General features: G+C 39.7%; 2 protein-coding genes and 2 long non-coding RNA genes across 5 annotated transcripts; 3 read left to right on the top strand and 1 right to left on the bottom strand.

Annotated features, from left to right (window-relative positions):
- The first annotated feature begins 39,759 nt into the window (after positions 1-39,759).
- Positions 39,760-65,371, top strand: LOC128898477 (uncharacterized). The gene is made up of 3 exons (XR_008462845.1): positions 39,760-39,865; positions 63,594-63,719; positions 65,310-65,371. It is a non-coding gene; the product is annotated as an uncharacterized LOC128898477 (long non-coding RNA).
- Positions 65,372-65,831: 460 nt separating this feature from the next.
- On the top strand, positions 65,832-70,077 carry RPL7L1 (ribosomal protein L7 like 1). Its single transcript, XM_054172758.1, has 7 exons — positions 65,832-65,905; positions 66,048-66,156; positions 67,840-68,003; positions 68,160-68,297; positions 68,564-68,673; positions 68,857-69,069; positions 69,307-70,077. The coding sequence occupies exons 1-6, from the start codon at positions 65,892-65,894 to the stop codon at positions 69,063-69,065; spliced, it is 744 nt and encodes a 247-aa protein (XP_054028733.1). The 5' UTR covers positions 65,832-65,891; the 3' UTR covers positions 69,066-69,069; positions 69,307-70,077.
- Positions 70,078-70,737: 660 nt separating this feature from the next.
- Positions 70,738-73,291, bottom strand: MAD2L1 (mitotic arrest deficient 2 like 1). The gene is made up of 5 exons (XM_009911767.2): positions 73,187-73,291; positions 72,866-73,012; positions 72,588-72,708; positions 71,903-72,006; positions 70,738-71,285 (listed from the first exon to the last, which is right to left on the bottom strand). Exons 1-5 carry the CDS (start codon positions 73,260-73,262, stop codon positions 71,113-71,115), a joined length of 621 nt encoding a protein of 206 aa, XP_009910069.2. The 5' UTR covers positions 73,263-73,291; the 3' UTR covers positions 70,738-71,112.
- A 913-nt stretch (positions 73,292-74,204) lies between these two features.
- On the top strand, positions 74,205-188,710 carry LOC128898483 (uncharacterized). Of its 2 annotated transcripts, none has more exons than XR_008462855.1 (4): positions 74,205-74,293; positions 117,589-117,693; positions 170,421-170,525; positions 188,643-188,710. It is a non-coding gene; the product is annotated as an uncharacterized LOC128898483 (long non-coding RNA). The 2 variants fall into 2 exon arrangements; XR_008462854.1 differs by having other exon boundaries at positions 74,220-74,297.
- Positions 188,711-248,305: the final 59,595 nt, after the last annotated feature.

The following is a 248,305-nucleotide window of genomic DNA, read 5'->3' on the forward strand; positions in this document are numbered from 1 at the left end:
TACATTTTGCTTTTTCTTTGAAGCAATGCCCAGTGTCACTTGAGCTTCATTTGTTCAAGTAAGTAGGAGTATAGTGATACAAAACCAGATGGTGTTTGCTGTTATTGGATGACAGATGTTCACTTATCCTTGAGATTATGCCATTAAGTGTAATGCATTTATAGCTGGTTTATGCAAAATACTGTGCATCCTCAACTCCCATTGACTGCCAGGCTAGCTGGAGGGTCTTCATGCCTCCCAGGAGGTACACAGCACTTAGGAGTCAGGGACCTTATTATCTTAACTCTTCAACTAAACACGTGGTTTTGAGATGTCCATTGAAATCAGTGTTCAGCATCTTTGGCTTCACTCTCTAGTGACCCTTGTTAGGCCTGAAATCAAAGACCTTCCCCTCTTTACAGGAAACGTGTCAAATGCCAAGGAACTGTGTCCTAAAATGGTCACTTCATTGATGCAATTATGTAAATGTGGTAATCCCACTAAGTGATAACATTACTGAAACACATATATACATTGTGAGGAGGTAAGAAGGAGACAGATAATCTTAGTGCTTGGTAGAAAACACTTGGTTCTGGATACTGGACAATCTCCCCTTGGACTTAATACTGCTGCAGTGTGAAAACTTTGGGTGAGCCCCCTAGCCACCCTGCATCCTGAGTACATCCTGAACGCAGCCATCCTAGAATTATCAACGAGATACTGGTTTTGTCCTTCAAAGGAAGTTTCTTCTGAAAGGGCAACCAGCATTTTTTAATTTATTACTATAGACTCTAAGATGAGGCTGGGAAACATATAAAAGTCAAAGTTAGCTTTAAAGAGGCATTGTATGAGTTTATAAAAGGGAAATGTAAACCTTGAGTGTGCTTATCAACATATTCTTTATACATGCATTGTGGGGCTCTGGCATCTGCATTTATTAAACACAGACACCAAAAATCAGGATGACATCATAAGAAGTGTCTGTGAAGTTATTGTTCCCAGATTTTAATATCTCTGTTTGAGGTGAATGGTCTCTTTTTTTCAGGAATGGAGGTGATCTGCACCTTCTTTTGACAGCATTGCAAGTTTCGATGGCTTTGGGTGCTGATCGTTCTAATCTGAGCTGGGCACTCTGAAGGGACACACACAATTTTAGTGAGTGCTTCTGAAGGTGTTTGTTCTTTTGTGTCATATTAAAGCACAACAGCACATTCTAGAGTTAGAGACTCATTCAGGTGTTTGCTTGTGGGTTTTGTTTTTTTACATTAGCAGGAAAGATAATCTGAGGATCTAAATATTGGTTTGGGCCAATGTGTATAAAATGTTTTGGAGGTAAACTAGGAGCAAGTGAGTCCTAAATTTATTTGTGATTAATTGAATGAAGCAGTAGTTGCAAACAAAGTAGCAAACCACTGAAATTATCATGTGCTTGGCTCTAGTAACCTATTCTGGTTAGTCAGGACTAAAGCGACTGCTAAGGAATGTCAGAGAATGATAAGAAAACTCAGTATGTGGATAATGCAACTCAAAGTTATATTAATTTGTTGATTAATGCAAGTACTGTATGTTAAAAAGTGACTTTTAGAATCAGGAATATGTCTAGCCTGGCTCCTGAGTACTTTGATGGCATATATAGCAGAGTAGCTTAACATAATTTAAGAAAACATGGCCCAAGGGTTCATTCATTCTTGCCATAAAAGTTCCTGTATTCAGCTGAACCTCAGCTTTGACCTTCTGTGAACAGAAACAGGAGACAGTCACTTCAAGTTTAGATTAGCACATATTAAAACAATTTTTCAACAGTTAATTCTGCTATTATTTCATTTTATATTTAAGTGCTACAAATATGAGGATTTCTTTGTATAAAATTATGAATTTGATTTCACTTGGCAGTTCTCTGCATTTTGCACAGCAGATTTGTTTTTCTTTGTAGCCTGTGAAATACCATAGTTTGAAAAAAAAAATCTCCAAGGAATTGCTTTTGAAAAAGAGGGGATCCTATCCTAGCTGCCTCTGAATTTGTCTTTTTTTTTCTTTAAACAATGCTGCATTTCTGTGTAAGCAATACACTTGCCAGAGACTTGCATGAAAAATATGATGTGTATAGTCCACTTCATTTATTTCTTGACATAACCACATAAGTTGAAAAAACACAGCTGTTTGTAGGAATTAAGTTATGACATGAAACAGACTGTTTATGTCAAGAGAAGGAGACAATTTGCAATTAAAAACAGAGAGAAGAGGACTGGCTACAGAGTTCATGCAAATCTTGTGTGAATTGTATAAATGCATGAAAGCAACTCGCTCTGCCCATGTGACAATGTGCAGGACACTGACAGTATGGAGTAGTGTTTCACTACAGAGGAACCTAAATACTAGATTTAATAACTCTACAAAGCTCATTGCTTGTGGAAGTCCTGGCTGTGCAAGTGCCCGATCACCTCCTGTGACCTGGTATGGGTCTAGTGGCAGTACTCACTGGTAGCACCCTATCTGCAAGGGCAGGAAGTCAGCTACTTAGGGACTTCAGCAGGCACTGGTAGGAGTTATTGCATCATGTTGAACAAAACATATTGTCTGCCTGAAATGACAATGTAATTTCAGGAGGAGCAGACCGGCATGGAATAAATATTTGAGGTTCAGTCCACTTTTGGCAATTTGCCCAAAATAATAACAATGGTTAAAAATTGCAGTTGGTTTCTCCAACTACCCATCCAAATGCATTCCACTTGGCAGCTTGACAGAATAGTCAGTTTTATGCTATTAAAATCACAGACTGCATGCAGTGTAACTATCCAAACATGAGACTAATTATTAGTACCCCATACCTGCAAAGGTCTTTGTTCCCTGTCAAGTCACCTTGACATTTTAGCAAAACTATTGTAATTCTTGTCCCCTACCATCCCTCTCTTCCTCCACCCCAAGCCACACACAAAGTGCCATTTAAATAACTCTTCACACTATGTCATAAATATTAATGACATGAAACTCATGGCTTGGCATTTTTCATTAATGGCACTCTTCATCACTGGTTCACACCTGGACTGCAGCCAGCCCCTGTGTAACTGGCTGACAGTTTTTAAAAACAATGTTCATATTGATGTGAAACAAAATACTGAGATAATTTTTCAGCAGTTACAGTTGTTGGCAAACCCTCTTTCCACATTGTGTGCTTGGGATTTCACTTGGCATGACTTCTTGAACAATGCCCGTGTTGGCTTGGCAGGGTTTGGCTTGTAATTACAGTTTGCACCTTTCAGTTGCTCCCTACAATACCTCCAGATGAGCTGTAGATGGACATTTGATATCACACTTGGACTGGTTTTAGAAAAATGAATGTGTTTCACCTCACACTCCTATTTTTCTAGTCATCTCCAGGGAAGGGTTAATGCCATTGTTGGTAATACAAGAAAATTTCTTTCATAGTTCTGTGGTCACTTGAATAATTTCTGTCCTTTTGGTTTGAGCTGTGCTAAGTATTTGAAGTAGTAAATCAGACCACAAATGATGGTTCAGAGATATTTATGACAGTGTTAAAGATTTAATTTTCTGTTTTCTGTCTGCCTGAATGAAATACTTGCAGCTCAGGCTCTTCTAGATAGTCACTCAGAAACTGGCATTTCAGTGAAACAATTGGTGCAAATGAGAACAACAATAATTTATCTTTTGCCTTCAGTAGAAAGGGAAAGTAGAGAAGCAGAAACATGTACTGGCCTCTTGGAAATAGCATGGGTTTTGCAGAGTGGTCTATGTCATGGCCTTCAGTGCTTTGAATTAAGCAGGATAAAAAGCAAACAGAAACTATGGGATCATAGGGCTAGAAGGAACATGAAGACACTTAATCCAAGGCAAAAACAGCAGCCTTGGCATCCTTATTGGTAGGCACTTTTCAGCCTGCCTTGAAATCTTTGGAAGGAATACACAAAAAAACAGTCAAACTCTTCTGCTGTTCATGGCCCTTTCATTAAAAAGTATTTCTGGAGATAAAATCTGAATCTTCTTGATGGAATTTTATCCTGTTACTTCTGTGGACACCTGAAGTAGCCCTCTACATAACTGAAAGACAGTTATCAAGCCTTTTCTTGATCTTCCAGGCAAAAAAATCCTACTTTTCCAATATTTTATCATCATTCATATTTATAGGCTGTTTATAATCTTTATTGTCATCTTTGGGACTTCTGTGACCAGTTCATAAATTTCTTGAGAAGTGGTCCCTGACCTAGGCACAACAATCCAGTGAGAGCCTTATCAGTGCTGAGGAGTGTTCAGTAGTTTGAAAACAGAACCGGTTCTGTACTCTTTTTTTTTTTTGTAGGCAGAGGGAGTAGGGAAGTGTTTAGCTGAAAGTGAAAATGCAAGGAAAAACCTATGGTATATGGTTTTAGGATATGCTGGAGTAACAGTGAAACAAAATTTGACTTGTAGTGAAATTGCCACTTTTGGATGACAGAAGTCACTGTTCCCTGGAAATGGTAAGCAGATGTGAGTGTAGAAAACAAAACGTTGGTAAGGATGCATGACACCATGCCAACCTCACTTTCACAAGAAGCTAAAGATGAGATCTTCTTGTGTGGCTACATAAAAAAACCCCATATCTTCTTATACAGTTGAGGATGTGTGCAGAGTCTTAGTCTCAAACTTCACCAAGCAACTATTTCTAAATAAATGGATATGTGTTGGTCAACTGTTTATTATATTTTACAGGGGACTTTGCTCCTTCATAGGAGAAAAGCAGCAAAAACCTTACGAGAAAGCATTCACCCCTTTTCCAGCAAATGCTTGCAGTCATTTTTATTTGCTTACTGTGACATGTGAATGTTAGACTGTAAATGGATATTCATTTAATGATGGGATAGAGCTTGTTTCAAATGAATTTAGCCTGAATCCTAGCCAGCTAGGAAGAAGAAACAGTATCAAGCAAGTTGAGCAAACAGCTCAGACACTGAGTTGCGAGTACTGAGCACTCATAAATTTTTCATATGGGTTGACATTGGTTATCTTGGCAAAATGAATAGTGAGTCACTTCTTGAATGAAGAAGGCTGAGTACTTTGTTGACCAACAATTCCTCAGCTGACTCCACTTGGCTCTCTATTCTCTCCTTCTCACTCATGTTTACTAGTGCTATACTTCACAGAACATTCCATTAAAACTAATTCTTTTTATAAAACAGAATAAAGAACATGGTTTGGAGACCACTTTCATTCTTCATTCTCTAGAGCTTCTAGCTCTAACGAGCTGTAGAAGCATCCCATTTTCTCATTTTAATGTAAATTAAACTCAAGTAAGTAAAGTTCATGTTGTGTATTCCCTTGGCCTACCTTGGAAAAATCATTAGGGCCTGACTTTTCCACAAAAAGGAACGCAGAATGGTGTCTGCTTGTAAGTTTGTGATTCATGCCTCCTGTCAGGGCTACCAAACCAGTAAAAACACTGGAATGTAAAAAAAATAATCATGATTATGTATTTCAGGAAAACAAGTTTCTCAAGAATGTTTCTGGAACAAATCTTAAATGTTTAGCTATTTCTAGTTGATATTTCAGTGAAGGAATGCCTACTGGCATCAATTTGCATTATGGAATTGTCCCACAGGACAATGCTTTGCTTTAGTGTGTTTAAGGTGTCTTTTTTCGGATTCTTTGTAGCAGCAAATCCTTTAACAGCTCATTACTTAATGGAAACTAAACAAAGCTTCTTCCAGGAAAAAAAAATGTTGATCTCCATCACCCCACAGTGAACTTCTTAAATACATAACACATGCTTTCGCAAAATATCTTCAGTTTAATCTGGACACTGTAAACTCCAAAAACAAAACTATGTCCTTGTTCATCCATCTTGCATAGGTCAAAACTCAAAACTTTCTGGGAAAAAAGAAAAGGAAATGCAGAAGATACCTTTTGTGTATAGAAGTCTACTTGTGTGATATGACCAGACTTTTGTCTGTCATTCCTGTTAAAAATAGCGGCCTACATAACAAGAACTCAAGGATAGGCTCCTCTCCATAGGTCTCCTAAAGGCACTGACAGACCTGCTTTGCTCTCCACTAACAGATATTTCTTCAGGTCTTTTTCCATTTCTTACGAAACTCATTTTACTTTTTTACTGTCCATAGAGCTTAGTGCTAGCTGATCCCTCCATACATGGTGGCCTTATTGCTCTGCCTGCTGTGGCTGTCAGAGGAGTATTTTTCACAGCTTTTCCTTTCCACTAGAACTGCTGCTGAAACACTGGTATGCAAAAGGTAGTACAGTGGTAATTCAGACACAAAAGCCCTGACTTAAGCAGCTGATAACTTAATGATAGGGTTGTAAAAATACATAAACCCATTCTTTGTTACAGAATAGTGTACATTTCATGTACAGTCTTCATTCATTTGGAGCAAGTCTGAATCAGGAGGAAAGATCTGTATAAGATTATACTGCTGCTGTCATTTACAAAGTTGCAGAGCACAGTTTCAGTGGTTCCATGCTGGAGGAGTACTTCCACATTGACTTTTGCTTATGCTTTTGCCATTCTTTCTGCAGGAAAATGTTTCTGCATAGAGTTGAGCAACCATAAAGCATAATGGCCTGAGTTTTGTGGAAGCAATGAATAAAAGAAAATGACAAGTTATTCTGAAAATGGATTTTGAAAGCATACTTTCAAAATATTTGTCCTTTCAGAGCATTAACTTATAAGGTTTTATATCTAGTCATTACTGTTCTGACTTTACACTGGAAGAAGACATCTTGCTACATTTGTCCTCACTGTATTAGAGAGCTATTCCCACTGGAGTAGTCTCAGAACATGGAAAAGAAACTATTCCTGAAATTAGTGAGCTCTAATTTAAACTGCCAAAGTGAGGTGCTCCTATTTCTCTTTCCACTTAACCCATAATTCCTGAAAGTACACAGTTCCCAGATATAAATGCAGAAAAACAAAAATTAAGAACAGATCACTTGCCTTTTCTTTTGAAGATTGTGAAATTGCATACTTGGTGTTTATAGAATAGCTACCATCTAAATACAGAATATATAGCAAAATACTGCCTAGTCCTTATGCCAGGTTTGTATTTCTCACTTTTTTACTTTAATCACTTGTGCTTTACAGCAATATTCTAGTAAAAAGTAGGACACAATGTTTTCTACTCTAAAGAATCTATGCTTGAAATAATGAATAAATCAAGCAGTTAGATAATGCACAAGATCTGCTGTATTCAGTTCTGAAGTTTTGTACTGGTTCTTGGATTACACTGAGATAACTGGAGGACCATTTTCCCAGTACTTCTAGCAACTGCTTGTTTTTTTAGAGGCTGCTGTTTTCATTTTTTAAACATAACCACCATATAAGCCTAGGTTTCTCTAGAAGTTATGTAAATAATTGGTGCTATTTTTGATTACACTTCCTTCATTGGTTTAACACGGAAAGGCTTTGAGTTCAGTAAATTTAAATATAATGTTTAAATTCATGCTAGGATTATTTGTAACTTGTGAGATATATAGAAAGTAAATTAGAGCTTATTTTGAATATGCAGAACTAGAGGCTTTAGGAAACATAGGTAGGTCGTAGTGACATGAATAGGATGACAAGCACTCAGTATGCATGCACAAAGACAGAGAATGTACCCCCAAACTCAGAGGATCTGATCTCCTTTCCATAATTTGTCTGTAACATCATTCATGAAGGTCTTATTACTGCTTAAGCCACGTTATCACTGGAAAAATATTATGGTTAAAGGGAATTAAATACAGATCTCTGTATTACCTTCATACTAGTTCTCATATTTTCTTTAAAAATTAATATCAGTAATCAAACTCCATGACAATAACACATCTTACTAAAATAAATGATTTTTACTCTCACAAATAGCTTTCTGCAATTGTGAAGGTTGGCTGCTGAATGCTCCCTGATAGCTGGGGATGAAGGGTGAACTGACAGGAATGTGTGCTTAGAAGATCCCTTATCAAATCTCAGTCTAATTAGTTAATGGCCTAAAATATAAAGAAAAATTATTAAACCAAAAAATTGAAACAGCTGATATTCCAAAAAAGAGTAAGAAATTAGTATTGCTGCAGAATGAAGACCTTGTCTGTGCTGTAACAGCTTTGATTCAAACCCATTCTTGAGGAAAGGGCATTAGACTGCTCACATTTCAGTGCTTTGTCATCCTGATAAAAATTCCAGATGCTTTTGTTTCTTCAGATGCATAAACAATTTGTTGTATAGAATCTGTGCTGTTCTGTGGCACTCACAATGCTGTTAGTCACCTTTAAAGTGCATGATGAACTCATTGCTACACCTTGGGAAATCTGTTGCCGGTTCTACAAGAGTTCCCTATTGGGCTGGCAATAACATAGGGCATAAAGAGACTAAGATAGATTATTTAATAAATGCCAGAGGAATTATTCCTTTTCTGTTGAGGATGAATGTCTTTTGTTTTTCCCAATGCCATCCTTCCACAATGTATGTTTTTATCAGAACACACTGAAGGTGGATATGGAAACAATGCCATTCAGACACCATGAGAGAGAAAAGCAAAAGCGGTGATGGTGCTTTGAGCTGTTATTTAAATGCTCCAATTACCTGACAGGCATCACAGTGAAAAAAATAACAGAGTAGTCCAAGGAAAATAATGTGAGGACAGTAAGATGAATGTTGTGCGCTGTGGAGGTGAAGATGCCCTTGTTACATTCCCTCATTCTCTGAAGGACTCTGCAGTGCGCCCTTGCCTCAGTGCAGTAACACATTGCTGTGCCTCAGGTCAGGCAAGGACTGCACAAACTCAGGGGATCCCTCTCAGTTCCATCATACTTCCAGGCAATGGCCAAATTGGAGAAGTGTAATCTCTGAAATGTCAGGTGAAATTTAACAAAACCCACATAGCAGCTGGTCTGCTTATCTTTTTCAGATCTTTACAAGATCTAAAATTAGTGATCACCCAGACCTGTCAATAGGAAAGTCAGAGGAACTACACTAAAGGTGGGAGAATGAGGTTTGCTAGCAAAGCCAGGGCAGGATGTAGCAAAACCATACTGCCCTCCTACATGTTCTTCAGTCACTAAGGGAGCACTGGTCCCCTGGCCTGTTTTGAAAACAGCAAGTAATGTAGAATACAAGTCTTATAATTTAAGCACTAGCTTATCCATTTTCCCTTCCTATATCCTGGGAAGCAGAATGGAGAAGAAAAAGCAGAAGCAGAACTGGGGGAGGTAGAGGGGAAAACAGACTGATATATAAGCTATTTGTCTTTGAGAACTTGCTTAGCTCAAGCCTTGGTCACAAAATTATCTTTGACAGCCCTCAATTCTTAAAAAGCCCAGTGTGGTTAGTGGCAAAGTTTTCTATTCTCACATTCCCTGATTTTCAGGGTTTATGAATTCTTAAGTGTATTGCAATGCATCAAAGTTAATCTCTACATAAATAGTTCATGTGTCTGGCTGTGGCTCTCTCTAGCCTTTGTGGAAAAGCAGAGAAGAAATCTAAAGTGCTGGGTCATTTCTCTCACCATGCTTAGATGTGTCACTTATCCACTTCCATAATAAATACATTTAGTATATGTGTCATGAAACTGACACTAAATTAGCAGCAAAAATACAGATTCAAATCACTCACATTGCTCTGTTTGCTGTAAAAACAAGCCTTTTTTAGCAGACAGTCATAGTAGTAACTAATCCCTTACCCAGATTTGATTTTGTAGCAGAATTCTGTAGGTTCATACTAGTTTAAATATTAAATTTCCATCTCAACAGATTCTTTACACAGGCTGGGCCAGATGTGCATCTGGTATAAATTAACATTGCTCTGCTGATGCTGTGAGAGAAAGGAAGATTTCCATCAAGCAGTGGTCAGTTCCTGTGTGATTAAACCTACATTATGTCATACATTTGGGTGTAAATTGCTTGTGAAGCAGGATGGCTTTGCAACCGCCCTACAGTAATGACAATAGAAGGGGTAAAGCACTGGCCAGTCAGGCCTGGGTGACCTTAGTGATATACACTCAACTGGAGTGAGAGCAAAAAGAAAATAAAATAAAGAGGGTGGCTGCAGCACAGGGTACTCTGAAGGTATCTCAGTGGGGGGAGGTCATCAGAAAGGCAAATAGGTGGCTAGGAAATTGGGAGACCAGTTATTTACTGTTTATGATGAGAAATAGCAAGTATCATCAAACAGCTGGTTAAAAATCTGTTAAAAGGAGATGGGTTTCAGACAGCTGTGGTAGTCATTGCCACTGCATCATGCTGAAGTGAAAAATAGAAAGGTGCTCATAAAGCAAATGTCGGGAGGGTGAGACTGTCAGTGGGTACAAAGCATTATGGGCTGGATGCAAAGTGTGCCATGGGAGGTCACTAACTCATTAACTGCTCCTCATAAAGCTGGAACCCTCCAAGAGACAGCTCACGTGATACATTTACAGTTTCTTGTGCTTCTCTCTGGAGTTCCCATGACTGACCACAGCTGGGGATGTGCCTTTGGGCCAGCTGTCCCTACAACTCTTCTCAGGCTTTGTTTTTAATGATATCCATGATGTGGGCTGTACTGGTAGAGGTATATATGGAAGAAAATACATCAGGATATGATCCAGTGGAACAGATCATGGCTGCTGTTAATGTAATTGCTTTGGTTTCAACAGAGCTGTGCTAGCACATAGCAGCTGGGGAACTGGCTCAAGACAAGCTTGTCTGTTCCAGGACTTAGCCACCAATGTGCTATTAGTTACATTCTGGGGTGGTAGTGTTGAAGTTAATGCAATTATAGAAATGTAATAGTGGAACAATATAGTCATGAATTGCAATCTGTATGGATTATACTTTGTTCTTTAGAGTTAGCTCAGATAAAATATGCCATACTTAGTTTTGAGTATTCTCTTACTAACACTTTCAAAGAGCTAAAAGTAAAGTGAAACTGAAAGTTTGTTTTGTTTTTTTAAAAAGAGGGAATATTGAGAGTCAAAATAATTCCTATCTGGAACAAGTCATGAATAATGAGAAATAAGGTTGTTTCCCCCCCTTTTCTGTAACACTTTAAAAACATACATTTATTGCAAATGTCTAGCACATGTCAAACAGCAGAATGAAAAGTCTGATGCATCAGACTACATAACTGAAAGCAGAGCTAAACATTAAAGTCACAGCCTTAAGTATGATAAATGATTGTAAGTTAATTCATGTGTATTAATTCAAGCATGCCTCTCTGAAAAGAGGTGATCCAGCATAAAGTTTGTCCCTGTGGAACTCTGGGTTTGACATTGTACTCTTCCTAACTGTCCGATGAGAGAAAAAGGTCAAATAATTTATATTTAAGACAAGTAGTCTTTCCAGTGTGAATATTTCCCATTTTTATTAGTTTTTATTTCCAGTTTAGGCCTTTTAATATGTTACTGTCAGCATAATTATATGGTCCTGCTCTGGCAGGGGGGGTTGGACTCAAAGATCTCCAGAGGTCCCTTCCAACCCCTAACATCCTGTGATCCTGCAATCTGTAATATTCCAAACAGTCCTAAGAAGAAGCTGAGGTTGTAAATGCAACAATTATCTACTCAGTCCGAGGTCTGTGCATGGAAATGTTACTCTGGAATTAGGACTGAGAAATTAATTTGATTTTTTGTATTTTATGGGTTCTATGGACAATCCAACTACAGAAGTTGTTTGTCTTAATGAATATGTAATCATTTTGCCAATTTTTTTAGTGCTTTGCTGTAGGGTACCTTGACAACTAAGCTCATGTGGAGTACACAGTGTAGAGAAAGACATCCAAAGGAAGGTCTACAGTCCACCCCTTTCTGCTGATTTCACATCAGACTTGTGAGGTCCTTTCAGAGCATCATTAGTCTTTTTCATTAAGCAGTCCCTGGCAATAGTTAGGGTCTAAATTTATTTCGCTGAAATAACTAAATATACTTTTCATGAATAGATATTGTAAAAAACTATGACACCATTCTACTAAAATACTCTTTTAAATGCTCTCTCTCTTTTTTTTTTTTTTTTTAATGCTTAATGGTCTTCTAAACCTTGATTTTATCTCTCCATGTTTTTCATTAAACAATACCTACTTTTGCTCTGTTTCATGTTTTTCAAACTGCAACTGGTGCCACGGCACATTAAGGGTTCCCCTAGCAACACAAAAACACACTTTTCCTTGGAGCTGCAACTCTCTAGTCTAAAGCACTTAAATCATGACCTTTTAGCTACAGTTTGTTCTGAGATTAATTAAGAGCATTTAAAAATAATAATGATAATGTTTAGCACATTCTTTGGTCTGCTGAAAAATGACCTAAATGCTCCCATTTACACTCACGGGAGGGAGCCAGACCTTCAGCATTCTACATCCAGATTAGCAATGAAATACTTTCATCCTGGGGTTGGTATCATATACATTAAAAAGGAATTAGATCCTTGTTTTGGACTTTACATTCGGCTTTTGTCAAATCCTGTCTTTACTGAGGCTGGCATTACATGGATGCATGAAAGCTTTATCTACCAGTTGCAATGAAATCTGTTTATACAGTTTTGTCTCTATTCCCTGACACAATACGTCAGCTCCTCCAGAGTTCTTAGACTCTCCATAAACAGGAGGATGTTTGTATGCACACACTTCAGTTCGCTGAGGTTTAACCAAGCCTGACAGCAATGAAACATAACATGTTTGAAAGAGTCCAGTGCAGAGCCGCAAAAATGATTAAGGGAGTGGAACATCTCCCTTATGAGGAGAGACTGAAGGAGCTGAGGTTCTTCAGCTTGGAGGAGACTAAGGGGTGACCTCATTAATGTTTATAAGTATATAAAGGGTGAGTGCCGAGAGCGTGGAGCCAGGCTCTTCTGGGTGATGCCCAGCGACAGGACAAGAGGCAATGGTGAAAGCTGAGGCATGGGAAGTTCCATGAAATCATGAGGAAATTTTTTTTCACTTTGAGGGTGACAGAACACTGTAACAGGTTGCCCAGGGAGGTGGTGGAGGCCCCATCCCTGGAGGTTTTTAAGGCCAGGCTGGATGTGGCTCTGGGCAACCTGATCTAGTATGAGGTGTCCCTGTCCATGGCATGGGGTTTGGAACTAGATGATTCTTGAGGTCCCTTCCAATCCTAACAATTCTATGATTCTATGATCTAACCTGGATCATTTTACTTAAGATATTAAAAGCACAATGAGAGACAGCAAATAATTCAGTTTTTCTTCATTATGATAAATTCCTGGAAAGTACCTTCTCCAAACCTTTCCAGCACAAAATAAAAGCTGACAACTTTGCTTCTTGCAGCTTTGCTCAAATTTGTAACAGAACTTCACTGTGCTTGGGGATGGGACTCTCTCATCCCAGCAGAATGCTTGTCTTTCATTACTTCCCTTTACCATTCCTCCAGACATATCATACTATTTATTTACAATAATCTATGCATATCCTACCCTTTCATTAGTTTTGCACCCTGAAAGTACCAGACTCGGCCAGCTTCTTCAAACCAAATTTCAAACCACTGCTTCCAGTATGTGGTCCCAAATGCATAAAGTAATAGGCAACACCTGTTTGTAAAACTTCCCAGCACAGGGAAATGGCACCAGCTATCAGATAGCTCTGAACTATAGCTCTGAACTGTTCTCTCCTATTTTCTCTCCTTAGTCTTGTCCTCTGTTACTAGGCAGTAAATATTCAAAGCCCTGGATATAAACAGTCTCTGATTTACTCCCATAGAAAGGCAGATAGATTTGTGGTGATCTCATTGTTTGAGATGGATAAATGGAACTGAAAGATAAGTTTTCATACACAAAAAAATTGTAAAACCTCCCAATCTGGTAAACTTCTATCTTTGGTCTCTTTCTGTAGGTAAGCCCAGTTCACTCAAAGCCCCCTGACACAACAAGGCTCCTAATCTTACCGAGTTGGGAGCTCTCTCAATTTGGGAGGATTCTGTGTGTCTGAGTGCCTATGCACACAGGTCTGGTTGTAGAAAAGCACTTTTATGTGTGAGCTTTTGGTAACCAAGTTTTTATTTACAGACTTCTGTGCTAAAAGAACTGTCAATACCAGTTTGAACAGATGAGCAGGGAAGATACCTTCAGGAGCAAACTTTCATCTGGTCTTGAAATGCTGTTTTATTTACACAATAGATTAATTGAACAGACACAGAGCTGCTGCTGAAGGGTTTGTGACCACATACTGGCCACTGAAAGCTGCAGGTGATAATTAGATTTTACCTTTCTGGTAGCATTTAGCTTGAAAACAGCCCTTGTGTTGCTGCTGTATATGATTTCATTTTGGTGCAATCAATTCCAATCACAGAGAACATTGTCTTTAAAAAATAGACAACATTTGGTTTTGTTTCACCTTTCTGTAACAATATTTTTCTACATAAGGTTTTCAAGCATAACTGATTGAATTCTGAGAAAATTAATTCATTTTGGAATAAATCTGTGTGAAATTTATTCTAGAACATAGTTCTAGAACATAGAGCCTAGAACACAGATTTAGGGTTAGGAGAGTCGGTAGACAAAACCCTGAATATATCGACTCATCTATGAAAAATATATCACAACTATTACTGTTAAATCCTGCATCTACTTCTGCTCACCATTCTTCAGACTCCCCAGGGAATGTTTGTGTGATGTTCTGTTCTAATTTTGTTTAAAAAGGATGGATGACTGCATTCTGAGTAACTTGAGAGAAGAGTAAACTAAACTTTTTATTGTACTTAAAAACAAGTAGAAAACAGGTTACTATGGTATGGAGACAGGAAAAATAAAGTGAATGTTTCTAATAATAATTTACCAAGTCTGTTAAACAGACAAAGAACATTTCCAGTTCAATTCAATTTGTTGTGGATATTTCCCTAGAGATTCTTTCATTATGATGCAGGGTCCTTCAAATATTAGGATAGCAATGGCAAATGGCAAAAAGCATGAGGGATCACATCTGCTCATGGTGGGAGTGGTTCTATACATTTGTGAGGTGGAGTGAATGAATCCTGACATTTGTAGCTGGTGCTAATATATCAGAATCTGTAGGCTTGACCCAAAGGTCCCTAAGCCAGGGAATGCACTCTACTGACTTGTGATGCAGTCCCTGCCATGCATTTTCACATTGGATAGACTCAGCTGGTTGATGCACAGTGCCATTTTTGTGTTGTCAGATGCGTTTCTTGCATTTCCTTTAGATATTGTTCCTATTCTCTGTGGGAAAGCATAGTTCTGCCTCTGTCTGAAAGCTAAGTAGCTCATTCCTTTCCAAAACACTGCCAGTGGTGCAGGTGTGCACAACAGCTTATGCTTAGGATCACTTGGCCATTCACAGTGTGGATTTAACTCAATGTCTTCTCACTGTGACTTCCCACCCTCATTAGTACTGGTTTTGTGTATGAGAACTAATCATCTGTCTGGTTCTTTGCAGCTTGTCAGCTCCAAAAGTTAGTTCTACTTTTGCTCTTCTGCACTTTAAGACTTTTATGACACCTGAATCTGAGGATGCATTAAAATATCACAAAAGTACCGAAACAGGCATTTCATTTCTGAAAGAATAAACTGAGGCAGAACACATCTCAAGAAAGTTTCCAGGAGAGGAAGTAAAAAACTAGCTGTTTATTCGTAGCCAGATGTACTTGTCTCTTTCTCTGCCTGTTTGCATTAGTCCTGGCTCAGCTTTCTCCTTGTTTCTAGTTTGCAAGTATGAATGAATATTATGACACGCTGTCTCCCAGTGGTTCCATGTAAATAATTATGTGGAAGGGAGAGGCAGATGGAGTTACACATCCATTTTGCATTTTAGCAGATATTCTGAGATTTTATACTCTGATAAAACATGACATACTGCTTAATCTGTGTCACTGCCTTCATTCATCCAGCTAATTTTCGGGTGTGTGCAATAGAGGATTGTGGCAAGCTGTTCCCAGCTGGAAAGGAGAGATTATATCCTGACTGCCAGTAAGGATAAATGAAGTGTGTGGGGGGGGTTGTGGTGTGGGGGGGATTTTTTTGTATGTTTGTTTGGGGGTTTTGTTTGTTTGTTTTTTAAAAAACAAAGAGCAAGAAGATGCTGTTCCTGTTGTTCCTTGTGAAAAGAAAGAATGAAAGGCTACGGTTAAGGGGGAAAAAAACCAAACACAAGTTATGCAGAAATTCATAATTAGACAATAAATATTGTAATGAGTTAGTAGAGATTGTCAAGCTTTCAGTTAGGAGCTCTGAAAGGTAATTGAGAGATAAATGACCAAGCAGCACTGAACTTGAAAAATCAACAGGCTCTTAATCTTCCTATTATATTCTGGAGTCAAAGCAGCTCTAATCAGAAGTAAAATGCCAACATGCAATTGTGGCCACAGGGACTTTCAGTCGGGGCAAAAATGACAATAACCCCTGCACACAGTTGGGGAATTGGCACAGGCAGCTCCCCCCCAACACTACCCCTTCAAAATCTATGACTACCTGGGAAGTATTTGGCTTCATGCTGCTCACACCTCAGTTGTGTCAAGAAACACCATTCTGCAGATGAGTACAGCAGGTTCACAGCCCAGTCTTCAGAGTTAGTGGAAGAGTCCAGCCTAGTCTGGAGAATAAGGCCTGTGAATCTCCAGAACTTTGCAAACTGAGATCCTGGGAGTGAGGAGCAGTCCTCACTGGCTGGCCTGGGGACCGGATGTCACTCTGGTAATGTGCAGTGTTTTAACCACAAAGCACTTCCACTTAAACAAAGCAAGACCCAGGGGGTGATCAGGACAAAAGACTGGCCTCTTCAATCAGCAGATTGCAAAACTGATTATGTTTGTTTGTCTGAATTATTTGTCCACCTCTGGAAACCTGGGGAAGACTGAAGAACTCAGTAGACAGTGTGACTGAATGAGTTCAGTGATATTTTTTTTTCATTGAACTCGGGAACATTCGGGTCACATTCTTGCAGTTCGGTTTCCTCCAAAATTGCTTCTTGGACCAAATGTCCCTGCAACTGAAATCACAGAGTGACAGGAAGGTAAGCTAAATTCTTTTAGCAGATCTCAGAATTTCACTCAACAATATTGGCAGGGACCAGGCCAGCTGCAAATGAGGGACGAATTGAAGCCAGGTGAAAAAATGCCTTTTGCCCTTGCAGAGGCCAGTTTCAGTGTTAAACTGCAAAGGCCAATAGTGCCACTGTGCTGATGTCTGCGGTACCCTGAAGAGGTGAGAACTTTGGTCAAATGATACTGAGATTTGGCTGTAGTGCTGATTTTAACCAACTGTGTATCAAGTGCCTATAAATGCAAAGATCATCTGACTTTGATTGGGGATGCTCAACAATTTTGAATATTGGAGCAAAACTGACAGCAAGCTGAACATCAGACAGGGATGCCCAGAGCTTTGAGAGAGTACAAGTAGAGACTTGTGGTCACCTGTTTGTTAAGAGCTCTCCCACTGTAATGAGGTGGAAGAACTCTCTAGTTTCTTAGCTTAGTGGGACACAAGATCAACTTTTCTTGCTGTCTCTTTTCTTCAAGTGAGTGGCCTTGTTTCCATCATATATTACCTTTTGGCTGATTTCACAAGATAAGAATATAGTCCCCAGCTGCTTAAAGATTTCTTTTGTTTGACACAAGAACAGTGCTCTTTACACCTTAACATTTCGCAGTTAATGAACTGTAAAGTGGTTTTTCTCAAGAAAACCAGAGCTCAATTTTTACACATTTGGAATGCTAATAATTAAAAATCTCACCCAATGATTGCACTGCAGCAGCATGAAAAACACGTTCTGTTACAGGGAGCAGCTGTGCAGATTAGTATGAGAATTTCTGACTTACAGTAAAGAGTAGCTGCATAATGTGAGTGATAATAGAGTGTGTTTTGATGCTGGTTTTACCTTGTAACTGATTCATCAGGTTAAATAAATAAATAAATAAAATTTAAAGCTGGCTTGCAGGAACTCAAGTATAGTTCAAAAACTCTGAGGAAAAAACATCTCCATACACAAAAGGAACAAAAATATCCCTAGAGCATGCCCAGACTTCATTTACTATGTCTCCAAACAAACCTTTTCCTCTGTGCACAGCTATGTAGCTGCACATATTCATGTTAATGGTGTCATTAATCTTTCCTACATTAATCTCTACCTCACAGCTTTTACACATTCAGCACCTGGGTCAAATTTGACCTGACAAGTTTGTCCTTGAATACTATCATTTACAAAGTCCATGTTAAAAAAAATACCTATGCATTATCAGAACTGCTGCATTTTATCAAATAACTGCCAACAGCTCTTGCCTGAAATAGTTCATTTGTAAAGCTGTTACCACCAAACTGTGGAAACCAACCATCAGTCAGAGGCTTGATTTGCTCTTTTTTATAGCAATAGCAAATGAACTGCAGATGGAGCACTGTTTATACTTTCCCATCATCTCTGGAGTGCCTGGAACTGTTGTTGTGATGTCATTACATTTGGGCAGGATATAGAGAAAGCAACACTGGAAATATTTATTGACTGAGTTAAGGCCAGTTTGACTTGTACTATAGGAAGAACATCAAGGTGTTTGAAATGGAAGCCTATGTGACCTCATGCCACCTATATTGGAAACACTGCTATGGAAACACATGAAAGCCAAAAGTTTGATATGTCTGTTGATCAAATAAGAATTAGGAAGAATTTGTTCTTAGATTTTACATAGCTTCATGTCAGAAGGAACTTCTGTTTGTTTGGGGTGTATGTCTGAAATCTGTCATTGAACTATTGGCCTCTGACTATGACAGATTAGTTCTGTCAGGTTAAGGCATATGGTTTATTGTCTGCCTCTTGTTTCTGCAGAATTAACATTGCAGGAGTTGCAGAAGTGAATGGCTGCAATTAAATTTTCCAACCTGCAAACTGCAGAAGCTGCAGAACTGGTGTTCACCATGGGGCAATCACCTCTGGCAGAGGGGAGTGGACAACTGAGAGTAGTAACACCTTAGATTATAGCTAAATCTATCAGTGCCCATCTGTCCCTGATGGAGATGGAGATAGCAGATGGAGATTCAGATGTGATCTTCTATGATTATTACAATGTTTTACTGCAGTATAAAAGCCCAATAACCATGCTGACTGGCCTGTACAGGGGAATGGGCAGTGAGGATAAAGCAGAGCTAAAAAGGCTGGTGCAGCAAACCATGCTGGCCAGCCAGCCAGAATTGTGTAACAGCAGTTCTCATCAGCACAGCCTCTATGTTGGCCTCAAAGCCGGAAGCAGTGCAATGGCTTTGCTCTGGGACAATTGTTTCTTAGCATTATGTTGATAAAATGTAATTTGCTTTATAGAATCTTGGAATGGTTTGCATTGGAAGAGACCTTTAAATGTCATCTAATTCAGCCCCCTTGCAGTGAGCAGGGACATCTTTAACTAGATTAGGATGCTCAGAACTCCCTCCAACATGTCCTGAAATGTTCACAGATGCGGGGCTTTTACCATCTCTCTGGACAACCTGTGGCAGTATTCACCACCCTCATTGTAAAAAATTTCTTCCTTATGTTTAGTCTAAATCTCCCTGTTTCAAGTTCAGAACTATCACCCTTGTCTTAATACATCTTAACATAAAGTTTAATCCTAAGTGCCACATATACAGCAAACCAGTTCTGTCTTCCACATGGTGCCACAGCACCTCCACTACTGTGTTCTTTCTCTAGCACAGGGCATCACCAACTGACACTTGTTTGAACGATATACTTGCACATACCAAATGGCGATCTTTGCTTGATAGAGAATATTGCAATAGGCTCCCATGGCTTATTTGCAACTTTTACAATTAGCAGTACAAAGCACTCAGTAGACAATGAGGAAGTAATATTGTAAAGAAACTGTTTTCTGGCCCAGCAGACAAAGTTCCTTTTGTGATACCATAACCTTGATTTGTTTTCTTTATCATTGCTTGCGCACTTTCCAGCTGTGTTATCAGGCTTTCACAATGGCTGCCTCAGTCGCTGATGTGACTTACAGAGTTCCTGCTGCCAGTACAGATTAATGGATAAAGCCTGGTAGAGAAGGCAAGCTAGTCTATGATTAATTTCCTGAATTAATGCTGTGTTGCTTTATGCACAACAAATACCAGCTGACTGAAATGACTGTGTCTGAATTCTCCGAGGGAAGAGTCCCCTCACAATATACATCCAGGATGGCCAGTTCCATAGCAGACCATTTGCAGTTCTGGCTGACAGTACTCAGGCTCAGCCCTGGGTGGGGTGCTAATGGGTGGATTAGTGCTGCCTGTAAGGACACCTACCAGGTGTACCTGAGATTAACTATAAAGCTGATCTCTCACAACTCCCAAGGTTAGCATGTCTGTGTAGATACAACCAGGCTAGCTGACCTGATTGGGGGTGCTGGTTATTTTACTTCTGAGTTACTACAGCCAATCCTCTGTGGCAGAGAGGTAACCTCTGACAGTAGCAGACTGCTGAAAGGCCTAATCACAGGTAGGAAATTAAGACTAGTCTGGAATGAACTGGTAAAATAGTGAAAGTTTGCACAGAATCATAGTGTTAGGGGCTGAAAGGGACCTCAAAATATCATCTAGTCCAACCCCCCCTGCCAGGATTACCTAGGGTAGGTCACAAAAGAGAGTGGCCTAACAATGACTTCCACCAGCTTGCTCAGCACCTGTGGGTGCATCCCATCAGGACCCATGGATTTATGGATTTCCAGATCACTTAATTGATCCATAACCTAGTCCTCGTCAACCAAGAAAAACTTCTTCTTTATCCAGACTTGCTCTGGGGCTTCTAAGTAGATTAGTTTTAGGTTTAGGTAGATTTATGTTGAGGTAGATTTCACTCCCTTATCTCTAGTAAATTTCAAGCTGCTTCATATCTAATCCTTCTTCTCTAAGCACCGAGTTCCTCTCAGCTCAATCAAGCCAGTCTATAGTAGAAATGTGGGAATGAGTTCTTCATATGGCATCCTGTGTATATGGATGAATATCCTTTGATTTTATCTTAATAATGAATTTTCCAGGCATCTGTGCTAAATTATTTTGCTCTGACTGTAGTGTTTAGTACTCAATTGCATTGCTGTCAGTAGGAAGGTGCATTATTATCTGTTTAATAGTCACTTAGGACTCAATGGCTTTATTACAGCATGCTTTTTAACAGTGCACAGCACATCTCTGGAGAGGTTGTTCCTCTATTTGCTTTTAACTGATGTTAAAACAAGCAAGAAAAAAGAAGTGAAGTTCTAAAGATGTTGGTAGTATCTCCGAATATTTATGTTGGAAGGGATTTCAGGAAGTGGTTTAGTCCCATTCCTCTGCACCAAGCAGAGCTAACGTCGACATCAGAGCAGAATGCTCATGGCCTTTTGCAGTCATATTCTTGGTGTCTGAGACTTGAAGCTTTGCAGCCTGTTTGGTGCCTCTCAGTAGGAGCTTCGGTGAAGTGTACTCAGTGCAGCCACTTAGTTTGGTTCTCAGGCAGCCTCCAAAAAAGCTTGCTAAAGATCCTCCTGTTGTGACCAATGGTTGCAAGTCTGTCAGTCTGCTGCTGAAAACCTTTTTGTGCTTGCTTAGCTTTAAGGCAGAGGAAAGTAAATGTTCAGTAAGGCTCCATAGGGGGAAAGAACAGCATGGAATATAGTTTACTAAAGGTCAGGAGAGAGAGATATGGAAGATATTTTGGCAGCCAAACTAACCTTGAACATGCTTTCTGTTCACTTCATCTAGTTTCTTCTCCTCCTACTTCATTACCACCCTTTTTGTCCCTGATACCGTGTCTCCTTCCCTGAATAGTTTGACTTACATTAGTCCCTTTGGCCTAGGGTGGGGTGAATCCTGGTTTTAGAGTACACCAGAGTATATACAACTTGTATTTTCTTCTCTCATAGTTATTTTTTTTACTTCCACACTCAGAGACAATGTAGTTTATCCTGCCCAGTGGGTTTCTCTGGTTCTGCCCAGCTGTAGATATATGCAATTGAAAGTGAAGAAAAATGAGTTAATATGAGAATGCTTGAGGAAAAATACCCTTCACTGAGCAGTCCTATCATTAACTGTGACCCTCAGAATCTCTCCTCCTGTGGTTAGAAGGAAACAACAAAATACCCCAGGTCACAGGAATAGGTACTGTGCGAACAGCTCCAAAGCTGCATGCGGGAGGGCTAGTCTGGGTGACTTTAAAGCCTGTTTAGCCTTAGGCTAGATTCTAATTTTAGTTATGCTGGAGTAAGTTATGTATAATGTTGCCAACATCAAAGGCTCTGGTCAAGATGATCAAGCTTTATGCTCTTGAAACGGAGGCCTAACCCACTACCTTTTCTAGGCAAGTTCTGCCCAAAATGAATGGGTGGAGGAAGGTTAAGCCTATGATTTTTTTCTTTCCAGAGGGCACTTGCATAACTCAGTATTTACAGCTGGCTTTGTCTTTTAAAGGACTTATTTGTGGCATGTGGACTGGCAGTTGCCTGGCCACAACTATTCAACTGCCTTATTCTGATGTGATGGGTTAGGCGTAAGTAACCTTGCAAAATTAAGATACAAAAGGCTATGAGATGATATTTATGTAACTTTAGGAAAGACATCACGCTCTAGGAGTCAAGATTCAAGCTATTATAAAAGTTCAGCCTGCACCAATTTTCTTCTAGCACTTTAGTTAGTGAGCTGTACATAGAGCATAGATGAAAGGCTCAAAGTAAATGACTGTGAACTTGTTTTGAATAATCTCTAGCATTTTTCTTTATTCTAAAACACAGGCATCAGGCCACTGCTGAGATACAGATTCAGCTTCAGGTTGCTGTGCTTAGCTATATGCCATTAAGTCAGAAGCTTACACATACACCAGGGATGCCTTTTCTCACATTAACATTCACTGCTTTGACTTCCAGTCTTTCTGTTCATAATTGTATCACATCTTGTAGCCAGAACTGAGTGTCTTGCCCCCAAGCATAAGCACTATCAGTGCAAGCAGCAACTTTCTGTCAACACGCTTTGTAATCATTCTGTACCACTTGTCTTTCTCGGGTCTCTCAGTGTCTGCCTGACTGCTGGGAGGAACTGTGCTAAAACTTCCATGGGAGTCATGCCCTCTGACATGTCTTATTTATGTGTGGTTCCATATTGCTTTAGAATCAGGCACTTTCTCTAGCAACATGCGCCATAAAACATTTCTAATAAATAGAAATCTAGCTGATGGCTTTGCTGGTTTTGTGCCTTGCAGCTTTTTTTTTTTACTATGGGAAAAAGAATAATTATTTTCAGTCTTGTTCACAAACCAACAAAAGTTCACGTTGCTGGTGTGGGTGTTTAATGCATTCACATGCAATGTTAGGGTAAAGGACTGTCCTGGATATAGTGAGTGAGTTAAAAAATATTATCCTCCAGGAACTATTTACGCCCCAGGACTGCAGGCCGGATGTATTAACTACCGTTAGCCACTAGGTGGCAACAAGATGTGGCATCGTAACTGGAAACACGAGGGCCAACCACAGTAGTGTTGGGAATGGGATGTGAGAAGCCATATTCCTATGAAGTGCCCAGCACCATGCCCTGGGGCTTCTGACAGACCTCAGCTTACTACCAGTTACTCTAAGCTCATTTAAGACCCAGCTGATGTGAGTCAATTTCATTCCCTTTTGTCATTTGCCACTTAGCAATGTCATCTGTAGTATGCTTAACGTTCTCCAGGTCCTTTGGCAAGCAACCAACTTCTGTTACTTCAGCTGTGAGCCTGATAATCTACGGAAGTGATAACTGGCATTTCCTCAAAGCCATCATCTTGTGCAGTTATGCTGAGCTTGAAATCTTAGGTTGGTGTATGATGTTTCCAGCAATGAGAAATCAGAGCATGTGGGGTTCTCAGTTTACCTAGCAAAGAGCTGCCAAGAATGAAAGAATGAGTTCTGAAAGAAGTATTTGCTCCTGGCCTATCCTGTGGCTGCTACTTTTACAAAGAAAGGGGTAAAACATTCTACCAGGGTTTTTTTCCTGTTGAGTCAAGAAGATAACCCACAATAACACCAGCAGCCCTCAGCAGCAATTGCCCCAGGTTGCATTAAGGTAGGCATGAGGAAATTCATTTTAATGGATGGTCTGGGAACTTTTATCTGTTTGTAGTAAGGCATTGCTCTGTAGGTATTGCATTTAAGCTGCAACAAAATATTAGCAGAAGAATACTATTTCAGCAGCAATAAGGGCTTCAGAGGCATTTCCTTCACATGTAAGAAGAAACTGTTTCTGAAACAGCCCCAGGTTGTATTCTTCATTTCATTCAACACTTTTAGTTTGTGGTGGGGGAATCAGTCAACAAAACTGACAACCATGTTCTGCATGAGGTACAGTGACTGGTAGCATGTGCTGCAAATGGCTGTTACAAAAGTTATACTGGAAAGGAAGTTGCTGTAGCAAAGTCAAAGGCTATAAAGTAGCAGTGTTGGGGCTGTCCCTGAAAATTTAATTTCTTGCACGTTGGTTCTGGTATCAGTATTTAGACATATGATCAGTCCCATAGGTTTCTGCTTATTTCTTTGTGCAAGTGTATTCAGCTAAAGCTCTCTCAGAAACACCTTGAGATAACAACGCTTTTATGAGCAGAATTGTGCTCAAAGGTCCAGTTCCAATCATTTTGTATGTTCATACAATAAAAGTACACTTTCTTTGGTAAAGTCATTTGATCTTAACAGATAAAGATGAGAAATCCCCATACAAAGTTCAAAAAGGGCAGGGAGTTAGAAGCCAGAAAAAGGACAGGGAAACAGTGGAAAGATTGAATTTCATATAATAAGAAGCAGTCTCAGCATGCACATTGCCTAGCCAAGGTAAACCACACAATATGTCACTCTATAAACAGAGACCCATTAAGTATACGATCCTTTAATCTTGAGGTGTCATCAGGGCAGTTCTCTAATTACCTTTAGTATGGATAGGAGACCCTAATGTGGTCCCAGTTCCTGAAGAGGTAAGGTAACTTTTAACTGTTGGAAAATGAAGACAATTCTGGTTTCAAATGCGCGCTTAAAGTTCAGCTGTCAGATGTATTTCTGTTTAGCTCTCTTTTGGAAGGTGTTTAGGGAGAACAGGAGTATAATAGAGCATCTGGATCTCATTTAAGGCCTGTTTTTTTGTTTTTGTGTTTCTTAATTTATTGCTACGCTTTCCAGCTGGGCTGATGGAGACACAGAGAAGACAAGACACTGCTCAGTCACAAAGCACTTTGCAAGTGTGAGTTTCTGTTCAGCGTTTTGCTTTAAACTTTGGATATAAGAGCTTCCAATACTACTTGCTAGTACTTTTAATTGTCACTTAAGTGCTACTTTTAAAATGTAATAACATTTATCACTTTGGATACTGTTTTTTCAAGATGTTACAGGTTGGGAGTTTTAGGGTTTCTTTTTCAGCTTTGTTTTGATCTACTGATGCTATTTTGTGGAAATAGTTACCTGATTTTCTTATTCAAGAGCACATGAGGGTGCACATGTCTGGTTAGATAAGACTCCTGGTTGTATGCAGCACTGCTTATGTGTCTAGTGTAGCACATGCTGGTATCCCACTTCATCACAGATGTCCTTGTGCTGGAAACAAAACCTGGAGCTACAGTGTCAAATGTGCTGTATGTTAAAGATAATCAATACTTACTTTGTAATACAGAGAGAAAAATAGTGGAACACGCCAGCTATTGACTGTACCGTGTTGTTTATCCTAGTTAGCAGCCTTCCTGCTGGCTGTTCATCCTCTCAGGCTCCATTTTCCAATTATTTCTGACTGAAACTTTTGCTTTCAAAACAAAGAGCTGCAGTCATATCCATGTTCTGATTGTTGCCTGCTGTATTCCTCCCTCACAGGACCATTTACATTTTTAAGGAGTCTGTTGTCCTCCCACTCCGTTAAACTCTGCCAAAATGCAGAATGTAATTGAGAAATAATGTATTCATCCTCTTGTAGGGGAAGAAGGAAATCCAAAAGGAAATTCCACTTGTAAGCCTCTTTGGTTCTGTTAAGGCAAACTATAATTTTTGGTTGTCTACTTGAAGAGGAAACCTGAACCCTGGCCATTTAGTTGAAGCTGTGTGTATTCTTGGCCGTGCTGGCTGTTTACCACTTAGGTGAGTTAATGCCATTTCTGACATCTGTAGTTCTGATCCTTTGCACTGCTGTGTAACCCAGCCAAATAATTCCAACGGGCGTGAAGTGGAAAGGCAAGAAATTTATCCAAGGGTTTAATCAGAATGCAATTCATAGTTTTAAAGGAGAAATGAAGAGGGCTCTTGAGACAGTAAACAGAAATACATCAAGAAGCAGCCCTTTGGGTCCCAGATCTTCAGATTTATATTCATGCTCGCAGATCTAATTACCACTAGTGAACTGGAAAGATCCATATTGGCTCAGCTCTTCCTTAACACGTTGCTGATCACAGCTATGTAAGCCAGTAAGTGACAAAACAGAAAGAGCTTGGCAAACTTCAAACACTGTTTGGTTCACCTTTTTTTTGGCTAATGATCCACACAGAAAAAGGCATGGGTGATTCCAATTTACTTCTAATCACGTAAATGAGATCAGACAATCTCCTGGTCTTTGGTGGAACAACATAGTTCCTAATGCAATTTACAGCAGCCACGTGGATGTTTTATCAGAGGAGCCATTCTTCTAGCTGGGATCACTGGAGTACTTTCTGCTCCCTTTGCTCCTGCCTTACCTTTGAACTGCTCTTGTGCTCAAGTGGTGTGGAGGGAGAACCACAAATCTGCAGAAGCACAAAGGAGCCTTATGAGGGCTGTGGATTTTATCTACTGATTTAGTGACAAATTCTGACAGATAGTTAGTACTTTATCATAATACACAACTTGTGGTTATCCTACATGCCGCTCGAAGTGTGATGGCTCCTCAAATTCCTGCCCTTACTGCAGCTCTGACAGCATCACAGTATCAGCCTTTTGGCCTCTGTGTCTTTGCTCTGTTGACTAAAATTCTTTTGCCCTAACCAAAGACTCACTCACCTGGCAACACTTAAAGAATTGTCAGGATTTGAAACCCTTCAAGTCACTGGACACCCATCAGTAAATGCACAATTTCTTGCTTTGGAGAACTCCTTAAACATTTGGGATGGGTATCAGTAATTCTACTCATATCAGTCAAAAAGGCAGTAGACAGACAGGCTTGGCAAATGAGAGCATGCAGAGCATAGTGCTTTATAGAGTGGTGGAATTAGTTGCTTTCTTCTGATTTTCTGTGTTTTGAAGGATTTTTTTATGAGGCTGTAATGGCACTAGAGACAGCAGTGATGGGGAGCTAGAGAGAAACAGAGTTTGCATGCAAGTCCTTAATCTCAAAGTTTTGAAATCTGAATTGTTTTCTTCTGGGAAAACTTTTAGTGCCAATTATGTTCCAGCAGAATTTCTGAGGCAGCCTGCCTGTACAATTTGTCTCTTTCAAAGCATATAAAATAGGAAACTGAAAGTGTGCATTCATCCTTTTGACCCTGCAGAGCATGATAAGGCAATTGGAAAGTCATTGGGCTGCCCCTGGAAACTGGGTTATGGATTCTAGCCAAAAGCATGGAAACTGTAATTGGTGTGGAAGATTTTTCTTCTCTTAATCAGACATTCATATTTGATGTCCTTCCAGTCTTTCCCAAAAAAAACCAAGTCATTAGCCACTCCTCTGGAAGAAGAAAGGCTTGAAGCAGCGCAGCTTGAAATTTGCTTGACATTTCAGGTCTGGTTTCCTTTGAAACCAGGATGGCTTCTGCTGTATGCAATTTGGATTATATAGGGATTCCAAGCATCTAAGAGTGAGGCAAATGACAGTTTTAAGGTCAGATTTTCAAAGGAGCCTGGCTCCAGTGACAGAGACAAGGAATGAGACTTTTAAGGAACCCTTGTATATTGGCTGGCATGTTTTTTGGAGTTTGATAAGTGTTATCAGAATAGTTGCTGAGGTTACTTGCATGAAAATCTGAGCAGCTTGAACAGGAGGTGAAACTTCTAGCTGCTGGGGACAGGTCTTAACCTTGTGTTGCATGTTGAAGGCCTGCTTACATCAGGAAAACATTTGAGTAAAACTTGAGTATGTAAAAGAGTTTGATGATCAAAACACCTTAAGAAATGAGCTATAGTTATCTACTTTGACTGTTGAACAGAAAGATCACATTGCTTTCTTCAGGCTGCAAAAGGTTTTGCAAGTCTGACCTTTGAGAGAAGCTGACCCACTGTATCTAGAAACAAGATTGCTGAAGGAGTTGCCCTTGCCAGAAAAGGAGCTGCTCCTTTTAAATGAAATAACACCATACCAGAGAAATCCAATAAAACAAGAACCCTACTAACTATACCATAGGATGGTTAACACTTAAATGTTCAGACCATTTGTAACCTATAATTAATATAGCTACTAAAATCTGTGACTTAAGTTACTATATATTATTATGGAAAATACACCCAAAGCTGCAGTATAACAGCAGCTTTTTCAAAACATCCTGGAGCCCAGGTGCACATTAGGAACAAAATGCTGCCACTGAAGGTCAACAACACTAATTTGATAAGCACAGAATGTCATCCGATGTATGGCAACAAAAGTCAACAGCTGATTTAATAAAAAAAAGATAGTGAATTTAGTTATTATCTTGTAGTGATTAGTTATTTTCCTGATGACAGAGTTTGTTTGATAAAATCCAAACGTAAATACCCCTTGTACAATGTAACCCCGGTCAGAGGGCATTTGGCTTTGATCTTGAGTAACTGAGACAGAAATACCAAAGTACAGTAAATCCAGCATAATACTTTCTTGCCCCAAAATACACATTCCAAATCACTAGAAGTACACAGCATTTTTTTCTGAATTATTTACTCAAAACAGATGAAAAATAATAGCTTTTCATGTGGCAAGAAAAGTACAGGTCAGGAAGGGAGCTCATGGGTGATCAAATAAATGTACTCTGCGTGCATCTTAATATGGAATGTATATAGTTCCATCTTGCTTCTGTATTTGTGCATGGAGTCAGAGGAGAAGAGATCTCTACAGGCAAAGCAAGAGTTACTGTAGGAGCCTAGAAACCAAGAGGAAGATTGCTTGAAAAGCAACTTTATTTGGATTTTCTTTCTACTTCACATACAAGGTTATAGTATGTTGGAATCACATGTGCATACATGCAGTATTTCTTTTTAAAGTAACTATTAATATTCTGAGGAAGAGGATTAAGATGCACTTGAAGTCTTAAATAGCTGCTTGGGACTTCAGGATACAGCTCCCCAGTGTAGACTGTCCTGTAGCCAGGACAACATTTTTCTTACATGTAGGTAAGGAGACTGAGGCTTGAGCAGATGTAGCAGCCCTTGGTGTACAGCAGACAAGTGACACGGCTGTTTGTCCCTCTCATAGCTGCCAGACTGTGCTGATACCATTTTCTCTGAATATGCTGCATTTCTTTACTTGCTAATCAATCTCAAAGGATCACTAGCAATGTCAGGCATCTGCATAACTGTTAGAGTGCGTAACTTTTATTGAATTCTCTATTTTCAGCTTCTGTTATCAAGTTATTTTTCCTTCAGAGGCTTGTATAAGAGAACATGTCTGCTCCCAGAGAATTTAAATTGGTTGTCTAAAGCATATGACTAGTGCAAATTTTAAGTGCAGAGAATAGCCTTTTTGTTTGGGTTTTCCTTTGATGTGTATCTAGGGGAAGCATGCAAACCACATTTCTGGTTTATCTGACCTCTGTGGTTAAGTTCCAAACAGATTTAGTTTTCAATTAACTATAAAAAGTGCAGGATTTTAAACGCTGTAATTCTGAATTATTCCCAGCACAAACCCCAAACAGCTGCATATTGTGCTAGGAAATGCCTTGGAGGCTGAAGGAGGGATGCTTCTCTCCAGGCCATCTAGATGTTTTACAGCTGTGAATATGGCCCTGAGGTTAAAGTAAGTTCCTTGGAGAATCCGTCTACAGATGGACTGGCCAAGCAATTTTGCAGTTACGAAGCGTGACCTTGGTCTGTTCTTCTGAATGCCTGCTGTGGTGGAAGAATGTGATGATTGGAGATCTGCACATCTTCACCTTCTGAAGCTCTCTTTTCAGCACTCTGTCATCTCTTTTTGCATACACTTACTGCATTTTGGAGCCCTACTAACACATATGGAGAAGTTTGGCTAACCCAAACGTGAGCATGCCTGTGTCTGGGAAACAGCATGTGCCTGCCTGGGTGTGAGGTGCTGAGTGGTCTGTTAACTGTGTGGGGAAGAAGAGGAGTGCTGGGCCGGAAACTGCTGATGCAAGTGTCTTGTTTCTGGTAATTCAAGTAGTGAATGTTTAATGTACCCTAAACTTTCTGAAAGCCTCAGCTCCTATGTCTGCTTTACAATTATCTGACAACTAATTTAATAAAAACTCTACAATTAACTAGGTGAATTCATGCAGCTCATGTTCTTCAGAGCTTCATCTGAAGACTTTGCAGTTACTGATGGGCAGAACTTTGCAGATGCTGCACTGATCCACTGAGCTCTGCTCTAATGTTGTTTAAAAAAATTAATTGCCTCTACCATGTTGTTTCTGCTTTGCTATTTCTAAACCATGCAAATTCAGGAAGCTGCCTCTTGCACATGATTATAAATTGCTGGTTGGGGTAAGGTATCTAACAGGCTACTAAAATGTAATAAAATATTAAATGCATTTTTGTATTATATGCATTCTGATTACATATTATTCACCAGAGACTCTGAATTTGGTTCAGAATAATAAACATGAAGGGAGCAAGCTCTTTTCCCAGTAACAGCAGCAGATACAGCAGAAACTATTTGCCCTATAGTTGTTTCCTTGAGGAAATTTGCTTGAAAATTATGAAGAAAATATCAATAAAATATCCAGATTTGACCTATTGATTTTGTGAGAAATGCACAGAAAAGAGTCAAGGCAGGAATTTAATAATAAGAAGGAAAGTAGAGTGCAAAGTATATCCTTAAAAATCAGAATTTTCTAATCTGTAAGTAAGAATAACAGCAGGTTTTATTAGTGGCTTATAAACAACACTGAAGCCTGTAAGTGACAATTAACAGCAGCCCATGGCTTGTTAAGTCATGATAGAAGGTTATAATTCATATGCCATCTGGATGCAGAAATCTTGTTGAAAGCAGCTCTTAAAATGAGCTCCTCACTTGATGCTGAATGCTCTTCTGCAGGAGTGGGTCTCAAACAGCAACAGACATGAGGGGCAGCAGTCTTCAGAGTCAGAAATGATAAATTCTGTAGGGGGAGGAGTGCAACTTTATTTTAATCTTAGACTAATTGATATTAATCTGAATCCAAGAGTTTCAGTTAGATCCAGAAGTCTGGATGCTGTATGGCTGCAATGGAGCCATATTTGGTGAAGAAGGTGGTGACTGGGGAGTGGAAAAACTACTAGAGGTTTTACTGGCAGAAACCAAAACCAACCATGCTTTTAGGATTAGAGGTGAATGAAGTTTGGAGACATAACTGAAAAAAAAAAACCATCCTCATCTTTATCTGTTTGTGGACTTGTGTAGGTTTTCAGTGATCCAAAGAGAATGAGGAACCCTCTGCTCCTCAAAAAAGGCAAACAAAAATTGTTTGGGAGGAGTGTACTCTGCTTCAGCCTGTGCATCATCAGAAGCAGTAATTAAATTCACAGTAATTACCACCTTATACCTGCCTAAATCAAAGGGCCTGTGTAGAAGTCTACCTTCAAAGTCCCCATGCTCTAGAACCAAGCACAGTTTCTAGGGAGTGAACCAAAGATCCTAAAACAGTGTTCCAGAAACTTAGGCTCAGGAACTGCCTGAAGCAAACATGTTTTATTTAGCACTTAATGCAAAAAAAAATGCACATAAAAGTGGCAGCAGTAATTAAACTTCTGAGACTGATCACAAGCACAGCTGGAATCATGTGATAAGCTCAGTTTGTTGAACACTACACACTTACAGAAATGTTAAGATGCATGTCGTGGACCTGAAGCAATCTGATGTTAATTATTTTTAGCAGTTAAGTTTTATAATTAAAATCAGACTTTTCTGTTCGCTGTAGCTACGCTCCTTTAAAGTGTTTGATCTTGAGTAATATTTGTTGGGCTAAATTACCACAGCTACAGTTGGCACCTGGCACATTTTGAAGTGGTGGAAAGGGAAGCTCGTAAAGTGTACACACACCCAAGAGCCTGATCCATGGGCAGTGATCACTGTAAGCACAGATAATCAATTTTATTTCCAGGTGCACTGAAGCCACTCTACCTGCATTCACATTCAGAGATGCTCTTGACAGAGTAAGCCATCAGTTTTGCTACTCCATCTCATCTTTATAGTGGCACTTCGCAAAGATGTGCTGTCAGCTGAAATTCACACCATCAGTCATGTTGATTCAGCCAGTCATACCAAGTCTGGGCTGTGTCTCCTATCAGCTTCTTCCCTATGTATTCTCTTCTTTCAGTTATTGCTGAGCTAGCACCATGTACATCAAGTGTATTTTGTAGTGATGTACAGATTTGCTTATTTTGCTAAGAGCCCTCAGGAATAAGCTTTCATCACTAAAAATGCTATACTTGTTAAAATTGCACCTCCTGCTGAAAACACTGGGAGTTTCCTAAGAGACCATTCAGCTGTGAGATTAAGGTCTATGGGATTGTATCCTCAGCATGAGAAAGATGTCAGAGAAACCTTAGTTGTTTCAGTTGAAGCCTCATTCCAAATGAGACTCACTGCTACACCATATCCATACTTTTGTTGCTTATAGAACTTATAGAACCAACACCTATTAAAATCAGAGTTATGAGAACCTCAAAGTCAATTAATTTTTGACATTTTAATAATTGCATTTATTTGGGAAGAATGACATCATTAATCTGTGAGGATTTACTGTGAGAATAGCAGCTTCGGTCACACTAAAACCAAACCTTACAGAAAAATTCTTTGCGGCTTTAGAGCCATGAAGCAATTGGATTTCTTGGGAGTTGGGAAGCCAAAGTCTGTTTGGAATTCCAATTTATTTATTTATTTATTTTTATTAATCTCAGAAGTTTTCCTCTTGAATTTGACAACAAAATGACAAAGTATTTTAAAAATACTATTCTGTTTAGTATTCTGCTTTAATTGGTATTGTATTGTTTTATATGGTATGTGATACAGCACAATCTGCTCACACAAATTCAGTTGCAGAAATCATGTTTGTAAGTGCTAAGCTGGGAACTTCTGATAAATTGAAAATAGCTCACTTGGTAAAAAGATAACTGGTATTAAAAAGATAACTGGTATCTTCTGAATGAAAAAGACATGTTGATTTGACATGAGTTCTTGGTATCTGCTGCTCTGAGCATTTAGGAATGCTTCAGAATATGCCAGAACTGAACAAAAAGAACTTGGATGAGTACATTCTCTTGTGGCTCTTTAGGAAGTTATAATCTGCAAAAGAACTTCAGTTGCAAGGAATCTCTTCTACTTAGAAGGCAAAAAGAGAAAATGAAAAGCTCCTATTGCACACAGCTTCCTATCTGGTACTTTTTTTCCCTCCTGCATGTAGCCAGATTTCTCCAAGGAAAAAGCTTAAATGGTAATTGTGGCTTTTTCCATAGCAGTGCAGGAATTTGGTGAGCAGATGCTGACTGATTCTGTTCTATGCATTTGGATTGGTGGCTCCAAGTATTTTTTCAGGCTGCCAAGTTATGAAATGTTCAATGTTCAAGCCGAGTGTGAATAAAGATTTTATTACTTTGAACAAGACATCTCGGCTCAAAATTCCCTTGCTTACATTTGCATGGATATTAATGACCTGTTAGTTAAATGTGGATATAAAAATGTCAGATGGACTAAACCCGATCAAATAATATTTATTCTTGGGTTTGCCCTTTAGATGTTTTATGGTTACTGTCACTGGGCTTCTCTTCTCTTCTCTTGATGTGTGTTTACTGGTTGTTACATGGTCACGTTCTTAAATAGAAAATAAACCCACAAATCACCCAGCAGCTGTTACTGTGATTTATATGAACAGAGCTGTTGTCTCTGCTTTCATAGGTGAAGGCATAGTTTCTAAATGGGGTGTGTGCAGAACTCCTTTTTACATTTTTATATTTGAAATGATAATTCTAAAAAATAGCAAGATTTCCAGTGTCTGTTAGCTTCAGATATACTAGGCAAAACTTATATTAATCCTCTTCAGGTTTGTCTTGAGTCTTAAAATACTACTGGTGGCACATTTTAAAACTTGTAGATTATACCTGTACTCTTGCCTGTCTTCAATTTTGTAAAGAAAGATTTATCATTTAATCTCACTAAAACTGGGTGATATGATATGATTGGCTATTTATGTTTCCTTTTTCTCTTAATGTGGATTTTTTTTAAGTGAAGGCAACTGGGGAAGGCAAGTATGAAGAACTGCACTTCAGAAAAGAAATTGATCTAAGTATAGTGAAAGAAAATGAAGTGTCAATGTTTTATATTAAATTACTTTCATTCTCCACAAGATCTAGTTACTAACATTTAATCATGATATTACTTAGCTGATTACACAGCATTTCATAAATAGCTAGTGCTAGAAATTCCCTAGTAAGATTACTTTCTCTCACAGGGACACTTCAATCATGCTGTTTGCTTCTGCAGTACAAGGCTGATGTGGGCAAACATCCTTACACCTGCAAAATCCTTGCAGAATTCTTGCAGACTTGCAGAATTCTTCTGGAGGAAAAGTAGCACTAGATGACAGTAAAACTATAAGTGATGCCCAGATGTACATGAATTCATGGGGCTAATATCTCCTCTAGCTGCCACACCATAGCCAAATGGTATTTAAAGAACAACTCCAGTAACCTCTAGGCATAGAAGTAGTTTTGCTGTTGCCCAAAGCCTTTGCACCCTTTTATTCTCCTCCTTTGTGAGGAAATTAATAATGTGAGAACCAATTTGATTGTTTGGGGATCTGAATGGCTTCAAAGATGTAGTACTGAAACCTTGCTGGCTCCTAGGCACTGATGTTGAACAAATAAAGCCTTACAAGCAGCATGGTGTTTTGCTCTGTGTGTCAGCTAAGGTTTCCAAATGCTGTAAAATTCTCTGTGTTTCTGATCCTTCTCCTAATGTTGTTGTATCATACTATAATAGTACAAGAGTTGTGTCAGCACCCTGTGAGCCAACAGCTGGAAACTATTAAAATGTTTCATAGAGCATGAGATGGTACTGGAGCAAGCAATGCATCTGGAAAGATCAAAAACTTTTTGTTGTGCCCTGGCAGGGTAAGTGATCAAGATCCTTCAGACAAACCTCTGGTGCATATAAACAGGGCTATGACCAGATACCTAAATGCTCCATGTGAGAAGGATATGGAACATTGCTGTCCTGGTTTGATTTTGTTACAATCAATTAGTGGCAATCCAGGCTGTCAAAAAGTGACAGCTACTTGTGTGTGGATACATTTCTGAAACCAAGTATTTTGAATCTGATTGCTTGTCTTGTGTTTCATTTGTACTTGTGCATGATGGCTGTAGCATACGGCGTGAGTCATAGGTAGGACATCTTGTCACATGTGACAAGAGATGTACAGTAGTATTTTTTCCATGCTGATGTAATTCATCTGTTCAAACTTAGGGAGTTCATATAGCACAGCAAACTAATTTTTCATCTTTATTTTCTTCTTTTGTACTGGTAGCTTAAACTCATTATTCAGTTCCAGTCCAAACCCAAATATTTCAAATGCACATCTTTTGAGATGATTTATGCAAAGCCATTTGTGTCTGGTTGTTAGGTATTTTCCTATAGAGATTAGGAAAGCTCATTTTAAAATTCAAGATGGACTGTAGCTTTATATTACTGCTTTTTCTGCACTGTTACTTTGTTTTATTAATATCATAGCTAGCAAACCTCATCAAGGCTGAAAGTACGTATGTTAAGAAGAAAAAGAATTTAGAGGGGCAATTCAAGCACTTACTGCTTGGCAGCATCCAGGGCTGCTGTTCCCAGGTATCTACCACTGGTACCAGAGCTGATTCTGGTGAGCAGTTAGTAAGGTGTGTAAGCAGGCATTGCTTCCCGCAGTATTCTGACTCTTTGCATTTATGCAATGAACACCAGGCAGAGCAGTGGGAGTGTTTTTGAGATGCAGCATGATGACATCTAGGCAGTGTGCAGCACTAGTCTGTAGCTATGTGCTCTGTCCTGTCTGCAACTTGTACCTGTGCATGAAGAGAAGGCAAAGGCTTAGTTCTGGTTTTGCTGTGCCTGCACCCTATGGTTCACACAAGCACTCTGTTTGGAATGACTTAACACTGAATTTATTCCTCTGAAATGTAATAAAAAATGGAGATTTGTCTTACCTGACAGAGCTGCCTATGTAAATATGTATCATCACAGTTCCTGTGTTTATCACTAAACACTCTATTTGTCCCTTTAGCCCTGCAAAGCAAGGAAACAAAGACATAAATTGTATTTTCCCTAGATTCCAGGGAAGTTGGACCAGGTGACCTCCTGCGGTTTATTCCACTCTCAGCCATTCTGTGAAGTTATACTGAAATGAAGCTTCTGCATATGCTTAGATTTTTAAGAAACAAGTGCTCTTAATGTTTTTCTACTATGAAATACTATTAAAAATGTATCTCATTGTCAAAATTGCTTGCAGGCTAAATAAGAGCTTATTGGCACTGATTATTAGAGAGGAGGCTTCGAGCTCTAACCAGCTAGTCTTTTTTGGCTTTACTGTAAGGAAGATAAAGTCCTGTTCTTCAAAGTCTGTTCATGGATTGCTGGCATGAATAAAAGGAATCTGACTTTGCACAACTGCTCTTCTTTAATATGCACCATTACAACTGCTTTGTGCTCTGTTTAAAACAAAGTGCAGAAGACACTGGCTTGCCTCTTCTCTTCTCTTCTCTTCTCTTCTCTTCTCTTCTCTTCTCTTCTCTTCTCTTCTCTTCTCTTCTCTTCTCTTCTCTTCTCTTCTCTTCTCTTCTCTTCTCTGTTTTATTTTATTTTATTTTTTCTTTTCTTTCAGAGTGCTGTAGCTATAATTTTCCACTTGGGAAAGATTTTGACGTGAAAGAATGAAGAGTAAGCAGACGCTCAGAGAACATCAGAGATAAGGATCTAGGAAGATTTTAAGCCCTGTAGTTCATGACAAACTAAAATCCTTTACAAACAGATTTACTATTAGCTGCTTAGCTATGTTCTGATGAGATTTCTGAGGACTCAAGGAATTCTTGGTGGTTCAGAAAGAGAACTTAACCTTCCTCTAATAAGCCTCATGTTCTGACAGTTATGCAGAGGCAATGGAAAACATTTGTCAAAACAGATGGCAGCATTAGCCCCCTGCCACTGAATACAAATCGCAAGTTCAAGGTCCAGGTAATGGTGGGTGAGCCAAGAAACATTTGGAGATTTAGTTTAACATTGAATATACCCCAAAGAATACACTGCTACAATTCCAGGACTTCTTGGCTGTGGCCAAACTCTGAATACTGCAAGAACAGGCATTTCATAGTTTACACTTCCAGCCAGAACAAAGAAGTGCTAAGGTGCACAAAAACTAGGTTGTAGCAGTTAACATGGGCTTCAAGATTTTGAGAGGAGCTGTTTGACAGCTGCTTCAGTCCAGCAGAATGTTTCTTGCCCAGTACTTTCTGATAGTCTGCTATGCCATTCCGTTGTTTTACATACAGTAAAATAAAAACAATTAGGTACAGAATATACTAAGAGGCTAACTATGAAAATATCTGGGTTTTCTCTTAAAATGCTGGCACATTACACTGAAGGAAATGTCACAGGACACTTAGGTAAAATGTGGAAACTACACAAAAATTATTTGTGTAGTGTTTGTAATTGCTGGTGGCATGACTATTAAAAGTAGAATGAATGTGCAGAGATGTTATCTTACATGCATCTAGTGAAACAGATACTGGGGTAATTTGTGCTGAGTAAGTTAATAGTGCAAGAAGCTCTTGCTATTATTTAAATTCACTGTTACATAAGCAGATGTTACCTGAATTTAAAATATGAACCTAGAAAAACCTCCTCCAAAGTGTTTGCAGCAGTGACAACAGTGCATTGTATTGATCCTAATCAAGATCCTAGTTGTTTAATTATGTGTCATGCTGTAAAGGCAGGGAATGGATACAGTGCTGCTCACTGCAATGCAGTGAGTGCAATCTTACACTGCACCTTGCCTGTCTCTACCTGTGTATCCTTTGCTTACATTTTAGGAGTTAGGCTCCAAGACCAGAAGTGTAGCACTGTTGAAAGCATAAAAAACTACTTGCTGTCCTCAGTTTAACATTAATGACTTCATATGGATTAGTTAAGCTCCCAGCCCTACCTTTTTTTTTTCTCTTCTAGAATTTCTTGAATTTATGAGTGAGACTGTTAAACTGATGAGTGAAAGCCAAGTTACTGTTAACTGTATCTTAAGGTAAGCTGTTAAGCAGCCAGCATTATTACTTTTTATTTGGAGTTGTAGAGGAGAAATCACATGGACCCTTCTGTGACTTGCAAGTATGAAATGATGGCAGATACTTCACTTCTATACCTGTGGTTTCAGACTGGACCAAGAGCTCATACTTAAAATTCAGGTAATCTTATAAAGATGTGAAATTCTTCCTCAAACCCCTTGTATGTTATGTAACAAATTTGGCCACTATGTCACATTACTTTCCTGCAAAGCACAAGTGGGACATATGTGAAAAAAGCTGTTAAGTTTTCTCTTAGGAATTAGGAACTGATGATCAGTGCAAGAGCAGTGTGCAGATTTTAATATGCCTCAGCTGGCAGCAATATTCAACTTTTAAAACATTGTGTGTTCCAGATAACTGTGGCAGATGTACAATGAAGTGCATAGAGATGTGGGAGCTAATCATTAATACTAAAGATCTTGAGGATCTTCCTGACAGATGAACAGCTTGCTGCTGCGGCTGTCCCGGGAGGATCTGTTACTTGGAAGCAGCACATTTCTGTGCCTCTTTTCTTGACAGTACCTGGAATTAATTAAGTCTGCTGTTACCCAGGTCTCTACAGGCTAGAGCCTATCTTGAAGGAAACAAGTGCAGAGATCCAAATCAAATGGCAAAGAATTATAGTTGAATAGTTTATATAGATTGATTTTTTTTTTCTTTAGCTGAGACTTTCACTGGGTAGATTCCTAGAGCAAAGCATTTGGAAACAGTGTAAGGAAATGAAGATGGATGTACAAAATTAGAAAACATTTCTTTTAAATATATCCATCGTTTAAAACAGGAAAAAAATATCAAAGTGAATTGTGTGTTTTAGAAGTCTGGCTAATAAACAAGGTGTTTGGTGGTTTTTCATGAATGTTCAGTACAAACAAAAATTATTTTCTCTTAACAGCTCTATAAATGTGTATTAGTCCACTTTAATCTTAGTGGCAATAGTACAATGTTTTATTTCATAATTTTGCTGTGTCTATTAATCCTATGAGTTTAGATCACTGAAATTTAGCAGCCTGCCTCCCTAGTCAAACTTGTCTTCATTTAACAGGGCTTTACTTACTAAATTCTGTGAGAAAAATCAAAGGAGACTTCCTGTTTCTTATCACACAGAATGAACTGATCAGATAGTTCAGGATCCAATAAAATCTCATGGTGGATCCAGATGTGTGCAGTAAGCATTACTGTTATTAGGCCACGTTAAAAGTACAATTCCCAGTTCTTTCCTCAAGAGTATCAACATGCTGTGCTTAGCAAGTACCTCTTTCTCCTGTAAAATATTTTTGGGGTTGTTTTGAATTTTAAAATGTACCATGTCATTTTAAGTTCCTAAATGGTGTGATTTACTAACTGTTCCTGATAGATTGTGTTGGCATCTTGTGAGGACAACATTCTAGCTTTAAATACTCTCCCCTTAAAATACAGTCAGTTCTAAGAAAGCAGCATTGTTCCTGTGAAAACAGCATTTATGTATTTTTCTCTTGCATGTTTATCCTCGGCATCATCTTACTGGGAACATGTTTAATCTGCCAAAAGATCATCTGAACTCTGACTGCAAACCATTCTACTGTTCAGATTTCTCATGCAAATCTGTATGACTTCAGGTAGGTAGAGAACTTCAGGTTCGCTGAGCACATTATCTACAACCAACATTACAGTTTTCTGCCACATATTCAAAGCACTGATCATTTGTTGTATTTGTCATCTAGTTATACATCTAGACTGTATAACTTCTAGGCAGTTTGCTTTCAATCTTACCTCAGTATTCACAACCTCATCTTGCTGAGAAGTCTTACCCAGGCTCCTTATCCTGAAATCTTGGGGCTTTTTATTTGTTTGATTAACTTCCATGTCTTGCAAGCAATCCAGCTTTTGTTCAGTCAGTGTTCAGTGGGCTGGTGCATGCCTCTGTGCTGCCTGGACTTTCTTTAGTCAACATATGGACTATAATATATTGTTTGTTTTACATCTGATGTCATGGGAAAAAGTGTTGCTTGAGTCAGTATGGAAACTTGCCCAGATACATTCAAGTTGTTTCTTCCTTGACTGTAGTATCTGTGTGAAACTTTTCACTTGCCTTCTAATGGTTATTCCTGCTCATCCACAAGTTGTTTCCAGTCCAAATATAGTGCTACTTGATTGAAAAACTCCAAGAAGTGGTTCTCTTCTTGGCATGTGTTTAACAGTCCCAACCAATTCCCTTCTGAAATGTCACGGTCCAGTTTGTCACAGAAGGTCACAGGCTTGCTGAGCCTGTCCCTCTGGACATTTCACTGGCTTCTGCATCCACACAGCTAGAAAAACTCTGCTGAAATCTGGAATGTTTTTCAAACCCTTTTTTCCCCTCCCTCTGAAGCTGCTGTGAGGAAGCAGTGACCTAGAATACCCTTGTGAAACTCCTATTGACCTGCAATTTGGAATGTGCAGCCAGCTTAGGGACGTGCCCTACATCATAGGGTGCTGTGTTTTGGGTTGGTTTTTTGCACTGAAGAAGCTGTTCAGGTGATACTTGGGTATCACTTTAAAAGCACAACCAGAGAAATTTTATTTGCTTGGCTGCTTAGATAAAGAATATTAGTCAGGGCAAACTAATGTAACTCCACTGATATTAATAGAGCTATGTTACAACAACCGAAGAACAAGCCCTTAAATTCTAGGGCAATTATCAGGCAGGCTGAGCTTAAAATGTTCTACTGCTCTCTTACAGAGTATAAATAGTGTTAAGAGTGTTTAATGGCCAACTAGTTCCTAATTAGCTTTTTTCCCTGTTAACTTTTCTGTTGTACTTGTCTCTTCTGATATCATAGTTTTGCTATCAGAAAATAAGAACTCTGTTCAAGAAAAAGCTGTCCTGAGCTGTACCTTCACACGAGTAGTACCTGCTCAGGACAAGAGGCCCAGCAGGCTTCAGGACTTGAATATTCCTCTTAAAATGTTTAAATAACAACTGGGATTTGTCTGTAACTTTTAACCCAGCTGATTGAGAATGGATTTTCCTGGTGACAAAAAATATAGCATTCTAACTTCAGGGTTGTCTTGCTGCCAGATTTCATGCTGCTGTTATAAATCATTATGGCTCTTCAGAAAAAAGATAAAAACTATGAATGTTGGCAAAACCATCCTTCACTAAATGTTCCCCAAATGGCTGAACTATTCTCTATCATACTTAAAGAATTCCAGAGTTTGAGAAGAAGACATTTCAACCTGGCTGACTGAAGACTGAACATACTCGACAAATGACATATGCAATGAAATAATCCGACTGAACTGTCAGTATCACCATGTGCTCACCTTTCAAAAGACACATGCACCTTTGCATTCAATGGGTATTTCTCAGAGAAAAGAGCATCTGGCCCTTAGGAACACCACTTGGCAATGACAAATGTGCACATATTCTGACATTCAAACTGAGACTTTTTCTTAGTTACTAGTCTGTGTGACCAGTGTTTTCAAAACAGTGGAGGCAATATCCAGGATATTTTTGCTATTTATAATTCCCATTGTTGCAACTCTCTGGGGATGATTAGATTGGATGACTTCAGTGGTGTGATAGCTATTGATATAAATAACTTTCCAGAAGATTTCCTTATGACTTCAGAACAAATTAACCAGAATAAACATTTCTGAAGATGTTTACTTCCTAAGCTCTTTCCTGAAAATCACATTAGAAGAGCATGTCAGTGTTCATTTTGAGTTCTACTCGTTCCACCAGCTAAATGTGTAGGAGCTGTGGTGTTCCCATCATTCTTCCAGCCTTCATTTGTCTGCAAATTTCAAAAGACTTGAGATGGCAGAGTGTGTGAAGTGTCCCTAGTAAACACAGAGCTATGGCTACTTCAGAATTTAGTTTGTGTGATGAGCTCAAAAGCTCTCCATTTCCACCCTCTTTAACACAGGTTAATATGGGTACCCTTACCAAAGAAGGCACCTCTCATGTGAATAGATAATAAACAAGGACCTTTCTTGCTTTTCACTTTATCACTGAATGCTCCTTTATGAATTACTCTACCCACTTGTCTGCTTCTTCAAAACTTCTCTTTCCTTGTTGAAGTCACTGATTAATGACAATTATTATGCATTGGGGTTTTTAAATTAGTTTCTACTGTGGTTGACACAAGCTGCCCAATCTCTTAACTGGATCTTGTGCCAGAACTTTGCTAAACAATCTCTTTTGCCTATCAAACTGGATACTGGACAAGGGAATTATTCACCTGAGATTATCAGGTACTGCTGTGAACTAAAGCTGTCCATCAGAGATCTGTAAAAGGATGAAAGAAGACATTTGGCCAGGGGATTATATTCCCAGTCAGGTGTCATAGTAGGATATATTTGACTGGGATTTCACCACTGGAAATAAAGGAGCTATTCTTCAAAGGAGATGTTATCTAAAGATATCAAGAAGGAGTTTTGTTACTTTCCCTGGCATCTTTTGAGTATCAGTGAGCTAGTGGGATGAGACACTTGCAAGATCATTTGCTGAAGAGAACTGGCCCTGAGAAAGCTGCCACCTGGCAGTGTTACTGCCTCCTTTTCTTGTGCTGCTGCTGCTCCCTGGTGTGAGGGAGAGGTCATGGTAGACATCCATAATTCATTAGCCACCTTAGGTACTCTTATGTTTGTTCTACATTGGCTGTGATAACGGCAGAGAAAATAAAAAGTTTTGCTTGCCCTCTTGTATGTCCTCTTAACTGTGAGATTTTGGGACCTCTATATGAAGTTTCATACAGGCTCATTTTTAAAGATTTGTTCAGTGAAACCATCTAGGTTCCTCAGAAAATAAAATCCTACTTTTCAAGTATCAAATCTAAAGTTCAACATTTTTTGCTGCCCTGCTTGATCTGGACTTGCAGCTACCAAAAATAAAGACTTCTATTTGTATGATTGTACATGAGCTAATTCCCTGTAGCAAGAAGGCAAAATATAGTAAAATAAAGACAAAATTAGCACCATTTTCCCACTCTAGCTCTAGCAAAACAGTTCTCAATTTCATGTCCCAAATTCTGAGAGAAGATACTTCCGACAGAAGATACTTCCAGATGTGGTAGAATAAGTTGATTATGTTGAGTCTAAGCTTCAGAAGAAAGTATTTTGGTTCCCTGTTTTTGATCAAAGATACATTTTTAATTAAGAAAAAAAAAATTATACAGCAAATAAATCCTTTATGGTCAATCTCAAGGGAAAAAAGAGCTTTGCAAAGATGTTTGAGTTGCAGATTGCTAATGCACTCAGTGCTGCCAGGCTTGAATTGCAGATGGCCATTCTTTTGAAAGCTTATCAAGTTACCATTTCATCCCACTAACAGATGGTGGAGTAGCACAAGGCAGGTCTCACTTTTCAGGGATCTGTCCTCTGGACTATCTTAACCACAGGTTAAGAGATTGAAGGTCGTCCTGTGGAAACATGGCAGACACTTCATTACTTGAGTGTAACTCTCCTGACTGACATTCAGAGAAAAACCACAAGAGGTGTGCAGCAAGGGTCCAGTTTGCTGTTCTTGCACGGTCTGGGAAGATTGTTTCTCATGTGAGCTACCATTTCTTCAAACACTGAATCCTCTAGCAGAATTTTCTTTGGCTTAGAAAGATTTCTGAAGGATAAATTAGTTTTTGCTTTGTTGTGAACATCTTTAACCACACGTGCCTCTCTGGAAGGCCTTAGTCCCATCACTTCAAATGATGGAGAACAGATTTCACTGTAGTTCTTGTAATATACCTGTCTGTGGGGTGTCCTTCCCTTGCTTCCAGCAAGTAATTTTACTGTAAGTTAGAAAGCAAATTAAGCCCCTTGTGTCTTCTCTGTGAGCCCTCTCTGTTGTGGTGTGTGGGGTTGTTTTCGCACGCCTTTTCTAGGAGACCTTACTAATGCATTAATAAGATACCACAAACACTGCAACAGCTTCTAGGCTTTGATATATATGTTGGCTCCCAATACTTTTTGAGTGAGGTTTCTCTGCCTCAGTTTAAATTATAAATTATCATGGAATTTAGTCCACAAAGAAAATGTGCAAGGGAACACAAGAAAGCAAAGTGAAAACTTGGGGGCTTCTGTGATGGACTAAATAGCAACATAGGCATAGTGGTGGCTTTGTGGAAGTGTGCTGCTCTGGATGGGCCATGAGGATGGATGAAGAGATGAAGATAAGAGGGAGTTCCATCACTAAGATCACCACAGAGTGTATGAAAACTATATCACCAGAGTGGAGAAATGGGTTTCTAGTGTTTCTGTTCTCCACACTGCTGTGATCAAACACATGTGGCCTGGTGCCCCATTGCTTTTGAGACTATCTTTACCTTCATATCCAGAGAGGCTCACCTGTGCTTGAGGACATCCATTATCCTCAGCCTTAAGGCTCAGGTTTAGGGGTATTTTTGCCATGAGGGAGACATAAAAGCAGATCTAATAAAACCAAGAATCTTTCCTTTAGTGTTCATTTTTGTTCATGCTGCAGATCTGCAGCCAACACGTGTGTGCTTGTTCTGTTATGACCTTGCTTAACAATTCAGATGTGTTTTTCAGGGCTTCCTCTCCTGCTCACACTCCAGTCAGCTCTCACTGGAAGGAGCTGGCATGTCCCTACATTTTTTGCAGAACTAATGTTCTCCTTTTGAAGAGGTAAATCAGAAAGTAGTAAGAAAACAATAAACCAGGCAGCTGACAACATTCTATAGAAGCAGCTGAAACTGAAATAAAAAGCTCTTCAAACTTGTTTTCAAACTGCTCATGTTAAACATGTTCTGTAATTTCTGCCTACACAAATGTAGTAGGAATTAACCTTTCCTTGTGCCACTCTAAGACAAACACCACTCTGTGAAAGTGGATAGTTCATAATGTGTGATGTTCCACATGTATGCAGTCTTTAGACCCCAGTGCATATAGCAAACTCCTTTTGTGCTGTATTCCTTCATACAGTTTAACACACTTTCAAACTCCATTGTAAATTAACTTCATACCTTCTTAGACGTTCCCCCTCCTTTCCTTTTAAAGGATCTATTAGATTTTAATATGTCAGAAATTATGGAGCTTATGAAAACTCTTCAAATAATTAGAAAAGTTTTGAAAATTAGTGCAACAAAGTCAGTTATCCAGAATTCAAATGTGTGCTTCAGGCTCCAATGTGCTCATGGATCACATCTGCAGCTCTTTATGAACAATTTTAGTCTATCTTTTCATTTCAAGCTTATGATAGTGGACCTGGAACATCTTTTGTTTATGATATCCACCTGAAGGGTGGTTGTAGCCAGGAGGGGGTTGGTCTCTTCTCCCAGGCAACCAGCACCAGAACAAGAGGACACAGTCTCAAGCTGCACCAGGGGAAGCTTAGACTCGAGGTGAGGAGAAAGTTCTTCACAGAGAGAGTTGTTAGCCATTGGAATGTGCTGCCCAGGGAGGTGGTGGAGTCACCGTCCCTGGAGGTGTTCAAGAGGGGATTGGACGTGGCACTTGGTGCCATGGTCTAGTAGTCATGAGGTCTTGGGTGATAGGTTGGACTTGATGATCTTTGAGGTCTTTTCCAACCTTATTGATTCTATGATTCTATATAACTTCAATTTATCTGCTGCCCTACTTGGATTCCCATGGCAACATCTTTCAGGAATTCTCTTGGTTAAAAAAAAAAAAAGCTTTGATAGATGACTAAATGCTTTGAGGCACAGAAGAATGGCTCTTCTGCCCTCATATAAATGGGGAATGACAGCTGCAGACAAGAGGAGAAAACTTCAGAATGAGTGGTGGGAAATCTCTAGATGCAATCTTTTCACGATCAGTTAATGAATCGGAGTGGAATACAAGGCTGAGTCTTTCAAGTTACTTCTAAAAGTGAAGAGTTTACATGACCCACATAGAATGCTTTTCTTTAGGTGCTTTAAGGAAAGTTGTTGGAGGCAGGCTCTTCTCAAAATGTGGTCCTAAGTCACTGTAGTTCTGAAGTAGGATTGAATCAGTCAGGTGAATAAAGACATGATTCATTCTGGTAATAAAATAACACTGTGTATCTGGGAGCAATCTGAACATGGGCAACTTCATAAATAGGAACTGTATGAAATAAATACAATAGAATTGGTAGTTTTGTAACAGGACAGAAATATGTGTAGACCCCTGTGACCTCCCTGGAAATTAGAAAGCAGATGGAGACTGGTTCCTGTAAATGCTCTACCTTTTATGCTCAAGCATAACCTTGGCATTCACTTCCTTTATCTTAGGAATCCAAGTAACTAAATATGACAGAAAATAACTAGAGCTACACATGTGACAAATCACCACTGTGACCTTGATCATACCTTGAAGTATCAGCTTCCTGTGGTATCAGCTAAGGCTCTGTGTCATGATTTCTCATTTGTGTAGCTGCCAAATACTCACAAATTTGATAACAATGAAAGATGACAATAAAACATTGTGGGAAGTCATTAAGAAGTCTTGATTTGTTTGTTCATCTTGATCTTATCACACACAATCTTAACTATTTTTATACATGGCTGTTTAGAAGTTATTGAACATAAAAAAGCGAGGACACCCAAAAGTAATTATTGCAGTGGCTAATCCATTCCTAAATGCCATGTAAAAACCTGAATGAGGAAGTTCTATTCCAAAATGGAAGCACAGGCTGCAAGGATTAATCATTGTATCTGTTAGGAAACCATAGCAAACTGATACTCACTTTTATAGATACCTGTTTAATAACTTCAGTGCACCAGTAACCTAATGCTTGGAAGAAAGCAATATCTCAGCAGTACCTCCACAACTGAGACCTCAGTTCCCAGTGTCAGACTGTCTTTGGGGATTGTGCTGTCATGGGTCTAGACACATTTTTGTGATACCTGATATTGTTGTTTCAATGGAATAGGCAACCTCACATTCAGTTGGAGCAGTGCAAATGATACTATTATGGCATGACAACATTATGTTTTTGAAGGATGGTTTGTGCCTCTAACAGGGGAAGTCTTATGAAATTTGTGTTGGCTTGGTTTACAGAAAGGATACATTTAGTGGCTGCCTTTGACAGAACTCTTCTACTTTACATTATGGCTTGGTACAGAGGAACAGGATTGTTTAAAAATGTTTTCCTTTCCTTTATTTTTCTTGCTTTTGTCTTTTAAGAGCTCTGAAGAATTTCTGTGTACAGTGTGGTTAGAAATAGAAAAAGATATTACTTTTGAACAGGCATTTTGTTTTTGTTAAGTATTCATTTCAGGACTCTGTGTATTTATTGGTGTGAGTGGCACAGCTTCAAAGGATAAAGATAAATACTTCATTCTAGCATTGAAAACAACCTACTGTCAGCAGAAAAGCTTTTTGAACTGGTTGGAGCCTGGATCTGAGAAATTATTAATTTCTGACATGTCTTAGGCTATCTCTTTCTTCTTTAGCTTGCTTTACTGAACATCATTTGCTACAGACAAAAAAGTGCCACTGACTTGTCCCAGGTGGGAGGCTTGGGGCCAGGAAGAATCAGCACTAAGTATGCTGCTATCTGCACCAGAGTCCCAGGGGTGGGCAGAGTCACATGGGGACACCCAGAGAAGTAACCTGCCTTTCAGAAATGCCAGTATCTTCTGTTTGCAAATCCTTGAAATATGATGTAGGGGTTCATCTAATTTGTGAGCTTTGGAACTTATGTCTGGACATTTTGACTTACCCTTTTTCTATAGTGGGAATGCCCATCTGCTCAGAAACATGAAACTGAACCCATCTGAAAGTGAGCTGTAGCTAGAAATGTGACCTGCAAGGATGCCCTTATTTTATTAAAATGCTATTTATTTTAAAAGCAAGCAAACAAACAAACAAACCACCACCACAAAAACCAACCTTTTAATTTTACAAAATTTAGGTCAGGATGTGAAGTTGATCTATGCCCTATCTGCCTGTTACACCCTCCCCTAAGAAGGATCACTTTGCAGCCTACAGAACAGTACAGAGGCAGACAAGAGCCTCAACCTTGTGACACTCACACAGTCCCCACAAGTGACAGTGTTGGAGGAAAGTGATCATTGTGGGTGTCCCAGCAGGGAAGGAACCTTCCTGGTGCTTCTCTGACCAAACTCTGTCCTCCCCTTGGGTTATCTCATTGTGAGCCCAACAAGGGCATTGTGTGCACAGCACAACTCACAGTGTAATTGTGCTTTCTGCAGAACTCCAGGAACCTTCTTGTGCTCTGAAATTCTTCTCTATTTCAGTAATATGGACCATAGCTTAGAGATGCTGGTTTGTCTTGTTTGCTGCTGTGGTACTTCCCAGGTGAAGCAATAAGACTGGTGTATGTACAGAAGTATAGTGATAAAGTATTTCTGTTGTAAGTTGGCAGTTTTGATGAGAGGGTAGCACAGCTCCATGCCACTTCCTGAGGGCAAGGAGGAACTGCCCAGCACTGTAGGAACTTGGCTTGGTGATGAAGCATCAGCAATAGCTGTATGGGTCACTGTTTGGAAATAGACTAAAAAATATATGTATATTAGAAAAGCTTTTAGAGGTTTTCTTTCTGTCCAGTTCAAATTTCAACTCTGAGCATCCACAAAAGACCATTCTTGAAAACAAGCTCCTATGCCAGATTTGACATCAAGAATGACAGTTTGTCCCAATTAATGAACTTGAAATCTATTTCTCTCTGGAAAATGTTTGATATCATTCCTTATGCTAGGATGAGTTGACAGATCACAGAAGCGAGTAACATTTTCTCTAACATTATGTTCTTTGCTTCTGGGGTAATACTAAAGACAAAATGTTCAGTGTATTCATCCTCAGAATCCCTGCTGGACTCCACAGACTTCTACAGCTAAGGGTACAGGAAAAACAGCCATGGAAATTTAGAGTTCAGGCTCCTGAAAAAGAGCAAGAGTCTTCAGTTCACTACTTAGTAGATTCTTCTTAACTAAGAGTTTATTGTAATATTGCAAAATAACTTTCATCATAATGCAATGTTTTATTGGGTAGTTTACAAAATTGAAATATCACCATTTACATTTTTTATTTGATTCAACTTAGACTAAAACAGTGATAACAATAAGTGGGTTCACATTCCTGGTTTGAACAGTGAGTGCCTAAACAGACCTTTTAAAGCAATTTGGCTTTGTGAAAAGTTTTTCTATAAGTGAAACTTAAGTGTAATAAGTATTTAGTGTGTACTTTTTGTCACTAAGAATGTCTAAGGCAGGTTATGTACAGGTAAAACACAACAGAGACAAACAGGGTTTTGTGACTTATTGGGTATTTCATATGTAACACCTGAGCAGTAAACGGTCAGTAAAAGGCCAGTTAAAAAATCATGGTCTTTCACAGTTGCATGTGGGAAGAAAATAAGCTGTTTAATGGCAAAAGAATAAGAAGTGGTTAATCTGAGGAATGATTTTGTGGCCTTGCAAAAGGCAGCCTCCATCAAATGCACACTGAACAAATCACCCAAAGACACTGATACCCTAATGCAAATGAGTTCCCGTGTTTTGGGAGACAGATGTGTCACTCAGTTCCCTTGTTTAATAACAGAGGAAGCAGATCTATGTAGGAAAGGTGAGGTACAGCCCAAACTTGGCTCCATGTTGGCAGCAATGCTAGCTTAATTTCTGGCAAATGTACGTGACAGACAGAATGACAGGGACAGAGGTACTGATTGTAGCTAAATCAAAGACTCCTTCCTGGCTGTGACCCCTTTTATTCCTCTCTTGAAGGCTGCAGCTGCTCTTCTCATTCATCAGGAGACTGAGGGCTTAAACATGTCAACACTCCTCCCAGTGAGGGTTCCCTGCCCAGTGTGTTCTTTACTCAGTGGCCATTGAGCAGGGACAGTACCAGGGAGCACTGCTCCTCACACTATGGGGTGGAGAGGGAAAAGAGCTTTCATTGTGTTTCTAGCAGAAATCATGGAGCAACCCTCCTTAAACCTTTACCTGTGAGTTGTTGGTAAGGTATCTGCCGGAGACATGAAAACACAGCAGTCCTGTGGAAAATGGGGAAACCAGCATCAGCGTAAACCAGGAGTAGCAGTGCAAATTAGCAGTTATGGTCTCATCCTTTTACAGATAGCAGATCTCTAACAACAGAAATAACCTGTACATCATGCTCTCCCCAGGTACGAATTGCTGTGTCACCTCCTAACTGAGACCCTCCTGTGACCCTTACACATTCTAGCTCATCAGCTTTTTCGTATAGGGACAGCGATGTGCATGTCAGCAAAACCCAATGGGTGGATGAAAACAAGCCTTAGGCAGGAATTTAATCTGACTGGATTTAGACTTCTCTCCTTCTGTGTTTTCCATATGCTTTCTCTCCTGCTCCTTTTTTCCTACATTCTTCCCCCAAGCCATGACATCTTTTAGTTACAATGAGAAATGACATATTGTGAAGGTGCTGTGTTTTCCAACCTCTTCCCATATTCACTCTGAGTTGGGAGCAAAATGTTCCTGGTGTGCTGCCAGCTGAACCTCTTGCCGTGCTACAAAGCTGGCTCCCTCCCATGCATGTACTCCGGGGATGCACTCCCACAGCATGGGCTTTTGTTGGCTATTTCCTACATGGTTGGCCTTTTCTTCCCTTCCGGCACAGGACTGAGCAATTATAAATCAAACTATTTAGAAAAAGACCAGGAGTAGCAAATCCCTTTATCATAACCCACATCTTTCTGGAGAAAATGGTAAAACCTTTGCTGGGTGCAAAGCAGATGTGCGCTATTGCCGTAGACCTCTTTGTGACAGCAGTATTCACTCCTTTGGATGGGTTGGGATGAATGCCACTTCATTTGTGTTTTATTTCAGCTTCAGGGTTAGATGGGGATCTAACTGCCATCTACTTGTGTTAAGCAGGCAAACCCAGACTGTCTTCCTTACAAAATATTTAGAAAAGGCTTAAGCCTTCATGCTGCTGTAACTTCTGCCTTCTTTGTTAAGCAGCCGTTCACATCTTTTATTTTAAGCTTGTAAACTTGTTACTTGATATTTATTTGCAAAGAACAACAGATGCTATTACCCCTTCTATCTTTAAAAAGCACTTAAGTCTTTTAATGTATTCCTCTAATTACTTCATTTTTAAAATATAAATTCTTCTCTCAAGTGCACTCTGAAACTGTGCAAGTATGTCTGCAAACAGGGAAAAAAACCCCAAGAACAAAACATATTATTGGGGGTGGGGGTGGTGGTGAATGGTGTGGTAGAAGCAGCAAATAGAGCAAAATGCTAATTTGTAGTTTTAAATCATGAGCTATTGGCCCAGATTCTGTCTTTTAAATGAGGTTCTTTAAATATAAAGAAGCAGTAAGATAAAATGTGTTGTGTTTGTAAGTGAAGGGGAAGGCATGAGGCTTGAAGTGTTACATAACGTGTCCTATAAACACTTCTGTATTTATAGTACTTTATTAGTCCATCTTTCTCCTCCTGCTGAGATTGCAAGCCTGAAGATCTATTCCTTATAAAGCAGGCAAGCATTGATTTACCTCTGGTGTGCTGTCAGTGTTTAGGTGCTCTCAGTGTGTCCTGTTCTTGGCTATGGGCTCAGAGAAGAGAGCTCAGCATGCAAATGAGTCCCACATCTTCACTGAACTTTCTGACACAAAATCAGCTTTGTCTTTGCTATTCAGACATTTTGGGGAAAGTTTAACTATTTATCTTGGAGTTAAAGGACATAGTGACAGTGAACACCTTATCTCCTTTTTTCATTGAGCCTGTTTCTTCAGGTATGTTGTTTCTAGAACTATGATAAGATGAAGAAAGTGCAAGCCTGCGATAAGCAGCTGAAATCTCTTCTGGGCAAGGCTGGGAACAGCCTGGGTGTGTCTGGGCAGGACCTGGAAGCTTCCTCTCTCATGTGCTTTGGGTGTAGCAATACAGCAGGCACTTACTGTCACATGCCACATCTGCCCTAACAAGACCATCCTTCCACCTCCCATGGGACCCTAAAAACTGGACCGGCAGGGGCTCCTGCTGGAGCAGCCCAGCACAGCACCAGAGTGGGTTAAGTATTCATTGTCTACACTCCAGTTTGTTTTAGCACAAAACTCAGAAGTGGAGTATTTTAGCTTAAAACCAGCTGCAGATAGTGGTGGCTGAGGCCAAGGAACAATTCCTGATCTGTTCCCAGCCACTCACAGCTGCATTTACAGAAATGTCTCAGACAGATGCAGCAAAATCCAATGGGATTCCTCTGTTGAGATCTTTCATCAAGCAACGCCCATGTCCTACATATAGCTACTCTCATTTGGGGATTTATTTTCTTGGCTTCTGGAGATATCAGTGCCTGTGACTTTTCTGGCCTTGTGCTGCACTAGAAATCTCTGCATGTTCTCTACTGCCTGTGGTCAAATCCACACTGAGCATATGGTGCATCCCCTCAATCCTTTCAATTACTCTTTTACAAGCTTCTGGCTGCCTGGTTGGACAATGCCTTCTCACGGTGTGGGCTCTAGTGCAGCTCCGTCGCTAGGAAATTCTGTGTCACACCATCTAGTTTTAATTGTCCATTTTTTTCTCAGGAAATTCAAAACAGAGAACACAAATACATAATGCAAGACCATGTGAAGCAATGGGGTTCACATCTCTGATACGCCTGTAATTAATTTGCTCTTTAACAGAGGCAACGGCCCACATGAGTGCACTGAAAACTGGCTACAGGGAAGAGATTGAGGAAAGGTTGAACTGGGTCCTATTCTTACACCCTTTAACTCCAGCCTCCTTGTCAGTTTCAAATGGGACATCTACCTATTATTTTGTTCTGTTATTAATTTCAAAGCACACAATTCAATCCTTTTGTGCTTGTTGCAAGACAAGAGCAGTGGACTGGAGGAACTGCCCTTCAGTAAAATGTAAGGCACTGTTAGCACAGGAATTAGCTCCACAGCTGCAGGGAAGAGATTTAAATATAGACAATTAGCGTTAGGTTGCTAAGGAGTCATTCACTCCAAATAAGAATAGTAAATTTATTTACTTATTTAAATGTAGTTAAGTTTATACTTATACTATCTTAGCACGTTAAATAACAGAGAAACCAGATGTGTTTAGAGACCACTAACTTACACTTAAACCATCTTGTGCCTGTATTTGCAATGGCAGCAGTTCCAACACTTCCATTGTGGGAAGCACAGGGAGTGCCCAGGTTACCTCCAAGAAAGGCACATGAGGTGAGGTGGGTCTGCCTGTGCTAGCCTCGAGGGATTTAGATTCCATGGCAGTGGCTGGAGGACCACGGGCATTTTGTCTGCATCAGGCACAGTCTTTCCAGAACCCCTGATGGGTGTCACGAATGTCAGCACTGTCCCCCACCAAGAGGCAGGACTTGTAGTTGGAGCACCATCCCTGATTATAAAACAGAACAAAAACTTGGATAACTAGAAAAGAATTCCTCTTTTGTTCTGTAAGCTCCTTGGGTCAAAGACCTCACAGAGATCTCAATTATTGTTATCGTTTAATATTATTCTTGGTAGGAGATGTGGGCAAATTCCTTTCAAAAAGGAAGTTCTTTTATGGCTACCTTCTGAGCAACTCTAATCACATTACAATTTCTCCCTCTTCAAAGATCCCAGAAATATCTCTGTTCACATTTAATGTCTGGGTGTTTGTTATGTTAATGGGAATTTATTTGGAAAACATAATTATGGCAAATTCCTACAGTGTGTGATAAAGTGCACAGAACTAGTTACCACAGCAGGTTTTCTCCCCATTTTCAAGTGACCCCTCACTCATTCAGAGATGTTGAGGAATTTTCTGCAACTGTGTCAAAAGTGACCTTTTAAGCTGCATTTTTAAGTATAGAATTTCTTCCATAAGGAAGGTGCTATCACAAGATACTGTAGGTGATGAAATCTTCTTATCCAAGAGTCATGAGATCATCTGTTATTTACACTTAACACAAGGTGGAGCACCTTTTGAGCTGTAAATTCTCTCCCCCAAAACACCTTGCTTAACTCAGATTTCAGTTAAACCAAGAGGCTATGTTTCTGAAAATGTAGCAGGTATTAAAAAGAACAAACACCAAATATCCCCCCCCGCCCCCAAAAAACCAAACCAAAGCCAAACCACAAAGAATTATGACTGTCATTTAAGAGTGAATAATCTTCAAGGCAAAATTAATTGCAGTCATATATCTGTGGGAAGACTTTTTCATTTAAAGATTTTAAAACTTAAACCTTTCTTTTGTCAGTTATAATACAAGTAATTATTAACTATAACTCAAAATGTTCATTTTACAGAATTAGCATGGGCTTCCAGTTATGCTTGGAAGAGCACAAGTTCACCTGAAATTAATTTTTGGGGTAAAAATGTTTCTATTTTAGCTGTCCTGTAATAGCTCCCTATTAAATCATTGTTACATAAACTAAGTTTTAGCATAGTTCTACTTTTTATCCCTTTTTACATTCGGTACAATAAAGATACAGTACTTGAGGACAGGAAGTAGCAAAATACAGGCTGTGAGAGCATGTGGCCAAACCTTCATTCTCAGCTTAAAATGCATTTTTGAATTGAAGAGCAGCTCTAGAGGACTGTTGGGGTTTCTGATTCAGTGGCCCTGTCAGGCAAATGAAATATGAAATCTCTATAAAGTGCTCAGATACCACCAGCATAAAAATGATACAAAAATATAAAAAGTCCAAGAACCACCAGGCCTCTCTGAATGAGAAATGGTTTTCTAATTCTACCAGGCAAGGCTGAGAGAGAGGGAAAGACTTGCACCAAGCTTGAACCCAACAGTCTGAGAGGAAATGCCTCAGAGAGAGGTGCTAGAGCCTGGGAGGAAAGAGGCCACGACCATCTTCCTGCTCAGCTGTCATGACTGAGAAGGGAGCAGCAGCTTTCTTAGATGTGTTGGGATGCATCCAAAGAAGTTTTAAACCATGCACAGCCAAATGTCACAAAAGATGCATAAGCTGTAAAATATTTGGGACTATTTTGGTCAGAGAACAGTACAGTGACTCCTGCCTTATCAGTAGCATCCTATTAAGTAACACGGTTGTCTCATTAAACATCCTTATGACTGAAGGCATGGATGAGCTTACTCTGTTAACAGGGATTTACTGATATTTATTAGGTACAAAAATGTGCTGGCTCACAATAGACTTGATTCATGCTTGTCATATATAAGCCTTCCAGTACAGATAGCAGGTTTAATTTCTGCCAGGAACCAGCAGAAAAACTGCAGGCCCAAAATGGATGACAACCAAAGCAGCACTGTCTTCTCTTTCTTACCTGCACATTATCTTCTCAAGCAATTCCAATTTAATGCCTTTAAGCTGTTACACTTGCACCAGTGGTAATTATTATTCTTAATGTATTCTGAGCATGTGTCTTCCAAAGGGTATGCCAGAGCAAGGAAAGGGATTTAGGAGATGGATGAGATAAATTATAGAAACAAAATAAGCATGTAAAACTTGTTAAAATGGGTTAAGCTCAGGGGAATGGTACCTTAAGCCCTAGTTTTTAAAGTAATTTGGAAGTGATGGAAAGGAGTATTTCACACCTCATGAGCAACAGCCACAGACCCTATCAAGCAAACAAACAACAAAAAGCATACTTCTAAAATCAAGTTTAAAAAAGAACAGGAAGAACGCTTCCTGTTGCACATATTTTTGTGGAAGACTCTTAATGACTACTTAGGAAGTAACATGAGAAAAAAATTTGTTACTGACAGGTAGTGCAGTTTCCCAAAGGACTGTATGGGATGGCAGTAGTTTTCAATGCCACTGCTCTAGAAGAATATATATTCAGAGAACTCAGGTGAAGATGTATTGTTCTTGGTCACGTTGCTTTTGTGTAATAGAACTTCTGTCATTAAAGGAGAGCTGTAGGAACAGGCTGAAGAATTACACCTGATCTGGTGCAAATCCAGGTTTTAAAGGCAAGGTGACCTGAGTGATGGTTACTAGAGGAGCTGTGATGACTCTGAGAAGAGATACATATAAGGGAAGATAGATAACAGACAGCAAGTATCTCATAGAGCAAAACTGAGAAAGAAGTGAGGCTAAAGCATTGCTGTCTTTGCTGCATAGTTGTTGAAGCCCATATGGCCTTTTATCAGGAACAGTCAGTGATCACACATACCATATGTGCAGCAGCATCTAAGCTTAACAAGCTGGAAGTTTGAACTATGAATTTCCTTACAGTTAGTGGTGTTAGTGTGAGCCAAAGTGATATTAATTTTAATTAGAGATGAATGAAGAAAAAAAAATAAATCTATTTGTTCCACTCAAGCCCCAAACTTCCATTTTGACTCTGTATGGAAAGACTTAATACATTAACTTTCCAGTGAAGTTCTGCTTGTTGAAAGGCAAAGCAGGGGAAAGGCCCCTTGTGTACTGGCAGAAGCTTTCACACTCTGCAGGTAGAGTGGAAGCAGCTTGTGGATTTGGTGGTTTGTAAACTGGAGAAGAGAATCAGCAAAAAAACCCAAACCAAAACCACCACACAAGGGACTACTTGCACAATGCAAATTCAGAAAAGCAAAGCTTTAAAGTGACATGAAGAATTCATGAACCATTCATCACTTGAAGTATTTTCATTGAAGCCATCTGGTGGGTGACCTGTTCTAATAATTACAAACCACCACTAAATCCAGGTGTCTATTCAGATCATTGCAAACAGATAACAGGTTTGCATTCCAGTAGTGCCTTCCAGGTTCTGAAGTATCTACGGAGAAATGACCTCTTCAAATTAAATCCTTATCCGGATCACAATGAAATCCGGGGGCTACACCGTGTACTTGGGCTGTACGCTGAAATGTAGTCTGCAGTCCTTCGGCATCACTAGGATGGGGAAGGAACGTTTTGTGACTCTTTCCTGACTTGAATGCACATTTTTTATCACACAGAAACCAATATGAAGGGAAGGATCAAGGCTTGTCCTGGCAGGCACAGCTACAGTGTGTCCCCAGAGCTGGAGGGCTGCTCCAGGCAGCCCCAGCCTCAGAACGGGCATTTGTCACTGTCCCATGTTCCTTCCAACCCAAGAAGTAAATCATGCTGGAATGGTGCATTTTGCAAAGCCATTAGGCTTTGCCTTCTTATCTCTGCACTGAATCCTGCAGATAACATGTTTTTCATCCAAACTTATCTTCCCAAAAAGCCTGAATTTGAAGAGAATGAGAGATGGAGAAGCCACCATTCTCCATTCTTTCATCATAGTAGATTGTAAAGTGTTTCTGAACTGAGCTTTTACGATTCTGGAAAGGGGTAAGTTTGAAGATATTTATTTCCATTTTCCATTGCTTGTCTAACAGGCTGAGGGAAATTATTTTTCTTTGAAAGGGAGATACTGAAATCTAAGTTGAAGCACTTAAATTAAGCAGTATGAAAATAGACAAAGCCTTTCTACATTGACTATATGAGGACTTGGGCCACTGCCTTTAGGAAAACTGTGAAAACATTTAAAATTAAAGCATTGGTATATACATAAAGCAGGTCAGAGCCTTCTCTTCCTTGATAAAACCTACTTGGCTAATTAGCTTTGCCTTTTCACATAGCACTGAATCTCACATCAGGCAGTGACTTGACAAAACTGGTTTAGAAAAAGACCTCTTCCCACAGAGAAGGAAGGTACTGTTTTGAGAACAAACATTTGTTTGAAACCCACCTGCACCTGAATGATTTCTTTCACTGCCAAGCTTGTACACTGACAGGAAGGAACTTATTCTTACCATGGAAAAATAGGTAAAAATGATGATGTATCTTTTCCTTTGTCTATATAATGTATCAAACCATAATTAACAGAATAATTAGTATGTGTGTGGAGAAAATTGAAACTGGCAAGACACACTTGTTATCCTGCTGACTGGTTTAAAAATGGGACTCAGATTTTCTTTATTAGCTCTTCCTCAGTATAGTCCCTTGAGCCAGAAACTCTCTTAGATGTGAGAATATAGCATCTGATATAGAAAGGCCTTGATCCTGCCAGAGGCTGTGGAAAAAGTAACTCTTGGTGAGGACAGCACAGCGAAGCAGCCCAGGTGCTTTGAGTTTTTGTGCTTTATTCCTGTTGAGGCATGCCCCTGATTTTAGATCCCCATACCACTAGGCTGAGCAATGTGAAAGCTGTTTTCTTTCAAGATGAGTGAGTACCCTTGCAATCTCAGTCTGTCAGCAATTCGATCAACATTACAACTGGAAGGCTGACATTCCACCACAATGGAACCAAGCAATTGGTCATCACTTGCTGCGAGTGCTTTCCACAGCTGTGGCCCAGATGCAGTACCTGGAGCTAACTCCAGCACCTTGATCCCCTTGTCTATAATTCCATCTGTTCGTGGTGTTTTGGCAAATTTTCTCATCCTTCTAGCTGTCAGAAAGTGGTGATAATACATCACTGCAGCAACAGATTCATTTATCCAAGGCTGTTTAAAGATCTGAAAAGGGTGCACTTCAAAGGCTGGAAAATGGAGCACAGTGCAGGTGAACAGGGGAGATAGACAAGCAGTCAGATTTAATTAGCCCTTCTATATTCAAAGAAACTGATTTCAGCCTGGCATCTTCATCGTGTATGATTGTCTGGCAGGTGTACCAGTCAGTGCTTTTCTGAGACTCAGTTGTCTATGATAGGGTAAAGAAGTTTCTCTCCTAATTTTGGATTCACCTGACCTTTCTCAGAATCCAGTGGCTAAGAATCCTGCCTTAACTACAAGTTCATCTGCTGGAAAAACCCATAATTTATTGTGAGCCTGCCACCTGCTACCTTCCCTCTAAGGTTCCCTAGCACTTGGGCAGGAAGAAAAGGGGGGGCAACTACCCCATCACTGATGATTCTACAGACTCTTTCATCTTCCCTCAGACTTCTTTCTTCCAGCCTGAGGGTCCAGTCTATTTAACTGCTCCACAGATGGAAACTGCTCCCTATCTTTGATCTTCTTTCTTTGAACCTTTTCCAAGTGTATCTTGGGGAGAGGTGGGTGGAGGTATGGGATGGACAGATGGAATAAACAGGTTTGACCAAAACTGCAGCATTCAAAATGTGGGTGTAAGGGGCTGCAGTATATAATGATGGCCTCTCTTCTTCATCCCTTCTCTAATAATTCTCAGTTACTAATCTGTTTGTTCTATCATCTGTCATTGAGATGATATTTTGATTTATCTATAGTCATTCCAAAATCCTACTCCCAAGCTTATTAAAAAGCCTAGAGACATTATTTAATATATAAATTTTTATTTACTGGTTTTTATCTGCCATCTTACTGCCTTATCCTTCAGCCTTGTAAGGCCTTCTGCTGTGCCATGAGAACCCTTCAACTACCTCCTCCCTTCCTTTGCTCTTGTCATGTGTAGGCAGCGCAGAGGAGCTGGGACACATCCCCCTTCAAATAAAACTATGGGTGACCACTTTCATCTTTCAGGCTCTGTGTCTCACAGCTTGGTATTTCCTGGTCAATACAAATATTCTGTATCTTTATCTCGACTAAGCAGCTGTCACAAACAATTGTAGGCAAAATAAATGTTCCAACCAAAACTTTCCCTGCAAAAAAATTATTGGGGAAAAAAAGTGAGAGGATCTTTATAGCCCTATTGCCATGCACCCTTACAACATTTGGAACCACAGCTTTGTTTAGAGCTCAAAAGTGCAATCTACAAACCAGTAAAACTTCTGCTGTGGTTCTACATAACTTACTGCAGATCATTTCTCACTTATGATGTCTTGATTCTCTTTCGATTTCTGTTTCTGCTTGAATCAACTTCCTCCCCTAGTCTCCAAAACTGAGCTTGTTAGAGGATTTTAGGTAGTTTGGTGACAGTGACCAGAGCCATAAAGGAAGAATAATTAAATGATTGTTTTCTTTTAAAGATAAAAGTCACTGTCTAGCACTCACCACAACTGTGTCAGAACCATTGACATTCAGGACAGAAAACATATCTGGGTATACAAAATGTTTCCCATTAAGCTGTCTACACTGAAATGATAAATTTCCTAATTAGGTCATTGCATTCCACCTCTCTTTCTGGCTCCCCAGTCTGTAGTATTTTTATGAATAGTTCATGCTGTGGTGTACTTATTAATATGCTTCCACAACCTAACTGGCATAATTAGTTGCATTTTTATCTCAAAGGTTCAATTAAAAAGTAATCTAGTAGGAGGTAGGATTCCCAATTACTGAACATGGGAAAGACACCTCTTCTGTTCTCACTTTCATCTCAGACATAATTCAGTCAGTGTTTTTCCCACATAAAATGTAGCTTTTCATCCCTGTGGAGGAAGAAGACAGGTCACAGAGACCTGTGGAGACCATATATAATGATGTCTATTTTTGCCTACACATTTTCTTTAAAGCTACAGTTGAATTTGTAGTACACTCCCATTGTAGACACTTTGTACACTGCCATGTAGATGAGACCGAAAAAGAAATCATTTTCATGGATGACTATTGTAATTGAAGAACATTTCCAATTTTTCTCTTTCAGGTTCATTAATCAAGCTTTTACAAATACATTAGAAGTAAAATGAAATTAATTTACATTTTATTTATTAAATGTGTTTCACTTTGGAAACTTCTAAATAGGTATCACCCCTCCTTAGAAGATGTCAGAACATTCTGACAGATGTAAATCTGTAATTTAATATTCATAACTGAAATCTCCAGAGATAATTTCCAAGGGCAATAATTGTAAATAGTGGGGAGGGCTTATTAGTAGTCTGCTTTTCTTCTAGAGAAGTATTCACAGTATTTATTATGAAACCAAGCTTTCAAAGTTAGTATTTTCCATTAATGATTGTAAATGAATTATGCTAAGGAAAGAAGTAATGGCAGTGGTATTTACTGAAGAAGTTTGGCCAGCCTTTCTACTAGGGCAGTGCTAAAGCACTTGTGCAAATGAGAAACTCCACATATTAAAAAGTATTTTATTGCTGCCAGGTTTTTGCTTCTCACACAGAAGGCAGCTTGAAGATGACAATGAAGCAATAATTTCATGTGCAGTCCTACCAAGTAGAGGACTGTGTGGCTTTTGAGGGATACAGTGTTCCTGTCTCACAGTCACTTTTGGCTCATATCAGCAAATACCCCACAGCTGGAGAGGTTCAGAGTTGTCTGTAGGGCCATAGAAACCAGGGAGATTTCTCAGGGAAATAGGTGCTGGCAAGATGGATTTGTTAGTTATACCACAATGCAGGAGACTCACTGCAGTGGCTGTGTTATTGTTTATCACCCTGTCATAGGTAATGGAGTTTGTTTTATTTTTTTTCATACTTACTTGAATCTATTTCTAAGATGCATACTGCAGAATATTTACATAGTAGTGTTCTAAATTGTACTGGGTTCCTATCCACCTACTGGCACTCATCCACATTTCTGTATTAAACACAGATTACTCCTTTTGAGGCATGAAATAGATCTGATGTTATTCAAAGATTTTTATGAAATATTTGTCTATCTCCATATGACTGTTGTTTTCATGAAAGTAAGTCTTGGACCACCCAGCTTTTTTCTCTGTTAAACATTTTCCTTAGAAGATCTGAAAATGGAAATAACAAGGTATTTTCCCCATTAAAATGTTCCCAAGATTAGATCACAATTTGGCAAAATTAGCAGAATTTCATTATTTGGCTTTTTTTATAGGGAGTTCATTACAGACACATTTCAGATTGGGCAAGATACATTTCACTGGTGAGGGTGACAGACTTCAAGTGTGGCTCTTGCTGTTTTGAGATTACACAGTGTCAACAGAGATTCTGTGAGATCTGAAATTAATTTAATGGGGCTTTATGCTCTTCTCTTAAAGTGTGATGATAAAATAAGGCAAGAGGTTTCATGGACAAGATGCTTCTAACATCTTACCTCACCTCCTGACTTTAGTTTTTCGAATCATCTCCATGTTGTTATCCCCTCTTTGTTTCCTGTCCCAGCTGTCCTCTCTGAAATGCAGCCAGTGATTCTGATCAGCATCATCCCTCTTTTAACTCTGCCTTATAAACTGCATCACAAGAACCCTGAAAGATTCAATGCACAAATGTGTCAATTCTTGACATACTCTTAACTATATTTAAATTTTATTCTGTTTACATCTGTTTACATAAATTCACATATATGCAATTTATATCTTTTGATACACATTTGTGTGTACAACTAGCAACATGGTTTTGTTAGTTTTTCAAGCTGCACACATAGCACTTCCAAACCACAGATCAACTACCAGCCTGAATATGGTTACAGCTTCACAGACATGCTGTCTTGCTTTGTATTTCTAGAGGTATACGGCTTAGATACAGTTATGGAACTATGGCAGTGCAATATATCACATTACGGTTATAGAAGTGTAGGGGTTGGAAGGGACATTTGAAGAGCATCAAGTCCAGATTTCCCTGCCAAAGCAGGATTAACTATCCCCTCCTTATAGAAATGTTAGGAAAAGCTGTAACGTAAGAACTGTAGCTGGCAGTATCTAAACAGAAGCATAGCACGTATAGAGAAAGGGTTGGACGTTTGCATCACAATAGGTATGTCGTAACAAATTCTTTGGGGCACATAAAGTGTTGCCTTGGACTAAAAACTTCAGAAATTTAGAGCCTGTGATTGCTATCACTGCACACCTGTAGGAACATGGTAACATAGATGACTAAAACTTGCATTTATGTATGACTTGGTCCTTCCAAATCTGTGTACAGTTCACCATCAAAAACTATGCATCTGAAAGCAGAGGTCTGTACACCAAACATCTCAGCTGATGGGAGGGATATTCAGATACTTTTGGAATGCTAGGCCTTTGGCATAAAGAAAATGAAAACTTAATCTGTTAAAGTTCATGCTCTTTATCCCTACTGCAGTGAGAAAATAGCCCTAAATCTTGAATCCAAGCAAGAGCTGTGGTCACTTCATCTAAGAGGACCTCAGCCATGCAACAATGGAATGAAGCAACAAAATCTCTTTTTGTGAGAGTCACACCATCACCATGAGTTTGCTATTTTTTAATTTTCTTATGTCTTTGCATTTGTATCTGTGAATAAAGTAATATAAATAGACTTTAAAATACATCACATAAAATAGGAATCTGAAGTATCACAGTGAAATGAAAGCCATCAAGGCACAATCAAAGAGAACATGAGTCGTGTCAGGCCTGCAGGGGAAAGAAAGGGAGATCTGCCTTTGTTGGCTTTCATTTACTCTAATCATCTATCAATGTCCCAAGCATAATGAAAGGGCCTGTGTTTGGCTGGCTCTGGACTTAATGGTATTGTAAAGGCATTGTGAAGAAGTTTCAAGCCAAGGTAGGCAGAAACTGTGACAGTAATTTGTGAGTGTGCTACCACAGCACTCCAATATGGGACCAATGTGATTACAGCAGGGTCACACTGTCAGCTGTAAAATATTCCAAGTTTTATTTATAAGGACAAGCATCTCCTGTAAAGCAGCCTTCTGAGAGATATTTTTTTGTTTTAAAAAATTCTTCCTTTCCAGGCTGGAGAAAAATCCTGCCCATTCTGGAAAGATACCTGCAGTGTTTGGATTTTGATCTCTCTTCAACCTTTCAAACATCATCTTTTCAAAACAACACAGAGCACCTGCTGCAGCTAGTATCAAAAGGTAACATGCTTTGCTAAAAATACATATTCTAGGGTTTGGGGTTCTAAAAAAAAAATTGAAATGAAAGTGCAAAAACCCTCCATGCTGAAGATACCTGTTTTCCTGGCTTTGCTTTATGGAGGACTTATTTGTGATACAATACATTCAACTTTGGTCCTTAAAGGTGATCTGTGCCGTCCCCTCTCTCCTTCCCCAAGCCATCAGGCCTTTTTGAACTATTAATTTCCTTGGGTGACCTCTGAACCTCATATGAAATGTGGTGGAGAAAATGCACTCACAATAGAGCTTCATCAAAAATACTGGTTGGTGAAGTCATGGAATGGCAATTATTGGAAAAGTTTTAACTAGATACTTGGGTTCCAAAAGGATTTTACTTATCATTCTGAATAACCTATAAACTAGGAGAAATCATTTAATCCATCACCGATAGTGACTATTGTCACTGGATTTGTCCATAGGAGTTCATGGAAATCTCAGAAAGATCTTGTAAGAAAAAAGAAGAGAGCAGGTATTGGGAGTGCTGAAGATCCATTTATAACAGCTCACTATCTAGGAAAGTGAGAATATTCTTCCTGAAAAAACTGCAAGCAAAGGCATTTGAATAGTCATTCATGAATATAACTATTAGCTAAAGTTTAACAAGCCAGCCCAGCTATGCGGCTAAGCTGTGTGACAGTTCATAGCAACAGCACTTGAAATATTTACTGACTTACTGTTTCCTTACCATTAATAATGAAATACTTGAGATCGTGTTTGCATATCCCTTCTGTTAAACAAAGCACATTCATTTGTAAATTTAAATGGGCCAGGTTTTCTGACATGAGCTACCAGACATTTCAGCTATTTTTACATGAAGCTATTCTTACATGAAGCTACTTTTACATGCTTCTAGTTTCTTCAGTGAAAGTTTCATATGACTTATTTAATAAGCTTGTTATTTTCTCTCTCATAATCCAAATGGCAGCACCAGAGAATAATTGACAAGAAGGTGGTTTTGCTCACCGAGTGGTGTGTTCTTTGCAGAGCATACACCTGAGCAGGTACTGCAATGTGGGATCACATTTCTACATACAGATATTCAACAATTAGGTGCCAAAATAGAACTGGCCTAATTTACACCTCATGAAGGTTTGCAGCTTCCTTGAAGTGAGCAGTTAAACACCAACATCACTTGCGCTTTCAGGTGAAAGGCTCTAGCTCTCAGCTGTTAAGTTGAAGAGGAAACCTCACTTGGTGTATATCAAATTGGTAACAGTCACAATGAAAAACAGGTCCAATGTGTAGGCACACCCCTGTTCTACCCTACCTGGCAGAGGAGGAAACAGAGCATGAAATCAGTCTCATCAGTTGCAGCATCCCATTAGGGTGAGGCTATGGCACCATCTATGGGTGACATCGCTGTCCAAACTACTTGTTCCAGTTTGTTTTTTTCTGCAAGGCTTTGCAGTTCTTTCTGAATGGCAGCTCCCTGTCACCAGTGTGTTGCTAAATCCACAACCGCTCTGCTCTCCATCACAGCTGGATGTGGTGTGCTGCTTTCCTCGTGCTGCTCGGGCTGCCTGAGAGGCAAGCTCAACATCTCTCTTCCAGCTCTACAGGACCCTGGCCGTGTTCGAGATCTTTTCTGCAAAAGTGACTGTGACCAGCTGTCCGCCTACACTTCAGGTGTGCTGTGTGTCCCATAAGCCCTTGCATAGAGCAGCTCAGATCCTTCAGGCAGGCCCTGCTGGCTGGCGCCAAGCCTGCTGCATTTGGGAGGCAAACTGCTGTTTCTCCTAGTGAAGCTCCCCAGGACATTCAGGAGCAGGGCTGAAAGTCAAGTGCTTTTGATGGGCTTTTTATCTCTCTAAGGCTTCCGGTGCGGTAAGCTGTCTCTCACACCAGGAGAGTTGGGGAGAGGGACACATCACAGCTTGAGTGTCTTCTGGGTGTGGCTGCAGAAGTTGTGGAAGGCAGTTAGACCCACGGGCCACAGCTTTACCAGTCTGTTATTTCCGGAGAATAAAATCGTCTCTCCGCTCCCCGGGGAAACGCCTTCGTGCGCTCCACCTTCACCGGTGACCGAAGAAGACAGACATGGGGCAACTGGGGACACACAGCCCTCCCTTAGACCCCCTGTAACTCCGCGACAGCGCCCCGACCCGCGCATGCGCGGCAGCGGCACCCGGCAAGATGGCGGAGGAGGAGTGAGTGCGGGGGAATGGTGGGACTGCATCCGCCGCCATCCGCGGCGAGTGTGCGGTCATGAGACTGGGGGAGGCGGCGGGGAATCCTTGGGGCGTTCGGGTGCGGTGCTGCCTGATGTGACCAGGTTCTTCCGCCCCGCAGGCCAAAGCGGCGGATTCCGCTGGTGCCGGAGAACTTGCTGAAGAAGAGGAAGGCCTACCAGGCCATCAAGGCCACCCAGGCCAAGCAGGCCCTCCTCAACAAGCGGAAGGTAGGGGCTGGCCGCGGTGAGGTCCCCGGTGCGTGGAGGAGTTGGCGTTGTCCGTCCGTATGCAGGGTTTGGTCGGCTGGGAGAGCCTGGCCGTGAGGTGATGAAGCCTAGGGTGGATCTGCAGTGCTGCTTGTGTTTCGGGGGAGGGAACCGTAATTCCCTGCAGTCGTACGGAAGAGTGAGAGGCTTCTCAGCGAGGGGGGTGCCGGAGATGAGGAGGCAGGCACCCGGTGCAGAGAGTGCTTCGTTAGTGATGATCCTCAGGGTTATCTCTGAGGGGAAGCTTGAGTTCAGAGCATCTTCCCCATCTGTCCAGAGCTCTGCAAAAGGGACAAAATTCGACTTGTTGTACTGAAACGCAGATTTATCAAAGCTGTTCCTCTTAGACCGGTGACTACAAGGATACTTGTGTGTAAAATGTAATGCTGCAGTTTGCTTTCCTGAGAGTGGGTTTAGGGTTAGCTGTCCCTAGATAAATCAGATGGTGCATGCACAGGTGATTGTAAAGCCTTTTTCGGTGTGTAGTGTGGCACAGGTTGCTGATACTCCGTGCAGTGTGTGGCTTCCAGGCTGGCAGAGCACAGCAAACCTTTCTGTTCAGGATGTGAGATCTGTTCTGCTGTATGTCAGATAATATAGCAAGTTCCTGACTTGGAAATGGATTAAAGCTTTCCCAATGAATCTGTTTCTTTGGAATTGGTGGGATTACGTGCAAAACTTCTGCCATTTTGCTAAATATTCTATGTTTTTAAATGTGTTACTGAACCTGCTGTTTTTCCAAAGTGGAAGTGGAAACACAAGCAATACTGTTAAATAGTCACCTCTTCAGAAAATTACCTTAGAGATGAGAAACTGATCAGGTCTGTCTGCTTTAAAAATCCATGCCATTTCATGAGTGATTTACAAGGTGAGATAGAAGAGAAGACACACAACTAATTCTTTAATTTAAAATGGCCTGATAATTTAGCCAGTAGAGTACCTAAATTATTACTGGGTAGGTGCCATGCACATTCAGCTCCTATTCATATGTGGTGTGGGTGGGTACTTGCTCCTGAGCCAAGGATAGGTATTTAAACATCTTTCTAACTGAAAAAAATCCCCTGTGCATTTCCCTGTAGCTCTGAAAAGATGTTTTTTGCAAGTGAGCTGGATGTTCTGTGTTTGAATTAGTAGTACTTAATAGTTATTTGAATGCTTGGGATTTTTGTTGCATGTGTATCTTTACAGAAAAGGAATCTAAACCCAGGTACTTTCTGTTGAATTGTAATTTTGGGCCACACTGGGGTATTGCTGAAGTATCTGTTTTGCCCAGATACAGATGTGTTTTCTGGCTTTCCCAGTGTTTGGCTCAGCTGTGTATGTAGCTGTGAAGATCTGTCTGTGGCTGCAAATGATCGCATGTGCCTAGACGTGTCTTGGGTCTTGCTGGTTTTCCTAATTTATTATTTTCCTGAGGGAAACCTCTTTGTTCACTGTTCCTAAATTCTAGCTAGCTGCTTGTAAATTCCTATGTTGTTCCTCAGTTGTCTTCATTAGGCTTAGGTTATTCCTCTTACTTTCTTCCAACTGCTGCCAAAACTGAGTCATCATCAAGTTCTAAATTTCACTCGGCCTTTGAGATGCAAACCTTTATGGCTGTTGTGTTGGGAAGGGTGATAATTTCTCATGCTTTTTTTTTTTTAGCTCCAGAGGGGAAAACAAATCCAGTTCAAACGCCTTGAGGCTTTTGTACGAGATTCATGGCGCAAGAACCGAGATGTCACCCGTCTGAGGCGCATGGAGCAGAGGCCTGGGCAGGCAGCTCTACCTCAGGAAAACAAACTAGCCTTTGCTGTACGGATTGTAGAGTAAGAAGCTTCTGTTACTGCTTGCCTTTATTATTCTTACTGTTTGTAGCTGCCACATAATTTCTAAGCAAAGGAAGGTCTCTTTGCAGGTTATCTGAGAGCTTTTGTTGCTATATTAGAGCAACATGGTTACTAATAGTATTTTTTTTCACTCAGCATTAAGGGAGTGAGTAGGAAAGTCAGAAGGGTGATTGAGTTGCTGCGGCTGAAGAAAAACTACACTGGAGTATTTATTAAACTGACTCCTTTATCGCTGAAGATGCTGCGGGTTGTGGAACCTTACATTGCATGGGGGTAAGTACCAGTCCCATGACTTGGTCGCGGTTTGCATGTAGATATTGGAGTTTTTTGATCATCCATCTGGTATCACAAACCTGGAGATGGCTTTTCCAGTAACACTCAAAATTTTGTCAATTTTGTATCTGAAACCTCTTATTATCCCTTTTCTCGTTGTTCTAAACACGACTTGGTTAGTTTCCCACCTCTGTACAAAGAAGTAGGGTGGGACTTCCCACTATCATGTCTCTACATTACAGAATCTGATTCTTGTTTTTGCACAGACATCCTAACCTGAAATCTGTACGAGAGCTCATCCTGAAACGAGGCCAAACCAAGATGAAGAGAAAGAAGATACCTCTGACAGACAATAAGCTGATAGAGGAACATTTAGGTGAGCAAGATGAGAAAATTAATTGAGGAAAGAGGTGGATGCTGAGAATTTGTAACCTGACCTAAAAGGGAGTGGCCGACCTCTGTAAGAGATGACCAGCAATTCTGGAGCAGTTGAACATCTTGTGTTGTTTATGGGGGGCTTTTAGTTGTTTTGTTGAAGTTTATTTTTTTTGTTCTGCAGGGGGTTGTGGTATTATTTGCCTGGAAGATCTTATTCATGAAATCTACTCAGCTGGGAAGAACTTCAAGAGAGTCACGAACTTTCTGTGCCCGTTCCACCTGTCGGTGGCTCGCCACGCTTCACGTAACAAAGTGGGTTTCCTCAAGGAGATGGGCAAGCCTGGCTTCAGAGGTGATGCAATCAACCAGATCATTCGGCAGCTGAACTAGTCAGGTGAGGAACACCTTCATATAACTTCTAAACCTTATCCTTTACCTGGTTTCCTAAGAATAGCTGTACTGCCATCAGAGATAAAGGGGGTCTCCTTTTTACTTTACAGAGTATCTTCAAGTTAGGGGAAGCTAGTCTTGGTCCCATCATGGATCAGCAAATCCTACAGGACACCTCCTTAAAGACTTGACTGTTGGGAGATTGCAGTAATATGACTGGTTTTTCTTTGCTGTTCTGCAGGGTGTTTGTGAAAACTTCAGGATTTGCAGCCTGTGCCTTTTCACATGCATTTTCCATGGACATAATTGCTATGCAAGGGTATACTAGATCTGGATTGTTGGTGCCTCTATAAAAGAAGGAAAAAATACACAGATGATGATGATGGAGAGGGACTTGGAGCTGGTCATTCTTGAAGTATTTGGTACAAGAAAGAACTTGGAACTTCCAGGAGCTTTGGAGATGACTTCTGCATCTCCAAAAAACAATTTTTTTCTTCTTTTACACTCATTACTGCTGGCTCTCTTGCAGTCACCTCCTCAACCTGCATATGGTGTAAAGCAGCAGGGGTGAGTTCCTGATTTAAATTTTGGTTTCAGTTGACTCACACTTGCTGCTTTCATCCAGTCCTACTGTGGAGTGATTGAACAGCTTGAAGCACACCTCCATCTAGGTGTAAAGGGTTAGTACAGTCACCTGTTCAAGAGGTGGCGAGAGGCAGAAGACAGGAGGTATTCCTCTCCTTACTGCAGTGCAAGCCCAAGCAGTGAAAAATACAATTTTGTGTAATTTTTATTTAAGTACCAAGATGGTATTTTTTTTTTTTAAAGGAGCCTTTCCACATCCAGTGGACTGGGATTGCTGAAGAAAAATACTTCCTGGTAGGAAAGCACAGAAACTCTGTGATAGAGTGGTGGAATCCATCTAATCAATACTTTTAAAATAAACTTTTTTGATTGTTCTGTTGTAACTGGAAGTTGTACATGAAAAGTTAAATATACTGAAGCAAAGTTGGTGAATGAAATTAACAAAAAAAAATGGAAGAGCTTACAAGTTCTATTAATAGAGGGCTTCAGTACAAAAAGGTGTGAAGAACACATGAGAGTCCTATCTTGGCCTGATGATTAAGAACAGCCTTCTTGCTAGGTGTGACTATACTGTTGTTGGCCCCTCCCCCCCCCTTAAGTGGGGCAAAAATCCATGAATAGATTAATATTTCATATTAACCATAGCTGGTTTTGAAGCTTAGAGGAAATGGTTTGAGTAACAAGGAAGAAGGATGCCTTTAGGGTATTAGTTCTGAGACAGTTACAAACTAAGATACAGCATTTATAAAGAGATCTAAATTGCGAAGTACTACAGATTGAATTAAAGAGCACAAGAGCACTATACAACTTTATTCTGTAAAAACAAGAAACAACCATAGGAAATGCTTGACAGACACTAGAAACAGACACAGACTGAGACCACCACCCCCGAACAAGAGTCCAGCACTCTAATGTACAAGCCTTCATATATATATAACACTTTCCTGATAAACAGCTGCTTTCATTGTAAAGAGGTAGAAGTAACTTCAGGATTGTTCTGTTCATTCATCTTGGGCTTGCTGCTGGCACTGGAACAGCCTAGCCTTTTAGCTTGAAGAATTGGCATGGCAGGAGTGAGATTTTTTTTTTTAGTGCCAGAAAGAACTTAAACCTGCTAATGGAATGCAGTTTGTAATAATCTTAAACTACAGAATCTGAAGACAGTTCTGGCACTTAACCCTAGATTCAGGTAGTTTTTTCTAGTGAATGTTGTAGCTTAAACACCCATTAGTTTAGCTGATACAGTTAAGAATGGAAGTACTGTTAAAATACTTGATTTAGACCTCTTTAAAAATCAATGCTAGCACAGTCTAGTGTTACATTACATTATCATAAATATGTTGCCTTTTTTTCTGTATCATGCTTCAGCCAGAGCAACAATAATGATGTGTTCAGGGCATATCACCACTATAAACAGAAACTATACAAAATGACAAGATATATACAACCCCCTGGCAGTGTCTCAGGGGAAGGAATCCTTTTTGTAAGCCACCATGCTGTTTACTTTGTGGATTGTGGTAGTGAAGGAACGAAGACGAACTTCTTCTGAATTGGCTATGAATTGTGGTCCTGACTCTTCCCATTTTTCTGGCACTGCCAGATCTTTATCTGTGTAGATCAGCAAGTCAAAGGCACCTGTAAGCAAGTGGGAACAAATTGTGTGTAAGAAGATGAGATGATCTAGATGTTGAAATACGTACTCAGTAATTACACTGATAATGTAAAAAAAGTAGTCAAACCACGAAAAAGTCCTGGTTATGTTCATGTGTAGCTGTTAAGCCATTTTAGTTTACTCAAATGAGTGTGATGGAAATGGTTTTTAAACATGCTGAAATGCTGTGGAGCGGAGCTCTATGAGTTCAGTAGTTATTTACACAAACCTCTCTGCAGCTGGAGTCACAAAATTTACTATAAAACTCAGAATACACATACAAGTTTAAGTTATCTAAGTCACCCTGCATTGTATTCCATTTCAGAAAAAAAAGCAACAGAACCTCCAAAAAGCAAACAAAAGATTTCAAGCATTTTGTGGACAAAGTACCATTGGTTCCTTTAAATGAAATTGCCATGCAGTATGTTTTCCGTGGCTCACACAGCTGCGAGACAGGACAACAAAGTGCTGCCTCAGAAATGTGTAATAATAATCAAAAAGCCCCAGAAAATTAGCAGAAAGGATTTTCTAAAATGGAAAAATTGTTGAGGTTTTCCAAAAAGAAGGGTTTGATTTTTTCAGTCAAGTTAGAAGTACTCACAAGCAGTTTCCAACAGTGGCAGAAAAGTTACTGTGGCAGTTATTTGTCTTATGACAGATCGAATTTCATCCTGAATAATTTTCTGAGATTTTTCTCGTGGTGCACTGGAAAAAAAGGGAAAGCTGTTAGAAAGCTGCTACTATACTGACACTCTTCTTGAATGCAGTTCTATTAGGCACTGTTAGTCTGTTTGCTATTGGGTTTTTTATAGTAGTGACACTCTTTTAAGGCCTAGGCAGACAGGCTTAGAAAAATCTGATAGCCTGTTTCCTTTTATTAGTGAAGCTTCACAGAATTTATAAGAAATGTTACTTAGTGTAGAGAACATTTGGCACAAAAGGAAAGCAGTAAGTTCTTCAAGCCGCGTACCTTATACAGGATTTTATATACTTTGTTGAAGATTAAAAACCAAATTTTGAGATGATGCTTTAAAAATGTCAGCACCTGAGGATTATGCCTACTTCACTCATGCTTCAAACCACAACCAGTGTACAGACTAACAGAAGGAACAGCAGTAAGAAAGGCAGCAGTAAGTTTAGTAAGGTCTGAAGGAACATCTTCCAAGCTCACACCAAGGAAGGGCTGTCTTAGCCACTCAGGAAACAGAGCAGTGCTAATGCCCATAGTGTTTATAGTGCCTGTACAGCTCCTGCAGGAAATAGCAGGCATAAAGGAACACTGATACCTCTCGTCCTTTGCCGTTTTGTCACACTCGATGTCAAACTGCCACCGCTCCAGAACCTCATTGTTATCGATACTTGAGATGACCACCACCAAACGCTGCACAATGCACTTGTAAAGCCACTCTGAAAGAAGCCACAGGAGTTACTTATAGTGCGAGGAAGAAGCAGCATCAGAGACATACCATGGAGGGCAGTGCAGCCTCCCACCAGCGGCAGCACTCAGGCTGTTTGGAGGAGCCCACTCGGTTTCCCAGCCCGGTCGCGCCCCGCGCCCCGCCACCTTTCATCTGCTCCACTACGTTGTTGAGGTAGTTCTTCAGCTCGGGGTCGGTGGTGACAAGGAGGGTGAGCCCGTACTTTTGGACGCGGGTGAAGGTCTCTGGGGGGTAGATTCCCCGCTGGTACAGGATGCTGTTGATTCCATAGGCTGCAACAGGAGAAGGGGGGGGGGGGGGGGGGGGGGGGGTAGAAATGGAGGAATGCGCGTGAGGCGGCCATGTCGCCCCGCCAGAGGCCTACCAACCGCCCGCCTGTACATCTCTTCTCCTCCCTGCTCCCCATCCACCCAGCCCAGTCACCGATCGCCCTCTCGTTCCCTTACAGAAGAACTCGGCGACGATCTCAGCGCTGCCCCGCAAGGTGATGCCCTGCTGCTCCCGGCTGCCCTGCCTAGCCATGGAGGCTACGCGTCCACCGCTTCCCCGCCGCCCGCTTCAAATCGAACCACGCCCCTTCCTGCCTCCTCGGCGCGCCCCGCGCACGCGCGCCAGCCTCCTCCGCGTGCGCCGGCCGTTGGGGAGCCGCGCGTGCGCTGGCCGTTAGTGGGAGGGGCGCGAGGCGGGTCATGGCCTCAGCGTCTGAGGGAGGGCGGGGTGCTGGCGGGAGCGGGCCGGAATGAGCTGGCTTGCCCTGCGCCACTGCGCCCCGCTGTCGCCGATAGAAGGGGCTGTGGGGTGCGGGTTCGGCAGCTGCCCCTTAAAAAAAAAAGGGGGGTTCTGTGTTAATCTCCCCACCAGCTCCGTGTCGCTTGCGCGGGGGCAGAGCCGCCCCGTGGCGAGGCTGAGGGAAGCAAAGAGATGGCCAAGGAAATGCTGTTGGCGTTTCAAGTTCAGGGTTTATTTAGATCCGTTCGTCCGTGTGAAGGAGCTTGTGAACTTAAAAGCGATCTTTTCCAGGTACGAATGAGATGAAGCAAGCCACCTAATTTATGGGTGTTTTTTGGTAGAATTCACTATGTAAATCACATAGTGGATGTCTGAAAGAAAAACGGCCTATCCTGCAAGCACTGTCAAAAGGCAGGCGGGGAAGACCTGGGGAAGACCTGGGAAAGCGTGATGAAGCAAGATATTTCTATCTTAAATGCGTAGGATAGTGAGTAACACCCAAAAAAGGGATTAAGAAGCAGGCAGGGAGAACCTGGGGAAAGCAAGATGAAACAGATGCTTTCTCCTTGAATCCATAGCCTAGTGGGTAATACAAAAAGAAACGGGTTAACAATAATTTATAAAGGCAGGGAGCCCACAGGTTCACCCCTCTGGGCATAACCACCCCTTCTGCCAGGCTGCCACAGTGAAGGGCAAATGCTCTTCCCTCAAAACACTTAAATCCTGTTATTACAGAGACACCAAGGAAGACACTGCAACTAGCGGTGGCTAGCAAGCGGAGGAAGCTGGCGGAGGTTAACGGGAAAGACAGACGAAGTGAAACAGTAAGTAAGTGTTAAGTGTTGAGATATGTAAATAGTATCATGAAGAAAGGAAGCTGTAGTCTGCTGGGACAGGAACCCGGTGGCCAGCTAGTCAGGTAATAATACAATACACATGTAAACGCTAAGTGGAAAGTAAATTGATTTTTTTGGCATGGAAGAGCTGCAAATAAAACTTCCCTGAACATAATTATCCTGAAGTATCTGGAATGAATAGATGTTACCATTTAAGACAAACCTTTTAGATGACCGTATTGACCCTGAAAAGGATTTGCCTTAAAATGAAGTGACATTCAAACCACAAGTATTTAAACTTAGGATAAAAACGGTATGGTCATTACACAGTGCAGTAGGCCAGCTGCTAAAAGTGAATGGATAGTGTGATTATTTATTTTGTCATAATAAAAGACTCTCTGTCGGTTCCAATTTTTGATTCAAGAGGAAGCACAATTTGTTTCAGGGGTCTTACTGCTGTGATTAAAACATGTAGCGTAGTCCTAAAATCGTGTGAAGTTCTGAAAGGGTCTGAATGATTTACTTATTAACCTAAAAAACTTAACTAATCTTCAGTCACCATATGACCATAGCCCAATCAAGTGTGATGGAGACATGTACATGAGTTCTTTTGTCATGTTGCTGCATGGGTGTGCTCCATGTGGTGATGACACCTATAGTTAGGGCACATGGCAGGAGGAGGGCTGTGGGGCTCTTGCAAGGAAGAACAGCAGGGAGACTGCTGTGGGTTAGTGGATGATTTGTGTGGCTGACAGACTACTTCCTGACCAACTCCGAGGGACTCTCCAGAACGAAGATGACAGGTTGAGTTATATGTTCTGGCGCACCAGGAGCTGGCTATCCTTGCTTTAATTATCTCATGCTAAATCCTTAATTTTCATAAGGAATGTGAAATCCCAGTTGTATTTAATTTAGGTCTCCTAACGATTCTCTACTCATTGCTGTTTCTCAATTATGGCTTGATGTAATGACAGAATGTTTTTGATTCTTTTTCTGTGGAAGGAAATGTCCCCTGTTTAGCTTGGCTTTTCTGCAACATTTAATGATTGCTTCCCCACAGGAATTGTCAGTGAACCTGGGACAATCCAAATCACTGATATGCCATCACTTTTTTTTTTAAAGCAACCAAGGTCGCATTCCCATAGTCATTCAGCAGACAAGAAGATGTAGCCTACTTGTGCAGTTCATTCCTTTTTTTCTTTATCCTCAGGGTGATGTGGACAGGTCTCTCGGCATAGCAAAACAACCTATCAAATGAAAGTTTGTTTGCTACAAAAGCCCATTTCACATTAATAAATAGTCATATTAAGCCTCAATGAAACCAGTTTTTCCTGTGGGAGAAAGGAAATCTTACCATGTCTTAAAGCCTGCCTTTTCTAGTAGACCTCAAGCTCTTGAGTCATTTCTTCCCACACTGTAGGAGGAGATTCTGCCGTTATAAGCTTATATTAACACTTTTGTGTTCTTCCCTCATATTTTTTGTGCACTGCCTTGATTCTCCTTAGGGTTTTAAGAATGCTCTCCCTCTCTGGTTCTGCCAGCACTCAGAATTCCTGGCAGGTGTTAATCTCATTTTTTCTCTACAGGTTAGATGTGTTGATTCCTCCTTCCTCACCCCAACTCGTGCTATTTGTAGGTCAGATGCTGGGTGAGGCAGGTCTCAGTTAGCCGAGCTGCCAAGATTTCTAGTGAAACCGTTACTTTTATCTGTCAGCTGTGTAGTTTCTGTACTGTAGGGGAGTGTGACTTTTGGGTAGGTCCCAGGAAAAGCTTTCCCTGCACCTAGGGTAGGCTATCAGCACTGTCAAGACCTGTCACTATTCCTTTATGTAAGAGGTGGTTTTGGATTTTTTTGTTTTGGGTTTGTTGGTTTTTTTTAATCTTCTAAATCTTTAAATCACTTTCCTCTCTTTAAACTGCTTTGCTGTGTGTGAGCTGCTTTACTGCCTTCTATTCTGTCTTCACAGCTCTCATCCAGGATTCCTTTGGGATTTTATTATCTGGAATGACTGTAAAATACTACACTTTTTGACAGCTGTTTTGATTTTGGGGGTTTTGTGTGTGTGATTGTTGTTGGTCACGTTTGTGTTCAACAGTCTTTATAGTGTTACAGTTTGCAGGATAAGTGCAGGTACCTTCCATCAGCTGTCAAAATACATATACCATTGCTTTTCAAGTTGGCTAATGCTATTTTTAAAAACATAAGCCATGGACTATTATGACAAATTGAAATACTGTATTTTTTCACTAATTGCAATGAGAGTGGTATGATTGTTCTGAATTTTAAGTATTCATTGCAAGAAATTGATTTTAAAATCACAGAATCATTTCAGTTGGAAAATACATGTTGACCCAATACCACATTCTGAAGTGCCATGTCTACACATTTTTTGAATTTCTGTAGAGAATGGTGACTCCCAACACCTGCCTGGGAAGGTTGTTCCAATGCCTGACCAGATTTTTCCTAATATCCAAACTAAATCTTCCCTGGTGCAACTTCCCCCTCCCTGAAGACCTGGTGTTGTCTAAGGGGTACGTACTGATATTTCTGATGGTTTTACCTCTAAACTACCGGGAGATGGCACCAGGCACATATATTTTCTCTCTACCCTTTCAGTTTAATCTTGAACTACAGCCACTTCACGTTTCTGTTAATACGTTGGACAAGTTTTAGATGCATTTGCTAGTTTTAAAAACATTGTGCCAGAATTAAGGAAATACTTGATGTCCATTTTTGCTGTTTTACCTGTGTTGCTATTGCACTAAAGAAAATTAAAGAAACTTTAACTGATGAGCAATGATTTTTAAATGTTTCAAGTGAAGGCAGGAATCATTCTTTGGAATCAGAGCAGAACTTAAATGAGTTTTCTGTGTTTTGAAATCTCCCTAGTATGTGATGATGTCATGTTACAGTGGTAACAAAATCCACTGAATCCTGCTCTTTATGACTGAATCCCTTTACTGCTTATTCCCCAATCTGCAGGCTGATAATTTGAAAGATGTTACTCCAGTTCATGTTAGCTCCTGTCACATCTGAAGTTTCCTGATAAATAAATTGATGGAAAAGTAGGAAGTTCTCAGGTAATTTAGACTTACTAACCCAGTATAGCTGAGTTTAGCTTTAAATTCAAAACAGGTCTTCTAAAGAACTCTAGAACAGATTATCAGTGGGGATGTTGTAGACTGTCACAGTGGCTCATCAGAATGATAATAGTTAGTGAACAAAGACAGGCAAATTAGTCAAATTATTTCTCCAAAGTACTAGACATCTTAAGAAAATGGTAAAGGATGACTTTCTCAATGAGATAGCTATGCCTGTATGGAAGGAGGGATTCTTCAGAGAACATAGCTTATTTCAAGAACTATATCCTTTTTCACATAGTGTGAAAAATGTATGCATGCCTTTCTTTCTAAAATGGAAAGAAAAATGACCATCAATGTGTCATGTTTGTGAGATGAACTAAAATACTTGATGAAGCATCCAGTGGGACTATACCCTGAGCAGTTCTACTTCACCTTACTACCTGCACCTCTCACTGCACATTACTGATTTGGGACTCTAAACTTATATCATGGAGACAAATGCCTGACTCTAAACTTTCTGTGATGTCTTCATCAGAATGGGTCTGCTATGTTGCTTAGCAGCAGAAGAAACATGAGCAGTCTGGGACACTTCAACATGGATTGTTGAAAATACTTTTATCAGTAGTATTTCTTTGCTAACATTGATAACTTAAATCAGTCACAGAAGATCTCTTTGCACAGAACAGCACTGAGCTAGATATGGGTTGTATAAGGTACAGCCCAAAGCTTATACAATTCCATTTTAAGTGTAAAGAAACTCTTCTCTCTCAATTCAGCACATAGATCACATGAAAGGTGAAATGTCCTATTTCTTAAATAATTTTAATGACACTCATCAAGTAATAAATACTTTCTTAGAGTTTAGTCACTGATTCATCTGCTGACTGGCAGCCACTTAAGAAACCAGGGAAGACTATTTTAGATTCTGTTTGCATTTTAAAAAATCACTTAAGGGTAGACAGTGACTTGCAAAGGAGCTTGGAAAACAAATGAAGGAAAGATTTGTTTATACAGTTTGAACAAAATGATTTTATTTTTCCAAGTCAAAGATCCAGAAGGGCATGCTATTTACTACTTGTTGTGTTACAATTAGCAAAAAATTTAGTAGAAAAAATAGAGGAGTGGAACAATATTTGAAAGTTCACATTAGTTATCTGCATCTCCTGCACAATGGATGGCCTCATCCAAACCTCATGATCTGGTGCTGCTAGGAGTGTAAAAATGGAAACCAGATGGCTTAGTAATGTGAGTAGCAGCTTGATGCTAATTGTTCTTTACAGTCCCCCTCCCTTGAAATCTGATTTGAGGGAAAACATGGAATTATTGCAATAAGCAATGCCTTAGCTGTAATCTGACAGTTAGTCAACAGGTAAACCAAGAGTAGATACTTACTCCAAGGTTCAGGTAATTCTTGTCACTGAGGAAAATCAATTGAGCTAACACAAAGTTGTACTTCATTTGTGTATGCTGAATGATTTGCACATTCTTTGTTCTGATAACTTTCTTTAAGCCTTTAAAGATGTTAAGAAGTGGGTGTCAATACTGATCACTCAGTTATATTGAGGGGTGCCATCATTGCTTTGCTGTGCTCTTTGCTTTAGCTTCATAGTGGCCCAGGGTTTCTTCTTTTAGTTACTCTCTGCAGGGACTGTGCAGCACAACTTGGCAATGTCTTGACAGCCAGGTGACACTCTCCCTTGTGGCTACTGCCATGCTCACTGCCATCCTTTTGTTTGAGAGAGATGACAGTGATGATGCCCACATTCACTCATTAAATACTATGCTTTGAGAACAGTTGTCTAGCATTGAAAAGCTTGAAGTTCAGTAACTTCTTCATCCCAGAGATGTCCAAACCTTCATCTCCCATGCTCAGGGAAGAGTTCTTGTCATCAAGCTTTAGACTAGTTTGTCTGTGTGATGTTCTTTATCCCATCTGTAATTGTGCCACAGAACGAAAAAGAAATTGAAAATTTATGTGAAGACAGAAAGGAAAAAGGAAGAATATGAGTTTTATTGGTCATACCTGGCAAAGCGATTCCTGAACCACAGTCCAGCTGCCAAATTAGTTTGTGCTTCACATACTTTATTTTCCATATAATTTCACTTTCCATAAGCTTTTCAATACTGGCAAAATCTAAAGTTACACAGATTTCCTGCTCTGAATTAAACTCATGACAGCAAATCTCTTGGAATATTTATTTTTAATGCCTGATGCATTTGTTTATATGACATTTTCATTGTAAGCAGTGTTAAAAAAAAAACATGCACAGAAGGATCTCAGTGGGAAACAATAATAAAGACAGGCTGCCCTAGTGATTATAGTAAACTTCAGGGGTCCCTATCTCCTGTTGTCATTACCTAAACAATATCCTAAAATGCTGCAGAGCGATTCACTCTATTTGATTGCTGCCTATGCTAATTTGCTAGATAAAATGCCCTGCCCTGTGTTCTTTCCAACATGTCCAAAGTTGCATGCAGCTCTTTCCATTCACCAGCATGACCAGATTGCTGAACTCTGTCTGCCAAAAGCTTTATCTCACTGTGAACGTCTGCCTCCAGTTGCTGCCACACACGTGCTTTGCCTTACATGGATGTTTAGATTTCAACTCCCTAGCAGCCATAACCTTGTTCTGTCCTTGAGCACATTGTGACCAACCAGGTTGCAGGTGAATTTAGAAGTTGTAACAATCTGTGCTGACACATTACCCTTGCTGATTTTCCATTTTATTTACCAAGCAAATGGCGCTGTTATTGGTAAAGAGGGGGAAACATTGTACCTAAGTTCTCTGCTGGCAGTAGAGGACATGCATGTGATTATTCCATTTCCTGTGACAACTGCTCTGATATTTCATGAAAAATACAAAAAAAAAAAAATGCTGCTAGTAACTAATCTGGGCATAGGAACCTGAAAGTCATAAATTTACATTTATTTCATGAGGTTCCTACCAGCCCATTTCTGCAGTCTGTTGAGATCATTATGGATGGCAGCATGGCCTGGTGCATCAGCAACTCCTCCCAACTTTGTACCATCAGCAAACTTGTTGAAGGTACGCCCTGCTTCATCATCCAGACTGTTAAGACTGTAAGAGCTTCACTAAACAGCTCTTTTTCTGAGGAGGAAGCCACAAAATTGTAGTAGATCAGTTGGGTCTCCTCTTTTCTCATTCCACAGAGTCCCATTTCCTACCAGTTACTCAAGTATTATTCCTAGCCTCATCCCAGCTTCCCACAGTATAATGTGGCCTCTTTTCCTTGCATGCCAATAGCTGGTTTACAAACCAAAGCAGGTAACTGCACTGTTACAAACCTGGGGATCTGTTCTGGGTCCAGCTGTAGCTGGGGTTCAGAGGTAATAGTACTGCTTGATCCTTTGTTGAAGCACAGGAATGCGTTACGCTTGATTCAAGGATCTCTTTACAGTGGTCTGCTGCCCAGAGCCCTTGTGATCAGAGTGCTGTACTGTTTGGAAACCTCACTGTATCACTTGATTGGTGGCCACTACATAATTTCTACCCCTTCTAGTTCAGTTGTGCAGTTAGTCTCCTTGAGCGTGTGCGTTTGTCTTCAAAGAGACTGTTGGTGTTCCGTCACTGTTGGGTGTGCTCAAGGTTTCCCTTGAGCATGTACAAAAGGCATTTTCACACATGCTATATGAGGCAGTGCTCCACAAAGGAGAGGTCCTTTTCCTTTGTGAATGGTTGGTTTGGTAAGTGTTACCAGCTTCTCTCATTCTGTTGTGTCCATATGTTCAGCGTATCTTTCTTAGGCTGTTTAATTAATCCCCAGTGCCTTCGCAGCACTTACACGAGGGAGAAGTTTGCTGTAAGAAAATTGGATTCCAGCAAGTTGGGATTCTTTCACCATTCAGTTACTTTTAATGTCTATTTTGCTGTTTTGCTATGAAAAACTGTATTATAATAGTAACCACATCAAACAAATCTGAATGAGAATGATTTGAATTGCCATTAACTCTAATTGGCTTTTTAGAGCTCAGTATAAAAAACAGATTGTGTCTAATTAACTTCCAAAGTACCCCTTTTGCACAAAGACTGTCCCAGGGGACGTTTGGCAGACCTCCCTGTTGAGCTTTTTTGCAGATTCCTCTCTACAGCAATGCAGTAGATTATTAGTGTGAAGCCACACCATTTGTTGCTGTGATACTTCCCTTAAATGCGAGTGCTTTCAGAAGGATGATCTTAAGGGAGTGGAACTTCTGGTCATGCACTGAAGTGCAGAGTACAGTTTGAATTACAACAGAAGGATAGTTGTGAACGTTTATTGAGACAAGCTCTGAGGAAAGCAGAATACATAAAGACATGCCAGTACCTCAGCATTTGAAGTAACTTGATTAAGACAAAGTATTGTCTCTATCTGATAACTAATTTGAAAACAACAACAAAAAAAGGTTTGCCTGCTGTCTTAACTCTGAGGAGGACAGAGACAAGCCTGGATTCACATTTGCTTCTCCTCCTTCTTACAGTCTGTGTGTGTTTCCTCCTGTTTGTCCCAATTTTTGCATGTTTCTCTTTGGTTTTTCAGGACGTGGTGGAGGCAGCATGTCCTGTAGACAAAGATTGCCTGAGTATGTAGCCCTCAACCCTGCTAAGAGCTGCTTGTGCTACTGATTCATAGAATTAGGGAGGAAAATAATCTGAAACAACAGGATAAGATAGTGCAGCAGTTTGACGTAAGGAATGTTGATGATTTCTAAGGCTTGCTGTCCACAATATACTTTCTGAGAGAAGTAGAATTGTCCAAAGCAGGTATCCCTTGTTTATGCCTCTTTTCCCCACTTTGCTGCTGTGGTTTTCTTCTTTAAATTAAAAAATGTAAAAAGCTGGTCTGTGCTGTAAAGGGGTAACATTAGTCATGTGGGTGTTTCTGGTACAAGTCACAGGATGTAGCGAACAGTTAAGAACATCTTCCCTTTCCAGCCCAAAGTTTTGAAGCTGTTGTTTTTCCACTACTTACCATGTCCCAGTCCTGCAACTGATAGCAGTGAAATCTTCTGCATATTATTTGTGTTGCCTTACTTAGCATGCCTGACAAAGCAGAAACGTGAAGATGGTACTTCTTTACAGACTGCTTGTGTCATTTTTTTCAGTTTAAGTAGATTAAGTAATTTTTACTTCGATGCACCATAATACCTCTCCTGAATCTGCGTATGTTCCCTTTTGTAGTGTGGAATGTTTTGTTTCCCACAGAAAAAAAATATTTAATAAATAAACAGTGTATTTATTTACATGAAGGATAGACTATACAATTCTAATGCTTTTGTATCTTCCCTAAGGAGACAAATATGTCAGATTTTGTGTATTTATTTGCACGTTTTTCTTCTGATGTCCTTTTGCCTTGTAGGAAGCTGCCCTTCAGTAGGAAAGCTATGTTAAAAATATAGTTGAAAGAAAATTGATCCTAAAGTAATCCTTTGAGTCGATTAAATAATACTGATCTCAGTAGAACATCTATTAGTGTACATATGATGTTACTACTAATACAGCATGAATTTATTACAGCCAGGGGTAGCCCAATGAATTCCAGATGAATTCACCATGGCTGGATTCTTAAAATGCTACCAGGTTTACTTCAGGTTTTCTGTATGTGTAATTAATACCAGAAGCCAGCACTGCTACCTGCTTCTATTTAAAAAAATAAAAATAAAAGGGTTGTGTATAGGAAATCAAACTGAAAATTTTGAAAGGTGTGCCAGAGTTTTGGAATTGATAATCTAAAATAACTGTTTTAGAACCACATGAGGACACTGATTTTTACGTGAGCAAAAAATGTTACTGGTTTTTCTTCTTTAGCAGAAATCCAAACAGCCAAAATACTCCAAACTATGTTCATATAACTAGCTAGATTAGTATCTTGAAAAATTATTCATACCATATTCAGAGATACTGAAGTGTAAGATTTAGTACAAAGCTATACTTCAAAGATATCTAAGACATCTACAAAGAAAATATATTTTCAAAGATTGGTCAGAATTCCTAATATCAGGTAGAAACCTAGCGACTTCTTTTAATAGGATTGACAAATTCTGTTTAAACTGGTTATTTTTTGTAAAAAGAGACATGGAAACTTACACATTTTCACTCTGTCAGTGGTTTTATTGGAAAGTTACTGGTTTGGAAGTGTCATATGATGTCATGTGAAACTTCACCTAGTGAAGTTCAGCGTTTCATGTGGCATGTTTGGTTTCACAGTGGAATCTCCTGCTATGTTTGTGCCCGTGTAAGATCACACATTTTTAATTACATTATCCCAGCTTGGTACAAGCCATAACCAGAATCAGACCCCCAACTTTGGCATATGTATTTAGGTTTGAAGGTTTTACTGGTCTCTTCTTTTTGTCAGCTCTTCCCATATGGTTCACACAATGTTTCCATAGTTTAATAGACCAGGTGTGTGTTTTGTGCACACTTCATTAGAAGTCACTGCACCAAGGACATGGCAAAAATCATCTCCAGTAACAATTTAATGTATTGGTTATGTGATGATGTAAATCAAATTGTAGTTCCTAAGTGCCGTTTCTTTTTCCATAATGTAGAGGACATGCGCTGATAATGGGGAGTGAGAAAATTTCCACTCTTGGTTGAATCCAACCCCCTCCTGTGTGAAACCTCAGGGCAAAGGCAGAAAATGGGTTGGTGCACTGCTATCAAACATCAAGAACATTGGACGGGATGTGTTGATCACAGGCTTCTATCAGTAACCATGATCTGTTAACATCTATTTAAACACCTCCCGTATGCCAATGTTTCTTTGATTCCCTTGAGAAAAAGATAATGCACTGACAGGTTTAGAAGATGTTTTGCAGCTAATGCATTTTGGTGTGGACAGAACAAATTTTCTATGTACAAGGTTTTACATTGGCTTGATGAAACATTGACCTGAAACTACTGGGAATAATTCCAGGTGGACTAGTGGGTTTGTACCTGATTAAAACAGGCCAAAAAATGTAGCTTTTTTTTTTTTTTTTTTTTTTTTTTTAGACAAAATGTTCAGTGATTTAGGAGCTAGTCTGTTTTAGAAAGGAGTTGTGAATATTATGGTTTCAGAGACTTCAGCTCCTAAGTGCCTGTAACATGCTCTGTGAAACATTTCAACAAAACATTAATGCTTTTGAGAACATTATCCATTACATTTTCTACAGACAGCAAAATAAGCAGGAAAGGATAATAATTGTTGGCTTGAACAAGAGGAACTTTGGGTTTCTGTGCTAACTGGGAACAATAAAGGGAGAGAATGTATCCTTATTTTGTTCAATACAGCTACTTGCTAAGGTTGTTCTTATCCAACATATTTTTAAGGATGATCCTTACTGTCTTCTGAAATAAATACTTTTATCAGATTTCCAATCTGTGTGGCAGAACTGTAGTACAGTCTGTCTCACGTGGCAGGACTGTCTCACTAAGCTGTCTCCTCCTCATTCAGGACAGTACAATGAGTAAAACACTGTAAAAGCTGTCTCAAGTGACAAAGTAAAAGACAGAATACCTTTTATCATGGATTGAGTTGAATCTGCTGCTGTTATTCATACATTGCTGCAGCCATGCCAGCTTCAAAAAGTGAAAGTGCTAACTGGAGCAAAGTATTATGTGGCTTGAAGTCCAGATTGCAACATGGGAGGCTTCCTGTTTTAGTTGCTGCTTCTGGGTTCTTGATTCTTGGGTGTTGACTCTTTTCTGCAGGCATGGCAGCAGAATGAGTGGGAGTTGGGTAGCTGCTGGCTTCGTTTTTCTGTTTTATAATGGGTTTTGCCCCCCTGTGTATTGCACTGCATTTTGTCTACAAATATGCAAAGATAAGGTGCGTTGTATTTTTGTATTAATGAGATTATTAGCTAAGGTAGTTACACATTGTGCTTATGATAGCTCATGTTATATTGAACCCTTATCTCTTTATCTGAACCCTGAGTTTTGTGTGTTACTCTTCCCCTCACTTTTGTGTTAGGGGAGCAGGCAGGTTAGCCCTTGTGCTAAACCATTATACCTTTTCCTTGAAATGAAGCTGTCTGAGAGTGCTCCTTCTGCTAGAGGAGTTTGTGGCTATCTCTGTAGAGGTGTTCTGGAGTGTCCATTTTCAAGAAATGAGAAATATTTATAGATTCTGGCTTCCTAACACATTTTTTTCATAATACTGCTGAAAATGTATCTCATTTTAATGCAGAAAACCCTCAGAATTAACTACTGAACATATCACTTGAAAAGACTGTGAGCTAATGATACCCTGGCCTGGGACTTTCTCAGTCAAAACCACATGCACATTAAATTCCTGTGTGAAGGTTGAGCCACAGAGAGGATTAAACACAAAAATCGCTCCAGCAAACATAAAGATAGAAGAAAGCAAAGGCATCTGGGTTTTGCACCTTTTTCCTGTCATGCTAGAGGAATGAGCTATAGCCTGTTGATTTAATTGTACTAAGTGCTGCAGGCCTTCAGCTCTGTGAACCATGCTCTGTATGGAGCAGCTGCACAGCACTGAGCATGCTGGGTGGGAAGGCCAGACCTGTAGCAGCATCCCTGTGCTGCCTGGGGCTGGGGCCGTGGGGTCAGGCTACAGGGCATTTCAAAGCACAGAGCTTTGCTGCTTAAAGAGACGGTCTCATTTTCTTTCATTTTATACCTGCTGTAAAATCAATTACAAATAATAATATCTAACCTATTATTGACACTTTATCCTGTGGGGAATAGCTAGGTTTGACTATTATAAGCAACCACTGATTTTCCCCAGGCCCTCAGGGCCTCCTGTTGTGACTGAGGCAAATGTTGCTAATAAACGCCTCCTTCAAAGTGACTTTTCCAGCTGAATTGGAGAGATTCCAGTCGCCTATTTGATGGAACTTTAACCAGAAGTGTGTTGGACAAATTAAATATGGGTTAGCCTCTTGCTCTGGTCTATATCAAGAGCCTCTAAATGCAAAATGTTTGAGTCACAGAAGACCGTGCTCTGTAATTAACTATTGTAGCTCTCCTCACAAATCAAAAGCAGCCTAACCTGTGGAGTTCAATATGTCAAGACTCGGGCACTGAAATAGCTTAGAGAAGGAAGAAGAGGACTGAAATAGCTTAGAGAAGGAAGAAGAGGACTGAAATAGCTTAGAGAAGGAAGAAGAGGCAAGAAGAATAGGAGGGAAAGGTAGATAAGATTTTGCATATGTGCATGTTGCTGTTAGTCAAGACCAGGAGCCTTGAACTTCTCACCTTGTTATGGAGATGAAGTGCTTTACTGTGTGGACTCAAAATGAGTCCATGTCATTTATCCTACTGGGAAAAATAAAGGTCTTCAGGCTTATTGACTTGGAAAATAATGAGTGGGAAAGGTTTTGCAAACTACACGTACTGAGATTTCATTCCCTTGGACTGCTCCTGGAATAATTACAACTTAGTTTGAAATAGCTGGTCATTGGGCTGGTGGGATAAGTTCAAAATTGCAAAGCTGATGGCAGCAAGTATGACAGAGTAAAAAAGGCAGAGGTCTGCTCATGTTTTCAGACCTCAGAGTGGTAGGAAGGATTTTTTGGAGTGGATATTTTTTTGTCTCTATTTAGGAGTTTAGTGTTTCAAAACATGAACTCTTAAATAGTTTTAAGAGAGAAAAAGGGTTTCATGAGCAAATACTGAGCCTTACATTTTTATCTGGACCAAAATATAATTTTAATCATAAGTATAATTAAATACTTATTTAACAGGATAGTTGAAGAATTTGTGTCTTAAATTGTGTCTCAACATTAATTGTAAATGTTCTATAATTCTTCGTCTTTCTCTTATCAGCCATCATCTGCCAAACATTTGGTGTTGTTGATCTTAAGTTAATCTTAGGTCTTTAGTTATGACCAGGTTTCTTGGAAAACCTGTGAAAGTGCAGTTTTCAGTGATGCTCATGAATATATTTCATCAACAATAAATCTGAAAGAAATGAGACTTCAAGCTGTATGCTATGACAGTGTTTGTGCACAAAAAGCTATTTATCAAAGATGAGAACCTCTTTGGTTATCTGTCTTAATTTTCAAGTAAAAGTAGCTGACAAAATACTAAGGAGAGAATGACAGAATAATGTGGGTTTTTTTGTATAAATGTGCTTTGTAAACTAACTTAGAGTGATTTTTTTTCCCCCAAATTTTGTCTTAAGTTCTGTGGATTGTAAAGCAGGATTCTTGCTGAAAACATTCTGTTGTTGGCTCACTTCCCTTGTGGTTTGTAGACGACATCTTTGTCAGCATTGGTATGTCCAGTGAGTAGAGCTGGGAGAAAAAGCAGCTGAGGAAAGACAATTACTGTGGCAGACTTATCTGAATCATCCTAAATCTTCCTGGATAGGCACTGAGATCTTGATGTGGATGTGGACGGGTACCTCTTGCAGGGCAGAAAGCAATGAAGTACTGTGTTCTTCCATCTGCCCTCTTCGCATCATAGGCTCACAGCTAATTAATCAGTTTTAGTTTCCAGATGGCCTTCCAGATCAGCCTTAAGCAATGCCAGTAAGGGAGCATGACAGAGCTCCAATAGCAGTGTCTTTGGTGAAAGAATTCTCTTTCTGCTGTACTTTGGAGGCTGAAAAGCTAGGAGCTATAGCTGCAGGGAGAACAAATTGTTCAAACACAGGGAAACCAAGTATTTCAGCAGTGATACTTGTTATGAAACACTCTGATGTGCCTACTTTCATAAATAAGTTCTTCTGAACCACTTGTAACAAAGAAAAAGGACCTTTCAGAAGAATACTAGAAAACTGCACCATTTCTTTCTCCCCTGCACTGCACCATACTAAGGATAACTATGAAAAGGCAGGTTACTCATTGTTCTCAGATTATTTTGGCAATGGATTACTTTGGTTGGGTTACAAGAATGTTGCTAACAAGTGAAAATCCTAAACTGTAAGTTTCAGTACTGTTGTAATTATTTGAAAACTGAATGTTAGCATCTGTCAGTTTTGGCTTCATTCAAGTAATTGAAGAATATGTACTAATGTAAGAAAAAATATCAAGTGTGGCACAGTTCCAATGGGTGGACATGGCAGCTAAATTTGTTTTGATGTATATAGTCCAGAAACTCAAATTTGTTCATGGAAACAAAATATTTTTGAAAGATCTATTGTATTTTACCATAGCTATTCTGTTCTACATATAGAAGGCATTAGCGTGAACAGTGTTTTCTTCCTTCTCTCTTGCAAAAGGATGGGTTTATAGAAACCTTTTAACAAATCTTTGTCCAAATAATGGTGCTATCTCTTATTAAACTCAGGACCATAGAAAATCTTTTAGGTTAGATGTCGCTGGAGATGTTTGTTATGAGAATAAAGGTTTTGTGAGTTTTGTTTTTGAAAATTACATGTGGGGGGATGAAAACTCCCACAGATATGAAATTGAACAGAATGTTTAAGCTCTTGCAAAGGAAAACCACCAACTCTGAACATGACTGTTGCATAGTCTGATCTTTCTGTGGGTTGAAAATTACCCCTCAACATTAAATTTTGCCAGACCAGCTCAGTTGGGAGCAAATGAAAGCTGTATTTACAAGCAAAACTGCAATCTACAATGAAATGCAATGAATATGTACAAATACACAATATTTACAGGTATTTACAATTAATAAACAGCACAGGAACCCCTCCCCGGCCAAGGACCAGCTAGCTTCTCCCTCGCTGCCTCCCCCTTTTCCTCCTGCACAAAAGGGACAAGAGACAGAAGCAGAGAAGTTAATACCAGTCACAACAAAAACAGTGTGGTCAAGGTCAAGCAGAAGCAAGTTAGTATCTCCCAGCCCGAGGAAGTGAGAAGAGAAATTGTTTTGGTACAACTAGTTTAAGTTCCTTATCTCTCCAATGGGATTGTTTAGAACTGTTATTATTTTCCTTTTAATACATAATAGTGATTTATTTACATTTTACTACTTTCTGTTCAAGATCTGTGAAAAATGTTTAAAGGCATAGCCTAAACCTACCACACTATGTTTGCTATTTTTTCATGCTAGAGGCCTTCATTTGCTGCATAATACAGTTATGAGAAGACAGGACACTGAAGAAGTTCTGGAAGTATCTTTCCCTTCGGCCATGAATGATAATAAGCATTTTAAGTTGAGTTTTATCTGGCTAGAAACCCAAAAATTCAGAAATATATATATTTATAAGGCATTTTAAAGTAATACAGTGATTCTGAGCTTCTCTAAACCACTTTTAAACTTTTAAAACTGCAATGCTACAGGAGCACAATTCAGGGAAGTATTTTAGTATATCGAGTATGTGGTCTTCATTTCATCCTTGTGTAGTAATAAGGAGTTACCACTCATAGTAGTCAGTGCACAGGTACTATTCAGATAGGACTGACATGGTGTGGATTCCTAAAGAAACATATTTGTGCTGCTGCTTGAATTCTGTGACTGCCCAGGTTAGCATACTAGACAGTATGGGCTCTAACTGTCTGGGCTACTCTACGAAACCATTTAACAGAGAAATTTACTTTTTCCTCTGTATTTTTGGTATATGGTTTTTGAAATAGCTGTCCATTTTTACAGTAAATAACATGTTTCATGAAAGCTTTTGAGGAAAAAAATGTTGGTTCCTTAGGGTCTTGCAGCTATCTAAGGAACTATTAGAGATTATGAACTGTTTATACATTTTGTGACAGCTGGCACCACTGCTGCTCAAAGCCAACAATAACAACCAAATGCAGGTTAATATAAATTGATGTGTCCACATATTTTACTATTGTGCTGGCCCATCTCTATTGTCGCTTGCTGTCCACCATGGTTGTTAGTAACAAAAACAGTGAAATCATGAAAATGTATTATTTCTTTGCATGCTAAAGGATATAAAAATGTGTATGTTCTTGGCAGATTATACTGACCTGGCATTCATTTATTTCTTAAACGTGTACTGTTAATGTAGGCTATGCTGGAAATGAATTGGCAAGAAATTAATATTGTGGTAAAAAAATTTTGCATTCTTCTATAATTTCTGGTAGACGCCCAATAATTTTTACTTTCCTTCTTCAAACTTAATTTGCACTTAAATTCTTTGTTAGATAAAAATTCAGTGTCAGAATGTGGCTAACTAAATGGAAAAATGTTTCTGTTCATTTTGGGTTTATTCAATATGTTATCTGGAGAGAGCTTCCCACACCAGACCTAAGTGTGGACAAGTTGCTTATTTGTTCTGAGCAAACATTTGTGTGTGAAATCCCAATTTCCCTTGTATCAAAACCTAGTCTCAGATTTCCTAAGCATGAGATACAATTTGAATCATTGATGGAACTTGGGGCTATTCAAATCTCTTTCTCAAAAATTATAATGGGTAACCAGGCTGATGTAATTTTGTAACTATCAACACAGAGAGGTTTTTGTTACATGCTGCTGCCGTAAATGTTACTCTGTCCCAAACCCTCAATCACATATGGAAAAATTTACATTAAAAGAAGAGTACATTTTTCATGAGCATGCATGGGTGGGCCAACACCACTACTGTAAACAACAGAACAGCTCTTGGACTTAGTATGGGTGAAAATGTTTGATGTGGAGTGGAATTTTTTGTTGTTTCCTCTGGGAGTAGCAAACAACAGAATTTGAGTTTCTTTATCTCTCTGCTCTTTGTGCAGTAACTCACAGATCAGCATAACTGAGATAGGAAGATTTTAAGTATAGAGCAGTGGAACATCCTAGACATTGAGATTTTAATCCTGCTTGTACTAAAGAATCAAAACAAGAAAATAATGTACTGAATATATAATCAGGCAGGGTATTTAGTAGATGTGATCCGTAGAAAAGGATAGAAGAAAGTGATGCCTGCCTTCTCATGGATTTACCCATGGCATAGTCAGTGGTACATTCATCTGTTTATTTCCAGGCCTCAGTACTTAGGTGGAGTGAAAAAATTTACTGAACAAAGTTAGCAAAGCCACTTGAAACCTGTTTTCCAGCCTCTGCTATTTCTACTTTGTCATGAGATCTACAGAAATACTGAAAGCAAGAATGCAGATGATGTGCTGGCATAGTTGGTAATACTGTTGACTAATCTTAGCTTCTTTGTTTTGTGGTATTATCTATTTTGCCCGTATTTGGGTTCAACTGTGTAATTCATATTTGTTTGTTTAGCAGCTGAAGTCCCTGACTTTGGACCATGCTCTAAGTAATACAAATAATTATTAATAATTTTATTTTTTTATTACAATGTCAATTAAATACAACATGGATTTCTAATCCTAGGGTATTGTGAGTTATAGATATGAAATGGAGACATGCAAAAATTCAGTACATGCTGAACTCTATCTATATTCCACATGACTTTAAGCTTTTATTTATGTTAGCTCTCATTGGCTGCTCTCTGCTTTTACTCCACCTTAATACTCTGTACAGTTGGGGGAGACTCTCTAGGGGTCACCGTGTATTGCTTTCAGGTTCTTTACTAATGGCTTTCACTTGCCTTTCACAGTGTTTTAATTCATTGGCTTGAATCTATCTCTGTTTTTCCTTAAGCCTCTTAAAGAAATGTCTGCACTAGTCTTCTTGTTAAATTTGTAAGCCAGTTGGACAAGGAACTTTGCCAGGTCTTCCAAGCTGATTTATAGAACTGAAATCTCCCCATCCTCCAGGGCTTGTGCTCTGATTTTTATGTATAATAACCTTATTTACATAGTTCTTACTTACTTCTGGCCAAGGAATTCTCTTATTCTCCCAAATGGAGTACTAGGAGTGCTGGAGCACAGTGTATCTTTCTTAGTTGGCTGGCCTTTTTGAAATCTAGGAGTTCCTAACCACAAGGGTTTTCTGAATGATTAACAAACAACACATCTGTCCCTTAGACTCCTTTGACTGATAAAGGGCTGCTCTACTAAACACATCTGGGTTTCCTCCATCTGCACAAGATTATTCCCATTGAAGTTTCTCTATTTTTCTCATCTACTTAGTTTCATCAAAAATGAAATGTGAAAGGAAGTGAAATTTGGACTAAATTTACATTAACCTAACAGCTCTGTTGTTACGAGCGACATAATAAATCAGTATTCTTCAAGGAAGTAAAGCATGTTTTGATCCAGAAACACATACTATTGAAGACAGGCACAGCAGTAGTGTTTAAAGGGGAGGCTGAAACTAACTAAATTTAAAAAAAAATATGAGTAAATCCAGTGTGGTTGACTACTGGGTTCCTACTATATAACTCTTAACACAAGGTAGGCTCTTCTCACCTTCTTTGTAAGCTTCAACTGTCTTTAAAAATCTTCTTTGACCTATCCTGTCTTTTGTAAAGGGAGAATGATAATAAAATTACTCTATTCCAGAAACAAAGATCTACCACCAAAAGCCTAGAAAAACCTCTTTTGCCTGAGAAAATGTAGCTTTTGCAATGTATCTACTTCCAACACCAGCAGGAAGAGGGAAAAAAAAAAAAAAGAAACAAGGTAAAAAGAAGGGTTATCAAGGTGGGGAAGGACAATGAAAGAAAACTTTTCAGCAATGGGCAGTATTTTTCTCTTCTTTACCAAGCAGATCCAAAAATTGCAACATTTATGTGCTTCCAAAGCTGTTTCCCCTTCAGATACACTCTTAAGGTCTCTCACATGGAGTAAGAAGTCATCTTTCATTCTTACTACATTGTCAGCTAAAGACACTCAGACTATTTAGGAGAAGCAAGCATACACAGTCCTCATAAATTTACTAGGGCAAGATGTACTCAATCTGTATATCATGAATAATCCCTGAAAATTCAATAGCAAAAATTCTCTGATGCATGTAATAAGCAATAGCAGGGAAGGCTGAATTTGATGTAAAAATGTAATGGAGAGGTCCTAAGCCTCAACACCAAAAAGAGACAAACTGAAAACTTCCTGGTGGCAAATATTAAAACAGATTGAATGTATGATCCAGATGAACATCCATAAATCTATTCTAGTCTGCCATTGTTTGCAGGGACCATTTTTAAGTTTATTGCTGTTTTATCATGAGGATTAGCACAATGGTGTGGTCTAGCCCTAAAATTTATGATTAATTGCAGAAAGCTTGTTTGCAACTGACAACAGGCATTTTGAGCTAAGACCGAGGCTTTTTGGACTTGCCCAGCAAGCAAGAGAAATCTTGCATTTCAGCAGTTACAGCTCTGGATGTTCTTGACTGTATAATTAAGGATGCATGGTGATAATCAGATTTATACAACATACAGCAATACCTGCCTCAAAACCAGCCAATGTGTGAAATGAAGGATCATGATAGTGCGCTTTCTAGTGTACAGCACTTGGGTTACAAGGCACAGTAATGCCAACGTTATTATTTGTGCAGAAGTTTGGGATGTAAGCTATTGCTAGAGAACATATCAAAGTCCATGTGAAATTACATGTGATCAAACAAAAAGACACAACCAATCAGGGACAGTATTAGTCCCGTCCAGGTTTCAAAACCCGCTCTGTTTCTGCCCTTGTAAAGGAGAAGACTCAAAAATACAGTCTTTGGATTTCATGTTGCAATTCTCATATTAACATCCTCAATAATTTTATGGCAAGACTTTTAAGGAGTCACTTGAGATATAATGCACTGTTTACTCTTTGGTCAAATATTCTGCCTTTACTGGTAAAAGGATACCCTGATGATGTTTTATTGATCTTCTTCCTTGCATTCGGTTAGGTGGTGAACCTATGTACTTTATAGTTGAACATCTGGGGCAGTGTTTATGATGAGAAAGCCATAAATTTTACTTTTTATTAGCTACTCCTGGTTACAAACAGATTCTCATCTGAAAATCTAACCTGCTTAGGTCAGAGGCACATAAATGTTTGGCAAGATTTGCTATCTTACATTACTCCCATTTTTCAAACCCCTTCCTCTCCCCTCCAAATATTTGAGTCATTCCAAACTTCCATCCTCTTTTATAGTACCAGCCCTACTGGACCCTACTGTAATTTGCTTACAGGGCATGGACTTCTCCCCATTTTTTTCTGTTAGTATCTGCCATGCTCTCTGGAACAGAACTTACTAAACAAGGTAAATGTGTTAATGCAAACTCCTAAATTTGACACCAAAGAAAGCATTTTGGTTGTTGAATTAAGAATGGAGATTTGGTGTCGTCAATAGTGATCAGTCAGGCCTAGCTCTCTGCCAGCTGTCAAGAGTACGGCATACTCCTTTATCCAAACTGTTCTTCCTCTTAGTTAGAAAAGACTTTTTATGAAAACACATATCAATGTGTATCATGCTTCAGGCCAACATGGGTAAGAACTTGTAAATTCTTAAACCAATAAAACTACAAAAGAAATCAGTGTCGTGTATTAAGAACCGTTTCACCCTGCTTTTCTTCAGCCATCAACTCCTGTGTTTCTCACAGCCATTCTCATGCCAGTAGTCTACTCTAATAGGAGCAAATCCTAACACTTTACTTCCTAGGAGGTATTGTACCAATATGTGCTATCTGGCCACCTTCTTTGCACAGAATTCCCAAGGTAGTATCATGGTAAAACTGATTGCAGGAGGGAAGTATAATTCTTTTTAAGTACATATCAGTATCAGAAATGTGCCCTCTTTCTTCTGTTATTTTACTCTGTATGGTGTGGTAACATTTTCAAATTTAAAATAGCTATATTATATTTTAAAATGTGGGGTTTGTCTAAACTAAGTAGCTGACAGTGTCCTGAAAATTTATTGGAGGCCTGTAATTTACTTCATACCTGTCTGAAATTACCAGATGCTTCAAAGTGGAAGTTAAAAATATGAATAGAGAATTCTAATGTTTCCATTGGTGTTTCTCGAGAAGCTATGTAACCTGTAGTGTACTATCACAAAAGATCTCTTATGTCAAAAGTACTACATTAGTAGTCCCATGTGCATGAATTCAGAGAATAAGAATGTCTGAAATGTATTGTATCATTGCAGTCCAGCCTGAGAATCATTTCATTAATGAAAAAAGAATCACCATTTTCTGAACTCTGTAATCCATTGAGGGTAATATTGGATGTGTGAGTTGCACGTTCCAGCAAAAAGGCCATTTTGTTGTCATGGCCAGGTGAAAAAGATTGAAAAGTTACGTGAAAAGCTGGAGTCCAAGTTCTGATCTGTTGTGGCAAGGTATGGAGACATTGATTCTGCTCCAGGACTTAGAAGTTTACATTGACCAATGAGCTGAGTCTACATGAGGTCCAGGAAGTGTTTTCAGACAGTGTGACACAGACAAGCTGTGAAAATTGTGACAGATACAATTATCTGGTTTAAGAGGTGGTGTCTCTCTAGACCCACTGGTGAAGGGGTCTTAAATACTTTGACTTTGTGGCTATGGTGCAATGTCCAGCTATTCGGATTGCTGTGTGGGGACATCTGAAATGCCTAAGGGCACAGATAAGAGGGTGATTTAGAAAGCTGAAGTTTATCAACTGGTGTCCTGTGAACTGGCTTTTGTCTTGAGCTTTTTTTGACGTTTGTTGCTTCTCTGGTTTTATTCAGTTGTTCTGAATTGCACATCAAGCATTCTTTTATGGAATTTGGTTTTGTTATGGGTTTGCTAATTCAAAATAAATTTATGGACCCTTCACTTGAGAAACACTTTAACTTTGTTCTTTTGGCAATAACTAGGTTTAGATAGTGTGTGCCATATGGTCCTGTACAGCTTCCAACCATCTGAGAAATGCTTACCTGTCAGATCTTTTGTGACTACACTGTCTTGTGCCAAGTTTCATCCACTAACACCAGGACTGAATTTGTCCCATACTGATGTTTATGGATTTGGAAGCTTCCAGCCAAACAGTTGTATATGATACTTTGGTTTCACATAATCTGAACTGGAGTATTACCTAGAGCCTAGAGAGAAAATGCAAATAATTCTGAGATCAACATTTCATTGAAACTGGACCTTGAAATATTTCTCTACTTTGTTACTAGGACTCAAAACTTATGATAGCATGGCATGTGTTTGTGGACAGCGAACTGACATTCTGAAGGTTTGAAAAGGTTCATTCTAGTCTGGCTGGAGAGCACTTTTAGAAAAAATTTCTTGATGCTTAACAGTTGCAGTTGAAGTCTTTTGAAAGTTTCACAGTGACCATCTCTTCCCTCAAAATAGTTTTGGTCATGTGTGGCTAAGAGCTCAGCAACATTAGGATAAATTTGACATCAGTATCCATAATGGAGCAGGCCTCAAATCACACACAAATAGTCATTTCAGATACACAAAAATCTGTTATCACCAATGACCATTACCTCTTTACATAAAATAACTACTCAATCTAGCTAGTCAAATCTCCTTGTAGTGGATTCTCCTTATAGGGTGACTATTGTAGTTAGTTCCTACAGTCATTCTTAAAATACTAGTGTCTGACTTACATCACACCACCGTGAGCAGGTGTCATTTATGTGTTGACAGTTTCTGATTGCCACATTTTGTCCAAATGCTGCTTTTAATTTTTTTTGGTTTGGTTTTAGTTTCTTTCTGCATACATTAAATAAGTGACACAGTTTTAGTCTGTAACTCTATCCTGTACCTTTGTAAACTTACAAATCCAATTCTAGGAAAATATGGTAATTATTGTATGCCCCTGTGATCTGGTTCAGATATGACAAACTAGAAGAGGACATCCCATTAGAAGAGACCACCTTGCTTTCTTTGGTAGTCTGTCAAGATCTTCATTCTGGTGGTTTCCACTCTGGAGCACAGACAGAGATTGGCTAAGTCTTACATGCATTTTATAGGATATGGTCTATAAACCCCAAACACAGCACCAATCAATACGAGTTTTCATTCCTTTTCCCCACATTGATATCAAGAGCCTAAGTAGTACATGTGCAATTGTACTCCCCATTTCCCAGCAATTGGAAATAGTGCCAGTAGAGCTTGAAAGACAAAAAAATAAACTGATTTGGAGTCAGGATTTCAGTCCAAATAAAGTGGGAATAACATTCAGTGATTCAATGGAGTTACTATGATACAAAAAGACTTGAGACCAGGAATCTCTGCTCATTTAGCTAATCATGAAATGTGTACATAGGCACTATTTTAAAATTATTTATTTATTCTCTCCTGTAATACCCGTTAATAAAAAACTTCTATGAAGTCAGGTTTCTGCATTATGAATTATGTCCAATGATTTCCTAGGCATAGCTGTTTCTTTTCTGCTGCTTGGAGATTTGGAGTGTATTAACTTTATGAACTTCATGGAAAAATTATTGCTTTTTAGAGGGATTATTCAATTACCCACTTCAGGCAAAATGCAATAAATCTTATGTTACACTAAAGCCAAGCATTAATCAGCAGACCCGGAGAGCATGACGGCTCTGTTCTTCTGAATGTCCAGCAGGCTTAAGACAATATTCGTTGTCTTCATTTCATTGCTCAGAGGTACCAGGTGATCAATTCTTATTATGCTGCAGCATTTCTTCTTGCTAACCTCTGTCTTCATATTCTGAGTTTGCTGTAACCTCTAGTTGTCCTTATATATTTTGATTGTAGTTTAAATTCTGTTCCACTTTTAAGCAAGCACTGTAAAAGTATACAGACAAAGGCAAAATATTACCTATTTTCTCCTTGTCCTGGCTTCACTGGAACATAATCCCAGGCCAGCCATTGTCTGCAGGCCATTGGCAGTCTGGAGTCAGCCAGGACAGCTGACCTGAGTTGATTGCAAGTGTGTCTTATACCATAAACGTCATGCTCAGTATAAGAGGGGTTCCTTGGGTGGCTTCTCCTATGGACTGCCTTCCTGTTTGTTGTGACCAGTGTGCGTTGACTGGGCTGAGTATAATTTTGTGTGCTTTATGTTGGTATTAGTTTGTCTGTTTCATTTCAACCTGTGTGTCTCCTCTCCTGTTCCCAATTCCCCTTCTCTCCTGTGGGAGGTCATTTAGTGATGGAGCAACTGCTGTATATTAGCCGCAGATACAGGCTAAACTCAGACACCTCTTGACTCCTGTACTTGTATTTTCAGTATTTGTTTAAAAAAATTGTCTGAATACTCTGCTTTCACTAGTGGCAAAAATTTATGAAACTAAACTTTGGTAGTTTTCGGTAATCATGATAAACAGCTGTGGTGGGTTGAAACGGTCACAACAGCTTTTCCACATGGTTTCATATTTTCACCAGTTTCAATTTTAATATTAATTACAAAATACAGTTCCTCATAGTTTATAGTTTGCTTGTTAATGCATGGAGAATGTATTATCTCTAGAAAGGAAGAACAAAAAATTTAGAAAGGTAAGAAAACTCTTTTCTAAACTAAGCCTTTGTGTGAGCAATTTTTGCATTCATATTTTAATGGATTTTTGCACAGCTAAGAACATTCCTGGCAGTGACACTGCAATGGCTTGTTCCTCCCTAGCATCTGTGTGGTGAAGAATTGCTTGCAAAGTCAGGGCAAGCAACTTTTTGTTTATTTGTACTGGTTATCTTACAGTCTAGCAAGATCTAATTACATTGTATCATTGCACTCTGATGAATGTCAACAGTAATAAGAAGCTAAGAAAATATTTTTCCAGGATGTAAGATGAAGCCTTGTTGGCGATGAGAAAACAGAAATACTAACACTGTAAGAAAAAAAATGGGGTGTATTTTATGATTAATTTCTTAGTCTTGTCATCCAGGCACTTCTATTCACTTTTCAGTAGGTGGTGCCAGAGTCAAAATAACCTCTTCTCTCGCAGGACTATTTTTATGTTTGCCAGGGGTGTTAAAATGTAATTTCCAAATATTATAAAACTGCTGTTAGTGGCTATAGATACGAGGGTTTGTGTCAGAAAGCTCTTTTGGTGAATTCCAAGATACTTGGTTTCATCTTTAAACCCTTGATAGAAGCTAAGCTCAGAAAGCAAAGAGCTGGTATGTCACAGTTTAGGAATAAGCTAGTCTTGAATCTGCTTTAGCTGGTTACTTCAGGCTTTGTATTTGATTCCATTTTATTCAACGTGGTAGCTATTAAACTTGCAAAACAGTGGAATATTTCATTTCCTGATCCACAGAAGTATGTGAGATTTGGAATGATGTTCTTTTGAAAACAGTATTTGAGGGTTAAAAAGAATAGGAAATACAAACATTTCAATTTAAGAAGGCAAGAGATTTGATAAAAGGAATATAAATGTTTTAGAGGCTTAAGGTGAAAACTGAGAACAACAAGCAGCATTAGTCGAAGCCATTTAGTACTTTTCTGACGGGGGGTGAGGAGCCAAAAGGAGAAAAGGTTTTGTCAAGAATTCCAACGGTGAAAGATCTAGGAAACATTTTAACAGCATTTGTTTATGTAAGTTTGTCCTCTAGTCTTCTCAACAGATGCTGGTTTTGGAGCTGCCCAGGTCTGCCTCAGGGTAGAGTTTTAAACTCACCTACTAGCCTGGTTTTGCGACATCTGGCATTCTCAGGGTGAGACCTCCAGTTGAGAGCCCTTGAAACGGCATCCCTAAGGCAGGAGCAAGGCCTAGTTCTTCCCAAAGAAATAAATACCCACCTGTGAGGAATGTCACTTTCAGGGAAAGTGAGCGATCTCTCAGATCTTCTGGCATGGTTTCTAACGAGCTCTCATTGGAAACATCCCTACAAACACAAATCCCTACTGTTCTGAACATCCTGCTCTTCAAGGAGATGTTGTCTTTGCTCCTGGTCTTATTTTGGAATTTCTTTTGATATTTCTTTGCTTCTGTTTCTAGACAACCTACAGCTCAGTGTTCCAGCTCACTCTTAGAGCGAAGAACCCAGCCAGGCTACAGGTCTAGGTGCAGCAGTACAGATGCAACAGTTCTCATTGAGCTTACCTTGTTGCCATTGCATCCAGATGATGATCATCAATTTACCTTGGTAAAAGCAAGTTGCAACTAGTTTGATAGCTACAGTAAGGCAAAATTATTTGTTTGCTTAAAACTCTAAAACCAATTGAGGGAAGATCAAATACCTCCCTTGGCTTTTTCTTCCACACAAGAAGGTCATTACTTCTTTTGTGGAGTGTAAACATTTTTAGCACTCATTTACTTGCCAGGCTCTTCAGAGGGAGAGAATACAGTGCTGGCTAGGTGAACAACATTGCTTCAGCATCTAGGCTTTCTGCCCTGCTTCTGATTGCTGGTTGTTTATTTGTATAACCTTGGTTCCTTCTACCTTCCCACATTTGGATTGAGTTAATGTAAGGCAGGACAAGCAAAGACAAGCTGCATCTTCAGTCCTGCATCCTGGCAGCATAGCTGTGCTACCAAGTGTTCTTTCAGTGTAGTAGCCAGTGATATTTGCTCTATAGTGTCTGATCTGTCATCTCTGTGGTAAAGGTCAGTTCAGAGGCTCCAAAATGTTGCCATGCATGTAGCTGTCTACAAGGAGTTACTAAAGTTTGGCCACAATTGCATAAGATGACTTAGTTTGTGACAGGCAGAACCGGCTTTTCCCAATAATAAAACACTGGTTTTGACTGATTTCAGCAGCATGTTTTTAAACCTTCCTGCAGTTTAGTGGAATGTGAAAAGAATAGTCTCTTTTAATAATAATAAGGCATTTTTATATACAGCTTCCTACCCATAAATAACTGTACTTTGGAAAGAGAAGTAGTGACATGAGAGGGAAAGTCATTAGTCCAGGACTCTTCATCAGCTGAGCAGTGACACCTGGACTAGAATGCCCTCTCCAAATCCTCTTAAGTTACCCTCAAGGCAGTTTAGAGTTACTGCTCCAGCCATAAACAGGTAGATTTACAAGAATTTATAAATAGAATATCCATACACTAAATGGATTCAAATCCATTAGACCATTTCCTTCTCTGAAGAGGCTTGGATTCAGTACCCTGTGATTTCTTCAAATCTCTGCATTCCAGCTGCTCTTCCATTCTTTGCAGAACATCTAGAGGAAAGAACTGTGTCTCCTGCATGTATGTAAAGCATTGCACAAAGTAATACCAAGATAATTAAAACAATCCTACAAATATTTACTGGCAGGCTTCAGAGTCAATGACAGTCCAATTTATATGGAAAGGAAATCCCTCCATGCTACCCTGTAAGTTGTATTAATGGAGTAAAATGGCCACTCGGGCACATTGAGTTCAGTGATGGATTAGCAGAGTCAGTTCCTGAGAGCCCAGGAAAGCCTCTAACTAGAAAGGACCACCCACCTCACTGGCTGCAGTCTCTCCAATCACAGGCAGTCACTCAGGAGCTGAAATATTCCTAACATCCTCAGACAAAATTGAAACTGTAGTGAAAGGTCAACAGCCAAACCTATAATATCTCAGAGGCCTAGCAGGAAACAGAGCAGAGATGATGGTGTATATTTCATGTTGTGCTATAGCATGTGACTGGTAGGTTTTGTGGATAAAATTTGCTGGGCTAGGTAAACTTCACTGAAGAGCCGTAATCACTTAAGCCCCCTTTAGACTCTGAGACTCGGAACCTTTTGTGGCTGCAATACTGTAATGGAAAATATTTGAGGACTTGTTACATTTATGACCATTGTAATTGAAGATAAAAGCAATAATTAATATGTTCCTGTTGTTGTCCGGCACATTGCTGTCTGCATGAAAGCATGTGGAATCTTCTTGGTAGACAGTGGAGGTGTCCACTGGGATGGGAAAGAGGGTGTCACTGGTTGTAATTCAACTGTCACAGAATGCCTGAGGTTGTTCTAGCAGACAGTGTGTACAGCTTCAAGATCTGAAAAGGCTTTTCATGATGTGAAGGATGCAGTTGCTAAATGCTGGATTTGATTTGTTTGTTGGAAGCTCAGAATAAAAGGATAACTTTTAAAAGAAGTGTTAATTCCTTAGCCAGGGACAGCTGCCATCTCACCAGAGGCACATGTGTGTAGGATTAGCTCCTCTCCTAGGCTCCTGAAACTGATCTGTAATAGAAAAATTTTGAAACAAGCAGAATTTGTGCTGACCTCCCATATGAGGAGTAAGACTGGGCAGTGGCTCTGTGGGTGGTAGGGTGGAAGTTTCCATGAAGTACGGGTGGGAGTTTCTCTGATAATTCACATTTATACTAGTTCCAGTTGAAGAAGGTTGGCACACTGGCAAGGTCAGGGCCCAATGCATGATTATTCCTGCTTGATTGCTTATGTACCATTGTTTTGGGTACCTAAAAATAACAGCCCTTCTTAAGAGAGTGAGACTTCATGTAGCACTGATATGAAGATGACTGGGATGACAGTGAGCAAGGTGCTAATCTGTCAGTGTCACTGCTGTGTTCATTCACTTGGAAGCTGTAGCTGAGTTAGGAGATACAGAACAAATATTTAAGCCAGTGTCAGAAATGGCCATGTAGCACATGCTGCTCATCAAAGCATATACACAGCCCAGTGGAACCATGATTCCTCTAGGAAGCAATGAGAGCAGGTTCACAGCACTGACAAAGAGATAAAATACGGTTTCCTGAGCGTACATTGCTGCTTTGAAAACCCAGTGTTTAACTATCATGAAATCTTCCTGGTGGAGCAGTGCTTCAAAAGATGCAATGTACTGATGGTCACTGTGGGCTCACATCACAGTAAGGTTAAGGTGAAGTATTCTCATTTGCTGTTATCCATGGTTAAAATGGGGGAAAAAAATCTTTAAGGGGCAAATAAACTTTGTTTGTTTTTTTTTTGGTGAAAACATGGTTGCTTTTCTTAAACTGATCCAGGCTTTTGTCTCCTAAAGCACACATATGGACACGATCAAATGTCTTTTGACTAACTTTGAACCTATTTCAGTATTACAAGTGTGAAATTGTGACCACACATGTTATATTAACACTATGCAGAAGACACTTGTGTGTATGTGAGAGAAGATTCAGATGCATATATGAGGTGAAAATGGAACTAGTTAAAAGATTGGAAAGGCAGTGAGACAAAATAACAACAATTGTATTATGTATTTTGCTACTTACAGAGTTTTTATTTAGATATAGATCATCTTCTAGTCTACCATTTGTGACTATATCACAAAATATGCTAAATAGTTTAAAAATAACTGAATTACTCTCATAGTAGAGTAATTCTACAGTAATACTATAGTGATTCTAGAACAGTACTACAGTGAAGGTTTTTAATGTAGAGGCAGCAAAATTATGGCAAATTTGAGCTAGATTGAGAAACGTAGAAATTGGAGCTTAAGAATATCAATACTGTGCAAAGGTCACAAGGTTTTTCCATGTTTGTTGTAAGAGAAATGAAAAATGTCTGTGTAAACCAAGAAAAAAACCCCACAACAGCTGAATTTCACTAAATTTTGAAGAATAGGTTTTGTCTTTCTACTTCCTTTCAACTGTTTAAGCATACATACAGTTCATGCAAAAGTTAAGCGTTATCTATCAGATAACCTCTTTAGGTTTGGGGATACTTTCCTACTTTTTTATTTCAAAGGTCACGTCTATCCGCTGGGGTGGTTTTTATGTTTTATTCAGTGCCTCTGAGAAAGGCCCCTACATACTTGCACAAATCCACAATTCTCCTGACTTTTGCAGGTTGGCTTTTGAGTAGACTTTGCTGGTTCTGTGGTTTCAATACACATGTATTGAAATGCATTTAGTATCCACAAAGCTGAAGTCTCTTTCTATCCTGCTCCTAGAAAGTTGTGGTTGCCTTTTTTTTTTTTTTAATTTGAGATTAGCCTCAAGCGTGGCTTAAGCAACTTTTTCATTGTAGCACTGCTGAGTACATCTTTGAGCGTTCCCCCCACAACATAGCCACACTCCTGTTTTGCAGGCTCCCATGGATCAAGGCTTTTTGAAGCCCTTAAAACCACTAGTGCTTGATAAGACATCAGATGTTCTATGAAATTACCAAGGAAGGAAAAAAAGAGAAAAATCAGTTACTGTCTAATAGGGGGGGAAAAAAAGAGACTGCAAAAATCAATACTTTTGAGTCTCATATCTTCCTGCACCTGAACAAACTGAGAAACACATAAACAAATGGCTTATTTAGTTTTTAATTTCTGGAGATGAAGCAATCTCATGGCTTTTTTTTTTTTCTAGGCTGTTAAGTAGTCATCTGATTAATGATAAGTTGATCCATACTGCTCATAGGGAGCACAGACACCTGACAAATCATTCCTGAAATTTGCTTCAAATTGAGCAAACATTAAAACTCATTTGAAAAAAAGTTGTCATTTTAGGCTGTCTCAAGAACTTTAAAGCCACTACAGCATTGAAAACCATGAAGACATCCACTCTTGCCAGAAACAGTTTGGCAATGAGGCAGATCTAGCTGTGATCTAGCAGAGATGGGTTGTTGTCCATTTAGATATATTTATTGAGAGGGAAATACCCAGCAGCCATCAGGCATGGCTATGGGTGGTCCTTGGTCACCTGTCTTGCTTAGGACATGATTTTAAACCTTAGAAAAGGCTGAGGTAGCCTTCTGCAGACCCTGCTGCAACCACACACTAAAGTGATAAGTCCTGGCATCTGTAAGCTTTCCAAATAAAGAATTTTATGGAAAATGGAGAACATGCAGGGAAAGAGCTTCCAGACAGAAGACAGGGAAGGGAATAAAAATACCTTTCATTTTTCCTCTTCTCTGAAATCGAGAATAAAGCAAGGGCAGTAACTGTGATAATAAAGGCAAATGATAAAGAAGGGGCACTTCAGCATAATCTAGATAACAGGAAAATTTTAAATGGACAATTTAACATGAGGGTCTGGATGGAATTATTTTTCATTAAACAGTCAAAGCTTGTGCTAATGCAAATGAAACCCATTTTTAGCTGCAGGAAATGCTGAGAATTTCAGAGGAATAAAAAATATGAGAATAATAATATCATGATGGTAATTCACAATAATTATAGAAAAGCATAATTGCACAACACAAGCACTAATCAAAGCTCAGAAGAGTACTTTGGCAATCATTAGGATTTCAGAGCTATTAGCATTTACCTTTGTCATCGGGCACCAGACAACAAGAATTATTAATTTCATATCAATCTAGAGCGTAATTTCCCTGATCACATACCAGTTTATAATAACTAACCACAAAAATTAGCTTATCTAGCATTGATTTTGATAGCTTGACCCAGAATGAGCAAACTCCAGTTTATATTGCAGTCTTCCTTCAGTTGGACCATTTCAGATCCTGTTTGACTAACTCTGTCACTGCCTGCCAGATCTACCAAGTTCAAGTGGGATACCATCACTGCTCCATCAGAGCTTGCATTTGCAAGTTCACTTCTTTCTCTGCTTTCAGTGATCATTCTGAAGATGGTGTGAGAACGGCTGCTGTGCCTGTTCATTTTTGTTTCTCCATAATGGTGATTTTTCCTTCTCTGACCCATTCCACGATGGCTTCTGGGGCAACACAGATCTAGTGGAGTCCCTCAGGGATCAGTGTTGGGTCCGGTCCTCTTCAACATCTTTATCAATAACACTGATGAGGGGACAGAGTGTCTGCTCAGCAAGTTTGCTGGTGATACAAAACTGGGAGGCTTAGCTGATACATCTGAAGGCTGTGTGGCCATTCAGCGAGACTTGGACAGACTGGAGAGCTAGGCAAAGAGGAATCTAATGAGGTTTAACAAGGATAAGTGCAGAGTCCTGCACCTGGGAAGGAATAATAAACTGCACTAATATAAGCTGGGAGATGATCTGCTGGAGAGCAGCCCTGTGGAGAAGGACCTAGGAGTCCTGGTGGACAAGTTATCCATGGGACAGTGATGTGTACTTGTGGTGAAGAAGGCCAGTGGTATCCTGGGGTGAATTGAGAAGAGTGTGTCCAGCAGATCAAGGGAGGTTCTCCTCCCACCTCCACTCTGCCCTAGTGAGGTTTCACCTGGAATATTGTATCCCGTCTTTGTCTCCCCAGTTCAGGAGGGACAGGGCTCTACTAAGAGAGTCCAGCAGAGGGTTATGAGGATGATTAAGGGACTGGAGGAAAGGCTGAGAGACCTAGGGCTTTTTGGTCTGGAGAAGAGAAAACTGAGAGGGGATTTAATAAATGTTTATGAATATATGAGGGCTGGGTGTCAAGAAGGAAGGGACAGCCTCTTCTCACTTGTGCCCTGTGACAGGACAAGGGGCAATGGATGTAAACTACAGCACAGGAAGTTCCACCTCAACTTGAGGAAGAACTTCTTTATTGTAAGGATCACAGAGCACTGGAACAGGTTCCCCAGAGAGATTGCACAGTCTCCTTCCTATGTGACCCACACTAGATTATATGGTCCTGCTCTGGCAGGGGAGTTGGACTCGATCTCCAGAGGGCCCTTTCAACCCCTAACATCCTGTGATTTTTGTGAAGTATTTTAGAAAGGAAGCTTTACTGGTGATTGCTTTGGAAGTAGCAGTGTTGTCCTTGAATTTCCCAGGGTTTGTGACCATCAATTTGTTTGCATCTTCCCCCCTAAGAAAGCTTCAGGCTGTTGTCCATGCTTTTCTGCTTGATCCCTTGAACCCCCAAACTTCCATTTGTTGTTCAATAAAGCAAGATACAACTCATGAACATGCAGATGGGGGTCATTTGCCCGTGCCAGAAATAGTATATGTTCCCTTCCTTAACTGACTCACTGTCACAGTGCTTTTCTTTGGCTGGTGGCAGGATTGTTTTTCTGTTAGCAACTTATTTTTTAACACACCATTCTGACACCTTGACAGTTCATGTGCTAAATCAAACTTTACAATTACTGGCAGGCAGTTATTAGATGTATTGCACTTAATTAACTTTGCACCTAATTACAAGCAGTGCTGGCCGATTACAAAGGGCATAAATATATTAGTGCCCTAGCTGTCACATCGTGAAAATGGCTGTTTGAACAAGTCAAGCAAATGCAATTACCACATTGTGTGCATGGCGAAGTGGAGTGGAGTGCAGAAAGAGTAATTAACTGGTTTACTGTTAGGAGAAATTTAATTTTGCATTTCTGGTGACCCAGATGAGCAAAGAATATGATAAAAGATTTCCGATCAATTGTAAAAATACTTCAGGAGGTCTTCATGTGTGTGAAGGGAAAACTAAAGTTGCATGGAAAGAGCTGTCTTAGGTTTTGTTAGATACCCACCCTGTGTATCTGTAGATGATAAAGTGTGAGAATTCCAGCATTAAGGAAGAAAAGTAGTCTAGCATGAGAGATATTCTACAGATCATAAGCAAAACTTGTGATTCAGAATGGTACTGTGCAACTGTTACTTATACAGTAGTTGCCAAAATGAGAAGGAAAGCAGAATTTAGTCTCATCTGTAGAGGGATATGTTGTAATGAACAAATGTTAGCACTCAGCTAGTGTTCAGGGGAAATCTGTCTTGTGTTAGCACAGGAAGAAAACATCTGTATTAGAAAAGTAAGCAAGACATTCAGAGCAATTAAAAAAAAAATCCTAAGTGCCTTTATAAGCAGTCTATATTAGAGAGATGTTTTCTTCTGTATCAAGCATCTGTTCTAATCATCACATACTCTCTTTTGCATAGGAAAACATAACATGTTACAGGTAGCTTATCTAATTGTTGCTGCACATACAGCCATCAAGGGATGTTGTCTCAATTTTAAAAGAATCCTGGTTAAGGAGAAAAATGGAGAACTGTTATAGATCTTATAGTTTTCTTTTTATTCCTTAAAGATATCCTTTTTCTGCTAAGCAGGAGAATAAGCCCTGAATCATCAATGTTTTGCAACAAAACTAAACAAAATATTTGTTTCCCTTTTCAACAAAACTTAGTCCCACACTTAATTATGCAGTAATGCATAGACAAAACAGTTTAAGACCAGTCATAGGAATTTCATGGTCAATAGACTACTATTTGCTTCATAAGAGATACTTAATGCTTTGTACAAAACAGTACCAAGGTCACATGAAAAGATCACTAGAACTTGACTTTGCTTGAGGCAAATTGAAACAAACAGAGGGATTCACAATATGGAGCTAAATTAGTTGGATGTAGGGCTTGTATGTTGTTGTTATTTACAAGCTCTGAACAAAGCTTGTTGCCGAGCCACAAAGATGATGAGTGGAACATCTCCCATATGAAAGGCTGAGGGAGCTGGGTCTCTTTAGTTTGGGGAAGAGGAGACTGAGGGGTGGCCTCATTAATGTTTAGTAATACGTGAAAGGCAAGTGTAAGAGGACAGAGCCAAGCTCTGCTCAGTGATGTCTGATGATAGGGCAAGGGGCAAACAGGTGCAAGCTGGAGCAGAGGAGGTTCCATCTGAACATAAGGAAGAACTTTTTCCTTGGCAGTTGTGCTTCATGAAAAAGTCAGTTGACTCCTGTGTGTGCGACAGCATAAAGCGTCAGATGATGTGTTTTCAGATACAACCTTACATCACCGATGAAAAGATTGTTCAATGTATTAAGACCTTGGATGGATAGCAATTTTTACCCTGCGTAAAATTAGAGACATTGCTGTAGAAAAATAAACCTGTGCAGGAATTGTCCCATTGGAATGATATGGGGGAGACAAACACCCTATTTTTTATGTACCTCCAGAGAAGTTGACTCATCCTTGCCACATAGGTGCTGCTTTGATCTGACTGCTATTAGTTAAAATATTCAACGGGAATAGTCAGTTTATATATGTATTTATATGCTTTCTGTTGTATCATAAACCTCTGGTGAGGGGTATATGCAACACTACACATCACCACTTCTGGCTTTGTCCCAGCCAAGCTCTACCTCCAGCAGTTATGATAGATGAGGGATTCAAATTCATGACCCCATTACTTGAATGTGAAATAGGCTACAATGTTCTGGGCAAACCTGATTGTTGGTTTTTTCCCCATCCCCATAAATATCAGCAGGCACCATGAAATATGACCTGTTTTAGCTCAGATCTGATACCTGCCACTGATGTGCTGCTCACAGTACTTCCAGAGGAGGGTTATATTGAAGTGTGTGCTGGAGAGCTTTACAGATTGATAATACCAGTGCCAACATGCATCAAAAGAATCTCAAAACTTGACTATTGATACAATAATTCTCAAGAAAATGAATCCAACAACAGCACAGAGTGAAGAAAAAGCTGTGAAGGGTGGTGGGGAAGCTGGGAGGGAAAGAAAACAAAAGAGGCTAAAAGGTTTGGAGTTGGTATTCACTGTTATGACTCTTGCCCATTTTTTTTTTTTTTACCAAGAGCTCTCCATTCATAGATCATGCAGGATGCTTAGTCTCATAACTGTAATGGTGAGGGAACAAGTCCAGAATTAGTCAGAGAGAATCTGTCAACTAAAATGATTCCCAAATGCTCTGATTCCTTGCAGCCTGGCAAGGAAACCTGCCTACAGATAGTCTTCTTAACATCTGGTGGTGTGGTGATTCTGAATGTGTGCTTGTGCATTCACACTCAAAGACAGAATATTACCCATCCTGATACATTCTCTAAAGCAAAATTCAAACAACACGTTACCAGGGATGGGACTCGCAAGGAGCATTTTCACTTCACTGCAATACTTCAACAAAATACAGCATTACATTCCTCTTGGCTCTGGATGAACTGCACAACACATATAGGGCAAAGGAGCTGAAATACAAAATACATCACCTGAAAATTCAGAAGTGTTGTGTTTCTTAGAGCAGGCCCAAAGCTGCACAAAGTTGTCCCACCATGAAGAAAAAGAGAAGGAGAGAGGTATGAAAATCTGTTGCTATCACTGGCAAAGTCTGATTGATAATCAGGGAGGTTATTAATACACACTCACATATACATACACTTACTGTACTTTGAAAGTGAAATTCAGTAGCAGATAATTGCATTTAGGCCTAATAGTAGTGCAAAATCAGAGTTTTAGTGTAGCTAGTAAAATACCCTTCTTGCAACAATCTAATTCAATTGTCACAAAGAAAGAATTTAATAAAGGCCCAAGTTCCTACTTTGCTGGTTATTTAATCATGCAAGAAGCTATCCTGCCTCTCTTTAACCTCTGTTAACAGATATTAGCAGTTAGATTCCAGATTTAGTCTGCCTATAATGGAGCTCTCACTTACTAGGAATACTTAGGGCAGTTAATTGACAATGTTTTGCTCATTTGTCAGAGGTAGAAGTATTTTGTTACTAAGTTTTACTTTGCCATGGCATCTACTTAAGATTATAGAAAACTTTGCAGTTGGTAGAATGTGCTAAGACTTTTGTGCTCCTATGGTTAGGTCTAAGTCTTATTAAAATTAAAAGGGTCGTTTCAGTGTTTTCTGAGTCAGGTCTGATTACTTTAACCTTTACTTGTATAAAAAACAAACAAACAAAATACTAAAAATAGTTAAGATATAAATATAAATTATTTCTTTTTAAACCTGCAATTTACTGTGACATTTAACTCATCTTCCCAGAGCTGCAATTTGATAAGCATCTAATTACATTTGACCAGTGATAATCAGAGACAAGTAAGTCATATTTAAGATGACTTTTCTTCATTGATTTTTGTCTGCAATTCATTATCCATTGTCTGTATGTAATTTAAAATCAAGAAACAATTTATAAGAATATAACACAATTACAGTATATTTTTCTAAATTAAAAATTTTATAATGGGCTGCTGAATTCCTTCCATTTAAACTCAACAGATGTGAATTCAATATCAAAGGAATAATTTTCTGCTTTAAAGGAATTTGGTTTCTAAAGTGAACTCAGTTATCAGTGAATGCATTGTGGCTAAAACAAAACACTGGCCATTTCACAGCTACCAACTAATAAAAGACCTAAGCAACAAAAGCAGGTTACTACAGAATAGTGACTGCTAGTCTGCAAATAGAAATCACTTACTTTCTGGGAGTAGAGCTGAGTTCTATATTGCCCATTTTCAGCCTTAATTCCTTCTGTTTATTTTTTTAAGATCTTGCTTACTTTGAATTCCCTTTCTTCCTGACCTGTCTATAATAGTGGCATTATAGTGCAAGATAAAAAGGACAGCAAAAAGTCTACAGGAGCTGTAAAGAGTCACTTAGAAATACCTCAGAATAGTTATTTAGGCAGCCTGTTACCAAATGCTTACTTAGCTCCAAAAAGAACTTTCATTGCTATCGGAGAAATATAACCTGCCTCCCTAATTTGTCCTCTACAAATACTGCCTAATATCCCTACCCTTAATAGAGTAATTAATGAAGTCTATGTAAGTCTTTCCATAGATTTCAGTGGTCTGCAGCAGAAGGTTCCAGCCCTACCTCTGGCTAAATGGAATTTGTTAGCTCTGCAACATTAGTTACTCATTTATCCTACCATGTTTGACAGTGTACCTGGGAGGCAGAAAGGCTGTCATTTAATAGTTTAAGGTATGTTATTGAATTACGTGTGTAGATTAACTGAATGTGGAAGTTAAATTATTTTTTATGTAATAAGAGTACAGTATAAACTAATGAGAAATAAAGGAATGTTAGTCACCACACCATAACAAAATATTCTCACATCTATGCATAGCCTGGAGAATTGTGTGTGTGATGGATGCTCACCAACAGTGAGTTTTGTTGTTTGAGGTGACTCAACCTGAAATTAGTTAATGCATCTAAATGAAGCCAAGGAATCTTAATGTTTTAAAGTGCTCAATGATACAATAACTTCTTACACTATATTTACAGTATTGGCGTAATATTTAATTTTAGTATGTGTAATGTTTTTCCAGTTTACATCTTGAAAAGTGGCAGAGGGGTTACAATTAAATACTAGAACATCCCTACACTTCTAGCAAAATCTTCTTTTCCTTTTGTAATTCCAAAACTAAAATGGCTTTGTTTTCTATATTGATGTTACAACAGCATAAACAGATATGTATCTTTAAAGTTATATTCTACAATATGTAAAGTGGCACATCACAAATTATTGCAATGACACAGAAGTAAATGGAAGAAAAGATTCTTACAATCTATATTGCTGTTCCTATTGGATATTAAACACCTGATATTTTTATGCCTTGTTTATTTCCATCTTTAGTGTAGACTTCTTGGGACAGGTGATTTCTTATGCTATCTGAAGACAGCAAATTCTGTAAATATTTGCACACAGTAAACTAACCCAATAGCCACATGGGCTGGGCATAAAACCTATCGAAACCCAAATGAATAGTGTAAATCAAGTTGCTTTGGACCAGTCCTTAAGTGCAAACTACCTTTTGTAAATAAACATTTTAGAATGTTAAGTCATAAAATACTCCTACTTTCTTGATCATTACAATATCACCTTCCTTAGATTATTCACTGCCCGAAGCATACACCTTTTCCACAAAAAGGGACTTAATATATTGAAAGATTATACCTTTCTCAGTATGCTTCATGTTCTCTCTTTTGCAGTTGTCTCTAATGGTCTATTCTTAGCCCTTTTTAAGACACCAGCTAATCTAATTGCACCTCGTGCTCTTGCGTTATAATGGGCTCTCTGAAGTGAATGATTTCTCTCACCTTTGACTGAGATTCAGATCAGTGGCAGCTCCACATTCTCTTATCAGAAAAAGAGACTGCTACCTGAAGGTTCTTAGGCTTTGGGCACCAAAAGCAAACATCTAGTAGTCTCTGGGAAATTGTATGCTACCATACAACTCGGAAATGGATTTTTCTTACAGTGCCAGTGGAACCTTGCATTTTTAACAGCTTTCCACACCAGTAGCCCTGGAGAGAAAAATGTCCAGGTAGTAGCAATAAGCACTATAAATAGATATTCATTAATCATACTATTCCATGATACGATATATGAATTAATACATCTTAATGAGGGCTTCAAAACCATGTGCCAAAAACATCCATCTGTGCTGGTATACATTATTCACATCACTGAATACATAGAATGGGGAAGTACCAGTGAAAAATTACTAAACAAGTAGCTTACAAGTCACTTATATGTATAATCTTTATAGTAAATACGATGCAAATGTAAGCATAGCAAACAGTTCTCCACCGCTCCCAATGGAGAAACTTCATCCAGGGTAAAATAAAATAAAATCCATTCTTTTCAATCTGCAGTAGAAGGAAAAGTTACCTATTATATAACAGCTAGGAAGCCTATCTGATTAACAAGGCCTCTGTAAGATGTGCCGGGGTTTATCTGCCAATTATCCTGCAGGGGAATGATGCTGATGGAATGTGAGCACAGGTCTTGCCACTTTAACTGCAGCACTGTTTCAGAGCTCGTCTCAAATGGAAACAAAACCCAGTTGTGACCATCAGAAATCTGATTAATTGAGAGTGGCATTCTGAGCCTGGTGCTGGTGACCCAATGACTGGGAATTGCCCTGGAGGTTTAGAGTCTCGTGTCCTTCCCAGGGTAGCAGTCACACATATAACAAAACTGCCTAGTTAAATTACATTAGCCAACTACTGTTTACAAATTTCAGGATCACATACGGTCTGCTCATTGTTTGGCACAGATAAAACACAATCAACACTGGCATTTGAAGCTGCTGACAGATTGCCAACACTGGTGCAGATGGTGGCAGCACAAGAGCGCTAATTACTAATGACATTAATGATGAGATAACTTGTCTCTCTTCAGCTAATAAACAGATGGAATGTGTTTTCTATTTTTCCACCCCCCCAGATAACAAATTGTTTAGCTTTAATGGTAGAGAGCAACAAAACCAAATTATCTGTTCTTTGGAGAAATTTGTTTTTTGCAAATTGCTCCAAACAATCAATAAAATAATTACAATTGGCATTATCCCACTGAGAACAGAATCAGAGAAGTCAAAGTCAATTAGCTTCCTGTAGTACAATGCACTCAGATGGAAAGAGCCATTACAACAGAGTGTAAAAGTCAAACTATAAAGTATGCAGTCCCAAGAGCAAAGCAGACTTGGATGGAAAATCTAACAGAGGGGTTTTACATATCTTTCAGTTCTTCATGTATCACTGCAATTTCCAGTTTAGTCTTTAGATGTGTCCAAAAAAAAGGGTAAAAGGTAAGATGACATCCTGGGATCTTAGAAGGCTCTATGTCTTTGGTGGGTACTGAGGCTGTAAGTCTTCAGAAGTCCTGACTCTTAAATGTGTCATCTGCAGCATAAAAAGAACAACTAACCCAGTCAGTTTTCTGTTAATGTTCCATATATATATGGAAAAGCTAAGGACTCCACAGTGGCTAGTAAAATATTATGCACATGGGCTGCCGTATTTGACTTCCCCACCTTTTCTGCACTATTCTCAAGGCTGAGGGGGCAAGGAATGAAATAGGGCAAATTTTGTTGCCACATTATCAGTGCTTAATACAACAGTCATGCGTCAACTGAGAAGACAGCTTCATAAGACTGGGAGTCCCTGTCTTGTGCAAGCACCGGATACTATCAATGTGATGAATGACTGGAGCCTCTCTCCCCTCAAAGACTGCACTTCAGGGTTTTACTGAGGTCCCAAAAGTTCTGAGGAGAAGTGATCTGCAGGGCTGTGGCTCCAGACCCAGTCAAGCAGGGTCTCTTGTCTAAGTCCACAGGAGGAAGCAGCTAGGAAGCAGTGTCCCCCCCATTGTCTCCCACAGCCTAGCAGTCTCTTGGCCCGTTGTCCTGCTCTGGAAAGCCCTGCTGCTTTGGTATGAGTCGGAGTTGTGTCCTAGAGCCAGAACAAACTTACCTCAGGTCCTAATGATCTGGATTGACGTATTCACATTACTGATATCTGTGGCAGAATAGAAAACTGCTTTTCATTTTTGCCTAAATAATGAAAATTTTGAACATCACAATCACTCCTCAAGAGATAAAACACCACTCACATCCTTTGAGATAGAGCGAGTTTAGAGTGAGTTTTGAACATCAGCTTGTGGTGTGCAATTTCACAACTGCAGGCCTTGGGAGATTTCACCAAATTTTTTTGCACAAATCTGCTTACTTTTGAACGCTACCCTTAAAACTCCATACACATTATTTACAATTATCAATCTAAGCTTTGAGAATACTTTTTTAATGAGGCCAATCTGATACAGGAAAAGAGGACAGCCTTTCCAGTCTAGATGCAAAGATTGTATATGTAAACAGTAACAGAAATTGCCTACAGAGCCTTCATGCTTCAAGTGCACTTTGTGATTATTTTTATAGTCAGCCATGAACACGTTCTGTGGTAATAGTCCACTCCTCTTGTTTTATGGTATCAAATGAAGGCTGGGACATTAAAAGCAGGGCATAAGAGAAATGAAAAAAATATCAGTAAAAGCAGCTGATGAAAACCTTATTAAAAAGCTTTGCATGTTGGGCCATGTTCTTTCTGTAATGTGTTATGTTTGCAATAATGGCTCTGAATTCTGCAGGGACCTATAAGTAATGAAGAAAATTGGTCAAGCAAAAAAAAGGAGTTATTGGAAACTTGAGTGCTGTTGACTCCCATTATATGCAAACTGAACATCTGCATAAAATAAACCTGTGGCCTGCTGATAGCTCTTATATTGTACCCAAACCACAATTCTTCGTTTTTTCTATACACTAAAACTGTGTCATTGGTGCTTAAGACCAGGGTACACAAGAAAGAGACATGCTTTGAAATCTGAGAAAGGGGAAAAAAGATTGTACTGCACTTCAGCTAGATTTCAGCTCATCCTTAGGAGCTGATTTTGCACAGATCAGGAGTCGTCTCAGGACAGCGTCTACACTTGTCACCAGTCTGTATTTTAGGCAATAGTTGCGTGAATGAGTATCACAATGGAGTAATTTGTAGACTCAGTTACTCTGCCACTGAGCAAGTGAAAATGGTTTCAGACTTGCAGAAACAGGTCAGACTATATGAGAAAGTCCCAATATTTCAAAGGTATGTTTTACTGTAAAGCCTCCTGAGGCTGTTTTGTTACCTAGTACAAAACTGTATCCTCCACTAATCTTGCATGAACTGTCTCCAAGACCTGCTAGTCAGGCTCTTGACTAGTGTTCCCAGGATCAGTCATCCATCAGATGCTGTGGGCCAAATCCACTGCTTCTGTAACTCCACTGACTTCAGAAGTTCGCCTGAAGGAAGAGTTTGATCCATTTTAACTAACTATAGTATAGTGTTCTTTGCAGGTTCCCTGGTACATAATTCACATAGCCTTCTTCCATGGAGTAAAGGAGATTAATTTTAGAAACCGTAGATTTTACAGATCCCAGGATATTTGTCCTAACCATTACTTTGCTTTGAGTAAGTGGGCTCTCCAGCTGAATTTCACTTGAGGGGAGTTATATCACAGACATCTTAACAGCTTATACCCTAGTTTGAGTGTGTACCACTAGGGATTGTCCTCAAGCCTTGCTGTTATTTCCTATCTTAAAATGTGTGCTAAGTAATAAAAATTGAAAATAGATTAAAAAGATGGGGAAAAAAAGCTTAGGTCACACTGCAGCTGCAGTCTCTTTGGGAACTCAGATGGAAAACACAAGCTATTCTATACAGAACTAAGACCTAAAAATGACACCTGATCAATTTTGAACATGAAAGAAAATTGTAAAAGCCCCACAATCTTTCATAATGTCTTGCAAGTTATGATCACCCTTGTGATGGGCAGACAGAAGGATGTTTGGTTAGAACCCTGTCCTGTTCTGGAAAGTCCATAAATCCATGTTTAACTCTGTGCATATGATTAAGTAACATTCCCGTCATGGCCAGTTAAAGGTGTGTTGTTGCCTTACCTATTTGAAGAACGAGTATCTTGGTTCCCACAGAGAGCCAAGAGGTGTAATGTATTCTCAGGGGCAGGGAGGAACTGCTGATTCCTTGTTTCTATTTTGCTTCCCTGGATGTCCTCACCAGGTGGCCTACACAATTCTGTAAACTTGCTCTTAAGACAACTTAGCTCCTAAGGACACCTTGATGTTGCAAGTAACCATGTGTTTCCATAATTAATTATAATTGAGCTGATGGGTAATTGGGAGCAAAATTTTAATAATTGACAATAGACTTAATTTTAAAAGTAGGATTCCATCAATGAATTTGATTTTCAAATGATGAGGGTATTTCTGCAATTATCAAACAACTATTTTTGCAATTATTACATGTATTTTTTCCTGGGTTCACACATTTCTCCTCTATAGCCATGTAACTAATTTTGAAAATCCATTTCCCCTGAGCTAAAATGGGAGGGAAATTAAACAAGCAAGAAAAAGGAGGAAAGAAATGGAAATGTGTAAATGATGTATTTCTTTTAAAGTGCTAAAAAAAAAAAGGTGAAAGACTTGGAAATCAGGATTTAAAATCAAAACCAAACAAAACACCACTTTGTAAAATAAAGTGAATCACAAGCAGGAGAAACTGGAAATTATTAATGGAATTGCTTTCCAGCTTTCCTGCCATTTTATCTTGGCAAATCGAAATACCAAATTGTGTCAGCATAGTTCTGAGATGGACATTTAGTGTCCATGGAAGAAAGATTCTAATTTGTATTGAATTCTTAGACTTAGAAATATGCCCTTTCCCAATGCCAGAGAATCAATCATGCACTTTATTGTTTTTTCAGCTTTCTCAGCAGGGAAGATTTGCCTCTTTACACTGGAAGACCCCTGTGGTGTGTGCGTTTTAGAACATTCCCACCTGCTTTTGACAAGATGGGTGAAATATATCAGTAAGTAACACGATTTTGACATAGAAGTATGTACTCAGGAATTAATGAATAAGAAAATTCACAGTTCAGTTTGAACAAACCTATGACTAATAATAATTCAGTCTTAATAGATTATTATTTCAACATTTATATACTCATAAGGTCATGGAGTCTGCTCAAAATACCCTTCAGATTGTGTCTGAATTCTGATCTTACAGGGACTTAACAACTTGGTTAATTTTGACCATCAAACATGATCAGAGAAGTCTGTTTTAAGCCTGCCTTGAGAAAGAAATATGTGGACAATATATTTAAATGTTTCATTTCCATATGGTCTGATCCAATGAAGTCAAATTAGCACCTGTGCGTTAAGAGAAATGCAGCCGAGTGCTCAGCTAGAATATTTCCCCTGAAATTAGGATCTGAGGTTTTTTGTTTTCATTGCATCCTCTAAGTTACATATACCATATCAGTTGTAAGAGATTACATTTGAGTCCTACCATAGTTTGGAGTTCATTTTTTTCCCCATCTCTGCTGTTCAGCAGGGAAAGGAACAGTCCTTACCAAGTCACAAAAATATAATGCCCTGTACAGCATGATCTTCTGTCTTTACTTACCTGGTTATAATAATGACAAAATTGTTGGGCTCATCAGATAATAATCTGTTTAATGCACTTGGAATGTTGCTGCTTTTATTGGGATTGATTGTTTCCAGTGGGACTAAGCATTAGTAAAGGTAAGTCTTCTGTCATCAGGGACTAATTAGGACAAGCGCAAAAGAAATAAAGTACAATAAAAATTGTTCTTACTATTCTTAATCTTTCTATGTTCTGAGCCTAACAGCATGCTCTGTTTCTTGCTTGTAACATTACCTATCGTAAGACTTTTTTCCTTTAGCCATCCTTTTTTCTATGCATTGACACAAATGTTGCTTTCAGTGGGGAGCCACAGTTAACGAAAACCCGGTAGGTAAACATTGTAGTGTCTATTTGAGGAATGTAGCCACTGCCAAACAGCTTGAGGTTGATTTTTCCATGGTGACTTTACCTGAACATGTATTGGAAATTTAAGGTGTATGCAGTAGCTAAGGAGGAACTATATTGGTTATTTCATTTTCAGGAGTTCAGATAGGAGAAGTCTGAATTCTATGTAAGAATAAATAGGAAAACACTGCTGTAAAGAAACAGAAAAATAGCATAGTTTTTGTGAGAGACCTCAGTGATGATTCTTTTACCAGAATCATTAAACCTTCCTGTAATTAAGTGAAAAGCCTGTAATGTTCACATACTCATCTCTGTAGGAATTCCTGGAATATTTTGTTTAGCATGCAGAGGCATAGCTTAAATTGGCCAATGCTAAAAGAACATTGTTTTATTTTTCACTGGGGACTTCTACACAACACAGGCTTTCTGTTTGACCTTTACATTTTCTTCAGAGGACAAGAGGTTGAAGTCTGCAGGATAACCAAAAATACCCAACGTGGCACAGCTGCTCTGGAGAAAACCTAAACTGCTTTTGAGCACAAGAAGTAGTAAACATCTGGGGATCATTTGAAACTGTAGCTGCTCACTCACTATGGAAGACATGAAAGAAGCAGTTAATGTTTCATTTCTGGGCAGGGGATTGATCTTTATCACCACTTTCCCTAAACTGTATTAATAACAATCACCAGGGACAGAAGTACGCATATTTTAAAAGGCAGCAGTAGTTGCCCCAGGTCACAGAATTAAAGGAGGAATCTGAATCTGAGTTTTACTTGTTTTCTATCCAGAAGCATGACCCTCTTTTATTGGAAATCATTTTTGTGTGAAGTTTGAGTGAGACTTCTAAGAATACATGTAAACAAATCAAGTTAACAAAAAGAAAGACAAACTCTCTCCTGTAAGCCTTCTAAAATAATTCTCTATTGTACCAAAAAAGCCCTGCCCCAGGCTATTAAGTTTTAATTTAAGATAGAAGTATCTGAAAAGGCAGTTCTTGCTTGCTAGAACATTTGTTCTAGCATTTTTAATACCAGGTCACTAAGGCTGCTTCTTCCTGTGGAGGCAATAATCTCTACAGAACCCTGTGCTCCAGCCACCCAACATGCATGGCTGCTTTGTGTGGAAATCAGATAGAAAAGTAGAGGAGAAGGGGTGGTGGTCTGCAAGCATACTTGGTGAGGCTGCTTGAATCTATTGGTATGTAGTATCATTGTGGGAGTCCTATGCTCACAAGACCATGTAAAGTGGGACAAAGGTGTCCTCAATTGTGTGTTGTGATTCTGAGTCTTCCTGTATTGACTGGAAAATAAGGAGAAAGAGGTGGCATCCAATTCCCTCCAGCCTCTTTGTTGAAATACTATTACCATGGAGCAAGTTGTCTTAGGAATGACCTATGTGCTGCTCAGCAGCATCTTCCTTCTATGACATAAGGTCTTATATGTCATCCATACTTCTTGGAAGCTCATGTTAAGGATGGATTAACACAGCAAGGGTCTTCTCAGAAAGGCCACAGAATTTCTGTCCCTGGAGACTCTCAAAACTTGACAGGCTCTGACCAACCTGATCTAACTTTGAAACTGACTGTGCTTTGAACAAGGGATTGAACTAGATCCAGTAGTTCATTCCAACTTAAATTATTCTGTATTTCTGCTTTAAGTACTAGAAACTGTGCATCTCAGTAGCAGATCTGATGGTAGAAGTAATGAGTATTCTTGCTGGCTGCAGAAGCCAGACCCTTGGTCAGTAACAGCTGACCAAGAGGCTGTCCCCAGCCTCTGAGCTCACCAGGTTACATTCCTGCCTGTCTTGGTCAAAAACATTTTAGGTCCAAGTGCAACTGTAAGGCATTGCTGAGCTCAGAATTCACCTATAACCACTTGATGGCCACTTGCCCTTCCATGGGCGAATCTCCAAGGAGGGCAAGATCTAGTGTCCTTCCCAAACTGGAGGAGCAGTGGAAGATAAGGATCATCCCTTAGAGCTCTTGTCCCAGGGTAAAGCAGCTGCTTTTCACTTGCAGCTGCTCTCGAGTGTCATTCCTTCCTCTCTAGCTCTTGGAAGATGTGCTGTGTTGCTCTACCTGTCTTTCTTACTGTTCATTCCACTCTCATAATGTAAATGAAACCTTCCTTGTTCTTTCTATGCAGAGACACAAGATCCAAGGGAAAAAAACTTGGGAATCTTCTGCTTTTTCTATGAGTGTAAATGAAAATTTGGGTTTATGCCATGGAATTCTTATTGAGGAAAGTGTGAGATGCTGCTTTTACTGATGTGACAGACTAATGCAAGTACTAGTCTAGATCTGTAGATGTTCCTCTCTCCAGAGCCTGAACTAATTTATGGAGTGAATCTGTCATCTCAGCAATCTAACATACCCTTTGGGGCTTTATGTATCTTGGGGATGTTTTCTTAGAAAAACTTTTACTTTCCTTAACTTTCAGATTGTAGTAATGCACAGATGTCAAAAGCAAGCAATGCAAGATATTAATGATGTAGGAGATCATCCAAACTTTTCTTGACTGTTTTTAAAGAAACCTTTTCTGCACAACCATGGCATGGCAGATTTCCAAAACAGCATACTTGGGTCTTTCTGCTGTTACAGATGTTAATGGATGTTACTTGGTTGGGTCCCCCTGTGGTGCTTTGAAAGGGAACACTAGTCTGTCTCATAAACTGGTTTATTTCCTTGTTCACAGATTTTTTTGAGGAGTAGAACTACAAAAGCATTCTCTTCTATAAGATAGAAGCAAAGCCCACATATCATACTTCCATCCTTCCAAATGAAGGATGGATATTTCTTTGCTGCACCTGGAAAGAATGCCAAGATTTCAGCTGATAAAAGCTGGATTTCAGTAAAATCAAGAGGGGAACATGAAATCACTGAAGGAACAGACCCCATATAAACCAAACAGCACATATTAAGGAGAAGTTCTTATCTGTCACAGACTAATTGGCCGGGGCTTACTGTTTCACATCTCAGATCTGTCCCTGCTGTTCTGAGAATCTTGCGTAAAATAAATCAGTGCCAGAAACAATTTATACTTGTATGTGTGTATCTGTTTATAGATCACACTGTGGCATGCTTCCTATGCACCTCTTCTGTTTGCAAGCATCACCACTGATTGAAAACGAGGCTGTAAGCACCTACACCAGAGTAAGCAGCATCTGTAAAGTTAGACACCACGCTCATTCAACTTTATTGGGTCACATGTCGGGAAGGGTTTTGTTAAGTGCTCTATTATTTTGAAAGTCAGTTTAACGACTGCATACTATAAAAGTTAAAGCAATTATATGTGATGCATAATAAACAATATGACTTCCAAATGTTCACATATAATGCATGTCAGATTTCAGTTGAAAAGCAAAATAAAACAAATGCCTCAAGGTTGCAGTCTGCTCTTTAGAAGAGCCACATGTTGTAACCTCAGAACCTCAAAATATCAGCTGGTTTCTGTGCATGATCAGAGCAGTGGAATCCACACCATATTCTGCCCTTTATTTTCTTGAATCTGGCTGCAGTAAGGATCAGATGTGCATTTCTGCCAAAGGCAGTCAGTGTTTGATCTGCATACAGATCAGTGAGTTATCTATACATTATTTTTTTCTCATGCATTATCTCATTCTGACATAATTTTTCTTCAAGATGTAGCAAAGACAGATATGCAAGTAAGGAATGACCTTTTCTAAAATTCATCTGTGGTTACTTTTCTTACACTACTATTGGTAAAATGAAAATAGCTGTAGACACCAAATGAGATTGAGGACCACTGCACTCTCATACTGGAAGAGGGAGCCTTTTGTGAAACATTCAAAATCTAAATACTCTGGGACAGACAAAAGAAGCAGATTTACACCTTCTTCCTAGAAAAAAAAAAAAGAGTAGAAGTTAACAGTCACGATTGCCAAGAACAGAATAGCCCTTATCCAGAAGAACCTCTTGAGGTGGCCTGTAACTCTTATTGCAGCCCTTCAGTAGATTTCCATGTCCCACACATCTTTCCTATCCTATTTTCTGTGTACCTGCATCTGATGTTCTTATCCATGACTGCTATCCATGCTGCCTTTACCATAGAGAGTGCTAATTTTTTAATTATCAGAACTGTAGATGTAAATTACCATACTTACCTGAGCTTGAGCCATTTGGGAACTGCTTAGCTGTCCCTTCTGGCTTATCTTTTCCTTCCCCAGAGGCAGTGGCACACACCAAAAAAGGGCTAAAGGCAAGGATAGCAGCTGCCCCAACCACTGGATTCTGGTCTGTTTGTATTTATGAGTAGGCACTCTGAAATTATACACCTATTCAGTCAAAAAAAGTTCCAGAAAAGATCATAACATATAAAAAGGGCAGTAGCAAAGCCTGGCAGGACCAGGCAGATGTCTCAGACTGGACTTCTCTGAATTCTTCCTTTGCAAGTGAACCTGTTTATATGAGAAATATGGCCGCAGACTTTGAAGTTTTGAACACTTCATCAAAATGCATTGGTCATTATTCTACTGAGGCTTGCAGTATTTCTTATAAAGTTCTTTTGAAAGGTTTGAGACTTTTATTTGCATTCAAAGAAATGTTGTCATCTGTTCTGCAGCAAATCAGCTCCTGGGAAACTTTGCCACTATTCAGATTAGTTTCATGTAAATTGCTCAGGAATATTCCCTTCAGATAAACAGATGAACAAAGCATTTGAGTGTTACATTTGGAAACAAAACATTTTTTATGTTGAAATAAACTTTTATGGATGGAATTTTATTCAATCCAACATTAATGTGATTTTTTTTTTGGCAAGGCTGTTTAACAGTGCAAAATGAATGCTTGGAAGATTTTTTAAATTTTACTTCTTTGCTTATAGTGTTGTTGGTATAAACTGCTTTTGTTAGTTTAATCACAAGGGTGGGAAGAGGCCAAGCACTGGAAGATTAATATAAAACCTAGCTCAGAAGAATTAGTCACAAGAGAGCAACTTCAGGGTGTCTGGCACGTATCAGCATTTTATTTCTTTGTAACCAAAATATTGCACATGGATTCACAAAACACATTTGTTGGGTTTTCTTTTAAGTTTCATGGTTTGTTCTTGCTTTTTAAACCTGTGGTAGGTCAGAATTAATGGTAGTAATTTCCTTTGCTAATGACCTCAAATACATTCCTTTTAAACCCAACTAGATGCCTTTTTAGAAATGGGCTGGAAGCTTTTCTAGCAGTATCACAATAAAGTACGAAATGACACTTCTAAACTATGGATCTACATTTCTATTGAAAACTGCAGGAAGCAGCAACAGAATTGTCTTTTTAAACTACTGCAAAATATAGTGTTCATGGGCAAAAAATTATATGTTAATATGAAGACAGTCTTTGTGCAATGATGCTAACATCTATCTGAATATATGAGACTGTAAAAAAATGCAGTGGTTGCAGGAATGTAACAGAAACTTCATCAGGTTTTAAAGATATTATCACACATGGTTTCTTGATCAATCTTTCACCCTTTTGACAGACATGGAGAAATATCACAGAATGTTAGGGGTTGGAAAGGACCTTGAAGGATCATTGAATCCAACCCCCCTGCCAGAGCAGTATTATCTAGAGTAGGTCACACAGGAATGCATCCAGGTGAGCTTTGAATGTCTCCAGAGACGGAGACTCCACAACTTCTCTGGGCAGCCTGTTCCAGGGCTCTGTCACCCTTGCAGTGAAATAGCTTTTCCTTACGTTCAGGTGGAATCTTCTCTGCTCCAGCTTAGTCCCATTGCCTCTTGTCTTATCACTGAGAAGAGCCTGGCTCTGTCCTTCCAATAATTGCCCTTCTGTTCTTTTGTAGTGGTATATGCTGGTTGCTTGCTATCTGTATTTTGAAGGCTCCAATATGGTAGTAGAAGGATTTGTCAACGTTGTCATGAACCTCAAGGACATGTGTATAGGGGATCTCTCTCTCTGCAATACATTTGTGTCCTTGAACAGCTTGAAGGCATTTCCATACTACGAAGTTCCACAACTGGAGATCTTATATCCACTTATGCCACAGTTTAATCTGTAAAAAAAAAAAAAAACCCAGTTGTTTTTTCACTTTCATAAGTTAGTTTCAGTATTCAGTTTTAGTATTTAGAGCATATGAGCATTATTAATCAGATTCAGATTAAGTGGCAATAAACTCCACAGGCCTATAGGACAGAGGTGTATCAAGTGACTTTGTCCTACAACGATAAGGACAGTAAGTGACTTCTTACACTGTGCAGTTTCAGGGTGTGATGCTGTAATTGATAACACAGAATCTGCTGATGCAACAGGGGGCAATGGTAAAGAGCTTGATTCAAGTGAGAAATACTATACATTAGAAATCAAAATAAGCATTTTTCTCTTAATGAAAAGAAGGTCTTGGTGTTATAGGTGTGCTTTGGTGATGAAAATGCGCTATTTGAACATTAGTTTCCAGGTTTTTTTCCCTCCTTCCAAATGACAGCTTCATGTTTCATCAAGATCGCATCAACACTTCATCTTTCTAAGAAAGATTAATAGTGTGCCATAAAGTTTCCTGTGTGTCTGCATCTATCTGAGGAGCCTTTAAAACATTATCTTTTCAGTGTTTTTTTTTGACAACCCAACAAAAACCACAGTAGGGGTTTTGCCCCAGTGACCTCAACCAGTTTCTTTCCAGAGTCATAGCAGCTTGTTCTCTGAGTGATGTAGCACTGCACTTCAGAGGTAGCTGCTTTTTAATTAGCTTAGTACTGTTTGTGAAGGAAAGACCTAGAAAAAGGTAAGGGATTCAGTGAGTTCTTTCAAAAGATGTGACTAATAGTCAAAACTCTGCTTATTGAACCAATTACAGGCTTTAAGAGAACCTGAGGCAGGGCATCAGTGAGTGTTTATGAAGCATCCATCCCTACACTGTTGGGTTATTTTGGCATGAAGAGCAATCAAATACATCTTTGTTTCTCTCTTCATTGCTTCCATAGGGTTTTCTAATTAACAATGACTGAACATAAATTATTCACCTCTCCATTTTCTAAGCATGCAAGCAGACTCTCCCCTTGTTGTAGGTGTTAACATGTGAACTACTGTTTATGTCTATAGCATGTCAGTTTCTGGCATCTGCATAAAGACTGGCTAGGGTTTATTTTCAGGTACTGTTTACATAGTCCCTCTGGAACTTGGTTTAATGATAATTCTCTTGATTCATCTGCAGAACAAAACATCTTTTAGTGATTTTCTATAAATGCAATGATTGAAAAGTGAAATGTCAGTTAAATGCAATTCTTTACATTCCTTTGGCCACTGCCATTTTTTTCTGAATCACCCTTTGTAAAGCAGTGGAAACATTTTTCATGGGTATCTGGATAGCGCAACACACGCTTGGTTTTATTTAAATACACTTACTGTCAGGCATTTTGTGCAGGTGCCATCCTGGGGAAGCTTCCTGTAAGACACAAGCTTTCTGATGCAGGCCAAGTGCTACCTCTGGGGAATTCATGTCTATTAAGAGTACAGCTCTGATCTGAGTTTCTTAGGCACAGCCCATATCCCACCCTAACATACAATCACAAAGCATCCTTTCAACAGAAATCCCCACATGCATAACTAGTGTTTTGGAGTTTTTAACTTCATTTTTTTTAAATTAAGCTCATACTAATGAGGGTTTTATCATATTCCTGCAAGCTTTACTGTTCTTCATTTGCTCTTTAAACCTGGAGTGAACAAGCATAACGAGCGATGAGTGGGAGAAGTGTGCCTCCTTGTCAAGGCATTTTAGAAGAATAGAGTAGTAATCAGTCCATCCATACCACCCTCGCTCTTCCAATTTTCCTATCTTTACTGTGTCTTAAGCTTTGAGTTCTGAACTATTTTCCTCAAATAAGAAAAAAATCTTACCAGCCAGTCTAGGAACAAGCTTTGATGCTTTGAAGATTTCTATCTCATGATGGGCATGAGTGTGTACTTTCCATCCCAAGCTTCCAGGACCCAGCTAACGTTTGTTTATGTCCCACAAAGGCCCACAGACTCACAGCACACAAACAGAGCAAAGCAGGGACTAATCAGAACTGCATCAAAGGCCTTTTTGTGAAAATATGGACAATGCTATAAAACTAACTTTGTGTTAACCTACTGAGGAACAGAGGACAAGAATTGTGAATGCCAAAATATAGAGAGAAGCGTGAAAAGGAAAACTTATACAAAAGTAGGCAGACTGAATAAAACTCTTTATTTTTAAGCCACACAAGTCATGGTAATTAAATTAGGTCAGGCTGGCTATAAAGCTATGAAAAAGGGCTGTAACTAATTTAGAAAAAGACAGCGAAGACCTGAAAACAGACTGACAGCCTCCTATTATTTTTTTTATCTAATCAAGGCAACAAATCTTAAGAAAGAGGAAAAGAGAAAAAAAAGCCAAAACAAAACCCCACATTGATTTATCAAGATTTTCTCTTAAACCATTAGGATAGACAAAAGCACGTAGTCACATCTTTGATGTGTGAAGGTTTTCACATTGTTGTTAGTGCTAACTGAGGGTTACATGCATACAGATTTTACCCATGAGAAAAAAAAGAATAATTGAATGCCTTAAAGTTCAGAAAGGGGTGGAATATCTAACAAAGAATAAAGCTGATCTGAGCTTTATCATTATAGTATCATTTCACTGAATCATTCTGAGCATCCTTATCATCTGCTGCTATGTGAAGATAAATCCTAAACATCTATGAAAAAAAAAGACAATTAGACTTTTATTTAAAACTATTTCCTCATAAAACCTACCTGCAATTTGTGTTAAAACAATCCTTTCTGAAAAAGGTCTCAGCTATTTGCATCAGGTTCCATAGGATGTGAGAACTACCATTCTCAGAAGTTAAAGAAGGGAGAGATTAGGAGTCTATTTATAGGTGTGGATCCAAGCTCATTAAACAAGATTTAATATCATATTTCAGTTGATGTCTATAATAGTTTTTATTCGCCAAGTGATTAGAAAAATTAGCATTCGAAGGCTGTCTGAAGGGTGAAGAGGACTGTGTGAAAAAATGGGGGAAGGGAGCAGACAAAAAGCCCATCTTGGTTTGTGTTGGTGTTTAATAGCAAACAACCCTTTCCCACCCTGCTTGTCTTTTATGCCTGTTTTAAGTAACTTCTAAAGGTTTTTCAGCAGCAGATGACACTCAGCCACTGCATGCATCTGAAACAAGATATGGACTTTACCCTGTGAAGAAAATATTTGAGCTTTTCAACACAATTAAGGGGTTGCAATTTCTCTGTGAAAATGGAAACACTCTTCCTTTTCTACCACTAGGTCCCTGAGGGTGAAGTTTTGACCCTGGTGAAGTCAATGGAACCTTTGCTCTTTTTCTTTAACGTAAGAGTCATCCCTCACCCATCTTGCATTTGTGACAATGAAATGTGGATAGTAAAGGAGAAACTGTCACATTTGCATATTGCCATTTTCCAGACAATGAGAGACTTGGAGAGATGATCAGAAAACTTCACCATGTCAGAAACAAGGAGCAGGCAGGGAAAAAGCAACATTAAAAAGGAGGAGCAGGCAGGGGAAAAGCAACATTAAGCATTTCTCCTTCCATACTCTAGCCCTGGGTCTGGCTTGACACCTTGGAGGCAGAGAAAGAAGGAAGAGACATCATTTGAAAAAGGCCATAAGAGGGAGAGTAGAGACTGTTCACTGCAGGAAAATGTACTATAGAGAACAGCAGTCAGAGCTGGCTTGTCACTTTTTCAAAGTTGAACTAGTACCAGTAAGCAGGGCTTATTGCTGTTGGAGAGAAGAGGAAGCTCTCACCCATAACTTGAATACTCAAAGCTCTTTATCAATAGAAAGATGGAATTTTAGCAAGTAGTTGCAAAATTAATTAACAGAACCCCAGAGCACTGGCCTAAACACAGACTCAGAGGTCCTGAGTTTTTGTACCAGGAGTTGATGGCAAAATCTTCTCACTTCCTTTCATTTCTCCTCTCCTTTCCCTGTGCCCTTAATCCATCTTCCACCGCATCACTCACTGCTTACGATTCCACACTGTTTCATGCTCCTGCCGTCTCACCTCTGCCCCCTCTGCATATCTGCTGTCACTGCCAGAGGTTCCAGGGATGGCCCTTTGGCCCCATCCCAAGCCAAGCCAAGCCAGATCAGGACAGTAGAATTTAATTTCTCTACCTCATCACCACTGTACAAAGGGTCACTTTAAGTCATTTGTGTATAAAGAATTGCTAGCAGAATGGGTCAGCTCCAATGACACGGACATTTCCTATGGCTTGTGCCTCTGACTTTCCTCTGATTCAATTAATACATTGTGAAGATCACAATATTTTTCCTCCTATTTTTTTCTACTTTGAGAATGGAACACATTTGGAAATGTTTGCTGTGGTACTTACTGGAACAAGACATAGGGCAGAAACAAACCTACTCTATCTACATCATGACTAAGCTTTTGGTTTTGCCTTGGTATATCCTAATTTAAAGTGTCTTAAAGCCACTTATGCTTGTCATAATTTCACAAGGAAGGCAAGCCACCACTTTCATAAATATGTCTGACATTCTGCCTTACTCCTTTACTTGAGAGCCTATTTAAATAATTACTTCATGTGCTTAATGTTTAGTGATGGGCGGAGGCACCATAAGAAAGAGCTGTTATCAGGTGCAGACTCCTGCTAAAAATTGCTAGCCAGAGAGTAATACAGAACTGCATTTGTAAAGATAAACCACACAACCAGGTTTGAACTCCAGGATTTCAGCATAACAATTTACTGCTCTGTGCACTGTTCACATGTAGCCAATATGAGCCAAGGGACTGAATTAAACCTGCTGACTTCTGACAGATTGGCTTTTACTTATTTTTTTATTGCTTGTAGGTGAAAGGGGACCTGCCAACCTACTACAGATTACAGATCTACAGGATTTGCACCATAATGTCTTATGTTTTATTCCATTTTTTTAAAAAAGACTCTTCCTATTTAATTAGAAGCTGAACTATTATTTTTTTCTATTTTATTTATACTTAAGATAAACTGGAGAGGGCACAGAGTAGTGGAAGAGCAACAGCCTTTAGAAGCACTCTCCAAAATTAGTGTTTGTGAAATACTTTCCAAACATCTGCAGGAACAGTGCTACACCAACCTCCCAGCTGACTGGTTAAAAAGAGAGTCCTTTAATCTAAACCATGTTCCTTGGGATTTCGTAATGTAATTAATTCTTCATCTTCTTTTTATATTTTGCCAGTGAGAAAGCAACCAGTGGTTGTTACCTCTGAGTTGTTTGCACTAACTGTTTCAGTTTTGGCATGATGCTGTACATTTTCATTGCATGGGGATCTCCTCAAACAAAGGAAAATTATGAAACTGTCAGATCAGATTTCACGTATTGCTCTTGGCATTGCACTCACTAGACCTGGTACACAGTGCATTTTGAAAGCCTCTGATCTTTTATAACTATTTCCAGTCTTTCACACACATTTTAAAGGTTCCTCATCTGCAGTCACTGGGAGTATGAGTATTAAAACTGAGGTAATTTGGTTATTTTCTTTCTGTAATGATATAGAGTGAGCCATTACATCATAAATAATTTCCAATGTTTTATTATCCTTTCTGCTACACTTCTTATTGTTTTATTAAAACTCAGAATTTATTTCTTTAACTTTTTTTCTCCCCTTTTCCTGCAAGGGATATATAATGTTTTAGAATTTAAAATCAAGGTGCTTGATAAGAATAGATTAATGCAATTTGTTACATTTTCAGCCTCTTTGGTTTTTACATCAGATTCAGGCCTCCTTTAATTATGGTTTTCACTGTGATTTTCTAAAGGTGTTCTTCTATCTCAGTGCATCTTTGATTAGTTTTACATGCTTATATAAATAGCAAAAATATTTAAAACTATTGTTTCTGCATCACCGATATGCAAGGCAGTATGAAACAAGTGGGTTTGTGACTGCTCTCACGGAAGGGCAGAGTTAAGGTACTCAGGTACTGGTCAGAGAAGTGTGCCTATGGGAATGTGCCTCTGAAGAATAGGTTTAGAATGGTGAGCTCCTCCTAGATCTTATGGTACTGTAAAAGAGACATCAAGGACAGAAAATCCTTTTTTCTCCTCCCAGACTGCTGTGTCAATCTGAAAGCCTCATGATCATGCATTCACACCTCAATTGTTAACCATCCTGTGGGTTGGGATGAGTGTGGTTTCGCCACACTATTGTGCTCCTCCTCAGTTCAGGGAAATCAGCCAAACTGGAGATACATTGACCTTTTAAGGCTTAACTAGAAGGGAAGATCACTTGACACAAAAATCCTTTAAGTGTATTTATACACTGATTCCCCATGCCAACAAAATGGGCCACACAAAGGATTTCAGAGCTGAAAGCATGAGCCTTGACAACTACAGTCTAAATTAAATGAAGAGGCTAAGCTTGCTGGAGAACATTAACAGACAGAAATCGCATGTTATTTGTGGGATTGTAACTCAGCAATTGCTTCAGAGATCAATCATGCAGGACTGCTTTAGGAAAGAAGTAGTTTTATGGAACAATGGGCTGAGATGACAGATTATTCATCTGTCTTTTCTGAATGCAAACAAAACCATACTATCTTAAATGCTTGCATTAGAAACAACCTACATCCGCTTCTCCCTCCCCCCTCTCCCTCACTCACAGGAGCACTTTAGAAGGTGGAGTTATTTTGTAACTCTCAAGCTTCTAATTGTTCTTCTGTTTGTACTTCTGTTCTTGTACAGCTCACGGCAGTAAGAACAGAGTATCTGTGTTCCTGTTATGAATACAGTGGACTTTCTGATTGCAGCTGATACTATTTCCAAAACCAGTTCTTAGTGGCCTTTTCATCCTGTCTAGGAGATTAGCAACTTTCTTAGATTGTTTTTATCTTTTCTGGGATTCAATTCCTTCCAATTTTTCTTGGCCATCTAGCCTACTACTCAAGTTCCATCTGCTTTTTTTAGCTCATATGAAAAGTCCTTAGTTGCATATGTACCAAATGTTGGTCTCTTACCCCAGTGTTTCTTTTGACTGATCCTGTTATCAGTTCTGTAACCTGATCTTTTGAAATTTCATGTAGTGTATTCTGATAGCATATAATATTTCAAGGTAGTTATGTTTATTACTTAATACGTCATCCTGATGACACTAACTATGTCATCTTGCTTAGTGGAGAGCTCTGCATGAGGTGCAAGTAGAGTTTCCCTCAGTTTCTGTCTTCAGCACAATAAGTTTTCCTGCCTCTATCTCCTGTTTGATTTTTTTTTTTTTTTAAAGCAGATTACTATTACTTCTCTCCACACTGAAATACCACTGTATGTTAGTGAGGGTAAGTCTGTTATTCTTGCAAGGTAATGAGTGACTCCAACCCAGTGATATACCCAGTGGTATGCCTGGGTTGAGTTGGGACATGTTGAAAATGAAATAATTCCCAAGACATCAGAAAATAAACGTGCCTCTGAAAGAAGGACGTTAAAACATTTTTCCTTAATGAGGTTTCCTTAGTATTGCCTATGCTGGTCTTAACAACAAGCATAAAGAACCCATTGCCTAGAGAAACTCTGCAATTCATTAGCTACTTTTATCTTTATTCCAAAGAAGAAAATAATATGTCCAACTGCTATCTCCATCCAATACTCTCTGAAAAAGAAACAAGTCTTCAGCCAGACCATTCCCTGCCCTAATAACAAAGCCAAACAAAGAGAACTCGTGCATTAACTTTATTGATTCTTAAAGAAGAAAGCCTGTAATCCAACTAAGAAATGGTTTAGGTTTAGCAAATATGATAGATTTTGCTTTTACAGGCAAATACCAGAGCACTAAAGAAAGGAGAATACACGCAAGTAAGAAATATGGCAAGGTTATCAGTGAGCATAATGTAGAGGAAAGCAGTCTTTAATGAAGAAAAGGAAAGTGTCTTAGGAGAGGGCTCCTGTGTTTCACAGAACCCTAAGCTTTTCTGTAAGTGCTATGGGCAGAAAATCTGTGAGGCTTGTTCAGAGTGGTTCACCTTGTGACCAAGCACATTAGGGAAGCTGCTATATGGCACCAAATTCAGTATGGAGATTATTACAACACTTAACCTTATCCTCAGGTCAGGCCCTCCTAGATCCATTAACTGTCAATTTTGTTTCCTCTTGCTTTCAAAAGCCCTTGAGATAATCTGAAAATAAAGAGCCTGTTTTACTTCAAATCCTTTAGCATGGCTGTAACTTTGATCTCCCGACCTTCAGCAAATCAGGGTACTGTAAGAGCAGTGTGGTATCATGGTGGTACACCATAAGCAACCCCCTGTGATGCTGGTAGCCCCAGCATCTGAGACACCATTCATGTTATCAGGACTGTAGTCATGCTGTTAGCTGGTAGAGTTAACAATTTCAGCTGCAACAGGCAAGTAACATTCTTACAAAATAATGAGTGAACTTAATTATTTTTCATTTGTTAAACATTTCTTGAAAGTACTCCACCACAGTTTAGGAAGGGAAGAAGGAAAAGATTCACTTACCCAAAGGAATGGAAATGTGAATCGCAGTGGGCTGAACGAGGCATACATTGCACTGCAGCTGTTCTCAGCTGCAATATTGTCCTCCGGAGGCTGACATAGTTTTGAGTCTCCTGATACTGTCTTACTTTATCCTGGGATCCTCATAAAGAATTTGAAAACGGGTATTAGGCAAATAGCCTTAAACATGGCTCTCCTAGAAATAAAATGGGACCACTTACTTAGCCTAGAAGAGTGAAGAGTGAAGACCTTTAACTAGTAAGTACATATGAAGTATTCAGGTTGAAGACAGTATAGCATGCAATAACAGGATGACTTACCATCTAACCAAATTAATTGATCAGCCTTTCTTAAGACAGCAGCAAAAGGAAAAAAGCTTTTGTTTATGTTAATACCAATATCTATTGGTTTAATTTGCTATGATGTTTTAATACACTTCATTACTAGAGGGTGGTGTTTAATACAAGTCTCCTGGTATCCTTAAGCTGTAACTCTTGGGATCACCTTATTCCTTACAACTCTTCCTTTGGGTGGGAGCACTGCAATAGAGCACAGTTCAGCACTACCTGCCCCATTAAAGGAGCTTATATAGTAGCCTATAGGTCCAGTGGGAACCTTTGCAAACACAAAAATACTGTGGAAGACTGTGAGAATGCTGATGACCTGACATTGAATTATAATATTGCTTTAGAAAAATAAATACCTGTATAATATGGCAGAACATGTCAGGTTGGAAAAAACAAAGATTTGCCACTAACTATGCTGCATGGCTTTCCAAACCACTCAACCTGCTGCTTCACCTAGGTCTCTATTTTCTCCAAACCCTCCTCAAAATTTACTGCAGATGGGTACTAAGAATCTATAGGAAAAATCCTTCACTCTTCTGACAACATCTCTGTCTTATGACAGTCTTGAAGTAACTTTTCTCCCTCTCCCCCCATCAGGAGTAGTTTTTCTGCAGCCCAACATAGTTTAATCCTTTCTTACAAATAGCAGAGAAAAAAAAATTTATCGGCCTATCTGGGATAGCCAAGGGATGAAGTACCACAAAGCTGTCCATGAACAAGAGAGGCTTAAATCACATTTGCAATTGCAGGCACAGGTTCAGCTGCTGTATGAAGAGCCTGGACACTATTCTCAGCCCAGGTATTATTTTGCTCTGGGGGCTGATGGTAACTAACTGCCCAATATATCAGAATGAGACAGTTTTGTGTAATTTGGCTTCTCCTCTGCTATGCATTCATCAATACATCGGGAGGGAAAAGAAGCCCAGCTGAAAGCAAACGTGGGTGACAGCATGATTTGGAACTGACTGAAGGGTGGAGTAATGGGGCAGTGCACTGACACATTGGGGACCAGGACTTGGCTTGTACCACATCCTTTTGTCCCGCTCGCTGAGCAGGAAGGCGTGACAGATCCGGCTTCAAGACCCAGCTGGACTGGCTGTACCAATAAATCTCCTCTCACACTGGTGAACCCAGCACAGCACAGACCTGGCACTGGTGGCCGTACACTTGTACACCATTCATTTGTGCCATCCTGAACGCAGCAGGTTTACAATTCAATACTGGAAGCTGTGGGCTGCTGTCACCCAACCAAGGCTGTGCTGCCCAGGAGCCGAGCAGAGCCCTGAGCCATGACAGTGCCTGCAGCAGCTCCAGGAACTAGAGTAAACAAAAGCAAGTATCCTATGCTTTTCTGTGCTCACATGTGATAGCTCAGCTCTACATGAAGACAGCCATAGCTATGTCTAAATTACAGCACTGCTTATTTCAGAGCAGTACACAAGCAACCCAGGCTCTCTAGAATTATGACATTTATTATTTTATGATGTGAAGGCAGAGAGCTGTCCCCTTTGACCTTGACACAAGTACCTACCTACTTTTAACCTAAAGATGACCAGTCTAAATCTTACTGACTATCTATTTTTCCTGCCACTTGCTGTAATATACTAGTGACTCTACCAAGGAATTTCATTCTGCTGAATTTGGTTTCTTGCTCCTCAACTGGTAAATTCTGAGAACTGAAAGCCAGGCTTTCTGGAAATGTCAGGAACTGGGTTGTGGAATTCAGGACACGTGAATACAAAAACCAGTATTAGACATCTGTTCAAGCTGTGTTATTTTCCAAATATTCATTGGTATGGCTTGTTTGATCAAAGATAGTACATTTATTTCATTGGTAACAACTGTTCTTTGTCATGAAACATATATGAAGTTTAAAGTTATCCTTTAGATTGTTGCAAGTGTTGTTTTTTGTTTGTTTGCTTGCTTTTTGTTTGGTTTGTTTGTTTGTTGTGGAGTGGGGGTTTTTTTAATTATGAAGGGCTGAAAAATCCAAAATGGAAAAGAGGACTTTTTAAATGTGAAAGAAACGTGACAAGCATGCACAATCATTTTGAGACCTGACTGGCATTGCATAATGAATAGCATGAGAATAAATTATAGTGAACCAAAATCTTATTAAAGGATATTGAAAAGCATAAAATCTCCTTATTAAAAAGCAAGCAGTAAGACAAGTGCCAGAGTTAACCAAGTATCTCATTCGGTTATACACACCCTGAATCAAGACTGAATGTGTAAAGATATGTTGGTGTGATTTTAACATTATAACTATTTTCATTCAGTAAGAGGTTACAAAGAGATAAACTCTTACCTCATGAGAGAACATTTTTCACTGTATTATTAAAGCTACAAATCTAAGTAAATTTTATGCCGACTGTGAAGCATGCTTTGTGCATTCCTGGCGACAGTAGGTTAAAGCTCAAGATAACCACTTCAGACTGGCTGCATACTTTACTATTTTTCCCCCTTCACAGTTGTTAAAACTTTATAGAGCCTCAAAACATATCCAGATGGACAGTAACTGTGACTGCCACTTACGAAACCAGCATAATCTAGCACAATACACAAAGTAGGGTAAGTGTGGAAGAAAAACAAGTTCTGAATAGAGGACCTCCTTGGAATATTGGATCAGCCATCAGACACACCAATTCTGTTTAGACAGGCCTGTTATACACACCCAAATGTTCCGCAAAACAAAGCACACCCCCAACCTTTCACCACTGCAGTTCCTAAACACTTCTGCCCAAGGGTGGTCTTCACCCTGCTTGAGGCAGTATTTGTGCCTACATCTTTATTCACAAAATGAGGCATTGGTTTCCATAGTTTTTTGGCAAAGCAGAGACACATAAACCATGTTCTTTCTCTCAGAGGAATATTGTATCTTGGCAGTTTTATTTGGGTCTGACCTTTTTAAATATGCAATAGCAAAATATGAACAAATAGATCACTGTACCATTGCACTGTTCTGTCTCCAGCGGATTTCCCCGCAACACCTCCTTCAGCCTGCTTGCATGAAGCCAGGATTGTCCTACATAACAGAACTATAGGATAGAATTTGGTCAACACCGAACTATGGGTCTTTGAAGTTACAGTCTTTGTTCACTTGTTGGATGATGTCTGTTAAGCACACCAAAGAGCAATGTATAGTGGCTTCTACAGATACTTTGTTCTGGGCACAACAATAATGCATACATTTTTTGTGTACAGTACCTATATATCACAACAGGATGATTAGATAATGGAGCCATGAAGTAAGAAAGAAACCCCAAACCCTGGCAGATTTACAGCAACTAAATCTATAGCTTCATTCCTCACTCCAACTAGAATAGGTGCTTAATTGATCTGAATTCTGATGCCCACTTCTGCTTAGGCAGATGTTGACAAAGATACATCGGAGTGCATCAGGCATTCTCAGTTATTTCCTTATTTGTCATATTTCATGAATTCCAACTTACATGATAATATTTTTAAAAAACACTGTCTGGGAAACTGGGATTTTAATTCATGGTATTTCATGCCCTTCATGCCTTTTTTTTGCCCTTTCCTTTTGACTCGCTGTGGTCGCATTATGTGTTAAAGTCCTGGTGCAATGGTTCAAATTGATACCTGCTGCTTGTGGTGAGAGTGGGGCTTTAATTATATCATGCAAAAGGACAGTGTCTCTTAACACATGGTAGTAGTGCTGTGTTTTAGTTTGCTGTTCTGCACAAAAGGTTGATTGCCATATGTCTTAACAGAGCCTGCTCTTCTTTTCCAAGAAATTGGCTAATGGAGCTAAGATATTTTTTTTTCTTCCTTTCTTTTTGTATGATGATCAGAGATTGGCATGCAAAGTATTTAATTAAGCAATACGCAGCAATATTCAGAGCTAAGTCTAATGCAGTGTTGTTCACCTATCCAAAAGTAACAAACTTAATTAAAAGTAAAAATAGTAAGGCAAGACCTCAATAATCTTGGAGTCTTTTAACCAGCTGATACCCAGCGCTATTCTAGTTAATGAGGAATCTAGCAGTAAGGCTTTTGTCAAAGTGAAAAAAAAAAAGTTGTGATATTTTTGTTTGGGTTTTCTTCATGTTGTAAACAAAGCTCCAGCCTTTAGCATTTCAACTCAGCTCCTTTTTGTACTAGAGGTGACTGAGCCACTTGAACAGTCAGTTGCATGTAAATGTGCTGAATGAGAACCAGATCATAAACAAAAGCGTGCTGGGGCTTCAAAAAGCGAAGCACAAGAGCAGAATATTAACCACTAATCCTGCCTAGGTGAAAATGCCTTTTGCTTGGTAATGGCATATACCAAGGTTTCGTGCCTCTTGTTTGTTTTTTTTTTGGCATGTCTGGTGCCACAGACTCCCCAGGAACCTTATTTCATTCAGATGTCTGCTTCTTAATGAGCTGATCTTCAGAGGAGCAGCTATTTACTGATTCATTGCTGGGTTACACCTTTAACACATGATTTTCTCTCACAGTGGTTCATGAAATAGAGAACTCACTGCATCAGGCAACTCAGACCACAAGCAATTGCAGGAATGCTCATGCAGCCACCACTGGGAATATATGGGACTCCCTCATTTACTGTATAAAGTATTTAAATATAGAATAATCCCTCCAAGTGGCTTAAGCACCAATTAAGGGTCTCTAGAGTACATTAGAAAATATACTATACCATACCATTAAACAATAGTGTTTTAAACATCAGTACATACAAAAAGGTGATAAAAGTGATTGAAACATGACTCTATCTTCGTGCCTTGCAAATGTATCTACTTCACCTTGACTAGGAGGAGAACACCAGGTATGGAATATTTCTTTTACTCATTCATTCTGTCTAGAATCTTGCAGTTGTGGACATGTTCCAAAACACTCCTTTAGTGAATTGTGGCTGTATGAGGAAGACTAGGAAAGGAGAGAAAGAGGAGACTTTATGACTTGACTCCTCCCTCTAGCTTGTATCTTTTAATTTTTCAAGTCCTGATTTTGACTCTCTTCTTATTCAGCATGTCCCCTTGAAGGCCAGCTACCTCCTAAATGTACAGTGTTGACAAAACAACCAAAAGTTTGCTATTTTAGATCAACAACTAATGAATCATTTTCCCTTGATATTTTTGCACTAAATTCGCTTCTTGAAGCAAAAAGTAACACAGCTGAAGAACAGCTGGAAGCACTGAGCTAGCAAAGTATGAAAGCTGTCCACGAGAGTGTTGACTCTTTGATATATTTATGCAGTAACATCACTGACCATCATAATTTGATCATGCCAGCAGAAAACAGGATGCATTTCATTTGGAAATTAGTATACATAGCTGGAGGGAATGCTTTCCTAAATGTCATTCAGTCATTAGTGAACTCAAGAGAGCTAGATTACAGGATGAAATTGTATTCTTGCATTAGATAGATCTGTTTAAATCTAGGTAGTCTCTGATGATTTCACTGAAATTGCTTGAATTTAGTTTGCAGTAATTGGGATTGGAAATCATCTATGGAATGAGCACAGTTAAAAGGTGACATACAAAAAACCTTGGCTTGATGCAGTATACAGCCACAGGCTAGTGAGAAAGACACATTTGTGTATAAAATTGCTCTAACAAGATTCTGAATCTAAAGTCATAATTACTGTCATTTTGCCAGATGAAGGAGAAGGATTTAGGATTAATGTAAAGATGAGTTAGTTCTGTCTCCATCACCTAGAGAAAACTGCTACAAAAATAAAGATTTAGGAAAACCAAGAGGAGAGAGTGATTTTTCTGAACCATAGCTAGTCAGAAATCTTCCTGTCCTCTAGCCTCCTGGCCTTTTCTTTTCCTTTCAGGACAAACATCAGTCAATCTCCTTTAGTCTTTTTTTTTGCCTATGTTCTGCGGCTCTTCATTCCCATCTGTATGTTGCCTTTCTCAGTGAATGGACTTTACACTCGAGTGTCTGTAAATCCTAATGCCCAGATGATTTCTTAGCTATGTCTTTGTTTTTCTCACTTTTAATCCTCCTGTGACTTTAAGGACTTTAATATTGAAATTAGAGATGATACATTTTTTAGTGACTTCTTAGAACACAACACTGCTTCAGTTGGGTAACAGACACAACCCATGTGTGGCCCACATGTAGCCTCTGTCACTATCAGTAGGTGCTTAAGATATTAAATGCATATCAATGTCTTCTGCAATGTCTTCTACGGTGGCTGGAGAAGGCACACATTAGCTTCTTGTAAGCAATGCTGTTGCCACTGCCAGGAATTGTCACCTCCTCCTAGTGAAGGTAATAAAGGTTATCCTAATACTTGTGAGGCTTTCAGAAGTTTTCAGAGCATTTGAATTAAGTTCAGACAAAACTCTGACTTTCTGAGTATTTACGTATGAAAAAATCTTTCACCTATTTAAAATTGTCACTAATATATTCTGGTTTTTTTCAGTCAATGGGATTTTAAAAATTCAGGTTGGAGCAGCTGAGGGTGAGAGAAAGTTCACCCCTTATCGGTCATCCAAAGTTGCTGAGGCAGTTTTATGAAAGTAATGCAGTGAATGCAGACACTAAAACCAGGGACTGCTTGATAATGCACTAAGCCAAAAACAAAGCAGGAAAAAAGAGCAGGCTTTTGCTACTCTAGCTTACATCATACATACCTTAAATGAAAGGGAACAGGATCAATATAAAGTGTGCAGGTGAGGCAGGCAGACACATGGCACTGGAGATACAAGGTCAGACATGAAACTCTTGCTTCTAAATTGAAATTCAGGGAATTGTCAACAAGTCCCCATCCACAATGGAATAAGTGAAAATGTGATTGTCAGGGGCCTGATGATAATCCTTGGATAAATGCTGCTCTCCTCCAGCCTGGCGTCAAGTCAGCTATCTTCTGGCTATGCTGGGACTGGTTTGCATTGCTGTTCAATAGAGCTGGAGCAGTTTTGCCTGGTATCATAAGACGTTTATCCCCAAGGTGAACGCATGCATCTGGTTTTGTATTCAAGTTTTTTCTTAGACAGTTCAATAGTTTCTTGCTATTAGCCTCAGGGATATTTACATAAGATCAACCCTTTTACCTACAGGACCATAAAAAGAGAAGAGCTAACAAGGGCCTATGAGGTGTTACAGCAAAGGTGATGAGGTGCCTTTATGGGCCCTCTGCAAAGTGCTTGACACCCCGACTATAATAGGCAATATTCCTCTTCCACTGGTGTCTCAAGGAGTATGGAAAAACAAAGCTTTTCCCAACCACTGCTCCTCTGCGCACGTGTGCACAGGAAATCTTGAGGCACCGTCTACAGCACGTTAATGCTCTGTACTCAGCCAGTGTTCCCAGTTCCCAGCTGAAAAGTCATGGAAATCCACTGCTGGCAAACCTGAGGCTGTCAGGGATTTAAGCCATTGCACTCAGTCATATTTATATTCTATTAATGGTAGATCAGTCTTAATAAAGACAAGTTCCGCCGCTAGTTTCAGTTACAGCCTATGTGGTATAACGACATCAACTGCTATACAGTGTATATGGAAATTTCTCACCAGTGGGAGGGCATGGACAAATTCTCCACAGCCATCTTTTATGCATGATGGATGTATTAGCTGCTTTCCTTGCCAACAAGATCTTAGGAACTTGGCTTCCAGACTCTTGAAATTTGGCTTGGCCCAATCATTGAGCATTGAAATCTCAGTAAGCAGTACTGTGCTGATTCGCTGTTTAATCAGTATCCAAACTAACCCATCAGGCTCTTACACAAGGCTCACATCCAGCACCTCCCTCTGGAAAAAAGAAGATCCAGCATATCAGTCACTGCTCCTTGTGTAGGACTGGCAAGATGGGATGGGCAAACATGACCCTGTCTGTATTTCACTTTTTCTAAATTAGTCAGAATCCTTTCTTCTACATTAAAGCATGTTTCAGTATTTCTTGAGGTCAGAGGGAGAATACTGAGTGTGCTTGAATCAACAATCTGAAAATAATATATTAGCGGAATGAATAAATACTTCAGAAGATAAATTTTACGTGGATATGTAAGCTGTGATGTCTATGTGGATTTTAAAGTGAGAAGTATAGTTAAAGGAAAATTTGGTAAGACTCTCCCTCCTGCTTTAGTAATTAGAGGAATACTGCATAAAGTTTAGATCGGCAACTCAACTTTGCAGCCTCCTCTTCCCAACACCCTCCAGCTTCAGAGTCCAAAACTGGAGCAGTTCTTCCACTCTAAGGCTGCAGTGTTAAAAACAAGTGTACATATGCCTGCCCAGGAGACATGCCGAGCTCCTAACCAGAGGATTCCCAGAGCCTTCACTGAGGAAAGCTTTCTGAAGAGCTTCACCCAGCAGACCATTTTGGGAAATCCAATCACCTCAAAGTCATTACAGAAGAAATGCTCTTTGCTAGCTGAACTATTAGTTGTTGCCAAGAAAATTACTCAGGGGGTGCAGTGTAGAGCATAAGAGGTTTAACTTGGCACTTGTGTGCCTCATGATGACATAGAACCATGGGTGGGCTGGCAGTAAATACGATCTACTGGTACTGTGTACTACCCCATACTTCCCAGACTGCCATCACAGAGGCCCATTTGCTCGGGGCTTTGTTTCAGAGATACCAAAGTATCAGCAGAGTGTCTCTAGAGGGTTCTATATAGCTGAAGTTTTGATATATCTACATTAAGTGTTCAGCTCTCATCATGTGCCTTTGATCTGTAGACAGAGGGTTTTGGACTTCATCTGACCATTTCTAATCTAGGAAAGGACTGGTTTAATACTGTCACAACACAAATAATGAGCTATAATCCTCATGGGCATCGGTGTGTTTGTTAGAGATGGAGGCAAGATGGAAATGGGAGCATTTCACCCAGTTTTATTCTGGAATTCCTTAATCAGCTATTGGGAAAAATCACATCATTCAAAGTCAGAGTTTCTTTTCCTATTATAATGTTACATTATCAATGAAGTAGTTTAAAATTATAAATTAAATGGTAATTTTTTAAAAATAAAAAGCTGATTAGACTCTTAAAGGGATACTTGTAGTAACAGGACAATTACTAACAGCAGAAGGAGGAAAGTATGGCTAAAACTCTACCACAGATTTTATTCAGAGCCCTTCTGTCAGTATTGGTTATAGTACTGGAGTTAAACTACTGTGATTAGGGTTTCACCTCTTCTGAATTATGATCTGAGTCCTCTTGGATGAGCAGCAATAACTTCCACTTGCTCCCACATTTGTCATATCCTGTTTTACCTAGCATTTATAAAATCCTTCCATAATTTATGATTAAAATGTATTTCTGTGAGTAGTCCTTTTCTGTGTTTTCCAATTTGTTTTGTAAAAATCTGGTAACATTAATTAAACAAAAATACCAAATAAACCATGAAAAGTAAAATACAAGGCAATGCTTCATAAATTAAAGATGGAAACATTAAAAAAGAACAAGAAAAAATATGTAAGTGACTGTGAGCAATTCTGCCTGGCAGTATAGGTGCTGAGGTGCCAACTTAAGCTAAAAATGGTACTTACAGGCATGCTGGCATTGGTCCTGTAGGTGTTAGCCAAGATGGTGTAGTATTTGCAGTAGGTCTGCTACGCAAATCAGTTTCCCTGTGTTACCTTGATTAGAATCTGAGTCCTCATCACTGCTGCAAGGCCTGTACATGACATGAAGTAAGAATGTGACCAGACACAACACTATCCCAGCACATCCCTCATTGCACCAAACCTTACAGTCATGACTCCAACACTGAGGGAGACAAAACCATCCTGGAATAATGTACTTTTTCCTCTAAGTGATCATAAATACATCTAAGAGCATAATACACTAGGTATTTGTATGATGGTGTTTGAAACTGTGACGTGTATTTCCCAAAGATAACGCAACAGTTAATGTTTTGCTTTAGTTCCAACATTTTGCCTCAGCACCAGTTGCTACTAAGTCAGTCCCTATCGTTTTTCAAGGGTGTAATTTGCAACAAGACAGCAGTAACAATTACATATTGTTTTCAAATAAGATGCCATTTTCCTTTCTGGCAGACAGCAATGGGCTTTTAATGTGTAACATTTGTTTCACAAAACTCACAGATGCTTCCTTGACAATTGCAAAGGAAGAAAAGAGAGGAAAACAAACCTAAAGAAAAGGCAGAAAATAAAAAGAGCAAAGGAAAGACTCAGCTTCTATCACAACTATTCATCTTGTGTCCTGGGCTGATTATGCACATTTTGGCAGGCATAAACATCTCTGGTGACCCTGTGCATGGCAAGGAGGTGCTGTGATTTGAGGCCCTGCTTTGCTGAAGTGTCTCCATTTCCCACAAATGCGAAGAAATACTGTGTGCTACCAAGAGGTCCAACTTTATGAAGGTCACAGCATTCAGCATTTGTATTCTCATGAGGCAATTTTGCTGAGCAGGACAGATTTTTCTACTGATGAAACAAGGCTACTGTATCTCCAAGGCCTACCTACACTTTTTAGGTAATAGAGTGTGTGAACTGTAGCAGACAACATTTCTTCCTTTGCAGCAAGAGATAACATATATAAACTTTCATTGATTGACTGTTTTTGTGATAAAATGGGGGTAGTGCCAGCACATAGAGACGAGCCAAGACACTAGCTACAGTCATTGCTTTTTCCATGTCTAGTTTTTGAGCCCTGCAGCATATTGGTGAGTGGCAACAGGCACATTTTTCCTGAACAGACCCAAACCATGAGACTTTGAGCAGAGTCCACCAGCACATGGCTGGTGCCAAGGAGCAAGAAACATGCAACTGCAAGTGCCTCAGTATAGGTGGCTAGACAGAATCCAGGGTCTTCATGTATTCTGCATTACAAAGTAAATTGATATTGTCATTGTGGATCTGTTAAGTCATCCTGTCTGTGCACAAAGATCTTGTTCCCTAGGCCCAGGAGGAGTCAAGCCATGGGAGGCAGTTTCATTCATGCAGCTCTAGGTCAGGTTCAGCCAAGAAAACCCCCCAGGCCTCTCCCCTTCAGCATGCCACACTTTTTCCATCTCCAGTCTGAACTATTTCCTCACTCTCAGCTTCTCTGCCATATAGCAAATGCCTGAGCAGAAGCTGGTGGCACAGCTTTCCATAGCCACACACAGCCTCTGCACTGTTACACCCAGTCCATGATGCCTCCTCAGGCATTTCTCTCCTGAGGCTTTCCCTGATGTTAGTTTAATTCTTCACACTGTGGGACTCCATCACTCTCCTTCCTTGGGAGATCATTCCACAGTTTAGTAGATATGACAGTGGTTTTTTTTACCCTGACAGTCATTCTAAATTTTACTTTCCTAATTTAATTCTGTTCTCCTCCTCTTTTCCTTGCCCCCTCCCCCCACTAGTCCTGGTTATTAAGGTGCTCCTTTTTTTATTCCAGATAAAGTCAAACTCTGAACAACTGGAAATTTATGTTATTCCTTAGCTGGAGAGACCTAATCTTGAGCAGGTATAGGTCATTATGGATTGTACTTGGGGGTCCACTAAAGCTTTCTGCTTGATTAACTACCCCTGCAGTGATGATAATTGCTGTTACACATGGAAGTATCAAGCACAGAGCAGAGACCCCTCTGGCAGTGTATAGGGCAGCACTGACAGGCTCTGAAAATGGCTCTATGCAGTTCCTGGGCTGGCAGAGAAAAGGCAACTGTGTCCCAGCTCTTTAAAACACTGCACTCCAGACCAGACCCATAAAACTAGAGGACCATGGTTTGGTGATCTTCTCCCCAGGCTACAGAAATGGGGAAGTATGGCTATTTCAGGGGGAAGGAATGGGGTATATGCTGATTTGAGATTTGTTTAAATCAGGAGCTGCCCTAACCCCCCCATGGACTTGGATGGCTGTGAGCACCAGCTAAATTCAAAGGCAGCTCAGGCTGAGGCGATATGTGCTGCCTGGTTTGCTTTTACTTATTTAATTATTTTTCCACCAGTGATGCTTAAATAACAATCACAACAGGTACTAAGGGAAGACTCCAGGAGCCTTTCCCAGCTGTTCTGAGCTGCAGCCCCTAAAGCTTGACTCTCATAATTCAGTTTTAGCTTCAGGCACTTTACAGTTACTATGCTCATTTGAGCAAAGGGCTTATTTGAAATCCACACTGGAAAAAAATGAACATAAATGTGCTAGTGCCAAGCTATAAACACTTTTATATGGTGCTATAAATCAATACTCCTGCCTTTCCTTGAAGACACCTGGCCAATTAAGACCAATGTACAGGACATGATGATGGAACCTGTTCAGCTTATTATGGGACCAGTAGCCAAGACTGGAACCATACTACCCTTCTGAGCCTCATTTTGACATTCCCCAGCCTGGCCAAATTTTAGACCATTTGCCTTCAGCTTGTCATGCATTGACTACTGGAAGAAAAGAGAAGTATGTTTTGGAAATTATGTGTTAAAAAAATTTTGGGAATCAAAGAAAGGATTCAGGGAGGATGATAGCTTATTGCTTCATTGTCCAAAACAGTTTAAGGTTTTTCACTGGAAGAGTCATTCAAATACAGCCCAGGCTATGAACTATGCAGCTTTTTCCTGTAGCCACCTGCTTAAATTTTGGCCTGTGAGGAGTCAAGTCTGTTGAAAGGTTTGTGGGTTGGCCGTTTTCCTCTGGACTGGGGTTAAAGATATTAATGTTGTGAACCCAAATTGCTCTTGATGAACATGCAGTGCATGGAAGATAGGGAGAAAGACAATGAGAAAAATATGCAATGAAAGGCATTACAAGCCTTGTGTGGGCGCAGCATGAGGACAAGCAAATGGGAAGAGGCAGGAAAGGTGATGCCTCTCTGCATCTTCCACTAGTACAGGGTCTACAAACACACATGATCTCTCACGTGATAATGACGCTATGCTCACTTTCACAGATTCCTACAAAAGTGGAGGTCATATAATCTGACCAGTAACTTTCTCCAAACAAGAAAATGTTCTGGGTTTATTATTGGAGAATATCTGCTTAGTATTTCTGAATAATTGTCTTAATTACAGGGCTTCCCCCACCTTTTACGTTTAATGCAAAATACAAACCAAGGTTGTGAAATAAAGGATGTGGTGTTATGGAGAGCTAGCTAGCTTTTGGTGCATTAAGTCCTTGAAAATTACTTATATTTTGTGTTCATGTAAAATCTGTCATTAACTATTAAATGCAAAGTTGCTATTGTCTGAATAGGTGCTCCAATCATAGGAAGTTTAGTGTAGCTGGAAGGTTACAAAGCTGTCATACAAAAACTCTCTAAAATGCATTAGGATGTGCACAAACTATTTTTTTTTTCATGAGAGAAAAGAGGAAGGAAAGAAGCCCTATGTCCCATGTAAAGGATGAGAATTCAGACTTTGTGAGAATAAAAATGCAGGATTTAAAATTTTCTTTTAGGGGTTCTCCTTTTCAGGTCCTAAAAGTTCAAGCACACTTTATGCTGCCCTAGCCCCTAATGCACGATGGTCCTGTGTATACCTCCCATGTGTGACTCTGCCAAGTTAAGTGCCAAAAGGCAGCTGCCAGGTCACCAGCAGTGCCTGCCCAGAAAAGAATTGTACATCTGTGAAGAGAAAACAAACTCACTCACCTCATAAGGTTATCAACTTGTCGTTATCATCGTAAGCCAGAGATACAATCACACTTAAATCTTGACTTTTGGAAAGCAAGGAGAGGAACACCTAAGCACAAAACACGTAACACAAACCTGAAAATCCACAAATACCTCATACTAGCAGTGCAATACACTCCTGGTACTGTCCCCGATGGGGAACTGCCCATACCTCTGAAGATACACTCACAAACAGCTCTTTACTTGGCAGTCCTTTGTAGAAGAAATGCTGTCACCAGGAGAAATAAAGGAGATAATTTGGCATAGACTTTGGAAGCCTTTATTTCCACAAAGGCTACCCGATATCAGTGTCATCTTGGGGGGTAAAGCACACAGGCTCAAATGCAGGATAGTCAGTGGCCTCTGATTGCAACTTATTTCTCAGAGCACCCTGTCCTTATGTTTCTACTTACCTTAATCCATTTACTTCACCAGTGAGGCAGGAGTATATTTTTCCCACTTCATGGCTCCTATACAGCACGAATTAGTGAGCTGGCTATACTCCAGCAGAATATATCCCAGCTCCCATCCTCCCTTCACCAAAACTGTCATTATCTGCAGAGCAAAAAGAGGGTAAAGATAAAAATCTCACATGTAAGCTGTTAATAGTGAAAAAATGGTTTTCCCTGGCTGCCTCTGTGGGTTATGTCAGCCCAGCTATTCCTCTCTGTGTGATACTTACATTATTGTTCACAGCTTCTTAATATATTGTCTGCTTCTTCCAGGACGTTAGTCACATTTGCTTTTACAGCTAGGATCTCTAACCAAGTTCATTTGTTCTCTTTAGCATTCTGAAGTAATTCTGAAAGGTAACTCAGAACATTATCTGACTTTTTCCAAGTGTGCTTCACTATTACAGCATCCATTTACATTATCCTCAAGTCTACAAGGCAAGATAGTTCATTCAATGCAACTCCTTTACAACACTGTAACTCCTTGAAGGGATTGCCAATACATTTCATTACTGATAAGTCTGCATTTCAAAGCTACCAAAGGCTTCACACAAATACCAGTCTGGTGTGGCTCCAAATTTGCTTTTTCAGACTCACATTCAAGCTTTGTAGAACATCAACTGACATCAAACTACAATCAGTGCAAGTAAGTTTAGCATCATTAATCCTGATTCTCACCACAGCAAATGAGATCCAATCAGCTCCAGTGAGCACACCCCCAGAATAAGATACATAGTTGATTATTAGCTGCACATGAAACAGCTTAGCTTGGCATAGCCTCCTTACTTTCCCCACCTGTACTACCAAGGGATGGCACTAGCAGATGATACAAAAGGGGCTGTCAGATATAAAACATTTCAAACAACCCCCCAAAACTTTGAACAGCTGACTTAGAGCACATCATGTGGCATTGTATGGAAATTAAACATCAGGGTTGTATTTCACCACCAAGTCCACAAGGGGTTAATAAAGAACTCTGCTTGCTGTTTGTTTTTCTGCCATATGAACATATAAAAGTACATTAGGTCCTCATCAATTGGCTATTATCTCTGAATATTCCCCAGCAGCATTCCCAACAGCATTGTGGGGAGGAATGAAATGGCCACAGGGATTTTTGAACAACTCCTTTGCAGAGAAGATAATAATTTACAATATGTACATTTATTTACTTCCACCATAATTGCTACATCTGCTTTATTGACACTAATTAATTAAGCCTCATTTAATTAATTGGGTTCTCTGAGGAAGGTAGCGTTGACATTTTGCAGCTGGCGCTTGAGAGGGGAGCTGTGGAAGACAAAGTTCTTGACAAAGTCCCTGTTTTGAAATCTTCCCACTCCCCATGTCCCTGACAGGGCCTGTGGACTATCTGGGGCTGTGCAGCTGGAACACACTAGATCTGATCCTTCAGCCTTCCTGAAACTGCCAAAAATCCTTCAGATGGGGAAGGAACAATCCAAATGTGAGCTGACTCTAAATAAACCCCAAACCCACAAACAGATATGGAGATAGCATACCTTGTGTTTCCTTTTAATGCTCTCAGTGAGACCTCCTCCTCTATTTATTTACTCATTTAGAGTGATTTAAACTTCCTAGGGTTAAACTTGGATGTGATGGGATAGATGGTCTGTTGTTCCGAATCAACTTAATAGCAGCCCCCCATGTCTGACTTGCACATCATTCCTGTGTGTGGCTTCATGTCTTGTTTTACATAGATGGGCAATCATGCATACAAATGCTCCTATAATCTATCCCAGAGTTGCTGAACTGTTTATACAGGCAACTTTCCATCTACTCCTAACACTCCACATCCTACAGAGGTGCTTTCTCTTGTTCCCAAAATATTATTCTTCATTAATTAAATTTCAGTAAAACAGCTATACCTTTGAGAGCTGGAGATTCTTAATCTCCTACCAGGCTCTTTTGTGGTTAGGAGAAAAACAACAAAAAGTTTAATATTTCCCACAGTGCTATGTCACCCACTAATTTCTTGTCAAAATGTCTGTTTACCACCTCTCATCAATGCTCTGACTTGAGTTTGTCAATAAAACCCTTGCCAACAACCATTTCACAAGCAAAACCTACACGTTTCTCCTTGAGAACCATTTGAAAGAACCTTTTATTTAGAGACGTTTCTTTTTATCATTTCCTAGCTTAAGACATCCTACTCCCAGTCTAGCTTTACTGATTTCAGCACCATTACACCAAGAAAGAATGTGACTCGCACGATTGTTTTGGGTGGCATGATGTCACGTGCATTTACTATATCCCTGGCAACAGCAAGGCTGCCCTATGGCCATCTGAGAAGAAAGAAATGGAGTGAATCAGAATAAGCCACAGTCCCTACAAAAAGGGGGAAGAAAAAAAGAAAGGAAGAAAAGAACAGCCACGGAGAAGGGTCTGGGAAGATTAGGCACTGGTTTGAAAATAACAAGGCAATGAACTGAAACCCAAAAGATTACTTGTCTACTTTCTAGCTGCACCAATAGTCATTTCTCTGTTAATTACCTTCCCTTTTGTGGTCTGGGTGCCATTAGCAGTATCATAGCAGTAGTGCTGCTGTACTCATGACAGTCCAAGGGTATGCACTGGGCAAAGCTCACAGAATGCATGTGTTTGGGGTACGTGCCATGGGATCAGCCACCAGGCAGATTTCAGAAATGAGTGCCTGAGTTTATTTTGTTTTGTCTGCAAACATCTGAGCTCTCAGATTTGGCAAAAATAAAAGCACTGCATGTCATAGTCTTTAGGGTTCCACATAAAAGTCATACCAGTGGTTTACAGATGGCAGCATAGTATTTTTCCCAGCTTCAGATACTTTCCTATTCCTGCTACACATCCAGATGGAAAGGTTCTCCAAACAAAAGCCCAGTATGGTGAAGGCACGTGTGAGTTTGCTTCCAGCCACTTAAGTTTGCAGATACTTGTACTTTTTGCTGTTAGCAAAGCTGTCCTTGAAAGGCCTAACTAGAGATTTATTAGAAATGCAAAAGAACCTCTCTTTTCCTCTTTCACTTTGTCTTTCCTGTAAAGTAAGTTATTGGCAAACAGTTGCCAACATTTGATTGCTGCAACACAGGTGATTACAAGAAATATTTGGATTTTTTGGATGTTTTCGGACTCAATCTGTACTCAGGGTGCCACTTCCACTTGAATCTGGTTTTCACTCTTGTTATCTGAAGCCAAGAGCTTATAACGAAAAGGGCTGATTATGTAAAAACAAAGTGACATTGTGCTGTCAAAGCCCAGCATTTCCCTCTGAAAGACTTTTGATGTGTAATAGAAGCCATACTGCTCTGCAGCACTGAATAAATTGTAACCCTAGAAAAACCAAAGACTTTTGCTAAGGGTTTGAATTTTATATATTAACTCTGTCTCATAGATCAGGTCTAGAAATGCATGAAAAGAAAAAGAAAAAAACACCACAAAACAAACCAGAAAACAAACAAACAAACCCCCAACAAAACCACCAAAACACCCAAACCACGTATGATCAAGTGGATTCTTTCTCTTTACATGAATGCAGGCATGCTGCCGATATCCACAAACTTCGTTTTACATCGTGTCACAGAGAGCTGTTTTCATTCCTTAGCCTTATAATCCAGTATAGGAATGATACTCCCAATAGAAACTATTACTCAAAATTGGTACCACATAACCCAGGGCAGAAATCAACTCACATGAGTTCAGGCATCTAGAAATGGGGCATTGAGTCTAAGCTGTTTAGTTTGGCTTTCTTTATACTGAATGGAAACCCAATTATTTCTCCATAGGGCAGAAGTTCCCTCCATAGCAAGGCTGTCACATAGACAGGTCTTCCGAGGTATCTATTTTCTCTTCCTCTGCCAGCTTAGGGCAAACAGTGAATCCTTGACTCTTGCTCAACTGAAGCTGGGTAAGATGCATTCCCGGTTGTTGAACACTGAATAACTACAACATATTAACCTGATGTTTGATTGGATAATTTTGTGAAACTCCCCTATTTTATTACAAGATGGGTAAAACTCTTCCCTCTTGCAGGGTAAGTTTTTAATTTGTAATTCATCGATAACACAAACTATAATTTCAGAAAGGCCGCTATTATTGTTAAATTAGGACATCAAAAGGCAGTCTTAGGTAGAAGTATTTGGTTTTCAGTAGAGCTTATGAGAATTAAGATGTGGCCTTGCTAAATTTGGAACACACCAAAATGACAAATCAGAGTTTTTGTTAGCTTCTAAAAACCCTCCTTCTCGGCATGCAGTTGGATGACTTTGGGGTTTTTGTTTTTTCCTCTATTTTTTTTTTCAGAACTCTTGGCAACTTCTGCACTAGCTGTGCTAGTTAAGACCAATGGTATCTGTAGGATTACTGCCAGAAGGAAAAATAAATAAATAAATTTTAGATCCTTGTTTCAGAGAAGCCCTGTCATGAAAGGGAGCTAGAGAGATCTTTCCCCTGGAGTAAAGAAAATCACATGAAAATAAAACAGAAATGCAGTTCAAAGCCAAGATCATACCCTGGGACAAGATCAGGACTGGAAGGTTTCTGAGTCTTTGTAAGCTAGGTTCATAGGAAAGGTGGTAAACCCTCTTTTAATATAAAGAAGAAATCTCATGAAAATGGAGTTGAATGAGTTTATATTATCTACAGCATAACTGTTGGCAGTACGTTATGGAAAATTCTGAGTTGTATTGGCCTTGCTATGTAAGCATTCACTGTCAAGGTGGGTTAAACAGGCCCATGAACTGCTGAGAAACACTGGGTTTTGCAAAGGCTGTGCAAAAACCTTCTCTTGACTCCTCAGCTGCCAGTAGCTGCTCTCAGGTGATGCCTGGCTGTGTGACAGCTGTCAGCCAGGCAGGGCAAAGTCACACAGGCTTGTGCAACCCACATCCGGTTCTGGTGCCTGGGTCAGAGTTTCCTGGTGATGTGTCAGGATCATTTCTGCAGGCAGCCACATCTCATGTGGCCACGGTTTTTTTGTCTGCTGGACACTGCTATCTTCAGCAAGAAACAGATACGGCATGATGAAGAACCCCTGCTCTGGTTCTGTCTGGACCACTTGATTACTTATACTTGCAAATTGCTCTCAAATACTCATCCATAAAATGAAACCTGTATCTTCTGTGGTTAAGCTATTAGGCATTGTAAGGTATTAGGCTAAGCTATTAGGTAAGCTTTAGGTATTGTAAACTCAACAAAATGTGTTATTTTACAGTGGAATGGAAATCATCAGTATCTCAAAATCTTTTCTGAAACAGAAATCTTCAAAGAGCAGCAGTTCTTTGTAATTATGTAAAGAGCAAACCACTTTTCCAGGCAAGTGCAATGTTAGACTGTGGTTTATGCTCTTCTGTTGCCTGTTATTGAAGGAAGGGTGCTATGGCATCTGCTAGAAAAAGCAAAACTAATTGTGGTCTGGCACCCTTTGACTCACTAGGCCCAGAAAGAAATATGGCATGAGGTTTAAGCTGAAGGAGAAAATAAAAAGTATGTGGTACTCAGAGGCAGGTGCACCACAGTGAATAAAGAGCATGATGAACTAGGTGAAAGAGCTGTCCATCCAACCAGGTCTCAGACTGTACCCACACAAGTATATAGCAAAAATGCTGCCAAGTGAGATGCCACAAAATGGTCACATGAAGGCCCACAGGCCTGGAAATACCCATTTTAGTATGACTCCTGATAGTAAGTTTGGTTAGTAACATCTCAGAGAAAGCAGCAGCAAAGTTCTAAAGTCTCAGCTTCTCAGTTCCTAGAGTTGTTCTTTCAATACAGTAGATAATAGAGAGATGAAGGCGAGTAGCCAGAAAGTGTGTGGTTGCTTTTCATGCCCAACCTCCAACCCCAGGAGCGCTTAACTTGTATTCCCACTGTTCATGCACACAGTATTTATGTGTGAATGACAAGAATTAGCCAAAAATCCCCCTAACAAACAAACCTCAAACTATTAAAATTGATCTCAGTAAATGGATTTTTAAAAAGGCATTTTCAAGTTAAATGGTACAGGATCATGTAGGTGGTACCTGTGCAGGTGCTCCATGGCCATTTCCACATATAGCACAGAGACAAGCAGATCAGAATTCTCTTCACCTTCAGTGGAGCTGAGTCAGCCTCCTGTTGAACAGAAAATACACGTGAGATTTTGCGTCTTGCAAACAGCTTCTTGCTAGTGGAAAAAAAACACTTATTTGTGACATCTCTGGCTCTAGAAAAGTGCCAGGAATGATTAATATTATTTCACAAAGCATTTGGCTTGCCTCTGATGAACAAGAAAGGTCAGAGGCTGGTGAAAGCTAATTGCTGAAGTTATTTGTCTGTCTTGTGTTAAATGCTTGGACCCTGCTATACAAGTTAGAAGTGCAGAGTGCCCTAAGTGCAATATTTTAATGTAAATGCTTATAGCACAAGAGAGAAACAGTTCACTGATCATCTCATTAGAGGCTTAGCTATTTACATCTGGACAGCTTTTCCTCTTTGATCTTGTAAGAAAAATGAATGGAAGTTTAGACCATGTTTATTTGCTTTTGTAAAGGCTTGAATCCAAGCAAAACACCCTTATAACTGGGAAATAACAATGGAAGGCTGTAACTGTATTAAATACCTTTGAGCAGCTCTAGATACTAAACCCAGATATTTCCGAGGTTAAAGAATTCAAGAGTGCTGACTTCTGATTTCCATTTGACTCCTATTACAAACCTCATTTCCATGCCACTAAATGAAACAACACACTTCTCCCTGTGGACACATGAATGAGTTAGATCATCATTGTTTGATTTTCTTTCCCCATGTGATCTTCAAAAAACCTGCAAGCACCATAGCCTGAAAATTCCATGAGTCAAGAAACCTCTGCTCCCATCTATGGGTAAGCAAGAGAAGGATTCCATACAATCTCTTCAGATATTTTACCTCTATCACTGCATGGACAGTCCATAGAGGTAGGGGCTCTCTCATACCTAATTCATTAATAAAAAATGTCACCCTTCTTTGTCTTTCACTCCCCAGTCTTCCACTGGCACTTTGAAGAGACATCGCAGCTACCTATCTAAGACCACAAAGTCCTTACCAGTCTTCTCAGTATTTGGTACAGGGGAACCTTCTCTGTAAGAGCTCTTGCAAAAGACATAATGAGTAGACATGATGGAGTTCAATAAAGGACCATGGCAACAGCAGCAGCAATGTGATATCTTTCTGGTTGGATTAGATGATTTCTAAAGATCCCTTCATTCTGTGATCTTCATTGAAAACTTTTACTCAGCCAGGAAATAAAATTAAACTTTCAGGCTAGTTTTCAAGAAGGAGTTTCCCAAGACAACGGAACACTGATTTGCAGGGAGCTGGAAAGTAGGCTTTTCAGGCAGGAGTCGTATCTCCAGAGCTAAAGTGTCCAAACAGTGCTAATCTCTAGGGAATTTAGCAGATAAGGAAGGAGAAAGGCTGCTCAGAAAGAATGTATGCCTGCAGGAAACTGACAGCATCAGCTAGTGACCAAGTCAACGGACCACTGCCAAAGGTATTGAATGAAGTAGATGATCTTATTTGTTGTGCACTTTTTTCCAAACCTAATGCCATCTTTGCCTTACCATTAGTAAAGATTTCTTTGTTTCAAAGAGTTTCACACTTGGGAGTGGTGAACTAGGTGCTTGGGAAGGAACCCAATGCTGTATGCTGACTTTAAAGCAAGGCCATTTTTTTGAACATGGTCTCGTTACTCGCAGGAACTCCAGCTGGGTTGTGGGTACCCAGTGATTAGACATGGTGGCAAGATCCCAACTAGGTGGAGGATAAAGTAGTCAAAAGAAAGTAAATTGCTGGATTCATATGGAAAGGTTGAATTTCTGAGCTCATCAGCTTCTTTGCTTGAATTTTGTCAGCATCAGAATCTTAAATGAAGTCTCACTGCTATTGTTACAAGAAACATTCAGTTCTTGCCACAGTCTCATCCGTGGTCATTGTTATTCCAAGATCATTAGGAATGAGGTACAAGCATGGTAAGGAATGTAAAAGAGGTTTGGAGGGTAAAGATGCTGCTGAATAAATCCAGTGCTGGGACAGAGTATCATTCAGAATGGTTTATCACTGCAAACTGGCATGTTGCAGCTGAACTGAGATCTTCTATAGAATATCCACAGACAGCTGAGTGATGAGTTCACGTTATAAAAGACTGTTCAGGGGTTCAACCACTGAAAGGCTATTTATGGGCTTTACTTTCTCACGGTCCCATTCTGGAAAGAGTAACTCTGCTTGTAAGAGTTACACAGCCCATGCATATCCTCCCATTGTTTCAAGTTAAGGGAACATCAGCTAGTTTTTCTATTGTGAACTGGTGCCACTATGGAGGGCTAATTGGGTCTGTCCAGTTAAATGTCTGTTTTATGAAGCCAGGCTATTGCATGCACCAATGCTGGACAATGGCACAGTGGTCTGAATCTGATCTCTGTTAGACAATGAGCATTTAGGCTTCTGAGGGATCTGGCAAGAAAACTCCCTTGTTTCTTTTTCCACACAATAAAAACTTCCAAATGATAATTAGGCAATTCACAGTGGATAATGACGATCCGTGGTTTGGAAGGAATTTCTTTTTGTCAAAACCTCCTCAGCATCTATATGACAAAAAGATTTTACCAGAAACTTGTTATCAGCCAGAGGAAGCAAGAGAAACTTTTTAAGCTGTGAAGCATTTGTTATCTTGTTAATGCCAAACAGACACACAAGGATATATAAAAGTTAGTCCTAGCAAGCTGAAGAAAATTAGTACATCTCTACTACATGATGAGACCATGGTGTTCAGGTACGAAAATACAGTTTCATAAAATAATGGGGGGTTTTTGGTGTTTCTGGAAGTTGTTTTGAAGCCAGTGATCATGTCCCAGGTTCTCTAAGAGGAATGATGAAGACCAGCTCAGAGATATCATGCATTTGAACTAGAGCTGCTTTCGTATAACCAGGGCAAACACTTCTCCCCTGGACAACACAGAACTATTTCAATGATTGATACTTCAGAACAAAAAAGTGACCTTCCTTTTCATCCATTCTTCTCACATGCTTCTCTGAGCAGAAACAAGCCCAGAGACCAGAGCTTGGGTAGTACAGAGCCCAGATAAAAGTCTGCAAAACACAGTTTAGATCATCATCGAAATTCCAAGCAGTCTGCAGGAAAAGCTCATACTGCTTTTGCTGGGAGCATATTTGTAGAAGCCCCTTGTTACTTTTTTAATATCCCTTATTTTGAGCTCCAGCTTGGCTTTGGCCTTGTGTCACAAGTACCCAAGCAATAATTTTGTATGTGCCCCCTTGCTTGTCTGCCCTTGTTTCAGCTTCTCATTTGGTCTTGTTTCCATTTCAGACCATTAAAAAGCCCCTTGCTTAGCCAAGAGGATCTCTGCCATAATTCCCTGTCTTCCTGCACAAGGGTGAGACTGGTCCTCAGCTTTCAGTAAGTTTTCTTCAAAACCCAGCTATATTGTGCACCTTTACCTCTTGTGGCAGCTTCTCAGAAGATCTTAAGTAATTAGGTAGCTACACGGCCCTGTGTAAGTTATGATCTGATTATTCCTGCAGCTGGTTTCAATAATGCTTAAGAAAGATGTCTGATTTATCTGATAGGAGAACAGGAGTTAGTTTTCCCAGTTTTCTCCTGTTCTCAGAACATTTTTTAAATTTGAATTCCAAATATTTTTGCCTTTCCTTTTCAAACTAAAATATCAGGACTAATGAAGGCTCTTAGAAAAGAATGTGCTTTATCTAACTTGTAGTAAAATGTAGTATTTTCAGAAAACAGCATGACTGTTACAAATTAAAATGACAAAATTCAAGCACAGTTCTTCCTCGTGTCTAGTTGTTGCCACTAGAATGGGCCCAGTCATAAGTACAAGGAAGAAAATTGAAAACAGCGAAAAAGCCACATGTGCCTTTTGTCCCATACTGTGCCTGTGGCTTAATTATACAGCTACATTGTGTGCTTAACTAAAAAGCAATAAAGGCGCTGCAAGAAGTGCTATTAATGAGTCGGCATCACCCCCTGAAGATCACTTTAGTTACTGAAATCTTTCTGGTGGAAATTACTTTTATTTCTTATGTTCAGCTTGGTCTCCAGTGGTCCATATCTAGAGTCTCCAGTTTGTTGGTACTGGTCTAAATAGCTACCAAAGGGTGAAGAATGAGGTACCAAGCAAGACAACCTACCAGTGCAGCAGTATGTATCCACCATGTAGAGAGTAAACTCAATGAGATTACACTAGCACAGAAGTAACAGCTCAGAGATGCTTTGTGTTAACAGGAAATGGTAAAGTTGGGAATAGTCTACCATGGGATGAAGACACATGGTAAAAACATGAAAAGCATGATGTCACATGAAGAAAATATGCAGAATGGGGATGATGCAGAGAGGACAGCACTAAATTATGTGTATGTTGTGGAACTTCTTGCTATGAGGGATTTCGGGATATTAGACATTCTCAAGATACTTATTCCACCCTGAGAGCAGGGTAACATGTTAGGAACTGATGCAGGATTGCTCTGCACTTTCAACTACAGCACAGTTAAAAATAACATTTTTATCATGCTTGAATGAGATTGAAGGAAAGCTGCACAGTTTCAGGAAGACAATGGTTGGGGGTTTTTCGCCCAGAGTTGAAAACAGCCCTTGTGAAAAAGTCTGTCTTGGAATGGCCTCTTAACACACAAGGAAGGCACGTCTTCTCTCCACGCATCTACCTGTTGAAGACCACTCCAGTAATGCCACTTACCTGGATTTCTCTATCAAGATGAGCTCCTGCATCAGTGCAGTTGGGTGATCTCCAAATATACCAGTACATTTCTTTTCTGTAGCAGCCTTCAGTATGCAGTGCCATGGGTTGTTGGGTTCCTCCTGTGGCTTTGGACACATTGTCAGTCTCCTGTGGATTTAAACACCTTATTTCAAGGAGCTGATGCTCCATCCTGGTGTTGCCAGAGAACAGTAAATACAAGAAACAGCTTTACCCTTCTCTGAAAGTTTGATAGTGCACTGGATAATCTCCATCCTTGGTGATCAAAAAGCTGAAAGCTATAAATTGTATTTTAAAAGTTCATTGTAAACACAAGGTGCTGCAGGAAGTAGTGAGCTTATCGACAATCTGTATGTTGCCGACAGTATCAAATGTTATGTTCACAGGGAGACCAGACAAACAACTTGGCAGGATACGTCAATAGAATCTAGACTGGAAAAGGTCCCCTGAGAAATCAATTTCCAAATCTTTTATCTACCACATTTTATATACTTTTATCTACAATAGTGTAGATTTTCATACACTGACACTTTAGGAAAAGTGTAGTTAAATACCATTGAAAAAGGAAAGAAGAAAAAATGAATAGAACGACTGTGTTCCTTTTAATCTAACTGCATGCTTTCCCAAATGCAGCCTGAAGCTTCATTGAGCAGAATACTTACATATGTGCCTGTGTCTTTCAGATTGCCCACACACTTTCTGTACTCGCTGGAGCTCACCTGATGCTTGGAACTAAGTGTTGAAATGCCTAATGAATCAGAGCCACAATTTCGATTTAGCAAGTAGGTGTCATACATTGTTTTGAAACATACGCACTGTGCATGCTCCTGGACATTCTTCTTCATGCTCACATAGCCATTCTACATGTATTAAAAGTGGAAAAGCACATCCTCTAAGAGATCATTAGTATTTTATTCCTCCCAATATTTTTTTTCCCTTTCTCAGTGATACATATCCAGTTGTTCTAGACAGGATGTCTTACCTACAACTCTTCTTACATACAAGACACTCACCAGTGCAGAACATCCTTTCATCAAGTTGATTCTGAAATCACTGTGATCTTACGCCACAGCAAGACACACCAAATTGAAAGAGCACGTATTTCCTGTTACAAACACCCACTGAGCGCTCCTCACAACATCTGGGGAACCTGTCTCATCCTATTGCCACATTCCTGATTTACAGGGTATTTCACTAACAAAATGAGAACAAATCAACTACAAGCTTGCACTGAAAACCCACAAATTTTAGATGTCAATCTCCAATTATCAGTGACAAAAGGGCAAAGGACCCCACTCCAGTGCCACACTCAATATTCCTCACAGGTGAGCTCTTTCTACAGCCCTCACTTTGCTTTGTCAACTCTTTTCTGACAGCAGAATTAAAAGTTTCTGGGTTTATGACTTTCCATTTCGGTTGCATGTAGCACTTTCATCTGCCCACCGCCCCATCTTTGCCAAAGAGAAATGATGCCTGACTTCTGCTGCCAAAATAGCCAGCCCTTCCTTTGATTCTTGGAAAACGACCTTTGTGGTTCTTTTAGGAAACCATGGTACTTGTAGGAACATCTTTAAGGTGGCCATTTCATTCTATCCTTGTTGAAAAGCAGCAGTAACACTACTTAGAACAGTATGCAAAGGAAAACACATCAAATACCTTGAATGATGGATTAGTCAAGGACCTGAAATTCACAGTACTGCTCCATCTTTTTGGTGACATTTCTGAGTCTGGTGTGTTGCTGAAAGATAAAGGTGAGATATGAAGAAATAAAATAGTTAATAGGCTCCTACCAGCACTGAGCAGTTCCAACAGTTCATTGCACTCTTTGAATTTATATTTTCAATCTGTCATTCCACAGTCATAGTTCTTCACTTCATGTACTTTAGTCTCCTAATGCATCCCTTCCATGCCAGCGTTCTCTTTAGAGGTGCTGTCTGTGTTTGAAATGTTGTGGAAATAAGACTTAGAACCAAGCAGGCTGCCTGAAAGAGTGAAATCCTGGGTCTGTTACAGGAGTGCATCTAAGGAAAAGAATTCTCTTAAGAGCTATTTTTACCATCCCTGTGAATCTGAAGCAATGGTGGTGTTTTGTGGGTTTCTACTGTGTAATTTCAATATGCAACAATCTCTCCAAGTTGGATAATTTGGAATCCACGCATGCTTTGCAATTTCAAGATAATTTGATCTGAATAGCAGTTTCATGTAAATGTTTTGGCAGTAACGAAAATATCCTCAACATTACTGCTTACAGCTTGAAACACCAATAACCATTTTTACATGCTGACAATGAAAGAGCATGACAGACAGGTTAAAAACATTAATTCCTCTGTCTGAAACTGATATTTTCTCACTGCATGGTTTGAAAACAAATCTGATTTCAACAGGTTATTTCTGTATTAACGTGATACCAGCACCATCTGTGCTTCTACCTCTCTTCTCCTGTGGGCAAGCGCTGTCTGAAGGAGCCTGCAGGAACTCAGCTCTTGCTTGCTTCACCCCACAGCTGTGGGGTAAACATGGGATACAATGTTTGAAGTGTTAAATAATTGGAGGAAGTGAACAGAGAATGATAACAACAGCAACAGGGATATTTCTCAAGCGATTTGAGAAGGTAGTCTGGTGCAGGCTGGATGTTTGATTATGTATGCACTGGATACCCACTTCTCCCTACTTGAATAATACATGGGAATCAAGAATTGTTTACTTTAAAATTGCAAAATGAGAAATGACCATGTTCTGAAAATAAAACCTGGGAGTTTCAACTCTGCCACCTCTAGGAAGGCCCAGTGGGAGGGATAGGATTGCTCGAACTAGGGGAGGCCTCTTTTTCCTTATTTGTTATCATTTAACAAAATCTGAAGGTATTTTCCTTTGCAGAGAGCTGGAAATAATTCCTATGCAGCTCCAGGGCCACGCAGAGGTTAAGGTGCCCATTTCACTTGTGGTGTTAAACAACAGAGGGCTTCAGGAGAGAACTGGGGCTGTATTGAGTCTTCAAACACTGGACAAGAAAAAACAGAAGAGCACATGTACCGTGGAATGTTTCTGACTTAGTAGGAGATGAAAACATAAGGCTCTTCAGCCACCTTACCACCAGTGTTCTCAAATACAACTAGTTGTGTTCCATCACTGGGGAGGTTTTTCATGGTTGCATTTGGGAGCACATGGTCAGCAGATAAAAAGTTCCAGCCAAAATGTTTCTGTTAATTGGTGATTGTCTTTGAGACCTGAACATTGTGAATCTATGCTGCATTCTCAGCCTTTGCCCCTGGTCTGCTTGGAATTAGTAACCTAAAATTTTATGGTGACAAATTGCAGCATCCCATCAAGAAGGGCTAGTGTACATGCTGTCTACATATTAATAAATGCAACCATGCTTCTGCATGCCACTTAAAACCAAAAAGGATGGTGTACACAGCACATATATAGTACAATGTGAAGATGTTTGCATCTGAGAGACAGATTGTAGTTGCTGCTTCATGCCAAGCAGTATCAAGAGCTGAGAGGTCCTTGCCTTATATAGAGCGAAATGTGGTGTCACTGACATCAGTAGCAAAAGTCTCAACTTTTTGTTTTGCTTAGGATTCAGTGTTATTCCTCATACACAGAAACAAGTACTGTACCAGCACAAGCATGATTCACTGAGGCAATCTGCAACAGTATTTATGGAAAGTGCTCCTCAGTTTGATTTTGCACAAATACCCTTATTTTTTCTATCCAGAGTTCCTTGTTATGGAAACTCTGAAGACTGTTAAATATCGCTTGATTGACTTTTACACACTATTATGAATAGTGTGCTTGGAAAGGTCTTAGAAATAAACCTGGCTACAGCCTTACAGCAAATCTTATGGCTTTATCAAGTACAAACTCAACCAAAGCTTCCAGGGATGGGGACTGAGCTGTGACAGGACCCAGCTTCCCTGAGCCTTGCCTGTAGCCACCTGTTAATGGGTTTTCCACATCTGTCTGAGCTCTAAGGTTCCAAGCAGGAAACTTGCTTCCAGGATGGGGGCCATCCCACTGAGGATCTGCATCCCCTGCAATATCTCAGGGAATACTGAGTAGGAACTGAACTGATTTTAAAAATCCCAGAACTTCCCAAAGCCCCTTTTTATGGGGTTCTTTTTCTCCATGGCTTAGCTTATTCTGGGTTGATACCCTTTACAATATTAACCTTTCTTGATCAGTGCTTTTAACACAGCTGTTAGAGTCACCCAAGGAGTATGTTAAGAAATCTTGTCTGCACTGCTGCCTTACAAAGGATGTTTCAATACAAACACAGTCCTTTTGATCTTAGTAAGCTGGGAGGTCTTCTACAGCTTGTACCTCAGCAGAAAACACAACGATCTGTTTGTGCTTACTGGGAAAAAGATATTGTCACCTTGCCAACATAATTATATTGGTGAGTTAGAGACTAATGAGTGAGAGCAGATGAAATATTTAGATATAAATAGTCTGCTTGCATGTGCTGTGATTTTCACTAATGAGGCAAGGATATGTGGTTTGTGGTTCAAGGGACAGGATGAGGAACCAGGAAATCTGGGTTCCTTTCCCAGTTTTACCACAGTGTATTGGAGAAGTCATCAAGCCTCTTTGTCCCCCCATCAGTTGGAAGTGGATAATAATGCTCTGGGGACAAATTCTTTAATGCTGTCATTTTCAGATGTTCAGAAAGGAAAAGCAACACAAGTGTATGACTTTTACGTACTAGAAGTCAGTCCAGCTAAAAATCTAAATCCAGATACCTAGAAAGCTTGTGAATTAATTTACCCTGTCCTGACTTTAGGAACCTGACTCACTTGCAACTTCATAGCAATGACAGAAAAAAACAAGAGGAAAATTAAAAGCAATACAAAGCATTTGAACAACACCCCGTATGAAAGTGTGTGACCTTAAGGTTTCTGGGACAAGTTTTTTCAGCTGTACACAACCATCTAAAGTAGTTACAGTAACAAGGGGAGTGCCGCATACCTAACAGGGGATGGCAACGATGTCCTTAAAGACTGACAGGTGCTCCTTTGTTCAAAGCCTGTGAACTACTTAGGCCTTAACTCGTAAAGCTTTATAGGATTCAAAAAGGACCTACAACGGCCTTCTACAAAGGGATGCGATTTGCCTAGACTTGCTCACTGCAGCTGTAACTAATAAATCACTAAACCACAGATTAAAAGCATGTAATTGGTATAAAAGTAATTAAAGCTAAGATTCATTCTACCTAGACATAAATAAGCACATTTAGCATGTAAATCGTTGTGGAAAAGATACTTTTTGTAGTGTGCATATGCTAGCAGAGAGTCCAAAAATAGAGTCACTCCTTTGGCTGAGGAGGAAAAACAACCTGTGCTAGGGACTTGAAAGCCTCAAGTTTAAATCATGAGAACAACTCATTTTGCATGGGCATTATATTATTTTAGGGTTTCCAGAACTTTCTTGAAACAATTTTAGTAGTAAAAAGAACAGTCTGTAATGCAATCATCATTTTTTACCTGCTGATGGATTCTGGGCCTCAGATGACTGAATCTATGCTAGAAAGCTAAACGTCCAAATGGGAACAAATCTACAGCTGGTAATGAGGACCCCATATCCATATTGTAGGCCTGTTTGAGTTTTTCAAGTCTTATGTCCTGACTGGCTAGAGTACAGCGATTGTCCTCCTGGAGTGTCTTTCTGATGTTGGTTCCACAAAGAAGTCCAGTTCACATCCTCTGACCTGTGGTGCAAGAAAAAGCATGGTAAGTGGGAGAAATTGGGACATTTGCTTCAGAAGTGCACTTCTGATCTGAACCTACCCCCACAGACTGAAAAAGGCAATATAGGGCCTTCACATGCACTCAGCATCCAGCTCAAAATTCCCTCAAAAATGCAGGCAAGGCTTTGCTCTAAGTTACTGCAGCTGGACAATCCTAAAGCAGCAGCTGAAGTACTTATCACGTAGTACAATTTTAGACTTTTTGGAAAGAGGTTTATGGTTATGCGTAAGAGAAATTGGCTTCAGTTTGCTGATTTTATCTCATTTGAGAACAGTTTAGTCCACTGCAATATTAGCACAGGAGGAACAATGGAAATAGAATTAGCTCAGCTCCATCACTCAAAGCCAACACCATGTCTTCTGTGATACTAAGGGAAAAGTGAATCTCCTGCTATACAAGAAACTCTCCAGGAACATACAGCAATTCATTTCTATCCTTATTGACTTGTACATTAAAAGAGAGGACACCAGGTTATGGTTAACCAAGCCTTTTCCCTGCCTTTTCCCCTCCCCTTCCTATTGCCAGTCCTTGCTTTCACCAGGAAAAACGTGGGCACGTGGCCTGTCAAGGAATCTTAAGCACAACAGTCCTCAGTAAGGAGAACTGGGGAGCAGCATCTCAGAGCTTAGTATCGAGTGCTCCCAGCAGAGGTGAAGCACTTGCTATTCAGAGTAGTCTAGAAAGTTACACAGGACATGGAAGAATTAATGAGCTATCAGTTGAGACCACTCATCCACCTCCAAACTCTTCGAAGACAACTGTGCTCAGGGATACAGGAACAGGTACCAGGAGACTCATCATCTTTTCATAAAAATTGCACTCATCGTATTTCACATCATCGTAACACCTTTCACGCTGTCTTCCCTAGGAAGCCACCCCAAACCAGCACACACGCGTATACAAACCTGTATCTAGCTGTACACCTATGCATGCAAAGTCAAGGAAATATCTGTCTTTCTAGTAAGAAAAAGCAGCCTGAACAACCAAAAAATTTAGCAACAAAAATTCTTTTCCTAAGGCATAAATGGCACTAGTAGCAATTTTGTCTCTAAAAGGAAAGCGTAGTATTACATTCTTGGAGCACAAAGGCCAAATTTCCCTGGTTGCCAGTTAGACCCCAAGCTCATACAAAAGTAGCAGGAGAAACCTAAAATGAGTTTGTTTCCTAGTGGCACTAATTCCATTGCAGGAGAAAACGTAATTATATTGACATTACAATGATAACTTTGCAGGCCAGACTCCACTCTGTCTCTTAGGTCAGATAGAAATGAATCACAAGCAGAGACCTAAGGAATTTCTGTTCCTTGGTGGCCACATGCTTGGCAATCCAGCTCATAATTTCAACAATCAGAGGAAAGTTCCTTCTGTGAAAACCATAGTTAAGATTTAATTTTGTCTTTAACTACAAAACCATTTTGTACTGATCACAGCACCCTCAAACTCACTCCATGTGGACTTTGCAACATGCAGAGTAGGCTTTTGTCCTGTCTAGCTGTGAAAGTTGGAATCTCAACAGAAGATCACGTAGTGAGTTCTCTGTGTGTCCATGTTTGCAATGTGGGCTTAAGAGCAGAAGAGCAGGGTATTCATCATCAAGGTTGTGCTAAGGTCAAAGCATTCAGTTGTGATATGTTAGTGAAAATGGCTGATTTCTCTAACACTGCCCTTCTCATGCCCAGCCCAATTTGCCAATCCCCCATGGGATAATCAGGAAAATCCTTATGGAGGGCTGCTGCTCAGGTACAGGAGTGCACGTTTCTGTGTTATGTACTAAATTGTTTGTAAAGAACAACAAATGAAAAGTATTTCTATCAATGGAAAAATGTTTCATGTTGTAAAAATTGTGTGTGAGGGTTTTTTATTAACTTTGTGTACAAGAGAAGTAATTTTCCTTGTATTATGTGCTCAGTGTATGTTGCTATATTACAACAAAATGCAAAGAAAGATGTTAAGCAGATTTATAAAGTTCTGGTGAAGAGGGGTGCCACCATCCCCACATTAAGAGCTGAATTTGTTTTTTAGGGAAGCAGAATAAAATACAGATTTCGGTCACAGTGATGAATTTTTCAACCTAGAGCTGATAAATGATGGCAGCAGCCCCAGAACCCTGGAGATGCTGTGCTGTTGTGAGCAGTAATTGCCTGCTGGCTGTTGGAGGCTGTCAGGAGCACATACAGTAGATTCAGACTGGAGCCTGGCACCATTTCACTTGTGGTTTTGCTTGCTTATTTATCAATCTCAGTTGCTGCTGTATTAAAAGAGAGGCCCTTCAGGAAAATGGAAGTTCTTTCCTGAAATTCAAGGAGGTGGGAATTGCAGTCATTCACTGCAGATACATTACATTGATACACAGTGGCATTTTTAGGTATTTATCATGGCTATATTAATTTGATATATTATGGTACATGCGCCAACCTATCCCATTGTTTGCTCAAGGCACTTTATCAGTCTGAGATATTGCTAGTTCTGAAGTCGAGATCATGCAAGTATTCATTAATTCTCTAGCATAAATGGCACCACTGCCCACAAGAGAAGCCATACCAAGGGTATTTAAATTTATAAAGAAAACAGCTGTAGAGAGGACATTATATGCAAGCTGGAACTTAAGGAAACTAAATAATTAGAAGATGGAAAGAGTTAACTAATCTAGATTTTTCAAAAGTCAAACTTTGGTTGAGAAGAATATTCCAGGAAAATCAAAACATGCAGATACGTTAACAGGTTAAAACAAAACACAACACAACCAAACAAACACAAAAACTCTTCTTGTTTGAGTCAACTGAACTTAATATTCTTTGGCTTTTTCTTTGATACTCAATACACCAAGATAAACCTCACAGTTATGATACCTGTAATCAGGATACCAGCAGACTGATTAGTTAGTCACTGCCCCAGCTAACTTTCGTGGGTATTCCTGGGAAAGTCGGTTAAGGTAGATTAATTTTTCCTCATTTAACCACATAAAAGGGAAGCACTTGGTTTAACCTGCTATTTCATCTTCCTCTGCCTTATATGTGGAGAGAGAGGAACAGAAACAGAAATCTGGGCTGGTACATTTGAAACTCACATTTCTCTGTTAACCTGAAATTATCACTCATTGCTGCACAGAGGAGTTAGGAGGATGGCTGTGGGACACACACACACATAAAAGCCATTGATTTTGCAGTTTGTGAACTCTGCAAGTGGATGTAGCTGAGAAAGTTTGTCAGTGTTCATGGTCCAAGGCTGGAGCACAAACTTGGCTGAGCTTGTTTCTCTCCATTTTCATCAATATTAAAAACATGTCCTGTACATGGTACTTCTGGCACTCACCACAGAAAGGCCTTTGGAGGCACAGTCCAATCCCTTCGCTTTGTTGTAAATGCTGCACAAAAGTGTGCAGATTTCACAAGCTTACATTGGCTTAAACAGGAGGAATTTTATGTGTTTTACCAAAGTCACCTGAGGAAATAGAGCTCCCAAATGGTGATTATTCTTTTTTTCCAAAAAAGTGGTTATAATATGGGGGTGAATGTGTGTTGGCACCAGGCCCAAGTTTCTTAAAGGATACTTTTAAACCTGGTAGATAAGGAGCTTTCACAGCTTGTTTGTTCTTGACCAAATTTTACTTTTGCTGAACTTCTAAAACTTGGTTAGTATTTTGTCTGAATTAATCTCTGCTCCAAGATTAAATACTCGGATATATATGAGATTAAATATCTCTACTTTACCGCAGTCAGTTTTGTTCAGTTCTCAGCCTTTCAGATATGCCTGAAAGAAAGGAGAAAAGGTTTTTCTGGCAGGGGACATTTCTTTCCAGCAATGATGATAATCCTGTGCAAAGATACCAAATACATAATACTGAAATCAACAGAATTAAATTGCCATAAACCCATTGTTATTGAAATCATACTTACTTGCTATTAGTCTGTTTTGGTTTGGGGATTTTAGCAGGAAAGGTTTAGGAGATCAATTTTTAATATGTAACACATTCTATTGATAATAGATGTGGTATGACTGAATTTGTAACTAGTAAAAATGTATTAAAGGCAGGGAATAGCTTTTAAATTTAAACATAATGTCACCAGCAAATTCTGAACTTACTACCTGAAATCTAATAGGAAGCCAGTATATGAAAGCACTACAGTCAATATATGGGTCACCTCTGTCTAATGTAATTTGGAATTACAGCTATCTTCCAAATTTAACTAATTTCCTAGTATGCAAAAATACAAGATGTGTGCATCGATTTGAATGCAACAGCAGATAATGTAAACTTTACACCTTCATCTCTACAGAAGCCACTTTAAAAAAAATAAAAGAAGTAGTTATATTTTGTGAGCTGCTCTAAAATTTAAAACATTTCCCCCCCATGTTTTTCACTCCTTATTGGAACTGAGTTAATATCCATAGTGCAGTGATGCTTTAGCACAAGGGAGAGTATTTCTGCACAGATCCTGCCCTGTCCAGAGTACTGGAAATTGTGATTGGAAGAGTCCCACTTCCTTTTCTAGAGGAGGTTTGAATAAACATCTGTGCATTTGGATGATCGTCTAAATTAAACTGAGTATGGCAGAGACTTCCTTTAGCAGTTTCCCTGTCACTAAGGAAATGAGAGTATAATTTTCTAAGTCAAATTACAGGATGACTGTTTAGCAGCCAAACATCAAGTCAAATGCAAAGTAAAAGACAAATGAGAGACAGCTCACTGTAGCTTGTACCCCTCAGTACTTAGAGCTGTACTGTTATCATATATAAAGCCTTGATCCTGACTCAGAATTCAGTCTGTTTATATGACATACCAGATGGGAAGGGAAAAGCATATAGCCTTTCTTTGAGGTCCCATTAATTCTAAAGTAATCATAATCTGAAGCACAAATTCTCTTTGTTGGGTTTTGGTGTTTTTTTCTTGTTGATGTCATATTTTTTTCATATCATCTGGTGTGCCACCTTACTCATTCAAGTACCCACCCATCAGAGAACATATAACTTAAGATGAAATATGAAAAGATAAAATATTAAGCTAATACACAGGTGCTTCAGGCCCTGAGACAGAATGAATCATTCCCTCCTTCTTCCTGAGCAATGATGTCTTTACAAAGATTTGCTGGGGCAAGAATTCACTTTCTATCTAGTCTATATCATCTTCATGCACTTCATCAGCTACTTACTTTCTTTAAGCTACTATACAAATATTGAATACAGTATATGAACTGTTTCTTGGGACGTTCCTTGTGTGAATACATGGGTTTGATATAGTAGACAAGCAATCAAGAACAGTGGAGAATGGCTTCAGATAAGTCATCTCATAGCAAGCTCTCATAATATAAAACCTGAGCTGTTCACAACACAATTTTTCACTTCAGCCACCTCAGAAAACTGTTTTGACAAGATAGAGTGTCAGGCAACCAAAAGGATTGTGGCTGGTGAAGGTATCTTTTCAAGGAGCTAGGAATGGTGGTCACCCCTGGGGATCCATTCAGAACCTCATCAGCTGTGTCTATGCTACTCCATACCAAATTCACCAGCTGCACATAAGCTGCTTGGATCAGCTTACAGGAGGCCTTAGTTAGTGTGCAATGAAGACATGGAGGGAGGGCTCAGCATTTTTGGGTTCCTTCCAAAGGCATCCCAGACAATCCAGCTCCACACAAGTACCTTGGTTAGAAGCTGCCCCACAGAGCAGTGCCAGGGTGAACAGCAGACATCCTCCCACCCTGTCCAAATGCAGCACTCTAGTGAAGATTTGTAGTGTTCTGAGTTTCACATTATTTTCAGTGGGGTACCTTTCCTACAGAAACACCCCAGCATTTCTGTTTTCAACATCACATTCCTGTGAACAGTCAACTTCCAGCAGTTTACAGCACAGTGAATGAAAATCAGTGGTATAAATCAGGTGACTCAATTACTTCAAGAGAGCTGAGCCATGTTGTGCCAGTAACCATTTTGCAAATATTTGTATATGAGTATTTATGAGGCGTGAACTCTTGCCTGGGTGTGTTACTCACATACTCAGCCTGAATCCAGGGGAGATATGCTAAATCGCTGAGCAGCTAGTGCCTCGTGGCAAAGCCTGCATTTGCACTCACTTAGACCACAAAGGCATCCTGGATTCAGATCTAAAATTGATGTTTGACATCTAACCATAGAACTTGCCCCTGTAGGACATGCAGAATCAAACTCTGCATTCTGTTCCTCACTGCTCAGTGTCACACATGATCTCTGAGCTTCTCTAAGTGCAGAAAGCAGGCATGTAAGATCAGCAGAACATTACAGTCACTTTGCACAAATGATCATGACTAGAATAATGCTAGAGGCAAGGGGAATGAGGTCTCATGAGTATAAATTTTGAGCTAAAGAATTAATTTATGTTTGTTTGAAAGAGCTCAGCGAGGCATAAAAACGTTCAGGAATGTTTAATCCTGAAGGGAATTAGATTTATCAAAGCAATTTGAAAGGATAACACATTCATTTCTGGTTCTACAGGCAAAGAAAAGACGAGTCCAAAGCATTAACAACTTGGAAGCTATTTTTCATGCTGCTATCATTACCTCCAGTTTGACGCTACAGTGGAAGGCAAATTTGGTTCTGGTAAGCAATTATTAACTTGTGATAAGCACTAGATTTACATTTAAAGATCAAAGCAAACATGCATAAAGCATTTTGAGTTCATACACATACACTGCTTTATGTTCTTTCTCTTGATTTTATATTTAGTCATTACTGGGTTTCTCTCTTGCCTTCTTAGTGAGTCCAGGAGCAACTAGAGTCTGTATGGAATAGCAAATGTAATTAAATTAATTCATACTAAAAACTTCAGGTAGAGATGATCTCAGTTGGTGTACTAGACCAGAGGAACCCATTAGAGAGACAGCAAAGCACTTTCCTAATTGTGTTTGCTCCCCTCTGAAAACAGCTATCACCCAAATGATCTAATAACAGACATGTACTTAAACTTCCCATTTACCTGGCAAATTCCCTGTAACTAAAACTGCTATTCCAAAGTTACTGTTCCATGAGACAGTGGAAGGTTGGCCATTTTCTGCATTGCTGGGAACAGGTCATTACTGTGATAGATTCCAGCTACTTTTTGCAGAGGTGAACTCAGTCTAAGCAATCTGCAGGTCACCACTGTGACCAAATCCTGATATCTTTACTCATGATTGAACTCCACTTGGGATCCACTTGTGCAGTTTTTATGCTTCAGTGCCCATTTGCTTATGTTTGTCCCATGTTCAGTTTAAAGGTTTCAACTGGACAAAAATGATTACATCATTTTGAAGACCATTACTAAGAAGTCTCTTTTCCAAGTATTTTATGAAGAACTTAAAAAGTAGGGACTTCAGTTTGAATAATACTCACTATATCTTTACTCTAAGGTGCAGTAATCACAGAATTTTAGGGGTTTAAAGGGATCTCCAGAGATGATCAAGTCCAAAGCAGGACCATGCAGGGCAGGTCACACAGGAATGCCTTCAGGTAGGTTTAGAAGATCACTAGAGGAGACTCCACAACCTCCCTGGGCAGCCTGTTCCAGTGCTCCATCACCCTCACAGTAAAGAAGTTTTTTCTTATGTTGAGATGGAATTTCCCATGATTGATAAATGTCTTCATGTCACGTCTTAGGACAGGCTGCTAGATCTGACTTCTGTACAGGAATTTTAACAGGTTATGAGCTGTTCTTCTCTACTCACATGCAGCAGGTTCTTCTAAAGTTACATGACTGTACATATAAACTAGCAAATCATTTTGCAAATGGTAGTAAATGTACCTGGGGAAAAAATACCTGAATCCATTTTATGTGTTGTAAACTACCAAAAAAATAAAAAGAGGACACCTGACAACTCGAAGAAACCAAGCTCACCTCTCTAAATGCTATTTCCAGCTATTGGTCCTAAATCACAGCAAAGCTGCGCTAATGGAAATGCCTAAAGCTTTCTACCAGTCTTTGTGTCCACTTCATGATCAGGCCTTCCATTAGCTCTACTCTCCACCCTGTACCACCAATTTGCTTGTATGGAATATGCCTGCTTTTGTGCCATACCACAACAAATTGAGACAGGCTAGTATCTAGATTTACAAAAGACTTGGCTGCAAAACTTCCAGTTAGTTCCAACCCACTCCCACCAGCTCTCCCAGATATTTAACATCTGCAGAAATCTCATCCTCTGAGTCTTTAGTCTCCTCTAAATTGAATGATTATTTTTCACCTTATTATCTGCAGAAAGAAAAGTGTGAAGAATTATTTTTATTTTCCAAGTACCTGTAGAGTTTTAGTTTCTAATGCATGTAAACTGAAATCATTGTCATTTACATAGTCCAGGAGTTTCTTTTTAATGGCCTTATGTGTGCTATTAGTTTTACATGTTCTCATACACTGGTCTGACTTAAAACTAGTCTAGCTGTTCTGTGACAAATGATTTTGGTTTCCAAGTAAATGAAGTGGCAGAGCAGTTCAAAACATACTGAATTAATTTGAGATACTAACATCCATAACTGACTCTAAATTGAAAAAGAATTACTTTAGACTTAGTGAGTTTTCTTTCTGACAGTTCTTGTTTCTAAAATACAGTAAAACATATTTCATCTATTCACTTACTTTAGCAAATCAACAGCACAGGGACTGATATACACTTTTAAAACTCATGTCTTAAGGGATATCTTTGTACAGAAGAAAATGCTTGATTTCCTTTCCCTTCAGTGCAAAATTAATTCTGCAAATGCACTTTTTATGTCCCAATGTGTAGCCACTTTGGTGAACTTCTAGCAAATAGACAAATCAGATTTCCTAGTGAAGATCCAAAGCTGCAAGCACAGTTTATCCTCAGTTCACTACTGATAAGGGGCAGTCACCATCTTTGGGCCAGATCCTGCAGAGTTGCACATGAATAGTTTCACCTGTACCAGCAATGACCATCACACTGTTGGTATGAGCCAGGCTCTGTCAAATAGCTCCCTGGGATAGAAAATGCCTTCATCTTCTAACAAAACACAGTAAAAAGATTGCATACTGAAATGAACTGTAGCCAGGAATATCAACCCTCACAACTGGGTTTTTTTCTATCATTTTCCCCTATTACATTAAAGATGTCCCACAGGCATGACAAGCCTCAACAGTTAGCTCAAAACACTAATACAGGACACTTTGCAACTGATGCCAACAGCGGGGTGATGCACAATGCTACATGAGGCCTTTTGCAAAACTGGGTCTGCAAACAACATCTGCTGGGCTAGAAGTCAGTGTGGTCCTCCTGCCACAGTCCCAGGTGAACGCAGAAATGAAGAGCAAGTAAAAGTAGCCCAGAGAAGGCTTCTGATGACTTACTACACATCTCATAGATTGGAAACTGGTGCAGGGAAGATACCAAACTCCATGTCAACTGGTTGCAAGGTGTCTGCACCCACATTTCAACGAGTCATGCTCCTGGCATGGCCTGCAAGGCAGGATGGTGCTTGCTCTTGGAATGGCGATGAGCAGTGGAGCTGCACTATCCTCCCTTGCAAGCCATGCCAGAAGCATTCAAGTGTTTGTTGGCACTAGGTCACCAAGGTCCCATTTTGGTGACCTTGACCTACAGAGATGGAGAATGCTTCCAATGTAGCATTTACATCGCAATTAGTTGGTCTCAGAGCGGCCACCAGGGAGTCAGAAGAGGTAAGTAATCTGCTGTCTGTAGCTATACTGGTTGCCTGGAGGCTGGCCAGCAAAGCTCACTTTAATGGTGCCCTTGAATAGCCCCTGTGTTATCACAATTCACCAGCACTTTATCCTGCCTTTTGCTGCTGTACCTTTACATATGTAATGCCTCCAGAATTTGACCCACACAGAGGCTACTCCCACAGCCTGTGCCTGTGACCTTTCCAGGAGTGTTAATGATCTAATGTTAATGGCTATCCACTTCAGAGAGAGTTGTGGAGACTGGGGTATAAGAGGTCGTTATTGTTTAAACACATTTGTTTTGTCTTTCTTCTCAGAAACTTTAAATTAGAAGATGTTTCCTTACACAGAATGCCCAAACTGACAGCTTTAGGATGTGTGAGAAAGACACAGTTAATTTAGTCCAAAAGATAAGCCATTTCCTTGGGGAAGCACTAATACCAGACCTACTACTCCTCAGTGTCATTTCAGATTAGTGTACTACAGAGAAAGGGATTCTAAATCTTTTTAATTGAAACATATTTATCTTTTCCTTACTAAAATAAGTTTCTGCCTAGAGGTTAAACAGTTTTAAAATTACTTGTGAACTACATCAAATTTCTGGACAATTTATCAGAAAAAGGAGGACGCAGTTTCTCTGTTGCCTTGTTAATTCATGTCAGAGCAGAGAAAATGGAAATCTATTTCCTCAGTGACCCAAATGGGAAAAAAAAAAGCTGACTAGAAACACAAAGCCCACTCATGTCTAACCTGCTAAGATTCACCAGCTGTCACAGATGCATCCACATATGTGAATAAATGTCCATACATGTCATGATTACACATGCAAAGTGGGGGCATAATTATCCAGTAACAGTTGACAGAAGAACTTCACTCAGCTTTTCCCTCCCTTTTTTCTGGCTGGAAGTTTGAAAAGCATCAAAATCCTAAGCCATTAATGACCTCACAAAAAGAAGAAAATGCAAATATCCTTTTGTCTTTAGCATGTTCTGAGCAGAATATCAAGACAAGAATTGCCTTGGACCAGCCCCATTTTGTCCCAAAACTGAAGGATGAGATTTGAAGCAAAGCCTTGGCTTTGACTGGCACATGCACTAAGCTCAGAAGCCTCCTGAAAAGCACAGTTCCTCTCAGTGTACATGACACACTGGCAGATTTGAAAAGCATTATATAGAGATAGATAATTACATTTATAGAAGGTCTTTTAGGTGAAATGTTGCCTCGTTATCTGTTTAGGGATCTAAACAGAACAGCTTAAGTGCACTCTACTCTGAGGGATATTTGAAGTGGCACTCTGCAGAGATCCAGCCTGCCCACAGACTGGGTAACTGCACAGCTCACAGAACACTTGTATGTTAGTGTGGTTTGGGCTTTTCTTTCTTGAAGATCCTTCAAAACAACTGTTATCTTTTCACTTCATCCAATGTCTGTATAATGGTTTACTGAAGAAAAAACACTTCCCTTTTCTAATTCCACAGCCATTGTTTTCCCAACCTCTAGTTCTCAAGAAAGTATTTCTTAAAAAAAGAAAAAAAAAAAAAAGAGAGAGAGAAAAAAGGTCCTAATTAAGTCATTTATCAAACATTTCCAAGTGGCTAGAGTGACAAATTAGTCCTATCTTCCACCAACAATCTGATGGATGGGAAGATAAAGATGCAGAGGCTGTTATTTTAGCTGGAAGCTCTCTACTATATCAATTGTTTGGCCCCAAGCCAAAAGACCCTAAGAGATGACAAGAACTAATGATGGGTCCATAAAGTTTATGCAGCATGAGGCCTGAGATCAAAGGAAGCTGCCCTTATTAGCAGTATCTCTGTGCCTTCATCCTGGAAAAATACATTTGGTGTTTTTGCAAAGTGTTTTACTTCATCATCTTACTCTTAGAGCAAATGGAAAGAAAATACATCCTGTAAACGCATTTGCACAATAATACATTGCTGAAGACTTACTTTTCTCTAATATTATGAAGGATTTTTATGACATTACATTTAAGTCCACCAAGAAGAGTGTAAGACAAGTAGACTGAAACTAAGTTTCTCAGAAGGCTTGATTTTTATGCTGTTCCTTCAGAAGAACTAGGCTCCCTGACAGCCCCTACACCTGATACAATCTCTGCTTGTGAAAACAGGCATGGAGTCCTGTCTGGGAAGAGTCAGTCAGTAGGGTCAGCACCCCCAAAATTGCCCTGGATTCCAGCCCACTGAAATCATGTGTACAGAGGTTGTTGCAGAGTCAGGACCAGAATGACAAAAGTTTCTTGGATACAGAGAGGCAATGAGAAAACTCAAAGTAAGATTCATCAAGAGTCACATCAAGTCTGCACCAATTCTGCTTAGGAAGATCCTAAGCCATGTAGCAGCAGATGCCAGGAAAGAATTCAGAGGAAATATCCTGTATTTGTCTGTATATACTTACCCTCTTTTGAAGTATTCATGCTTGGTGGGTTTAGGATTCCTTCAATTTATATTGCTTTCTCAGCTGTAAGAGTGTCCACAAGCTCTGATGGGTTTGGGGGAAATAAAGAAGAGCTTGGAGTACATGAGGTCAAAGATAAACAGTCATGGAAAGAATATGAGAGAACTTCTTAATGTTAAAACCTTACTTGGCAACTTCAAACCAAGCAATTAAGATTCTGGATGAGAAGACAATGTGAACCATCCCATACCACATAATTCCACTTCTTTCTTCCTCCCAATGTGCTTGATATCTCTAAGTACACAGTGTTCTTTCTCAGTTGCTTATTGCTAAAAAGGCAGCTGAGGAACCACACTGTGGGTTCTCTGTATGCCACTCACACTTGCCACTCTTTTGATAAAGATAATGCATTGGCTAAAGTTTTCTACTCAGAGCTGTATTTTTCCAATAAAAATTAAGTGTAAACAATATGCAATGAAGTGTTCAAATGTCATGGCTTCAAACTCAGGAAGGGAACTCCTTGAACAAAGAAGATTAAATGCAATTTAGCTGGAAATTAAATGTTGTTCAGCAAATGAACCAAACTCTGCTTACTTATAATTAGCAACATGGTCACTGTCTGGCTACTCTGGCACACTGTAAATATTAAATATGTCTTGGCACACTGTGTGATTTAAGGCTATTTAGAAGACAGTTACTTATTGTCTCAAGAGACAGGTAAAACAACTCCTCAGTCGCTTAGTTTGGCTCAGGAGGGCAGTGGCTACAACTCAATCCTATTTAGCCTTTCTCCAGCAAAATAAAGGATTTTTCTTTAAATATGGCTCCAACTACTGACTATAACGAGCTCATTCAGAACTACAAGCATCAGATTTTTCAGTCTCCTGAATTTGTCCCAAGCATTTTAGCAAACAAAGTTAACAAATGTTGTTCTATAATTTACACTTTATGACTCGATTCAATGAAGACTTTAAAACAAGTTTCCTCCAAAATAAATAATAACCAGAAATTTATTCCACCCTGCACTTGTCTTTTACTTGCCAGATGACCACTTTGCTTCATGTCCTTTCCACAGCTTTAGAAAATACAGCAAGTCTGTACACATGTACTTCCTGCTGGAAAGCATAAACTACAGCAGTTAACTCCAAGTTAAAATACAAACTCTTCTTTCATTTCTATTTTAAGATAATATTTAATCAATTAGGGCTGAAGGATACACACAAAAGTTTGCCAGTAAATCACTGAATGGGTTGGAAGGGACCTTTAAAGGTCATGTAGTCCAACCCCTCCTGTTGCCTGGTAGATTTTGTGGAAAGTAAATTTGTTAGAACAAAACTGGAAAACAGATAAACCACCATGGTGCTACTAAAGCTACACAGACTGACCTTGTATGAATTAGTGTTTTTCCACTGTGCCTGTGAAACTGAAATGGGAAGCTGGTAAATGAATCTGAGTGCAGAGATACTGCTCAGCTACAGCAACGGAAACACAGATCTCAGCTACCAAAGGGATGTGGTTTTCACTTGTCTTGATTTTTCCTTCTTCTAAATGATGTTAATGTCCTTTTTCAACTTCATTTTAGTCTCTTGTGCTTGGAACAGCTTCTGATTTTAAGACTTTCACAAGAGAGAGATTTTGCTCACTAAATGATACATGAAGAGGACTAATAAACTCAGAGCTATACGTCCTATTTTGGCTGTTTCCACGATCACATAAAGATGAGTTGACCTACTTGTGTTACAAAAATAGTCAAGGATCTTTAAATTAAATCAATATCATTGAGCTGAACAGAAAAGGAGACGCATAGTGTGCTCACAGCATAACCTGGTTTGGTGCCTGCCCTGGCAGTGGAAGCAATAAACCCATCAGAGCCCACCTATGTTGCATTTTGCCCAACATGACTTTGGGATTATTGAAAAATCTCAAAAGCTTCTTTGTTAAAAGTGTTGTTCAAGTTTGAGGCCAAAGAACTTCAGTGAGGATTTTGGTAACCATCACTCTGTGGACTTGATGCTATAGACTTGAAGAAGAAGATGTGGGCCAATAAAAACACAAGAAGAGGCAAATCAGGAATGCTGAGAGGTGTTTTTGAAAGGATGGAATGAACTACAGCTGCTCAAGATAGAGAAGACTAAAGACCTGCATGACAACACTCTGAAAAAAATGTGTAAATGAAGAAAGAAGTAACAGTTTCTTGATTGTAAGCTAGATTTGGGGCAGGGCAACGCCCAAATGACCTCTGAGGCCCCCTTCAGACCTTAGTGAAGGGATATGATATGTGAGAATAAACATTCTGTAAGGCTCTGGAAGCCTTCAGTAAAACCAGACAAAAACTTCATCAAAGACTGAAGTCTTTTGGGGTGGTTCACAAAACAGACTGTGATTTTGTCACAAGAGTTACATTTTTATTTCTTAAGTGGTTTCATCCCTAGGAAGTTTGTGTGCTTTCTTCAGACAAAGCCTGAATTTAAACCAGCCTGCAGAAATTAGTCCTTGCTTTATGTAAAGTTTTGTGGTTAGGTGTTCCATCACTTCTGCTCTTCCAGTAGTGTGTGTAAAGGCTGCTGAGTATCTATCATCATACCTGTAATTAGAGTTCTGACTGAATGTATTATACTTAATTTATTTTGTACTATTTGATCTTATCCATTCTGCATTTGAACTCTATTTTCTGCTCAAAATTCTGCATGCTACTAAGATGTTAGAATGCTCAGTTGGAAGTTTCAGAGCCTTTACACAATGCCATGACTTCACTAGATGGCAGTAGAGAGAAATACTACTTCATATAATTTTCTTTTTTAATAGGGCAGCAAAAGATCCCAGTAAATACTGAAATCTGTTAGTGTTGTCTCTGTTAATGCTGGATCACAAGGCAGCAATGTTTTCACCCACACAGAAGTCTGGGAACTTCTGTCCAGATAAAGCTCCATGCACATTTGCAAGAACATGGATATATGCACTACTCCAGCACCAATTCTGAGTGGCAGACAGTATCACATGCTCATCTTGGTTTGTGGTTTGTGTCACAATTATATTTATATATGAAGATAGAGGAAGAACAACATTTTTGTTGTCTGAGTCACTAAAGCAATCCCAGAAAAATAATTCATGGCATGGGCCATTAACCATAGCCAGGACTGGAAAGGGACAAGAGAGGGCTGCTTCCTCCCCGGTGTTTGTTCTACGTTTGGGGAGAACAGACTGGATGTGCCCTGGTGCAGATTTTGAGAAAGGAAATGGAAGCCTTTGACAAATCAACACTGACACTATAGAAGTACCATGATGCAGCTTCACATCAAGGGCATGGACAACTTTTTCATAAGCCCAGCTGTCCCATGATCTTTCCTGATATGTGAAGTGACAGACACTGTCCCTCAAAGAATCAGAACACTGCTGCCATAAATATGAAGAAGAAAATGAGTGAAGGGTAAGAGTAAGCAAGCGATTTGAAGACCTATCAGAAGAATGCTCTCTGCATTCAGTAAAATACTTCTTCATTCTCAAGAAGCTTCCTTTACAAATGCATGGTTGTTGGGAGAACTTAATGTCCCTTACAAGTGACTCAAGAAACAAAGCATAATTTTTCAGACTCCTGACGAAAGACCAAGATGAAATACTTAAAGCAGCAAGTTCTGTAGCTTGCAAGATCTGAAACATTAAAAAGAATTCCATCTTGTGAATACAGAGGGGAGCTGATCCCTGCCAGTCTCTAGAAATTAATGCACGTGAACAAAGGTAAAGCACCAGCATGGAGTGAGTGATCCCATCTAAGACCACTACTTCAATTAAAAGATTATCAGAAAAAAAATCTTCAGAAACTATGGAGCTGTCTGCCTTTACTCATAACATCCAGAAAACAAAAATTAGTATAATGAGGAGATGGAAAAAGTTTGGTTTCTTCCAGCATCAGACACACAAAAAAAAAAATCTTCCAAGGTTTTTTCTTTTGGAGAACTGTTGTATATATAAACCCAATTCAATGCCCAAATCATGTTTCTGTACTACATTTTGCCTTTACCTTAATGATGTCCAAGACTTTCCCCTTAGAGAGAGATAGTCTGTCCTCTGATATCTCATCTGCTTGCTCACCAGTTTGCACTAGCTAGCAGAGATTCAGGATATTGCAAGTTAACGATAAAAACCAAACCCAGTTCTGTTGCAACTGACTTCTTGACTTTTGCCTGCTAAGCACAAACCTCTATTCAAAGGCTTGAACTTTTAAAGGCATAATTCTCTGCGTTTGTTTTTGTGTAAATATGAACAGATGAGAAAATTCCTTATGGCATTTATTCTGTGAGATTTCCCTTACTTTTCCCCTCCTGGCCATTGGGAAACCAATATATGGAGGTGCAATGCCCCAATGTTTCATTAGTGACGCAGCGGGTTGGACTCTCTGCTCTGCAAACCTGCACTCAGCTCTAGTCAAACAAACACGCACAATACACAGGGCTGTCAGATATACTACAACTTCTTGCTGAAAGCAACCTGATAAAATAAATGACTGGTCCCTAATCATTGAGTGGTAGGTAAAAGTAAGGAGTGGATTATGGAGATTCCTGGGAAAAGAAATACACTTCAAATGAGCCAGGTGAATTTCCTCAAATGGAGATGTAAATAGCTACAACATGATGTGTTTGTGGAACTAAATGCCTTCAGCAGGAACAAAAAAGAGCAACATGACTAAAAAGCGATGATGGATTTATTGGCCATGCAGAGCAATTCCGAACAGCCAAGCTGGTCATTTAGCAATGGATGATACTTCTGTCTTTGCACTATCATAAATCAAGTATTTGCCAATGAGGAGTTAATTACTTATCTTAGAAATCAGCAGATTCTCTCCCGTGTATGTCCTCAGCCAAAGCAACCAGAGATTCCAAGCAGATTTTAAAGCCTCTCAGCTATTCAATGATGGGTATACAAGCTACTTCTGTGCCCCACCAGGTCACCCAAAAGATTTCTGAAGTTTGAAGCTCTAATTTTAAATGACCATGTAATTTTACAGCAACTGTACTATGCATTGATCAGATTCTAAAGCTTAACTATAACAGTGAAACAGAGCTGAAAACAGAGTGCCAATTAATTGACTAAACTGAAGTTTTGTGTATCAGTAAATCCTTGACCAAAGTGGATTGTAACATAAACCCTGATAGACAGTTAGAATGCAAGCAGTGCAATAAGGCAGTATTTTTATTATCAACCCCAAACCAATTCTCACAGAAATATATTTCATATCACAGTCTGTCATTTCTGCTCAGATTTGTATTTGCCTTTCTAGCTAGTATTTAAAAAGGAGTATTTGAGTTAGACATATACACATCTTATTTCAACATTTTGCAACCCTATTATTTCACCAGCAACAAAAACCTGCAGTGCTGTGGTGCTTATGAGCCCTAGATGTGAGTTTTCAGCTTGAACAGTCACACTCCCTTTGTTTACTATGCAAAGCAGTTACAGCAGTATGTGGGAATGCAAAGCCATCATTTCTGTGGACCCGAATGAATTGTATAAATTCTACCTCTGAATTGCTCTAGAAACTTGAAATTGTTATGTAATTAAGAAACCCATTCAGATGTCTTTCCAGTTTTTCATCTTCTGTCTTTGATGCATTTGCCACTGGGTTTTTCCACAGAATTTTAAACTTTCCATACGGTTTCATTTAATTTCTAACACAAGAGACCTAGCTGGCCATCATATATATTTAAGGTCTCAACTGTAGGTCACATCTAACTAGGGGACATCTACAAAATGAAAAAGTCCTAGCACCTCTGTGGTTAGCCCTGCTGAATAATTGCTGTAGTAGCTGAATTTTGCTCTACAGATGTTGGTAATTTGCTATTGAAAACCACCAGTATCAAACTGTCAGAGTCAAGAAATGGCTTTAATTATTTCCTCCCTGGAGCAGTAATAGCCACGACTCGAGCACTGCCAAAGCTGGAACATGTGTGTGCTGGTGATTTCTTAGGACATTCAGTGAAGGAAGTTTACCTGCACTTGCCAGCCCTGCTGCTGCTATGGGGTTGCTCCCTCTTTGGGAAAACAGAACCGTGTGATTGCTTTGGCGGAGGCCAGATCATCTGGAGGCTACCTTCATGAACTTTGTTATTTTCCCCAGCTACCAAAGACTAACATTGTTTTTCTGCTTCATTGAACACTGAAAATAGAAAATAAATCAGACAGAAAGCTCTTGGAAACCAGGATACAGGAAAAATCTTCTCTAGAAGGGAAACTACAGAGAACTTGGTGGAAAATTGCACTAAGAAAGATGTCGAGGTCAGCAGGAGTGTCCTCCTGGCTCTGCATAAGCACTGCCTGGGCTCCCATCCCTACTCGCAGCAAATAAAACCATAGTCAAAACCACACAGCTTAATAAAATAAATTCAAGAGCAGGTTGAAATATTTTTTAACAGCTTATAGCAATTTTGACATTATTCTCTGCCTTCTTCAAATAGATCCAAACCCCAGAAAAATTAAACACCGATGTTAATATGAACATTTCCACAGGAGCCTGCAATGGGCTTTGGCTTGTGCTTCAAAAGAAAATAAAAGGCCCTGTGAAAATAACCCTTGAGCTAGGACTTTGTATTCCCCATTTCCATGCTGCATCGATTTGGAAAGACAATCTAACCTCTGCATGCCCAAGAGCTGTCTTGTCTCTGAAGCAGGATAAGGTTATTCTCCCTAAATGATTGCAGAGCTTTTTGGAGCTTTCTGTCCTGACAGAAGGGAGCAAAGTCCTCCTGAAGTCTGGAGGAGTTTGTCTCTTAGAAGAGCAGAGAATTACTAGGATGTTCATGCAAGAGCCATGAACTTGGCCAGCAATAAACTGCTCTTCCTTTGCAGTGCACACTTCAGTATTTGTGCATCTGGACAGAGTATGCTTTCCTACACACAGTAACCTCTTCTGCTGCTGCCTGCACCTCACGGATCAGTACATCACAAATACAGTCTCTGGGTTGCTCAAGAAAGAAGGGTGAAAGCCAGGGAGAAGCAAAATACTGCTTGTAAAAAAGAAGGAACATTGCAAGGGAGGTCCCTTTGGAAATACTTGCTAGCCTCAAAGTCTTGTAAACCATTAAGAACTTACCTCTAAGTTGTGCAACACATTTGCTAATTTATTTAATTTATCATTTATCTACTATTTGTAAGTACAGCAAAGAAGAGGTCAAGGAATGTTTTAACCACAGCCAAGTTTTCCTTGACTTTGTTTTTTATTTCCTTTCTTTTTAGGTCTGCAATAAAAATAAAAAAATCTTTAGAAAATCTTGGAGAAGAGAGAAGGAAAATTGCTCTCTTCACACCCCAATGACATAAACCCTTATAGATTCTGTTGAGTTATTGATCAGTTATTAAGATATTTTTCTAACCAAGCTTCTATATTTCTAAATATTTCTATGAGGTGATCACTGCTGCTAGCATTACACCAAAGCAGTGCTAACAAATGCTCTGTCAGTATCACAAGCTGCTTGACAATTAACCAAATAGGTTATAATATTAATATTATATTAAATATTAACCAAATAGGTTATAGGTTTGTGATCCACGGCTATTGAAGTTCTGCTGTTGTCCCTCCATGACAGCTAGGAGCATAACTGAGTTATGGGATGCTCTCTAGTGTCTGTGCATGGGCAGGAATCATTTCATTTGCAACGGGCATGGCTTGTGTGTGGCATATCTAAACCACAAACCCGCTCTCTATGTAAGAGTTTGGTGTCATCGACATGCAACTCACAGCTGAATCTGTTTTGGAGTTCTGTTAAGAATGACAGGATTTGATGAATGGAGATTAATGATTAAAACATTTCAGCCTAAGTCCTCGCACAATGTGATGGCAAATAAGTCTTCAAAGAGATTTATTTTTGTTCCTAGCAGCTGGATATCTAGAGCCTGTCATTCCTGAGGGAGTCCCAGAGACCTACTTGATGATGGGAGTGTTTCACAGCTGTAAGAGACTGGGATTGTTAAACAATGACTCAAGCTGTAACATATTTTAGAGACTAGACTCTTAAAGCCACGAGAGCCAGCTCGATTATCACTGGAAACCTGCAAGCTCCTACATTGTAACAAGAGCCAGTGAAAGGCTGTCTCAAACACGTAATTCAATTACAAGGAAATTATTCCAGAAAGAAACACCCTTCCATCCCATTTTTTCTGCTGTCAGAGGTGCAGGTGGGCCAGGGGGCTTGCTGACATAAGTAAGATGGCATTGTTATTGCCAGACCCCTGCCTGGGTGCAGCTTCCTGAGCGCTGTTTGAGAAGGCATGGATGTGAACAGACCCCATGATGAGAATAATCAGTAAGTAGTGCATGCTGGTTCCTACAGAACGAAAATCAGCACACAGCTGTCCTCCAGGGGATCCTTCCCCAAGGTGCTCACATACAGCAGTGACATCCTGTGGTCAGTGGCAGGGAGAACTAGGCTTTCACCTGCATGATGGTGTTGGATTTACAGCTGTAAGATCAGACCCCAAATTAGCTCATCAGAGAAGAAAACATCTGAGATGTGTGAAAAATCACCTACACCCTGTTCTGCAAGGCACAACAGCATTAATAGTATTAATGGCCTTTATGGTCCCTGGAAAAATATTCCTTCTTATCACTTATGCAGGAAAACAGGTGTGAAAATTAATTTGGTTTCCTACCTACAGAGAATATTTATTTGCAAAGCAATTACTCAATTACTCTTCCATTTTGAATTTGAATGAAAATTAAACTTGAAGAATGCCAGAGAAACATTTGTCAAGTCATGATGACAGAAGCAGAGCTTTTGTAAAGCACTTTTTATAAGCTGTGTACACACTTTAAAATCACCTTGAAATTCTCCTCAAAGATTTAATTGAAGGCTCTGTAGTAATCTCTATTACCAGGCCTTGATTATTTCTGCAAACTATGCTACATTAACTTACATATGACAGAGTTGTAGATTTAAATAGCTTTAAAGTATTATAATTAAAATTAAATAACCATAAACAAAATGAACGAGTAACATTTTCTGGTTCGTATCCCCAGTTTTTATGGACTCTATTCACTGGCTAATTAGTATGCCGAAAGGAGTCATTTTCTGTCATACAATCATAATCCTGCACGGCTGCACTTGTAGATGTCACTCTGCTCAAACCCCAGAGGATGGAGAATCAAACTACACAAAGTTCCAACACCACCTTGAAATTTAAGTAACTTGGAATGAATGTTTTATAAAAGACAAAGATATTAATAAGTATTCTGGGGAAATAAAAAATGCTCCCTAAATCTGTCGTTTCTTAAAAAACAACTTACCTTTTACAGTATTTAGGACAGGTTTGCAGATTATTTTTGTTTGTTTGCGGTTTTGTTTAGCTTAACTTTTATTTTGTGGCAAGATATTTTGGGGGATATTGTTTCCATTAAACACATTTCCTGAAAAATGTGATTTTATCCGTATTTCAAGTAGACAACAAGAGTAGGATACAACAGAAATAGCTACAACTCCTCGGGAAAATTAATCTTTTTAGACCCTCAGGGCTAATTGCCAGATGATAAAACCTAGTGTGACTTTTTGGGTTAATGTGAAGCAGTGTTTTGTTTGACAGTATTTATTACTCTTACCTTGGTTTGCTGTGTTTTAGTGCCACACATGGGTTTGGCTGGTAATTTCCAGGGAGCATCACGCTGTCTTGCCTCAGCCCCTCAATTCAAGGAGGAGTGGATCATCTCCCACATGAGGAAAGCTGGGTCCCTTTCACCTAGAGAAGAGGAGATTGAGGGGTGACCTCATTGACGTTTATAAAGATGTGAAGGGTGAGTGTTGGGAGGACAGAGTGAGGCTGTGCTCAGCGATGTCCAATAAGAGAACAAGGTGCAATGGGTGCAAGCTGGAGCAGAGGAGGTTCCACCTGAACAGAAGGAAAAACTTTTTCGCTGTGAGGGTGACAGAGCCCTGGGACAGACTGCCCAGAGAGGTTGTGGAGTCTCCTTCACTAGAGACATTCAAAACCTGCCTGGATGCATTCCTGCATGACCGGCTACAGGTAATCCTGCTCTGGCAGGGGGGGTTGGACTTGATGATCTGACCCCTAACAGTCTCTGATATACAGCAATTTGTCACAAAGCAGCTGAAGTTCTGTTTTGATTTTCTCTTCCCCAGCAATATTGATCATAGAATGTCTGACTTACTGTAAAAACAATGATTTGTTTATACGGGTTCCCAGACACCACACTTTAAAGGCAGAAAAATCCAATAATTTTGGACTTTAAAAAAACAAAACAGTAACATCAAGTTTGAAGCCATTAGTTTTGGTGTGCCAGAAATCAAACTGCTGGCCCCTATGTGTTTTCATAGCAGCTGAGGGAATATGGAGAAACTTCATCTCCAAAGGTGGAGGAGATCAGTGTGTAAGAATTCTCTAAGCAAAATAATCAAGTATGAAAATGTAATTGCCATGAAACAGGGGAGATACTTTAAATAAACCCCACAATCTGGAAATGCCACTGTTTGGTTATGTATAATGGATGAATGGAGTATCTCATGGCACTCTGGATTTTAAACATTTTTTACAACAAAGGGATACTTTAGAAGGAAAAATTACAGTTCCACAGTCTGCTTTCTCCAGGGACAACACTGAGCCCAGTTTTGGTGTAGGAAAGCCTTAAATTCTTCAGGAAACTAAATTAAAAAATCACACTTACATGTGTTTTGCAGTAGTCTGGCACACTTTCCCTGTGTATTTCATGATAAAAGGAGTTACTGGAGTTCCTGCCTTGAGCCCTGTGGCTGTGCCTCAAGTGAGAGGGAAATTTTCTTCAACCTAGGTGGGAGCGAAGCCGTCACCTGCTCAGGAGACTGGCTGCAGCAAACAGCCACTCAAGCTGATCCTCTCTCCTTTTGCAAGGCCTTGATGGCTGTAAGAAACTAAAAACCAAAAAATAAAACCAAATCTGGATGGAGAAGTGGGGGAGCTTTCTTCTCTGTGAGTGACTAGCTACTGCATGTTTCAGTAACTGCTGGCCTTCAGGTGTTTTTCCTCTCAAGTGGTTTAGTAAAAATAGATGGAGATGATGAATTTAATTTCCACCTGAAGCTTGTACAGGATCAGGTCTACAGGGAAGGCGATTCCAATGTGTCCTCAGCTGCGGAAGGAGAGACAGGTGCAGGCTAAAAAAAAAAGCTCATTATAATCACTCCTCTTCAACACAGCTGGTTTAACAAGAGCACAGAGGTTCATTTGGACCATGCTTGGAAAATGTAAATTTCCATCTTTTTGTTCTCTTCTTAATGTAGCATGCAGAAAGGTCACTTTTTTTGGCAGTGGCTAATACCTGACATCTGAGCAGACCCTTAACAGGGGTAAATTGGTGTAGTTCAGTGGTATAAATAGCGACAGCAGCACTCACCATCTGAGGATCTGCTCAAAAATGCTTTTGATTAATTTCCTGTTACCAGGTTGGTCTTCAAATGCCTCTAGATAAGTTCTTGGCAGCCCAGTTAAGCCCCCATTTGCAGAGTGGCATTTCCGCAGTTCAGCCTTTGATTTGCAAGCCAGCACTTGCTGCTTCCTATTGATTGCATTCACCCACCTCCACTGGGGGCCTCAGCAGGGAGCTGGCTAGTGAACCTTCCCTGGGCAATTTGTCCTGACACAGTGCAGACTAACAGTGGCATTAATACCTCCTGTCCTCCACCTGCCTACTTTCCCTTGTGTATTTAACCAGCTTGTGGAGCCCTCACCATTTGGAGGACTCCATACTCTTTTTCCTCCAGCATGTAGGGCTGGATGACACAAATGTGCTGCTCTTTCACTTCCCAGTATGCATTTGTGGCCCTTAACACTTACAAGGATTTGTTGCTCAATTATGAATGCAACTTTTCAGTAGTATTTTTTGTCACCAACAAATACTAGTTAAAAAAAAAATTGGCAACCATCTCTACATTATATTTTATGAAATCCTTAAGGATCTTCTTCATGTGTTCTTACTCGGACTAAAACTGTTCAACTGTAATTTGTCTTCTTTAATACAGTTGTAGCACAAGTGAGGTTTATAGTCATAAGATGCATTTACTAAGAAGCAGGTGAAGAAAAATCCATGCTCAAGAGAGTTCAGTGCCACCAAGTAATCTACTTTTTGTATCCATACCATCTAGCTGAGGTTTTACTTCCAGTCATATGAAGATCTGTGCACAAACAGCTTAAGGTGGAAAAGGACCATTGCTTCAAAAATAAAAGCAAGGGGAAAATCACAGCAGCTTGAAGGCAGAGGGAAGGAGATGCTCCAAGGGCTTCTCTCAAGTCCCAGTGATCACTCCCAAGTCTCCTGCACTAGGGGTTTTAGGCGTAGTCTTTGCCACCTGTCTCACAGCTGTTACTTCCAGACAATGCGCTGGGGAAGTCACTGACAGAGACATGGGTAAGAGGGCAAAAAGGAAAATTAGCATTTTGGGCCACACAGTGATAGTGTGGAGAGGGAAAAGCATTCATGTCCCAGCCTGCCTGTAATCAGTGTGGTTGCAACAAGATACTCAGTCCCTGTGTAAGCAGAGGGAAAAGGGATGGGTTTTGGTTTGTTAGGGTTTGGGGGTTTTTTGACACATTCATGTAGATTTTGAAAGGAGGAAACCAAGCAAGCTAAAATTAAATATAATTTTCTCTTTTTCCCCCCATAGACTCAGTCTGGATGGATGCCAAACCACATTTTGGAGGGGTGAGAAAGGCCCAACATCTGCTTTGGGTGTAAGTGTTTGTATCTGTGCTCTAAGAAAATTAGGTTTGAAATAATCTCCAATTGTCTGACACCTGTATCCTATTAGAAGTGACACATGGAAACACCTTCAGCGCACCGAATTTAGCACCATGTCAACAGTTTAATGTTCACAGGAGAAAAACGGGTAAAACCCATTGCTTCCCAGTTTCTGCTGAAACAGATCTTGTGTCATTTCACAGGATCATACTGCAGGCTTGAGCCATAAATGTAATGGGGTTTGAACCAGTAATTACCACAGGGTTTGTGTCCCTAGGTATAGCTGCAATTAAATTCAGTGTGCACCTCAAGGTGACCTGTGTACTATGTTTTGAGCTCAGCAGAGGCACACCTATGGTTTGGGTGCCAGCCAGGACCTGGGACACAGAGACACAGCAATGAAAGGGACATTTTTTCTGAAGTTCTGTTAGGAATCTGAAGTTTGGCAACTTAAAGAACTTTCCAAAAGAGTGAAAATTTCACTCAACCTGATCAAGTTCCCTCCTCTCCGGCAGCATTATTGCTTTCTGATTTATGGAAATAATATTCAGTTCATCTTCCTAAAAATTCATTGGATTGGATAAACAAAAGGGATTTTTACTTTATACTTTCAATGGGAAATGTTGATGACAACATGATTATGGAGAAAAAAATATAAGCAGACCCATGTATAATAATAATAATGGATGTGTGATTTTCAGTGTTATTGATTGCCCTGGGTTTTTTCTGTTTGCTTTCCAAAAAGGCTCAAAACAACTGACCCCATTCACAGACTTAGTGAAGTCCTGGTGTTGCTCACAGCCATGTGAGTTTGAACTCACCAAACTGGAATTTCAAGAGTGGCTCCCTGAGTTCATTTGGAGAACAAGCCTGTCTGAGTAGGGCTGTGCTGGACCAGCCAAGCACATGCTTAGATTGCACAGAATGCATTCAGTGTCTATTTGCCGGGCAGCAGTTACTTGGCAGTTCTGCAAACTTGACCACAATGTGTTATCACCAGCAGAGATTTTTCTCCATTGAACATGGAAATCAGCTTTTTCTGAGAAAATGGGGTTTTGTTGCTTTCAGACAGTCTCAGGACAGATTGCTTCTACACTGACAATATGACCAAATATTGATGTTCATGTTACTTGGAGAGCAAGCCCATAACATATTGCATCTATCAGACAATTACGTTGTCACTAGTTCTCGAAACTCTGGGAATATAGATATGCACAAGCAGCTTAGTTGATGCCTGTCCTTCCCCACACCAGTAACTTGCAGTTGACAAACTACCAACCTAATTTGTACCTTGTTGGGCAAGATGTTCTGACAATTCCTTGTGTAGAAGAAACCCGGATTTCTAAAAGCACACCCTGGGAGGACCAATGCATCTAGTCTACTGTGAGTTTCATCTTACGCATATCAACATTCTTCCCTTTACTTTCTCTAACCTAAAGGTCTAGACACCTTATTCTTCCTGGCTCAGAAGAGCTAAATTTCTGTTACAACCATACAGAAAATCTTCATCAATCTCACCACAATAAACTGATTAAATGGATAAGAAAGAGACATTCAATAATTGCATGAGACATCCCTTTTCTTTCCTTTTTTAAATTATCTGGGACAAGGCTTCTGCTCCTCAGTAAGTTGAAGCAGTCAATGTTAATTTGTCATTCTGGTAGTAACAATAACATCCAAAATATTACCAACCACATGATGTAACTTGCTGTATCATGATGATGGGTTTGGATAGCAGCTGTCAAGTTGGCATTTTTAACAGTGTTTCAGGATTTATAAAGAAAACTGTGTTCCTTATCACACCAAGATTACCATTTTGCTAGTGACCTGCCCAAATTTTGATACTAGAAGCAAGGACACTCTCTTAAATTTGCTCTTATTTTTACAAAGGAAGGTAAAGGCTCTGTCAATCCAAACAGAAGTGGCTTCTGACATTGCAGTGATTTCACAACATTGAATTTGGATGTGCTTTCAAATGCAAGCAGTTAAAAACTGCTGCAGAATCATCCCCGTCTCCAGTAGCTTGCTGGATTGTGCTGGGAGATAATGGATTGACGCTATTCCTGCTCTTGGCCAAACACTGCTGGTACAGTGCTGAAGGTCATTCGCAGCTTACCTCTGCGTGTGCTGGGTGATGTACAGCAGAGCTCAGCTGCACTGATGGGTTCATCCTTCTCCAAGGCAATGACCAATGTTGAACAGCTGGCTGAAAGGCTGTTTGATCTTCCCACTGCTTTGCAGACAATACCAAACTGCTCATGGAAAAAATATAACAAAAAAAGCCCACTATTGAAAAGATTTATCAACAAATGTAGTAGAGCCATGCTTGACCTCCCTATCTTCTCCTGTTCCCCACAGGCAGCACGTGCAAGATATTTCCTGTCTTTCATGTTACCGACTGGAATGCATCGTGAAGTCCAAATTTGCAACCTGCTGTCTGTTTTAGTCATTAGGCATGGCTTTCTCTGTCTCTTGCTGAGAGCTGCAGCCAACTGTTCACTGTTGTAATACATAATTTTTTTCTGTATTCCCTCCCTCCCTTGAACAAATAAACAAAAAAACTCAGCCAGGCTGAAAGCTCAAATTCACTCATCAGCTGAGGCCGCTGTGTCTTACAGTATCTTATTTCCCCATCAGCACATCACATACTGCTCTAGCCCACAAAACGGTAGTTGCAGAGTAAATAGCCTCCACGGCTATTCAGGGGCAAACTCAAAGGTTACAGAGTAACAATTAAAAGCAACTACTAGATGTCAAAAGAGCTGATCAGCCCCAGCACTTGTCCAACTGAGCACTAAACTTACTGGCTGCATTCACTGCCACACCAGGAACACAGACCTTGGTTCTGCACTCACTGCTCTGTCAATAGCATCCAAACCTCATGATCTTTGTATCTTTTTTTTTTTATATCATGTCCACTCTGCAGAGACACAAATCATGAAGTGGAGCTACTGCATTATCTTCAGCAGCTGCTGTCTTGGAATATTGTTCTCAAAATAGTTTCTTGGTATTTCAGCCTCTCTGATCACCTTCAAACTCAATGGAAGATAACTTACAGGGACATGAAAATATACGTAGAGTGCAAAGCACCAGCTGGTTATGTTGTGATGCCCTCAAGTAGTACACAAGTAGAGATTATGCCTTCACTACACTGGTATTTTATAGATAGATAAGTATTCAGTAAATGTCTTTAAAGAAACTCATAGAATCCTTCTCATACTTATCTTAGGGCTGTAGCAGAGATAAAAAGAACTAAAAGAAGGTGCACATGCCAAACTGATACCTAATCTGAAACCTAGACTGGGGTGAGAGAGGTCTGGCCCTAACAGTGTGACCTGTGCGGCTGCTCTGTCATTCCAATAACAAGTTTATTCCACGAGCAGCAACGTAAGTAGATCTTGATTTCCTAACTACTTTTGCCCTTTGTCTCCTAAATCTCCTTCCAGTGCAGTAAGTCTGGCCATCTGCTCTTCGCCTACACCAGCCCAAGCTGCAGATACCCACAGTGGATAGTCTGGAGCTGAAGATACAGGCTAGCCCAGCAGCTCTTGTCAAACCCATGAGGTAACTGATGGTTTCTGATGGCACTTCTGCCAGTGTGGACACCAACATGAATCTTTTCCTTCAGTCCAGCTTCCAGCACTCACAGGCTTCATAGGCAGTTAAGGTGATTAAATCCCATCTCAAATGTGGCTGAAATTATTGAGCCATTTGCAAGGTAATCAAGGGGGGACCAGCCAGCAGATTGGGAGGCAGACCACAGAAGGCTGGCCTGTTAAGTTAAAAGAAGCCCAATCCTCTGATCCAGCACAAATACCCAAACCCTCATACTAGAAGCAAACCAGCCTTTGACTATCTTGCACTGTTTGGCAGCTACTCTGCAAATAATAAGGCTTTTTTTTTTTTTGTATACTAATTTGACACCAACCATTGCAAGCAGGTGAAAAGACCTGAAGGTCAACTCAGGCATTCATCTGCAAATACAGCTGGCACTTATCCATGTCCCACCTTGTAACTCAGAGGCAGAGTTATTTTTAACAGTTTGGAATTCCAGGCCAGAAAACGGACAAAATATCTGCCAGTTCTCTTGTTCAGTTCAAAATGCTGACATTTTTATCAAGAGAGGGCAAACACTGAAGTCAGTTATTCTACAGCAGCATGACTTTCAGTTTTTCCCTTTTAGGAAATGTTGCAGGATCCCCAACGTGAGTCACCTCTTTGGAAGAGCAGGACGGAATATTACAAATATTTTTGCCCAAGGACTTCACCATGAGGTAAAAGGCTTTAATGGAAGTGTATGATCATGCCCTGCATCTCTCTCGGGCTATTTCCAGCCTTTGCCTGACCATACACATTTCCTGTGTAACTTGTGAGCTGTGGTGGAATAGAGATGCTCAGGCAGGTCATGCAGTTGTGTTCCCAGTTGCAGAAAACACTGTGCAGTTCAGACCCTCAGCTGTACGGCCACAGGTTGATAGACTAAACTGTTCTGTTGGTAATTACTTTCCCTATAGGTTGAAGGAATCAATTGACTGTCATTACCTGTTTTAGTTCTGCATTTTCTCATTCATTTTAACCAGATACTAAGCAAATAATTGTAGGGAATTACAAACATTCTTAATGCAAGAAGATTCCTGCTAAGAGGCATTTTCTTCTAATTCAGTCCATTAAAAAAAATGTCTGAACACACCCAATAGAACAGTAAGATTTGTTTCACTGACAAGCCAGAGCAGGTTACCTTACAGAGCTCACAGGCATCACTTTTCTGCAATTTTATATTTAAAAAAACAAAACCAAAAACCAAGCTAAAAATAAAAGTGAAAAATAGGAGCTGGGGTGTTAGAGAGAAGTGCCCACAGACTGAAGCGAAGTTGATAAAAAAGTAGCCTTTGTTTTCAGTGAAATAAATGACTGGGCTGTGGGAAAAGTAAGACTGGCACATTAAAAATCACTGTTAGGAAAAGGATTTGGGGTCTGTTTGCAACTCCCATGTGATTCAGTCAGCTGCCTGTAACCATACGATTGACACTGTTTAAATTCACAGCTTTTCAGGAGGATGAAGCTTGCTCCCTATTCATCTTTGCCACCACATAAAGAATTAAGAGAGTGGCTGGTGATGAAGAACAAATTAATCAGGTTTATTGTGACAACCATGACTGTTATAAAACAGATACTCTTACAGCACATGCTAACCTCCCCCATGCTTTTTTCTTTTTTTTTTTCCAGACCTTGTTGAACATTCAGTTCAGGTCTCCTGAGACTTATGTTTAGGGAAGTGCTGATTCTGGGAATAAATCCATCTCAGGTACATGCAATAGAAGCTGCCTGTACTACACCATTTGCAGTTATGTGTCCAGATGTACTGTTGTTCTCACATCTGAAATCATGCAGTTTTTTCTTAAAAAAAAAAGGCTTTGAACAGTCTTCAGGAGCAACCAGCCATGTAGAACAAAAAGATATTTACCTTTGATTTAGTTCAGTATTTGATCCTCATTGAATATTTGCTCTTTACGGTGGAAGCGGCCAAGGACAGGGAGCAATTAAGACATTTCTGAACTACAGGCAGCTCAAGCACAGTCAATATGAACTGACTCACACCAACATGTTAAGTTTTCAAATGGGCTAAGGAAGGATATCCTCCATAATCTGACCTTTAGAAACAGTGACAATATTAATGCTGACTGTTCCAGTGGGTCATTTTGAAAAGATCTTCCATCATCATAACATTATGATAAAACTTATTTATCTGTCCTGTGCTTCAGCCATTACAGGCAGGGAATCCAAGAGAAAGTTTGAGAGGGAGAAAGCAAATCACTACAGAAGTAGTAGTGTACACTGGACTGAGCCTGTAAGACTAAACTGCATCTAACTTCTTACTGGCATCACACTTCCTGGTCTCTAACAGAAGAATCAGTTGTGCCATATAAGCATCAGGGATCCAGATTCCTAAACATTCTTACCCTGCTCTATTTGTGAAATTGCTAAATCTCCTTTACAGCTAGAACTGTAGCCTGCTTTGATTTGTTTCCACCCACCATTAATGTGATGCAATCCTGTGCTCACAAGTTCCACTGTAAGCAAAAGAACAGCTGCAGTCTTGCTAAAAAAAAATGCAAGGAGGGTAATGATGTCACTCTGTCATTTGGTCCTTTAAAACTGTCAAAGGGCCAACTACATTTTATGCACTGGACTCCACCAGCAGGAATGAAAATGTCACTTCTAGGCAAATGAAAACATCACTTCTAGGCAAATTTCTTAAAAAAAAGCTTAATGAAGCAAGGATTTCACCACTAAATGTTTCAGTGTACCTTGCTGCTGAAGGCATTAGAGAGAGAACTCAGCCTGACAGACTATTGGAAAGCAATGAAGTTTTGATGCAAGACAACCAAAGAAAAATGAGTTCCTAAATGTTAAAACCAAGTTATTCTCCCTTGTGTGGAGAAAGTGAATCGGAGGCCTAAAGTAAATATTTGAGTCATCTGATCCACATGCTGTAGCCAGAACTCATTAGGTATCTGCTAATTACAGCTTTGAAAGATGCCATGGAGTGACAGAAGGCAGCCCTAGATGTATTTAAGTTAGTTTTACAACTGTGGAGCCTGAAAAACCCTTGGGTTCTTTCCTACAGTCAACAGCTTCGACAGAGAGCCTTTGCATTAATTACAACCACATCTTCTCCTTTTTTATATATGAGAAACACTACAATCCTTATATAAACTATAAAACAGCCATTGTCATTTAGGGATGCTATTAATCAAGGCATTCTCATGTGTTTCCCCTTCATGGCTCCCTTGCCTAGATTTCAGCATAACAGCTCAATGGTTTTTAACTGAAAGCAGCATGGCCATGTGCAGCCATTGCAGAAGGCTCGGGACTTTTATTTCAGTACAGGAAAGGCTTAGCTGTGAAACCTCTGGCAAAGGGGAAGCCCTGAAGCTCTGCCAGCATTGGCAGCATAATGATCACTGAGAAAAAGGAACAAAAATAGCTATTTCAGCCTGAAAGTAACTTTCATGTTGCTTCTTTCCTCCTCCACTCCTGGGAAGTTAGTGCAACAAGCAGAAAAACAGATGAATTCTTTTTGCATTGTTCTGAACAGGTTATGTCTGGGATCCAGACATGACATAAATGACAACTGGGAATACTTAGACTCAAGATTAAGAAAAATATTAAAGGTTAGCAGCTGCCTAATGAAGTTAAAGGGCTGTCATTATTGGAGACATTTAAGGACAGTTTAGACAAGCACCTATTGGGAATATTAGTGCAAATATTCTGCTCTGGGGCAGTAGCATGGATTAAATGACACCCTAAGATCCCTCCTGGTTGCATGACTCTAAACTCAGCAGCCTTCCATCCCAAGTTACTTGTTCTCCATTTTATGGCCTTCTGTATCATTTTTAAACTCCTTCACAACACTCCCAGGAACTCCGTGCAGATGTGCGTGCAACCACGGAGGTAATCTGAAATCTCAGTTACTTAGTAAAATGGTTGGGGGGGAAGGATTGCTATATCATTGAGAAGTAGAAAACAAGGCTGAAAAGGCACATGACAAAGACACCCAAACCACAGCAGTATAAATTATGAGTTACAATAGCAATAGAAATTCAGTTAGTGGGATAGCAGAGACCTGACATTTTTCATTTCTCCATGCCTATTACATGTCTCCTGGACTGAGAAGTAATTATTTCTGCCAGTTTGAGTCATAGCCAATTTAGGCAAGCTGCAGAGTTGCCCTCTCTTTGGGTCCATGTTAGACACCTTCACTCTATGCTAGCTACTTCAGTGCTGCAGCAGATCAGCATTGAAACATCTGCAGGTGAAACATTTTCAAGGTGCCTAGAAAACAGTGCTAGAGGACAACTTTGGAGTAACAGCTTTTTTTTTTTCCTCCCTTGAAAAATAAAATAGGAACAATTTAGGTGAGATTCACTGCTTCAGGTTCCCAGTTTGTTACAGAAGTCCTCTGAGCTTGACTTCAGCAGCCTATAACCCGGTTACCAGTTATCACAGAAACACAGAAGAGAGCCAAAAGAGACCGTGGTTAGGATCTTTCTCTTGCCCAAAAGATCCAGCACACAGGAAGAGGATGGCTGAGTAGGACAAGCCAGCAATAGCATAGTTCTTCCATGTGGCTTTATGGGGCAGTTAACTTTATTACCTGGTAATTAATAAGTAAGACTTCAGACAAGCTGACTCTACGTCCCACACGGCTACAGATTTGTGTGGGCAGACAACTCACAAAAAGCATGCTGCAAGATGAACCTTTCAGAGGGGAAAAGTCAGTCCATTAGGAAAGTCAAGTTAAGAATACAGTGTAGCCATACCTTAACACTACCATTGAAGAACATAAATATCAGCTCTCAAGTTTAAAAAAAAAAGCCAAAGAATTGGAAGAAGTGAAAAGAGGCAAGCTAAAAAGACAAAAAGTACAAAATGCCTTAGGAATAAAAGGTTGGGGGACAGGTGAGCAGGGATCAGATGACAAAAATATGTCTGTGAACAGCAATGCAAAGGGCTTTAGCGCTGAAGTGGGAAGGTTAATATCCATGCTGTAGAACAGACACTTGCTTATAATACCACCACTTTAGAAGAGGAAAAAGGAAGGAATGTTGAGCATGCACATTTTTCAAAGCAGAAGCAGCATAATCCAGGGGTGCAACAGCTGTTGCTTTAAAGCATTGAGTACTGCTACCAAGGAAGTTGGTTGACAATTTTTCTTCTTTACTGTTTGATTCTACAATACTATCTCTTCATGTAGTCGGTAATATGAAATATGTGACCAGAACACTTTAACACCTGTAAGCTCAGTACTAGCATTCTCCTCTGTAGAGGCAGTGAATATTTTTGAAACAAATGCTTAGGTGAACCGGGGCCTGCTTTCTGTGAACCGACCCAAGATAACTAGTTTTGATCACATATACCTGTTATAAACTTTATTTAAACCTTAAAGCTAAAAAAGATATCAAACAATCCTAAACCATATGATAAACAGATGCCAAAGTAATGTAATTCACACTCTCTTCTGTTCATTTTTTTGGCGATAAAAGGCAAAAACTGTGGTTGATTTACTGTGCACTCAAATATTGGGAGAACCCAGGAACATGTGGGATCAGTTTAGGTCAGGATCAAAACCCCGTAATTTAGCTGAAAGCAGCTTCCAAACTAAGCTCATACTGTATTTCAGACTGTATTTATAGTGCAGTTACTATGTGCTAGTACATCATTAAATGTCCTAAGAACTAAACAACCCTACTTTTTACTGGGAGGGGTTTCTTCCCCTTAAGCTAAAAATACTTATTTCAGTATAATCCTGTGTGAATCAGCCACACTCATAGTATTCAGTCCCCATCCGATATCCAGATCTGATGGCTGCCAAGCTGCCTACAGAAATTTCTCACTGCTGGTAAGTGATCACAGTCTCCTGTTCTCCATTTCTAACATCCACCTCAGCCTGACTATGATCACTACTCCTCCCTGACCAGTTTGAAGCAGAAAGTAGATTTGGTAAACAAACCGGAAAAGATGAGATGAAACTGCCTGGTTCCTTCAGGGGTACGTCAGCTTCAAGGAGATGGTTGAAAAGAGGGAGGGGAATAAGCTACAAAAGCAGAGGGGAAAAAAGAAAAAGAAAAGAAAAGAAAAAGAAAACAAAAAGTCCCAAAAGCTAAACAAAGCAATCTTGAACCGTTCATGCTGTTGTCCAACCTGCTGCTCAGAATGCAGAATGGGGACCGAGAGGACTGATTCTGATTTCCACTACCATGTCTGTGATATAAAGCTCTCTGATGGGCTGCTCCATCTGTGTAACACAGATAATGATGCCATTTTCAAACACTCTGGGTTCTGTAGTGTGTGCCCAGCCATGTGGTATTTGAAAGTCTGTTTCCAGTCCTGCTGCATTCAAGTAGTAAACTGAGAAGAGCACTGTGCAGGAGACAAATTGGACATGGATCAGAGATCTTAGTTTACCACACTTTGGAGAGGAATGGTGTTTTTTGATGAGTGTTCAGAGCCAAAGCCTACCCTTATCGCACAGAAGTTGCTGTCTGTAGGGAAAGGCATGGGAAGAGCAGTGCTGACTGAAAAAGCAGCCAGCTGACTTGGTATCTCTCTCAAACAACACTGGGACATGCTGAGCTCAGGAAACAGTGGAAGAATAAGCAAAATCACATCACAAACTAAATTAGGAAACATTTCTGCTTTGCAGACTCTACAGCTGTTACATTTACAAACTTACTTGAAACACAAAACACAAGCTCAAAATGAGCTATTGGAAGATTTTTTTTTCTTCCTTTCCCCCCCTCCCCCTTTTTACCACTTGAATGTGTGCAGAAGATGTAGTCTGTGTATTAAATGGTTCCCTATAAAGAAAATGACAGACACAGGAATAAATATCCTGGGATTTATGCAGCCAGCACACATTAAATGGTGGGGAGCTTTGCCAGGTTATATGTGTTATGATATGATCTCCAACATCTGACTGGAAAACAGTGCGATATTCAGTGGGGTGTACTGAAAGGCAGCCAACATGGCATCTTGGGTACTCTTACAACAATTAGCTTTATCAAACTTTAACTAGTGATGTCAAAATATTTTTAACTTGTAGTCATGAAATAGGCAACAAACATACAAGTTTGCTACTTCATCCTAACATATGTTTGGTTTCAAGAGGTTGAGTATCTGTTTCCAAACTGTGTTGAAAAATGAAAACAAAAATACCTTTTCTTCTTGTCCAGGCTTCTGAAGCATGTCAGCCTGCACACAAATTATGGTTTTGCAGGACTTCTTATTTCTCATCATACAATGGCTTCTGTGTAGACCTGCAAGGTAAACCACACTTTTAAGCATGTGTAATAAAACCGAGCCTTCAAGCAAACAAAACAACCCAACAAACAAAACAATCACAAATCCTCAACATTTTTGCTGAGCTGTAATAGATTAAATCACAGATATGAGCCAACAGTATCATGGGAAAGAAATAGCAAAGCATTCTGGGACAAATGAACAGAATTATCATCTGTAAAGCACATGGCAGAACACTTGCATTTGGTCCTGCGGTGGGAAGCAGGCAGCTCAGCTGTGGGCACCATCATCCCAAGAGGATGTGGACAGAACGAGTAAACCTGGATAACAGGAACAAGGATGTTGGGGGGTCTGGGGAAGGAAGTTTATTAGAAAAGGATGATTAGGGCTGCTTGTTCTGACAAGCAGAGAAGCAGTTCTCTTTGTGGCTGTCTTCAGATGTGTGAGGAGCAGTTAGGAAGAAGTGAACAGTTTCCTCCACACACCACCAGGCCCTTTGACAGCATTAAGCTCACTGAAGAGCATGAAGTGCCAGAGACAAGACTGAGGCAAGCATCCCTGCTGTGACTTCAGTTATACAAGGAATTATAAATTTCTGCAATACAACTTGGCTGCATTCTGAAAAATCCAGCACAATCTTGCTAGCTGATGCATTCCTTGTACACATGTAAGCGATTGCTCGAAAGCTATCTTCTCCCATCTCCCAAACAAGAAAGTGCTCAGCATTTCCTTCTGGTGTCCACCTGGCCCTCCATTTCAAGCTGCTCTGCTTTGATCTTCCCCCTTTCTGTTTACTGTTATTATCTCATCAGTGGTTTGTCTTTTTCCTGATACTGCTCCACTGGCTGTTGGGAAATGTGCTGGGCTCCCTTTGCTGGCTCAGAAACAAGCTGCACTTTACTAGGAGCAGCAAGAAACAGGAGCAGTCCAGTAGTTTCCACAGACACACCAGGTTTCACTTAAGATGTGCTGCAAATTACCAAGCAATTCAGTTAAAATAATTTCTGACTGACAGATCTTCTCTCTTGGAAAACAAGGGAAATATGTTTTATATGAATGGAAACTATCTAGAGCTTATTTGAATACAAAGCAGCAAAACCCGAAAGCCAAGACATCCAGAAACAGAGATGTGTACACTTAGTGTCTGTCTGCAGCCAGCACAGGCTAAATCCAGAGGGCATCCACCTTTCTATCTGCCACTTGGTCAAGCAGTTCTCTGACTATATTATGAGGGTTTTTCCCAGAGTAAATGAAGAGTTTCTCACTATGAATTCCTTGAAAAACAGACTTTCTCTGCCTCCTCCTCCCTCAAACACAATGAGTGAGTTTTTCAGGATTTAGCCTGCAAAACGGATATTGGTAGCAGCTGAAAGGATTTTCTTGCATGGAAGCATAGCAGTGCTGTTTTTAAAGAACCATGTCTTTTTGAAACTAACAATTTTGTATTTACATGTTGCATTAGAGACTTACATTGATTCCAAGCACCACTGTTCACTTGAAGCAGTACCATTCCCATTTGAGATTGGGGGAAAATAAAAAGGCAGTGGGGGAAGGAGAGAAAGGAATAAATAAAATCACAAACCAACCAACACCAACCCCCCCAACTTTTTCAGAATTGCATGTTGATAAATCCAAAAATGGAAGCATTTTTCAAGCAGCTTTTCTATGTGCAAGTATCCCAGTTTCCCAGCAACTCTGTCTGTGACAGAACGTCAACCTTGTGGGAAAGCAGCTTTGCACTGCACTTGCTGGACAAGAAGCTAAGAGCTTTCCTGGAGCTTATTCATAACCCTGCATTTGCATTTGATAAATTGCTTCATTGTTATAGCAATTTCCCTTTAACATGATGATTAATTGTTCTTCTATTACACACACACAAAAAAAAGAACAATCTGTTTTAAAATACTGATCTGCAAGTGTTTTCTCTGACATTAGACTAAAAGTTCAGTCAAAGTATTTCAAAACTTCCAGGAAGTTGCTTAGGTATTTTCCTCAAATAAAAACCATTTCACATCAGCCAAGTTTCTTCTACATTTTATGTAAGATTGACACTAATTGTTATGGTGTGATTTTAGTAGCTTTTAGACCAAATAATGTAGCTAATTATCTAACCACTATCTAAAGTTTAAAGAGAGCTATAATGTTGGACTCGTAACAACAGATACCAAAATTTTGTCTTGGTTTCAATTTATGCATTGGATATTTGTCAGTTTCCAAACTGCAGTCCCAATTTATTGAACAAAAGGCACAGGATCTAAATTTCTTCTCATTTACACAGCTGTAGTTTTTTCTTGGGAAGTTTTCATACCAGAGAGAGCACCCACACTCTGAGCAAGATGGATCTTAAGAATACATGCTCCTACCCAGTTATCATCAAGGTGAGTGCTTCTTTGAAACTTTTTCACAGAAATCCATCCTTACAAGCCTCCTCAACACAGCTTCAGCAGCCTTTTTGGGACAGAGCATTTTTAGCTACCCAGGCACATGAGGTGAGAAATCAAGTGGAGATCCAATTTCTGCGACCACACAGCATCAGTGATTAATGTTTGTGTTGGCAAAGGTTTCATCATTGCACTTGTGGTGAGGAGCACAACACAGCCCTGCATCATGCTGGAGTATTGATTAAAGTGCCCTCTTTTGCAGAACTTTCTGGGCAGTGTCTCAGAAACTGTAACATATGGCAATGAGCATTCACCTGTAGCTTGAGAAACACCCAATGCACACATGATTCTGCTCCTCTGAATCCTTGGCTACTTCAAATTCACTTTTTCCTGAGTAGTCTGTACAATTTTTCTCCACTTAACCTTAAATTGCCTTTCTCCCCTGCTCACAATTTGAGTTGAAAAAAATAAGTTTGGCTTGTCTTGGAGTGTCAAGAAATAAAACCAGCTTTGAAACCACTGCAGAACAGCAGGAGTAGGTTTCAGAGGGACTTCTAATGTGCTGTGAATTATACTCGTGCTTAATTAAATTACCTTGCTGAATCAGGTCCTAAATTAAAGTGAGAGATACTCTGCTATGTTTATTTGGCTTGGATGATTAATGAAAATAACAAAATGATGTTTCAGAGCTCATGTAAACAACAATTTTGGCACTTAAATATTTTTTTCCAGTATCTTCATTCAAGTGCCTGGTATAGCTCTTTGGTATAGAGCAAATGTAGAAATAGGTGAACAAATTTCTTCAGCTGCTATCCTCTGCTACAGAAACCAAATGGGGAAATTCTTCAGAACCAATCCCAACTCATCCTGATGCATTTGGAAATACTTCTCTCAAGCCATTAAACAGACTCTTGTGTCTCCTCTGTACTCCCTGGTTTTGGGTTCCATTTGAGGCTAACAAGTGAGAGCATGAGTTATTTACTTATTTACTTTAAGCTTGGAAAAATGGGAGAGACTTTGAAAAGACTGGTTTCTTCTGGAGAAGAGGATTGAATTTCATACTGGCTCTTACTGGAACCAGTTCATGTATCCCAGGCCTTTTCTCTTACTACCCCCATCTCTCCCACACCCCCATAATTTGCCCATTTATGCATCAAATCTGGTATAATAAATCAGACTCCCCAAAGACCGAGAATCTGTTTCTACTCCATCACGAGGGCACCTCTACACAGGGCTGTGAAAAGGCATTAGGGTAGTAGAGAACAGGCTTTGCAGTATTGACTTGAATTAAACTGGAATTGAAAATAAAGCCCCTTGAACAGAGTTTCTTTTTGCAGCAATAATAAAATCTGTGTTCTTGGCAGCAGTGACCAGAAGCTGGCTGACGCACTGAAAACAGAAAGCCTTCCTCTGGCTGGTGTCGCCCCTTTCCTTCCCAGGGCTGCCAAGAACCACAGGTTGCTGCTGGAGGGGAACACGCATCACTACTGGGCATCCCATCTCCTCCTTCCTGTCCTGCCACTGCCTCACCTGGTCCTCCTCACTCTCCTCAGCCAGCACAACTCTTGCTGTGACATGGGAATGCAGCTTTCTTGCAAGTTGATGAGAAAAATGGCACAGTCATCCAAAAATCATTCCCCAAAGGTTCCTCTGTTGTGTGCACGAGAGTTTAATAATGAGTTATCACTACAGCAAGCAGTTCAACATAGCACATCCCAGTGTTACTCTCACCAGTGGCTTTTGGTTTAGTTAATATAGCCACATAACTCTCTGGATCACCATTACATTGGCCAATCACATGCTGAAAAGAAGGAAAGTAATCTGTTTCACCAGTTACAGCACATGCAGTAACCCTAATTAACTCACATTTTCCTCTATTTCCCTGGGAAAATTATTATGCTAGCTAATAAACTGCAGAGTTTTAAAGCTTTTATGAACTTACAAACCCTTCAGCATTTCAAAGTGCATGTATGGTTTGCTCAGCTGTTTGAACACTTCTCACCTCAGTCAGCCTTTCTCCCTGTGAACTCACACCCCAGAAGAGCTTTGCATCAACGATAAATAGCTGTGTGACTGAAAGTGTACGAGAGTCACACACATTTATTCCTTCCATGAACAATTAAAGAGTTGGGGGATTATTTTTTTTCTGCTCAATGGTGCAACATTGCCAGAGGAAGAGAGTTGAGGAGTTCAGTGTTTAACATGCCATGGATTTATTATCTGATTTTCAGGTGAACCACTTAAACCTCTAGTGATTTCATTTTACCAACTGTAAAACAGAAGCAGCAATCATCACCTACCTTAAGATGTCTTCAAACATTCCAGTCAAAATGCCATATAAAGGCACATTGACAGTATCCACTGAATCTGTTGTACGGTGTGATCAAGTCCTTTTTGCCAACTTCCCCCAGGAGTTCTTGCCTTTTGGAAAGCAGCAAATGAAAAGCACACCTCAACACAGACAAGAGGTGCTATGTGAACAACTTTGGTGCCATGCTGCCCAAAGCAGCTCGGCGCAATTGTCACTTTTCTGCAGGAAATCTGTATTTGGAATACCAAGTGTTATACAAGATAGTAACAAGCTGATCAAGAAGCAAAGGATCTGCTTCTGTTAGCTAAGAAGAATCCACTCAACACTAAAGGGTAAAGAAAAGAAATTAGTGAAGGAAACAGGGCACTTTGGTTCTCTCACAACACTGTATGTCTTTCGCACAGCACCGAATATTCTCTAAGGAGCCTCTCTGAGGAACATCCTACCATCTAAACATCACAAAGCATTTAGCTCGTACGTGACTGAGTCAACATACTGACAACTCTACCTTCATTCAAGCCACTAAAAAGACTTACAGTAAACTGCATCAAGTATTTGCCAAACCATTCCAAACAAACAATGCACCTATTTCAGTAGGGATGTTGCAGAACTTGGGGGGAAGCCTGAATAAATATTTCTAGATAAAAAGGGAACTGATCCATATAACAACTTGCATCACTTCTCCATCTGACAATACCTGAGAATAATGAATGAGACCATGGTGCCATAAGAAGTGAGAGCTGAAAGGCTGATGTATTCCCCTTGGACACACAGTAGCTATAAATTCCCTGGAACACAAATTTTTATTTCATGCCTCATTTCCTTAGCCAGTGTGAATGTGATACCTGGTACTGTGTGTTTCTGAAATGTGGGACTGGTTTTAGGAGTAGAAATAGCTGAGGAAAGTGAATCTAAAATGATGTAAAGCAAAACCAGGACATTCATCCTCCCTGATGCATGGGTGTTTCTGAATGCTAGAAAACACATCACACCCCAGCACATTTGGAGAGTTAAACTCGTTAGTATCTAGAATGCCAACTGAACAACTTCAGCTGCATCCCTTATCTAGCATTCAGTGCACAGAAATAGACTGTTGTCTTTTCCCTGGCAATTACTTCAGGCCAAAGTTTTTTTTCCTCTTCATTGTTCAAATCAGAATTTAAAACTCTCCAAAACTCCAAAGTATCAGCCTCCCAGAAGATACTCACCATTATCAACTCTTTTGACAATGAACGGAATAATGAGAAAAGCCATTGAAATAATCTTCAAGTAACTCTCAAAACCAAGTAAAGTTATACACCAGCCTGAGGAAGTGCCCACAGACTTAACACATCTTTAGGAGGACATCTTTAACACAGCCAAGCTTTTCACCTCTGGGAGCTACAACACGGACATTTGTATCACGGTGTTTCAGAAACTACAGCAACAGTGGGCTGTCTAGGCAGATCAGCAGCAGTCCTCACAAGGGGCAGTACCAGGTTGATTAGCAATGGAGAGAAAAGCAGATGCCAGAAATATTCTGGCTAAATAGGCAGCTGAAGCTGGCAGGAAAAGAAAAAAGAAAATAAAATATCAAACCACTTTCTTTGATTTTAATAAATGAAATAGTGGCAGTACTTGGGATTCTTTTCTTCTTTCTGGAAGGATTTAGAAGAAGTGGTTGGGGGGGGTGGGGAATCAAAGGAAAGGAGTAAAATCTGCCCTTTTTGAATAGGGAGATGTGCTTTCTTGGTGGCACATGACTGCAAAAGAGAGATTAAAAAAAGCATTTCTACAAATAACATGGTGATCTCTTCACTATCCCACACTTGGACAAAACATTGCAAACAGTTCTAAGGCATTACAAACCACAGTCACAAGAAGGAAGCTTTGCACATCTATATTCCAGTGCACACAAAAATCACACAGCACCCCTCAATGTATTTGCACAACACTTGGCAACAATGCCTTAAATCTAACTGTGGGTCCATGTTGGCTCTTTCTTCCTATACTCAGAGGTGGAAGACTTATGAAGTGGTGTCTTTCATCTTTTCAAGTTGGTAGGAGACTTTTTTCTTTAAGTATACACATTACAAGGTTTGGAGAGAGTAAAATCAACAAACTGTGCCCAGCAGCTGGACCACAAGAGCAGAGAAACTAGTTCCTGTTGGGGTTGGGTCTATAGCTTCAGATTAGTCACCAGGAAAGCCTAGGCCTCAGACAGAGGCGCTTTGTTCTCATCACAGAAAATCCCATCACACTCTGAGAAGCTAACACTCTCAGAGGCCTCATCACAGAGTTTTTACAGTTCTGTTTATAGCTTTTTTAAGGCTGGGAAATTCACAATGACCTGAAGTGCTATAGGCCAGCATTCTTCTCTCTGTGTTGAGCTGTCAGAAGTGGTGTAGGCTGCCATGATTTACAGAAGAGTGAGTTAACAAAACTTCGTAACTTGTCTGACTCTAGTGAGCAGAAAGATGCAGATAGCAGAAGATTACTTGCTGTGTCACAAGGCCCTGTTTGCAGATGTCAATCTGAGAAAGAGACCAAGTTCCCACCACGCAGGTAACACCACCACTGGGCTACACAGTCAGATTTTCACCAGGCTGCTGAAAATTACTTAACAAAGACAACTGCTTTACCAGGAAAGTAAGATACTAGCAACACCTCTGGTGCAACCCGTTACTTCAGCTACTTACCCCAAAACAGAGACAAATTGCAATCAGTCTTCCATAACCAGGAGAAATAGCCTCCAGTGCATCACTTAAGTCTTCTATTGCATCCCCAGGATGTCTTGTTGCTCTAATTCACATTACTTTGGCCTGGTGAAGAGCAAATCAGCACAAAATAGAAGGGTCTGTCTCAAGGAAGGGTCTTTATTTATACCCCACAAAATTTATACCTCTGAGAGAAGGACACTAGAGTCAGAGTCCATATTCCTACTTAAGCATACAAATGACAGGTGACAAACTGGTACTGTTGTCATCAGTTCTGCAATCAGTCCTCTCCCCTTCCTGCATTAAGTCGCCATATCCTGTAACAGTTTTCCACTAGTGCAAGAGATTATCAGTCAGTGAAAATCATCTTTTTCACTGGAAGAAAAAAAGACTTTCAAGTTAATAAAGGACACAGAACAGAAAACTTGCAGCATATTATTTGGAAACATCCACCATGAGAAACAGTTTCATTCACTGCTCACAAATGTGAGTGAAACTGGAGACACTGACTTGGAAGAAGTACACTTACTCTTCATGGCATACAAGCATGGCTGAATTGGCTTTATCTGACACTTACAGAAGTATAAGCTTGACAGCATTCTCTACAGATAAAGATGATATCCCCATACCAATCTGTATCCTGAACCCTGAACTCAAAGGCATGATTGGGAGTCTGTCCTGATCAAGCAGATAACCTGAGCAAACTTGCTACTTTGGACGGTAAGACCATCTGGACAGTTCACTCTCTTACATACACAAAATGTCCCTTCAACAGCTTCTTGCCTCATTTGAAGTCCACCCTGAATACTAGACGAAGGCTGTTTAGAACCAGGAGGAAGCAATTAAAGGATGTATCCAACAAATTAATATTTCTAGAAGGAAAAAAAAAGGCAGCTGTGTAGCAATCCTTCACCTCTTTAAGAAAGAGGATGCATGCCTTGCCCAGTAATACATGTTTAATGGCAGTTATCTTATGTGCTGCCAGACTGATCCCCACATGGGTCATCTGCTGGACTGGAATTCAAGACATTTAGACACACAACATCGACCTGCAATGTGCAGGCTAAAGTCATACCTGGGAACAATAGTTGGCTGTTAGCTTTTTAGAAAGGTTATCAAACAATGATTGCACTGGTTAAAAAAAAAATAAAAGGCATTTACACTTTCTGGGGAGGTAGAGAGGTTTTGGAAACCAAAAGTCCCTTCTGATGCTGGATGGAAAGAAGTTACATCATTACAGGCCCCACAGGAGGTAAGATCTGTGTGCATCCTGCAAGAGATCTAGCGGCAGATCAGAACGGCTGCTACAAGCTATCCTCTTTGTGTCAGCAGGACACAAACAGGGTTGGATGTCCGCAGAACAGGATCACTGCGAGGTTAGAGGATGCCAAGGAACGTGCTGTTCCGGCAGAGCCCAACCCAAAGCGCCTGCCAGGGACAGGCAGTGTGTGGGAAGCGATGCCTGCAGCAAAGGGGCTTCACACCAGAGCACCTTGGCTCCGATGCAACAGGGTCATTTGGTACTTTCCCACATGGTCAGCCAGCTCTCCTGGAAAGCAGGAGAGATGTAGCAGAAACATCTTTTAAAGGATTATTCCTGGCTCTGGGAGAGGTCTGTAATTTTTGGCAAGCTCTGGATGGGTTATGCAAAGAGAAAAGGAACCCCTTTGCTCCCTCTCCCACACCATGGCCATGCAAGGCCCAGCCATAACGTAACTCTTAATAAAGAAGCACAGATGTGCCCTGTAGGCACTTCAAGACTAAAAGGTGGTGGCAGGGGTGGTGAAACAAAATGTTTCTTTGTGTTTCATAAATTGATGTGGAAGCATAATGCAACCTACTATCCTAGATAGAAAAAGAAGTATCTTAAAAAGTATTGAATCCTTGGTGAATTTTCTCAGTGGATCGGCATGAAGCTATCTAGCCCAGATGTTTCTGTAATTCTGATGCATTAGGAGATGCACAGCACTGTGGCCAAGTGTAAACATAGCGAACTATAATATAAACCATGTAAAGATACTGGCTTCCAACGTTATTACAAGTTTTCAGTCTACCTACTCTGTCTTCTTATGCAGTGGTATTTTCTTTAAAATATGCACTTATGTTTTAGTACACATGAAAGAAGAATAAAAAACCATCACTCCCCCCCATCAAAACCTAGTTCTGTATGTTCTCTGGAAGAACACAGAGGTCAGCTAAAGATTGACAGAGTCTTCCAGAAATGGAATGCTCACCTCTGAACAGCCATGAACAGAAAATCTCATACTACAGGCAAATGCAAGGCCAAGAAAGCACAGCTGGGTACCACATGGGCAGGTGAAGAAGTGATGGTGAGATTTTTGATGACAATTTGGTGTCCAAAAGACAGTGTTCTCCCTGAATGGTTTGCATCTGTCATAGATTTAGGGATTTGCAAGAGGTAGTTATAAAGATATGTAAGCAGGTGTAATGTCTATGTTGGAATGATCTAACCAAGGCAAGAAGCAATAGTGGGAATATGAGGTAGCACAGAAAAGGTGCTGAGAAGGATGCAAGACAGAGTGCAAAGCAATAAACTAGCACTCTCCATACAAGAGTAATGGCATACCTTGCACTGAGAGTGTTCAGAAAAATCTCTGTTGCTGGAATTAATTATTCAGATGAGCTGAAAATATTTCAGAGCTCATTTCTGTATGATCTACCTGCCAGGACGTGAGCTGAGAGTTTTGTGGTTATTCGAGGCCTATTTAGCTTCAAAGACAAAAATGCAATCTGAAATTAATGCAAATGGACTCCTGCAGCTTTGAACTTGCAGTCACCATTCCATTTTCATATAGCTGCATCCACTTAGACAGAAAACCAGTACTGAGAATGGAGTAACTTCCATTGTGGGTTGTGATCCAGTTTTTTTCTTGAAACAAAATACACTGATATTTCAGTTAGGTCTGGAATTTCTCATGCCTTTCCAAGACAAACAAATGCTACTCCCGTTTCTGCCACATAGAGCATACTGGTGCAACCTACCAAAGAACATCACAGCAATCACTAACAGACTGCTTATGCACTGTACTCAAGTTGGCCATAGAGGGTCTATTTCACTTCTATATGATAAATGTTTGGTAACCAAATTTCCTGTATGCCACTTGCCAACTATTCTGCCTTCCCCCCAACCCCCCATGGCTATACAACAACTTGTCATCAGACTGTATTTCCCAGCATAACCACTTGAATTCACAGTTCTAGTTGTTACTTTCACTTCCCAATACTTTGGGACATTCAATTAGTCAGCTAAGAAATCTGGATTTAAACAAAAAACAAAAGAGTTTGTAAAGCACTAGAGCAGGTGACAGAATTTGCCCTCCCATTTTACAGACGTTAATCCCAAACTTTGTGTTGTTCATGGATCATGCAAACCATTCCGTTCTTTTCAAGTTGGATACAGTCCTTGATAGCTGTTGGACAAAAGCTGATGACATCTGTAACCGCTAGATCGCTCTCTCGAACAACCAGAGAATTAGAATGCATTTCTGCAAACAGTCAAGCATTCAGCACACACTGAATTGTTCTACTTTGTTTCTAAAGCTGTGCTCTACAACATAAAAGCTAGTTTTGGTATCATCCATTTCATCGTTATCTATTTGCCAGCAAAAAGGTCAAACAAAGCACCAAACATATAATGTGTCCTTAAACCATACCTTGAAAAAGGAAAACATATGGGTTTTGAAAGCTGTGACCAAAAAATCCGGAATGAGAAAGTCCCAATAATCAGAAGGCACATTTGCCTTGGGTTTACCGACTTCCTCTTCACTTCTGCTGTACGAGTTTGCATACAGAAGTCTGAAAATTTTTAGGCTTAGTCCCTGAACTTTTTAGGTTTAGAAACAGAAAAGCTCCATAGGAAAGAATGCCAAAAACTATGGCAAGAGACAGACTTCTGCTGAGAACTCAAAATTAATGTGCAGAAAACACAGGACAACTACTTCGTCTGCAAATGCTACCTAATCTTAGTTCTGAAAATCCTGAAGAGCCTGTGTTTTAAAATGACCTCAATGTGAGTAGGTTCCTGTTCTTACAATTTAACTGAAAAGCACCTTGGGGAATGAGGCTGACTCAATTCCTGTAATTTAGCCATTGATAACAAAAAGCCATTATCCAGCAGCACCTGAACATTTCATGTGGAAGCACTATGCATCTTTGTTGGTAAACAAAGGCAGTTTTTCTCTACTTGAAATAAAATTCTGAATAGCAAAATAGCTGCCTTAAAATTGCAATTATTACTTGCAGAGACTCTGCAACTGCTGATGTCTCAATTCTCTAATTAGACCATTGTCTTTCTCTGCCCAAATAACAGACAGTAAGGACCTCACCAGAAATTATCACTTGCAGTATCCAGTTTCTACACTTCATTTTGCAGAATTACTCCTTTCCTGTGCAATTTTCACTGATGTTCAGCTAGCTCCCAAATGGCTCAGTGTCCACTTTGCTCAGCTAGCTTCAGTTTCTTCTAGAATCTAATTGTGCCAGCAAGCCCATTTTTGCCCAAACTTCTTCTTTGTGTTTGTATGTGAAATATGAGGCCAGAAGAAATACTGCATTTTTTAGTACATATAGTGACAGAGATACAGCAAAATGCCTGCAGAGGAGAAACAACAGCTCCACATTGCTGAGCTGAGAGAAGCTAACTGACTAATATTTCAAGAACGTGTCACCCAAAAGCATTGGAAAAGAAATAAATCACCACAACTAATACACTCTGCTATTGCTTTGTCCATTCTCAGTACCAAGACCTTTTCCCTCAAAATACTCTTGAAACAAAAGTAACCTACGACGTAAACATTGCCTCTGTGTGGCTTGAAAGCTCCCATTTTGGTGATCAGCCAGCCTGTAGATTGGCTAGCCTATAAATGTGTTTAAATACAGCTTATCTCTGGGTTGACTTCAGTGTTTCTTGAAAAAAACATTTATCTTGACTTTATTTGGTTTTTAAGAGCAGGAATTTACTGCTGAGTTGTTGTGAAATTTGTTCCATGAAACTCCTTGCTTTCTTTACAAAGATCAGGGAAAGGATAGCAGTGACTTTTGTATGAAAAGATTAAATAAAAATAATTAAAAAATACCCCTACAGCACATGCATGGGAATGCCATTCATCACTGTTAAAAAACAGTGATGTGACAGGAGCAACTGCAGGCTCTCTCTTTCAGTGCATGTTGTAGTGGTTTTAAGTAGTTGGTCCTGTCAAGTTGGGTTAGCTCTGGTCCTATTTTAATGATTCTGCAGCACTTTTTAAACTGTGTCTGCCTTATTTTCAGCACAGGGAACTGCAACGTTGATCATCCAGAGAGATAAAGATCAGTGCCCATCAGATGTTTCTGGGGACCTCTTCCCACAAATAAATATTGATCCATTTTTGTCACTCCCAGGACATAGAGCACCACTCTCCTATTTGGCAGGGCAATATTAGCATTCATTATAAGCATTTACACCAGCAGCAGCCATTTTTGAGAGATTTCAAGATCAATTGATGGATTAGTTGCCATATTAGATCAGATTCAGAATGTTTAAAGTTTGAAAGCATTATTCCACTGTGGTCTTGCAATACACTGTAACAATACTCTGCGGCAATAATTTCTCCCAGATTCCATTAGGGATGTGGGGTTTTAAAATATTTACTATTAGAAGTGGGAATATATGTCAGAGCCACTTTATCAAGCCAGCTTGCTTTCTCTCAGACATACCAGTAGAGAAGATTGATTCACATTACAAATCCATGCTTGCCATAGAGGTTTCCTACAGTGACAGACAGACTTGGACAACAATGAAGCCAAACACAAAGTTCTGATTTTTCATATTTGGCATGTCTTCATTTCCTCTTCCTTAACCCTTTCTCCTCAGGGATTCTATGCATCCAGTAGAAGATTGCTCACCTGGAATATAAAACTCGGGGCCTCCACATAAGAACTCGTATTTATTGATTGCTCTTCTGTAACAGCAGCTCTGAGGGTGGCTGTTTACATTCCACCCACACCACTAATTTCTTCTTCATATCCTTACTCTGTCCTACCTACCATGTCATTCCTTTTCCTGGCTTTCTAAGCTGCCTTTCTTATCCTCCACCAAAGCACATAAAAATGTAACAAGCACAAGCTGCTCAGCTTTTGATCATGTCTCTTCCCCAATCAAATCCATAGAATTCATAGAATCCACCTGCCAGACACTCATCTGCTCCCACATAAAATTTGTTCCACTTCAAAACCTGACATGGCACTTTTTCTCCTTATTGTCAAGCTTTGCACTGGGTTAGCCTTCCCAGACCATCACCAAAGATCAATCCTGTCTGTTTGTCACATTGCCATACAACCTCTCCCTGTGCCTTTCCACACAGAACTCATGAAAGACACACAAGTGTCTTTTAAAGACCGATCTCTACTCTATGGTGAGAAATGACTAAAATGGGCTTGGAAAGGACATCTTGTTCTCCTTCTCCCGAGATAACCCTTCTTTTCCTCTCATCCCTTAGTTTGGAAGCACGGCAGAACCAGGTAACATCAGAATACAAACTACTTCATACACTCTCACCAAGGGCAAATGCACTGAGCAGAATCAGTCAGATACACAAAGTTATTTCCCCTTCACATAGAAAATGCATGGGAAAGATGAAAACATACTTTGGAATTTCACCCAGCAAAATACTGCCTTCTTGTTGCATTCCTTCCAGTTTTATGTATTTTCCAAGGCACCACATCTTCCACTCACGAACAGAGAACCAGTCAATGTGGCCACGTCACATGTGCTGACACCTACCACTACCTTTACGAAAGCAGGGTGTCACACACAAGGAACTGAGACCCACGAGATGCTTCTTTTCAAAGCACAATGCAAACCATGAATTAGGACGGCACTGAATTTTTAAAGGAATTTTGCAAATTGTAAATGAAACAAGTAAAATGTTGAAGGGAGAGAAATAATCTTTTTCCTAGAGGGAGCTCCAATACACAGAGTAGCTATTCTTTCTCTTTTGCAGCTGAAAACCACAACACAGTACTTAGCACAGCCCTAATAAAAATGCTCAATTCCACTTACAAGTCATGAAACAGCTGAGTTTTCAAACAAGCCACACTTTATCAAGAAACCAGAGCCATTACCTTGCAAGAGCCACCAAATACCTATTATTAAGTTTATAGAATAATATAATCAGGGCCTTGTTTAAATAGTTGGCTTCAGCCTAGCCAGTGTTATGTTTTGGTTTGTTTGCATATATCATGCCTGCAAGTAAGTCTGGTCTCACAAACTATACAAGTCTCTGCCCAAACCTACTGGCAAATTTTGTATCTGTTCCCAAAGTACACATTTTTATCATCTTGTTTATGAGACATTTTGGATTCATTAGGTAAATTTGACTGGAGCAACAAAACATTAATTAGACTAATGCTAAGTTCTTGGTTCAACTCACGTGATATGTTGCCGTTTGCCTACAAGACTTTCACACCACATAGGAGCACTATAGCTATCTCTTAAGAAAACAGGTAAGTCAAAATGCAACACATTTCTTCAGAGTTAAGTGTTTGAAAGCTTGATTTCTGGTTTATATCTCCTTTTTTGATTCAACATCTTCTGGCAATCACATCCCTGTGCCTCATACCACTGAAAGTTTTACAACACATGGTTGATGCACAGATTTCTCATGATGCCATAGTAGGTGTAAGAAAGCTCATTTGGCATAATTTGTCACCTGAGAACTTGACAATAGGTCACACTAATCACAGAAAGCATGAGAACCTAAGCACAGGTTGTGTCAGCCAGAAGCCTGTATGAAAGCCCTATGAAAACAATGTGAACACAGCCAGCCAGAGAACCATGGGCAGGGTGACGGCAGCTATCAATTACTTAAGGAAAGTCTGCCTGCAGACAGCCATGCCAAGCACCTGAGTCCACTTTAATGGTGGAAATGGACACACATGCTTGGGGACTTAAAATCCTTTCTGAGTAACACTTACTTATGATATATGAAGAGAGCAAACTTTGAGGAAGATTACGGTTAGTGGGTGGTGTCTGGGGGAGTGAGCAATTCAGCTGCCTTTGCTCAGCCTGGCTGTGCTGCTGCTGTTAGTTTTTGGCAATGTGCAAGACCTATAGTTCAGTTTGTTGCTGCAGAGATGAAAAGTCAGGACTTTCAAGTGATCTGGCATAAATTAACATTTCCATACCACAGCTGCTTGCTTTAATAGTACTTACATTAAATGGCCTAATGAAAAATTAAGTGAATAATGTTGCATGCTGGAAAAAGTACTCCTTTTGACAAACTGATTAACTAGAAAGCCTCCACCAACACTTCTTGGATGCATTCCCAGGAAAATCTCTTGTGTTCCTGCTATTTCTCATCCTAGATAAATAAATGAATACAAAACATTATTCAAAGATGGAGAAAGTTGTTTTCAACAACTGATAGGAAGCGTTTAGATAACAGTGTACTCAGTGTGAAAAATACATCTCTCAGCATTTACAGAGAATGACACCATTCCTCATGCTGTATTTGCTCTCAGCTTCACAGAACACTTCAAAGTTCAGCAGCTGAAAATGTAATACTGCAGAAAACATTACTCCTAAAATATTTTTTTATGTCTACCAATATTCTTTCATAATAATGTGAAGTGAATGGAAAAGAATTTAATTTTGAGTAACCATAGTTTGAAAATATTCAAATCAATTCCCACTTCCATGCTTTTATAAGATATAAATCTTCCCATTTTAATTTTTTTTAATGGGATGTTACACTTGTTACCTGAAGGCACAAACAGTGTAGACATTTGCTCCACATCAGTCAGTGCAAAAGGAAACATCACACATGCACTAACAAAATGTAATTACAGAAGCTTGTAGGAAAAAGCTGCACAAGACAGCAGTAAGTAAAAATAAAATAAAGTCAACCAAAAAAAAAAAGGATTTAACAGGAAATGAAAGAGGAAAGACTAGAAAAGGAAAAGAAAGAAAAGTGAACGCTTAGAAAAAATTTAGTTCTAGCACTTTACAAGCAGAAGGCCTGATAGTAGAGAAGCAGAAAAATGTGGCAGCAAAATGGAAAGAAAAGCCCCAGTGGGACTGTGACTGGCAGGAGGGAAGAATGGCAAAAAGGAGAGTAGAGGAGGAAGAGAGCCTGGCCACAACACAAAAACCTTGCCAGCCACATGTGTTGTCATGGCTAGTAGACAATGCAGTTAAATACAGCTCATGAAGATTTGTCCAGGCAATGCAGTTTGTGGGGTGAAAGCATCTGCAGCTCTTCTAGGAGAACCTAAATTAAGTTAAAATAGAGGTTTTAATTATGATTATGTCCTAATTTTAGAGCTGTAACAATGGTGAAGGTCTGTATTATAGTCCTGCTCTTTCACCACGCTGGTGATCACTGCCCTGGCCAGAGTAGCCGGATGCAGACTCTGCTGTGCCATGAACTCATTCAGCACGCTGGAATCTAGGACACCTGTTTACGTACAGTGTTCTAGTGGGTACTCTGTTGTGCTGAAATGCAGAACAGCAAAACTGGCATCAAACTGCAAAAGGTGAAGAGTGCTGTGATTTGGGTTCCTTTACTAGAAAATTTCAAACATCCCAATCCAAAGGGCATACAAGATGCATGGTAGGAGTGATCAAGCTAAATTGCCAGGGATTAATCTCTGTGATTCTGGCAGTAACTAGCTTCATATGATCCTGCATAGGTATATGAAGTTAGATATATCTAAGGTGTAAAGACCTGTAGGTTGTCAACATTTCCCTAGACAGATGCCAGGTTTGCTACTACTGTTATGCTTTGTTCTTCTTACTGGTGTTTCTGCTCAGAGCAAGTTCACCTTGAAGCACATTTGTCCTGCGAAGTTTTTTTTGTGCTATCCTGAGAGCCATTCTGATGAGCATTCTTCTCCGCTTGTATCAGACCACGATGCCATGTGTTGCAAGAATCCTTTGGAGGATTTTATTCCTAACATTAATTTTTTCCTCCTGTGTAGTTCAGTAGCCTTTTATGCTGTGATCTTAGGATATGCTGTTTTTCTTTGCCATGGCATAATGGTGGAAATTACATCTCCCTCTGTGTTTAGTTTGATGAAGCTCATAAAACACAGATACATTACGAACAGAACACGCCTGTAACTCCACAAGAAAGAATTACTTACTTTCTGGATCCTTGTCAGCACTCAGTGGTAATGGGACCAGGCTGCCTCTTCTGAACACAAGAGATACTAACAGAACTCTTGGCCATGTAGCACAAGAACTTCTGCCCAATCCAACTCAAGAAACATACAGTCTTTTGCAAGAAAGAGGGGAAGAAACATTATGGTAAAGTCTTATTTGGCTCTTTTCAGTAGAGCTGACAAGCTGTTGTAGGCTGAGTGACTGTAGGCTGAATAAGTTGGCAAGAAAAGAACAGTGTTCTTCAAGCTGTAGCCAAGTCTGATGGGTAGCATAACATACTGTATAGCCTCTAGGCAGAGCAAAATCCATAAAATGAAAAATAAGCCCAAAAACACCACAGCATGGAGACATCAAATCTATTCATACGTTCAGGACTGGCTACATAATCAAAGGAAAATTACTTCATTGGGCTCGCTGCCCAATACTGAGCTGGAAAAGGCAAGACTTCTATTTCTTGGATTTAATTGTAGGCAATCAGGATGACTTTTCTAACCCTACAAAGCTCATGTTATTTGAAGAGTTTATGACGACCTTGTTTAGCACAATCCTGGAAATGTAATAACACAAAGGAAATCAGAACGCAAGTGATGCTGCCATCATGTAGAAACTGCACACTTAAAAAGGAAGAATCTCCCTGATTTGAAACACAGCCCATGTTTTATATTTCAAAATTACTTTCCAGTCCACAATGTCTGTCCTAGTTCAACATGCATTTATGTTTCAACCTACATACCCTTTCTTATGCCTGTTACTTAACTTTTATTAAATTAAGAGTGGTTTAGGCAAGAATGTCACTCCTTGGCTAAGCGCACCTTGAAGCAAGTGACTACTGCCTTCCTTCATACACAGCTCAGCCTTAGAAGAAAGCATGTACGTGGGCAGAGAAAAGGTGCCAAGTAATTTCCCCAGTAAGAGGAAGTATATCCCAGCACTCCTGGGAAAAACTGTTGTGCCTTGTTCTTAAATATCTTTGAAGGAAGAGACTCCATAGCCACCTCAAATAGCTAGCTAGCTGTTTCAAGAGATCAGCTTCCCAGCTGAACTTGTTCCATGATGGTTTTATTCCATGAGGTCCCCACCTGAAATACTAACATCTGCATTGCAGTTATAATCTTGTTGCCTCTGCACACTCCATTAGACCTTAGTAAAATGTTTTAGATACCAAAGTAGGTGTATCCACTACAGACACATGGGTGATGTGCTGAGTGTAGTACTTTGATGTGTAGAGAACAAGTGAAGACCTAAACATGGCAAAAATGATGGATAAGATTCCCAAAGCAGGACATTCTGAATGGCAGCTGAAAGTGGCCTACTCTTTGATGACTACAGTTGCCCAGGTCCTTGTTTTCCCTTCTCTTAACAGAACCTCCTTTATCTGCTTGTCTCAAATCTCCCAAAATCATAGCAAGACTGGCTCAGTTCTTGGGAGACAATCATTAAGTTCTAACAGACACTACTTCAGTTAATCTTTCACGTGTTACATATTTCATCAAACTCTGATGTATGCTTAAATTAGCTATCTATTCTTAAAGCTTTTTTTCAGCATTTAATTACTGGTTGTCAAAAGAAGATTAAGGATTTTATTTATTTGCATGGTGCCAGATGAGATCAAATGTATTAAAATGAATGTTCACAACATGTAACAGTTCTTAAAATCTGATGCTGGGACTACAACAAAACTGATAAACAACAACAAAAAAAGTCTTGTTATTATCTCTTAATGAGAACCACTGATTATTTTTCACATTTCATTTGACAGTCTTCATCTTAATTAATTCTACATGGCAAAGTTAAATGACTCTGGTTGATGAAGATCATTCCGACTCCAAAATATACTTATTAAATGAAATTAAAGCATGGTGCTAATCAGGCAAATGAGCATGTGTTACTAACCAAACATACAAACCCTAACAATGAGATAATGACAGGTACGGTGACAGACACAAAGCACTGCTATTTAAAGTCCGTAAAATGCTCTGAGCTTCCTAAAGGGAAAGAGCCTCGTGGCTTTAATCTCTACAGTCTTCAGAAAGAACATCCTTTGCTTTTTGAAGTTATGGGGGTTTTATAGCTCAAAAATAGCAACTGTTCAAAACTCACTGAAGAGCACAAAAGCAGTAGACTAGGAGGTTGCACCAGAGGTAGGCATGACTCAGCCTAAAAGGAGGGCTCACTGTTATATACTGCAAGGGCAGGTTTCTATTAATGACTACTATGTTTCTGAAGTTTTCGTACACTTATCCAGCAAATTATCTTCAAAATGAATAATGTCTGGATTCAATACTGTTTTCCAACTGACTGTCACCAAATCAGGATCTATTTGTTAGATCTTGAGTCAAGGCAATCCAATTGATATGCATGTATGAGAGTAACAGTACACAGGTAAACAGAGCCAGCAAACTGCATTTTGATGTGATGGAAATATCTGAATTAGCTCCAACTTCTCTGTTTTGCTCAATGACAACTGAGATGATTAGCGCCAGAACTACTTGCATAAAACAGATGGCTCTCTGGCTGCAACCATTTATAATTTTTCCTGGCACAAGAAAGGGCTGAAGACCTGGCAGTCCAAACCTGTGTAATTTCAGGACGCAGGCTGACATGGCAACTTTGCTCTTGCGGAGCAAAAGAGATTTCCAGGCACAGCACAAACATCTTTGGTGGGGCTGAGGGGACATGAAGGTTTCTGTACTTGACCATCCTAGGAGCTAAGCCCACTGCCTGAGGGCAGTGTACCCAGTAGGTACCCAGCCTGTAAGGTACCTACTGGCAATCTGGAAAACGTATTTTTCAGAGTGATACAGGTATGTTCAACAAGCCCCACAGTTCAATTTCTCACATAGCTTTTCAAAGATGAGGCATAAGCACAAGTGCCATGTGCTCTGAAATACTGCAGATTAAACACCTGAATATACTGTTTACTACTTCTGCATACCAATTACTCAAGGGTTCTCTAAGGAGAGGAATAGTCAGCTTATGTTTCAGATAAACTTATGCTTCTCCAAATATACAAGGGGAAGTTCACCCAAATATTTTGCTCCCTGAAGCACCCTCCTTCCTGCCTTTACTTATTTTGCATGGGTTCTCCAAGAATGTAATTAAAACCAGATCTTATCTCCCAGTAACAGGTTATATGTTACCAAAGTAGGCAGTGGAGAAGCTAGAACAGCAGTTTGGATCCTTCAGGCTTTATTACTGGTCTTTAGAGGTATGCACTGAAATACAGTGTAATAAAGTCCATCTTTCACTCTGAGAAGATTAGAGCCTAAAATAAGTGGCACACAAGAGGACAGAAGATGGATGCAGACTATCCAGTGATTTAAATTTGCATTCAGCTCAATAGTCTCATTTGCAGAATAATTTGCATCTGTATTTTGCATGAATTTGAGCCTCCATTATTGGGTCTGCAGTTGAATTTCAGAGAGGAGGTATAATGAGAGATACATCTAACTATCTGTTTAGATAGTTCAGATATTTGGCTAGTTGTGCATTAGAATTTCTGCCAGGGATAATTCACGTTGTGTCAGTCTGAGAGTGCTTTTTTTATTTGTAGAAGTCACTTGGATGTAAAAGCATAGATTTAATTATGTCTTTTTCTTTCCATAATATGGCACTTAACACAAAAAGGATATATTCCAACATGGGTATAACCTTCAATGAATTGTTCCAGTTTACCTTATCTGTTGGGAATTAACATTGAATTGCATTTGCCATTTTTCAATCTGGAATTACTTTCTAGAGGTGAGGACTGAAAACCTAGGTTTAAATATATCACTTCTGGTGTAGGAGCCTGATTTGATTCAAATTATAATGACATTTTTATTACTATTGTGTCATTAATTTTCTAAAATTGGATTTTCACATCCAGCTCTTTGCTTATGTTTCCATCCAACAGTTGTACAAGTGCATTCTGTCACACAAATGCATTTCATTGATGCTGACATTTTAAGAGCTATTTTTCCCTGATTTTTAATCTGGAGATACATCTGATTTTTGTGGCTGGCTTAACACAATCATGTGAACCAGTGTTGTACATGACTATTCTTTACCCCAGCTTCCAAATACAACTCCTCACAGATATGATTGTAACATTCAAGATAAAAAGAGGGCATAGATAATGTAAGACATCATCTTGGTACTTAGTGCAACATATACTTTAGAAGAACTGCATGTTTTTATACCCAGCATTGATTTACCCTGCCATTGTGCTAAACTGTTTGATAAATACAGTGTTTCACAACACCAACATTTTCTGGAGATGCCTTATTGGGGCAGACTCTTTTCTCTCAACAGTGCCTTAGAACAACTGAATATAGATGCCTAAAATAAAGCCTAGTTATGAATCGCGAGCATAACAAACCTGCATTAAAGCCAGTGAGAGTTTTAGGTGCAGGATACATTATAGAAACAGACAAGAATCATATTACTAATTAGCAACTCTCCAAAATAAACAGGGAACAAAGACACTGTGGAGTTAAAATACAAGGAAAACTTACTCAAAATGCAAACCAAAATGTTGAGTTTTGTAAGTCCAGTTGATCAATAATTTCTACACCCACTCTGACAGCCTTTCTAGCACAATCAGTAATCATCATCTGCTTTCCAAGCCTCCAGGTAAATGACTTCTTTTAACTACTTCTTTTTGGAGGCAGAGAAAGAAAGAACACGTGTGAGCAAGCAGCTGTTAATCAGCTGGATGAAGCTCTGCATAGTTTTGGCATGGTGGAGTACACCAAAGCTTTCTCTCCTATGCTGTCATCCTCTGCCAATTCTACTGTCAGATAAAAGAATGTTGTTTAAGCAGCCTGCCAGGACTTTTGTTCAACAGTACAATTAACCTCCATTTTTCAAGGTCCTCAGAAGCAATCTCTTAGATGGTTGAGTTTTTTTCAGTGTCATCTGTATTCTGAGGAGCAGACACCCCATGTTTATCAATAAGGGATGTGGTTGCACATCCTTCACTACCTCTGTGGGCACAGCAGGCATTCACAGGCCTGCTCTCTGAGATGTGGAGTCTTACGCTGAAAGGTTTTGCCTTAATGGAAAGTTGAACCTCACCTTTTCAATCTTTCATTCGGGAGAATAAAGAAGTTGAAATTGCAAATTCTTAACCCACTTGCATATTAAACCAAACCTTCTCCAACATTCTGCTTCCATCCTTTTGAACACTTTCAAAACCATTTCTCTCCACACAGGCCTATCCTTCTCTTGACTTCAACTTACTCCTGGGAATCATTCAGACGAGGGAATCAGTGAGAAGACATTTTAACACAAATCTCTTAGGGACAGAGAACTAAAGAGGTTCTTAATGTGTAAAGACACAAACATCTCCTGCATAGCTGTCACTGGTAGGTCAGCTCTGGCGGCACAGTTCGCATGATCTGTTATGCCAAGAAGCTTATTTTATACCTTTTTATGCCACTACAAAGCTGCCTAAGGTGCAGGATTCCAGCAAAAGACCCAGAGTATCTTTCACATGCAAATGCAAGAATAGGAAAAGCTACAATTGAAGGCAAAGAGTTAGACAGAAATATAAATGCTGAACCCTGGCAAGTCCAGCCAAACACAGTGTGCCCCTGGCTCCACACACCCAAACTGAAACTTTCTTGGCTCAAAAGGTAACTTGTCCTGGAGGGAGAATGTGGAACCATCATAACGTCACAAAAAAATCCTATCTGAAACCCTGCTATCTTGCGAAGAAAAAACGTTGTGGTATTGAAGATGGATTGTATGAAAGATGGGCAGCAGACCACAGGCAGCCTATGGTTTTCCAAGTTTTTACCACAGCATACAGCTCTTTGCCAAGCTGAGGAGGAAAACATGCCAGTGAAAATAGTTCTTCCTCCCAAGATGAGGCCAATTACATTTGTTTTGTTCAAAGTCAACAGCTTCTGGTTTCCCCCAGGTTCTGATCTGGGCGAGGGGGAAATGTCACCTGACTCCTACAGATGCTTTCCTAACAGTCTGCTCTTCTGACCTTCTGACCAAAACAGTGCTGTGGCAGGTAATTCCAAGTATGCCCGTGTGAGCTTTGGCTTGCATCAGTTTCATACGATGCTTTTATCCTGTTAAGTAAACCCTATAAAGCTGTGAGCCTTGTTTCTAGCAGTTTGCAACTTCTTGTATAATTGGTACCACAGTTAGGTTCAATATGAAAAAAACTTGGGTGTTTTTTTTACCTATTTCAAAATAGGAAACAGCTGAGGTAAACCAATGAAGCTTTCTAGATTTCAGAGCAGTGGTGCCAATTCATACTACACAAGGATTTGACTGTACTGTTCCATCTTAAATCCAGAATTTAACTCAAGCATTGCAAATACACCTTTGACTCATATATAAAACAAAGAAATAAGACAGGCTTGTAGTACACATTCGTACAGCACTGATAGCCCCCAAGTATTTTCTCTTTCTCAAAGAAGTCACATGAATCAACCTCATCCTTCTTGCACCGCATTTCTATCCCTCTTTAATTCACTCTTCTGCTTCAAAAATTTCCTTTTGCTGTCTCAGAACACGAGAAGACAAGCTTAGAAAAGGGATCTGCCACCTGTGACCATTAGAAGCTTACTCAGAGGGGAAAAAATACCACCTGACAGCAGTGCAGCCAGAAAAATTGGTACTTGCCAGTTTTTGGTGTCCCTGTTTCACACGTCAAGCTGTGCACAGGTGTGTGTATATCCCCAAATTGTACAGGAGGCCTCATTCTTTTCTGCATGACTCTCCTGGGATCCTGTAACAAAAACTTCTTACTGGTAACCACTTGTTTTGTTTTCTGCACAACATTTCTAACTGCTAGCTTTCCTTATTCACATGACTGTGCAAAGAGCTAGACAGCTGAGGCTCAGAAATGATAAGCTCTTGCTCTATCATACTGAAACACAGAGTAGATAGGCATGTGGCATGGCTACAGGCAAACTTTACTTCAGAATGAGGTGCTGCTTCTGTCATTTTGCAAACACACACACTAATCTTGGAAATAGAAAGGTGATTTTCAAAGTTTTGCCATTAGCTGTGATCTCAGCATAAGCGTTTGAGAGTTCCAAGACTGTCTTGAATACCTGGAAGTACTGTCTGTGTGCTACCGGACGCACAAATCTGTTTCTTTCTGGCATGAGCCACCAATATCCTTATGGAAGCACAAATTTGAAGTAAAATGTTGGTATTGGAGGAAAAGAAGAAAAGCCCCTACTTACACAAGCACATCTTCACCAATGTATCTGTACTAAATTTTTCAGTCCGCAGTGGATGACCACATCTGGTGAGAGAGAAAGAGACAAAGCTCAGAGCCACTCGCATAGAGGAGGAAATTTGCTACGATCATCAAATGAATGCATTATATACATGAAGTAACTTATGCCAGTGGCCAGACTGGCACATACACGTGGATAAAACACTATGTCTGTATGATTTACATGTGTTTCAAGGGAGCTAGTATTTCATTCAGTATATTTCTTTTCTGTCAAAAATACTGGAATACCTATTTATTTTCAATTAATACAGATATAGGCAACAGCGGTCAAAAGGTTTTATCCAGTTCGTAGGAACAAAAACTAACACCACTGGAAAAGCATGAAAAAACATCCTTGAAATAGTGTCAAATCACATATCCGAGAGATATTTACTGACGCTTTCTTTCTATAGAGAATCATGTAAGAAAATGAACCTGCAAAGCTACATTTATTTTTTCTTGTTTAACCATAATTAGATTACCCTACTTGGGTTTAAAAGACTTAGCTACACCATTATAATCTCTATCTGCCAGCTTCAGATTTTTGCTTTAGAAGATAAACAGCACATTGAAAAGTTATTAGCATACAAACTAAATTACTTTTAGAAAGACCTAATTTTTCAGGTCCTGTGTATTCCTGTTTATAGATAGATACCCATAAACACAGCTTTAAATCCTCTGATCTCTTGTTTGCTAGCTAACAAAAACTTTGTGACATGTTTTCTTTTGTCTTGTTCAGGAAAAATAAAACAAAACACAGCCAACACTCTTGCACCATTGTGCTCTTAATGAAGGCTCACTTTCCCTATATGCTCTTGGAAGAAGAGCAAAGCAAATTATCAATGAAAGCAACCTGAATTAAAAAATAAATATACACTTCATTCAAATGTCTGCCCATACAATCATCTGAAGATTGAGTCTTGAATTGTACTTGAAGGGAAACAAAATTACAAGATCTGGTCTCAAAAATTTTGGAAATGAACTTGCCTTAATGCTCAAGATCTGCATACATACAATTGTCCCTGACCTCAAGTCAGTAAGCCTGCCACAGTATGTAAGATGCCACTCAATCATCAAAAGACAATGATTTTTTTTCTTAAAAAACAGAAGTTATTTCAATGGCCTTTATGAACTACCAGCAAGCACACACTTAACTGACCTGTTGACTCACACCAGCACTTAGTTTGAAGTCAAAACACCCACCACCTATTTTCTGTTCTCATTCATAAGGCAAGATTTACAAAACATTATGTTGATGGCTTATCAGGGGTGTTTTTCACTGAATACAACATGTGTTTTTAGCTAGCTGAAATCACTGTAAACAAAAAGAAATCAATGGCTGACTACTGAAGCAAACAAAGGTATTTTTCAACTTGAAGAATAAACTTTTATCTCCTGACTAGCTAGGAGATGTGGAGCTTTGGGAGGTATCTTGAGAAAACAGATTGCGCAGATCATTTTTATTCAGAGGTTCTGTTTTCTGTGATATCTTCAGTAAATTACACCATCTTCCCATTACATAGATATATAAATCAGACACACACTTGCTTAATTAATGTAGGGAGTGGCATTATAAATCTCTCATTTTCCCCAAGATCTACAGCCTCATAAAATTAGAATATCATGCATCATCTCTCTTGCATAGCTTCTGGCATGTTGCTTTCACTCCCCTCCCAGTATAACTGAATACTCTGTGGGATATGTGTAGTAATAGTCATCAGTCTCTCTAATGAAAGAAGTCTGGGGGGGAAAAAATGACAGTTTAATTATCAGATACTTTTTCATAAAAATAAATCCTAATGTTTCCCAAACACGCATGATTTTCCTAGTGTCACTGCATTTGGCTGTGTTGGTGAAAGCGTTTGCATACTGGGCCATCAGCAGTGAAGCTAAAGCCACGTGCAGAACGTAGGTGCAATTTACAGTTAACTCTACTGAATTCCTCTACCACTGAATATCTCAAAGAGAAAACTCACTAGGATCTCCTTCTTCTCATGTGTCCAAAGAATCCACAAGACTGTCTGGGGGTGGGGGGAAGTCCTATTTATCCTTGCATCCACTTTTATTTCTCAATGCTACTGCAACTCTCACCACAGCTTTAGAATACAATGCATTTCAACATAGCAATGATCTTGCTTGCAGTACAAAAGACATGCAAATGGACGTCTTGCTTGCCAACAAATGCTAACAGAAGCCCACAGAGGCCCATGTGGAGCTTTTAGGGATTTCCTGGCTTCTTTTCATCACTCTCACCTGCTTTATTTTTTGAGTGCATTTACTCTACAGCAAATTCCTCATTTTTACAGGTATCAGTCACCAGGCAGACTTTACCCACAGCCAAAAGCTTCAGTGTCATGTTCTTCCCTTTCTCTCCATTTGCAATTCTTTTCTTGTTTCTGAACTTCAGCAACTCTTGCACACTGAATTATCTCCTCTGCTAACCCAGACAGTGAGACTTGCAACAAGTTTGAAGGCCGACTTCTGTTTTGTTTCATGCAATACTAGTTCTAGAAAATAGTAAGTATTGCCTACACTGTCAATCTATAGACTCCTAATGCTAGGTGGCATTTAATTACACAAGCATCCCTACTGATTTTAGTCATATTTAATATGGATAAGAGGCTACTCTTCATGAAAAAAAGTTTAGAAGTCCAAAGAATTCTTACCTCCTATTTTTATTGTAGCCACTCATCATATTCATTATCCTGTATATTTGATCACATGAACCACCATGCTCAGTAGAGATGCAGTAGGAACAGGAAACCCATTCTTCCAAGCTTCTCCATGACAAGTATGGCATTCAACAAAATTATTCCATCGCCTGACCTAGAATTTTATGCTCCCTCTGAGGATGACATATTTTGCACCTATGAAGTCAATCAAATACCAGTGTTATTTTTCCTTTTTATTACCCAGGGCTGGCAGAGCAGTTTCAGTAAAAATAATTTATACCAACTGTTTCCGGTTATGGAAATTCAAAGTCTTCAGCCAGTGTTTTTTATTCCTGGTGCTTGAATTCTCAGAGAAATAGTGAAGTGTAATTGATACCATATGCTTTTTATTGTTTTCCACATGAAAGAATCATGATTTTCAGCGGATCATGGAATTATGCTGTGGCCCTGTTCCAAATCATCAAACAGCAAGGTCACATGTGATGAAGGTGCAGTGTTCAAAACAGGAATAGCATGTATCAAATCTCTGAGCTGAAGGTTCAGTTCAGTTTGTCTAAGTAAAACCCAGCCAAGAAATTTTCTGGGGTTTTCCACAGTCTACAAAAGCATCTCCTTGTAAATTAGTGGAAGCAGTCCAAGAAAATGTGCAAATATTCATCACCAGACAACAGGATTACAAAACACTATCATTTCAAAGAGTACAGTAGAGCCAAGCCAGTTGCTTCAGCTTCAGAAATGTTAATAACAACCAAATATGAAAATAAGTGCACTTACTGTGTTTCAGGAATACTGTTATCATAGGAAACTAGTCTCTTTCTCCCACAGCTGTGCCTGCCCAAGCATTATGTTTACTGTTTTGAGTACTAATTTACCTGCTTTATACATCTCCTTCACAAAATCACAACCAAAGGAATATTTTTAGAAAACCCTGCACATTCTTCATATTTGGGAAAAGAAACTTTTCACTTGGTATGCAAATCTAGATCAGGTTTGCTAACTGAATCCTTTACCATTCTTTGACATGTTCTGTGATGCTCCTTCATACCTCTACCTGTATCATTTCAAGTTGAAAACTTGCTGGATGGAGAACATCACCTTCAGCAATTAGGCACACATCCAAGAATTAGTTCCAGCACTAAGTGACTGTCAAAAAGTCTCAAGGTTTGCAACTACCAACAAAGTCACTTCAGTGCTTCTAGGTTTGGACAGGGCTTTAATATAGAGAAGACATCATACATGCTCAGAAAGTCTGCTTTTCATGTCAGACAAGGAACAACTTCACACAGGGAATGCCCAGGCAGCAGATGGCTGGACTCAGGAAGTCTGAATTTACAGAGGATATTGCACATGCACATCTCATTGTCCCAGAAACTTTTCTTTTTCTCTGATATACAAAGCTGTTTCTACAATAATGTACATGGCGCCAAAGGAATTAATCAGAGGCTAATTAATTACAACCCATTTAACAGTTCATGATTAAATATTGCCATCTAAAAGTGCAATTGGCATAGTTTATCCAATAGCAGGGCTTCTGAAGAGAAAGAGGAAACAAGGCAGATTTTATCTCTCATACTTCTCAGGCAGGAAATTTAATTTTTTGCCTTCTGGAAGGGTTTAAGTTGCAAAGACTTTTGAAGGAACACAATGGTGGTATGACCTAAATTAATGGTTTTGAAGAGAGGAAACACGAAATTTATGGCAGGGACTATATTATAATCCGTGATCTTGGCCTGTGTTAGAGACACAACAAGAACTGCCCCAGGGATTGACTGACTCTGTGGATGATTTTAGAATCTCTGTCAGGTCACAGGGAAATTTAGGAAGAGAGCAACCCTCCCTCAAAACCTGGACATGCAAACAAGACTGAGGCAGAGCCTCATTAGTCCTTCCTGCACACAAAATATAAAATGGGAATTCTGCTGCTTTAAGGTTCTCCCTACTTTGTGGATACTCTCTTGTTCAGAAATAAATTTGCTGTATTGAAAGACTCACTTGCACCTAATCTGTACCAAAACTCTTATTGGCATATTTCTCTATGGCTTGGTAAGCTCTTTATTTGCTGCTCAAACCAGGAGGAGAAAGCACAAACAACAGGATAAAAAAGCAACAACAAAACCCACTCTAGCGGATGCTTATCCTACAAGGTTTGGGATTTGATTGACCTTGAAAATTGAGCCACACTACAATCAATGACCAGCTGCATCTCCATGAGGAGAACATCAGATGTTTGCACAGGCTGGCAAGCCTCACTAGAAACGTGTGAACTATTGTTGGTCTATCTTAAACCAATCCTGGCACATCCTGGGCTCACTCTTTGAAGCATTCTGCACACATAGGCATGGAACATCTGCACAGCTGTGACTCCAGCAGCCCTTCTTCTTCCCTGCCTAGACACCTATCCTGCAGTCATGTGACCTCCACAGGGATACATGGGAGGATAGGCCATGAGGTTAATTGCTGAAAACATGTAAGGGAAGTTCTGGGATTTGCTGGATGAATGGAGGTAGCTACAGAATAGAACAAGGCCACCAACATTTTCCATTAAAAAAATGAGAACTTACACACCCTGGGACACATTCCTTTGCGTTTCATGGGATGTTCATGGCACGAACAAGCATGTTTCCTTTTTTCTTCAGGAAGCTCATGACAGAACAGTATCTGTTGCAAGACAAAACGAAAAAAAGATAATTTTTTTTGTAGCATGCATTTATGAGGTACAAATCAAATGTTCACCTACTAAATATGCACATCTGCAAATATCTATCAGTGCAATATCTACCTAAAAACTAAGTTTTTACACTCAGAGGACATTTTCTATTTGCCTCTGTTTTCTGGAACTAGTTATGAATACAGGACTACCCTTCACAGTTCTCTTATTTTCCTTTTCCTCCCCCACTTTTCTTTTTTAAATTACACATTCCTGGGTGTCTGCCTAAGGGAATTTGGACATTTTCAAGGAAAGGGAATGGTTAGGTCTGTCTCATCAAGGGGAAATAAGATGTGTTTTTGCTGGAAATTGCTACAGGGGAAAGAAAAGGATTGGGGAGGAATCTTAAATACTAAACCCCATGTAAGTCCAACTCCCTGTTGTGAATTCAGGAGCAGTTTACAGCCAGGTTCCATTTGTGGGTCTTGCCCTCATTTTCAGAAATAATTTGCATGTATGGTAAACACACACCAACTTCAACCTCTAAAAATGTTAAAACCTCTCACAAATGAGCTTCTGTTTAAATACCGTTGGGTAAACAATACTCAAAGAAGTCAAGACACTATAACAAATAACTGGAGATGATGACTACAGCCATGAAATGCTTTTGCCAGAGGCAACTAAATTAATAATCTTGCTGTTGTCCCATAGCATAACTTATGCAAAATGCTTGTCTTTAATATTTATTTAGACATGTGCAATGAGATATGAAGCTATGGTTTCTGTAAGATCCCCTGGAGGAAGCTTACAGAGCCAAAACATCAGGGGATTCTTTTGATGATCTGTTCTGTAATACCCTTTGTAGGCGTTTCCCAGCTCTACATACATAAGATTAGAAGCAAAACAGAACAATTCTCCAGCAGAAATTTTGCCACGTGTCTTGAGAGGTGGCAAGGCATTCCTTACTGTAGCCACTCCATAGTTCCCGACTCCTGCAAATTGTTATTTGAAAGGAGACACTAGAAGTAATGATACATGACAACAGTGAAACATCAGTCTCAGGGTGCCTTCCACTCCTTCAGGTGTCTTCTGGGGGTTTACTATGAGGGCCTATGCTAAATGTTCTTTCAAGCTGTAAGGATACTCTTCATCTCTGTACATTGGCACATTTTTCTTCTCACAAATATCCCACAAAGTATCTTCCCATTTGCAACACAGAACCCATATGGAAATGCCTCCAACTGCATTTTCTAGTTTTTTAGTTGAGTATATTTCGATTTCTCTATTTATTTTTTTTTTTAGTATATTCAACAAAATAACCAAAACAAATGAGGAGAAGCACAAACAAAATAATTACAAACAAATGAAGCACAACGCAGCCCTTCTCAGATTCGTGCAGCTCGTTCAACCCAGCTAACTAGCTGTATTAACAACATTTTTACTGGACAACTAAGGGCTTGCTGATTTTCATCTATTCCTAAGCAAATTATTTAGAGTGGAATATTTAAAATGCTATCCATTCTGTGAAAAGGGCAATGCAGCTTCACCTTGATACTGCTACACATCCACTGTGGTCAACTATTTTCTTTGCATCACTTCACAGCCTTTAACAACTCTGGACTTCAGGGCCAACAGCATGAACACAATTATCCATCTCCCTTTTTACTTCATGCTCTCCTGTGAGAATGTTCTGAGCCATCTGTTGTCAGCACCAGTAGGTCACCAGTCCCTTTGTGTGTGTGAATTATTCAAGGTCAAAGAACACAAAAATCTCTTCTCTCAAATACTGTTTCCTTCATTGTCTTGCAAGTCACCTGTCACAACAATCCCAATCCCAAATATACTCTATGCCCACGAGTCATCACAAGAGCCATGAGTTGCATGGGTCTAAGACAGTAGGGGGTTTAATGTTTTTTAGAGTTCTCACCACAGATCCGTATAAATGAATGAATGTTCTGTTCATTTTCAAAAGGTGTGTTTTTCCTTGAGGATCTCTGATTTGGTACTTAATTTACTTCAATGCAATTAACCCCAGGGAAGAAACATCCCTTGTGAGCACGAAGGAATGATTCCCAGAGACTGCTACCATTGCTAATAAGCAGAGCTGCCACCAAAGCAAGATTTAAATCCCAACTGGGACACCAGGAACTCCCCAGAGCAAGGCATGGAGGAGACAGACAATGAACTAGCACTCTGCTTCCGAGCTCAGCTATACTATGGTGAAGACAATCCTGATAGCTTTTGTACAAACAGCTCTAGTCTTCAGTGAGATACAGCAGGCTTAGTGAACCTAAGCAAGGCCCTATAGGTGGAAGTGGTCAGATGCAGAGTGGTGTTTTTTCCCCCCCTTCTTCCTGACAGAGGTAATATCTTACTGCTATGAAGACTAATGAAAAAAGACCTTGGTGCCAGAGAATGCTTTGTTCACTTTCACAAGCAAAGGACCAGTCTGGGACTTCGGAAAAATGGCCTCCAACAAGGACCTTACATCCTTCTCCATAAACTCTGCTTAGCTTAGAGAACTGGAGATTATGTATCACAAATCAAAATGCCACAGTTGTCTCCAGAATAAGAACAGATTAAAATACTACTCTAACATACTAATGAGAAGATCAAATTCAGTTTTGGCACCCAGAACCAAGCTCTGCAGTATCAGCACATCTTTTGGCTCTCTTCTGGTTTATTTAGTCAGTAGCACTGACTCTGCAATTACATATTTCATTACTGCAAACTAGTAATTATCTCTCTTTTATTCACATTTGTCACAGCAACTTCCAATCAAATGCAGAACCCTTTTACAAGATAAATGTGACTGAGCACATCTGAAATTCAACATCACTTCTTCTCTATCAAGGCAGCAGATAAAGATGAAAAGTGTTCCTGGAAGAGCAGCTTAATTAATAAAGACTCCTTCTCTTTTACTAGGAAATCTGCCTATACAGAATAATAAATTTCCCATTTTCCTAACAGAACAATATGAATGAAACAGGTGAGATATATACTGTTATGTATGCAGAGAGGTTAGGGAAAAAACCCTCAAGATAAACTAGAAATGTAATGTTTTGTTAGTGGAACTGACAAAAATTGATGATACTAGAATAGATGTAAGAGAAATACTTCAATATTGGCACTGTCCAGGCCAATTTGAAAACTCATCTGATTACAGTACTCCCAAAATAGATAAAACAGGAAACCATATCAGGGATTTCCAGCTAATAGCTATCCTAACTAGATTTCAAAGGTAGCAAAACCTCATGGCTGTCAGACTGCACTACCAGATTTCCATAGACATAAAGAAAGGTCAAATGGGTTTCAGATATCGGGTGGTAAAAGGAATAATATGGTTAATGCCTGAGGCCTGGAGCATCTGAATATTCTTCATCTGTGCTACCACACATTGCCAGAAGGATATTTGATGGCCCTTACAACATCTTTAAGCAGTTCTCAAAAATTCTGTTTGGGAATACCAACATGCAAAAGGCCTGAAATAGTATATAAAATGCATGGATAAAACAGATAGACCTAAAATCTGTCCCTTTCAGCAAAAACTGTATGTGCTTTAAAAACATGTACCCCCTCTCCTTTTAATTTAACCCTGGAGGCAGACACATAAACATACTATGTCCAAATTGTGGGTTTTTTTCTCATATATAATATTGCTAGTGTGATCTTAGGCCATCAGACTAACTACAATTGATGCCATAGCTGATATGACATGACTCACAGGAAACATAAAATGTACTTCCAGATCTTATCTGTATTCTAAATGTTCTAGTTCACTTAAGCAGACTTCCCCCACTAACTTCCTTTATTGTTTATTACATAAATTATATCAGTATTTTTCAACCATGCATACTGTGGAATGAATCATTGCAGCAGATGGAAGGATTGTAATAGGAGAATGATGAGACAATACAAAAAAGCAAGAATAGCTGTAGATCAGGAACAAAACAAAGAGTAACTTCTATCTATGAGGGATTTTTTTTTTCTTTTTTTGAGATAAGCATCTACATTCTCAGCATGTATTCCACCCTGTTTCCCTTTTCCCTCCATTTTTGTCCAGCAACAAAAATTGTCAAGCAATGCTTTTGGTCAGCACACACCAGTCACTACATTTCTCAGTGCAGAATTCAGGCATCCATGTTTCTTAGCAGCTACTGACAGGCTGCCTGTGTACCAAGTATTTAATTCCTACCTGCTATCTATAAAATTATGAATCATGTGATTTGTTTTCTTCAACAGACTGACTATTGTTGTCCAGTCTCAACTTCCATTACACCCAAGAGAGTCTCCCTCGTGTCTTTAATAGGACTAGACTCTGGCCAACAGAGCCTTTTTGAAAATCCCCTCCTCAGTGATGGGAGGGAAGCACAAGCCACCATAACCACATTAAGACATATCAGAAACACATAAGCTGTCTGTTACCCAGATCTTCTCAAAGTTAATACCCCAACCAGCAGATAGACAGACAGACCTCTGCCCCCATGTGGAGGCGATCACAGGAGCAAGGGTTTCTAAATAAATCCTTATGCACTCCCCACAAAGGCTGCACAAGGCAAGACAGAGAACGAAAAGAAGTGGCCAGAACAGCAATTTGTTCCGTATTATTCCAGGAATGCATTCTCTTCTGTTTTAAGAGTCAACTCGTCTTTACCTTCTCATTACTTGCTCTAAGATCACTAAAAAAACAAGACACAATTATTCCATTTCCAGATGAACTCATATTAGAACAATTTAGGGTTACGACAGGAAGACAAACATTCCTGCTATTGCTTGTTATTCTGCTAATTGTTCCCATTTTGTTGTGCTTTTTTTTCTGGCAAAATTAGGATTCACAAATAGTGGAAACCATCCTCCAAACAGCACACCATTCCATTATAAAAGCAAGGCTTCGTAAGTGGTGATAATGTACAACAGAGCACGGGAGTCACTGGTGTAAGCTTCTCCATGAAACTGGTTGGAAAATGTTCCCTTCCCCTCTGGCAGTGTGCGTGTGGTAAGCTGTACAACCAGGATTTCATTGGGAATTCTGCTCGCAGGAAAGGCACATACCACACAAAAGAATAAATAGAACGCCCATTTTATGTCAAAAAAGCCCCAAACTCACTCATCAGGAAACTTTCTCCCAACCTTTGTACAGACTGCAACACCTCACTGTGGGTGAGATTCAGTTGTGTAAACATAGGTGTCCCGTGGCATTTCAGCTGCTTTGGGGCATGCGAAAATGTCTCCTTGAGGCTGACAAATGAGACAGGACCTCTTGCCCTCCTAGGCAAATGCAGGCCTAAGTGAGGGCATCTTCCAGAACACAGTAAGCCTTGACGCTTAGGCAACTGGATCCAATACACAGTGTATCCTTCAGCATCAGAGTCTGCATGTTCAGATGTGTTCCAATAAAGTTAATTTTTTGTTGCTGGTTTGGGGGAGTTTGTTATGAAAACAGGAGAGAAAAACCATTATTGAAGCATGGAGAGTGCAGAAAAAACTATGAAGATTAAAGTGGACTGAAGTGCAGAGTCCAGAGATCTCTAGACAGGGATCCTGAAGAAGGAAATCCTACCCACAAGGCTCTTTGGCAGCCATCCTCTCCTGCAATTATCATTCACATTTCCATTTATTTTCTGTCTCACCTTGCAGAGTAGAAGAGCATCTGAGCTCTGCATGGTGGTATTGGGTGGTGATAATCCAACGGATTTCCTTGAAGATATTATGGGAAATGAAGTTTTCACTGCCTGGCCCACACTACTAATGAAAGAATGTGAGCAAGAGTACAGGGTACAGCTGGGAGAGGAGGATCTGCTTCTGATTACAGGAGAGGAATATTGTACACTTTTCATGAAGGCTCCAGGACCAGAAATCATCCTACACCAATGTCAGCATCTCCCTCTGAATGTTACTGACTCTCTGGCAATATAATTCCAGCTGATGTATTTAGGAACAGCTAATGGGTAAAAAGCTTTGCTCTCCAAACACAAACTCTGCACACAGTAATGGTTGTTTTGGAAGCATTGTACACCTCCTGCACTTGGGACAACCAACCAACCAAGTGACCCCACTGAAAGTAAGGAACTTAATTTTTTCATCCTGAGCATGAAGAATAACACCAATATGTAAAAGGTATCAAAAGGCTTATTTCCTGAGAAGTATTTTCTGAATTACTTCAGAATGATTTCCTAGGAGATCAGTACAGCTCATAATGGAAATAAATCAAGTTACAACCTACACTGTACAAAGGTCTTTAGTTAAACTGCCAATTACATCTGGGAAGACAGGTAGTACACATATAGATGCTCTAAGTTCCCAATTTTAAACAAGGGCAGAATATTACAGTCTTTATTCACCATTTATGTCCATGAAGGTACAGTGAGCATCATGACTAGATACTGGAGTAAAATGCAAGGCAGTAAGAATCCTGGTTCACCCATTACTCAGTCTGGGCAGCCTCCCTGGGCTGCCTGCCAGAGCTGCTTTGCACTGGAAACTCTGCTAAACTCAGAAACATAGACAGAGCCATAAATACAAAAGTGAAGTGCACTCCCAGTGTGAGCCATGGGTTTTACACCCATTTTGCAGTGGTATAAAATGGTTACATCCAGCACAGGCAAGCAATGAATCAGCCATTCCGTGCTGCATATGCACTCAAACAACAGGAAGCATCTCACAGTCACTGCAGTCACATTTTATTTCTAGGAGCAGACAATGTTTCGCCTGTCCTTCAAGGAAATCACAGAAGAATTTAAATTCAGAATGGACTCCAAAGCAAATACCTAAAGCCATGAAGCACTGAGCTGCCTTCAAACATAGAAACTGTAGAGCTGAGACTGCAGGGCCCTTTCTCAAATTAAGACCTGAAATGTGGGTTTGTAACTCAGGCTAAGAGGTAGACTCTGCTGCTTCAAGTATTAGTGCTAGTTTACCTACACAGTACTGAGTTGCACTTCACTGTCTCTCCAAATCAGAGTTAACTTAGCTTTTTCTAGCTACTTATATAGAAACCTCAGCAGCAAATTCAAAGGGTTGAATGGCATGAAGCACTAAGCTCAATGGGTGTGCATTCTGCTTAGTTCAAGAAAATAAAATGGTAAGTTCATTGCAGACTAATTTGCAGTGGTGTTCACTAGCAGCAAATAGATTTGTGCATTTAAATACAACTGCAACAACTACTGGAATTCTAGCATGCTCTTAGGCCATTCAGGAGGGAAAAAAAAATAAAGAAAAATGCCAAATGATATTTAATACATGGGTTTTCATTAAATGCACATTAACAGACCCACAGATGTAATAAATTCAATCACAGAGGTAAACAAGCAGCAAAATACCCCTAAGTATTTGCAACTGTGCCATTAATGCCAAATCTCCTCCAGTCTGAAACCATTTTAAGAGGTTCAAGTTCAGACTGTTGGAATGCCATGTATTCATGTTTGATGCAACAGCCAGAAAAATAGAGACATTACCAGCTCCACGTCCTCGTCTCAAATGCCTTCCGTCCAGCCTTTTGATGTGGATACAGAATACACGCCGCTCAATTTCACGTCAGTGTTTCAGTTTACTTTGCTTCTTGCTTTACATGCAACATATGTTCAGTTATTAGAGGTTTTCTGCATATTACATCACTTTTACAAGTGACCTCGCGAACTTGCTCCACTAATTCAAAAGGATTAGCGACATTTGCTCAACATTTCTTTGAACTTACTTCTACTGAAGGATGGGCTGCTGAACAGAAGTTCGTCCTCCTGCAAAAATAATAGAAAATAGGCCTTGGTATCTGTTAAAAACATGTGTATCAGCAGGCAGTCTCCTGTTACAACGGGGAATTACTTTTGATAATGCAAAGAACTTTGATCAAACCCTCATACTCTCTTGAAATACATTCACCCCCATTGCCTTATGCAGTTCCAGTGGCTAAACTACTTCATCTTAAATTACTGCAGTCAGACTCCGACAGATCACAGAATAAAGTAGCCACAGAAAATTATTCAGAGTTCTAGATAACAGCTCTTGCCAAAGTATTCCCACTGAACTTGAAGATATAAGGCAGTTTTACAGTGCTCAAACAACATTTGGCACTGAAAATAACTTCTTCTTTCTTTCATAGAAAAAAAAAAAAGAGGAATGTTTTGTAATTTAGAGAAAAATACACCTTTAATTAAGCAGATAAACAAACCATGTAGCCATTTTTAGTTCTAGGTTTCTAATGTGTTAATTTCTGGTGAGGTAAACATTTAGAGTTTTGGTTTATGTTCTCTCTTGAGAAATTAAGCAGCAATAACAGCAAAGAGTTTGTTTTCACATGTATGCTACAAAGGTAAGGAAAAAAACCCAACCAAAAAACCCCACACCAACCCACCAGAAAGTGTACATTCACAAAGCGCGTGCTACACCTTCTACAGCTGTTCTTGTTTCTCTCTTTAACTGCAGGGAAACAGCTTTTCTTATTGTGTACATACAGCACTTAGCACAACTGTCAAGGACCTCTAGACTTCACTGAAATAGAGAACAAATAAAATAATGGAGCTCACACAGTGTAACATCAACAAATCTCTAGACTGAATGTTTTCCCTGAAACAATCAGCCCTTTAAGTAAGCATGCATCTTTCACCTCTTTGCTGTGTTTTATAACACTGGTTTTATATACAGAAAGATGAGGAGGGAGTGGAGTGTTACAATTAACTAAGTATCATGTCAGCCCAATTTTTTTTTTACATAAAACAACACAATATACTGTTATCATCTACATCTAACCCAAGGTGGAAATAGGCCAGTGCTGTGCCATTTGAAACACAGTTTGCACATTGTCACATATTTTAAATACATGGGTAAAAATGGACATTAAAAGTAGGGCTTTTTTCACATGGGGAAAATAAAATAAAGGGAGAAGTAATTATAAAAACACAGCCAAATTTTAAGTCAAACCAAGTCCAAAGCATAAGCCCCAAAGAATCATAAGTTATGTGGTGTCCTCTCTCAAGTGAAAAGACACTGCTGCATCTGTGGCTTGAGGGGCAGAGAGGGAAGAGCTCTGTTATCAAATAAACCACAACACTTAATATTATACAGGCTTTTTTGAGGAGATTATAGGTCAAGAATGTTGTTTTGGCACCATGGTATGCAGCAATTCCCTCCATTGTCAAGTGCTTTCTCATCATTTGGATACTGCTGGCAGAGAAGAAAAAAGCCAAGCAATGTCTGAAAAGACAAAGATCCTCTGCACCCTCACTTATCCAGTGAAGGCTGACCAAACTCAAGAAATCTCTGCTGAAGCTGACACTCACCAGCTGGCTATTGATTCAGTAATAACAAAGGAAACTAGAATCAGCATTCAGTTCAGTACATAACAAATGTACAATTCCATGCTAAAAAATAAAAATAAATAAAATAAAACAGCACAGCACTGTCCTCTCCTCTCATGCTAATAAAAGACAATTCACAGTGTGTTTGTCCTAGCCATTAGTAATTCACATGTAGGTCAGTAACAATCTGCTGGTCGATTTTAGGCAATCTTTTTTCAGTCAACAATGCCTGTGTCCCTTCAGCTGGGTCACAGAAACTTATCTTTGGCTAACAAAAACCTAACATAAGTCTCCTGAACTCTGTGCCTGGGTTAGTTGAGAAACTACTCATAACTGGAGTTGAAAGTTTCATTTTGCAGTTCAGTTTCCTGATTTTTCAGCCTTTAAATTCAATTTTTACCCTATTTTGCCTGGATGCAATTTCCTTCAGAAACTCCATGACAAGATAAACTTCCACAAGCTGTAACTCACCCTAAAGAAATCTCTGATCTGGGAGGACTTTTAAGTCCATAAACAAACATTTCAAACTTGATTATCAATACCTAGGTTCAGATCACTGTTTACACACTTGATCCTCACAAGAATTGAACATGTTTGAAAATGGCAGAACTTATAAGAAATAGTTGCAGAGCTTCCTGATTGACTGCCTCCTCCTGACATCTTGCTGAGTTTTACACCTTTGCGAGATACAACTGAAGAATAGTATTTGAGGGAAATGAGTTTGTCTTGAATGGCATTGACACACACTGAACCATAGCTGGATAAAAAATACCAAACAAATTATTATGTTTCCATGAGTTTAGTGGAACATGACTTCGACTATCACACTTGACTTACTGCTTTCATTTTTCAAGAGACTGACTGGTAAGCAGATTTCAAGTTAGACGCCTGAAAGCACAAGGCAGATGAATTCTGAATCACCCACCAATCCCAACCACAGAGCACACACTCCTTTCTCCAGTAGGAAAGGGAAACAATGCCACAGAACTTAGGTGAAATTCAATGCTGTTTGGATTTCAATCATGAGATTAACACACCGAAAAACACAACCACTGAACAGCAGAGAAGGAATGTATCCAGCCTCACAGAGACTCCTTCAGAGGATACAGAAGTGAAATTATTCAAAAAGATACTTGCTGTAGAGCTTTTATTCAGAGCTAGTTAAAATGTATGCAACACTTAAAAATTTGTTTGTTTTTCCTCTTCCTGTGTTATGCAATGTACTCAAGTTACACAAGGCTGTTTTTTCAGCTGGATCACAACATGGTAGCATTTGCAGAGCAGTGCTGATGGTTCATTAATGATCTCCATAACAAGACGACCATTGTTTCTTTTTATGTAAATGCTGGCTAAGTTAGAATCACATTAAAATCTACTACATTCTTTTTGGTGGCCCAGTATCAGAGAGAAGGTCATACTCCCTACCAGTAAGGACACTCCAACAATGTGCAAGCCTATTTTGAGTGAGTGTCTGGTGATTAAAAAAAGCCACACAGTTAATGAAGTCTGCCAGCAAAGAAATCTCAGTTGTTCACATAAAAACAAACTAAACACCTTGGTTTGTTAGGTGACATTCAAACTACTCCATGCAAAACCCATTTTGTACAGCTGACGTTCTTCCTAGTCAAGGAGTCCCACCTAACAGCTGATGGAGTAGTGCTGAATTTAAGCTTTGCCCCAGATTTCAGAGACTTCAGGCCAATTCATTATTTCATTCCTCATTTATCAACCACATACTAGAAAAGTATTTTTCTTTCTTTTAACTACTGATCTAAAGTGTAAGCTCACTACGTAGGAATAACTAACTAGGTAGGTGCAAACCAGTACAAAGTAAAGTAGAACAAGCAGAAGACCACAGCACACACATCAACTGTAATTCTTAGAGTAACACCTTCAACTCACAAGAGAGGTTTCAGTTGCAAATCATTCAGCACATGTCACTTCCCAAATCAAACTCTTACCATAATAATGAACTATTACCATAGTAAAGAAAAAGTGTGTGGGGAAATCACAGTTTCATGTGCGAACTGGCATGAAAATGCTGACCATGTATATAATTCCCAAACACTATGCCAAGCTGAAAAGAGGGTTTTCAGAACAAATGTTCTTTTACAGTGTTAATACTACCTTTAATGAACAGAAAAGCATGCACAAAAATCCACCCAATGCCCTTCCCACATACAAGCCCTGACCAACACTTAGAAAAGCAGCATTCACACAAACAAGATGTTTTAGGGGAAAAACCACTGAAAGGTATAACAAATAAAATAGCTGTGATAAGGGCAGAAAACAACAAAAACCCCACACCCCCAGCACACTAGTATAAAGGTATTCAACGAATATGTCACATTTAACCTTGCAATTACCATTAGTAGTTTCCTGAGGCAAAAACTCCTATTAAGAAAATGCTGCCACTAGCTGCAGCCTATAGAGGGAGTGCCATGCAACAGACTCCTCATCACTGCAGGGAAACAATCCTAGAGAAATATAACACCTAATCTTCCCTAACATCTCCTCCCACTCTCATTAACTACTCATGGGTCTCATTTGGCTGCTTCTTTTGCAAATACTGAAGTGTTAGATAACGACAAATGCAGTAAGGATCTAAGTATTTCAGTATCTACATTTCCAGTAACTGCTGGGACACTTAACCACAACAGTCTCAAGTGCTCTTCTGAGTGAACCCATCATTGCTGACTGCTTCTATTCATGCAGCTCTAAAAATGTTAGAAAAACCTGTTTTAAAAAGCATGGTACTTTAGCAGTAATGGCTACATCACATCAAATGCAATGCATCAAAGATACCTACGGTATCCTAGGGACCTCAAATTCGGCATAATTACTGGTAACAAACTCAGATGCAAAGAAGTGTTAACTTTTCTCTACACAAAAACATTCCTGCTTTTACCACTTGCAGTCGCATTTTCTTTGGTCACATCTTACCCTAGTAATCCACAGCAATGCACAGCCACAGCAGTGAGAGTTTCAGCGGGGATCAAGATCTGGCAGGTGCCTCTGGAGGAAGGCTGTGAAAACACTGAAAAATATTGGTTCAAGTTGTAAAATCAGCAGGGAATACACCACTCATTTTGTGCTTTTGTTCTTCTGCTTGGAAGGAAAAGAGATGAATACAGCTTTCCAGATTTCTTGGAGAAAGATCTAAACAGAGAGGAAGACAGCCAGGAAAGGAAGGGTTGAGAAGCTGACATGTGTAACATCAACAATAACCTGAAGGGAAAAGGAAAAGAGAGGAAAAAAAACCCCAATAGCCGCAAAACCCCCACAAACTTATAGGGAAACAGATTTTTGTCTTTAGATCTAATCTAAGCCAAGAATTCTATTAAAATAAGAGAAAATGTTCAGTGGAATAGAGAACACAAGGGTAAAATCTTCCAGGGAAACCCTCTTGGCATTTGCTAGGACCTGAGCAACAGCTAAAATTCCAGATGCCTCTATTTCACATGCAAACCCACTTCATCTTAGATAAAATGATGAGTTCCTCCTGCATCTCATTATCCTGTTCCTTGTCTCTGATATATCCTCTCGTAACTCCATACAAAGCTATGGAAACCTACCTGAAATTACACAGATGGCTCTTTCCTGTAGTCTTTCTGTGTGTAGTCTACACTTGAGTCATTCACCATGCACTCAGAAAAATGTTCCTTTACTAATATTAAATATAGTAAATATGAAATGTGACATGAAATGTATGAATTTCTGCTCTTCTCCCTCCAGGCACAAGCACATAAACACTGGAGGGCTCTTTGGTACCTGACAGCAAACACTGTTCCAATAAAATCAGCAATTTTCAGCAGGTAATGCAGTGACAATAGCAGATGGTGCAAATAACCTGGGCTGTCAGGAGCAAAAAAGCCTTTGAACATCTTTACTTCTACTAACTCCAGTGTAAACTGTGGGGTCAAAAAGACCTTATTATTAGGTGGCAGGCTGGATTAAACTTCATTAAGATGGGTTGAAATAACACTGGCCTTTGACTGAAGATAGCTTTATTAAGCCATTAAAGCTGCTTGAGGGACTCAAATAGATGAAACATTACACATGCTCTCATGAAAAGCAAAACTACACTCAAGGCCACCTCAACACCTGAGCCACACAGGTGAAGGATATTTTTGGCAGAACTGTGTATCTCTACATCTGAAATGAGATGGTGAAATAGTACTGACAAGAGAAAAGAAAACCAAAGCCAGTCAGGAAGTCTGATTATGAATTGTATGCATACACCTAAAGGGAAAAAAAAAAAAAAAAGAAAAGAAAAGTTTTTGAAGGAAAGCAAAGTTTTATACTTACCAGTTCCAAGAACTTCCTGGAATTGCACTTCAAGAATTTTTAGTCCTTTTTGAAAGGATTTTTTTTTCTAATTCTGCACTGAGAAAAGGAGTTTTGTACCTTCCTTGCAAACAAGTTAGTTGAAAATGTTCTTCACATCCCAGCCTCCTCTCATACTGGCAGTTCCCTGCAAAGCCCCACATTTTGGCTATTTCTGCTACAGGAAAATAACTTTCTTAACAGTCATAAGTCATTCTAGCAACAGCACTGCAGTATCAGACCAACAAGAATGGTGTGAGGGAAAAAAATTCAGGCTCTGAAGTGGTAAATTTGTGTTCAAAAAGTAAACATAGCCAAATGGAGGTAAGGAAAAAAATCTGATGCTCAGCCAGCAATGCCTATAGCACTTTGAAACTCTGGAGAGAGGTTTAAAATAAGAAAAAGGAAAAGCCCTCACAAGCTGGAGAGGAAAAAAGAAGGGCAGGGAGGGAATGGAAAAAAAACCAGGAGCTGGACATTTCACAGAAGGAAGCAAAACACCTAATGCATTTAACAATGTTCTCTGTCAGTCTGAAGCTAAATCCAGACAACGTTGTAGAGTGTGTCCGAAAGAGACGACCTACATTCACATACCATCAGCAAGATGGGAATCATCACAGCCCTAACCCTGTAATGCTGCATAGAACAAACCATCCCTGCAGGCCCTCCTAGATATGCAAGTTGCTGCCTTCACTACAGCTCTAGTTGTGGGTGTGCCAATATCCCAAGTCCACTACTTGGCAGAACAATTTAAGATTTTTCAAGGCCAAAAAGAACTACTGTGAATGCTCCATTCTTGGCACACTTATGCTTCAAAATCCATCAGATTAGACATAAAGCGCACAGATTATGGATTGATGGTGGCATCAGCACAAAATCAAGACCTGAATTGCCACTGTCATGGCAAAGGATTTTAGCAAGGAAACACCTGATTCACAGGCAGTAGTCCTCTTTTGCCCTCCGCACATTTCTACCTAGACTTCCATTCCTGAATCACTACAGAGGCTGGGCAAATCAGATGTAATCAACTCAGTTCCTGGAGGTAATTTCTGCAGCTCTTGCTCCAGTCAAAGGAAGCTGCAAGTGTTTGGATTATCAGTAAATAGGTCAATTAACTGCCTCATGCTTCAGTTTCCACACCCATAACACGGAAGCAATTATTCCTTCTTTCCACAGGGCCAGCAGAATCTTGCATGAAAACTGCTGAACACTCCCTCTTTCCTCTAGACCACAGTGGTCTGTTACCATGCCACATCCTTTATCCAGTGTTACTGCCTGACTAGCTACCCTTCTGTTCACTGAAACAATCAGAGCAATGAGCTGGAAGTTCTCAACACTTCTTCCTATTCACCCATTATCCTACACAGCTATTTATTCTACCCCTATCTGGCTACCTCCTCTTTTTCTCACAGCTGAGGACACCTGTTCAGCTGCAACAGAAAAGAGGTAGGAAAGCAAAAAAGGAAACCCTCAGAGAGCTTGTTCAGAAAGAAAGGAGTTTGAATACTGTCTTACACAGTCTGATAATTACAAGTAAGTGGCAGCAGATCCAAATCATTACTGGGTAGGAGGTAGCCCTGCCAGCAAATATGATAGTTCTAGCAGGCTCTGTTCAGCAGCTCTTTTGCTGTAAAAATAATATTGCAGTGAATTGAAATATTTTGGCCTCACTCCAGTAATAACCAAGGCAGGCTATTGTTGCCCTGGAAGGAAATTTTGCTCAATGGGATGGAAGCAGCTACTGCCTACTGAAGAGAAAATTGAGCAGAAATCTCTTTCTTCTAGTATTTTGGACTGAGCCTTGACTTCTCTCCCTGCTGTCAAAAAAAAAAAAAAAGCAATACTCTGCAAGAGGGAGTTCAGAAGCAGACAGTGGTCTGAATATATGTTGCCTTGGTCTGGCACACTGCCTACTAAAACAGTTGACATTTTCTTACAGCCTTAAGACCTTCTGGCTTTACTCTGAGTCAGACAAGTTCACTTAAAACAAAGCACAAGGAGCAAGTTAGATGCAGTCAGAGTGCACACATTTTATTACTGGAATCTACTGGGCATTTGAGAACTCCTGACAGTCCAGACTAAGAGTATAAGATGAATAAAAATAAGGAAAACATGGTAAGAATTCGACTGTCAAGCAGAAAAACCTAACAAATGCACTTCAGATACATGTGCATCAGCCTTTTAGCAGCCAATACACCGAAAAGAAAACATCAATGGTTTGCAGAAACAGGACACAATCAAGACTCAGCCAGATAATGCGCTGACTGCTAGACTCGTACTTCCTGGCTTGTCACTGACACTGTTACCTTATAAAGCCAACACTGGGCAGCAATTAAGTAGAGCCGTTATTCACCACTAACTTAGCAAAGAGAAAGAAATGAATGAGCTTTCCCAGGTTGCAGTAGTTCCAGATTGTCTCTCAAAGGGCTGCATCAATTACTGTCACTTATTTGTCAGCAGTGTGCCATGATTAATTGGCAAGCTCCGCATTTTTGTATGCCTTACGTCATGCGCGGCTCTGCTCCCTCATCTGTTTTTACTGGTGTTAGAGACCAAAACGTTCCACACCATGTACCTTGTCAAAGCTGTATTAATGTCTCACAATGGACCTGAGCTAAAACAACTTAAAACACTACAGATTACCTAAATGTGCTGAAAATAAAGATGTAAAGAGAAGTGACTGAAAGATTTAGTAGAATTGAAAGTTCAGATGCACAAAAGAGCAACAGACTTAAAGCCCTCTTCAGCAAAACAAGACTGCTATGTTGGCAGAGTAAGGGAATTTGTTGTCAGTCCTAAAACACGTGGGACAGTTTTTATCACTCATTCAGAGCAAGCAGCATTTTACAAAACACTCCCATTTATAAAGTAGACTGTTACTTAGCACGAAACAGCCTGAAGTTTCAGTTCTTCACATCCTTACTTCGCTATTTAGGAGGGTGTTTGCCTCTTCCTTATTTTCTACAAACCATCAGCGCCCTATGGACATTCACAGAAGAGATAGCAAGATACAGTGTCTGCACAGAGGAGGTCACAGTATTGGTCCTCTGGGCTCTGACAGCTACTCATCCCATGCTGTTGTGCAGAACAGAACAAAGCCTGGCTCTGAGAGATCTGTTCTTTATCTGGGGGTTTATGGGTCCAAGCAGGCAAGTCCCTACTTTCAGGGCGCAGAGGTTGCCTACATTTCTCAGGTGCCATCAGCACCTTGGACAGTGTGAGCCTGGGCCTGACAGTGGCACTTGCTGATACCCACAAACAAAATGCAATCAAAACAGCCTCTGTGGTCACATGCTCACACCCCACCACAGCCTAGGGACATAGCTGCTATGTTCTTTTGCCTGAATTTTCATGGCTTGTACCAGAAATATGTTGATTCTTTTCCAGCAGGCCACTTCATGTGCATCCAGGAGAGAACAGGATGTCAATAAAACAGTGCCATCAATGCAAGCTCTTGCCAGAGATAGTTTTCTGGTATCACTGGCTGCTGTACTTGTTAAGCTGCTGATAGCAGCAGCAAAACAGAGAAGGGAAAAAAAAAAAAAAGGATTAGACTGAGCTTTTGTCTTGACCTCCATGGTATTATACAACCCTTTAGATTGCTCTCTGCTGCTAGAATACCTCCTCCTGCTAGGAAACCAGTAACCTATTTCCAAGTTCTGTGCAAGAATTCACTTTTCACACTTACTAATTTCTGACTTTGACCCATACGACTTTTCTCTCCTTTCCTGTGATCTGTTATATTTTACAAGACATAAGACAAGAGGCTACCTAAATTATTTTACATTGACCATTACATTGCCACAACAATAGTGCCTGAGAGGTCATTTTACATTAGCTGAGTTTTTCTGTTCCCAGCTGCACAACACACATCCTTCTCTCAGTTCTCTAGCAAAATTCAAAGCTGCATTGGCTTGAAAAACAGAAACAATGAAAGTGACAGATGATTTGAATGACTCAGAAAACCACAGAATGTATACATGATGTTTGACTATCTGGGCTTGGATTTCCATTTTTATGCATTATTTACTATATTCTCCCTTGCAGGCTTACATACACTAATCCTGCTGGATGTATTCAGCACAGGGAGAGATCCCTGGCCTCCAGCTTGGAAGCAATTTAGCACTTCTGCGCACGCAGCGATATTTTAGATAGAAATTACAGGTGGTATTGGCAAAGCATGATGTTGTAGAAGGCTCTGATGTGTTCACTTTACGACCTCAGCAAAAGGTCCCAAAGCATTGAATAAATCAGTGTTATCTCATATGCCTTGTCATTATCTTTCAATCTATGGCTTCCCAAGATGGTCAAGTTTGAAGAGCAATTCTGTGACAATAAAATGATCCTGAGAAATGATAACAATATGCAGATCTAATAGCTATGCCAGTTCAATAAATACAGTTTAAAAACAGACCATCACAAACCAGAGGGTAGGTAAAACAATGCTTTTAGTCAAACAAAGCACTCAGCATAAACGCAGAACAATCCCAGAACACACCATCGTGGGTTCTTTCCTAGATAATGGAAATTAGTCGTAAGATCATTACAAAGCCCTGTAGTCTTAAAACCTAGATAATATAAATGTACAGTGTTTAACATGTTTAAAACCCACAAGGGGGCAGAAGCTTAGGTAAACTGATGAATGTAAAAAAAGACACACAGAGCCAGCAGATAAAATGAAGCTCAAGACTCTGGTGCTCTGAAATACATGTGCTTTGTTGTTCTGTTTCCAAGGGCAATTTAGCCATTCTGTAAGGGAAATTAGGTTCATAACTCCATTTAGATTTCTGACTGCATTTACTTAGACATGTAACTTCGCCATATGGTGAAAATATGAATCCTATTAACCAGGTTCAGACAATTCTTCATTTATTCTGAAACTCCCCTGCTCTGATTCCACATATAATCAAAATTACCACAATTTAGTCATCCATATTTGTTCACTGATTTCAGCTGGAAAGTCATTAATTGCTGCCAGTGATATAATGACTTCTAAAAACACACAGAGGAAGCCTGCATCCTCAGTTTGGCAGCAATATGACAAGCTTGTACAACAGCTAACCCAACTCAAAT

The sequence above is a fragment of the Dryobates pubescens genome, chromosome 24 (genome assembly GCF_014839835.1).
Source record: "Dryobates pubescens isolate bDryPub1 chromosome 24, bDryPub1.pri, whole genome shotgun sequence".
Lineage (NCBI taxonomy): Eukaryota > Metazoa > Chordata > Aves > Piciformes > Picidae > Dryobates > Dryobates pubescens.

What these genes read in the sequence shown, in the direction of transcription:
- MAD2L1 (XM_009911767.2), bottom strand. Translation starts at nt 73,262, where the DNA reads ATGGCTAGGCAGGGCAGCCGGGAGCAGCAGGGCATCACCTTGCGGGGC. An exon ending in CGTAGTGGAGCAGATGAAAG is followed by an intron (nt 72,709 to 72,865) that starts GTGGCGGGGCGC and finishes GGCTTCTTTCAG; the next exon opens with AGTGGCTTTACAAGTGCATT. An exon ending in AAAACGGCAAAGGACGAGAG is followed by an intron (nt 72,007 to 72,587) that starts GTATCAGTGTTC and finishes CTTTTTTTCCAG; the next exon opens with TGCACCACGAGAAAAATCTC.
- RPL7L1 (XM_054172758.1), top strand. An exon ending in CCCTCCTCAACAAGCGGAAG is followed by an intron (nt 66,157 to 67,839) that starts GTAGGGGCTGGC and finishes TTTTTTTTTTAG; the next exon opens with CTCCAGAGGGGAAAACAAAT. An exon ending in GCTGATAGAGGAACATTTAG is followed by an intron (nt 68,674 to 68,856) that starts GTGAGCAAGATG and finishes TTTGTTCTGCAG; the next exon opens with GGGGTTGTGGTATTATTTGC.